The sequence below is a fragment of the Phyllostomus hastatus genome, unplaced genomic scaffold, assembly GCF_019186645.2.
Source record: "Phyllostomus hastatus isolate PE091 unplaced genomic scaffold, TTU_PhHast_1.1 phas_scaffold_28, whole genome shotgun sequence".
In the NCBI taxonomy this organism is placed as follows: domain Eukaryota; kingdom Metazoa; phylum Chordata; class Mammalia; order Chiroptera; family Phyllostomidae; genus Phyllostomus; species Phyllostomus hastatus.
This window is the reverse complement of record NW_025334022.1, coordinates 1,002,974-1,291,331: the sequence shown is the minus strand read 5'-3', so window position 1 is coordinate 1,291,331 and position 288,358 is coordinate 1,002,974. Positions and strand designations below refer to the sequence as shown.

Below are 288,358 nucleotides of genomic sequence, written 5' to 3'. Positions count from 1 at the left end.
TTACTATAATTGTATTTTACTTATTTGTTTATAGCTGGATCACTTTAAAGCAAGTCTTAGTAAGCTATGTGTTCTTTTTTATTTTTTAACAAGCTTTATTTTTAACATTTGTAGATTTACAGAAAAAAACTGAGCAAATAGTACAAAGAGTTTCCATAACCCTGTACCTAGTTTCTACTATTATTAGGGTATATATTCTTAAAGAAAAGCAGGATGATATAGCAAAATACAGCCAAACAGACATAAAGCCTACACTGGGCAGAAGGTTGGGGACCTAGGCCTTATTTCCTTAGCTCTGCCATTAACTAGATGTATATGATCATGTGAACATTAGTCTCAGACCCCTTTCTTTTAGAAAGAAAAATTAGATTTTATAACTTCATAACATTAAAATTCTGTGATTATTAAAATTCTTCTAGGAGAATTGAAATTTAAAAGGGGGCAAAGTGACCTTGCAAAGGAAAGTGGTATAAGGGAGCATTAAATTAGAGTTGTGGGGATGGGAGAGTAATTGTTCAGAGCTCTGCAAGTTATGCTTTGAAGGCAGTTGCCACAGAAGGCTGGTCTTGACTACAAGTACTAAGTGTGGCACTGGGAAACACAAAATTATGCCATCATGGCATTTTATGCCATGCACAAAATTATGCATCTTCTTTACTATTGGACTTTTAGGTTTAATTGTTTAAATGGCCTGAAGATCCATCTGTCTAAATTAAACTGTGAAACTGTGCTATAAGGATAAAATGTTTTCCAGCTTCAAACAAATGTCCATGTGCTGAAGTATCCAAACACTCCACAACTTGTTTAACCATAAGAGTTTCTTCCTCCCTTTCTTCCCCTTTCTTCCCTCCCTTCCTATCTCCCTCCCTCCCTCCCTCTCCCCACCCCCCTTGTGGGGTTGTAAACCCCAGGATAGCTTAAGGCTATTTTTTTTTTAGAAATTGAATGTTGCCATCTGCTGGTTGAGGAGCAGTACTGAGCTGGAACAAGGAAATTGTTCTGCCAGACCCACAGCAAAAGCACACAAAACAACCCGCACAACCAAAAGCCCTAGATGTATTGAGTTGGCCAAAAAGTTCATTTGGTTTGTTCCATAAAATAAGATACATTTTTCATTGTCACCAATAACTTTATTGATTTGGATATTTTGAGTATGTCAGCTATCTCTCGCTATTGGCTTCCAGTGGGAAGAGGCCAGGGATGCTGCTAAACATCTTCCAATGCACAAGACAGCCAGAGCAAAGAATTATTTGGCCAAAATGTCAATAGTACCAAGAAACTTCGCAAACCACTTTTGACACATTCAATTAGTCACAGCACCTTCTTCATATACTGCACAAATCTCTTTGTTTGCATTTCAGTTGCATGTTTACCTTTCTTGAAAAAATAAAGCATAATATGCTGAAAATGTGTATCTTCTCCCATCTTCAGTATTAAAATGGCTACACAAAAATTCAGCAATTTTGACAGGTTTTTTTAAATGCACGCTGATATGACAGCTGTCACAATACAACCTAACAAAATCATTTCAAATGAAGTTAAAGACAACTAAGCGCTACTAGAGCCATCATGAAGAAAAAATTAAACCTTTTGGCCAACCCAGTAACTAAAATTCTACCTAAGACCAGGTGAAATCATAAAGCCTACTCCCTGTCTTTCTCTCTCCATCTGTTTCAGTCTTTCTGCTTATTACTTTTTGTATATGGCAAATGCCCACCCTCTCTCCCCTCTACTACATTGCCACTCTGATACTCTATTCAGCATGTAATAGTGAATGTTGGAGGACCTTCTACTTGATTGCATCTGCACTACTATATCAGTGCAGGCACCCTTATCTGATACTAGGTTTCCCAGAGATAAGGTCTGGGATGGATGAAATGATTTCAGTTGGGGATGAGGGGATCATAGAAATTGCAGAGCTGGACTTTGAGCCCTGATTTCTCAAGCCACAGAGCCCATATTCTCAGTTTCTATAGCTTTCATGAGTTTGCTTCAATATTGTTGTCTCTTTCTGGGATGTCCTTTGTTCCTTTACTGACTATAGATACTGCCCATCCTTCAAACTGCAGCTCTGTTATACTACATGGGTTTAAAAGAGGGAAAACACTACAAAGTTTGTCTGTATATAACTTCACCTCTTTGTGATGTGATCCTTGGCTATGTTCTCTTATTCCCTTCTAGTTTTTTTCCCATCCATCTGTCGCCATCACTGGCTGGCAGTGACTGCGGAATGCTGTGGATGGCTCGTCAATCCGCGAGAAAAACATACACAGAGACAACCAACTCCTGTGGGGAAGTAGGAACAGAATGACCACTCTTTCAGGTGAAGAGAACGCACCGTTCCCCCTCCGGAGAGGCTTTTTATTGGTTTCGTTTGCTTAGAGATTCAGGTAAAGCTCTTTAAACATTGCCGGAAAGTAAGGATCAAACAATAGATAGCAAGGAAGTCTGAGGGCCTACTTTGAGTCAGGATCAAAGAGCTGTAAAACTTTAAAGAACAAACTTACTTCTTCCTTGGACCTTTATCATTCAACTGAGAGCATTCTAAACAAAGCAGGTTTCACAGGAGTTTACATATTCTTTCTTAGGCCTGATCACCCAGGGAACCCACATCTTTCAGCACAGAGCTGCACCACCCTGTCATTGTTTCAGGCTTAGGTGGAGCAAGGGAAGTAAGGCAGCCAAGAGATAAGGAGATTTTCTCCCAGAAGATGAGGACTCAGGCTATGTCAAAGCCGAGGAGCAAGAGTCCATCACCCCCTTTTGCTGTAGCCCCCAAAGTCCTTTCTTGGGGGCCTCCCACATGATCATGCCTGTCTTAGATCATTCCCCCTTGGGAAATCTTACCCATCATTGGCTAACCAACCAAGCTTTGGGGTTCAGTTATGAATGAAGCAGCAGAAGCAGCGTTCCTGCCAGGGAGATAAGCTTTTGTCTCCTGGCTTGTTTATGGTCCAAGGCCACTCCCTCTGCCTTAGCCTTGGGGATGGGGGGGGGGGTTACAGCTTCTGATACCAGGTAGGGCAGTTCCCAACATCCATCTTTCCAGCCACACTAGCTTCCCTGGTATACCTCTCCAAAACAGGAGGCATGCTCCTGCCTCAGAGCACTTGCAGTTGCTTTTCTATCAGCCTAGAACATGTTTCCCTCTAGAAGACTCTTCCCTCAGACATTTGCATGGCTTTCTTCCTCTGCTCTTTTAGGTTTCTGCTCAAATATTACTTCTACCATCACCTCAAACAGGCCTGCAATCACCACCTTATCTAAAATAGCACTACAGTCACTCAGTATCCTTATCATGTTATCTTTTCCATCACAGTATTTATTATTATCTAACATCTAATTAGATCTTCATTTATTTATTGTTACAACTTTGAATGCAAGCACAAGGGACTGGGCTGGGACTTTCTTAATCTTTTTTTCTGTTTTATCTTCAGTGCCTAACAAAATACCTGTTATATAGAAGGTAGTAATAAATATTTGTTCACTGAAAGTCAGAGTCATCAAAAAATTGTGTTTTGAATAAATATCAAAGTATTGAAAAAATGCATTCAACAAAGATTGGCAAGAATACACCATCATGTGTTAAAATTTGGAAACTACAGAAATTGTTGTTTTCCCAAATCCACTTTTCCAGATTTTACAAATTTTCTGAAATAATCACATTTTACTTATATCAGAAGAAATAAATACAGTTGTGGGTAAATAATGTCCTAAAACTATTTAAGTTGCTTTTTGGTTTGTATTGGGTTGGCCAAAATATTTGTTTATTTTTTTCTGCATGTTGGCTGTAGTAGTACTTAGTTGTCTTCAACTTTATTCAAAACAATTTTGTTAAATTATATTGCAACAGCTGTCATGTGAGCATGCATTTAAAAAACATCAAAATTGATTAATTTTGTGTAGCTATTTTAATACTGAAGATAGAAGAAAATAGCAGCATTTCAGCACATTATGGTTATTATTTCAAGAATGGTAAACATGCAACTGAAATGAAAATTAAAAAGATTTGTGCAGTGTGTGGAAAAGGTGCTGTGACTGATTGTTTTGCAGAGTTTCTTGGTATTATTGACATTTTGGCCAAATAATTATTTGCTGTGGGGCTGTCTTATGCATTGGAAAATGTTTAGCAGCCCCCTGGCCTCTAGTCACTGGAAGCCAAGAGTGGAAGATAGCCAACATCCTCAAAATACCCAAATCACTAAAGTTACTGGTAACAATGAAAAATGTGCTTTTTATTTTATGGAAAAAAACTATGGAAATGGACTTTTTAGCCAACCCAGTACCACTAAGGAGTAGTATACTGTACAATTTCAGACTTTAGCAGGTATTCCACAGATTGCTGGGGAATATACCCAAACCTTCTGATTCAGTACGTCTGTGGTGAGGCTTCAGAATATGCAACTTCCCAGCTTATGCTAAGAAAAGCCTTTCATATTCTGTACAGCAATGTATCAACATGTGTAACATTCCAAATAAGTACTATTTTATCTAGCAATTCTTCTTATAGAAAATGATTACATGGAAGAAATTGGAGATGTACTGCAGACATATAGGTACACAGATGATCATCTTGAAGCTGTGGCTTAACTAAAAAGATAAAATTTTAAGTTAAAGATAGAAATGTAGAAGCATGAGTATTAACTGTAGTTAAACTTTATGGTTCCTTGTACTGAAATATCAGTCTACAATCTGCTTTTGCAAGCAATAATACATTCCTGAAAATGTAAGGATAGATAAAAAAAACTATACTAGAGTGATATAAAGCTAGCGAGTTCACTAACGACAGAGTCATACGATGTTGATTTACTTGTTTTGCAAGAATCAGGAGACCAATTAAAACTAGAGATAACATATGGAAAAGACTGCTGACTCCAAGAAGTCTACAATCACAGAAGAAAACTCCTTAAACACCATGGCAATGCAAAATTGACACAAGATTCCAGCAAAAAAAAAAAAAAAATTACCTTCCATTCAAAATCATTAACCTCCTTCATCAAGATTTAGAATCACTTACTTCCTCTCCCTATGCATGTAAAGGTCCCTTTCAAACCCCTTAAAATCCCTCACCATTTCCCCCTTGGGGAGATGGATTTGGGCTTTCTCCCCATTTCATCATTTGGCTGCCTGTGCAAATCAAATTTTTCCTTATTACATAGTCGATGCTTCAGTAATCAGTCTTACTGCTCTTCCAGCATCGGAGCTTGGAATCAATTAAAAAAGTTGGGAGCCAGCCAGGAAGCTTTTGCCAATGGATTTTCAGCCTTCTAGTCATTTTAGGAAGACTGAGGATGTATCTAAGCAGCTGCCTAGGCCTCTAGGGACCATCCTCAGGACTCTCCCTTGGCCAGTCACTGTGTACCTAAAGTGCTTTTTTTTTTCTTTGCAACAAAGAAACAGTTCTGCTATTGGTTTGCACAGACATCCCTCTAGGTGACTGCCTCAGTACATGTGACCAAATTCTTTTCTTTCTCCCTTTTGGTTGGCTCTCAAAAAGTGGCATTTGGTCAGTCTTTGTCCTCTGCCTTTTCACTTGCCAAGATAATAGATTCAAAAGTCCATTTGTTCTAACTGGTGAAGCCCCGATTTGGAAGGGAGAAGTTATTCATTTATTTGGGTTTTGCCACAGCTTCTGGTTATTTGAAGTTGGCCGACTGATTAATTGGCAAAAATGGGCAATTTTGTCTCCATTCTTGTGTGTAGTCCTTTGGATTGCAAACTTTGAAATTATGCAATATTTAGTTATAAACCCATAAAAAAAGAAAAGAATAAATTTATATAGTAATACTGGCCACAATATCCTTTGGACTCCTGAAAATGAGACCCATTAATGGGTCCATGAATTGACATCATTTTATAATTGAACTTATTTTTTAAAAGGGAAAGTAAATGAGATAAAACTTTGTACAATTTTTTATGTTGTTGTACCAAAATGAGCTAGCTCAGAAAAGACATAAAATTTTACCCAACAGACAGGAAACTCTCAGATACTTTTGTTACCTCATTCAGGCCAAAAAAAAGAGGATGATTTATTTAATTACTGAATTAAATTCCCCAACAGCACCTTTGTCATGGTACACTGTAGTGGTTATTCCACAACAGCAGCCCCCACAACTTCAGGAGCTTGAGAGTCTGCTGATCCCACCAGATCCACGAGATCCCAAAATGCCTGGGAAACAAGAGGTAGGAATGCCTTCCCTCTTCCACACCTTGCTGAATTCGTTATTTGGCCAGGGAACCACCCAAAACCCAACAGGACAATTATTATGAAGACAAATCCAAATTGTAGGCTTAGATACTAGCAGACAACAAGTGGGGATGATTTGGACTCATACTTTTTTTTTTAACATCAGACTTGTTTAATTGGAAAAATAATAGGCCTACATTTTGAGCTGATACATAGTAAAGAGAAGACATATTTTCTTCCATATTTGCTACATACAATCCCTCTTGGACTAATGTACAGAATTTACTTAACAGTCTTCTTGCTTTTGAGAAGCATCCAATGGTGTTGGAAAAAGCTAGAGAAAGCTGACCGACTATACTCAAATACTCCCAATACTCCATTAAGAGTGGAGACTGTCCAGGCAGTGCCCACAATGGATACTAATTAAAATGTCAACAACAGAGACAGAGGTAGTTTGGTTGGACTAAAGAGAGAAGTACCCAAACAGAAGAACCTTAATAAGGCTCAGGAGGCAAAACAAAAACCTATTGAGGACCCCTCAGAATTCCTTGGAAAAACAATTGAGGCAAATTATAGGTATACTGATGTTGATACAGAAGCATTGGAAAATTTAAAAAAATGTTAATGTGACACTCATTGGGCAGGGTAAACCTAATATATGAAGGAAAGTACAAAAACTAGAGGATGCTCTAGGCATGAATGCTTATGTCACAGTTAGCTGAGATTGCTTTTAAAGTATTCAATATCAGGGCTCAAATTCAATAGAAAAAAGAACAACAAAAAATGAAGAAGCAGGTTACCTTAACCATGAAGTTTTGAGATTGAAATGCGGTCCTCAGTGAGGAAAAGGCAACACAGGTAAGAAATCCTGATCCTCCAGGGCAAAAAAGATGTCCTCCTTTGGGACCTTACCAATGTGTCTATTGCAAGCAGAAAGGCCATTAGAGGAAGTAATGTCCCAAACTTACTATGACACACAAGGGAGCCAAACACCAGGCTACTTAATGAAATGCTAGAACTAACTGATAGAAATCAAGAATGAAGGGACCAAGGGGCTCCTTTGAACCTTGAAAGGCCTGTTGTGATTCCCCACAAGGAACCCCAAGTAGCCATGACAATGGGGTATGAACATGGATTTTCTAATAGGTATAGGGGCTACATATTCTGTTTTGAACACTTGTCTGTCTGAGCAATCAGAAAAGACTATATCAGTAACAGGAGTTTCTGGAGAAACTTTAAAGAAATCATTTCTTCAACACTTTAACTGTCAATGAGGCAAACCCCGTTATTAAAAACATAGCTTCTTGTATATGCATAAATGTCCTATTCTATCTCCAACTGGAAGATGGGATTCTACTCCAGTATGTAGATGATATTTTGATTTCCAGCAAAACAAAGGAATTTTCTGGCAAAAACACAATTGTGATTTTAGATTTCCTGGTGGGACAAAGTCTCTAAGAAGAAAGCCCAGATTTCTCAGCCATCTGTTAAATATTTGGGTTTTGAACTTTTTAAAAGACTAAGAGACCTGCTTCCTGATAGGAGAGAGGCATTATTCAGAGTAGTGATACCTACTACTAAAAGGCAGCTGTGGGGATTAAGGGGTAGGCTGAATTTTGCCAAATTTGGATTCCAAACTTTGGCCTGATAGCCAAACTCCTCTATAAAACTCTTAAAGGGAAAGGCACGAGAATCTTTGGGCTGGACTGGAAAATGTCATAAATGCTTCCAAACTATCAAGTAAAAGTTGTTCATCACCCTGGCTCAGGGACCGTCAGATATAAGAAAGCCATTTGACTTGTTTGTACATGATAGGGAGGCATCAGTTTTGGAGTTTTAATCCAGACTCTGGGAAACATCAAGTGCCCAGTAGCATACTTTTCTAAACAGTTATATATAGTAACCAAAGGATGGCCATCATGTTTGAGGGTGGTTGCTGCTACATGCAACTTACTATAGGAAGCTGAAAAGTTCACCCTGGGTCAACCAAACACAGTGTATATCATGCGTTGTGGACTCCCCTTACTAGAAAAAAGGGGGTTACTGGTTAACAACAGGTTGACCAGGTAAATATGAAGCTATTCTGTTGGGCAACCTAGTGAAACTTCAAAAGCTGATTTCTACTTTAAACCCTGCTTCTCTGTTATCTGTTAACTTGGAACCTCCTATATACGACTGTATTCAGATTACTGAACAAGTGTGCTCTAGCACACCTGATTGACCAGCCTTTAACAGACCCCGATTTGGAGATGTTCACTGATGGTAGCAGCTTTATGGATCAAGGACAATGAAGAACTGGATATGCTTTGGTAACCCATCAGGAAATATTGGAAGCAGAGGCCCTTCCACCAGGTACTTCTGCCCAGAAAGCTGAACTCATAGTTCTTAGCAGAGCCCTTCACTCATGTAAGGATAAAAAAGTAAACATATACACCAACTCTAAATATGCTTTTTCTGTGGCTCATGTACATGGAGCCATTTGGAAAGAAAAAGAACTATTAACTGCAGGCAATAAAGAGATTAAACATGTCCCCAAATTATTACATTTATTAGAAGCTATACTTAAACCAAAATAACTATAAATAATTCACTACCCAGAGCATCAGAAGTCAGTGTACAATCACAAAGGGAATACTTGGACTGATCAGGCTGCCAAGCTAGAAGCCAAGAATAAAGCCCCCCAAAGCTCCCTATAATGGCTCTAATTCCTGAAGTAGACTTGAAAAAATACCATCACAATATTCTCTTGAAGATTTAAAGAAATCCAAAGTATGGGGATTTAATCAAAAGCCTGTTACTAAAACTGGGTGGATATCTAAAGAGGAGGGAATAATTCTCATCCCTGAACAACTCATGGAAAATATTATTAGTCATATCCATCAAAGTATACATTATGTACAAAACACCATTCTCCAATGGATCCAAAAGGTTATTATAAGACAAGTATGTAAAGAACTCTACAGAAATAATACAGAGATGTACCATGTGTGATAGAAATAATACAAAACTAGGACCTTCATCCCCAACAGATGTTCAAGTCAGGGGTGTGGAACCAGGGGAAGAGTGGCAGATTGAAGTAATTAAAGCCCCCTTAAAGGACATCATTTCTAGATTTAGACTGCCTTTAACCATTCAAAATGATAATGGACCAGCTTTAATAGCAAAAGGAACTTAGGACATATCTAAGATTTTAAATATCCATTGGAAATTACATACTTTATGGAGGCCACAATTGACTGGAACAACTTGAAAAAAAATCATACTTTAAAAAACACTTTAGCCTAAATTTTCCAAGACAAATTTAACTTGGGATAAAACCTTATCAACTGTGCTGTTGAGAATAAGGGTGGCCCCTAGCAGTAGGCTTGGTTTAAGCCCATACAAAATGTTATATCAAAATCCCTTCTTATATTCCTCAGGTAAGTCAAGAGATACAGATGGGATACATATTAAATAATTGGATACTAATAAATATGCTCAATTGTTGGGGACTTCTTTGTGTGGTATCAGAGACTGTAGCCCCACACAAGCCAGGCCTTGAAAGAGGCCTGTAAGACTTGATTGGAAAGTTGGGAATGCAGGAGGCAGGCATGGCCCAATACTAACACTGAGGGTTCCTGTGGGAAATCAGGCCTGAAGAATACATTGTATACTTTGAAGCTTGCTTTGCTTCGTATAGCCCTGTTGGTATAAACCAGATGTTTAAGTTTAAAGCATAAGGAGTGAACTCCTTATCTCATGAAACATGCCTTACCAACCATCTGGCATCAGCATGTCTAACAGACCCTGACCTGAGGCAGATCTCTGTGTTTCTTCAATTGTTATCTATAGATAATATCTGCTTTCTATAACTGTAGCCTTTGGACATTGATCAATGAGCTATGCATGCATGCTGTGTACCCCTGCACATACTGATCCCAATAAAAGCTGTTTTGGAGAAAGGCTTGGGGCATTCTCCAGTAGAGGGAACCATCACCCTCTTTTCCACCAGACAGCTTATGTCTGGAACAACTTATTTCATCTGTGACTAGGAGAACTCCCCAGGATGGAGTTCCCCTCATTCAATCATTAAGAAACACTTTAACTGCTATGCATAAGATTATTTGCCATAGGTTACTATATCCAACAGACACACGCCTTTACACGGCTTCAGTCCAGGAGGTCCATTACTACTGAAATCTTGGAAAAATCACCACCCTGAGGACCAACTATAGCCCCACTGGATGGGACCATGCAAGGTGCTACAAGTTACCCATTCTTGTTCTCTAATCCTCACCTGAGGATATGTTTATTTATTTTAGAGAGAGAGGAATGAAAAGGGAGGAAGGGAGGGGAGAGAAAGCAATCAGATAGATAGGTAGATAGATAGATAGATAGATAGATAGATAGATAGATGATAGATAGATAGATAGATAGATAGATAGATAGATAGATACAGAGGTAGAGGTAGAGATAGAGAGAGAGAGAGAGAGAGAGAGAGAGAGAGAGAGAGAGAGAGAGAGAGAGAGAGGTTGATCCAACCAAATGAGCTGCCTGGCCAGGGTTGGTCACCCATTCTTCTGTGAAACTTCAAGGAGTCAACCATGGATTCACCACACCTGAGTGAAGTAAATACTATCAGATTCTCCAATAGAAAATAGACTCCAGAAAGACCCCAGCTGGACTAGTGAGCTCCTAATAGACTTAAAACAATAGAGACCAATGCATGATTGTTGTGGGTTTATAATTTTATACCTTGTTTTTGCTTTCAGTTTTCTAATTTCCCTTTTCTTATAATCTAATCATCTCTTTGCTCATTGGAAATCCATCCAGTTTTAGTATCAGGGATTGAATAATTTTCTTTGTACTTATGTTACAAGGTTATAGAGTGCTTGTTTTAATTTTTCCCTTACTATTTTAATTGTCTGCAGTTTGTGGGCTTGAAAGGAAAAATCCTCAGACAAGTTATCTCAAAGTATAGCCAATGGTGGAAATTTAAGTGATTGTTGAATTCATCATATGATTCCACAAACAATTCAAGATTGATAGACACCATTAGTACTCCCAGTAACTAATTTTAATGCTGTTACCAGATACTGTAACTTATTATAATCTTCCCCCACCCCTTAATTTTCACCTACAAGTGTGATTAACCTTCAAAGATATACCCATACTTTGTTTTAACTGATGTGAACTGCTCTCTATTGCAGGACAATTATCTATGGACCCTCCATAATCCCTCCTCACCTACCTAGTTAACAGGTGTTCACACTCAAAATCATCAACGTGTTAAAACAAAAAATTATATCAATCTATGTCAGAAAGTCCAACATGTTGGATATCATGTAAACAGACTTTGGAAGGCTTGTAATAATTTTCATCCATGGTTCGACAATGTCATTTCTAAGCGCCCTAAAAGTGGGGAAAACAATGAATCTACTCTTGGAGGAATAACTGTGCTCTCCCAGATTACATCTTTATTTGTGGTGTAGGGAGTGACATCTGATATGGGGTTGGGCACATCACTGTTTAGATAACTGGCAATGTGAAGGCTCATATCTACTGGGACACTTTATAACATCTCTTTCTCTGCACAAGACAGAAAGTATCATCTCTCTTCCCCTGAACAGCCCTTGCAATTAAGAAAGAAATGTTATCTGGATATAAGGACAACATAGGACCAAGTATTCTCAGCATTTTCCTACCAAGTGCAAGAATCTATGTCAATAGAGACATGATTCACAACTTTTCTTCCACTGCTGGACCAATTGTTGAGGATACTGCCAAGAGCCTTCCTGCCCAACAAACATCCTTGAACTTGCTGGCCCAGGTGTTTATGGACAATAGTATTGACCTTGATTATTTATTGGCAAAATAAGGGGGAGTATGTGCAATGGCTAATACAACATGCTGCACCTGTATTAATACCTCCAGAGAAGTTGAAACTTGAATAGACACAATTATCCAGAAGGTACCTGGTTATAGGATGTGAGAAAAGAAGACCCATTATGATCTTTTTTTTTTCTGGTTACCTTCTGGAATGGGGGGACTCTTTCATGGATTATTGCAAGGGTGGATTTTTAAAAATATATATTTATTTATTTTTAGAGAGAGGGGAAGGGAGGGAGAAAGAGAAGGAGAGAAACATCAATGTGCAGTTGCCTTTCATGCACCCCCTACTGGGGACCTGGCCCTCAACCCAGGCGTGTGCCCTGACTGGGAATCGAACCAACAACCCTTTGGTTCACAGGCTAGCACTCAATCCACTGAGCCACAATAGACAGGGTGCAAGGATGCACTTTAATCATGATCTTTATCATATTATGTCTCCTAACCTTTAAAGGCTTTGTTTATAAACATTTCATCTCTAGAACTAAAACCAAAACTGCCAAGGAAGAAACAAGTGTTACGGTAATGCAGAATGTCCACATTTAACCAGGAACTACAGAATTTTTCAAATAAGTGCTAAGTAGTTTCATTCCTCTAATCTAGATTTTTGCCCCTTTCCAGCAGGAAGTCATGAAAACAGTAATTACCCATATCCTTTAAAAATAAGGAATGAACAAAAGACAGTGGGGATTGAAGCCACGGCTAAACTAAGAAGGATGAAATTTAAAGGTAAGGATAGAAATGTAGAAGCTTGAGTATTAATGGTAGTCAATCTTTATGGTTCCTAGAAATGAAATCTTAGTCAAAATTCTGCTTTTGTAAGTAATAGCCAGTTCCCAACAGTATAAGGATAGATAACAAAACTAGAATGATATAAAAGTAGTAATTTTATTAATGATAGAGTCATGTTAGTTTAGTTGTTTTGCAGGAATCAGGAGTCCAAAAGAACCTAGGGATAACATGGGGGAAAGACTGCCAGCTCCAAAAAGTCTACAATAACAGAAAGACTCCTTAGATACCATGGCAATGCAGAATTGATGAAAGAGTCCTGTCTTCCACCCCAAATCATTAACCCCCTTTATCAAGATTTAGAATCACTTATTTCCTCTCACTTTGCAGGTAAAGTTTTCTTTTAAATACCTTAAAGCCCCTGGTCTTTACTCCCTCAGGAATATAAATTTCAGCTTTCTCCCCAACTTATCATTTGACTGCCTCTTGAAATAAATTCTTGTTACATACTTGATGCTTTAGTAATTGATCTTACTGCATACCAGGCACATGAACTTGGGTACAACTACAATCACAGGTTTAATTTATGAAAATTCAAACAGCCTAAATATCTCTCAATGGGTACTGGAAAAATACTGTGGAAAGCTTTGCTGTGGAAAAAATCTCAGTGTCAAGAAGATAACTATGAAGGTAGATATCATAGCTGTTGCATGTATGATTTTTTGGCATTTTGTTTTTTTCTAAAATTTCCTCAATGAATATGTATTGTTTTTGCAACCAGAAGAAACTGTCTGTCTCCAAATATCTTTATACAAATTACTTTATGAAGCTTCATGTACATTGTCATTCTCTATATTCAAGATTACAACTTTATAGCAAAGCTACAGCAAAGTATACAGACCTTAAATCAAACTGATGATTATTTCACTTCTCAACACAATGTTTTTAGTAAGAGAGTCCTTACTATCTGTTCATTTGATTTAGAAAGCAATGGTATAAATGAGCCAGGATACAAATCCAATTTTTCCCATATTTCTATACTGTATTTCATTTTTCCTACACAAACAACTATTAAATGTGTGGGTGGAATTTATTAAATTAGGCTAAAAACCACCAACCTTATATTGAAGTAGCAAATAATTAGAAACCTGTATGTTTAGGGTGCTATGAACAACAGCCTTAATTGGACAAAATTGAGGTCAAAATTATACTTTAATAATCTGTCTGTATCAAGATCATTATTACTTTGGATCCCAAGTATGAATGAACAGGAAAATGTCATATTTCCATTTAAACTTTATTAACTTAATGTGTTCACAAAAAATTACAGAAGAGTTTAAAAACTCTTATAAATTTACATCAAAAGTAAAAGCATAAGTTCCTAGAAATAATGTAAAATCTTGGATACAAATGCAGCATTTTAATAATCAAAAAGTAGAATTCAATCTTACTGACTTTGAGGCACAGAATATTCAGTCATAAGGATATTTATCAATTAACTTGGTCTACTCTTGAAATAGAGTCTATTTAGGATTCACATGTGGCTTCTCGAGCTCAAAGAACAAATTAAACAAAAGGAACAAAGTCTCTAATCTTGAAAAGACATTTAATTCTAAAAACATAAGGGTTTTCCTAAAATCTCTCATTCTAAATCACCTTCCTTCTTACTCACCTTTATGTTCTTTTATGAAAACAAAGCTAAACATTTTTTATTTTATGTAAACACATAGTTTTAACAGGTTATTTACATCAAATCTTACATAAGGCAAAATATATTAACAAAAGCAGTAAAAAGTTAGGTATTAAAAGTATATATATGCTCTTGAATAAAATTGACTACAATATCCCTTTTAACAACAAACCTTTAAAAAGAAAAGACATTTTGGTCTTCAGAATTACAATTCATCCTGTTTTTTTCAGCTTAGAGCAGTGATTTTTCAATCTTTTTCATCTCATGTCACACATAAATTACTAAAATTCTGCAGCACACCAAATATATATATATATATTATATATATATATATATATAATATATATATATATATATATTGCTGATCTGACAAAAATAGGTATAATTTTTATTTATTCACATTGGATGGCTACTGTTGTGTTGGCTGTTGTCATTTTTTTATTTGACAGTCTAAGGGAAAAGAGGCCAGTGTCCCTGACTAAACAGTCAAGTATTGCCTGTTTTAAAAATTCTCACAGCACACAGGTTAGAAATTGCTGGTTTAGGAAATCTCTCATTGAGTGAAAGCTTAGTCTATGAAAGAGAGAAAACCTATGAGTTCAAAGGGGGATTGGTTAGCCATCTTATAAAATACTAATGAAACTTGGTTACTAAGAGTAGACAGGAGAAGAAGACTGTAAGTGACAGGAAGAGACTGTGAGGTTGAAGAAACCTCACATTCTTCTCTGTGATCCTAGAAGCATGAAGTAGTCTGTCTGATCTATGGTCTCACTGAGACCATCTCTTGGTTTTTACATGCTAAATAGTGACATCAGAGGGCTTCAATTGAAGATGTAGGGGAGAAAGCATACTAATATCCCACAGGATCAGTGGGTAAGCTTCCACAGTGGGAAGAGAGAAAGTCAGGCTTACTTCTATGGAGTGGAAATTAAATGCCTTAATAATGTCCAGAGATTTGGCAATCTGCCTTGTAGAGGCACACCCAGGGATAAGTGACTTTCAATTGGTTTTATTAGTCTACAACCAGCTGGAATATTTACCTCAGAGACCTCAAAGACTTAACTTCCAGTTTCATCATTATATAGACCACCACTGAACCAGAGTTTCTTTCTCCATCTTCAAGAAATATCCTTTTGAACATCATCCCAAAATTTATATCAGAAACCAGACTGATACTGTTCTGAGGCACGGATGATCTATATCTATTACTACATCACTACATCGGTTACTACTGGTATATATTTCCTATTTTCTACTTAAGTGTTATACACCTTTATGCAGAATCCAATTAATCAGATTATGTATGGTTAATATAACTTGATTCTAACTGAAGAATGGCATACAATTCTTTTGGTTTCAACTCTTGCTGTAAAATGTTAAAAATATATATCAGTATATTTATTTGCTTTAGTATATAGGCTGGTAAACATAGCTGTCTTCTTTTTTCAAGATTTTATTTATTTATTTTTTAGAGAAAAGAGAAGGAGAAAGAGAGAGAAACATCAATGTGTGGTTGCCTCTCTCCTACCCGTCAACAGGGACCTGGTCCACAACCCAGGTATGTGCCCTAAATGGGAATCAAACTAGCAACCCTTTGGTTTTCAGGTCAGAGCTCAGTCTACTGAGCCACACCAGCCAGGGCAACATAACTGTCTTCTTGGCAAGTGAGAACCTCATTGAAGCCCTCAGGTATAAACATATGGTAGATTGAGCTAAATCCATGTTTCACTTGAAGTTCATTGACTCTCGTTTGCCACATTTTTTCCTATTCATAACATATAACCTTACATATCCCAAGAAGACATACAAATGGCCAATAGATATATGAAAAAATGTTCAACCTCACTATTAGGGAAATGCAAATGAAAGCTACAATGAGATGCCACCTCACACCTGTCAAAATGGCTATTATCAACAAGGCAAGTGATAAAAAGTGTTGGAGAGGTTGTGGAGAAAAGGGAAGCCTCATTCAAGTACAGTTGTTTAAGTACAGTTGACACCATTTTCCCCCACCACTTCCCCCACCCCACCCCACCCATCCCCACCTCCCATCCTCGATCCTACCCCACTTTGGCATGAATCTTTTACCATTTCATGAACAAGCTTGTCAAGCAACTCTATTACACTTATCTGGTTACCCATTCCTTGAAAATTGAATTTTAGGTATATTTCTTTGGATTGGTGCAGAGAACTCTTAGTTGTCTTTACCAGGAAAGCTTTAACTCACATTTCATGTATTTTTCAAGTAAGGACAACATTTAATAAAAATATATTTAACAGCCACTAATTAGATGAGAAACATTGGGCAATTCAATTCAATTTCTTAAGATCTCATTACCACCAGCTATAAAATAAAGAAGGTAAATTCAAGAATCAAGTTTCCTTTTAATACTAACACTCCAAGTACTGAATCTAGGCATGTTTGCATAGCATTCAAGAGTATCACATGCATGCATTAATCTAACCTTTTTTATATTGTCACTTCAAAACCACTAGATGAGTTATTTTAGTGTTTAAATGACAAAGCAGTTTTACTGTTAAGTATGGTCATACCTGTAGGTACTTTGAAACAAAAGTAGCCAGAGCCTCCATATACAAAGAAAATGGATTAGTGGTTGCCTTGGGCTGGGGAACAGGGGGAGGGAAGAAAGGGAGTCAATGGGGACTGACTGTCAATGGATACCAAGAGTTTCTTTTGGGGATAATGAAAATGTTCTGAAATTAGATTAGATTATGGTGATGATGACACAACTCTGTCAATATACTAAAAACCATTGACTTGTATATTTTAAATGGGTGAACTTTATAGTATAAAAATTATATCTCAATAAAGTTGTTACAAAAAAAGTAGATAGAGCACATGGATGCATAGGAATTAATACAAAGAACAGCATGGGACCAAAATTTTCATCTGCTACATTGCAAGGGTATCATCTGTATAGATCCTCCTATATGATGACTAGTGGATCTGGTTCTTGCTTTGTCTTAATATAACAGCTCTTAATGTAAACAAACAGTATAGAACTTTAAAAAATGGATGGCTAAATAGTTGAAGCAAAAATGTTTACCACATATAGCATCTTAGTCCATTTGGGGTGCAGTAACAAAATACTATAGACTGAGTGGTTTATAAGCAACAGAAACTTATTTGTCACAGTTCTGGAGGCTGGAAAATCCAAGACCAAGGTGCCTGCATGGTAAGGTTCTGATGGATACTGGCCATGAGCAAGGGAACATCCCTGAAAGGAGTCACTCACACACGTTTGTGTCTTTCCACAATGCCAGGTTTATCAGGGAAGACCTCCATAACAAGCCAAGAGTCACACATAAGTTTACACTCAGAGAGCAGGAGCTTACATGATAGAAGGAGAAAGAGCGAGCATTTGGTGCAAAGCCCGGGTCACTGGCAGCATCCATAAGTGAGTGTGTCTTGTACCAGGCAGCCATAGTGGCACCATGCATCCAGTGGAGTAGGAGTCCAGCAGGGCTCCAAACAAGCCCCATGGTACAACCAAACTGAAATATTGGGTAATCAGAGCTCTGAGTTGTTATAGCCTACAAGAGGTAGAGGTCCCACTCATATATACCAGTGTCCAGATGGAGTCCTTACCCAAATGCCCAGACTTGTGGTTTTGGCTGTTCTGGGCCCCTCCTAAGGGCATTCCCATTATACCCCATTATCTCATTCTTCACATAGCACTTAACATAACTATTGTGCCTGACAGTGACTCTATGTTGGATTGTCAATGGTGTCCAAAATGTCTGCTCTGATCTTGCACTATACAACACCCTCTTCCTAATTGCAGACTGCTAGCATCTGGCTGTGTCCTCACATGGTGGGAGGGGTGAGGGAGCTCTTTGAGGTCTCTTATAAAAGTATTCATCCCATTGGCTCCACCCTTATGACCTAGTCACCTCCCAAAGTCCTATCTCCTAACACCATCACATTGGGCATTAGGATTTTAACATGAATTTGGGGGACACACAAATATTCAGAACACAGTATATAGTGACACTCTGAAACAGTATAGTATGAAGCTAGGAAAATTCCTGGGCAAGTGGAATAGGGAAACAGAAAAGAAAATTTAAAAAGGCCAAACAGTTTGAGCAACTTACAAGCAGCTGGTGAATTGCAAGACCTTATTTCCCCTAACCAAGGATACTTGAGAGCAAATGGTTTATACCTGTCCTCCCTAACCAGGGAATATGTAGCCTCACTGGCCATAAACTGCAGGTGTCTAGAGAAGAAAGGAATGCTAACACAAACAGAGATAACACTGGGAACAAAGGAAGCCAGCTTGGGAAGAAGCTGCAGGCTCCCCTTTCAGCTCCATCACCCCTGACTCCCAAGAGAAACAGCATGTCTGTGCTCCCCTTAGGAATTTTCTCCTTTCAAATTCCCGTTTCCCTTATATAAACTTGCTTCTGAAAGCTGAAAGTGAGGTGGATATCAGGGTTTTTGCCTGCCACCTTCTCAGACCGCTAGCCTCTGGTATTAATAAAAGCATAATTCTAATCTAATCCTTGTCTCTGCTTTTTGGCTGAGAGGTGACAGGTAGCATGAGCCCTGGACTCAGTTGCTCTCCAGTTTCAACTCTTTCAGAGAAAAACAATAACAAAAACCCAGATGCCAAGTGGTTATCTTGACATTGTCAGTAATGTTGCTCTAGTCACTGGTTTCAAATAAGTTGGGTATTTTTTTTTCCTGGTTGATTTGGAAAATAAGAGACAGTGCTCTGAGTAAGTAAATATTGGTTTCCAAATTAACTTATAGTCATACTTTCTTTTTCCTTTTCTTTATTTTCTTTGACAACATACCACAGAATGTGTATAATCTTTTTGATTTATTCAGCATATATATTACATTTTGAATTTAAAAGAAGGTAAATGTAACACTCTAGATGTGGTAGGCAGAATTCTAAAAATGCCCCCCAAATAATTCCCTCTGTTAATGTGGCTGAATGGACATGATGCTGCTGTTCACAGATGAAGGAGGCTGCAGGAAAGGGAATTCAGACTGCCTCTAACAGCCAGTGAGGAAACAGGCACTTCATTCCCACAAACTCAAGGAACTGAATTTTCCCAATAACTAGAATAGAATAGGCTTGGAAGCTTCTTTCTTAGAGTGTCCAGATAAGAGCATGGCCCTGAGCCAACACCGTAATTTCAACTCCATTAAGACCCTAGGTAAAAAAAAAAACCCAGCCAAGAAAGCCTGGGTATCTGAACTACAGATGGCAGCCCTAGGGAACTAATACTCAGAATGAAAATAGAGGTGGCACTTTCCCCAGAGGATATGTCAGGGAGAAAATGTTGAGGCAAGTAAGCTGGGGCCCCTCCCCTCTGGCAGTGATGATCTTAGCCAGAGGCAAAGCTATGGACAGCTAAGGACCATTATTTTCTAAATCTGTACACTGTTTCATTAGACCTGGTCCTCTGGGTGCATATAAACCACAATATACTCTCCTTTGTTTTCTGCTCCCAGAGGCGGGTCTGCAGATAGTCAGAAATGCTTCCTGTGTGACCACCTGCCCTAACATGGTTCCCAGCTTAATAAAACAAAGAACACTTAAAAACAAGTGATAAAGGGAATTCTGATAAGTGCAGCAATAAGGATGAATCCTGAGGACATCATGCTAAGGGCAATAAGCCAGACACAAAAGGACAAAGACTGTGATTCCACTTATAAGAGGTACCTAGAGTAATCAAATTCATAGAGGTAGACAATAGAATGGTAGTTTCCAAAGGCCAAGGGCTAGGGGAGTAGGGTGTTGTTTAACAGGTACAGAGTTTGAGTTTGGGGAAATGAAAGGAGTTCTGGAGATAGATGGTGGCAATGGTTGCACAATAATGTGAATGTAGTTAATGTGACTGAATGGCACACCTAAGCGGTTAAAATGGTAAAGTTTATCTTATGTATATTCACCACAATTTAAGAAAAAAACAAGTGGTGACCTCACAGTCCTTGGAAGGATGTAAGCAGCAGAGAGATACTAGCACTCAGCACTGCTGTAGCAGGGGATTTCTTTACCAAGAGGGAAGGTAGCCACTAAGGAGTCTTCCTTCTGACTCCCTGTGATTCTTGTTGTTAGCATATCCTTGGATGCAACATCTCAGAGCCAAGGGTGTGAATGTGTACACCATCCAAAAGGATGCTGCTAAGTAGCAGTAAGAAGTAGAACCCTGAGGATGGGGAGAATAGGGAAAGAACTCTGAAAGAATGAAGCAATAAATAAAACCGAATCCAGTGATGAAGCTACCTCAATGGGGGAGGGGGAGGAGGAGTTTGGGGGTAAGGGAGAATTGGGATTGGAGAAGAGGAAATATAAACTGCATCAGAAGATGTGGGCTGAGACCACCCACTGGACGTGGCACTTGGAGTTCAAGGGCCCAAACAACCATGTCCCTGGGTTCATTGGCTCTTAAGAGTAAAACCACTTCTTTGGTGACAAAGTGTTCTTAACCCAAAAAGGGTTTAATTAAACCAGGAGATACTGAAGTAAATCAAGCTCAGATAAATTTAGGAATGTGTAAATCTAATATTTCACACTTTCTAACATTTAACAGATACATCAGACTGCCTACAGATTAGTCTTGAAATTTCAGCGTAAAACAGGTAATTGAGTAATTGACTTTAGGCTTGTGATTTTAAGCAGAATGTTGAAAAAGGATTTGACTGAGTCTGTGACAGTTTTGAAATATTTAAGAGAACTTAATATTCACCCTATTTATACACTTTATTTGTTACATTTTAAGATCTGTTTAGGAATTTGAAATTTTAGGATGGATATTTATAAACTTAGGAAAACAAAACACACTAAATTTGTAAAAATCATTAGCATATTTAAAGAAATGTAGTTAAAGAACCTATAAAACCCCCATCCTTAAACACGATCATTTAAATCTACTGGATTCATAAACAGGATAATAAAATTTGTAGGTTAAACTTAAAATCTTAAGGAAACACTGGGTTTCAAAATTCTACTTCACATTAACTATACTTAAATTAAAAAATAAATTTGACTTCAATAATGAGTGCTGTTTAAGCTGCTGTTTGAGATAGTTTATTTAAGCAGCAATAGACAACTAATACAGCAGGCTTTTCAAGAATTTAACCTTGAAAAAAAAAGAATCCAACCTTGGCTTTACTTTTATTTGTGGAAAGACAATATAGTAGAGTAAAAACCCCACAGTTTGTTGTTTTGGTTTTTTTTTGCCTCACCAATCAAATCTGAATGTATTATTCAAAATTTGAATTACACAGGGTAAAGTAAAAGTAAGTTTATAGTTGTTTGTATGGAAAATAATATAATAATTAATAAATAATAATATAAGAATAAACTATGTGTTTCATGTACTCACAACTTTTGCTCCATCCTATATTATTAGTTGTTTGACTTCAAGGAAGTTAATATACTCTATTAAACTCATATTATTCATTTATAATATAGAAATGTTTATACCTACTTCACAGGACTACTGGGGATTAAATTAAATCACAAATGTCAAAGTGCTTAGCCCAGGGCCCAACATAGTAGGCACTCAGTAAATGCTGTTATTATTAATCTACCTCTGTGTCCACAGCTTTTTTAACCCTTCCACAGATGCCTTTGTTTAAGTCCATTTTAATGGGAGTGTAACAGTTCTTGTCCCCTTCTGGTTGTAGTTCTAAAAGAATGTACAGATAGATGCTCCCGATAATCATCACTGGGCCAAGTCCTCCATAACTGAAGCTAAAGTCATATAAAACACTGAGATTTAGCCCTGGCTGGCATAGCTCAGTGTATTGAGCACACAGGCTGCAAACCAAAGGGTCACAGGTTTGATTCCCAGTCAGGGCACATGCCTGGGTTGCGAGCCAGGTCCCCAGTGGGGGCCACATGAGAGGCAACCACACATTGATGTTTCTCTCTTTCTGCCTCTCTTCCCATCTCTACAAATAAATAAAATCTTTAAGAAAATAAATAAAACACTGAAATGTACTTAGTATTTCTAGTATATATTATTACTAAAGAGCTCAGGGTTTTAATCTTAAGATTGAATATGAGGAAAAATCTCAATGGCATGGAATTCTTCAGGGTAACAATTCTATCATGCTTTAAGTCAGGGGTGTCAAACTCATTTTCACTGGGGGCCACATCAGCCTTGAGGTTGCCTTAAAAGGGCCAAATGTAATTTTAGGACTGTATAAATGTAACTACCCCTTAACTAGGGGCAGGAGCTTGGTGCTGCCACTGGGTAGAAACAAGGTGTCGGGGCAGATAACACAAGGTGGAGGGCTGGATTTGGCCTGCAGCCCTTATGTTTGCCACCTGTGCTTTAAGTAGAAAGGATACAACATCAAGACATTTATACTCACTGTAAGAAAATGACACACAGAAATCTCAAACATAACATCCAGCCGAGTAGTTTTATTTATGAATTTTCTAGTTCTATATTAGGATTGTTTACAGAAATTGTTACGGATTTTTCAGAATCAGATTCCAGAGGCCCCCTGCTGAAAGTAACATCTATTCATTTTTGTTTTATTTCCTCTGTAATAGCAATAAAGTTTAGTTCTACTGACTAAAAACAATAAAATTTAGTTGTACCAACTAATAACAATAACATTTAGTTGTACCTACTAATAGCAATAAAATTTACTTGTACCAACATCTGTACGCATGTAACTCTCACTTCCTTTATAGTTTTCATATGCACTGTGATATCTTTCCAACGATACCTAGATGGAAAATGTTGAAAAAGTCATGAAAAAGCCTTTCTTACTCAGTGCAAGCTGCTTATTTTCTGTATTTTATTTTATTTTTAAAAGATTTTATTTATTTATTTTTAGAGAGAGAGGGAGGGAGGGCAAGAGAGAGGAACAGAAACATTAAGTGTGGTTGCCTCTCATGTGCTCCCTACTGGGGACCTGGCCCATAACCCAGGCCTGTGCCCTGACTGGGAATCAAACTGGCAACCCTTTGGATTGCAGGCTGGCTCTCAATCCACTGAACCACACCAGCCAGGGCTATTTTCTGTATTTTAAACTAATTAGCATTTTCAGTGACAGTATTCTGTTTGTTTGATCTTCAGTCTAATATTCAATTTCAGATTGTTCTCCCCTTTTCATAGAAGCAAGAATGTCAATGCCAGTGGACCCTTAGAGATCAAGTAGTCCACTCTCCTCACATAACAAATAAGATAATGGGGATTCAAGAAAACTCAAATCACTTCCCCAAAGCCTTGTAGCTAGTAATGACCCAGAAGATAACTCTCAAGATCTAGATGTGGCCTGGATCCATGCACAAATTGCCTAAATCAAGGGAAAAGATAGTAATTATAGATAAAATCCACAAATGGTGTCCTTATAATCTTTATATAACAGGCTTGTGACCTTGACTGTACTCAAGATAGCTGAGCTAAAGAGCTGTATTATCCTAATAACTTAATTTTAGAAAGTCTCACTTCTGGGGGGTGGCGAGGATTGAATGTGGGAGAGGGGATTGGGCAGGGCAAGGGAGAGTAATGGGGGAAAATGGGGATGACTGTAATTGAACAACAATAAAAAAATAAAAAAGAAGAAAGTAGAAATACTTATTCTAAGGCCATTGTCCTAAAATAAAATATAGTAGGCCTTCTGAGGTTCAGTCACCAAGCTTTATTTTCTAATTCTCTTTAAAAACATGTTCTTGAATTTACGCTGTGTTTCTTGCTTAATTTTCTAGTCTTCATAGTAAAACTACAGTACCACATATTTTCACTGTTTGTGAAAATAAGCAGCCTTTGCTTCAAATGGATGTTTTTTTTATTAACACTATGCCTAATTATTGAAAATAAACATGTACAAATTTGAAAAAAAAAGAGAAAGTCTCACTTCTATTCCCATCAGACATTGGGGTGAAAGTTAGGATACTTTATAATAATTAACTTAAATCCCTTATTCCTGTAATTATTTTATAAATGACAACATAGGTTACACCTACATGTAGTCAATGAAACAAACCAAAGCATAATCAAAACATTCCATTCAAATGTTAATTGGCTTAGAGCACTCCATAACTGAACTGGTTTCAGTGCATCCAATTATAAGTAGCTGGTTTTTGCTGGTTCAGCTGTTTTTATATAAAGTCCTAACCACAGTTACAGTTTGCAGGTGGATTTGGTATTAAGAGTCTTACAGAAAATATAATAGCCAAGACATCTGTAGAGTCAGTAGATTATAAAGTACAATAACAGATGGAGGTATTCTTCAAAATTAATGTTTACCTATCAAATATTCTCTTATTGGAAAGTTCATGTTTACATTGGAAGTACATATTGGTGTTTACAAATAAAGATGCTACTGAAGGTAGCCTTGAATTCAAGATGAATGTGTCTAATAGCAATGACTTCATGAATTGAACAGAACTTCATGTACCCTCCTCACTTCCTGGTCTATTGGCAACACTAGTTAACAAAGTCCTCACCAAGAACCAAAGAAAAATAAGAATTGCACTGGAATAGAGGTATAGTTTATATGGAAATCAGTGGCAATCATAGCAGATGTTCCAAGAACTTAATGAGGTGGCAGAGAAGCAAAATAGGAGAAATGATGATAGGAGCTGTGGAAATAAGGAAACAAGGGTAGTAATTTGAACTGGAGACTATTGGAAGAAAGGGATTTGAGTTAGTGTGATTATTTCTAAAATAAATTGGTCAATGTCATTTCCTTCCTTAAAGTCAATATTTAGCACTGCTCTTAATATAGAACCCATACTATAGTAGAGCACATAGGCCATTCATGATTTGGCTCCTGACATTCTACTCTCCACAATCACCTATCAACAATTTTGCCAACACACTTTACACTTGAGTTCAGTAATTTTCAAATTATTTTTTAAAGTGGAAGAGCCCTTAGTTCTATTAAAATATTACTTGGTATTCCAATATGCAAAATACTGAAAAGAAAACTGCCTTCATTGGCCTCTGAGACATCCCTTCACAGCCCCTAGAACTCTGCAGTACACAGCTGTAAAACCACTGCAGTCTGACCAAACAAAGCTAATTGAAGTTTACAAAGTATACCATGCTTTCACTTCTATACTTTTACACATGATGTTTTCCTGTGACTGGAAAGACTTTTCCACCTTTTCTGCTTTGCTTGTTCCTTCTCAGCCTCTGGGGCTCAACTCAAAGACTATCTCCTCTAAGATGCCTTCCCTGACCTCCCTAGCTGATTTGGAATTCCCTTCCCTCTGCTGCCATGCTCACCATAGGCATACCTCTATCAAAGTATTTATGCTATGCTTCTTCACCCCTTCACTCCTTTCTCTCTCCATCCCTCCCCTCCCTCCCCTTCCCTTTTCTTTCATTCTCTTCCATTTCCTTTCCTTCCTTTTTTGGAGTAAAGATTCTTTTTCAAGTTCATGGCACATTTCTGGCATATAATAAGAGCTAATTAAGTGTTTAATGAATAAATGAAATACTACAAAGAAGTCGAGGAAGAAGGGGACTAAAAACAGCCATTGAATTTGACAATAAGGAAATTATAAAAAAAACTTTTCATAGAAAAATTTGGTAGAATGGTAGGAACTGAAGTCAGAGTCAAGAAATGAATGGTCAAATACAAACATCATTGAGGTTTCAAGTGTATCTGGAAGCTATTAGAGATTTTGTTCCTATTTAAAGGATATTCATATTTGCCCCTATATTCCTACAGAGATTTCTTACTTTACTTTGAAAATCCCTTTAATAATGAATGACATGTATATGTATACATACATATGTATATGTAATATATATACTAATAATCTGAATGACATAAAATTAATTAGAATTTAAGAACTTTTATAAAGGCTGCATGTCAAAATAATCACATCACCATGGCCATAATGAACATTTGATGATTATAATGAATAATTTTATATAATCATCATCATAGTAACATAAAATAATAAAAACTCCAATTTATAGAATACTTACTGCAATCCATTCCCTATCCTAAAATGTTTACATATAGTTCAATTAATCATCATAACAACCTATGAGGTCAATGTTATTCCAATTTTATAGCTGATAGTCCCACTTATGGGCTCAAAGTAACTTCCCCAAGGCTTTTCAGCTACCATGTTTCATCAAATCTAAGACACCATGATTGTCAAATGTGCTGTTATTTGATGTAAAAAAAAGTTTTCAGTTAAATATGATAAGACTGTTGAATGTAAGATACTTCTTGATTTCAGAGATATTGAAACCTGCAAAAAAGCATGTATGTCTTAGAATTGATCACACAAGTTATTAAATGATAGGAATGTTTCCATATCATAAGTGTGGATCCAAAACTCCTATAATTAACCATTCCATCATACTGCTTAGATTTCTTTTGACACCTCATAGATGTCCTTCATTCTCATCTCATTTACAAGGGAATAAAAATAAGATTGAGAGCAGTGGAGATGACTGGCTGAAGCTCATACACACATCTAGTAAACGGATTAGTCAGGAAAGGATGCCAAGTCTCTGAGACTTAGACTAGACCTCTTTACACTATATCATATTGCCATTTATGATAGCCTATATTTTCCTGTACATAAAGAGGTATTAGAAAAAATACCAGAGTGGTATGTGTAGGAATAAGTGTTATATGCATAAATAAAAGTATTAGATGCCCTGGCTGGTGTGGCTCAGTTGGTTGGGCATCATCCTGCAAACTGAAAGGTCACAGGTTTGATTCCCGGTCAGGGCCCATGCCTGGGTTGCAGGTTCAGTCCCCAGTTAGGGCACATGCAAGAGGCAACTGATCAATGTTTCTTTCTCAAAATAATGTTTCTCTCCCTCTCTTTTCCCCTCCCTTCCCCCTCTCTAGAATCAATAAAAGAAAAATAATTAAATATCAGAAATAAGTAAATAAGTATTAGGAGCTGTATCTACTCAATAACACATTTTGTTTAAATACATCAAACCTATGTGTTCTGTATTAAAGATGGAAGTTTCTAACACAATAGATTTAGTTGGTTTAATCAATACACTATTTACTTCATTTCCTATGATTGCTATTCATAGATCATCAGTAAATAAGTAATACATACAATAAAGACAATATCCTGGAGATTCAGTGGTTGTAAAAGATAGTTTGAAATAATACATGCTGCTAATTAGTTTTATTTGTATCATTATTTATCATTGCTGTCTAATGCCCACTTAGAAACTAAATAATATAAAGTAGGATGGGGGTAATGGAAGGGAAGTGAGAACCTTTTGTAAGCAGTTATGCTATGAGGCTGAAACCACTTGACTTATGAAGGCATACATGATATATGTGGCTTCTTCCTACACTGATGCTGGTAAATAGGTTTTAAAATGTATTAAAGTAATTATCAATACAGGTAGGTGCCAAAACTCGAAGAAACAAAGGCTGCAAAAATAAAGTCTATTAAAATGAAGTAATATATAAAACCATATGGATTCTGTGATATAAAGTTGAAAGTTCTAATACTTAGTCTTTGGCTCATGTTCATTAGGTCATTTATTTCCTGAAGCTGTTCTTGGAGGTATCCATTCTTATTTTTCATTATAAAAGACCTGACATAAATCACAAACAGTGATACTTTAAAAGGTTATCTTTTATTTTGAAGGAAATTATTGTTTAGAATATAAGTCTTCCTGGCTGGCGTAGCTCAGTGGATTGAGCGTGGGCTGCAAACCAAAGTGTTGCAGGTTCGATTCCCAGTCAGGGCACATGCCTGGGTTGCAGGCCACGGCCCCCAGCAACCGCACACTGATGTTTCTCTCTCTCTCTCTCTCTCTCTCTCTCTCTCTCTCTCTCTCTCTCTCTCTCTCTCTCCCCCTCCCTCCCTTCCCTCTCTAAAAATAAATACAATTAAAAAAAAATTCCTGGCTGGCGTAGCTCAGTGGATTGAGCGCGGGCTGGGAACCAAAGTGTCCCAGGTTCGATTCCCAGCCAGGGTACATTCCTGGGTTGCAGGCTATAACCCCCAGCAACCGCACATTGATGTTTCTCTCTCTCTCTCCTTCCCTCCCTTCCCTCTCTAGGAATAAATAAATAAAATCTTAAAAAAATAAGTCTTCAAGCAGTCTTATTTTATTATACATATTTATACATATTTAAAATGAAATGCTAGAAACTATTATTTTATGATATATATTTAAACATGTACTTTAAGACTGGACATTCATGCAATTAAAATCTAGAATAGTATTTGATAAGCAAGTTTCAGCTTAGGTGTGAATTATTACTTTCCACATGCATAACAAAGACCAGAAGTTAACTTGGCATATGCTTGAACATTTTTGTTTCAAATTTTGTTTCAGGAGTGATGTCAACAAGATAGTTATAATGGACTGAATGTTTTTGTTCTCCCCAAGTTCGTATGTTGAAACCTAACCCCCAAGGTGATGATATCTGATGGTGGAGCCTCAAAAGGTCATAGGAGTGGTGACCCTTGATGAGACTAGTGTCCTTACAAGAAGAGAAAGAGACCAGAATTTGTTCTTTCTCTCTACCATATGAGAACACAGACAGAAAGTGGCTGTCTACAAGCCAGGCAGAAAAGTTCTCACCAGAATTGAACCATGCTGACACCCTGATCTGAGACTTGCAGCCTGCAGAACTGTGAGAAATTTTTTATGGATGCCCTAGACTTAAGTCAAGACAACAAACAGAAAGCTACAGGCCCTCCTTCCCAGACAGAGATAAAAAATTAACAGCAATATACAAGGTGAGGAAAAAGTAGGTTTACACTTGTGAGTACGTGAAACAGAGTTTATTCTTGTTTTATTATTTATTATTGTATTATTTTCCATGTGAAAAACTGTAAACTTACTTTTGCCACACCCTGTGAAGACTACAATACCCCTGTGAGAACTCTAGAGACCAGTTGATGCCACAGCACCCAGGCCACTGTAAAACCAAGAATGAATTCCAGTGAGTGGGAATAGGAATATTCATGACATTTAGTGCACGCATTTGTGTATCTCCCCCTAAACATCACAACACAGAGCATCTAGAAGGAAACCCTTATACTGGGGCTCCTCCCTTGGGATGAAAAGTAAAGAGTGGACCAAACATTGAATGTTCTGGTTTGTCTGGGGGCTGCCTGAATGGCTGTTTTCTCTCAGACTGTAGGTATTGATGAGACTGGTGCCAGAGTTTGGAATGAATAAAACAGAGGCAAGCAGCCCATTAGAGCTCCAATTATGCAAGCAGATACCAAGGGGGGCAAGAGTTCATAAAAAGTTTGAGGGGTCCTAGAACTTCTAGATGGGAGGTTTTGGTGATTTCCCCCTTCATGAAACCACTATGCAGAGATTGGGAAAAGTGTTTGTTTTTTCAAATGTCTAAGTCTTGGCAAAAATTTACAAAGTATACAAAGAAACAGAAACTTGGTCTAATCAAAGGACCAAAATAAAACTACAGAAACCACCCTGAAAAAAATACAGAGCTGCCTGACAAAGAATTTAAAATAATAGTTATACAAATACTCAATGAGCTAAAAGAGAGGACAGATTCACAACTAAATGAAACCAGGAAAATGATGAGTGGCAAAAATAAGAATATCAGCAAAGAGATAGAAACTATAAGAAAATATCATAAACTGGGTAGATTATAAACAACAGAAACTGATTTCTCAGAGTGCTGGAGGCTGGGAAGTCCAAATTCAAGGTGCCAACATGGTCAGGTTCTGATAGATGCCTTCTATGTTTGATAACTTTAAATTTAACCAAGTAAATACCACTTATTTGTATTGAGGATAATATATATATATATATAATTGAAGATAAAGGAGAAAAAAACTGAACAGAATTATTCATTATGTCCTAAATGTACTTGTAAATGACAGAAACATGTCATTGGAACATATAACGGGGTAAAGATGCTGGAGAAATTGTACAGATACATGCAAAAAAATGAAACTAGACCACCTTCTTACATCATATACAAGAATAAAATCAACAACTCCCCAAAATTTAAAAAAACTGTAGAGGTCAGTCTTCAAAAAAAAAAAAAAAGAGAGAAAATTAACTCAAAATGGACTAAAGACTTAAATGTAATACTTGAAACCATAAAAATCCTATAAGAAAACATAGGCAGTAAAATCTGATATTTCTTTCTCTTAGTAATACTTTTTCTGATATACCTCCTCTGGCAAGGGAAACAAAAGACAAAATAAAAAATGAAACTACATCAAACTAATTTTTTTTTACACAGCAAAGGAAACCATAAAGAAGATGAAGAGACAATCTACTAAACAAGAGAGCACATTAGCAAATGATACATCTGTTAAGGTGTCAATATCCAAAATTTATAAAGAGCTCATACTACTCACCAGCCAAAAAAAAGCAACAAACCCACAAACAATCCAATTAAAAAATGGGCAGAGGACCTGAATAAACACTTCTCCAAAGGGGACATACAGAAGGCCAATAGACATATTAAAATATGCTCAATATCTCTAATTGTCATAGAAATGCAAATTAAAACCACAATGAGATATCAGCTCACACCTGTCAGAATGGCCATCATCAATAAATCCACAAATGATAAGTGCTGGAGAGGATGTGGAAAGAAAGGAAACTCTTGTGCACTGCTGGTAGGAAAGCAGGCTGGAGCAGCCACTAAGGAAAACTGGAATTTCTACAAAAAATTAAAAATGGAGCTGCCCTAATCAATAAAACAAACAAACAAGCAAAATATAACTAAAGACACTGAAACAGAAAACAGGCTGACAGTGACCAGAGGGGAGAGGGGAAGTAATTTCAGGGGAAAAGGGAAAGGGTTTGCAGGAACAAGTATAAGACACATGGACAAAAACAAGGAGGGGTGGAAATGGGAGGAAGGTGGGGAGGGCTGGGGGGTGGGCTGGGATGGGAGTAAAAGGCAAAAAACTGTACTTGAACAACAATTAAAATAAAATAATAATTTAAAAAAGAAAAAATAAGTAAATAAAAATGGAACTGACTTATGACCCACCAATTCCACTTTTGGGGATTTATCTTAAGAAAACTAAAACACTAATATGAAGAATATATGCACTCCTGTGTTTACTGCAGCATTATTTATAATAGCGAAGCTATTAAAGCAATCCAAGTGACCATCAATAGGTGAGTGGATAAAAAAGTGGTAGTACGCCCTGGCTGGCGTAGTTCAATGAATTGAGTGCGGGCTGCGAACCAAAGCGTCGCAGGTTCGATTCCCAGCCAGGGTACATGCCTGGGTTGCAGGCCATGACCCCCAGCAACTGCACATTAATGTTTCTCTCTCTCTTTCTCCCTCCCTTCCCTCTCTAAAAAAATAAATAAATAAATAAAATCTTTTAAAAAAGTGGTAGTACATATATATAATGAAATATTACTTGGCCATAAAAAAGAATGAAATCTTAACCATTTGCAACATCACTGATGGACCTAGAGGGTATTACATGAAGTAAAATAAGTCAGACAGAGAAAGACAAACACCATATGATTTTACTTATATGTGGAACGTAAAGAATAAAACAAACAAAACAAACTGACTCATAGATACAGAAAGCAAACACATGACTTCCAGATGGTAAGGGAGTTGAAGAACTGGGTGAAAAAGGTGACAGGGTAAAGAACTACAAATTGGTAATTAGAAAATATTCACAAGGATGTAAAGTACTACATAGGGAATATAGTCAATAATACTGTAATAACTATGTATGGGGCCAGATGGGTACTAGACTTAGCAAGGGTATCACTTCATAAATTATATAAATGTCTAACCACTATGCTTTTCACCTGAAACTAACACAAAATAAAATTGAATGCCAATTGTAATTGAAAAACAAAAACAAAAACTTCACCCTGAACCCTGGATGGGAGAGAGAGATTTCAGTCTTGCCTTTTGTTTCCTGGCCAATCAACTTTATAATAAAACCCTTTTCTGGGATCGGAGCTCGTGATTCCAGCCTCCCTTTGGGGCGCGAGCCGAGCGCGGCCTGCTTGTGCTCTCCACTGATCTGCACTTCCGCCGGTCTAGGGATGCCCCTGGTCCTGTCGGCTAGAAACTCTCACTTCTCCTAGGTCTCTGGGCCGCTGTTCACAATTCCCTGTGCGATTTTTTCTCAGTCCAACTGGCCAATCTGTTCCTTCTAGCCACCGGTTCTCCCCTGGAGTTTCTCACCCCCGTATTTGGGGGAGGGAGGGAGCAGCGGCTTCCCTCTCTCCCGGGAGCCCTGGGGCAGAGCCTGGAGCACCGGGCAGGCCTGGGGTCTACACTCCCCCAGACCCTGCGCTGATCCCCGGGCCCCCTTTTGTCCTGTATCAGACTGCTTACCGTCTGGTTTTCCAGTGAGTGCAATAATTTCTGATGTCCTGCTTTCAAAAGTGATTCGGCGACCCAGCCCACTTGATCTGTCTCTCCACCGATCCGCGAATTTCCCCCCTCTTCACGAATTCTATGCAGCAGAAAGAAAGAAGGAGCTCCTACCCTTTGCAACAGCATGGATGGAGCTGGAAAACATTATGCTAAGCGAAACAAGCCAGGCAGTGAAAGACAAATACCATATGATCTCACCTTTAACAGGAACCTAAATAACAAAACAAAGAAACAAGCAAAATATAACCAAAGACACTGAAATAGAGGTCAGGCTGATGGTGACCGGAGGGGAGAGAAGAGGGAATTTAAGGGGGTCAGTGGGAAGGGTTCACAGGAACAAACTTAAAGGACACATGGTGATAGACTAAAGGGAGGGTGGTAATGGGAGGGAAGTGGGGAAGGTGGGAGGGGGGTCTGGATTGGGAGTAAAAAGGAGAAAACTGTATTTGAACAATGATTAAAATAAAATAAAAAAAACAAACCAAGTTAAAAGGTATGAATATTCTTTAAAATAAATAAATGTAGTACTACTGGATTCAGATATATGGAAATAAGTACTACTGGATTCAGATATATTCCAAATATATTTAATTGCAGCAAATTTCTTAGCATTAATTTTCATGTATAACTGACTTTCTTCATTATATGACTCTTACTCTTTTATCTTTTAGCGACTTATGTGTTTTTGTTAAAAGTTGCCTCAGATTCTTTTGGAAAAAATGTGTGTGTATAAAAATACCTGTAAAAATACACATTTTCTCTATTTTACTGGCACTACAAATGAATCAAACTAGTATATAAAGAGATATATCTTCTAAAAAAACAAAACAAAACAAAACAAAAAAAAACCCTTTTCTTTTCTGAATATCCAATGTGACAGTGTTAGCTTCTCTGTACATCAGGCAGTGAGACCTTGCTCAGTTACAAGTGCTTTAGTGGAAGTATTATACCACTTTCCAAATAAAAATCAGGTGTAAAATGTGAAAGTCCCTAATAAATGCAGAAATATGTACTTCTGTCATTAATGTTAAACATATTTTAATTTTTCATAGCAAATTATTTCTATACTGTTGATATAAATAGTGTGAGGCCTTTAGCATTAAAATTGTCCCTACATCAGACACTGTCTACATACACAATAACCCACACATACATACATTTTAGAAATAATTGTTTTTGGCTGAAATCAGCAATTCAGTGAAGTTGTTAATAGAAGCTACAATACTTCACTAGACATTTAAAAGCAATGCAAACTGAAGACAATGACTGAAATTTTCAAACTAAAACTAAATTTTTAATCAGTTACCTAACACATAACAATAAAAGTGTTCTTGAGAATGGGCCTGATAAGTACTGTTCTCATAGCCTTGAGTAGGCTCACATGCACAGTACGAAGCTCTGTTGCATAATTCTGATGGCACCTTGCTGGCTTTGTCTATAATCTAGTAATTAAGGTTGTAGGGGATCCCACTGGCTGCCATGCTGGGTGACGAGAGACACACGGTGGGCCATGGTGGATGCCATGCAGGGGTGCAACACAAAGGGGACAGGTGACTTGCAGGGGGACACACAGCTTGCAGGTATGTGGATCACCCACCTTTGAATAAGGGCATGACAGATATCAGAAATAAATAAATAAATGTGTTCTTTGGTTTTTAAAACTCAAATAATCTGAAACATTGTTAAATTTCTCTGGCTCTTTTGGTAGGGCAGACAGACCCAGCCTAACAGTTTTATAAGGCAACAATGTATAGACAGAAGATATTCAAGATATATTTATATTTTTCCTTTATTTTTTATGTTAAGTATATTTTATTGATTATGCTATTACAGTTTTCCCAATTTTCCCCTTTTATCCCCCCTCTGCCCTGTACCCCCAACCCTCCAGCATTCCCCTGCCCTTATTTCATGTCCATGGGTTGTACATATAACTTCTTTGAGTTCTCTGTTTCCTATACCATTTTTGACCTCTCTCCATCTATTTTATGCCTACCAATTATGCTTCCTGTTCCCTGTACCTTTCCACCGCTATTCCTCTCTTCCCGCTCCCCACTGAGAACCCTCCAAGGGATGTCCATTTCTATCATTCTGCTCCTGTTCTAGTTGTTTGCTTAGTTTTTGTTTTCATTGTTTTTTTTTCTTTTATTTTTAGGTTCGTTTGTTGATACTTGAGTTTGTTGTCATTTTACTGTTCACAGTTTTGATCTTCTTCGTAGATCTAAGTCCCTTTAACATTTCATATAATAAGGGCTTGGTGATGATGAACTCCTTTAACTTGACCTTATCTGGGAAGCACTTCCATTCTAAATAATAGCTTTGCTGGGTAGAGTAATCTTGGACGTAGGTCCTTGCCTTTCATGACTTCAAATACTTCTTTCCAGCCCCTTCTTGCCTGCAAGGTTTCTTTTGAGAAATCAGCTGATTGCCTTATGGGCACTCCTTTGTAGGTAACTGTCTCCTTTCCTCTTGCGGCTTTTAAGATTCTCTCTTGATCTTTAATCTTGGGTAACTTAATGATGAAGTGCCTTGGTATATTCCTCTTTGGGTCCAACTTCTTTGGGACTCTCTGGGCTTCCTGGGCTTCCTGGAAGTTTATTTCCTTCACCAGATTGGGGATGTTTTCTTTCATTATTTGTTCAAATAAGTTTCTGATTTCTTGCTCTTGTTCTTCTCTTTCTGGCACCTCTATAATTTGCATACTGGAATGTCTAAAGTTGTCCCAGAGGTTCCTAAGTGTCTCTTTACTTTTTTGAATTCTTGTTTCTTTATTCTGTTCCAGTTAGATGTTTATTTTCCCTTGTGTTCCAAATCATTGATTTGAGTCCTGGTTTCCTTCCTCTCAATGTTGGCTCCCTGAATATTTTGCTGTATTTCATTTTGGGTATCTTTCATTTGCTCTTTTATTTTTTGACCAAGTTCAATCAGTTCTGTGAGCATTTTGATGACCAGGGCTTTGAACTCTGCATCAGATAGGTTGGCTATCTCCTCATCACTTAGCTCTCTTTCTGAAGTTTTGCTCTTTTCTTTCATTTGGGCCCTATCTCTTTGTTTGGGGGCACCAGTCTGGTTGTTCTGGTTGACTGTTTCTTTAATTCCTTGGTGGTCAGAGTTCCATGCAGTTTGATTTTCTGGCACTTCTGGTTGTTTATTGATTTTAGATTGGTTGTTATCCTCCTTTTGGTTGTGTGAGGCAGCAAAGGGTTTCTAGCTACACCTCCATCTTGGCTGGAACTCTCCATATTCAAGATATATTTAGAAGGTTAGGGTTGCATGTATGCATAGAATAGCATCCTCCCCTATGGCCTGATTTGAGTAAGGCAGGAAAGTTCAGCTGCCCAAATATACACCTATCATTTGTCTAATGAAGATTCTCCGAAAACTCTTTAGGAAGAAGACAGAGGAGGAAAATACAGAAATTCATCACCACAGATCATATATTATCAACCTATCACAGTAAGTTTTTACATTAGATAGCCTAGCAGGTTGGAAAGTTCAAAGGGAATGGGACTTTGAGACAATATATTTTGATTGTAGAGAAGGCTCAGTAGGAAAGGCTGGGTACATAGGGCTCTGCCTGGGAAAGCTAGCCTAGATGGAACAACTTAATTAGGGTACATTAAATGGATGATAGCTAGAGAACATCAGCAAGTTGAAAGAATATTGATTCCATGTATATACCACTACTATTCTATTAATATTTTTGTCCCAATATAATGTCTGTTACAACAAATACACATTTAGTCATTAAAATATAGCTACATAAACTTGGTTCTGGAAAAAGGCTTGTTGTGAGGCCATTTTTTATACATAAATATTTTAGTAATGTTATATTTATTTTTAGTGTATTTTTTATTTTTAAAATTAAAGTTTTTTTGTTTTTCCATTACAGTTGGTATTCAATATTATTTCATATTAGTTCCAGGTGTACAGTGACTCTATTGTTAAAAAGAGTAAATTATTTGAAACTTTGACAGTATGTAATTTCAATTACCTGATCAAGAAAATTAAAAAATATATATAAAATATGCCTTTACATTTCTACTCACTTAACCCATTGTACTAATTATTAACTAGTTATTATGTTTTTACCTGTCAGATTAATACTCAATTTTGGGTGAAGTTTTGAATCTTTCTACTGGTGAGTATCTTCAATATCTACCTGATTGGCCAAGAGATCTCCCTGATTGGTCAGGAGATCTCCTTGGTTGGTCATGAGATCTCCCTGACTGGTCATGAGATCTCTCTGAGTGACCACGAGATCTTTCAGAGTGGCCATGAGATTTCTCTGAATGGCCATCAGATATTTTTTTTGGGGGGGGGGGCGGTTATGAGATCCCTCTGATTGGTGTTGAGGTTTCCTTTGGTTACAACGAGAGTTCTCTGAACAGCCTCTAGATCTCTCTGAAGAGTGTTGATTTTCTTCTGATTGGCCTTGAGATCCTTTCAATTGATGCTGGCTCTCTTTTGATTGGCTTCAATTCTTCTCTGCTTGGGCCTTAGAATTATCATTGCACGTCTTCTGCAATGAACCATAGTTTTACAAAATGGATGAAATACATACCCAATGATTATTTCCTTTGGTCACAATGATATTTTGTCAAGACCATTTCTATGGGAAATCTCCCGTTTTTAGAATTTCACTGTCCTCATTTTTATAGACTACACAGTGTTCAGAGCTAATTTACAGAACACTCTGTTGTCTCATGTCATTAGAACAAAGAGTATTTTGCATATAAAACTTTAACAAAATGTTTATATATGGAAAAGTAGTTGCTTTACAAATTTGAATATATTCTAAGGTCATGTTCTACTTACTATTTTATTACCTAAAGAAAAAATAGATTTTGTGACTTTATAGTTAAGGAGAGACAGAATATTTAATAATATTTTGTAGCACAAACCCTTAGAACCAATAGAAAGTATTCCAAAATCATACTACTTACTGTTCACCTATTCAGGATCATTAAAAAAGTTATATCTCTTCAATATAAATTAATATTTAATTCTAGACAGAAAGACAAATGAGTAAGGGGAAAGGTGTCTATAAAGAAAGCAAAAGTTTGGCTTAATACTGTTCAACTAAATTGGTCTGGCAAGAACACAGTCTTTCTACTTTTTCAATTTTTAAACCAAAAGGGCAGTGGGGTAAATCAGCCAAATAAAAATAGTGAAAGCTCTGACAAAGTCCTATGATTCTATCTAAATATAAGAGAATAGTGTCATATGGACTGTGTAGAGAAATCAAGCTTTCCATTAGTAAATATTCGCTGGCAAACAAAACACACCCTAGCACTGGCATTGTGACTTTCTAGTATAATACTACCAGAAGCTGGAAGCAAATGTTAAAAGACATAAAGAATATCATCCATATAAAACTTTAGTAAAATAAAAACATGACAAATTTGTTGCTTTGCTTAAGCATAAAGCCATAGTCCTTCTTTACTTTTTCTACTGTAAAACACAACTAAGAAGATTGGGTAAGATGCACTTGCACTTCTTCTCTTGTTTAAGTGACTAGTGTTGGGAGCACAGTGAATCAGCAGGGAAAACTGAGACCCATATGCACCCAAGTACCTTTCCAAAGGGCTTGTAGTCTTTTTACAAATGTTTAAATAAATATTTTCACCGAATTGGGTATTACTGATTTCTACCTTCACAAAACAAAATGTACATTAGTTTCTTCCCTTATAAAAAGAACTCTCTATAAAAATTGTGTTGAATAAATAAAACTGTATTCTATTGAGGCAAGGACTAAATCTTAAAACTAATTTATTAGAATTTGCAAAGCATTATTGAAAACTATCATCATTATTCAATTTATTAGTAAACTAATTATACTTAAATTTTAATATATATTTTTTACTGCAGAGTACTTTTTCCTGGTGATTTCTGCTATGACAGTCTCAAAAATATGAGAAAAAAAGATGTTTTTAACTTGAAAATACCATTTTACAGTATTCTTTATTCATTTATTCATTGCAACTGTAGCAGACATAAGCTCATGACCTCCTTTCCTTTCCAAATTTTATCAAATACCTCCTTACCCTACAGATTAAATGTTATCTCTTCCATCAAACTTTCTCAAGTCACCCAATCAGAATGAAATGCTGCTTCTCTATAAAATAAAATTCATACCCTATTAGAATATGTATTGAGATCTGCCTGGCACTAAATTTCTTTTCTTTCTCTGCTACCAGCATATATATTTGAAGCAGGGCTGTTCTGATAACTTGCATGGTACCTGCATATATATTTGAAGCAGGGCTGTTCTGATAACTTGCATGGTACCTACATAGAAGACATTTAATCAATATTTACTAAATCAATTTAAATTAATCCTCTAAATATTTGAAAATGCAACAAGTTCCTCTCCAAAAAAATTGCACTGACATAATTTGGCAAAAATGGTGTAAGCTCCCAGAACCACTATTTTTACTAAATGACCACATAACATCTTTTTTTTTTTTGCTCTTGTAATGGCTGTATTTTATTGTATATAAATTATATTTCAGTACAGTTGATTTTTGAAAAATACAGGGGAAGCGAAGGGGGCTAAACAATTATAAAGAAGGTACTTTATATTATCTCATTTTATGTTCTCATTTATTTATTCAAGACTGTTCAACAAATACTTTTTTTATTTTAATCATTGTTCAAGTACAGTTTTCTGCCTTTTACTCCCATTCCAGCCCACCCACCCATCCCTCCCCATGTCTCTCCCATTACCCACCCCCCCTAGTTTTTGTCCATGTGTCCTTCATATTTGTTCCTATAAACCCTTCCCATTCTCTCCTGAAATTCCATCTTCTCTCCCCTCTGGTCACCATCAGCCTGTACTCCATTTAAAAGTCATTGACTATATTTTGCTTGTTTCTTTGTTTTGTTGTTTAGGTTTCTGTTAAAGATGAGATCATATGGTATTTATCTTTTACTGCCTGGATTATTTCACTTAGCATAATGTTTTCCAGTTCCAAAGGGTAGGAGCTCCTTCTTTCTTTCTGCTGCATAGAATTCCATTGTGTAAATGTAACATAGTTTTTTGATCCATTCATTTACTGATGGGCATCTAGGTTGCTTCCAGCACTTAGCTATTGCAACTTGTGCTGCTATGAATATTGAGGTGCAAAGGTTCTTTTGGATTGATGTTTCAGGGTTCTTAGGATATAGTCCCATTAGTGGAATTGCTGGGTCAAAAGGCAGATCCATTTTTATTTTTCTGAGGAAGTTCCATACTGTTTTCCATAGTGGTGTACCAGTCTGCAGTCCTACCAACAGTGCACTAGGGTCCCCTTTTCTCCACAACCTCTCCAACACTTGTTGCTTGTTGCTTTGTTTATGATGGCCATTCTGACTGGTGTGAAGTGCTATCTCATTGTGGTTATAACTTGCATCTTTCTGATAGCTAGCAATATTGAACATCTTTTCATGTGTCTTTGGAGCCTCTGTATGTTTTCCTTGGAGAAGTGTCTCTTCAAGTCCTTTGCCCATTTTTTAATTGAGTTGCTTGTCTTCTTAGAATGGAGTCGTGTAAATTCTTTGTATATTTTGGAGATTAAACCTTTGTCTGAGGTATCATTGGCAAATATGTTTTCCCATACAGTTGGAACTCTTTTTTATCTTAATACTGTTTTCTTTATACATGCAGAAGCCTTTTATTTTGATGAGATCCAATTTGTTTATTCTTTCCTTTATGTCCCTTGCTCTAGGGGACATATCAGTAAAATTGTTGCTGCGTGGAATATCTGAGATTTTCCTACCTATGTTCTCCTCTAGGACTTTAATGGTGTCACGGCTTATATTTAAATCTTTTATCCAGCTTGAACTTATTTTTGTGTATGGTGTAAGTTGGTGCTCGAATTTCCTTTTTTTTTTTTTTTTGCCCATAGCTGTCCAGTTCTCCCAACACCATTTGTTGAAGAGGCTATTTTTACTCCATTTTGTATTGCTGCCTCCTTTGTCAAATATTAATTGACCATAGAGGCTTGAGTTTATTTCTGGGCTTCTCTGTTCTGTTCCATTGGTCCATGTGCCTGTTTTTATGCCATTACCAGGGTGCTTTGATTACAGTGGCCTTGTAGTATAGTTTAGTATCAGGTATTGTGATCCCTCCAACTTTGCTCTTCTTTCTCAAAATCGCAGCAGCTATTCAGGGTCATTTATTGTTCCATATAAATTTTTGAAGTGTTTGTTCTATGTCTGTGAAATATGCCATTGATACTTTAATAGGTATTGCATTGAATGTGTAAATTGCCTTGGGTAGGATGGGCATTTTGATGATGTTAATTCTTCCAATCCATGAACACGGTATATGTTTCCATTTGTTTGTGTCTTTCTTGATTTTTTTTGTTCAGTGTTCTGTAGTTTTCTGAATTCAGGTCTTTTACCTCTTTGGTTAGGTTTATTCCTAGGTATTTTCTTTTCCTTTTTGCTATTTCAAATGTGATTTTTTTTCTTGACTTCTGCTTCTGCTGTTTCACTGATGGTGTACAGAAATGCCTTTGACTTCTGGATATTGACTTTGCATCCTGCTCTTTTGCCAAATTCGTTTATTAGGTCCAGCAGTTTTTTGGCCAATTCTATAGGATTTTATATGTACACTATCCTGTCATCTGCAAACAGTGACAGCTATGTTTTCTCCTTTCCAATTTGGATGTTTTTTCTTTCTTTTTCTTGCCCGATTGCTGTGGCTAAAACTTCCAGTACTATATTGAATAGGAGTGGTGAAAGTGCACAGCATTGTCTTGCTCCTGATTTTAGTGGGAAAACTTTTAGCTTTTGCCCATTGATTATGATGTTGGCTGTAGGTCTCTCATATATGGCCTTTATCATGTTGAGGAATGCTCTCTTTATTCCCACTTTGCTGAGTGTTTTTTATCATAAATGGGTGCTGTACCTTATCAAATGCTTTTTCTGCATCTATTGATATGATTATATGATTTTTGTCTTTGCTTTTGTTTATGTGATGTATTACATTTACTGATTTGTGAATATTGTACAATCTTTGCATCCCTAGAATGAATCCCACTTGGTCATGGTGTATGATCTTTTTAATATATTGTTGGACGCGGTTTGCCAGTATTTTGTTGAGGATTTTAGCGTCTATGTTCATCAGCGATATTGGCCTGAAGTTTTCTTTCTTTGTCGTGTCTTTATCTGGTTTTGGGATTAGGATGATGCTGGCCTCATAAAAAGAGTCTGGGAGTCTTCCATATTTTTGGATTTTTTTGGAATAGTCTGTGAAGGATAGGGGTTAGTTCTTCCTTAAATGCTTTGTAGAATTCTCCTGTGAAACCATCTGGTCCAGGGCTATTGTGTGTTGGGAGTTTTTTGACTACTTCTTCAATTTCTTTTGCTGTTATCGGTCTGCTCAGGCTTTCTGCTTCTTTTTCACCAAGTTTTTGAAGATTATATTTTTCAGAAATTTGTCCATTTCACCTAGGTTTTCAAATTTCTTCCCATACAGTTCCTTGTAGTAATTTCTTACAATCCTTTGTATTTCTGTGGTATTGTTACAGAGCAAACAAGGGGGCCTGGGACGATATACTATTATTGAAAGAAGCCCCCAGGTCCGTTATGTCCGCCACCAGAGGAAAGACATCTCTCAATGCCAGAGATTCATGAAAAGGACAGGAAATGTTTATTTAATGCTATACAGACTTAAAGTAGTGACCTAATGTCTTCATCAAAATCCTAAAGTCCCTTAAAACACCCACAAACAGACACAGCCCTTCCTTCCTTCTCCCTTTGCCCAGTCCAGAGTACCGTATCTCAGGAAAGGTAATAGAAGTCCATGGCTCAGGCAGTCCTCTGGTTATTCCCAGTTAGTACTCCATCTCAACTGGGAGACCTCCCTCGGTTCCCAGCACCCTCAGCTGAGTTGCCAGGATCTCTGCTAAAACCAGTTGGTGGTTCCTGTTGGGAACAAGAAAATTAAGAACTAAATGTGACCTTAGTAAACAGGAACCGCATTGTAGCTAAAAGGAACTAACAAGGGAGACAGAGTGCAGGATGTAGTTGAGCAAACGTCCTGTGTCGTGCAGATGTTCTCCCCTGGGTATGCTAGATAAGCAATGCTTTGTTTAGTTTTAAAAATTTGAATTTTACCCTGTTCCCGCTCACGGTCTCTGCAAGCAAATAGCTAACTGCCACATCAGCTTCTGTGAAACGCTTGCTTGCTCACGCCAAAACTCCTATATAAGGACTTAGCTGTAAGCGCTCGGCACGACTCTCACCTGAGCCCTTGTGGGTACCATGTCTCCGGACACTTTGAGAGTTCGCGCCTGTGCAGGTTAAACTTGGCCAACAAAGCAACATCTTTGATACCCTGAAAGTCTCCGATATTTGTTCTCGCGTTTGCTGGATGCAACATTTTGAGGCCCCAGCAAGATCTCCCTCAGTGGAGTTTCGGTTCGGAGACCGGACAGGCAGCTCGAGCTAAGTAAGTATTTACTGAGGATCCTCTTCTGGTTTCTGGGCTCTGGAGCAAATAACCCTGAGGTAGTAGGCGGGACGCTGCCGGTAGCCTACCCAGGGATCTCCAGTGGCGGAACGCCGCCTCTGGAATCTGGTTCTGGTAATTAAGTAGTGACCGGTCACGTTAGGTTCCCTTCCCTTTGTGCCGCACTGCGCTGCGATTAGTTTCAGTTTATAGGCGATGCGATTAAAGTGTGTAACTGTGTAAGTGAATGTGTTTGTAGCCCCACGGGGAAACCTACGGGGCATGAGAGGGCCCTAACCTGCAAATCCTGTGTCAGATCATACGGCATAACGGTTGGCAGTCTAACCCGGACTCTGATCGGGCACCCTTAGCCAAGATCGACATCACCTCACGAGAGGGCAGGCCAGGCGGACGAGCGACTGTGCTCTGTACCTTGTTTGTCTGTGTATTGTATTACATGTCAGGTACATCCAAAGGTTCGTGTCTTCGTGAAATTGCCTTGTTTGTTGCCTTGTTTGTCTGTGTGGTGTGTTGGTCATTTTCAATCTTAAGCCCTACCAGGATGGGGCAGCAAGAATCGGTGCCTGGTTCCCCACTTGACTGTCTATTAAAGAATTTTTCTGATTTCCAGAGGAGGGCCTGAGGCTATGGCAGACCACCCCCGGATTCTGAGTTCCTGCGAACGCTAAGCCAATTAGAATGGCCCACCTTTTATGTAGGATGGCCCGCTGAGGGTACTTTTGATCTGCCTATCTTATTTGCAGTACGGGCCACAGTGTACAGGGTTCCCCATCCCGACCCACGTTTAATTTATGTCCCCTTTTCCACTAGCAATTTATATAATTGAAAACATTCAGTACCCTCCCTTTTCTAAGAAACCCTGGCAGGAAGGAGGGAAATAAAAGATATCCTCCCATCCCAGACCCCGGCTTGGGACCCTAATACCACTGGGGGGAGGGGCGTGCTCCTCTAGTACTGCCGGGCTCTGTTAAGGGGATTAAAGGCAGCAGCAAGGAAGCCTACCAATTTTAGCAAAGTCAGTTAATAGCACAAAGAAAAGGGAATTTACATATGAAAGATAGAAGGTCAGAGGAGAGGGGCCAGGAAGATCTAGGTATTAACACCGCTGCAGGCTGGTCAGAGTTCCTGCAGCCCCAGGGGATCCACTCCTGTGAGTGAAATCGGAAAAGTGCGCCTAAACTGGCATCACTATCTTGAATCGGTCAAGAAACCAGATTCGGTGAAGGAAAAGCCCCTACCCGGGCAGGGCAATATCCTTTTTGGAGACTTTTTTTCAGTGAGAGTAAGGCCAGAAGGCCAGTCTGCTAAATGTTATCTGGCACATACTCTGTTTTGTACATTGGATCTGTTAAACTGGAAAAGCTCAAATCCTTCTTATGGACATAACCCTGCTAAAATGACTGATTTGATCGCGTCAGTTTTTACCACTTATCATCTCAATTGGGCAGACATAGTGTTACAGAACAGAACAAGGGGGGCCTGGAACGATATACTATTATTTAAAAGGCCCCCAGGTCCGTCATGTCCGCCTCCCGAGGAAAGACGTCTCTCAATGCCAGAGATTCATGAAAAGGAAAGGAAATGTTTATTTAATGCTATACAAACTTAAAGTAGTGACCTAATGTCTTTGTCAAAAATCCCAAAGTCCCCCAAAACACCCACAAACACAGTCACAGTCCTTCCTTCCTTCCCCCTTTGCCCAGTCCAGAGTACCGTATCTCAGGGAAGGAAATAGAAGTCCATGGCTCAGGCAGTCCTCTGGTTCTTCCCAGTTAGTCCTCCATCTCGACTGGGAGACCTCCCTGGGTTCCCGGCACCCTCGGCTGAGTCACCAGGATCTCTGCTAAAACCAGGTGGTGGTTCCCCTTCTAAAGCTGTGGGGGTCCCTGCTCTGTCCAGGCCTCGTGGTTCTCCCTCTCAGGGCTGCGGGAGTCTCCACTCTGTCAAGGCTGCGTGGTTCTCTCCTAAAGCAGCACGGTTCTCCTCCTCAAGGCTGTGCATGGCTCTCCTTCTCAAAGCAGCATGGTTCTCTCTGGGATGCAGGAGTCTCCACTCCATCAAAGCCACGTGGTTCCCTCTCCTATGGCTGCAGGAAGGGAGAGTCCTCACTCTGCCAAAGCCGCGTGATTCTCTTTTTCAATGGCCGCCAAGTCTGGGTTTTAAATCCCCGCGGCCAATCTTCCTCTGCAGCCTCATTTCCGGCTCCTCCCACACTTGGCTTCACTTGCCAGAATTCATATCTTTCCAGCTTTACTGGGCTGCCATCTTGAGTCTGGGCAAGTGTGGTCCCATGTCCTGGAGCCAATCTTCTCCGAGCTCCCACGCAGGCGCTGTAGCTTGGGGGATCTGCCCCCAGTCATGTCTTGGTGGGGAAGTTACTTCCATTCCCCTGGCTCAGAGATGATCACAGCTGTTTAACATATCTAAGCGACCAGCCAGAGGCTATAGATATGTTAAATGACCACGCCAGAGGGTAGCTGCAAGGCTGTTGCTATGCAAAACAGATCTCAATGGCCTTGCTCCATTTGTCCCTTCCCCCAACCTACACCCTGGGTGGGGGCATGGAGACATCTTAAAATCTCCTGGACACCTTAAGTTCTGGACCCCATTTCAAATGTCCATTTGGGGTCCCCCCCTCTTGGCTGCACCCTGTAACAATAGGAGCCTTATTGAATTCTTTGCTTCAGTAAGGGGGATGAGCAGAGGCTGGTGTTGGATAAGGCAAATGAAAAGGCTCGGAGATTAAGCCAAGAAAATCCAAATGGGGCTCTGGGTCTTCCCAAGGCAATACCTATAACTGAGCCCAACTGGGACCCTTAAGGGGATGGCCTTTCTCTCTTAGAGCATTATAAGAGATCCCTGAACAGAAAGTCTGAGTAAGTGCAGGCTGTGCAACAAAAGTCCACAGAGGACTCCTCCCAACACTAGGAATCAGTTAAGAAGATTCTTGAGGATGGCAAGTGACTGCTGCATTTGAATTCCAAGCTTTGGGCTCACTGCTAATCCGCTGTGAGGCTGAAGGGACCTGAATATAGCCCTTTAAAGTGGACAAAGGGGCGCACTCAGGCTTTTGAGTCTCTGAAAGTGCACCTGGCTTCATCACCAGCCTTGGGGCTTTCAAGCCTACTAGAGCCCTTTCAATGATATGTGTGTAAGAAACAGGGTGTTGCCCTAGAATTCCTCACCCAAATGCTTAGTGACATTTGCAATCGATCGCATAATTGTCAAGGATATTAAATCACTGTCCAGAGGTGTCCAGCCTGCTTGAGAGTGGCAACCACCTGCGAGCTTTTGGAGGAAACTGAAAAAGTTTGCCTTTGGGGCAGCCTATGCCAGTTATGTGTCAAAGCAAGTGTTAAGCCTGCTGGAGCAAAAGGGAAATATGTGGCTGACTGCTGAAAGAATGGGCAGGTACAAAGCCCTTTCTTTTTGACAATCCCAATGTCTCCCTCAAAACTGTAAGTAAAGTAATTCCTGCCTTTTTCTCCCGAACCCTAACTCGGCTGCACTAATACATGACTATGCTGAAATAACTGATGAAGTGTATTCTAGCAGAATTAATTTACAAAACCATCCTGTAAAAGAAGCAGACTGGACTCTCTGTGCGATGGAAGCAGTTATATGGACAAAGGAAGCAGAGAAGCTGGATATGCAGTTGTGACTCTTCAAGGAATAGTGGAAGCCAAGGCCTTGCTGCCAGGAACCCCTGCCCAGAAGGCTAAACTGGCTGCATTGACAATGGTACAGGAATTGTCTCATGGAAAGAGAGTGAATGCGTGTATCAACTCAAGAAATCACACAGAAGGTTAGTAAAATCCTAGGAATTAAGTGGAGACTCCCGTGCCGCATCACCGACTGCTCTAAGGCCCGGGCAGAGCGGGAGAGAGGAACCACGAACTGTCGGAGGCACCAGTCGGAATTGGTGAGTGCCACATGTTGAGTCTAAGTACTAAGTTTAAGTATAGTCCTTCCCAGTGTGGGAAAGGAACCAGAATTAAAAGAGATTGATGGTTAAATCTGGACGTGTAAAAATTATGTGTAAAGGATGTGAAAGTTTTAAACCTGGAGTAAAGGAAACCTAAATTGTTTTCTGGTTTTGTAGGAAATGAGCAAGATTTCTAACATTGGTGTTTCTAATCAGAAACCTTCTGTACTTTAAGACCTAAGAAAGGTTGCCTGTAACCGGTTGGGGAGGATGCCTTTGCCACTCGGGACCCAGGCAGGGTCATTTGGGGCTGATAAGTGCTTCAGCCATGGGCAAAGCAGCATGTCTGTGCCTAAAGACCGGGCCTAAAGAAGCATGTCTCTGTGCAAGAGAATGCCCCTACCTTTGTACTGTTCTGGAAACTCTGTGTTTTGGATTTTGCTCTGTATCTGGTCTAAAAAGGAAATTGAGAATTCCAGGGAAGGTTGAAACTTCACACTCTGTAGGAAAGTAAATGGGAAAGTGAAAGATATGTAAATGAAGTAGGTGTACAAAAGAAAAAATAAAGGATTTGTAAATGTTAAAGAAGGTCCATGGAAAACTGTAAAGATAAATGGAAAAGTAAAAGTTTTAGAAAGAAATTATGTGGTGTTAGTTAATAATAGAAGGTATAAGGCATGGAGATGCAATCTTGGTGGATATCAGAAGCTGTATGAAAGAAAAAAATAGAGGGTTTGTGGATGTTGCAGAATGTGTGGAAGTAAAGGTTTTGAGAAGCCTGGTGGACATCAGAAGGGAAAAGATTTTCCCTTCAGGCTTTGTATTTTTCTCCCTACCTGATCCCTCCAGAATTTGGCAGTCTGAAAAAGTGAGTAAAGACATAAGGTTCCTTTGCATAAAACCAATAAGACCAGTCATTAATAGTGGTTTTATTACCCAAGACTTTGACTGGAATGTCACGTCTGAAGAAGGCATGTATGGGTTCTGGTCGTCACCAGAAAGCCCTAAGGAACTGGGATTGATTTTTGAAGCTAGTGTAAGCCACGAGAAAAGCCTGGTACTTTGGTTGGTTGTGTGGTTCATGGCAGTCTTTCCAGGGAAGGAATGAAGGTTGCTTTCCTGAAAGATGGCCAAAAAGGAACTTGTAGGCACAATGGAAGCCTCAAGGATCTGAGTGAAACAACTGGTACAGGCAAAGCCAGATGGCAGATATGTGGCTCTGCTTCTGTGCCCCAAGTTGCGGACTGAGAAGTCAATCTAAAGGTTCCCTGTGAAAGTTCCAGCAAAGCAGACTTAAAGATCATATGTAATCCAGGCTGCTCTTGGTGTGTTTATGCAAACGAACAGTCAAAATAAAAAAAAAGAACTCAAATGTAGTCCCTTCAATGACAATGAGGGTAAACTTAGGGAGAAAAATCATGGTTCAAGGAAAATCACAATGCTCAGTATTGTATATCAGAATGGTGTGACTAACTGGCTCAAAAGTTTGTTTTCATTTGGAAGCTGAAACTGTTTGTAATATCACCAAAGATGTTCAATTTAAAGGCATAAGGGACCTGTCAAATTGCCACTATTAGATGTTCATTGTAGCAAAGGCCTTGCAACTGGATGTCTTCCCAAAAGACAGTCTCACAGGCACAGAGACTGGTTTGGGGATTGTTTTGTAAATTAACCTGTGTGTTCTTCTGTCTTCATAGGGCGTATGCCTATAACCTCATTACCTGAGTAATTGCTTGCAATATAAACCTCATTTAAGGAGCACATCTTCATCATTGCCCCCTGAGACTCAATGGTTTGGCTAAACTAAGTGGTTGGGTTGGTAAACGGTTTGGGCGGTCTGTGGGCTTCACCTAAAACTGAATTTTCCCTTTTCTGTCCCAATAGCTTGGACAGAAAGGGCTCAAATATCTGAAAGGAGGGACTTGTAGGAGGGTGCAGCCAAAGGGTCCCCAAATAGAGATTTGGAGGACAAAATCCCCAGAAAATCAATTAGAAGAAAAGTGGACTGGCCCTTGGGATATACTCCTGCTAGCAATCACTATAGGGCCTATCATCCTAAATAAAATTCTTTCCTACATCAAACAAAGAGTAGAAGTAGTCAAATTGATGGTGCTTTCCCAGCCTTATACCATCCTCCCAGGTGATGAAAAGTCAATGGTTTGACTTATTTTAAAGAAAACAGGGGAATGTTGGGAACAAGAAAATTAAGAACTAAATGTGACCTTAGTAAACAGGAACCGCATTGTAGCTAAAAGGAACTAACAGAGGGAGACAGAGTGCAGGATGTAGTTGAGCAAATGTCCTGTGTCGTGCAGATGTTCTCCCCTGGGTATGCTAGATAAGCAATGCTTTGTTTAGTTTTAAAAATTTGAATTTTACCCTGTTCCTGCACACGGTCTCTGTAAGCAAACAGCTAACTGCCACATCAGCTTCTGTGAAGCGCTTGCTTGCTCGCACCAAAACCCCTATATAAGGACTTAGCTGTAAGCGCTCGGCGCGACTCTCGTCTGCAGCCCTTGTGAGTACCGTGTCTCTGGACACTTTGAGAGTTCGCCCCTGAGCAGGTTAAACTTGGCCAATAAAGCAACATCTTTGATACCCTGAAAGTCTCCGATATTTGTTCTCGCGTTTGCTGGATGCAACAGTTCCCCCTTCTAAAGCTGCAGGGGTCCCCACTCTGCCAAAGCCGCATGGTTCTCTCTCTCAAGGCCACAGGAGTCTTCACTCTGCTAAAGCTGTGTGGTTCTCTCCCCTCAATAGCTGTGATCTTCTCTGCACTTCCACAGCTGCATGGTTCTCTCCCTCAATGGCTGCCGCCTCTCGGTTTAAATCCCCGCGCCAATCTTCCTCTGCAGCCCCATTTCCGACTCCTCCCGCACTCGGCTTCACTTGCCAGAACTCATATCCTTCCAGCTTTACTGGGCTGCCATCATGAGTGTGGGCAGGTGTGGCCCCAAGTCCTGGAGCCAATCATCTCCAAGCTCCCACGCAGGCACTGTAACTCGGGGGACCTGCCCCCCAGTTACATCTTGGTGGGGAAGTTACTTCCATTCCCCTGGCTCAGAGCAAGGCCACAGCTATTTAACATATCTAAGCGACCAGCCAGAGGCTATAGATATGTTAAATGACCACACCAGAGGTTAGCTGCAAGGCTGTTGCTATGCAAAACAGCTCTCAAAGGCCGTGCTCCATTTGTCCCTTCCCCCAACTCACACCCTGGGGGTGGGAGTGAAGACATCTTAAAATCTCCTGTACACCTTAAGTTCTGGACCCCATTTCAAATGCCCATTTGGGGTCCCCCCTCTTGGCTGCACCCTGTAACAGTATCAGTTCTAATCTCTCTTCTTTCATTTCTGATTGTGTTTATTTGGGTCCTCTCTCCTTTTTTCTTGATGAGCCTGCTTAAAGACTTGTTGATTTTGTTTATCTGTTCAAAGAACCAGCTCCTGGATTCATTGATCCTTAAAATTGTGCTTTTAGTCTCTATGTCATTTAATTTGGCTCTGATCTTGGTTATTTCCCTCTTTCTGCTTGCTTTGGGCTGTCTTTGTTCTTGTTCCTCAAGTTCTTGTAGACGTAGGGTTAGGTTGTTTGTTTGAAATGTTTCTATCTTTTTTAGGTATGCCTGTATCGCACTATGAACTTCCCTCTCAGGAGTGCCTTAGCTGTGTCCCATAAGTTTTGGGGTTTTTGAGTTCATTTTCATTTGTTTCCAGAAACCTTTTCATTTCTTCCCTCATTTCATTCTTGACCCATTCATTGTTTAATAGAATGCTATTTAATCTCCATGATTTTGAGTGTTTTGGGTTTTTTCCCTTGGGGTTGGTTTCTAGTTTCAGTGCCTTGTGATCCAAGAAAATGCTTGGTATGATTTCAATTTTCTTGAAATTGTTGAGGATTGTTTTGTGTCCTATCATGTGTTCTATCTTTGAAAATGTTCTATGTACATTTAAAAAGAATGTGTATTTAGCTTCTTTCAGATGGAGGGCTCTGTATATATCCATTAAATCCATTTCATCTAGGACTTTGTTCAATGCCTCAATATCTTTGTTGATATTTTGTTTGGAAGATCTGTCCATTTTTGACGGTGGGGTGTTAAAATCTCCCGCTATAATTGTGTTGCTGTCAATATCTTTCTTGAAGTCTTCTAAGATTTTTTTTTTATGTATTTGGGTGCTCCTATGTTGAGTGCCTATATATTGACAATGTTTATGTGTTCTTGGGGGATTCTTCCCTGGAGTATTATGAAGTGACCTTCTGGGTCTCTCTTTATGGCCCTTTTTTGGAAGTCTATTTTGTCTGATATGAGTATTTGTACCCCAGCATTTTTTTCCTGTCCATTTGCTTGGAAAATTGGTTTCCAGCCATTCACTTTCAGCCTGTGAAGGTCTTTTATCCTGAGGTGGGTCTCTTGTAGGCAGCATATGTGTGGGTCATGTTTTCTCATCCATTCAGCTATTTGATGTCTTTTGATTGGAGCATTTAATCCATTTGTATTTAAGGTTATTATTGATAGGTACTTATTCATTGCTGTTTATGAATGTGTGCTCCTCTATCTCCCTCTCTTTTCCTTCCTTTCCTTAAAGCAGTCCCTTTAGAATCTCTTGCAGAGCTGGTTTGGTGGAGGTGTATTGTTTTAGACTTCTTTTGTCTGGGAAGCTCCTTATTTGGCCTTGTGTCTTGATTGAGAGCCTTGCTGGGTGAAGCAGCCTTGGTTGCAGGCCTCTGGTTCTCATTACTTGGAATATTTCTTGCCATTCTCTTCTGGCTTAGAGTGTTTTCATTGAGAATTCAGCTGCTAGCCTTATTGGGGCTCCCTTGTATGTTACTTCCTGTTTCTCCCTTGCTGCTTTTAAGATTCTCTCTTTGTCTTGACATTTTGCCATTTTAATTATGATGTGCCTTGGGGTGGGTCTCTTTGGGTTCCTCTTGATTGGGACTCTCTGTGTTTGCTGGATTTGTGTGACCTTTCCTCTCATCAAATTAGGAAAGTTTTCCATCATTACTTTTTCAAATAGGTTTTCTAGCCCTTGCTCTTCTTCTTCTCCTTCTGGTATCCCTATTATATGGATATTATTACATTTCATATTGTCTTGCATCTCTCTTAATCCCTCTTCATTTTTTCTGACCCTTTTTTCCTTTTCTTCCTCTTTCTGGGTGTTCTTTTCTACTTTGTCCTCCAACTCACCGATCCAATCATCTGCTTCATCTATCCTGCTTTTCATTCCTTTTACTGTGTTGCTCAGTTCAGAAATTGTATTCTTCATTTCCTCTTGGCCCTTGTTGATAGTTTCTATATCCTTTTTCATGCTGATATAGTTTTCAGTGAGTTTGTTGTAGCTTCCCTGTAGTTTCTAGTAGCTCATTGTGAGCTCATTGAGCTTCCTGATAATAATTTCTTTGAATTCAATATCTGTTAGTTGAGTTGCCTCTATTTCAATTAGCATTCTTTCTGAGGCGTCCTCTTTTCCCTTCATTTGGGGATTGTTTCTTTGTCTTCTCATTGTTCGTGAGACTGTTCTTGTTAGCCTCTGTTTCTTAAATTGATCTGTTCTGGTTCCCTGGGTTTATGGTGTGAACTTCTGTGGTAGAATACCTGTGAGATTCAGTGGTGCAGTCTCCTTTGTGAATCCTGGTGTTCACAGCTTCCCCCTACACTTTGTTGTGATCAGTTGGGGGAGTAAGGCAAAATGTTTTAAGACAGCAAGAGAGTATTCTACGATATTTATAGTAGCAGCCAGTAGAGAAAAGATAGGAGATCCTTTGGCTATGTATAGTGTTAACCGTGATCTTCCATCCCATTAGCCATGTTTTAGAAAGGATGGAAAGAAGATAAGACTCTTATTGGGAAGGAAAGGATTGTGAGTTGGATCTAGAAAGCAGTGAGGTTGTGTGAGGTCAGATTCTGAGGTAGGGTGGGAGTAAAGAATAGTAAATAGAAGTAGTGTGTTAAGGGAATAGAGTTAAGCACTACAATAATAGAGTTTGGCAAATCTCAAAGTGGGCTGAGATCTGGGAGGGTTTTTGTGTAGTATTTACAATTGTATGAAATAGGTCTTATTTACAGTAATATTAGAGCAACAATCATATGGCAGAATCTATGAGATCTAGATAACAAGAATAGGTAGTATAGAACCTTGAGTAGTGCTAATGGAACACAAATGAAGGACAGTAAATTAGCAATACACTATGGATGAGCTAACAGGGAAAAACTATCAAACAATACAGTATAACCAGCCAAGCAAAGAAGAGTATACAGAAAAACAAGATATACCAAAATACTGTTAAAATAAAAAAGTAAGAATAATGAGAAAAAGATAATACAAATTTGCAGTACCTTGTAGGTCCAAAAAAAAAAAAAGGAAAAAAAAGCAGAAGATGGAATGCAGGAGGGATAAATTTGGAAAGGAAGGAATAACACTAGGATGAAAGGAAGAGAAACATAAGGAATTGAGAGATATAAAAATAATAAGAATTAAAAAAATAAAAAGTTACTTAAAAAAGACAAAATCAATCAAACAACAACAGCAACAACAACAACAACAAAAAAAATAAAAACAGACAAACAAAAATCAAAAAACTTCTTGTTGGTTTCTTACTGGCCAAACCAGTTTTTCTGGTCTTGCTGGCTTCAGCAGGCTGAGGGGTGATTAGAATGCTTTTCACTCTTCCCAGTCAGAACTCAGTCAGTCTCTTGAGTACTGTCCCCTGGGCTAGCTGTGTGCTCTCCCCAGAGCCAGTTTGGTGTCTCTCCACAGGGCCCTGGGTGTGGGTCTGGGTGCTCCCAAGCATGCTCTCCAGAGCTCACCAAAGCATGTCCCTAGACTCCAAGGTCCTGTAGCACACTCACATCTTTTCCGGGTTCACGGTGTATGCTCCTGGGATAAGAGGAGGCGCATACTTCCCCCAATTTCACTGCCGCAGGCTCTAGGTTCCCACGAAGCACCCGCGTCTTTTCCGGGTTCATGGTTTGCGATCCAGGAATCCCAAAGGGGCTTGCGCTTCCCAAAGTTCACCACCGCAGGCTCCAGAATCCCAAGAACGCCCTTGCCCTTTCCTTGCTCAGGGCTGTGGTCTTCCACAAAACCACACTCTCACCAGGTTGGGGGTGCAGGCGCACAGCCAGGCCACCCTTGGTCTCGCAGGCTGGGGCACTCACTCTTCCCAGGGCTATGCGTGGGTTCTCACAGCCCCTGTGTGATTGTCTCTCAGTCCCCACTCCTTTCTCTGTGCCTTCACGCAACAAGGCTCCCCCGTGCTGCTCAATTTCTGTTTGGCTGGGGAGGGAGCTGTTGGCTCCGCTCCCTCCCAGGTGTCCTTAGGCAGACCTGGGGGCACCAGGCTTGGGGGATGCAACCTCCCCTGTCCCCGCGCTGAAACCTGGGCCCTTATTATCCTGAAGCAGTCTCCTTAACATCTGGTTTTTTAATGTCTGCTGTATTTTTTGATGTCCTGTTTTCATAAATGTTGCAATATTGTTGGCCCCTTGCTCTGTTCCTCTGCAGATCGGCCAGTTTCTCTCCCATGCGTAGGGGGAAGGGAAATCTACTCCCTCCTACCATGCCACCATCTTCCTTCGCCCCACATAACATCTTAAGAAGAATCACGTTATAGGCCAAGCTGAAACAGTAGCATCAATGTTAGTTTATGAATCTAGATATGAGCAATTCTCAAATCCCTGCCTAGTGACCGATGTATCACTGATATATATAAGGTTAGAGATGACAGATTTGTACAACTATAGTATGTCCCACCTGTTGGTTCCAAAGTATATTTCACATCTTATATCATCTGATTTCTAGTTTTTATAATTCATTCACAAAGCAACTAAAACTACTTTTATACTGTAACTTAAGATCAATGATTCTACATGAGGACTAAAATAAAAATGATTACACAAGATAAATCATGAAACCAATAATCTATTTTGTCATTTTATAAATTCAAAATTTCTAGTGATTATTGAAAATAGCAAAATGGAATGTTTATTAAAACAGTCACAAGAAGAAATCAATTACAAATATTGAATTTAAATTATGTTCTAGGCACCATAAGAAAATACTAAGAAACAATACTTGTTCTCAATAAACTTTAAAATAATCCATACAATTAAAAATATATTAAATGTAGAACCTTTTATTGGTTAATTCTTGGTATTTATTTACCTTCTTATTTAAAGACTGCCTGTTTGAAAGAGTTTGTCAAGACTCGAATCTACAACAACCTTGGTGTGGTTTTTTATTATTTCTTCTTTCAATGTTTTTCCTGGATATTGAGGACCCTTTGAAAAATAATTATTTTCTGTATTTTCAGTCAGTAAATTCAACATATCTTTTAGAAGTTTTATCTGTTACCTCATTGTTTTGAAGTTATGCACTGGGTTTTACAAAACTTTAATATTTCATTAGTTTGATATTATCTGAGAGTCTCACTGAATTCTAGAACAGTCTTTCCATATTATTTCTACTTGCATACCTTAATATGGTAGTATTCTCTGTATATCATACCTCAAATTTGGTTTCATATGTCACCAAAGTTGGTGCATGTTATCTAAAATTAATTGAAAAATATAAAGATGGGGAGAAACTGTCTTCTTTATATTAATCATGTGCATATTTTCCTTATCCACTTTGCTTTGGGTGTAAAGAAAACTTAAGAAATGATCAAACAATATGGATCTCCAAAAGGCTCATAAAGATCAATTTTATGTTTAGTTAGAAACATGAGAATGGGCCACCTCACCATTCTCAGTGGCTTTGCCACTATAATAACCATCATCCCATCCTTTTCTCACAACCCACTAAGCCACTGAAAGATTAAAATAAACATTCTAATGAAGATGAGTAGGCAACTGGCTGGGGTAAAAGTATGTACAATATCAAGATGGTTCTAACCTGTTGATTAGACCATGGAGATCCTTAATTATTGAAAATACTTCTCTATCATAGCAATTTATAGTGCATTCATATTAAAATATGCACACACACACTGACTAATGTGGTTAGGGACACAACCAACTTTCTTCATGTTCTTCTGTACTCTTCTTTGCCCTACAGCATTCAGTTTTTTCAAAATGTGGATGCCATGGTTCCCATCTATTAACTATGCTTTTCTTGTATTGCCTCCTAAAAGTAGAATTGGACCAACCAGCCAGACATGCAAACAAGTATAAAACATTTTTCATTCTTATCCAGGTCTCCCTTAAGAAAGTATCTTACTTGAATTTTTTTTCATTTGTCATGACATAAATTCTTACCAACACCTTATACCTACATTTACAACAAAAATAAAACTAGCAACATAATGAAACCTTAGAACACATTCCAATTTGTAAATTTGCTTACATAGTTATTTGCAAGTATTTCAAGCTATTTTTACCACATGTGATCTTTAGTATACTTTACCTCTCTGCTGGCAACACTTACAAGCATTTGATTGCTGTTTTGAAACTGAGTTCTTTTCTCCCTCATCCTGTGTCTCATTTGTATTTTCTTCGAAGGTTGGATATTCTCTCTTTCTAAGGATTATGTCATCTGTATTAGAAAACACATAAAAATGATGACAATGGAAAACACCAAATTACAATGATGTGTCTGAAGTGAATGATCTATATTCTATCTCATTGTATGCTATCTCTCAAAAATTAGTATCTTTAATAAAATAAAAATGATATCACTATAATAATAATGAAGTTGTAAAACCATAACAAAGATCAAACAATGCAGACATTTTAAGATTAGTATCCTGGAATAAGAAAGAAAAAAAATCCTGTTAAATAGATTCATAGCAACTTCGTTTATGCAAAAATAAAACACTTTCAGAGTAGCTTAAGGAGAAAATCATTTAAAAATTATTTCCCTAAACATTATTTTAGTTTCAGAGAAACTGAGCAATAGTATCATCACTGATTAAACAGATCTCAGAGGGGAGGGGGTTATGAGGACTAGAAGAGGTCAGAACATATATGCATATATTTGTATAAATGGACACAAACAACAATGTGGTGAAGATGGGGAAGGTGGGGAGGGGAATAGGGTCTGGGTGATGGGGGTAAAAGGGGGGAAATGAGGGACATCTGTAATAGTGTCAAGAATAACAAATGCAAAAAAAGTGCTAGAAAATTAGTTGCATTTATTTTCTTGAAAAGTAAGAAAGGAAACAACAGTGACAGACATTCACAGGAAATACCAAAGAGGTGAAATACCAAGATTAGTGTATTAGCAAGAAGCAATTAGACTTTACTTAGTGGTCAGATATGTTCTTATACACTCACAGAGAAAGAGCATTTACATGAGATTATTTAAAGAATGAGAGACAGGTACAATCTGCTCTAAAAGAGCATTCCTCACATCTGGGATTAAAAACTCTAAAGTTGGATGTTCTAACATAGATGAAAGCTTACTTGGGTCAAGTTGTCTCTAGAAATAAGCACAAACTAGGCATTTAGAAAGAGTTAGAGATACTAGAAATAAGAAGGAAAGCTGAGATGGGTACAAAAGAGGAGGCAGTGGGATACCAAAGATTTTATTATTTTGCTTAGCACTAGTCCTGCCTCAAGTCTCCAAAACTCTGATTCTGATTATCCTTGAAAAGGCTGTCAACTCCAAGGTAAAAGTCTGTGTAAAGTTCAATGAACTGAGTATCATTCCTTGGCAATTCCATTTTAAGCCTTTGTTCTGTATGCCTCTCAGCAGTCATTGGTTGTAACATCTCCTACAGACAAAGTTTTTGATGCTCTGTTCCTTGTATTCCTTATAACATTCCTGTTTTTCTTCTGATTTTTTTCCTCTGTTGTTTTCCCTGCATTCTCTGTACAGATTTTTTTCTCATTACAGTACAATGGAGTGTACTAACAGAATATCTTAGAAGAGACCACAGGAAGATTTTTAAATTTCTAAATCCCCCCCCATCAGTCCTGAAACAACCACTACCCAGTTTACAGGGACCCAATGAGATGGGTGGTTTCATGATAGAAGAACAAAACTTCAGAGAGGAGAAAGTGAAGAGCAAGCTCCTTCTTAGGTGGGTATCTTTCACAATGACATGAGGGAGTGCTCTGGGATCAGTTTGTCTCATGACATTCATACGCAATTTGCAGTGATTTAAATTTTTCCTGTCCTTAGAGTCACCAAAAATAATGGAAAGCTCTGTTTTAGAATCTTATAAGGATTAAATAAAGCAGAAAATTTTGCATGCAGATTTATAGCTACAGTTGGAAAACATTTTTCTAATGTCTTATGAGAGGGATGGCTAAATGGATAAACTACATGGATTCATAAAACAGCTTTAAATGATAGCACTTTAAAGTTTACAACACAATTCCACATAAAAGCCCTTGGTGCAATACCTGACATACATAAGATACTCAATAAGTGAGATAATAAATGAACTAACATTTATTGAGTGATGTATATACTCCAGGTACTATGGCCCTAGGCTTCAAAGTCAGCAAAGATTATCCTCATTGTATAAAGAAGGAAACAGACTCAGGAAAATTACATGACTTACCTGATGGCACAACAATAACATGTTACCAAGCTAAGACAGATTCTAAATCCCAGATTCTTTACACCACATTACACTTTCTCCTTCAAAAGTATAGTTATTCCACAAATTAGGACAGCAGCACCCAGGTTCCCAACCATTAATTTGAATGTGGTATCCCTATTAAAATAGCATTTTCTTTTCAATTGTTTAGAATTAAGTGCACAAAGTCATTTCTAACATTCAAGTAATATAACAACCACCTCTACTGCAGTATTTAATCACCTTCTCTGCCCCCTTGATTTCTTCAGCCTAGGATTTGTTATGCAATCATTATCAGGAGATCATATACAGGGAAGCTATGGCATGGCTTTAAATCCTGTCGATAACCTCATCTGCCCAAAAGGACTTAAGTCATTTGAATTTCCAATCAAACCACCCTGTAACTCACAAAATCTTTTTTAACTCATGAGTGAATATGTAAAATGGCTCCAGAAATATGTAGAGTCTTCTTTCCCCATAATCAATTCCTTCTTGGTGTGCTTTTTAGTTTACCCATAACATTATAGGCTCTGGTCTTAGTGTCATCCTGACAGTACCACATTAATCCCAGGATTTTTTTAATCCTTTCCTCTTGAATATATTACTGCATGGAAGCATTTTTCCATGTCAGTCTGACCCAGTCCAAATATATAACTCCCTAGTACTATGAATGAGCAAACATCACAGGAAGGGTAGTGAATAGAAATTGTATTACAGAAAGCAAAATGTTGATTAAACATTTCATACAAGATGGGCTTTTTATAAAAATTATATTCCCAGAAAGGCTTTACAGAGATTGACTGAGATAGTTCACATTCAACAAATGGGTATAATTTTCATATCTGCTACTTGGCCAACAGTACCAAAATATTCTAACTCATAGTAATTGTTCTAGAACAGAAGAGGTAGAAATATACGCTGGCATCCATCCAAATCTACAACAATGAGAATTTCTAGGTCAATAATACATTATTTTCCTACTTATTTAGAGTTACTCTAAGGCTATTCACTATGTTAGACTCCAAAGGATTTTCTTATGGTGTTGACTTTAAATTTTCTTAAAAATGGTCATGTTTTCACCTAATTTAAGCTCATAAGTGATAAACAGAAGCAGCCCTGTAATATGGGTTCAGGTTTAAGGACTACACACCCATAGCTGCTATATAAAATTCATTTAACTAATAGGAAAGTCAATTCTCTTTGGTATTTTTCCATTTTTTGTTATATTTATTCCATTATTGAATTTCACACCAAAGGGGGGTGGGTCACTTGTGCAATGAAAGATAAGCACACCAAAGAAGAGCACAGAAAAGCAGGCTACACAATAGACAGCAGGAATGTATCCTGAAAGTCTGTGACACAGGTAAATGAGACTCTGTTTAAAAGATGAAAAGGATGTCGTGGGTATACTTTAGAGTTGAAAATCATCACCCACACATTTGTTTCATTACACTGCCTCCTAAATCAGCTTTTCTGAAATAAAACTAAAATATAACAAACTAAAACATAAAAGCAGAAAGAGGCCTACAATCACCCTGAATCTGGAAAAGAAATATGAAGCAGGAAAGCACCTATCCTTCATTTTACAAATAAGAAAATGGAGAACTAGAGAGGGTAAGTAATAGACCAAAGGTTAGTTAATGGCAGAACTAGGGTTAGAACATAAATCTCCTGATGGAGGGTTTTTAAAGTCATGCTAAGATTTTTAAATGTTATCCTATAGGTCAGTGATCCTCTGCCCTAGCTATGCACCAACATCACCTGGAGAAATTTATTGTAAAATACAGAGCCCTTATTCAAGATGATGACTTAGTAGAACTCAAGTGTCTATATTTTTTAAAAAGTCCTCCAAGTAACTTTGATGTTTAGCTAAGACTGAAAACAATTGCTGTGAGCAATGGAGAACCTTCAAAGAGTACAGAAGTGAGATTATGAAATTGATGGTTTGGGGAGTATCAATTTGTGATTGGCAGTAAATTACTGAATAGAGTAAGACTACAAAAAAGAAGAGTAGTTACTTTGGGGTAGGAGTTTGAATAGTCCAAGCATGAAGAGATAATAGTTTATACTAAGGCAGTATTGGGGAAAAAAGAAAAAGAAAAATGAGACTTCCTCTCCCTTTCCACCTCAGATCCAATAGGAACATTGACTTCAGGGGCCTACACAGCCTCATTCTCTTCTACCCATCCTCGTTCAGGCACAAAGCTCTCCCTCTGGAAAGAAAGGGTGTTTTAACTGCTTTAACTAAAAATGAGTAACCAAAAGAAAATATAAAACTTTTCAAATTCCTTACCAGGCACATTCCATGGGAAAAATCACATATACTCTTCACCAGTTTCAACATTCAAGATAAATGAACATACAAAGCAGTGTCTATTCTTTCAGAATAAGTGTTTCCAAACTCTATTCTCAGACCCCCTGATGCCAAAGGGGCACAATGACCCAACCTTATCTGTACATTCTCTCCACTTAATATAAAACTCTTAATTATTGAAATGTATGTACCCTAACTGAAACTGCTAAAATACCTGATACATATTTGTCTCTCACTCTTCTACCTACATAAGAGCTCTCACTCTCGAAATCAGAGCACTGTTTCAAGGCTTCTTTGGAGCTCTGCTCTTGGGCATGTCTTCAGTTTACAACAAATGGAAAAAAATTCTTTTCTTAAATTTACAGAGGTTTACATCTTCTTTTTATTGACACTCCAGAACTCACAGCATTCTCACTGCACTACCTGTTATCAAAGACCTCCACAGGTCACCAAGAAAATGAAGCTGAATTGGTAAGGGGAAGGAACCCACAGAAAGATGTTAGAATTAGAGCATGCAAAATGCCTTCCTAGAATTCTCAGTTTTACCCTGTACTACATTATTGCATAAAATATTATTATAAATGACTGATGAAATCCAAATATCAGTGCACCAAATAGACACTTGTGCATTGTTCTAGAAAACCATTCACCCTTTATAATATTTCTATGGGAGAAATTCTTTATGCATCCAACAGCTGGCATACAAATGAAGTATCAGAATGTAGCAACACATTTACCAGCTGGGAATTGCCTGTATATGATTAAGTACTGACTGAATAACATAGGAACTAAATTCTGCAGGACTGAAGAGAAAACACAAACAACTGTGAACAGGAACAACTGTAACATCTTGTGGTCAGGTGGGTAAGATGGATAGGATTTGAATGAGGGGGAAAAAGATTTGGGTGCTCCAAGACAGAGAAACAACACATGAAAAGCTTTGGAGCCAGGAATTAATAAAGTAAATTGATAGAAAAATCAGCTTGGCTATGATGGAAGATTAGCACTGGGGATTTCTGGGAGGAAAGGTTAGATAAGGTAGGTTATTAAAAGCTGTGAGTGTCAGTACCTTGATATATAGCCAGGCATAGGAGTTAAGGCACAAGTAGTAAGAGTTATGAATGGGGTGGGGGTCATATAAAACTCCCAGTGAAGGGAGAATCCAATACACCTCTAGCACAGTGCCAGGTCAATCTACCAAATAACAAGCACTTACTGAAAGCATTCTATGTGCTTGGCACATAGTATGTTAGGTATCATATGATATCAGGAATAAAAGTTTAAAAAAATTTTTCAATTATAGTTGACATTTAATGTTATATTAGTTTCAGGTATACATCATAGTGGTTACACATTTATACAGCTTATGAAGAAATCAGAAAATTGATCAATGTTTTTTATATAGAGAAAGAAATTATATTATGCACAGCTGTATGACAGGAAACCACCATCTTTCTGTTATCTAATAATTTCTATTTCATTATACTGTTTTCAGAAATTAAGCCCACATTTGAAAGGGAACTTAGTTGTGCAAAAACTATAAAGCTCCTTAGACTAGAAAAGGAGGCTAGCCAAAGAAAAAGTGAACAATGGGCACATTTAATATAACATTCAATCTTTAAAAGCAAACATTTATTTTTTTCCAAGTCAAGTTATACATGGTTACTAATAAAGCAGAAAAGCTTTACATAACACATATCATTTACCTCACCTCTTGCCAAACACCAACTATCCCATTTCTCTTTGCACTTAGAACACTGATATGGTGTCACTTCCGGACAAGCTTGTATGACATAGTATTCATCTAAACTAATGCAGGGTCCAGATATCAGCATTTAAAATACGAACTGTGATGAAAGTCAACTGAGTGGGAAATTTTAATCATGAAGATGTTTCAGATTCAAAGGGAGAAAATAAACATGCTTCACCCATATAATCTTAAACATCCATTCATTTTTTAAAGTATTTCATTGCTGTTCAATTACAGTTATCTGCATATTCCCCCTACCATTCCTCCCTACCCTCAGCCAGACCCATCTCCCTCCCTTGCTTCCACCCTCCCCCTTGGTTTTCTCCATGTGCCCTTTATAGTAGTTCCTAAAAACCCTTCCCCCACATTGTCCCCTTCCCCTCCCCTCTGCTATTGTTAGAATGTTCTTAATTTCAATGTCTCTGGTTATATTTTGCTTGCTTTTTCTTTTCTTGATTATGTTCTAGTTAAAAGTGAGATCAGAGTTGGATGCAGAGTCCACTTCCCTCTGCACATGGGTGAAACACCTAGCCAATATTCTGAGGAATAGAGTGAACAGCCAATGGTATCCCAGCATAGATGAAAATTGCAGACCAAAAAATGTAGAGGACCTTGAAAAATCACATGAGTAGGTGGGAGCTGTGAATACCAGTATACCTGCTCAAAGAGGAAATCCACCAACAAAGGAACCACCAACAGATAACAGCAAAAGAAGGTGAAGGAGGGGGTGGAAGCCACACTAACCTTAACCCAGAACCGATTTGGAAATACATCTAAATGGAGAAGAAATAACCCCAAAAAAACAACTGAATAAGGAGAGAAAAGCCTCAAAACAATGTATAGACAGAACTGCTTTCAACACAATCTGTCCACATCTGCACAACAGAATACAAGACGTGGTAGGTGGAGTGACCCTCAGTTAAACATCTGGAGGGAAGGACTCACCAAAGAAAGACCCAACAACAATCAAAACCCAAAGACATGCTTAGAGTCAACCTAAATGACAGCCCAAGACCAGCAAGCTGAGGAGATCAAGACCACTTAATCTCACAGATCTTCTACCATAGAAGTTCACACCAAAAACCCAGGGTGTCAGAACAGATAAATCTAAGAAGAACAAGCTAACAAGAAGAGTCTCAGGAACAATGAGAAGACAAAGAAACAATCCCCAAATGAAAGGAAAGGACGAAGCCTCAGAAAGAATGCTAAATGAAATAGAGGCAAGTCAAAACAGATATTGAGTTCAAAACAATAGTTATAAGGAAGGTCAATGAGCTCACTGAGAATTACCAGAAACTACAGAAAAACTACAATGAACTCACTGCAAACTATATCAAAATGAAAAAAAAAAGAAACTATCACAAAGGCCAAGAGGAAATTAGGAATATAATTTCTGAACTGAATAACACACTAGAAGGAATCAAAAACAGGCTACATGAAGCAGAGTATTGGTTCAGTGAGTTGGAAGAGAAGGTAGAAAAAAACACCCAGAAAGAGCAAAAAAAGGAACAGAGACCCAGAAATAATGAAGAGGGGTTAAGGGAAATGCATGACAACATGAAACATAATAATATCTGTATAATAGGGATACCAGAAGGAGAAGGAGAAGAGAAAGGGATAGAAACCCTGTTTGAAAAAGTAATGATGGAAAACTTCCCTAATTGAATGAAAGAAAAAGTCAAATCCAGGAAACACAGAGAGTCCCAATCAAGATCAAGAGGAACCCAAAGAGGCCCACTTCAAGACACATTATAATTAAAATGGCAAAATTCCAAGATAAAGAGACGATCTTAAAGGCAGCACAGGAAAAACAAGAAGCAACATACAAGGGAGCCCCAATAAGACTAGCAGCTGACTTCTCAGTGGAAATGCTCCCAGCCAGAAGTGATTGGCAAGGAATTGCACAAGGAACAAGAAGCAAAGGCCTGCAACCAAGACTACTTCATCCAGCAAAGCTATCAATCAAGATAGAAGGCCAAATAAGGAGCTTCCCACACAAAAGAAACCTCAAAGAATATATTTCTTCCAAAGCAGTTCAGCAAGAGATGCTAAAGGGTATGCATTAAGAGCAGGAAGAAAAACAGTGAGAGAGAGAGGAACACAGGTAAGAAAAAATGGCAATGAGTAAGTGCCTATCAATAATAACCTTAAATGTAAATGCATTAGATGCCCCAATGAAAAGACATAGAATAGATGAATGGATAAGAAAGCATGACCAACACATATGCTGTGGAGACTGACCTGAGAACAAAAGACCTACACAGACTGAAACTGAAGGGATGGAAACAAATTTTCCAAGCAAACGTACAGGGAGAAAAAGCTGGAGTAGGAATACTCATATCAGACAAAATAGACTTCAAAACAAAGGACCATAAAAAGAGACCCAGAAGGTCACTTCATAATACTCAAGGGAAAAGTCCATCAAGAAGACACAAACATGGTAAATATATATGCACCTGACATGGGAGCACATAAATATATTAATAAAATCTTGTAAGACTTCAAGAAAGATATTGACAGCAACACAATTAGAGTAGGGGATTTTAACACCCCACTTTCAGAAATTGACAGATTTTCTAAACAAAATGTCAACACAGATATTGCATCATTGAACAATGTCCTAAATCAAATGAACTTAACTGAATTTACACACACACACACACACACACACACACACACACACATATATATATGGAACCTTTCATCCCAAGGAAACACACATTCCTTTCAAATGCACATGAAACATTCTGAAAGACAGACCACATGATAGGACACAAAACAAGCCTCAACAAATTCAGGAAAACTGAAATCAAATCAAGCATTTTCTCTGACCACAAGGGCCTGACACTAGAAACCAACCTGAAGGAAAAAACAAAACAGAACAAAACAAACTAATGGAGATTGACTAGTATGCTATTAAACAATGAATGAACCAAGAATGAGATCAAGGAAGAAATACAAAAGTTTTTGGAAACAAATGAAAATCAACTCACAACAATCCAAAAATTATGAGACACAGCTAACACAGTCCTGAGAGGGAAGTTCATAGAGATACAGGCCTCCCCCAAAAGATACAAAAATTTCAAATAAACAACAACCTTGTGCCTACAAGAACTGGAGGAACAACAAAGACAACCCAGAGCAAGTAGAAGGAAGGAAATAACCAAGATCACAGTAGAATTAAACAACATAGAGACTAAAAGCACAATTGTAAAGATCAATAAATCCAGCAGCTGGTTATTTGAGAAGATAAACGGAATTATCAAGCATTTAAGCAGACTCATCAAGAAAAAAAGAGAGAGAACCCAAAAAAACACAATCAGAAATGAAAGAAGAGAGATTACAACTGATACCACAGAAATACCAAGGATCATAAGAAATTGCTACGAAGATCTATATGCCAAGAAATTTGAAAACCTAGGTGAAATGGACACATTTCTAGAAAAATACAATCTTCCAAAATTTAATGAAGAAGCAGAAAGCCTGAACAGACCAATAACAGCTAATGAAATTGAAACAGTTATCAAAAAGTTTCCCCCACACAAAAGCCCTGGACTGGATGGTTTCTCAGGAGATTTTTACAAAGCATTTAAGGAACAGTTAACCCCTATTCCTCCAAGATTATTCCAAAAAAATTCAAGAACATGGAAGACTCCCAAACTCTTTTTAGAAAGCCATATCATCCTAATCCTAAAACTAGATAAAAAAAATAACAGAGAAAACTTCAGGCCAATATCACTGATGAACACAGACGCTAAAACCCTAAAAAAATATTGGCAAACTGCATCAAGCAATACATTAAAATGATCATACACCAGAACCAAGTAGGATTCATCTCAAGGACCCATGGAAGGTACAATATCTGCAAATCAATAAACATAATACATCACATACATAAAAGCAAAAAAAATCATATAATCATACCAATACATGCAGAAAAATCATTTGATAATGTACAACACCCATTTATGATAAAAACACTCAGCAAAGTAGGAATAGAGGAAGCATTCCTCAACATAATAAAGGCCATATACAAGAGACCTACAGCCAGCATCATACTGAATGCACAAAAACCAAGAGTTTTCCCACCAAGATCAGGAACAAGAAAAACCTGTCTACTTTCACCACTCCTATTCAACATAGTATTGGAAGTCCTAGCCACAGCAGTCATACAAGAAAAATAAATAAGAGACATCCAAATTGGAAAGGAAGAAGCAAAACTGTCATTGTTTGCAGATGACATGATAGTGTACATACAAAATCCTATCGAATCCATTCAAAAAAATGCTCGAGCTAATAAGTAAATTTGGCAAAACAGCAGGGTACAAAGTCAATATTCAGAAGTCAAAGGCATTTTTGCACACCAACAATGAAATGTTTGAAACAGAAATCAGGAAAACAATCCCATTTGATAGAGCAACAAGAAAAATAAAGTACCTAGGAGTAAACCTAACCCAGGACATAAAAGACCTGCACTCAGAAAACTATACAACACTAAAGAAAGATATTAAGAAAGACATGAACAAATGGAAACATGTACTATGGTCATGGATAGGAAAAATTAGCATCATCAAAATGTCCATACTACCCCACCCAATTTATAGATCCAATGCAATCACTATTAAAGTCTCAATGGCATATTTCACAGATACAGAACAAATACTTCAAATATTTATATAGAGCCATAAATGATCCCGGATAGCTACAGCAATTTTGAGAAAGGAGAGTAAAGTAGGAGGGATCACAATACCTGATATTGAACCATATTGCAAAGCCATGGTAATCAAAACAGCCTGGTATTGGCATAAGAAGAGACACATAGATCAATGGAACAGAATAGACAGCTCAGAAATAAACCCTAGTCTGTATGGTCAATTAATATTTGACAAAGGGGGCAGCAGCATTAAATGGAGTAAAAATAGCCTCTTCAACAAATGGTGTTGGGAGAGCTAGACAGCTACATGCAAAAAAATGAAACTCGACCACCAACTTACACCATACACAAAAATAAATTCAAGGTGGATAAAAGACTTAAATATAAGTCATGACACCATTAAAGTCCTGGAAGAAAACACTGACAGGAAAATCTCAGACATTCCACGCAACAACATCTTCACTGATATGGCCCCTAGAGCAAGGGACATAAAGGAAAGAATAAACAAATGGGACTCATCAAATTAAAAAGTTTCTGCATGGCTAAGAAAAACAGCATTAAAATGAAAAGAGAACCAACTATATGGGAAAACATATTTGCCAATAATACCTCAGACAAGGGTTTGATCTCCAAAATATGTAATGAACTCATATGACTCCACACCCAGAACAAAAAGGAAACAAATGAAAAAATGGGCAAAAGACTTGAATAGACATTTCTCCAAGGAGGACATACAGAGGGCCCAGAGACATATGCAGAGATGCTCAGCATCACTAGCCATCAGAGAGATGCAAATTAAGACCACAATGAGATACCATTTCACATGGGTCAGAATGGCTATCATAAACAAATCAACAAACAAGTGTTAAGAGGATGTGGAGAAAAGGGAACTATACTGCACTTTTGGTGGGAATACAGACTGGTGCAGCCACTGGAGAAAACACTATGGAATTTCCTCAGAAAACTAAAAATGGAACTGCCTTTTGACCCAGCAATTCCACTGCTGGAATTATATCCTAAGACCCCTGAAACACCAATCCAAAATAACCTATGCAGCCCAATGTTCATAGCAACACAATTTAAAATAGCCAAGTCCTGGAAGCAACCTAACTGCCCATCAGTAAATGAGTGGGTCAAAAAAACTATGGTGCATTTACACAATGGAATTCTTTGCAGCAGAGAGAAAGAAGGACCTCCTACCCTTTAGGACAACATGGATAGAACTAGAGAGCATTATGCTAAGTGAAATAAGCCAGGCAGTGAGGGAAAAATACCATATGATTTCACCTTTAACTGGTACATAATCAACAAAAGAAAAAAGCAAAGAAAATATAACTAGAGCTATTGAAATTAAGAACAATCCAACAATAACCAGAGGGGAGGGGGGAGGGAAAATGGGGAGAAGGGTTTTCAGGAACTACTGTAAAGGACACAAGGAGAAAACCAAGGGGGACGGTGGAAGCAAGGGAGACAGATGGGTTTTGCTGGGATGAGGGAGTGTGGTGGGGGGAATACGTAGACAACTGTAATTGTCCAACAACAAAATAATCAAAAAATAAAATAAATGAAATAAAGGTGAGATCATATGGTATTTGTCCCTCATTACCTGGCTTATTTCACTTAGCATGATGCTCTCCTCCTTGTTTTTCTCTGCTGCGTAGTATTCCATTGTGTAAATGTACCATAGTTTTTTGATCCACTCATTTATTGATGGGCACTTAGGCTGTTTCCAGCACTTAGCTATTGTAAATTGTGCTGCTATGAACATTGGGGTACATAGGTTCTTTTAGATTGGTGTTTCAGGGGCCTTAGGATATAATTCCAGCAGTGGAATTGCTGGGTCAAAAGGCAGTTCCATTTTTAGTTTTCTGAGGAAATTCCATAGTGTTCTCCACAGTGGCTGCACCAGTCTGCATTTCCACCAACAGTGAACTAAGATTCTCTTTCCTCAATATCCTCTCCAACGCTTTAAACATCCATTCTTTGATAGATTTTCTGGAAATGAACCTGGTATTTGGGATTTCATAAGTATTTCAGAGTAAATTCACAAATGTGAAAATTGACAAATAATTGAAAAAAATGAAATTAAGGAACAATACCTATGCCTCCAACATAAAAAAATATTCCACGAGAGTAAAACAAAGTGAAACAAAAAATCTTAGGTATAACCTAAGTGAAAGTATCAATGAATTTAGTGATGAAATTCCTTTAATTATTTTTCTGAATGGTTCTTTATTTGACTATTAGCTAACAAGGTGATTCTGATGAACAGCCAGGGTAAAGAACAACTGACATATAGGATAACATTTAAAAAGATTAGTGTAACTTTAAAAGTTCTCCACAAACAGGGGTTCCGACCAAGATGGAGGTGTAGGTAGAAACCTTTAGCTTCCTCACAGAATCAAAAGGAGGATAACAACCCATCAAAAATCAATAAACAACCAGAAGTGCCAGAAAATCAAACTGCATGGAACTCTGACCACCAAGGAATTAAAGAAACAGTCAACCAGAACAACCAGACTGGTGCCCCCAAACAAAGAGATAGGGCCCAAATGAAAGAAAAAGAGCAAAACTTCAGAAAGAGAGCTAAGTGATGAGGAGATAGCCAACCTATCTGATGCAGAGTTCAAAGCCCTGGTCATCAAAATGCTCACAGAACTGATTGAACTTGGTCAAAAAATAAAAGAGCAAATGAAAGATACCCAAAATGAAATACAGCAAAATATTCAGGGAGCCAACATTGAGAGGAAGGAAACCAGGACTCAAATCAATGATTTGGAACACAAGGAAAAATAAACATCTCACTGAAACAGAATGAAGAAACAAGAATTCAAAAAAGTGAAGAGAGATTTAGGAACCTCTGGGACAACTTTAGACATTCCAGTATGCAAATTATAGGGGTGCCAGAAAGAGAAGAACAAGAGCAAGAAATCAGAAACTTATTTGAACAAATAATGAAAGAAAACGTCCCCAATCTGGTGAAGGAAATAAACTTCCAGGAAGTCCAGGAAGCCCAGAGTCCCAAAGAAGTTGAACCCAAAGAGGAATATAGCAAGGCACATCATTATTAAGCTACCCAAGATTAAAGATCGAGAGAGAATCTTAAAAGTAGCAGGAGGAAAAGAAAGAGTTACTAACAAAGGAGTGACTATAAGGAAATCAGCTGATTTCTCAAAAGAAACCTTGTAGGCAAGAAGGGGCTGGAAAGAAGTATTTGAAGACATGAAAGGCAAGGACTTACATCCAAGATTATTCTACCCAGCAAAGCTATCATTTAGAATGGAAGGGCAGATAAAATGCTTCCCAGACAAAGTCAAGTTATAGGAGTTCCTCATCACCAAGCTTTTATTATATGTAATGTTCATGGGACTTATCTAAGAATTTGAAGAAGTTTAAAAACTATGAACAGTAAAATGACAATGAAGTCACAACTGTCAACAAATGAACCTAAAAATAATGAAAGAAATAAAAACAACAAAAACAAAATCTAAGCAAACAACTAGAACAGGAAGAGAATCAGAAAAATAGACATCACATGGAGAGTGTTTGGTGGGCAGGGGGAGGAGAGGAATGGGGGTAGGTAAAGGGAATAAGAAGCATAATTGGTAGGCATAAAATAGATGGGGAGAGAAAAAATGGTATAGGAAACAGAATTCATAAAACTTATATGGGACTTCCAGCCAACATGGAGGCATAGGTAGACATACTATGCCTCCTTGCACAACAGAAATAAGGACAACAACAATTTTGAAACAAAATAACAACCAGAACTGACCAGAAAATTGAACTGTATGGAAGTCCAACAACCAAGGAGTTAAAATAGACACATTCACCCAGACCAATAGGAGGAGTGGAGTGAGGCAGCTGGGTGGAGAGGGGTCGTGGCAAAAAAAGTGGTGGCACCAGGTGTGCAAGGCAGCTGGCTGACCGGGCAGTCCCACATTCGCGCACAGATAAACCAGGCAAAACTGGAGAGCGAAACAGACCGTGCAACCCAGGGTCCAGCACGGGAAAATAAAGCCTCAAAACACCACTTGAAAACACCTGTGGGGGTTAAGTTGCCTGGAGAGACTCCCAACCTCCCAGGAGAGTTTGTTGGAGAGACCCACAGGGTCCCAGGACATACACACGCCCACCCACTGGGAATCAGCACCAGAAAGGCCCAGCTTGCTTGGGGGGAGCGGCAGAAGGGACTGAAATCCACAGAGAGCGAGCAAGCACCATTGTTCCCTCTCAAACCCCTCTGCCACATACAGTGTTACAATGCATTGACGTTGGTTTGCCCACCCTGGTGAACACCTAAGTCTCTGCCCTTCATTATGTAACAGGTGAGACAAAACAAAAAAAATGGCCCAAGCAGAAGAACATATCAAAGCCTCAGAGCAAATACATCTCAGCAACAAAGAGATAGCCAACCTATCAGATGCACAGTTCAAAGCACTGGTGATCAGGATGCTCATAGAATTGGTTGAATTTGGTCGCAAATTAGATTAAAAAAAATGAAGGCTACACTAAGTGAAATAAAGGAAAATGTACAGGGAACCAATAGTGATGGGAAGCAAACTGGGACTCAAATCAATGGAGTGGACCAGAAGGAAGAAAGAAACAACCAAACAGAAAAGAATGAAGAAATAAGAATTCAAAAAAAAATGAGGAGATTCTTAAAAACCTCCAGGACATCTTTAAATGTTCCAACATCCGAATTATAGGGGTACCAGAAGGGGAAGAGGAAGAGCAACAAGTGGAAAACTTATTTGAACAAACAATAAAGGAGAACTTTCCCAATCTGGCAAAGGAAATAGACTTCCAGGAAGTCCAGGAAGCTCAGAAAGTCCCAAAGAAGTTGGACCCAAGGAGGGACACACCAAGCCACATCATAATTACATTAGCCAAGATAAAAATTAAGCAGAGAATCCTAGAAGCAGCAAGAGATAAGGGACAGTAACCTACAAAGGAGTTCCCATCAGACTGTCAGCTGATTTCTCAAAAGAGAGCTTGCAGGTAAGAAGGGGCTGGAAAGAAGTATTCTAGATAATGAAAGGCAAAGATCCACATCCAAGACTGCTCTATCCAGCAAAGCTTTCATTTAGAATGGAAGGGCAGATAAAGTGCTTCCCAGATAAGTTCAAGTTAAAGGAGTTCATCATCACCAAGCCCCTATTATATGAAATGTTAAAGAGACTTATCTAAGAAAAAGAAGTTAAAAGACATGTACGGTAAAATGACAGCAAACTCACAATTACTAACAACCACACATAAAACAAAAACAAAAGCAAATTAATCAAACAACTAGAACAGGAACAGAATCACAGAAATGGAGATCACATGGAGAGTTATCAACAGGGGAGTGGGAGGAGGAGAGAGGGGGAAAGGGAATGGAGAATAAGTAGCATAGATGGTAGGTAGAAAATAGACAGGGGGAAGACAAGAATAGTATGGGAAATGTAGGAGCTAAAGAACCTATGACACATGGACATGAACTAAAAAGGGGGAATGTGGGTGGGAGAGGATGTGCAGGGTGGAGGGGACTGAAGGGGGGAAATGGGACAACTGTAATAGCATAGTCAATAAAATGTATTTTAAAAAATAAAAAACTTGTATGTACAACCCATGATCATGAACTAAGGGGTGGAGAATACTGGAGGGTTGAGGGTTGCAGGGCAGAGGGGGGTAAATGGGAAAAATTGGGAAAATTGTAAGAGCATAATCAATAAAATATGCTTAAAAATGAAAAATAAAAGAGAAAGAAAGAAAGAAGGAAAGAAAGGAAGGAAGGGGAAAAAGTTCTCCATGATCAGATTTATCTTCTAATACCAATTCTGACATTAGCTAACCTTGAATATATCACTTCCCCTCTTGGGGCTCAGTTTTCTCATTTGTAAAATGAGGGATTGGCACTTTCCTGCTTAACGTTTCTATTCCAGTTTCTTGGTGATTCTAGGCCTTTTTCTACCTTTATATTTTAGTTAATGCTATCATTTTACTCTCACTTGTTTAATAAATTTTTTAAGTGAATGGAATTGACATTTAATAGTTACTGAAACACTGTTTTTCTCATGTTCATGTATGTGGCCTGTAAAAAATATGTAATTTTTCTGTTTTGGATTTTCTATCCCCTTTGAGTATACAAGTGTGTATGTTAAGTGGGCCAAAATTAACAATATACGGTTTCACAGCAGAGAAAAAAATACCCTGAGAAACACCTGAGGTCTTGATCTTTGAAACTAATGGCCATTTATAAATTTACTGAAAAACTAAATTTATTGTTAATGTTTCGATTACTTACAGCATTGAAATGTATTGAAGCATTTTTAAAAAGTCAAATTATACACAATTTTAACTCCTGGATATTGTAATTTCAGAGACCACCATTTAATTTGTTGCATTGTAATAGAATTGTATAATAATACCTGCAGCAAGAAATCAAAGATCTTATCAGGTATGGTTTAGAGATGACATTCAATTGCTAGTCAGCCTCTCCATAGAGAAGAGAAGACAAATGATTTAGAACTTGGTAAGATGTGTAAGGACTCTTTTGATACAATCTATAAGTTTTTAAAGGTGTCATTAATATAACAATCAACCTTTTCCCAGATTCTCATGTCCTTTCCCTTAGTTCTCAGGAATATTATTACAGAAATATGGCGCTTTATTCATGCTGCTCTCTGTAGTGATGTTTTTCACTGAATCCACCTGGAGAACCCTTAGACAATCTCAAGGAGAACCATTTGGCCTAGACTGCACCAAACAGTGTTAAATTTGAATTTTTGACCTAACTCAGAAATACTTAGTTTCAGAAATATATTACCGGGATTGAAGAAAAGCAACATTCCTCATACAGTTGAAAATAGACCACACTGTGTAAGGTATGCTATGAATAATTAAATTTTAATATAAATCATATAATTAATTTTCTTGGGAAAACCATAATTATATTGCCTTGTATTTTAGAATGTGGATCTTTTAACTACAAAAGCACTAGTTTATTATTTTTAAACATTTAAAATGCATCTCAATATTTAATCAACACAGTTTTGTCATTTTTTTAAATACTTGAAATACTGGAAACCTCAAAAAATGACTTAGATTCCTCTCAATTTCTGAGAGACTGACTATACATACTTCCCGAACACTTAAAACAACATACTACTATATTGCACATATTCAGTTAGCTGCCTCTGCAAGTAGATTATGAGTTATTTGAGAAGAGACTATAGTTTATTTATCATTGTACTAAGTGCCTAGCATAGTGCTTAACACAAAGTGAATGTTTCATAAATATTTATGGTGCTATGATCCAATACATCTAGCAAGCAAAAAGGGGTTCTTTTGTAACTTCAGTACTTTTGTTGCCTTAGTCTCCTTTAGCTGGTAGTGGTGAACAGGGAAGTGCAGTTCCCATTAAGTTCTTGCTGTTGCCAGTTTCAATTTTGATCTTATTTTTGCCCTTTATTTCTAAAAGGAGACTATAATACCTTTTGAGAATGTTTACTAGAGACAAGAACAAAAATAAATTTGTAGAGCCTTTTCTTACTTTAGTACCTCTTATTGAAATGGAAGTAATATTCTTGCATTCAATATAATATAAATAACATTTATCTAAGTATATAAATAATATGAAATAATGTAGGTATAATATCAAATTGCTTTTATAATACATATGTGTAGTTATCCAAAGATATCTCTTGTTAAAGGTAACATTTTCACTTGAATAAAAACATGGGGAAATTTATTGGAAAAGTATGGATTTATTATCAACTCATAGAAACAGATATTTGTTCTTCATGATGCATTTTTCTTGGCTTCAAACTAGAAGGGCTTTTAATGACTAGTCGAAAGTTTCACCTGTTTCCCTGAAAAGATCGAAACCTGGACTCTCATTTTCCCAAAATGGTATAATGATATGGAGAACAAATGTTTAAGAGTGTGAAACAGTAACCTCTAAAGATTTTTTGCAACCATATAAGTACAAGAATTTACTCTCATGGAAACTCTAACTTATTATACTCCATTCAACATCTTTCCTCAGCCTTTCCCATATGATTTGAGCCAATATTTCCCAAATCAGACCCTCCAATATCCTCCTAGCTGTAATAATATACTTAAATTACAGTGCCTCCTGAATCCCTTGACTCTGCTATTGTCCAAGTTACATCCAACAACCAACACCCCACTACTGCAATTTGACAGGGCTTGGCATTATCTACTATTGAAACAGATCTTCCAACTGGATGTGTTTTCAACTCTCTCAAGTCTACATCACTAAAGTTTGATATCTAAATCCAGAGACAGAAGGTATCCACTCCAGCTTGCCAAATTGCTGGCTACCCAAGGCTTATGGGGGAGAGCTTTTACTTCCTAAGTCATATGAATGTTTAATCACTATGTTGTATAACTGAAACCAATATAATATTTTATGTCAACTGTAATTTAAAAATACAAAAATTAAAAATTGCTACCTACCCCAAAATGAGGTTTTAGGCTTACTTTCTGAAGTACATATAGTAAACATTTATTCAACTTTTTTGCACGTTTCCTGTCTTACTAGCTCATTTAATAATCAACAACTCTATGATGCAGATACTACTTAATTGAGGAAACTAAGGCTCCAAGAAATAAAACAATTTGCACAAGGTCATACAACCACTAAATTTTGGGGACCAGGCCACTCAGCAACTGTGGCCCCTATTTCTCTGGAGTTTGAGAGAAATCAATTGCTTTAGTTATTTATCAGTTTATGTTTTTTTACCACTATAAGCAGCTGCTAAAACAACAGTGAAATCAACACTAAGAAAAGTTCAGGAAGCCATAGGTACTATATATTTGCCTGAGTTCTAGGATTTTCCCCCACTCAGGGTCTCAGTGACAGGGAAAGGCCTAGAGTAAGGAAGTGAGGCACTCACCTCAGGTATAAAATTTGAGGAGGCTCCAAAACATTCAATATTGAAGATAAAAATAATATTTAACACAATACTTTCAAAAATAAACATCAGTGCAAGAAAAATCCCTGATGAATATCAACAACAACAATAAAAGGTCAAACCAGACCCTGTACTTGCACAACCCTGCCTCACTTGACTCACTCTAATTCCTTTATTTATAAAATTATTTACAAAAACAGCTGACCAGCCAGAGGACTGTACTTTGTCCATTTGATTTAAGAAAATATTTCTTTAAAAGATTGCTTATCTTGATAACTGAATTTGTGGTGTCCTTTTAATTTTTTTACCCTGGTAAATGCTTCACTTGCCTCACCACAGTCCCAGCCCTAACCAGTGACCAAATATTATTTTTTAAAAGCCAATTTCATGCCACAAAACAATGTAGAACTTATGTCAGAGCTAGGCATAGGGGGCAAGCAGCAGTCTAGAATCACAAGGACTATTTCTTAGACGAATAAAGCCTGTTGATACTGAACATCAAATAGATTGCTAAGGACATCTTAAAGGAAATAAGCAGAGGTAAGGGTGGGGATTAAGTAACTTCCTCAAACTCACAGAAGGCATCCACAAAAAACCCACAGTTAAAATAATGATTAATGGTGAAAACCTGAAAGTTTTCCCCCTGTGTCAGGATGGGCGGGGTAGGACAAGGCAGCGGCTGGACTACAATTAATCATGGCAGCTGAACTATAACCTGGAAGAGATGGCTGACATCAAACCAGGGCGCGAGAAGAGCCACCAATGATGTGTTGCCACTTTGTTCCGAGGGAACCAATCCCCAACTCCCATGAAGAGGGCCAACCAGAATAACCTCCCCCATGTGTTCTCTGTGCACTGGACTTTTCTCCACCCTCCCTGTGTGCGGATTAAGAAAACCTCACCTGGGAGCGCACAATCCCCAATAAAAAGCTTTATACTGCCCTGGCTGGCCTAGCTCAGTGGATTGAGTGTGGGCTGGGAACCAAAGTGTCGCAGGTTCCATTCCCAGTCAGGGCACATGCCTGGGTTGCAGGCCATGACCCCCAGCAACTGCACATTGATGTTTCTCTCTCTCTCTCTCTTTCTCCCTCCCTTCCCTCTCTGAAAATAAATAAATAAAATCTTTTTTAAAAAAAGCTTTATACTGCCTAACTTTTATGGCTGATTAGCATTTATTTCCTCAGAGGAGCCTAAAAAAACCTTTCACTAAGATCAGAAACAAGTCAAGGATGTCCTCTTCTGCTACATCTATTTAACAATTCTACTCCCCTGCAGTCGAGGCACAGCTGCTCCTCACTGGCCACAGCCACCTGCCCCTCTGTCATCCCTTGCTCGTCCCCCTACACCATTTCTAAAGTGCAGGATGGCTTGTGGAGGTCTGAGGTACATGAGTAGAAGGCACCAATGGAGGAGGAAAGTGTTCTGAAATGAGAAATCACTGCTTTGGCCTGGAAGCAGGACTGTTGACAGGCTACCACTGCCGCGAAGTCGCTAAAACTTCATTTTTGCCTTGCGCTCCGACCCCGAAAAGCAAGTGACCCCACCTGTGTGAAAGGAGGGCATAGCTTGCTGTTATTCCTTAGGAAAGGAAAAAATATAGAGGTAGCCTGCTTTTTATTTCCCTCACAAACCCCCTCCCAACAATCCTTACTCCCCACACTACAGCCAATGGTCAGTTTCCCACCTAAGAGGGCAGAGTTAGAGGGACGGGAAAATGGGAACTGAGAGGAGAGAGGGGCTGGACTGACTGCTTTATCTGGTTTGGGGTGGTGACTAGCTGCCTGATGCAATGTCTTCTGCTCTAATCCTGCCCCCCAGAGTAGCTGAGTCTGGGATCCAAATCTAAATACCCAGAGACATATCTAGAAAGGACATCTTTCCTGAATCCTTAGGGTCTGTCAGTGCCTTTCCAGAAGGTGCTAATTTGGAAAACAAAGCCATCTTTTCAGTACTTGATTTCACCACCAGCTGAGCTGGCTACTAGGTGGCGCTCTCTCATCTCTCAGAGCTCCCAGGAGTCTTCACTAGCCTCAACAACCAATCATTCTCTTTTCCTTCAGTTGCTAAGGCTCAAGGGGTGGAGCTTGGCATATACCACTTCCCAGGTCTCCATCAGAAACTACACACACACACACACACACCCTCCCCCCTCCTTTCTAAAGTGCGTCACTCCTTCAGAACATACACCACCCAGGCAGCCGCAACTTTTTTCTCTGTGCCCTTCTAATGGGCTCTGAGGATAATCCATTTCTACTCTTCTCTGCTGGCATTTCTAGTGAATAAAACCTTATGTGCTTGATGTGATGGACAGATTCTATGCTTCTCTCAAATTCAAAGAACTGCTACAAATATAGCAGTGAGGGTACATCAAAAGTCTTGCAGTACCTCATACTTTTTGATGACATTCCTTAAGATGTGTCCATGATATTTCTTAAGAAACATGTAATTTATTCCTCATGTCGCCTAGATACTGCTCGGTATACACTACTGTTAAATATTTAGGGGAACCCTAATTGTCACTCAAAAGGTTCTTCAGAGGAAATTAAAATCAAATTAATAAATTTTGAGAGCTAAGAACTTGTTCAAGTTGTTACAGAAATCATGATATAAATATCTGAAGAAATTTTAAAATGTAAATTATTTAACTATTTGTTATATTTAAGTAATTGTTTGGCACGAGGGATCTAAAGATTAATAAATAAATCTTTTCCTTAAGCCCTATATAGTTTCCTGGAAACAGTAAATAGATGCAAAATATTAATTTAGGTGCTACAATTCAGTCTGTCATCAAATCCTGAGCTCCTTAAATCTTAGGCTCTTGGAATACTGGTATGTGTAAAATACACATGAGATGTAAAGGAGAAAATTCACTCAGATTGAGTTATAGAGTAAGAAAGGAAGAGGACCAAAGACAGAAACTGAAGAAAATTATGAAAGAACTGAGTAGAAAATATCAGAGACATATGGGAAGAAACAGAAAAGAGGTATCCAGGAAATAAAGAGAGAATTCAAAGAGGAACCTAGTGGTCCACTGTGACAAGCGTTGCTGGAAGATCGTATTAGCTAAGAACTTAAGAATTGCTTAAATTTAGTAATTAAGGGTTTTTTGACCTTCAACAGATTTCTAACAAGCAATAAATTGAGGATTGATCAATTAATTAGTTAATTTTTATATAACAAACACATATAGCATTTACTATCTGTCAGGAACTATTCTAAGAGCTTTACAAATATCTACTCATTTAATCCTTACAATAACCCATGCAGTAAAAACTAATATTATTTCCTTTTTTTCAGGTAAGGAAATAAGGACTAAGAGGTGTTAAACAATTTGCCCAACAACATATACCTAGCAAATAATGGAACTGCATTCAAACTCAGGCAGTCTGACTCTAGAATTCATACTTTTAACAACTACTTACACGAGGTAGAAAAGAGTAGGTTTTTTAATGGCAATGATTTAAACATGATTATGGGCTATTAGAAAGGAGCCAAGGAAGAGAGAGGCATTAAAAATAAAGAAAGAGAATGGAAAATAAATCAATGACCACATTCCCTATACCCTATACCCTATAAAAATAATGGAGTTAAGAGTGTTATTAGAAGAACTCATGTTGAATAAGAGAGGAAATAAATGTATAACAAAGGAAGAATCTTCATAAATGAAAAATTTCCTATGTATTACACAAACTTTCCCAGGTCCCACACTTAGCCTATGGGTATTAATAGGAGTTATATTCATAACAATAACTCAAATTTTAATGGCTTCTATTTACATATGATTTTGAAGTATATCAAACCACCTCAAATATGTTTCCCCTAATATTTCCTGGGGGTGATCCTTCATAAATATGATCACAAACAATCCAGTTAGCTGCCATGCATAAACTGATGTCTTTCCTTCTCTCATTCTCTGGACTCCTTTTCTTGTCTTCCAGCCTCCATCATCTGCTACAGACAAGGAATTGAAACTCTTAAGAAATCAAAAACCTCATGCTGAATAGAGAATCTCTGTCTCTCCTTCTCTGTCACATCTATTAGAAGGACACTAAAGTGCTGGTTCTAGAATCCCAATGTCTTAAAGAGCTTCACTGGAATGTTTTTTCTCAGTCTTTTGTTATCATTGGTGGTAGAGGCCATTTTTTTTTTTTATAAGTTCCCACTCCTCTCCTTCCCTAGGTTTCAGAATTGAGTCTAATAGAAATTAGATCAGAAGATGACTTTGAGAGACATCCCTCATAAAATTGCTTTGCATGAGATTGCTTCTCTCCTCTGACAATAAGACTTTGTTATTTAATGAGTCTAACCTTGCAAAACTTTTTCTTAGGAAGAGTTCTCTGCCTTCATTCAAATAGGCTGAGGTTCAAACAGAGTCCTCTGCTACATAAAGATTAATGTACAATTAAGAATGTTGTTTCTCCAAATCAACTATAGAACAGTTGGATATTTTTTTAAGTCAATAATCTTTTAATTGCAAATAACTCTAGGTTTAACAAAAAGGAGGATTTATTAGAAGAATCCGGTGGAGGTCAAAAGTATGAAATATAGTTTATCTTCCAAAAAGACTGGAACTGGTTAATTTATTTGACGTACCAGCTGTATTTGATGCAATTGATCAATCTTTCCTCCTTGAAGTGCTTTCTTCCTTTGACTTCTGGGACATCATGCTTTCCTGAGTTTCCTTCTATTTTACTAAGTGGTCCATTTAAGTTTCTTTCTTTCTGGTCCCACCTCATCTCCCTGATCTTTAAACCATTTGTGCTTAAACTTTAGCATACATCAGAGTCAACCTGGAGGACTTATTAACACACAGCTTGTTGGGCTCTATGCCCAGAGTGTCTGTTTCAGTAGGTCAGTAGGTCATTAAGAAATCCAGTTCCTAATGCTCTATTTTAAGTTTAATTTTGGGATCTGGGGTACAAGTGAAGATTAGCTGACCCTGTCATTTGATGTGAAATTGCCCTACAGGAGAAAAACAAGCCTTCTGGGGATTATGGGGTCTTGAGAGTTTGCTTCTTAAACTTTTCTTTCTCTTAAGTGCAGGACAATTTTTCTCCCAATGCTCCAATCTGTAACAATATCAGCAAGTATCTGGAGGCAACTAAGGAAGCACCTGAATAGATTTTAAGTTATATTCAGAGTCATGGTTTTGTTTTTCTAATTCTTGTTTCCAAGCAAGGATTGTTGCTTTTACCTCCTTCCCTCCTGCATTCTCGCAACCTATTTTCAAAGAATTGGGTAGTTGCTTCCATTGTAACACTCAGAGGTTGGCTGGTTAGGTGGACCACTAAGCCACACTGTTTTGGATTTGCTTCTTTTTAATATCAGGGATAAATTTTCCCACTGAAGTGAAAATTAAAAGATCTCTATATTCTGGTGTTTCACGGTTTAGTGCATTATGTTTTTGAAGAGTCCCTATAAAGTATCCAACAAAAGCCTTTGGATGCTCTCCTTCATTCTGAGTGCATACTTCAAACAACCTTAGACCAATTCACACTAGGAGGGGAACCTCTATTATTGCTGTTACCAGCCCTTGAATATCAGCCTCCAGTTGTGCCATTTCCTGGTCATTTGTAGAAGGGCTTGGAAGAAATTCTGGCCATTTGGTAGGTGGAGGTGTCACCCAGGGTTTGTTTAGCAACACTCCTTGACAGCTAATCTAGGTTCCTTGAGCAGGGTTGTAAATGATCACTAGTCTTTCCAACTTCTCTCTAAATTTGGTAGGATATTCTGAAAGTGGAAGTAAAGGGGCTTTGCAATTTCAGGGATCTGCTGCTGTCCAGAAATATAAATTCTCTGGGGTGGAAGTCCAGTATACATTCACAAAGCATATTGTACAGAAGAGGCCTGAAGCTGGCAGAGCAGAATTACAGAACCTTGGGGAACAGGAGAAGTTGTCAGGAACAGGAAAACAAGCCCTACTACCCATCTTGGGTGCTTCTTTGCAGCTTTTGGGTTCTGAGATTAAATTTACTTCCTGGTTTTTAGTATTTGCAACAGTAAGCTATATAGTAGGGGCCTAGTGATCAAGCTGAAGTGCTCTATGTAAATCTTATGAGGAAAGGGGTGTCAAAACAAGCAGCTGGGAGTTTAAGGGATTTTCTGGGGAATTTAGAAGAGTTTGGGTATCTAAGAGAATTTGCTGAGGTGATGGGTCTGTATTTTGAGAGGGAGGGTTTAGACCAGGAGCCTAGAGATTTAAAAGATCATCTGGGGGTCAGGGACAGGGAGTTGGGGACAAGGGGGTGAATCAAGATGCTGGAGAAGGTGAATTTACTTTAGCTGTGGACTTCAGTTTCTGTTCTAATGCCCACTTCTGTTCTTTCGTCTTATTAAGGAAGTCCCCAAGGCTGGCCATTATACTCCTTTTTCTACTCTTTCCAATTTGATCTTCTCATAGTCACCAATAAGACATTTGTTTAGGATAGCAGCTCTCTAAAAATTTTCAAATATAAAACTTTCTTCAATTCAAAAGTTCCATCATCTGGCCATTGATGAGTAGGACTGTCAATGGTATATTCATTCCAATAGCAACTCATTTCAATAAGCCTTTTCATGGAAAGACCAAGAGGTAACTTTTGAAACTTAGAATAAATCTTTACCAGGTATGCAAAGGGGCAGCCCTAATGTGGATGCAGAAGATGCAGGTTCCGTAACTGAAAATGTTCACTTTCAGAGTCAGTCTAAGAAAGCCAATAACTTTGTTGTCACAGGCATTAAGAATGGTGCAGTGAAAATGATGTCTCCAACGTCCCACTAGAATATGAGATGCCTCTAGTCATAGACCCACTAATCTGTGATCTCAGGCAGGTGTTTCTGGAATTGGACTTCCAGCAATAACAAGACATGAAGGTTGAAACAACAAAGGTCCATTATGGACCAGGACACTATGACAAACTCCCCTGAGAGCTGGCCCAATCAGACAAAGAGAATGCTGTTTATCTGATCAACAGCCTATTTGGACATCCAGATGCATGCCAGTATGTGCATCCTCCAGTTGGTGGAGACCACGGAGAGTATTCTCACTGCTCATAAAGCCAAGCTTTCAGAACCTAAAACAAGACAAAAGGGAAACCCCATCTAGTTTTTCTTTTTTATGTGCATGTTAATGGATTTAGCTAAACCCTGGGTCTCTGTAAGCCAAAATAATACCTAAGTGGGAAATGCTGCTGGATTACAAATTAGGTGGTGTTTTGCAGTGTACCTTGTTGCATGGAAATTTTCTTGAGGTTGTTGGTTGACATAGTATCAATCTGACAGGTTCCATGACCAGCTTATCCTAACACAGGAGTCTGAGAGTTAGGAGGCAAGCACTCTAACAGCTTTTAAGTACTTGACCTATGCCCAGCAATTTTGCAGTGTTAGGCTTTTGAGTTTCTCATTAGCAATAGTGTTTACCTCATGTGCACCTTAACCCATAGCAGTTTTTGTCTAAACAGACACCAGTCTGGTGAGAGCTGTGAACTCACTGGCCTGTGAATTCAGCTTGAATGAAGGCATATGGTTTCCCCCTTCTGACAAACAAAACAAAAGACTATGACAAAGAAAAATAGTTACCATCTCTGGGAGGAAATGTATCAATAGAAGAATACTCATAACAAATCTTTACCAGAGTCTGTATACTGAAGGAACAAGTTCTCACAAATATTATCTTCTGATCATCTACATTTAGAAAAAGAAAAGGACTCTCACCATTATTGATTCCACCAGACCCTGAAGGCAGAGATCGAGACGACAGATGTGGTAAGAATTCTTACTTTCTGCCAGCTTTTGTCAGAGGTCACTGGATGTCTCAGCTGCTGCACCCATGAAGAAAGTAGTGTCCAGAGAGTGAAGTTTATCCTGCTGACTACACCAACTGTAGGGGAGGAAAGTTTCCTTCCATCATTGTAGGTTCTTTTGTGACAGGACATAGCTGAACAGTAGCCATTCTTAGGTAGGAGCTGACCAGCAGCCATTCCCAGACAGCAGCCATTCCCAGACAAGCAGTTATCTCAAGGTCGTACACTAACCTTCACTTTCTGCTTCTGTATGCTTGCTTTTAGCAGTTGTCCCCCCATCATGCCCCTCCTTTTTGCCTTGTAACAAGAATATAAGCAAACTCCAGCTTAAACTCAGTGCCCAGAACTTGGAATTTATCTCCTCTGGGTCCGCATGTGTGAATAAACCCCACTTCACAAACTCCGAGGCCGTCTGAGTTGTCTTTTCCGTAACACTTTGACTGATTTAATAATCAAATTAACAAAAGGCAGATTAACCGGAGAAAACCTAACTTAATTACATGCATACAGGGGCACCACAAACACAGTGAAAGACAAGGACAAGTTGGAAAGTTGAGGTTTATGTGCCATCTTGAGCTAAGGAATGGGACAGGGCATAGGGCTTCAAAGGGGAGGAGGGTAGAAAGAGCAGATGTTTGGTAATTAGATCTAATTAGATGTTTGTCCTGCCATATATGAAGCAGACACCGGCCCACAGTGTCCGTGTCATTATGGATGAAATGAGACATTCACACAGACTACCGAGTCTGGTGGAGGAAAAGGGACAGCATGGCTTTTCTCTCAAGGGGAGCAAAAAGCCGCAGCCTCCACCATCCCAGGCCTTTATTGGGTCTCTCTGCCCATTACATGATGGTCCTCATTTACTATGCCCAGATTCACTTTAGGTGGTTACCTTTTACAGAAAACAAAGGAGCCAATGCTGCAAATCACATCACAGAAAAGGGATATTTGCAAATGAAAAGGCAAAAGTAGCTGAATTGGTTACACTGATCCTTGGAAGGTTTAGGATGGTTTTTAGGAAGTTGCTTTGCAGTAAATGTCCTCAATTCAGGGTGAGGGAGTTTTAGCAAAAAGCAAGACTCATAGCGGCCTAGGCACATTGCAGGTCTGATTCCCCATGGGAGAACCTATGCATGGGTCCTGTGCATCTCTGAGTGGGAGCTGGGCCCATGCCGCACAGAACGGTCTACTACACATATAGGTAGGTCAGTCAAATAAAAAGGTATTTTTGATACTAGCTCTTTTTCTGGGCCAGGACCCCTATCTAAAGGTAGTTAAGGAAGAGATAAAAAGGTTTTTTCTTTTAAGTCTGTTGAGTCTTGACTATTATCAGTTCAAAACAATCCACATGCCTAAGTGACACATTTTGGGGAGGTTCATTATGAAACCCTTCAGAGGAAAAGTTATTCTGCTTCAAACAGTGCTACCAGTAAATATCACATTTGTCATCTAAGTGTTTTTAACAGCGTTTTGTACTTACAAAATTAGTGACTTTTTAAAACACAATCTTATTTATTTATTTATTTTTATCCTCACCCAAGGATATGCTTATTGATCTTAGGGAGCTGGTAAGGGAGCGAGAGAGAGGTAAAAAGTCATTGATGTAAGCCCTGGATGGTGTGGCTCAGTGAATTGAATGTCAGTCTGCGAACTAAAGGGTCGCTGACTCAATTCCCAGTCAGGGCACATGCCTGGGTTGCGGGCCAGGTTCCCCAGTAGGGGGCATGTGAGAGGCAACCACATATTAATGTTTCTCTCCCTCTTTCTCCCTCCCTTGCCCTCTCTAAAAATAAATAAATAAAATCTTTAAAAAACACAACTAAAAAAACCCACATTGATGTAAGAGAGAAACATCAGTTGGTTTCCTTTCATGTGCATCCTGACCAGGGACCAAACTGACAACCCAGGCATGTACCCTGCTGTGGAATCGATCCTGCTATTCTTGAGTCTATGAGTTGATGCTCCAACCAACTGAGCCACACCAGCCAGGGTAAAATTAGTTACTTTTAAATTAAAAAAAAATTAAATTAATCTTTCTCAAAATCAAAGCATTGTGAATATTATTAATGGAATTACAAAATAATGTAAATATACACTGCAAAGTGGAGGGTAGTTCAATAAACTATATCTCTTATGTGAATTTATATAAATTTGGATAATTCAAGTGCACAATTTTTTTTCCAACCTAAATTGTTGGATTTTAACTGATTTTCTTCCACATGTCTCTTTTGTTCTATACCAAGTAGGCACAGCTTAAAAATAGAAGTAATAATTTCAAATTTTATAATGGAAAAAGAGCCCTGTGGACAGTCTGGTCCAACCCTATCATTTGAGACAAAAAACTTAGCTCCAAAGAGATTAGCTATTTGTCCACAATACACAGTATGGAATTAGCAGAGCAACACTAGAGAACTAGTTATTCTGAGTCACATATATTTCCTATCAAGGCAACTGGGATAAGAATGTAGTGGGATACTTTATTTTTATTTTCTAATTGTCAAAGCATACATAAAACACCTTAAAAACTTAGCTAAAAAGTTTAAATTTGGGATGATAATTTTGCTACTGCTTGAAGCACTTAGCCTCAAATAAATGGGAGGTGAAAATAAATGCATCCAAACAATGAAATTGAGCATACAGTCAACTAAGCTTTTTCCTCATCTCTTGTGTTTTATTATGTGGCATTAAAAATATACATTTCAGCATCATGCTAAGAGAAATAAGCTAGGCAACGAAAGACAAATACCATATGATCTCACCTATAAGTGGAACCTAATCAACAAAACAAACAAGCAAGCAGAATACAACCAGAGACACTGAAATAAAGAACAAACTGACAGTAACTAGAGGGGAGGGGGGAGGGGATAATGGGGAAAAATAAGGGAAGGGTCATCAAGGAACATGTATAAAGGACACATGGAGAAAGCCAAAGGGGGTAGGATCGAGGGTGGGAGGCAGGGATGAGTGGGGCAGCGGGGAGTAGTGGGGGGGAAATGGAGACAACTGTACTTGAACAACAACTATACACACACACACATTTCACAATTCACTAAACCAATTCACAAATATTAAAAAAGACATGAAAAGGTTTTTTGTGAGCAACATGCTTCACATGTTCTCATCTGTTTAAAGCTATTGTTTGTGTTTCTTTTCTCTATCCACTACAGTGGACACAGTGCCTCTCCTCCATTGCTGCAGGCCTTATTTTGATTTAGGATTTCAGGTTCATGAGTTCCATTATATAAGCTCAGACAGATATAAGAGACATAACTGAGGTCCTTCCTAAAGGGTAAAGTCCAGAAAACTGTACATCTTCTTCCTTCCTTCCTTTCTTCCCTTTGTTTCTTTCTCTCTTTCTTTCTGTCTCTCCTTTCTTTCTTTTTCTTCATCTTTCCCACACAATGAATAAGAATAGTTTGTGGCTGGTTCCCCTGTGCTCACATACTCTGATACACAGATAGTGAATTGTTTAGCACTCGCCATGAACTATACCAACACCCAGAGCTAGGGCCAGGGCATATAGCTTCTGTTACTGCTGCATGCACAAAATGCAAGAAGCTGAATTTAGAAAGTGAGGAAAAAAAGGATAAAAATGTCTAAATATCAGATATTCAAATTCCTTTCTATTTATTTTCTTTATATATGGAAAATCTTCCATTCTCATTATCCACTTAACTACAACTTCTAATTCATTACTCAGGATATTTTTCTGTCTTCCATTTGCAATAAAAAATGAAACATCAAGCTTTCAGTCAAGATGGCAACATAGACAGATATGACTTGCTTCTTCAGACAACCACATCAAAATTACAAGTAAAATATAGAACAGCAATCACTCAGGAACATCAGAAATCAAGTTGAATGGAAGTCTGACAACTACAATATTTAAGAAACCACATCCTTCCACACTGGTAGGAAGGGTGTGGATGTGGAACACGCTGGCCCCATACCCATGTGAATAATAATTTGGGAGGGATGTCTGGGGAGCAAGGAGTCCCAGACCCACACCAGGCCCTCTAGCCCAAGATTCCTGTGCCAGGAACATAAGTCCTCACAACTTCTGGCTGCAAAAACCAGTGGGGATTGAGTTGGTGGAGGAGGCTGCTGGAACCCTAAGAAGTTCCTCTTAGGGAACCCACACATGGACTACCTACTTGGACTTGCTCTCTTTGAGCTCCAGCACCAGGGTGGCAGCTTGAAGGGCACCAGTGTTATATAGAGAGATATGGAAGTGTCTGGCATCAGGACAAGCAGAGGCCATTGTCCCTTTGCTGAGCCCTCTCCCCACAGAGCTAGTAGACTGGTGCCCTATCTGAGACTTCATCAACCTAGCTAACATTGTGTGACCCACCTTGGAGATCCACAGAGACTTTACCCCACCCAAATTCAGGCCCACCCAAGTCTCTTTTCCATGAGTGGCTGGTCCTGGCTCTGAAATTCTATCAAACAAGCAACAGCTGGCTTCAGTGAGCCCTAGCAGCAGTCAGATTAGAGTCACAGCTTGGCTTTACCTGGGAATCCCCAAGCCCAGCACAAGTAGCAGCCATCTCAGATTGCTTTATAGCTCAGGCATGGTGCCCTGGGAAAAACACAGGTTGAGGTTGATCTTGCCTGCACCACCCAGGAGTCCCTAGGGCCAACATACTCAGTGGATAGCTACTGACCACAACCACATTGAAGCACCACCACCCTGCCCCTGCATAGCTGATTCTCTATGGAGGGCAGAGGTTGGTGGTCAGTGGTCACAGACAGTCCTTGCAGCTGACTGGCCTGGGTAAATCCCTCCCATTGATCTGCTAATAGCAACCAAGACCAAAGTACAAGAAGAGGGTGTACTCAGCCCACATGAAGGGTACACCTCGAGTACCCCACTTGGGTTATAGGGGAGGCTGTGCCACTGGACCCTATAGGACACCTACTACTACATTAGGCCACACTAACAAGACACAGAGTGAAGGCAGCTCTACCTAATACATAGAAACAAATGCAGGGAGGCTGCCAAAATGAGGAGACAAAGAAACATGGTCCAAATGAAAGAACAGATCAAAACTCCAGAAAAAGAACTAAACAAAATGGATGTAAGCAATCTATCAGATGCAGAGTTCAAAACACTGTCTATAAGGATGCTCAAGGAATTTAGTGAGGATCTCAGCAGCATAAAAAAGTCCAGTCATAAACAAAGGATACACTAATTGAAATAAAGAACAATTTACAGGAAAACACCAGTAGAGTGGATGAAGCCTAGAATAAAATCAATAATTTGAAACAAGGAAACAAAAAGCAACCATGCAGAACAACAACATGAACAAAGAATCCAAAAAAATGAGGCTAAAAACCTCTGGGACAACTTTAAGAGGTCCAACATTCATCTCATAGGGGATGCCAGAAGGAGACGAGAAAGAGCAATAAATTGGAAATCTATCTGAAAATATAGTGAAAGAAAACTTCCTTAATTTGGTGAAGAAAATAGACATGCAAGTCCAGGAAGCACAGAGAGTCCCAATTATGAGGGATGCAAAGACACGTCATTATTAAAAGGCCAAATGTTAAAGATAAAGAGAGAGTCCTAAAAGCAGCAAGAGCAAAGAAGTTAGTTACCAGATTGTTGCCACATAGGAGGAGGGGAGGAGGAGAATGAGTGTAAAGGTGAGGGAATTAAGAAGTACAAATAGGTAGTTACAGAATAGCCATGGGGATGTAAAATACAGTGTAGAAAATGGAGTAGCCAAAGAACTTATTTTGCAGTAGCATGTGTAATGCATTTCATGCACATACTTTGGTAATAATACAACTTAACCAGTAAATGAGGATACTATCACTAGGACATTGTTGGGAACCACCCTGACTGGTATCAGAAGCTGTAACCCCCACCAAGGCTAAGGCTGAGGGAACGACCTTGGACTGTAAGCCAGTAAGGAAACAAAAGCTTATCTCCCTGGCAGGAGCACCGCTTCTGCTCCTTTTACTTCACCTTGCATGGCCCCCAATGCTTGATTGGTTAGCCAAGGATGGGTAAGATTCCCTAAGGGGGGAATGACCTAAGACAGGCACGATCACGTGGAAGGCCCCCAAGGAAGGACTTTGGGGGCTACAGCAAAAGAAGGTGATGGACCCTCACCCCTCGGCTTTGACAAAGCCTGAGTCCTCATTGTCTGCGAGAAAATCTCCTAATCTCTTAGCTGGCTTACTTCCCTTGCTCCACCTAAGCCTGAAACAATAATGGAGGGTGGTGCAGCCCTGTGCTGGAAAGGGCGGGTTCCCCCGGTGATCAGGCCTAAGAAAGAATATGTAAAATCCTGTGAAACCTGCTTTGTTTAGAATGCTCTCAATGAAATGATAAGGGTCCAAGCAAGAAGTAAGTTCGAGTAAGTTATACGAGTAAGAAGAAGTAATCAAGGCTTTGAAATGGGGTCCAGAACTTAAGGTGTACAGGAGATTTTAAGGTGTCTTCACTCCCACCCCCAGGGTGTGAGTTGGGGGAAGGGACAAATGGAGCAGGGCCTTTGAGAGCTGTTTTGCATAGCAACAGCCTTGCAGCTAACCTCTGGTGTGGTCATTTAACATATCTATAGCCTTTGGCTGGTCGCTTAGATATGTTAAATAGCTGTGGCCATGCTCTGAGCCAGGGGAATGGAAGTAACTACCCCACCAAGACGTGACCTGGGGGCAGGTCCCCCGAGTTACAGTGCCTGCGTGGGAGCTTGGAGAAGATTGGCTCCAGGACATGGGGCCACATCTGGCCAGACTCATGATGGCAGCCCAGTAAAGCTGGAAGGATATGAATTCTGGCAAGTGAAGCCGAGTGTGCGAGGAGTCGGAAATAGGGCTGCAGAGGAAGACTGGCGCGGGGATTTAAACCCGGAGGCAGCAGCCCTGAGAGGGAAGAACCGTGCAGCTGTGGAAGTACAGAGAGGATCACAGCCCTGAGAGAGAGAACCGTGCAGCTTTGGCAGAGTGGGGACTCCTGTGGCCCTGGGAGAGGACCACGTGCCTTTGCCAGGGTGGGGACCCCCACAGCTTTAGAAGGGGGAGCCACCACCTGGTTTTAGTAGAGATCCCGGCAACTCAGCTGAGGGTGCCGGGAACCGAGGGAGGTCTCCCAGCTGAGATGGAGTACTAACTGGGAATAACCAGAGGACTGCCTGAGCCATGGACTTCTATTTCCTTTCCTGAGATACAGTACTCTGCACTGGGCAAAGGGGGGAAGGAAGGACTGTCTGTTTGTGGGTGTTTTAAAGGGACTGTAGGGTTTTTGATAAAGACATTAGGTCACTACTTTAAGTCTGTATAGCATTAAATAAACATTTCCTTTCCTTTTCACGAATCTCTGGCATTGAGAGATGTCTTTCCTCTGGCGGCGGACATAACAGACCTGGGGGCTTCTTTCAATAATAGTATATCGTCCCAGGCCCCCCCTTGTTTGTTCTGTAACAATAATACATTAAAACTGGGGGTCCTGATTTGATGTATGATTTTGATTTAGTACACTTAATTTAGTTTCTTCACAGCATGGCCCATACGCCTTTGCCCTTACCTGTACATTTATTACCGCCCCAAGGCACCAAGAAACAATGGGTAGGCCCTGGACAATGGTCACAAGTTATGGGTTTCATTAAACTGAAGAAAACATGATGCCCTGAGTTGTGTTTCAGCTCCTGGGCCCTAAGGTGGAACAACCCCCTGGCAACATTCACATGAAACCAGACTGCAGGCTACAAAGCTGACATCAAGACCTAAAATAATGATTTATTGCCCTTACCTCATTCTTCATCAGTCAGTTTCACCTACCACCTCAAATCTCTTACTCATGATAACTTAAAGATTTTGCTCTATAAAACTTCTTGTCTCTAAACCATTAGAGAGTTCAGGTTTTTCCAGCACAAGCTGACTGTTCTCCATTGTGTAGCATTATACAATACGTTACTTTCTTTCACTGCACCCCCTTGTCAGTATAATTGGTTATCTGCAATCATAGGTGGATGAACTCTGATCAGTTACAAGTGAAACAGAAGTTAGCACATTGGATTGCCATCAGCAACAAAAATGAGAACTGAGTACATTATAGTTCACAGTTGTTAGATACTCCACATGGTCAATGCCTAAAAGCAATCAAGCTGCTGTGTCTAGTATTATTAAACTATGCTTAAGTCCTGGCTGGTGTAGTTCAGTGAATTACATGCTGGCCTGCAAAAGGAAAGGTCTAACATAGGGAATATAGTCAATAATATTTTAGTAACTATACATGGTATAAGGTGGGTACTGGAATAATAGCAGGGAGCACTTTGTAAAGTACATGATTCTCTAACCACTATGCTGTGCACCTGAAACTAACACAAAATAACATTGAATATAAATTGTAATTGAAAAATAATATAAAATTTTAAAAATCATCATTAAAAAAGAAATAATGGCTAGGGGTGTCCAACCTTTGGGCATCTCTGGGCCACATTGGAAGAAGAGTTGTCTTGAGCTACACATTAAATACACAAACATTAACAGAAACTGATGAGGAAGAAAAAGGTTTTAAGTTCATTTATGGTTTTGTGTTTACTGCATTCATGGTCATCTTGGGCTGCATGCAGCCTGCAGGTTGTGGGTTGGACACCCCTGCCTAAAATGGGCCCCATCCTCTTCTTCTGAGCTAACAATGACGTTTATCCCAAAAGAATGATATAATCATTTTCATATTCATTTTACTACTAGTGGTGAAAGGAAAGTAGAACATAGAGAATATTATTTCCATATTAACAGATATGGAAAGGAATGCTCTCAGCCAGAAGCATCATTTCATGAATTTCATTAATTAGTTAATTCATTCATTGAACAAATACATATCGAGCTAAATACTGTTTGTTCTAGGTTGTATGGATAGAGCAGTGAATAAACACAAAAAGCCTTGCCTTCATGGAGCTTACATTCTAGTGTGGGCAGATGTACTAAAAGCAATATAAGTAAGTAAAATAAATATTGTAAGTGATATGTGCTGTGGAGATCAAATATATAATAAGGGAAGATAGGAAGTTGTATATGTGTTGTAGTATTAAATAGAATCATTAGAAAACACCTTGATGAGAAGTGACATATGAACAAAGGCCTAACAGAGAAGAAGGCAACAGTAATGAAGAAATCTGGTGGAAAAATGTCACAGGTAGAGGAAATAACCAAAGACAAAGGCCCTGAGTTTGGTGGAGTAGCTGGAGTATTAGAGGAACAGGTTAAAGTAAACTTAGGAGGGAGAGAGACAGACAGAGACAGAGACAGAGACAGAGACAGAGACAGAGACAGAAAGAGAAGAAAATACAGGCACAGGAGATCAGAGTAGAAGAGGGGAAAAGGAAAAATTATGTGTGGGTATGAAGGAGCCATCATACAATTTTTATTTTTATGTGACTAAGATGGGAAGCCATTTTCAAGGTTTTATAAAAATATCTTATTTATGTATTCTTGGAGAGGTGAAGGGAGGGAGAAAGAGAGGAAGAGAAACATCGATTGTTTGCCTCTTGCACACCCCCAACCAGTGACCTGGCCCTCAACCCAGGCATGTGCCCTGACTGGGAATCGAACCAGTGACCTTTTGGTTCGCAAGCTGGCATGCAATCCATTGAGCCACACCAGCCAGGGCACCATTTACAGAGTTTTGGAAAGAGAAAAGTGAAGTGATGATTTGACTTAGTTTTTAAATATGAGTCACCCTGGCTAGCTGGATATAGGATATAGGGATACCAGTTACGTGTTATTGCAATAATCTAGGTGACAGATGGTAGTGGATTGGAACAAGGTAGTGAAAACTGGCTGGATGAGTATATTTTGAAGGAATAAAATTGGATGTAGAGTAAAAGAAGTGTAGATATCAAGATTATCAAATACCCTATATATTTTAAGTTATTCCTCACTTTAAGTGTTAGAAACATTTCTAAAAAGTTGTATATATAACTGATTCACATTTGAAATCTATCAGAGTAACTTATTATTTTGGAGAAACATACAATAATCCTATAAGAAATAGACTTCTAAAATAATTTATTCATTACTCCCTAATTTCAGTTTTTGGTGTCATCATTTGTATATGTTAGGGGTTTCTAAAAGGAAGATATGCCAGATTTTACATAAAATGTAAGATAATTTATTTTGTTTTTTCTGGCTATATTGGGGTATGATTAACATACATATATGTATATATATGTATATATGTATGTATGTGTATATATACATAAATGATTACCACAATAATGGAGTTAATTAACACATTTATCACCTCACACAGTTACCTGGATTTTTTTGTGGATTGTTTTGTTTTTGTGTTTAGAATGCTTAAGATATACTCTCTCAACAAATTTCTGGTATGCAATATAGTACAGTTAACTATAGTCAACATATTGTACATTAGATCTCTGGAAATTATTTATCTAATAATTGGAAATTTGTACCCTTTGTCAACATCTCTCCATATCCTTCAGCCCCCAACCCCCAGCCTCTGGTAATCACTGTTCTCCTCTCTGATACTATGAGTTCAACTTTTTAAGGTTCTATGTATAATTAAGATCACAAAGCATGTTTTTCTTTGTCTGGCTAATTTCACTTAGCAATATCTTTCAGGCTTATCCATGTTGTTACAAACGACAGTATTTTGTTTTTTTATGGCTGAATAATATTCCATTATATGAGGTCTTTATGGAAAAACTGCAGCCACTGTTAATATAAGGGGAATGGTTTGTGCAACATTGATGTAACCTGGCAGCCAAGGAGAGTGGACTGGAATGATCATGCATGAACAATGACAACTTCACTGCACTAGTCAGTGGGGGTAGTCGACACCATTGAGTGAACATGTGTACTGTGTGGTCATTGCATTCAAAATGACTGAGCAAGTAGAGCAATGAATCTGCATCAAATTTTGTGTTAAGCTTGAACATTCCTCCATGGAAACTATTTGGATGATTCAGAAGGCTGCAGCTATAGGCAACTGATGATTGGCAGCTTCATCATTACAATGTGCCTGCTCATGCATCACGTCTTGCGCAGAGATTTTTGGCAAAACATCAAATCACCCAGGTGACTCAGCCCCCCTACAGCCCAGATTTGGCACCCTGTGACTTCTGTTCTTTCCTAAAACTAAAATCACTTTTGAAAGGGAAGAGATTTCAGGCCATCGATGAGATTCAGGAAACTACAATGGGGCAGCTGATGCTGATTGGGAGAACTGTGTGAGGTCCCAAAGTGCCTACTTTGAAGGGGACTGAGGCATCATTGTCCTGTATACAATGTTTCTTGTATCTTGTATCTTCTTCAATAAATGTCTCTATTTTTCATATTACATGGCTGGTTACATTCTGGACATACTATATATATATCTGTGTGTGTGTGTGTGTGTGTGTGTGTGTGTGTGTGTGTGTATCACATTTTCTTCATTTATTCATGTGTTGACAGATACTTAGGTTATTTCCACGTATTGACTATTATGAATAATTCCTCAGTGAACATGGGATTACAGATATCTCTTCGAGAAAGTGATTTTATTTCTTTTGCATATATACCCAGAAGGGAAATTGCTGGATCATATGGTAGTTCTAATTTTTTGAGTACCTTCCTTGTTGTTTTCATACTGGCTGTACCAATGTAATACACATTTTTTTAAAAAGATTTTATTTATTTATTTTTAGAAAGAGGGGAAGGGAGAGAGAAAGAGAGGGAGAGAAGCATTAGTGCAAGAGAGAAACATTGATTGATTGGCTGCCTCTCCTATGAGCCTTCACCAGGAACCTGACCTGCAGCCCAGCCATGTGCCCTGACTGGAACTGAACCTGTGACTATTCGCCTAGTGGAATGATGCCCAAGCAACTAAGCCACACTGGTTAGGGCTGTCATATATTTTTAATTTTGTCAATGCCTTTTGAAGATAAGTAATATTTTTCTTGAATGGAGCTAAAGAAATTTATTTTCAATACCACAGTGTCAATTCAAATATATTTGTTTTACATCAGATGGCATAGAGACAGTCTAGCTGGTTGCTTGGGCTGTACCTTATAGGATATTTCTGTAGGTTTTCCTGCTATCTGAAAGTAGAGCATTCCTATGAAAACTTTTATAAGCCAAAATGACATAAGGTGAAGAAGCAATTACAATTAATTAATTAATTAATTAATTAATTTGTGTACACAGATGGTCACAGACACAGTTCAAAGATATGGTGGCTGGATGTAGTTCCTGGGGAAGGAGCTTGGCTATGCCACACTCGCTGTTCAGGGTGTGTGCTGCCTCTATAAAAGCTTGTGCAAAAAGAACACTGAAAACTATTTTTGCTTTTTTTTTGTAAAAGTGAAAATCCTGTTTGAATTTCTTTAGGTTAGCAAAAACCAAGTGTTAACATAGGTCTTTCATAAAAGCTCAAGTGGTTTAAGGCAAACTTGAGAAAAGCAAGTGATATTTGTACATGAGTGCGTGAGGGGAGTATGTCACAATGCATAGAGTCTATCAGGAATTTGACAGGCAATGTTCACAATGAAAAAAATGCTAAGTACAAGTCTCTTTTGGTATGAAGAAAGCATGAAGGATGGAATTATCTTAATGGGCTAGTGTAATCTGATTATAATAATCAGATGCATTCATGGCTTCTACAGGGATGGAGCTGTTGAGAATAATAGAATGCTCCAATCTTCTCAATTGCATAGCACTGGAGAAATGGACAAATTGCTATACTGTGAGTCCCTTATCTTTTTATCTGTTATCAAAACTTTTTCCATTTCAATTTTTCCTTATGAAAGACATATTTAAATGTCTTTGATTATATTACATTGTTGTATTTAAAATGGACACTTTTTTAAAAAAAAGGTTGTTTCTGACTTAGGGAGTTTCTAGTCCAATTGTCAATATGCTCAAAATTCATCTTTTAAATTTTTTTTAATTTATTTTCTTTTTAGATGGGGGGAAGGGAGAGAGGGAGAAAAACATCAATGTATGGTTGCCTCTCATGCTCCCCCTACTGGAGGCCTGGTCCACAACCCAGGCATGTGCCCTGACTGGGAATTGAACCAGCGACCCTTTGGTTCACAGGCCGGAGCTCAATCCACTGAGCCACACTAGCCAGGGCTCAAAATTCATCTTTTACATGGGCTATTTTCCTGAGAATATTTTCTCAGTTGATTAATTTTATCCATTTGGTTTTTATTCTTTTCATTTCCCCCTTTAGACAGTAATATTTCTGACCTCAACTAAAAATTGGGAGAGGGTGAACTGTATTTGGAGCCTCAGTAAACAGAGTATAATTCACATGGAGGCATCTATTTTTAAAAATTTATATAATGAATTTCAAACTACTAAATCATTAAGACTTTCATATTCTTTTTTATGTTTATTTATTTTAGAGAGAGAGGAAGGGAGAAAGAGAGAGAATAAGAGAGATAGAGAGAGAAAAAACATCAATGCAACAAAGATCAATCAGCTGCTCCCCATATGCACCTGGACTGGGGATCAAACCCACAGCCTAGGTTATGTGCCCTGACAGGAATTGAACACCTAACCTTTTGGTGTACGGGACTACGCTCCAACCAACCGAGCTACACCAGCCAGGGAAAGACTTTCATATTCTTAATTTTAGCTAAGTACATTCTGAGTTTCTGCCAGGTCTTTCTCATGCTAGGGGCCGAATAAAGGTCTGTTGCCTTTAAGCAGGCCAATTTAGTATTTTCATGGATTTAACCAATTTCTCAAGTTATAATATGAAACCTCCCAAGAAAGAATATAAGTAAGAACCAAGACAGATTTCTTTAGTCTTAACTCATTACATTAAATCTTGCCTCACTTCACTGTAGTTAGCTTCTTAATACTGAAAGGATAACCAAAAAATATTCATTGTTTTAAAGTTAAAAATACAACTACTTTACATTCCTCCAAAATAAAGAACACAGAACAAAATGGCCATTTGAGCACATCAATAGAAATTCTTTCCCATATTCCTTTATTGGTATTTCTATGATTACAACTTACATAAATTACTTAATTTTATGATTCTTTTAGATTTCCAAGTGCTCTAATAATTACTTTTTCTATACTATAATGACTAAGTATACTTTGCAATACTGAAATATTATTTTGCTGCAGATTTTTTAAGAATTGGCTAGTTTTTAAATATAGATTCTTCTGATAATATGTTCCTAAAGCAGTGAATAATGGATTGAACTTGTTTTGAAATTCAGAAACTGAACATTGCCTAAGTATTGTGGCTCACCTATTATATTTTAATGTGCAAGGTTTTTGATGATTAATTTGTGAACAACTTCTGTGGGAGTTACCATGGACACTAAAAGGCACTCTACTGCCAAATCAGATGAACCAAAAACAGTTCTTTTCAGACATATTTCAGGTATCTGCAGACTTCCAGAACTGGTTCTCTCATAAATAAATTGGACCTAGACTTAATTTATCAGAGATCTCTGAAAGCATTTCAGCTACACATTTTTGTTTCATTCTTTTCTGCACTCTGCCTCATTCCATATTTTATCTTTGTAGAGAACTTACAGTGAGGACACGACAATTTCCTAAATGTTAGCCATGACAATAAGTCCTATTTCAGGACTGGACTGGCAGATAAGGGCACTTGCTTAGTGTGTCTCCTCCACAGGGAGACTTATTAAATCTTGGGGAGAAAGAAATTTCTGCCTGCATCCTTTCATTTGGTAAGTGTAACCATGAAATCATTTTTGTTGTTGTATTTTTGTGGTTGTTGCTATACATAGTCCAAAATAATTAATATAAAATTTATTGATTTTCTTCAGAGGATCTTCTTTGATAGGGATTTATTGTCATCCAGTTGTTAGACTTATGAAGCCTATTCATTTATGAACAGGTTTGATATAGTGAAGGAATATTGTTACGCTATTATTGCTATAACATGAATTTAACTTTCTCAAATCTTTTAAAATTAAATGTTATGGAATGAGATTTGGACAAACTAGGCTTTGCTCCTTACTTATCACACAATAATTACTCTTACATTTTTATCAAATGTTTCTCAAATATTTAAGTAAGTATTCAATCATGTATTACAATTTTATTTCTCTAATTGTATTCTAAAGCTGGCCTGTGATGCTGGAATAACCAGGGTACTGCCAAAAATTTGTCTTTTCCTCATTCTAGTAATTTAATTATTTTTACCTTTGGACAAACTAAACTTTTACTACTATTTGGCCTACACAATTTTACTTTCATTTCTACAAACTGTTCTATGTCTCTTTGTAGAGATTAAGCCATCAAATATACATAATTCAGCAGTATGATATAACATTATTCTTTGTGTTACCATACCAATTGCCTTTATTTAGGCTACTTGTTCAGAATTTCACCTATATTGGCAAGAGTATTATTGTTTGTTTTCATCTCTATAGCAAATGCCCAAAATATACATTAGGAAAATAGGCAGACAGCTGGTAAACAGATTGATTCCCTGCCTTAAGGATAAAAAGCAATTCACCAAGATGATAGATTTTTTATATCATCTCTATTTCCAAATTTTTGCTTTTGCCCTAAAGAGCACATCTAATATATAAAAGAATCTGAAACCAAACTTGTACTTTATCAGTTTTTACATTAGTTAACCAGACTTTTTAATTAAATTTTGTAGCATGCTTCCTTGATTTTGATTGGCTCATCTTCCTTTTATTTTTAATTATAGCATACAATTCCAATTTCAAAGACTACTAATATGAAAGTTATGAACAATATATTTTCTAAACACATACATTTTCAGTATTAATTTCAATCCAATATCAGAATTTTTAAATTACATTTTTATTAATCTTTTTTTTTTGTTTTGGATGAAATCAGAATCACAGTTACATAAATACAAAGAATGTTGAAATCATTATCATGTGTGAGGCAACTGGATATCTCACAGAAAGGGAAAAAGCCACTGTCAGTGGTATCCATCCACAACTATAAATTACATAAGAGTAGGAAGAAAAAGTGATGCTCCAGAGCCAAGAGCAACAAGGCATTGTGATAATAATGACAGACACTATTTGTGGACACTCACTATGTTCTAAGCCTTATACTTACTATATACTTATATATTTTAGTACTAATAACAATGGGGTAGATGTGTGCCAGAGTCCCCATTTTATGGATTCATTGTTCAGTCAACACATGCTGAGTAATAATGATGTGCCAGGCTCTAGGGATAGGATAGCATAGTGAACAGGATTCTTGTCCTCATGGATGTTATGATCTAGTGGTGATGAGCCACTTACTGAGTCTGAGAAAGTTTGTATAAGTAACCCAAGATCAGTCTGTGTGGCTCTACATCCACATACATACCTTCTACTTTATATTAAAATGGCTGTTGAGTAGAAATCAGAAAGCAGGTGATAGTCATAGGAAAAGCCACTTGGACACTAGATAAGCAGGTAGGGTTCCAAAACATTGCTGCTGAAAGTCAGAGCAAGATACTATTCTGTTTACTAAGGAACTTATTAGAAAACTAAGTAGTTAAATGGGATAAGTGCATTTTAATGTATACCATAACATTATTAGAGTTCACTGGCCCACAAAAAGAGATATAAAACAAAACGAACAAATGAATAAAAATCTGGACATTCTCAGTGTTCTTTGCAGGCCCTTCTTTCTCATCTGGTAAGCTCATCTGTTAGTTTTCACAAGGATTTGTCCTATATTCTTTTCTCACTTAATATATAGTTGGTCCTCTGTATTGATGGGTTTCACATCCATGTGTTCAACCAACTGTACTTCAAAAATATTTGAAAAGAAATCCCAGAAATTTCAAAAAACTAAATGTTGAATTTACCATCTGCCAAGCACTACACTGAATCCATGCACATGAAGTGATGTGTTGGCACATTTTGCTTTAGATTATATACAAATACAGGTTACATGCAAATACTATGCCATTTTATATAAGGGACTTGAGCGTCCATGAGGGCCCTGGAACCACAGATAATGAGGGACAACTGTAGTCTCCTTGGGTGATTTTATCAACTTACATGGTTTCAAAAGCCAATGACTCTCAAATCTATCTCTCTGGTTCAGATTCCTCTCCTGCTTCACATATCCAGCTGCCTATTACCTATCTTGATCTGGGTACCTTCTAGGCTGCTGAAATTCTCCATGTTCAAAATCCAATCATCATGTCCTTCTTTTCTGCATACAGCCTACTGCCCCTGTTTTTCTCTCTCACTGGGTGGTGCTACTATCCATCCAGGTGCTCAAGCCACAAACCTGAGAGTCATCCTAGACTCCTGTCTCTCCTTAACTCTTACATCTAATCTATCACCAAGCCCTATCAATGTTATCTTGTAAATATTCTTGAATAATGTATTCTTCATCTCCAATATCCTCTCACTAGTCTCAGCAATATTGTATTTCTTCTGGACTGTTGATAAAAGCCTTTAGTAACTGGTCTCTGGGCTTCTACTCTTGCCTCTTCTCCAATACTTTCTGTGCACTGAAGAATTTTTCTTTTGTATACTGAGAATTTCACCATATTTTTTTCTTAAAACCTTTCAATGGTTCCACGTTGCCTCTGAGATAAAATCCAAACTGTATTATAATCTATGTGGCCCAGAGAAATTTGGACACTGTATATCATCTCAGTCTCATTTTGTGTCTCCTGGAACTTCTGCTCTAGCCATTCTGAACTATCTTCATTTTCTTGAATGAGCATGTCTTGCTATCTCTTGCCTCCTGCCCTTTGCATAAGCTCTTTCCTCTCTTTGTCTTGCTAACTCTTACTGACCGTTGAGCTCTCAGTGTAAATATTAGTAGATATTATCTCCTTCCAAAAGCTTTCCCTGACTCTCAAGTCCAGTTAGATTCCTCTTTTCTGTGTTCCCTTAGCCCCTTATATTTCCTCCACTACAGCAGTTAATACTGTATAATTGCATTTTACTTTTTTCCCTTACTATACTATAAAATCTCTGAACACAAGAACATTGCTGCCTGTTGTTCATTGCATCTCTACAACCTAGAAGTGTTCAGCACATAGTAGCATACAAATGAATGCTAGCGAGAGAGAGAGAGAGAGAGAGAGAGAGAGAGAGAGAGAGAGAGAGAGAGAGAGAGAGAGAGATTAAAGAAACCAGGATTATCAATTTTGGAGGCCTTGGTATAATCTCAATGGTTTGAAGCTTATTTTATAAATTCATCAAATATGCCAGCTAGATGGGACTCAAAAAAATTACTTTGTTCAACCTCCCACTTGATGTAAGAATCCCTACTACATTATTCTTTAAAGAGAGCCCTCCATGCTCTCTAGGAGTGGACAATTCACTGTTTTGCAAGGCAACTACTCCTATTGATGGCTATGTCTTGTTAAAAAGTATTCCTCATATTTGGAGACTTTCCTACTACAGCTTTCACCTATAGTTTAAGTCCTGTCTTCTTGTGCAACACAAAATCAATCTTTTCCTTTCTTGAGCAACTCAAAATTAATGTTTTTCTTTTTGTCATTTAAGAACACTTCCAAATAGTTTAAGGCCATTATTATGTGCTTTTTAAATCATTAGTTCTCAAGCTTTAATGTGCAATGAAATTGCCTGGGAGTGTGTTAAAAATATAAATCTCCTTTCCCCATACTCAAAGACTAATCCAATAGGTCAGGAATGGAACTCGGGAATCTGAAAATTTAACAAATTTATCAATTTGACATTAAATGTCAAATGCCCAGGAAAAAAATCTTTTTAATTTTCCCAATAAATGGTGTTCAAAAGACTTGATCTTCGAAGTCACTGGATAATTGTATTTATTCTCTTCAAGTGTAGCCTCTACGCTGGATCCAAATAGTCAGGTATATTTGGACTAATAAAAAGTAGAGTGAAGATACTGTCTACTTTAACATGATTTATGTACTTCTATTGAAATTGCATATATTTGTGTCACCAAATTTTAGTAGGTGTGTTACATTATTGAGTATGATTTTGTTGTTAACTAAAACCTGTTAGTGCAGGAATGAATTACAGAGAATAAATGAGCCAAAGGTCCTAGATAAGAAAGAAAGAAAGAAAGAAAGAAAGAAAGAAAGAAAGAAAGAAAGAGGGAATGGGATGAGATGACAGAAGATGAAGCCATATTCTGAAGAGGGATAACAGTATATAGCATTCCCACAAAAAGTGGTGCACAGACTTCTCAATAATTTCAGTTTCCCCCTTCCACAGCCCATGAGATTTCCCACTGCCAGCCATTTGCAGGAGCTGATGCTCACTGTAACCTACTGATCTTCTCTCCAAAGTCAGCAGGTTAACAATCTGTCTTACCCCTTATTAGAAAGCTGGTAGATCTGCTCTCCATCGTATTAATCCACAGTAAGAATCAACCAGAGCTGGAACACTGGCCCACTTCTTTGGAAACATATTTGATCTTTAACAGGCTACTGAGAGTGCCTTGGCTTATTTGTGGAAGATGAGCTAAAACTCTAAAAATAGCTGTGAGCATAATTCTCCCACATGCATACAATTTGAGTAGATTTGGCAAGATGCTTTTAAGCTCACAAAAGTGTCATAGAATGTTATGAATTGGCTTTACATGCTTCAATACACCCGGTATACAGATTAGCACTTTCTGTTATGACACCCAGACTCTGTGCCCTCTACTCTGAACAGCAGGAAAACTTTATGAGCCAGAAAATCTTTTTTTTGGATTTGGCCTTAGAGCAGTAAGCAGTGAAATTTAGTTGCTCACAAGCCTGGAGTCTGCTGCTCCCAGAAATCAAGGGAGTTGGCGGGGTCGGAGGGGGGGCAGTCACATTGAATGAAATTAGTTGTTAGTGTCTTCAGATGGAACTGTAAGTCTGAGAAGGGATCCAGTGTTGCAAATAACAAAAGTTAGGAACATGGCAGTTTTGTGCTGAATGCAAGGATAGAAAGACAGCCCTAACCATAATGTGGAGAGAATTGAGTTTAAAATGTGATTCTGGGAAGAAAGGATCTTTACATTGCAGAGGTAAGGATTAAATTATTTCAGTTCTCACATACATACATATGCACATGCTTCAAAAAGGTTTGAGACCAGACTCTATTAAGTAGTACCCAGGAGCCAAATATAAGGTGATGATCCCGAGGCTTATATGGTAGTCACTTTTGTATTCCTCTATTTGTGGAGCACAATATTTTTTTCAAGGAATTACACACCCACTTTTAATACAGGGAAAAAAAAAAAACTAGAAGAGGGTAACCCCCTCACGCCCAGGAGTGGCCTTGGGGGAGAGATGCTACCTAAGGTGGAAGCACAACAGGGACCCACTACAGACTCAAGACAAATGTGAGACTGTCCGTGCTGGGAGCTTTGAGCACTACAGGAGGAAACACAATGTGGTGGGACTGGCTCTGGGCACACCTGGGCATACAGGTGAAGGGCAAGTGAGTTGGACTCAAAGCCACAAAGGTACTTGGGTTCTCATTTCTTCTTGTTTGCCTTTTTCTGCTTCTGCTGCATGATCTCTGAGTCCCTCTGCTTATGTGTAGCAGCAGAAAGCCTACCACCTCACTGCTTCCCTTAACCAAATCGCTCTGCTTTTACATGTTCTTCTGGTGGGTGGCATTTATCGTGCCAATTATCATGCCAATTATCGTGAGTCATGGCCATAGAAGTGGTTGAGAAACAAAATATATGTGAGTATCTACTGTGTACCAAGACACTGGTGTAAATTTTACACAGTAACTGCCTTTTAGGAGTTGACATCTGAATGAGAGGAAACAAGACAAAAAGGTGATGATATACTGCAATAACTGGTATAATAGTGAATAGCAGACAGTTTTGACAACACAGTGAACTGGAGGGAAGCCAACTGAAGAGAAGTTAAAGGAAGGCTTTTTGGAAAAGGGATACCTAAACTGAATAGGTGTTACTCAAAAGAAACATTTTGAGGAGGTCAATTCTGTCTAGAGGTACAGCATTGTATGTGGCAGAAAAATGTAAGTAATTCAGTATGGTAGACTAGAGCATGAAGTACAAAGCAAGTGAGTGGTGAGAGATGATATTGGAGACATAGGCAGGAGCCAAATCATGTAAGGTTCTGTATGCCATACCAGGGCTGCTGGACTTTCTTCTGCAGGCAATAGGCAAGTTGGTAAGTGACCATTTTTTGATGTCACTCTGGCAGCGGCATGGAGAAGAGAAAGGACCAGATGCAATTCCAGAAACAGAAAGACCAGTCAGGAGGTTGTTGTAGTAGTCTAAGGGAGACATGACTATGGATGGCAGGAAGAGGATGAGTTTGAGTCTGAGACATTTGAAGAACAGTTTTGTTATCATTCTTGTCTTGTTTTGATCCAAGACTGAGTTTGATCTCGAGATCAAAGTGGTTGGTGGTAGAAAGAGGGTAATGGGATGGTGTGATGAAGATTTATAAAGCTTATTTCAGATAAGACATTTGTTGAAAATTATATTTTCGAAAAAAAATACTCTTCTGCTTAGCTTGCAAGTGTAACCATTTGCTGGACGTTGGTTGCTCAGCTTGTTGAGACTTAATTTATGTGGTTTAGCATGCTCTAGGCAATTGTACAGTGAGAATATAGCAAGTTAGGGTAAGAATGAGGAAGAAAGCCTCTGTTTGTCCTCTCTCCAGAAACACAAATACCTCTAAGCAATCCCACCAAAAAGTGAAAGCTTTCTGTGCCAGAAATCTGTTTATTTTGCAAAGGAAGATTCCACAAGATCATATGTAATATAATTGATGATGATATTCACTTCAATATGTATAAGAACAGTAAAAAGAAATAACTAGAATAAATGTAAAATTATTGGAGAATAATACAGAGAATTAAGTTTAAAATGCTGAAGAAAGTTTTAAAAATTACATTGATATATCCATTTAAAAATGAATCTTATATAAAAGGAAATAAGAATAAATAGTATATCAGATTATGAAAGAAGATTATGATAGAACACAATTATACAAAGCACATTACTGAAACTGAACTTGTAATTCTTAATACGGAATAAATTAATCAGGAAGAATTAGGTAGGCTTGAATAAGAATAAAAGAGATCTGAGGTTTAGGTTACACAAATGTAACTATGCAATTATTCTTACATACAGATGTGAAAAGAGACTTAAATTAGCACTAGGTGTCAATCAAATGTCAAGGAAACAAATAATAAAACTAGCAATGTGAAGGAAATAAATGTCTGATCTGTCTCCTGTTAAGTCCTCCTATAAAGTCTTTCTTAAATTTGTCTCCTAAACATTTCTAATACCACATATTAGTCTACCATAACAGCTAATCTCCTCCACTACAAATTCCCTAGCTTAAATTCATAAAGCATATAAATGCCAGAGCCTTTTTGAGAAATTTGTCTAATGAATCCAATCTAATCACTTCTTTCTGACCTCAAGACTATCCTTAACCCAGTTCTATCCTACCTCTGCAAGCTTATTTTCCAATCCCCCAACATGCCCCATTTGCTCTGGTCAGGCCATGCTGAATACCATCTCCAAAGCATTACATGCTCACTTCTGTATTTGCCCCTTCCTAAGGTGTCATGTCCTTTCTGCTCCATGAAGCTCAGATCAAGTTCCAATCCCTCCATGGAGATTTTCTTTAACTCTCTTCTCTGATTTCTCAATACAATTGTAAATGGAATTGTACACTCTAGGGATAATTTAATTATTGTGTAACTCTTATATGAAAGTCTTGCTTCTTCAATTCTGTTGTAAACTCATTGAGGGGATATAATTCAATATTACCTCAATGATCTCAATTGGGTCTAGGCCATTTTTATTCTAACATTTTGACCCATTTTGATAGAGTAGATATTTAGACCTTAAGGACATGTTGATTTCTTGCTTATATGTACAAATATTTGATTCAGAATTACATTTCACTGATTATTTTTGTTGAGAAAGCATATTAAAAGTGAATTCAACTCAGCCAATTTAATTTTTAAGCAATTTCTTATTAAATGCTATTAAAACATTTAAATATTTTCTGTATTAATTTTTATTTACTGAAATTTTAATCTTAAACAGTCTTTTCCATGTTAATCTTGCAATTAATAATTATCAATTTAAATATTTCTGTAGATGTGTAATTAACATACAATAAACTGCAGACATGGAAAGTATACAATTTGATAACTTTTGGCATATGTTTTATATCCATGCAACCATCACCACAATTAAGATAGTGAATATACCCATCAGCTCCAAAAGTTTTCTTGTGCCTCTTTGTAATTTCTCTCCCAACACTCACACTGCTACATGCTCCCCAGAAAACCACTAATCTGTTTTCTGTCTGTATAGATTAGTCTGCATTTTTGAGTTTTATGTAAATGGAACCATATATTATGTACTCTTTTTTCCCAGCTTTTTTTTCACTCAATGTATTTATTTTGCAATTCATTATATTATTATGTCGTATCAATAGTTCATTACTTTTATTACTTGAAGGTATTCCATTGTATGTACATAATCCAATATGTCCATTCTCTTATTGATGGACACTTAGGTTGTTTTCAGTTTTTAAATATTCATGGTTAAGTCATTGTATATACATTATCTTTCATTTCTCTTGAGTAAATACATTAAGTCTTCACTTAATGTTGTCAACAGTTTCTTGGAAATTGCCACTTTAAGCAAAATGGAGTATAAAGAAACCAGTTTTATCATAGACTAATTGATAGAAATGAGTTAGACTCTTACAGCCTATTTCTGATCACAAAAACATCCCCAAATTTCTAAATAAAGACCCAGAACACTCCCAATATTAAATATTGAAGTAAATGTGAGTTATACATACATTTAAGAAAAATGAATAAAAACAAGTAAGATATTTATATTCCAACCCTCTGATTCCAGTGCAAAGTGGTGGGTGACTGGAGCTTCTTCCAGCAACTCAGGCAGGACCCACCTTGAACAGGATGCCCTTCTATCATAGAACATATCACATACACACCCACAGTTACTCAGACTGAGACAATTTAGACACACCAATTTACCTAATGTGTGTATCTTTGGGATGTGGGAGGAAACTGGAGTACATGGAGAAAACCCACATGGACATGGGGAGACATGCAAATTAATGCACAATCCCTGGCAGGGATTGATATTTTTTTTCCTCATCAACCAAATTATATTGAATGAAATGTTATTTGAGGATATGCTGTGTTTAAAAGTGAAATAGCTGGATCATTTGTTGAGTGTATGTTAACTATTTTAAGAAACTGACATACTGTTTCCAAAGTAGTTTTACTACTTTATATTTTCAATAGCAGTTTCTGAAGGGTCCAGTCTTTCCACATCCTCATCAACCCTTGGTATGGTTAATATTTTTAATATTAGCCATTTTAACAGGTATGTGCTAATATTGTGTTAACAGTTTTATTTTTTTCATTTCTTAATGGCTAGTGACATTGAGCATTTTTTTGGTAAACTTTTGTCTTATATTGATTGCAGAGAGAGGGGAAGGGAAAAGGAAAGAGAGGGAGAGAAACAGTGATGTGAGGGAGAAACATCATTCAGTTGCCTACTGCATGTGTTCCCTACTGGGAACCCACAACCTGCTCAAGGTGCCCTGACTGGAATCGAACTTGTGGCCTTTTGGTTTGCGGGATGATGCCCAACCAACTGACCCACACCTGCCAGAATACGTTGAGCATCTTTTCATGTGCTTGTCTACCATCCATGTATTTTCTTTGTTGAAGTGTTCGAATATTTTGCTCATTTTATTGGGTTATTTCGGTTTTTTTATTATTACTTGTGACTCATAACTCTGGAAAGTTATATATATAGTATAGATAGAAGTCTTTATCATATACATGATTTGCAAATATTTTCTCTCATTCTGTGGTTTGCCTTTCCATTCCCTTACCAGTGCTTTTCAAGGAAACAGAAGTTTATAATTTTGATGAAGTCCAATTTGTCAATTTTTTTCTTTTATAGATTATGCTATTGGTGTCATATTTCAGAAATCGTTGCTTAAATCAAGGCCACAAATACTTCCTCCTATGTTCTATTTTAAGTTTTAGGTTTACATTGAAATCTATGATGCATTACTGGTTAATTTTTTTTAACAAAAAGCTTGCTTAAAGATTTTATTTATTTATTTTTAGAAAGAGGGAAAGGGAGGGAAGGGAAGGCAGAGAGGGAGGAAAACATCAATGTGTGGTTGCCTCTTGCATGCCCCCTACTGGGGACCTGGCCTGCAGCCCAGGCATGTACCCTGACAGGGAATCAAGCTTATGACCATTTGGTTCCTGGGCCATCACTCAATCCACTGAGCCACACCAGCCAGGGCAACATTACTGGTTAATTTTTATGTGATGTCAAGTATGGGTCCAAGTTTGTCTTTTTTCTTACAGATATTCAATTGTGCTAGCAGCATTTGTTGAAATTGTCTTTTTCCATTGACTTGTCTTTATGCCTTTGTCAAAAGCCATTTCTCCATGTGTAGAGGTTTATTTCTGGACTTTTCTCTTCTGTGCCATTCCTCTATTTATCCTGACTGGTTTAGCTTTGTAGTAAGTCTTGAATTTTGGTGGTCCTGGCCTTCAAATATTGTTTTCTTTTTCCAAATTATTTTCACTATTGTAGGTCCTTTGCATTTTCATATGAATTTGAAGATTTGCTTGTTAGTTTCTACAAAAATGCCTGCTGAGACTCTGGAGAGAATTGACATCATTACTATATTGTCTTCAAACTCATGAAGATGATATACCTCTCCATTTATTTATGTCTTTTTAAATTTCTCTTAGCAATGGTTTTTAGTTTTCAGTGTACAGTTCTTTTACATCTGTCAGATTTTCTATTCTTCAACTTTGTCAAACTCATTTGTTGTTGCAAATTTTTTTTTGTTCTATTGTATTTTCTGCACAGATGATCATAGATGAGACCTTGTGCAAGTTACTTAATTTCTCTGAACCATGGTTTCTTAACTTATAAAATAGGGACAATAATAATGCCTACCTTACAGGACTCTTGTGCAATTAAGAGATAATTTACCTTTCAGTGCTAGGTATTACTAGTAGGCAGAGTATGTTAATGATCATGATGATGACAATGATACTACCTAATGTTCTTTGAGTTCTTACCATGTGCTATATATACTCTCTTCTGGGTGGTCTACATATATTATGTAATTCTAATCTTCACAATATCCCTATAAGGTAGGCACAAAGAAGCTGAAGTATTGGTACTTGCCAAAGGCCACATAATTATTGTTAGAAGAGTAGAAGTAGAAAGGCTAGTTAGGAAGCTATTATAGTAGCTCAGAGAAAATAGTGACTTGGCAGTGGAGAGTAGTCAAACAGTATGGTGCATTTATGTTTTTAGTTTTGCCAGCCTATTAAAAGGCTATTGTTTATGACCAGTAGGAGAAGCCATCATCAGCAAAGATAATTTTAAAGTCCTCTAGAACTTTATGTATGTGTACTAAAAAAGTTTTAATCTAAGTAGAGGTATTAAAGTTAAGATTTTAATGAAGGTCTTTTCTGATTTATCAAATGTTAGAGTGAATTAGTTGGGATGGTTTATAGAAAACTCTGGACTCTCTACTTATAGACTTCCCTCTTTAACTGTACACTTTATATTCCTACAAGAAAACTCTTCCTAATGTGCTTCAGTTATGTTATTTCCCTACCTAGAAACTTCAAGAGGTCCACCCTTGTTTATTAAATTAAATTCAAACTTGTTCTCTAGCATTCATGGCCCTCCAAACCCGAATAAGATTCAGCCTTTACTCCGAACTATGATTACTCCTGTGTTCACACTGTGTACAACAATAAAATGGAATTACTGGGCTTGAAAAAAAATAAAATGAAGATTTCATTAAGGAATGTTTAAGATATACAAAATAGAAGTGACGAAGTCACCAAGGATAACCTAGTTATCCTTGACTTACTGATTAGTACCTTGGAATTATCTACTCCATTATTCAATGACTATAGTTAGCTGTTTTAATAAACAGACTTTTAAAACTACAAAAGAGCGGGAAAGTATGTTATTTTATTACACTAGCTATACCTGTTGGAGCCTGAAAGTGTGAAACATGAGGTTATCACCACCCACATATTTTCTCTGGCTTCATAGTCTGTCCCAATAATCTTGATCTCTAATAAAAGAAATTGAAACTTTGAACTGTTCCCTTCTTCCTCTATATTATTTATAAATATTGGGTAACTACTTAGTTGATTGAAATCACGGTGAATATAAATTGGCCTGGAATTTCAGAAGTCCCCTTTATAGTTCTTTGGAATACAAATCACATTTGTAGCCTTTCAGTGCTTTATTTAATAGGGGCCGCATGTTTTGTTTAAAACCCCTTACTTTTCTTCTTTAATCTTTAATATATGTCATCTAGTCCTGGTGATTTATCAACATTCATTTTGTAAGTTTGGCTTGTAATTCTGAGTATTGACTGTAATTTAACAAATTACCAATGTGTCCACATCAAGAACACACTGAAGTGGTAATCATTGTAAAATATCTCCTAGTATAATTTAAAACAAAAATTGCATGCAATATGGGAGATGTCTCTTTGCCTGCAATTATTGAGGAATTAACTGATTTCTCCCTTGGCTTTCTCCACTTTTTATATTATTTATTTTTATTTTCTCATAATTTTATTTTATTTTATTTTTACTTAATCTTTATTGTATTATTTTCCATTACCACTTAGTCCCCTTATATCCCCTTCCCCAGCAATCACCACACTGTTGTCCATGTCCATGAGTTCTTTATCTTTTTTGCTCAATCCCTCCATCCCCTCACCCCCCACCCCACTAGTTGCCACCCTGCTCTTCATCTATGTATGTTCTTTATTACATTATTTTCTTCCTTGAGGGAGACAGAAATGTAGTAAAGAGATGAACAGGTATTGAGCATCTAATGCGATACTATTACTTGCACAGAAAATAATTCCTAGTACAGCATAATCACTCAATAAATATTTATTAAAGGAATAAATGAATGCCAAGTATTGTGGTGGCACTTTACATTTGCAATCTTATTTATTCTTATAATAATCATATGTGAGCTAATTACTACTTTTCCTCAACCATAAAATGGAAGAATAATAGTACTTATTTTACAGGATTTTTATAAAAATTGAATGACTTAATATACAGGAGCAGGCAAAAGTAGGCAAGAACTCTGTGCCAAAGTGTGCTTGAGTATAGCAAATAGACTACAAAAATGAGCAAATAATGAAGGCCGGCAATCTGAGCACTTATGAGATTGTACCTAAGTATATTGTGTTATTATGACATTCTTTTGAGTTAATAAATCTATTGTAGTAATCATAACTTGCATGTATTTTTCCATATGAACAACTATAAACCTAACTTTTGATCACACTGTATGTAAAACAATTAGAATAGTTCCTGGTGAACAGTGAATACAATTTACATATTGTTGTTGTTGTTGTTGTTAATTATCTTTGTTACTTTCCAGTGTTACCTATGAAGAAACTGAGAGTTAAAGTCATTTTTCTGAGTATTACAAAGCCAATTAAAAGGTTGGAACAAATTACTAAATTTCAGGCTCTTTCTTCTAAATCTTTTATCTCCTGTTATATTGATTAAACAAGGAGACCATCAGACTGAAGTAGCTCTAATGCCATGATGGCCTACATAAGCAAACCACAATCTAAGCCCATTTTAAAGTCCTCAAGGCTATGAAATCAAAATGCTAAGGTCAACCAATCATCAATGGCCAACTAGGCTGTAAACTATATCCAATCCAATAAGTTCCTTTCTTTGCTTTCTTACTTTCTCTTTGAGTCTTTCCTCTTGTTCCTGTCATCAGAATGCTTATAACCACTCCTGGTTTAGCAGTGCCCAATTCCAATAAATAAATGCTCAACAAACTCTAAAAAAATTGTAATATTTCCCAGATTATCTTTTAAAAATATGTTTATTGAATTTACAGAGAGAGGAAAGGAGAGAGAAACGTTGATATGTGAGAGAAACATCATTGGTTGCCTCCCATACACACCCTAGCATGGGGGAGGGGTGGGGAATGGAACACACAAGGTAGGTATGGGCCCTGATAGCCTATGGAACCCCCAACCTTTAGGTGTGCAGGGTAATGCTCCAACCAACTGAGCCACACTGTCCAAGGAAACCTCTATTTATCTTTTAACACTCCTTATGGCCTTGGGGTTCTTATGAAATGTATTATTTTGCCTGATTTTCATGTGTACCTAGTATATTTTGTAGGTTTCTTGTTTTTCTTAGATTATCTTTTAATTCTTTCAAAGGTTATTTTCCTTTTTAAATTTGGTTGTATATGACCTTTTTCACTTGTCAGGCATCCTGATTCCAAGAGCATATTTTTTTCTTGAGTCTAATATATTGTTTTACCTAATTGCAAACATTCTTATTTGCTAATTATTGAAATAGGTTCTTTCTTACTATTTCATCTAATGAATTAAGTTTCTCTTTTCATCCCTCTTGATTCTGGAAGTTCTGAATTGATACTTGATTTGATTTTTTATATAAGAAAGATGAAGTATAAGTTATAACATTTCTTTCTGACACCAGTGGGTTTAAATAATTTGATTTTACTTGCTAATTCTTTTTAGAATCTGATTCTCAGGGTTTTGTTCCTTCTGTGGACCATGTATATGGCAAATGTAATTTCTTGCAACATAATCATTTTAATTAAACTGTATGGCCATGAAACAATTTAGACAAGTTGTAATTTTTTCCTGTCCTTTTTTTCTGATGTAGAATCTATGGCAGATAAACTTTTGTGGATATTTCGCTACGAAAATTAGATTTTTGATAGATTGTTCAAATTGAAATGAGTGTAAAATAGATGCATGGGGTATTCAAATTAATGATAACTGAATATGCCCAAGCATTCTGATAGTTTTTTGGGAAATTTTACTGGCTATTAGTGAAAAAGATTTCAATAACTGTGATTACGGATGGTGGGGTGGCAGTGGCCTGAATAATTGCATTCAGTTTCTAAGAATGAACTGCTAAAATCCAAGATTCTTTAGCTTCATATGCTTAGTGTTAAACCTTCAGAATTCCACCTAAAACCAAAACCTGTATTTCAAAAATAAACTTTCAGTTTGTTTCATGATCAAAGAGTTTTTCATCAGTTATACTGACATGATGAGAAGAAACTCAAGATATTTTGGAGATCTTGGCACAACTTCAAAGAATGATAGAACAGAATGCATACAATTTTTCCAAGGTTTGGAGGGCGGCAGTTTGGCTGAGATCCACACACACTGAAAACGAGATGCTTCCTTGAAAACATTTGAAAAGTTTTTTTTTTTCGTATTTTGGAACTGTAAATTATGGCAAAATTCTTATGTGCTTAAAACTCAAAGCACTTCTGCACCAGTATTCCTCCGGAAATGGTCCCTAATGTTTCTCTCCCTATTAACATTGGTAAACGATTCCTGAAGCATTTGTAGTGTTTCAATAAGGTGACTGATAGGTCTAAATGCTGTTTCAATATATTCTGAAACGAATCTCTTTCATCCCACCTAATATGTTTGCCTTTGTCTAGCAGAACGAAAAAGGTGAAGCCATTTACATATTTGGGTACATATCGCCAAATGACCAATCTGCTGACACTTCGTAAGATTTTGGTACCCAAAGCAACGGAATCCGGATTTAGCATCCTTTCTCTGATCACACATTTCTTAAAGCAAACGTTCTGCAAGTTTTAAAACCGTCTGTTCTCCATCCAACACCTCCTCCAAGCCCGCCGCCTAGTTCCTTCCCACTCTACCTCGCCCCCCTACTCCGCCCCCAGGCTGCGCATGCGTTCTAAGAATCTCTACACTCAAGGCAGAAGCTGGGAGTGTAGTCGGGGGCTATTCTCTCGCCCAGGAATATGGCGGCGAGTCAGGGAGTTGGTGGTAACAGTGCGGGCGGCGGTTGTAGTGGAGGTGGAAATAGTGGTAGCGGTGGCGGTGGCACGGCAGGAGGAGGTAGTGGAGCGGGAGCAGGAGGTGGCGGCGGCGGGACCCTAGTGCTGCCCATCCCGGTACCGACTCTTTTCGGTCAGCCTTTCCCCAACGGGCCGCAGTGGAACCCCGGGAGCTTGCAGCCTCAACACACCGCGAGGAGCCTGGACCGGGCCCTCGAGGAGGCAGGCAACTCCGGCATCCTTAGCCTCAGTGGTAGGAAACTTCGAGAGTTCCCTGGCAGTGGCTACGACCTGACGGACACCACCCAAGCAGGTGACAGGACTCGGTTACGGGGTGGTGAAGGAAAGCTAAGAACGAGGAGGTGGGGAGAGTGGGTGGCTGCATGGCTGCGTTGTTGGACTGCTGGTCTGGGCGGGTGCAACAGGGCGGTGAACTGACAAAGTCGGAGCCCCTTGTTGTGAATGTGGGGGGCAGAGAAGGGAATAGGGGAGGGGGTAAAGGAATGCTGATTGGAAGATGTATGGAAATCGGGTGGGATGTGAGAGCTGAAAGAACATTATTGTTAAATCGAGTTTCCCCTGTAAGGGGTGGGAAGGGAGGTATTGACACCTTCCTTAATGCACTTCTTCCAACTATCTTGGATGTTCTCATCTTTTCCAGAGGCAGGGGTTGGGGGTGGAAACAATACATATAATCGTAATCTATACGTATTCCTTAAAAGCATACGTGCTTGCAAGAATGCTATATCCCCTTTCATAGTACAGCAGCAGTATTGCCACGGTATTTGTGTTCTTATTTTCTGTTTCAGTCATCTTAGAATATTCTTGCCTTCTTATCCTGTATGTCTTAAAGACCGAGATTTTTCATTTTCCTGGTGTTGAGAAGATAGTGGTGCTTAAATTAGTATTTGCTGCAAATTAAATCATCAATCACTTAAATGTCTGGTTGCCAGGGTCAAGAATCCTTGTTTTGAGTTATGTAAGTCTTAATGTTCATAGAAGAAATTGCCAACAAATTTTAAAGGTATTTTTGAGAAACATAATTAACTCCTTTATGGAGTTGTGGGTTAATGAGTTATCATTTTGGATGAGAAATGGGCTATTGTAATGTTCTTCATATACTCTCTGGTATTCTTTGTTGTGGGTGGTATTTTTTATTATGAACACATTCTCTTTCCTCTCTTATATACCAATGTTGAATATTTTAGGTGTGTTTTGGTGTAATAAAAGGGATGTTTTGCTTTTCATAATCTTTATATTTGTTATTTATATTTGTTTTTTCATTTGCTTTGCTGAAAGAAATCATGGACAATATTATTTTAATAGATGCACTAATTTTGAAACAATATAGTAAGTACATTCACCCATAATGAGAAGTAATTAAATGGCTTCTTATTTTCATAATAACATGATTTAAGTGTACTCAGATTCTAGCTGTTGAATCAAGATATGTGTTTGGAAAGGGTGGGGAGAGGAAGACAGCCTAAAATTGAAGCCTTCCACCCAATTATTCTTTTAGGAATTATCCTAAGAACCATGAATGTGTAATTTATCACTGATTTTTGTGTTTTGGAAAGCATGTTTTGAGTATTTACTGCTTCACTCTGAGCATATTTTCTAATGTTCACATATTCCTGAATATATTGGCAAAATATTATACTACTTGGTATGTTCTTCAAAGGCTTCAATAGAAATGGTTTGAGACTGTGTCATTATAGGGATATATTGATTTGTTTATTGTTCTTTATAACCTATAAAGGATCTATCTATCTGTAGGACAGAGTTTAAGCATCTTAGCCTGGCATTCAGGGCTTTTACTGTCTGGCTCCAATTTACCATTAACTTTACCTCTTCCAAAGCTCCTATACAGAACCCTCTGTTCCAACTAGGTTAACTCCCTGTCCCTCAAATAATTTTATGAATTTCTGCCTCATCCTTGTAGAAGGTCATCCACATGCTTGGGATTTACTTATTTTCCCTACATCTTTAATTTTGTTCAAAACCCAGCTTTTCCAAGAAACTGTCTCCAACTACCTTAGTCCATAGCAGTTTCCCATTTCTTTGAACTCCCATGGTACTGCTTGTCTTTACCATTTACATGCTAGTGCTGGCTTTATTTTCTTTTTATGTTTGTGTCTTGCTGTCTCTGAGGAGATAGATGGAGAGCTCCTAAAAGGCAGGGAATAAGTTACATATTTGGTTAGTCTTATTATATATAGTTTATGTTGTACTTGATGATACTTTTCATAAATATAAATATCATGTGGTTATAGTTGTTGGCTTTAAAGTCTTCACTTGGTTTTCTGGAGCAGGCATTAATAGAAACCAGAATCATATTTGTTCTTGGTAAAACATTCTTTCATCATAAACTTGATCAGGGTCTGCAGTAACACAGGAATTTTTGAGATAATTCCACTTCATTTTACTTTTACTTTTTCACTTAAATGTATGTTCTTTGTGGGAACACTTCAGAATTTAGATGAGAAATCTGTGAGTAACTCATTTGCCATTTTTTAAACAAAATTCAGCCATGAATATTTAGGGGTAGTATTATTGTGTGTAAGGAGATTGACATTATGTATAAATGAATCTAGGTACACTGGAACTGAAGAAAAATAGAGCATGTTTGAGATTTTTTAAAAAAGATTTTATTTGTTTATTTTTAGAGAGGGGGTAGGGAGGGAGAAAGAAAAGGAGAGAAACATTGACTGGTTGCCTCTCCTGTGCTTCCTGACTGGGGACCAACTGGGCACCGAACTCACAACCCACGCTTGTGCCTTGATGGGGAGTCAAACCGGCTACCTTTCGCTCCTCAAGACTGAGCCACACACAGGTCAGGGCCGCATGTTTGAAATTGTATATACATACATGGTATATACACATATACACACAAACATACACATACAGATATACATTGTATATCCTTTGTTTGATGAGCACAGTTTGTTGATATTGCTATATTTAAAGTGACCTTCAGTGGGATGATGTTTCAGATCCAAACTGATCAGACCAGCATGTAATGGTTTATTGGATTGAGAAGAGACTGGAGGAACAAAAAATAGGTAAGAAGTTACTATGTTAATCTAGGTGTGAGGTGGTGAGAATCTTGGTTAAAACAGAATTTGATGAGAAGGGGAAATGGATAGATTTCAAAGGAAGTAGGGAGGGCTTTATACATTATTTTTCTGTTCCTTACATACATGCAAGATGAAATAGGCCAGCGGTTCTCCACTTTGGCTGCATATTAAAATCACACAGGGGATTTTTTTTAAAACTGTTCCTGGGCCCCACCCTAGACCAATTAAATCAGATTCTTAGGGGCCTAGAGACTTCTTAAAAAAGTCTTCCCAAGTGCTTCTAATATGCAGCTAGGTTTGTGAAACTCTAAATAGCTAATCTTTTAAAGGTACTCAAGAAATATTTATTGGTTGAGAACCTATGCACCCCAGTGTTCATAGCAGAACAATTTACAATAGCTAAGTACTGGAAGAAACCTAAGTGCCCATCAGTAAATGCATGGATTAAAAAACTATGGTACATTTACACAATGGAACACTATACAGCAGAGAGAAAGAAGAAGCTCCTACCCTTCCTGACAGTGTGGATGGACCTGGAGAGCATTATGCTAAGTGAAATAAGCCAGGTGGTGAAAGACAGACACCATATGATCTCAACTTTAACAGGAATCTAATCAACAAAACAAACAAGCAAGCAAAATAGAACCAGAGACATTGAAATTAAGAACAAACTCAAAGTAACCAGGGGGGAGGTGGGAGGGTATGAGGGGAAAGGGGGGAAGGGTTTTCAACAACTATAAAGGACATATGGATAAAACCAAGGGGGGTATAATCAGGGGAGGGAGGTGGGGATGGCTAGGGTGGGGGGAGAGAAGGGGGAAAATGCAGACAACTATACTTGAATAACAATACAAAGTTTAAAATTTTTAAAAAATGTTTATTGTTTGAGTGAATAAAAACTGATAAAAGTTTACTGACAATCCTAAAGTGACTTGTTAAGAGGGTCAAAGCCCAAACTAGAAACTAAGCATTTAAGTTTTAGTTGAATATTCTTTTTAATAGCCTTGTGTCAGGTAGAGACTCATATTTTCTCATCATATTATGTCTACAGTGAATAGAAACATAACAGGAAGTAATAGTTTCTTCAGTTCCCATGCATTACTCTGGTTTGCATTTAATACTGTTTTTTAATGTATTTTATTGATTATGCTATTACAGTTGTCCCATTCCTCCCCCTCACCTCCATCCTGCACACCCACTCCCATCCACATTCCCCCCCATTTGGTTCATGTCCATGTGTCATACTTATAAGTTCTTTAGCTTCTACATTTCCCATGCTATTATTACCCTCCCCCTGTCTATTTTCTACCTACCATCTATGCTACTTATTCTCTGTACCTTTTCCCCCTCACTCCCCCTCCCACTCCCCTCTTGATAACCCTGCATGTGATCTCCATTTCTGTGATTCTGTCCCTGTTCTAGTTGTTTGCTTAGTTTGCTTTTGTTTTTGTTTTAGGTGTGGTTAATAATTATGAGTTTTCTGACATTTTACTGTACATGTCTTTTACCTTCTTTTTCTTAGATAAGTCCCTTTAACATTTCATATAATAGGGGCTTGGTGATGATGAACTCCTTTAACTTGACCTTATCTGAGAAGCACTTTATCTGCCCTTCCATTCTAGTAAAAGGCGAAAGATTTATACGATCTGAAGAGAAACCAGAGTATTGCCCTTCCATTCTAAATGAAAGCTTTGCTGGATAGAGCAATCTTGGATATAGGTCCTTGCCTTTCATGACTTGGAATACTTCTTTCCAGCCCCTTCTTGCCTCTAAGGTCTCTTTTGAGAAATCAGCTGACAGTCTGATGAGAACTCCTTTGTAGGTAACTCTCTCCTTTTGTCTCGCTGCTGTTAAGATTCTCTCCTTATCTTTAATCTTGGCTAAGGTAATTATGATGTGGCTTGGTGTGTCCCTCCTTGAATCCAACTTCTTTGGGACTCTCTAAGCTTCGTAGACTTCCTGGAAATCTATTTCCTTTGCTAGAATGGGGAAGTTCTCCTTTATTATTTGTCCAAATAAGTTTTCCACATGTTGCTCTTCCTCTTCTCCTTTTGGTACCCCTATAATTCAGACGTTGGAACATTTAAAGATGTCCTGGAGGTTCCTAAGCCTCTCCTCATTTTTTTGAACTCTTGTTTCTTCATTCTTTTCTGACTGGATGTTTCTTTCTTCCTTCTGGTCCACTCTATTGATTTGAGTCCCAGTGTGCTTCCCATCACTATTGGTTCCCTGTACATTTTCCTTTATTTCACTTAGCATAGCTTTCATTTTTTCATCTAATTTGTGACCAAATTCAACCAGTTCTGTGAGCATCCTGATCAACAGTGCTTTGAACTGTGCATCTGATAGGTTGGCGATCTCTTCGTCCCTTAGTTGTATTTTTTCTGGAGCTTTGATGTGTTCTTCTGTTTGGGCCATTTTTTTTTTTTGTCTTGATGTACCTGTTATGTAGTGAGGGTCGGAACCTTAGGTGTTCACCAGGGCAAGGCAACCCAATCTCTGGGTTGTGATGCTGTATGTGGGGCAGGGGTCCAAGAGGGAACAGTGGCACTTGCTCCGCTCTCGGCCAGATTTCAGTCATTCCCCCTGCTTGCCCCAAGCAAACTGGGCCCTTCTGGTGCTCATTCCTATGTGGGTGGGTTTGTGTATGTTCTAGGACCCTGTGCGTCTCTCCAGTGAACTCTCCTGTGAGGCTGGGTGTTTCTCCCGGCACTTCAACCCGCACAGGTGTTTTCAATTGGTGTTTTGAGGCTTTATTTTCCCATGCTGGGACCCTGGGTTGTGTGGTCTGTCTCGCTCCCCAGTTTTGCCTGGTTTATCTGTGCACAAATGTGGGACCACCCAGTCCACCAGCTGCCTTGTGTGCCACGCCCCTCCACAGTCCACTGCCTTGCTGGGTCCACCCGCTGCCGCCTTGTGCGCCCGGGGTTCACCAGCCACTGCTTTGCCACAACCGCTCTCCACCCGGCCGCCTGACTCTGCCCCTTCTAACAGTCTGGATGAATGTGTCTACTTTAACTCCTTGGTTGTTGGACTTTCATACAGTTCAATTTTCTGTCAGTACTGGTAGTTTTTTGTTTCTAAATTATTCTTGTCCTTCTTTTGGTTGTGCGAGGAGGCATGGTATGTCTACCTACACCTCCATCTTGGCCGGAAGTCCACATTTAATACTGTTTGATAAGTTTGTATTAAGAAAATAGTGCCCCCAAAATATGTTGCAGCAAAATCTTGTTTTTTCTATTAATAGTCTTGTTATGAGGGAAAATGAATAGTAGGTAGCAGTTGGCAAAAGCTTTCTTCGATGTCTTCTTACCTCTCTTTGCATTTCTGGTGCCTGCTTCCTTCATCTGCCCTCTCCCTTCTGCTGCTGTTCTTGTTTCTTCTTCCCACTTCTGCCTCATTCTCCTTTCCTTCCTGGGATGGAGCTCAAAGCTAACTAATTATGTCTGCCTTTCCAGGAGATTAACATGTAAAAGTGATAGTTTGCTAATTTACTTGAGTTTCCAATTGGTGGTTTGTGCTTGTGACCTTTTTGAATAGATCTACCTGACAGACACTTTTTGATAAAAATCATCACCTATATAAATACATAAAAACAGGGATCAGAAGTTGAAAGTAGCTGACTCTTGTAATGTCTCATCTTTGATGGTGTATAGGTAGGCTTGGCAAGACAAAGGGAAATTGCTTAGAACTTTTAGTCTGTCTGGATACTTTGATAATTTGTCGACCTTAACAAAACTTGAAAATGATTTTAATGGCTCCCTTAACTCATTCTGAAACTTTTCATATTTGACTTTGTCACCAGTGCTACAAATAAGTTTGAGCCTACTTGAAGCTTCTCCCTCTGCTTTTGCATGCCTCTTTATGTCCATAAACAATACATCTGTGGAACAGATTTCTGAATCTTACATACATCTGATTGTGTTGTGTCCTGACTCGTCACATGTTTTCCTGTAAACCAAGAGTCAACTCTAGTATTTCCTGCATATGCGGGTTCACCTCTTCAACTGTGGGACATGGTGCATTGTATCAGGCTGCACAATGAAGCCAGAAAAGTTCTACAGCACCCAATTTTTAAGAAAAACATTGACTTATGATGCGTGGGTCACCGGCCAGCAGTGATCACGGAACGCTGCGGATGGCTCGTCGAAAAACACGTGAGAAAAAACATGCACAGAGACAAACTAGTTTCTGTGGAGAAGTAGGGACGAAATGGCCACCCCCTCTAGTGGGGAGCGTGGCCCGATTTACCGTCCATACCTGCTTTTATTGGGCTCATTTTGCATAATAATTCAGGTAAAGTACAGTACTCATTAGGGGAAGTAAGGAACCATAGAAAACAAAGAACTCTACCAGTCTATTTTAAGTTGGGGTCAAAGAGCTGTAAGACTTTGGGGAACAAACTAACTTCCTCCTTGGACCCCTCTCATTCAACTGAGGGCATTCTAAACAAAGAAGGTTTCACAGTAATTTACATATTCTTTCTTAGGCCTGATCACCCGGGGAATCCGCCCTTTTCAGCACAGAGCTGCACCACCCTGTCATTGTTTCAGGCTTAGGTGGAGCAAGGGAACTAAGGCAACCAAGAGATAAGGAGATTTTCTCCCAGACGACGAGAACTCAGGCTATGTCAAAGCCGAAGAGCAAGGGTCCATCACCCCCTTTTGCTGCAGCTCCCAAAGTCCTTCTTTTGGGGGGCCTCCCAAAGTGATCGTGCCTGTCTTAGGTCGTTCCCCCCATGGGGAATCTTATCCGTCTTTGGCTAACCGACCAAGCTTTTTGGGGTTCAGTTATGAATAAAGCAGCAGAAGCAGCATTCCTGCGAGGGAGATAAGCGTTTGTCTCCTTGCTGGCTTACGGTTCCAAGGGCGTTCCCTTAGCCTTAGCCTAGGCGGGGGTTTCAGCTTCTGATACTAGTCAGGGTGGTTCCCAACAGACTTATTTTTTAAGACCAGCTTTAGGTTCACAGCAAGATTGAGCAGGAAGTACAGTGAGTTTCTACACATGTATAGTGTTCCCCATTATCAACATCCTGCACCACAGTGATACATTTGTTACAATTTATGAACCTACATTGACACGTCATTATCACCCAAAGTCCCTGATTTGCATTAGGGTTCACTCTCAGTGTTGTATATTTTGTGGGTTTGAACAAATATATAATACCATATATTCACCCTTAAGTGTTGTATGGAAGAGGTTTGCTGACCTCAAAATCCTTTGTGCTCCTCCTGTTCATCCTTTTCCACCCGCTTCTCCTCCCTGGCCCCCTAATTCTTGCAACCACCCATCTCACTCATCCTTTTATTGTTGGCAACATTGGATTTTGTTACACAGGTGAAGGCCCTCTCAGTGCATTCAGTAGAATGAGTTTGTGATTCTGATTTTGTGGCCTGATTCAAGTATCTGCCTTGTTTTATGTGATGAGTGTATTCCTGAAAAATCAAATGTGAAGCATTTTTTTGATAGTTTACTCACATTTTCATTGATCTATATTGAATTTGAGTTGCTGCACCTTTAGTGATTTATTTTATTCAGTGATGAATTCTTCTTTTAACATTATTTTATTGTTGTTCAAGTACAGTTTTCTACCCTTTCCCCCCACCCCTCCCCACCATCCAAGCCTTCCCTACCTTCCTCCACTGTTTCCAACCCCCTTGTTATTGTCCATGTGTCCTTTATAATTGTTTCTGCAAACCATTCGCCCTTTTCCCCTATAATCCCCTCCCCTGTCCGCTCTGGTCACTGTCAGCCTGTTCTTCATTTGAATGTCTTTCATTATATTTTGATTCCTTGTTCGTTGATTAGGTTCCTGTTAAAGGTGAGATAATATGGTATTTACCTTTCACCACCTGGCTTATTTCACTTAACATAATATTCTCCAGGTCCATCGACACTGCCAGGAAGGGTAGGAGTTCCTTCTTTCTTTCTGCTGCGTGGTATTCCACTGTGTAAATGAACCATAGTTTGTTGATCCATTCATTTACTGATGGGCACCTAGGTTGTTTCCAGCAATTGGCTATTGTAAATTGTGCTGTTATGAACATTGGGGTACATAGGTTATTTTGGATTGGTGTTTCAGGGTTCTTAGGACATAATCCTAGCAGTGGAATTGCTGGGTCAAAAGGTAGATCCATTTTTAGTTTTCTGAGAAAATTCCATACTGTTTTCCACAGTGGTTGTACCAGTCTGCAATCCCACCAACAGTGCACTAGGGTTCCCTTTTCTGCACAACTTCTCCAACACTTGTCATTTGTTGCTTTGTTTATGATGGCCATTCTGACTGGTGTGAAGTGGTATCTCATTGTGGTTTTAATTTGCATCTCTCTGATAGATAGCAATACTGAGCATCTTTTCATATGCCTCTGGATCCCCCGTGTGTCCTCCTTGGAGAAGTGTCTGTTCAAGTCCTTTGCCCATTTTTTAATTGGGCTACTTGCCTTGTAAGAGTGGAGTTATGTGAGTTCTTTATATATTTTGGACATTAAACCCTTGTCTGAGGTATTATTGGCAAATATGTTTTCCCATACAGTTGGTTCTCTTTTCATTTTAATGCTGTTTTCTTTAGTTGCATAGAAGCTTTTTGATTGATGAGATCCCATTTGTTTATTCTTTCCTTTATGTCCCTTGCTCTAGGGGACAGATCAGTGAACATATTTCTGAGTGAAATATCTTGAGATTTTCCTGCCGATATTTCCCTTTAGGACTTTAATGGAGTCATGACTTATATTTAAGTCTTTTTTCCACCTTGAATTTATTTTTGTATATGGTTTAAGTTGGTGATCAAGTTTCATTTTTTTGCATGTAGCTATCTAGCTCTCCCATCACCATTTGTTGAAGAGGCTATTTTTATTCCATTTTATGCTGTTGCCCCCTTTGTTGAATATTAATCGACTGTAGAGACTTGGGTTTATTTCTGGGCTCTCTGTTCTGTTCTGTTGGTCTATCTGTCTGTTCTTATGCCAGAATCAGGCTTTTTTTATTATAGTGGCCTTGTAATACAGTTTGATATCAGGTATTGTGATCCCTCTTACTTAGTTCTTGTTTCTCAAAATTGCTTAGCTATTAGAGATCATTTATAGTTCCATATAAATGTTTGAAGTGTTTGTTCTGTGTCTGTGAAATATGCCATTGGTACTTTAATGGGTATTGCACTGAATCTGTAAATTGCTTTGGGCAGTATGGACATTTTGATGATGTTAATTCTTCCAATCCATGAGCATGGTACATGCTTCCATTTGTTTGTGTCTTCCTTCATTTCTTTCTTCAGTGTTGTAGTTTTCTGAGTAGAGGTCTTTTACCTCCTTGGTTAGGTTTATTCCTAGGTACTTTATTTTTCTTGTTGCTATATCAAATGTTTTTTTTCCTGATTTCTATTTTTCATGTTTCATTGTTGGTATACAAAAACGCCTTTGATTTCTGAATATTCACTTTGTGTCCTGCTGTTTTGCCAAATTCATTTATTAGGTCAAGCAGTTTCTTGGTGGGGTCTATTGGATTTTCTATGTACACTATCATGTCATCTGCAAATAAGGGTGGTTTTGTTTCCTCCTTTCTAGTTTGAATCCCTTTTATTTCCTTTTCTTGCCTGATAGCTATGGCTAGGACTTCCAACACTGTGTTGAATAGAAGTGGTGAAAGTGGACAACCTTGTCTTGTTCCTGATGTTAGTAGGAAATCTCTAAGTTTTTGCCCATTGACTGTGATGTTGGCTGTAGGTCTCTTGTATATAGCCTTTATTATGCTGAGGAATGCTCCCTCTATTCCTACTTTGCTGAGTGTTTTTTATCATAAATGGGTGCTGTACCTTATCAAATGCTTTTTCCGCATCTGTTGATATGATCGTGTGGTTTTTGTCTTTGCTTTTGTTTATGTGATGTATTATGTTTATTGATTTGAGAATATTGTACCATCCTTGCATCTCTGGTATAAATCCCACTTGGTCATAGTGTATGATCTTTTTAATGTATTGCTGGATGCAGTTTGCCAATATTTTGTTGAGGATTTTAGCGTCTATGTTCATCAGATATATTGGCCTGAAGTTTTTGTTGTTTGTTGTGTCTTTATCTGGTTTTGGGATAAGGATGATGCTGGCTTCATAGAATGAGTTTGGGAGTCTTCCGTCTTGCATTTTTTGGAATAGCCTGTGAAGGAGAGGGGTTAGCTATTCCTTAAATGCTTTGTAGTATTCTCCTATGAAACTGTCCAGTCCAGGGCTTTTGTGTGTCGGGAATTTTTTGATTACTGCTTAAATTTTGTCTGCTGTTATTGATCTGCTCAGGCTTTCTGCTGCTTCTTTATTTTCTTTTAGAAGATTATATTTTTCTAGAAGTTTGTCCATTTCACCTAGGTTTTAAATTTCTTGGCATATAATTCTTCATAGTAATTTTTATCTCTCCTCTTTCATTTCTGATTGTGTTTATTTGTGTCCTCTCTCTTTTGTTCTTGATGAGCCTGCTTAAGGGCTTGCCGATTTTGTTTATCTTTACAAAGAACCAGCTCCTGAATTTATTGACCCTTAGAATTTTGCTTTTTGACTCTATGTTGTTTAATTCTTCTCTGTTCTTGTTTATTTCCTTCATCTACTTGCTCTGAGCTGTCTTTGTTGTTGTTGTCATTGTTGGAGTGTTGCGCGTGGGTCACCGGCCAGCAGTGACCATGGAACGCTGTGGATGGCTCGACAAAACACGTGAGACAAAACAACACATGCACAGAGACAAACTAGTTTCTGTGGAGAAGTAGGGACGAAATGGCCACCCCCCCTAGTGGGGAGCGCGCCGATTTACAGTCCATACCTGCTTTTATTGGGCTCATGCTGCATAATAATTCAGGTAAAGTACAGTACTCATTAGGGGAAGTAAGGAACTATAGAAAACAAAGAACTCTGCCGGTCTATTGAGTTGGGGTCAAAGAGTTGTAAGACTGAGGAACTAACTAACTTCCTCCTTGGACCCCTCTCATTCAACTGAGGGCATTCTAAACAAAGAAGGTTTCACAGTAATTTACATATTCTTTCTTAGGCCTGATCACCCGGGGATCCGCCCTTTTCAGCACAGAGCTGCACCACCCTGTCATTGTTTCAGGCTTAGGTGGAGCAAGGGAACTAAGGCAACCAAGAGATAAGGAGATTTTCTCCCAGACGACGAGAACTCAGGCTATGTCAAAGCCGAAGAGCAAGGGTCCATCACCCCCTTTTGCTGCAGCTCCCAAAGTCCTGCTTTTGGGGGGCCTCCCTAAGTGATCGTGCCTGTCTTAGGTCGTTCCCCCCGTGGGGGATCTTACCCGTCTTTGGCTAACCGACCAAGCTTTTGGGGGTTCAGTCATGAATAAAGCAGCAGAAGCAGCATTCCTGCCAGGGAGATAAGCGTTTGTCTCCTTGCTGGCTTACGGTTCCAAGGGCGTTCCCTTAGCCTTAGCTAGGCGGGGGTTTCAGCCTCTGATACCAGTCAGGGCGGTTCCCAACATTGGAGTTCTTGTAGTTGGAGGGTTAGGTTGGTTATTTGAAATGTGGCTTTTTTTTTTTTTTTTTAGGTAGGCCTGTATCACTATGAATTTCCCTCTCATGACTGCCTCCAGTGTGTCCCATAAGTTTTAGGTTGTTGTGAGTTCATTTTCATTTGTTTTCAGAAACTTTTATTTCTTCCTTGATCTCATTCTTGACCCTTTCATTGTTTAATAGCATGCTGTTAAATCTCCATCAGTTTGTTTTTGGATTTTGTCCTTCAGGTTGGTTTCTAATTTCTGTACCTTGTGGTTGGAGAAAATGCTTGATTTGGTTTCAGTTTTCTTGAATTTGTTGAGGCTTGTTTTGTGTCCTATCATGTGGTCTATCTTTGAAAATGGTCCATGTATATTTGGAAAAATGTGTATTTTCTTCTTTGGGGTGAAAGGCTCTCTATATATCAATTAAGATAATATTATCTAGGACATTGTTCAGTGCCACAATATCTTACCTGTTATTTTGTTAGGAAGATCTGTCCATTTTTGACAGTGGGGTGTTAAAATCCCCTACTGTAATTGTTTTGCTGTCAATATGTTTCTTGAAGTCCTCCAAGATTTTCTTTATGTATTTGTGTGTTCCTGTATTGGGTGCCTATATATTGACAATGCTTATGTCTTCTTGGTGTATTCTTCCCTTGAGTATTATGAAGTGACCTTCTGGGTCTCTTTTTATGGTCCTTTGTTTTGAAGTCTATTTTGTCTGATATGAGTATTCCTACCCCAGCTTTTTTTCCCTGTACGTTTGCTTGGAAAATTTGTTTCCATCCCTTCAGTTTCAGTCTGTGTAGGTCTTTTGTTCTCAGGTCAGTCTCTGCAGCATATGTCTTGGTCATGCTTTCTTATCCGTTCAGCTGTTCTATGTCTTTTGATTGGTGCATTTAATCCATTTATGTTTAAGGCTACTATGGATAGGTACTTATTCATTACCATTTTTTCATACCTGTGTTTATCTGTCTCTCACTCTTTTCCTTCCTTTTCTTAAAGCAGTCCCTTTAGCATCTCTTGCAGAGCTGTTTTGGTGAAAGTGTGTTCTTTTAGACTTTTTTTGTCTGGGAAGCTCCTTATTTGTCTTTCCATTAATTGAGAACCTTGCTGGGTAAAGTAGCCTTGGTTGCAGGCCTTTGTTTCTCATTACTTGGAATATTTCTTGCCATTCTCTTCTAGCTGGGAGCATTTCCATTGAGAAGTCAGCTGCTAGCTTTATTGAGGCTCTCTTGTATGTTACTTCCTGTTTCTCCCTTGGTGTCTTGAAGATTTTCTCTTTGTCTTGGAATTTTGTCATTTTAATTACAGTGTGTCTTGAAGTGGGCCTCTTTGGGTTCCTCTTGATTGGACTCTGTGTTTTCTGGATTTGTGTGACTTTTTCTCTCATCAAGTTAGGGAAGTTTTCCACCATTACTTTTTCAAACAGGTTTTCTATCCCTTGCTCTTCTTCTTCTCCTTGTGGTATCCCTATTATATGGATATTATTCTGTTTCATGTTGCTTTGCAGCTCCCTTACCATGTCTTTATTCTTTCTGAGTCTCTTTTCCTTTTCTTGCTCCTTCTGGGAGTTTTTTCCTACTTTGTCCTCCAGTTTGTTGACTTGATCCTCTGCTTCATGCAGCCTACTTATAATTCCTCCCAATGTGTTTTTTATATCTGAAATTTTATTGTTCATTTCTTTCTGTTTTTTTTTTATAGTTTCTATTTCCTTTTTCATGCTGATATAGTTCTCATTCAGTTCCTTGTAGTTTTCTTTGAGTTCCTTGAGCATCTGTATAACCATTTTGAATTTTACCTCTAATAGTTTGGTTACCTCCATTTTGTTTAGCTCTTTTAGCGGGAGTCTTCCATTCCTTTTGATTGCATGTTCTTTTTTTGTCTCCCCATTTTAGATGACTCATTTTGTTTGTTTCTGCTCTTCCTGATGCTTCGCTTTGCTATCTGTCTTTGTATGGTGAACTTCTATGGTAGAAGTTCTACGGGGTTCAGTAGTGTGGTCTCTTTGATCTCCTTGTCTGAACGTTCTGGGTGTGCCTTTTCTTCTGTTTGTGTGGGCTTTCTTGTTTTACTTGGGTTTTTACCTTTTGGTGGTTCCTTTGTTGGTGGTTTTTCTCCTTAACAGGTATTCTGATGTTTGTAGCTACCACCTATTCTTGTATGTGATCAGTGGCAGTGGGTAGGCAAAATGGATTAAGACAGCAGGAGAGTATTCTATGGGATTTAAAGTACCAGCAAGTAGAGAAGAGGCAGGAGTTTCTTTGGATAAGTATAGCATTAACTGTGATATTTCCTCCAACTAGCCACTTTTTATGAAAGGTGAAAGAAACAAGACTCTTGTTAGAGGGGAGGAGGATTGTGAGCTGAATCCAGAAAACGGAGCACTTATGGAAGGTTAGATGATGAGATATAATGAGAGTAAAGGAGAAAAAGTAGGTGTAATGTGAGAAAGAATAGAGTTAACCACAATAATAATAATGCTCTGGATTGAAGTAAAGTGTGCTAAGATCAGGAGGGTTGCTGTGTAGTATGTACAATTGTATGGAACAACAATGATTTACAATAATAGTACTGGAACAACAATAATATGACAAGAAATATATGATTTGGGTAACCAGAATAGAAAGTACTCGATCAATAGTTGTGTATTATTGGAACACGGGTGAAGTGAAAGAAGGAAAATTAAAATACAATAAAGAGAGAATAAGGAAAACCAGTCAACCAATGCAATTAAACTGAGAAATAAAACAAGGAAAACCAGACATAAGGAGGATAAATAAAAGAATACTAATCAAATCAATGGTAAAAATAATGAAAAGATAATAGTAATAATACACATAAACAATAAAATGCCAGCTCTATGGGATAGCAAAGTGACATGTGTCTCAATTTTTTTGGGTTAACCTTGTGTTCCTGTTGTGGAAAATCCATCCACACGCGGGGAGATAATGAAGCACGAACTTTATTACCCGGGGGCCCAGAGGGGGTGGCTAACATCCAAATCCTCTGAGCACCGATCCTCACTCTCCCGGGGTTTAAATAGTCCCGGGCTTCCTACCTACGTGGTGAAGCAAGGTTACAGAAGCCGAATGCGGAAGTTAGGTCCAGCTACCTTATATGGGAGACAAAGAGAAAACTCAGGAGGAATTTGCAGAAGCAAGGAGCAAGGAGCTTATCATGGGAGTCTGTGTACGACCTTGAGTAACTGGCCGTTGCTTTGGTTACGACTTGTCAGCTTCTACAGTCCTGTGTGAAACTTTGCAAGTGTTACAGTTACAGAGCATAAGAAACCTTTGGAGTTTTCTTTTCCTGCCACATTCCCTCTTTCGATATGTCTCTGGATCCTTCATAATTCCATGTCTTATTGTCTCACTTGGGGGAAGAGAAAAAGAAGGAAGAAAAAAAAAGAGAGTGGATCCAAAAAGAAAAAATAATAATAAGCTTTTGGCTGATTTTTAATTTGTTCAGTGATTTCTGCTGGTCTTCCTAGATGCCCTAGGACGAGGGGGCTGGGCCTTGCCTTTCTCTCTTCCTGTGGTTTTGAGAGGATGGGGACCAAGTCTGGGTCACAATTTCCTGACCTCTGCCAGCCCAGGTCCTCTGTGAGCTACCAGGCTCAAATCAGCCACTCAGTCTCTGGACCCACAGCAGGAGTCAATCTTGGGCAAAGCTCAAGGGAAGCTGGGTGTACATGGTTCTGTTCAGTTATTCAGTCACTGGACACACAGCGTGAGACAAGTGGGAAGCAGTTCTGTTCAGCTGTTGTCTCTGGGAGCACAGTGCTAGACAAGCTGGGTGCAGTTTTGCTCAGCTTCTCAGTCTCAGGGCATGCCGTGCGAGACAAGTGGGGCATGCAGTTCCACTCAGCTACTCAGTCACTGGCCGGGTGCAGCTGAAATCTCTCTTGGGGCATGCCAGCTGCTGCTGAGAGTTCTTTACAAAGCAGCTGCCCGCTGTTCTTAACAAAAGCCCGGCTTTTCACACAGCCCAACTTTCTAGCCAGTCCAGAGACTATCCAAGTCAGGGTCCGACATGGCCCAACTCCTCCCTTCTTCAGGTGTCTCCCAGCACCTCAATATCTCTGGTGCTGGCATCCACAGTCCCATTGGATTTATACCACCTCTGTGTGTCTTTCACTTTATCTCTATTCCCTCACAGTGACTTCCAGCATCCCTGTCCCTTCTGGTGCCGACTGCCCTCCCTGCTCTGGTAGGGGACGGTGTTGTGCTCTAACTGTCCTCCCTGTATCCTGTAGCAGGCACTGGGCTGGGGGCCACAGCAGCCCTGGTTCCCGCATAGATCCCAGGGACCTTACTGTCCCAGCGCAATCTCTTCACCATCTGTTTTTCAATGTCCTCTGCAGTTTTTTGCCTCCAAACTTCATATAAGCTGGGATTCCATTGACTGTTTACTCTGTTCCTCAGAAGATTAGCAAGGCATGCCAGGTGGGCACAGGAAGTACTGGGCTCCACTCCCACCTACCTCACTTCCATCTTCTCTCCCCAGTGATGAATTCTTCTATAGCGCAAATAGTTGTCTTTTGATTTCTCTTGCACGTTAACATTTTAAAGTAAGATGTTATCTTAAATTGGAGGATATGTTCTTTGTGAAAATAATACCATTTATGCAGCTCTTTATAAATTTTGAAGCACTTTCATTCTAATAAAACCCTGTGAGCTTGGTAGAATCCATAATAACTACTTCCTCTTGATGAGAGAGGTTAAATGATTTGCCCAAAGTTAAATGGCTAGAGTGTACAGCAGAGTGTGAGTCAGAGGCTAGATTTTCCAACTGTAGACCTCACTATTCTAGTGTTATTTCCATTGTAACACATTCTGTCCTTATAACAAAGCTATTGTTAAGATAACCACTAATAAATTAGCATTTATTATTAAAATAAATGCTACTAAATAGGTTATTTATGCTGAAAATGCTTATTTAACTTCTTAGGCTATATAGTGTTTTTACTGTTATTTTTATTATTACAAATGTCCCCCATTTCCCACCCCTTTGCTCACGTTTGCCCATCCCCTACCCTCTCCCTCTTACCATCCCCACACTATTGTCCTGTCCATGGACCATGTGTATATGTTCTTGTTTGTGTGCAGTATGTTTTGTTTTATGTGTTATATTTGTATATCTTGTCTTCATGTCTTTCTGATGATTTTAGAATAGATTCATTAAGCAAGCATTTATTGAACTCCAACTTTGGAAACATGATTATGGCCAATAGAGAAGACATGGTTGTTGTCTTTGGATTCATAAAACAGTTGCATGTGTTCAGTTATATGTGTAACAATTAGAAAAAAGATTACATAACAATATTTAAAATTGTACACTTTTATAAAGTATACAATAAGTGATATGGAACTGTGGCATAAAGCTTAATTTTATTATGGATTAAGTTACTTTGAAAAAGCTCTCTGTTAAGTTAGGTATTTCCTGATTCTTGAGGTAAACAATCAGTTTAGGATCAAGTTTTGATTTGGAAGGAGGGGCAGTTGTAGAATTTCAGAAGAGAAATCTCATGGATACAGAGTTGAGAATGGCATTGCATGTTAAGGGAAGATGTTAACTAAGGTTTGCTTTGTGTTTTCTCAAACACACTTAGAGGCTAAGAGGAGGGAACTGGTGGGGGGAGTTCAGTGTTAGAATGCAAGAGAAGGAGGAGGGCCTTCATTTGAGGATGGCTAAGCAAGGAGGTGTTAGCAATGGAAGAGAGGAGTAACCTGACCTTTGCTAAGGTGAAGGTAAATATAGATGTCTGGGGACACTACTGTCTTAAGTTTAAATCTTAAAACAGTGAGGCAGTGTCATCAAGGAAAACAAACTTGATGAGCATAGGAAAGGTATTCAGTAGTGCAAAATGCTCTAGGAATCAGCATGGAGAATAGTTCACAGTTTAGAATTAAGACTGTGTGGAACATAACAAGTCTGACAAATCTGTAGGTTGTTCATATTATCTACAAGATAGCTAGGAACATGGGAACTCTCATTTAGTAGTTTGCAAAATTAAGCCATCAAGTTAGCTTGATGAAACTTCAAATTTGTTGCAGAAGCCTCTGGATTTTCAGATAAGCGTCAAGCCCATCTTTGTGTGTTTGCGTCCAACTTTGATGAGCCTATGTATGTCAGTGAAGTTGGTGGAGGCCCTTTGTGCTGAACACCAAATCAACCTAATTAAGGTTGATGGCAGTAAGAAACTAGGGGAATGGGTAGGCCTCTGTAAGTTCAACAGAGAGGGAAAACCCCATAACATGGTTGGTCGCAGTTGTGTGGTGGTTAAGGACTATGGCAAAGAGTCTCAGGCAAAGGATGTCATCAAGGAGTACTTCAAATGCAAGAAATGAACAAATAAACTTGGCTTTTACTTCTCAAAAAAAAAAAGAGACTGTGCTGTATGCAGCTGAATTAGTTGCTTTTGTAATAGATGAGCTTATCATGTTTTCTAAAAAAATTATATATACTGTATTACACATCCAAGAACCTAAGTGGTTGATTGGGATATTTCAGAATTGGAGTTATAAGGACATTCTGTGTAAAGTTTAAAATTTTGATTTAGATTATTTGTAATGTAAACTGAATGATTTGCACATTTGTCATCAGAAGCATAAAGATAGGCAAAATCCAGAACCTTATAGACAATGTAAGAGATGATGTTAGGGGCACTTTTCACAAATACAGGTAATTGAGAATTTACAGCATATCAGTTTTCTGGGAGGTAGTATTTGTTTAAGTTTCAAGGCACACAGTGAAACTTTGCAGAAGGGCATATAATTTTCCAAGGCCATTAACCCATTAACCCATTCTAAGTGATGCTTAAACTGTGATGTTCAGGCTCATTCTGCAGAGGCTGTTTATCATCATGACCTAGAAGAGGAAACCTTTTAGTTTTCTCTTTTTCTCTACACATTGGGTATATTTGGATACTTCTTGAAACATTGTAATAGACTCAATCAATTCTTGAAAAATTTCAGAAAGTTTTGTCTGCTTTCCTTTTATAGAAGAAAATACACTCCAAGGAACCATTTTAGGTAATTAAAGAAAACTGTACAAGACAATTTTACCTTAAATGAGTTTACTCAGTCTGCTAAAGGTCAGTCTTTATCTTTTAATCTTTATATTTCTCCTGTTTTAAATAAAATGTAAAGTGATAACATTTTACTTATAGAATACCAGTCAATGGACTGTAATGGATAATTAAACAATGGATATTTTCTAATGTATTTCTGATGTTGAATTTTTTTAAAGAAAAGTTTTTTTTCTAAATAGGGAAGCAAGTTCTTTCCTGTTTGCAGAAATTGTTAATTCTGTGTACTCTTTTATAATTTGTGACAAAGATTGCTGTCACTTTAAATTAATTACATCAGTCTGTTTCAGTAGAATATTATGTATAATGTTAAGGATTCAAAGTGATAAGAGAGAAATAAAGTAACTGTGACATAAATTTTTATTTGAACTCTATGGAGACCAACCAATTCTGGAGCATTTGTGAATTTAGATTTCATTAAAAAATGGCTTTGTTCACTGATTATGCACTTAAGAGACTCTGTAATGTACAGCCTAAAAATTTTCCTCTCTTAAAAAAGTAATTACAATATGAAAATCCTTAATACTTTGAGCTAATTGGTTGGGGATGTCTGTATCAGCAGGAAATCAATTACTTTTGAAGATATTTATAAAATAAAATAGTAAATTGAACATAAATAATTGTCTCCTTAAACTAGTTTAATAAGTTTGTAAGAAAGGATTTGTTACAGGAACAAATTTAAAGGACACATGGACAAAAGCTAGGGGAAGGGTGGTAATGGGAGGGAAGTGTGGAGGGTGGGGTGGAGGGGCTGGGATGGGAGTTAAAGGGAGAAAACTGTACTTGAACAATGATTAAAATCAAATTAAAAAAAAGAAAGGATTTGTGTCATATCTATTGTATGTATAAGGACAAGGTTGTAAAACTGCTGCCTTTAAGGAATTTATGATTTCATAATGGTATAAAATAAGTACTGACTTATCTAAAATATAGGCTAAATAGGTGGTTCACAACCAGGGGAAGACTTGCCCCCAAGGGATGATATTTGGTATTATCTGGAGACACTTTTGATTGCTACAGCTTGGGGTTGCTTCTGACATCTAGTGGGTAGAGGCCAGGGATGCTGCTAAGCCTCCTACAGTGCACAGGACTGCCGTGTACCACAACAATTTTTCTAATCCAAAATATCAATGATTCCAAGACTGAGAAACGCTGTGCTAGAGTAAGGTAAATGTCATAAGTGAAGACAAAGTGCAATGCAAGTTCAAAGAGGAAGAGATGAGGTCTGATTGTATTGGTAGAACAGCAGAGAGGGCTTTATAAAAGGAGACCGAGGATGGGCATTGAAGGAAAATCAGATTTTATAGTTACTCTTAAAGGGAGAAGACTAAATGAATATTGACATTCCAGAGTCTCTTCAAACTCAAAATACCAAACAAAACAAAACAACTCTTGTTATTGAGCCTAGGCTCCCTGGTCATCCAAACCAGAAACTTGGGAATGATTCTGGACTCTTCCCCTTTATTACTCTTTACATTGAGTTCTAGGATCTAAGGCCTGTTGGTCATAGCTCTTTGAATAACTTTCAGATCTGTTTCCTTCCTGTCTGTTCTCACCGCCATTGTTGTTCAGGTCTTTCTCTCCTCACCTTTAATGGGACCCATCAACAGTTACCCTGCATGATCTCTTTGCCTCACTCATGCTTCAAGGCTAATTAGTCCTTCACATTGTAGCCAGAGTACTTTTTCTGATATGCAAATCTGATTGTCACTTGTATAGCTACTAAAACACCTGTAGTCAGTAAGCCAGCTTCTTAACAATACACTACTTATTCCTTGTTTTCAACATTTAAAAAATGTGAAAACAAGCTAATACATATTCCTATGTTTTATATAACTGGTAATTTTTATTTTATTTTTTAAATTTATTTTTCAATTACAGTTCCCATTTAATATTATTTTGTATTAGTTTCAGGTGTACAACATCCCAGTTAGATAATCTTATACTTTACAAAGTGATCCCCCTGATATATTCAGTACTGATCTGGCACAATATATAGTTATTTCAGTAGTATTGACTATATTTCCTATGCTCTACCTCACATCCCTATGACTGTTTTGTAACTACCAATCTATACTTCTCAATCCCTTTACCTTTTTTCACCCAATCCCCCAAGTCCCCTCTCCTCTGGCAACCATTGGTCTATTTTATTTTTATTTGTTCACTTATTTTCTTTTTTTATTTATTTAATTTAATTAATTAATTTATTTATTTTTTGTTCACTTATTTTCTTTAAATTCCACATATAAATGAAATCGTATGGTATTTGTCTTTCTCTGACTGACTTTTTCACTTAGCATAATACACTCCTGTTGCAAAGGGTAAGACTGCATTCAGTCTTTTTGTCATTAAATGTGATGTTAGCTTTGATTTTTTTCATAGATGCCATTTATCAAGTTGAATAAATTCCCTCTTATTCCTCATTTTTATGTTTTTGATCATAAAGGGGTGTTGGATTTTCTCAAATGCTTCTTTTGTGTCTATCGAGATAATGTATGGGTTTTGTTCTTTATTACATTAATACATTATAATTATATTGATTGTTCTTTTTAATCTTTACCTGAGGATATGTCTATTGATTTCAGAGAGAGAGGAAGGAGGAAAGAGAGAGAGAGAGAGAGAGAGAGAGAGAGAGAGAGAGAGAGAGAGAGAGAGAGAGAGAAACATTAATTGGTTTTCTCCTTGTACATGCTTCCACTGGGGAGAAAACCCACAACCTAAGTTATGTGCCCTTACTGGGGATCGAACCCTCTACCTTTTCGTGTATGAAACAAGGCTCCAACCAACTGAGCCACCAGCCAGGGCTTACATCAATTGATTTTTGGATATTACAACCATCTTGCATTCCTTGCCTACATGCTCTTCAGGTTTAGTTGCATACTGCCCCAAATTCTACATTCCAGCCTACCAAACTACATGCTGTTCCATGTCTCCATGCCTCAACCTCCTGCTCCATTTTGAATGTCCTTCTCTCTGTTTTATACCTTTTGAACACCTATTAATCTTTTGTATCCCACATTAATCCTTTCTTTATTTTTTCCATTTCCACTCATCCTCCACATATAGTGATTATTCTATACCTCCATCAGAACAGATGTGATCCTTTGTTGCAATTAATATAGTCCCTCTATTGTAGCATTCACCATCAATTTAATAATTTCTCCTGGAAAAAAAGAAACTCTACCACAATAAGCACATACATGGACTTCAGAAATGTTAACATTAGAAGAAGATCTTCATTATAAAATCAAAGAAATATGGTATTTATTTACATTTCTCTTTTTACTGATTTTGAAGTTCTTTGAATGTAGTTACTTTGTTGCCACTCCAACAGTTAGTACAGGGTATGGTGCATAGTAGGTCCTTAACAAATTTGTTAAGTTAAGCCTGGGTGCCTTTTCAGGTCCCTGCAGAGTTTGTGTCTTTTCTTTTTCTCTGTGTTTCCCACAACTCATGTATGTACCCTGTTCTCCAGTCAAATTCGATTCCTCATTGTCTCCCTGACTTTTGTTTTTACTGCTTTGTTATATTATTTAAAAAATGGAAAACTATTAGAAACAAAGAAGAGAAAGGATAACAGATTATTATTGCTTTATAAGGAGAGATATGGTTATTAAACTTTAACTGTTGTAAATTTGCTGTGTTTTTGATTATTGTCATATTACATCATTGAGTATGTTTTTATTTTAGAATAGTTGGCTGTTTTTAGATATTTAGGTTAACTAATAAAATTGATTTTAAGTAATGTTTATAATATTTAATGTTTGGCATTGAAAATATGAAATTATAAAAGGATTTGAGGAGAAATATGTTGTTTTAAACATCCTATCTTTAAACATCATATTTATAGATGAATTTTAGGAAAAATTGGGAGATAAATGCACATTTTGTGCTTAGGTTTAGCAGTTTCCAAGTAGTGTATCTGTGAATTGTTTAAAATTGTGTTTTTGCATGTTTTGGTATAATTTTATCTTCTAAATTGGTCTCTTGTCTTCTATTTGCCATTGTCAAAGCTAAGGTCATGAATCTGCTGCCTTTGAGTTAGAAAGTTTCTCATCTTCAGTAGGATCAGAGCTTAAAGGCTCTCACAAACAAGTGTTCTGTATGTTCACTGCTTCCTGTTTTGTAGAAAGCCTCCTCACCTCGTGACTGATTTTCTCAATATTATCTATGGAATGTTGTTGCCTTAAAAGTCTTCCCATTATAATCTATTGTATACTCTTTCCAAATTTTTCTTTTAGCATTTTTCTATGCCACTGTTCCATTGAAGAAAAATATCTTATATCATGATTTTAGGGACTGCCTAACAGTCTCTTGTATGGATGTGCCATGTTTAATTTAACCATTCTTCTTTTGTGAGATGTTTAAGTTACTATTTAATATGAGCATATAGCCAAGTGCAGTTGCACTTCATATATTTCCTCTATTGTAACGTTAACCACCAATTTAATAACTTTTCTGGAAAAAAATAAACACTACCATAATAGCTTTACATTGCTTTCCCCAAGAGGAATTTAAACTTGAAGGCAAATAATGCATTCTATAACAAAATTCCAGCCCTGGCTGGTATAGCTCAGTGGATTGAGTGCAGGCCTGCCAACCAAAGAGTTGCTGGTTCAATTCCCTGTCAGGGCACATGCCTGGGTTGTGGGCCAGGTCCTCAGTAGGAAGCACATGAGAGGCAACCACACATAGGTGTTTTTCTCCTTCTCTTTCTCTTTCCCTTCCCCCTTTCTAAAAATAAATAAATAAAATCTTAAAAAAAGAAAAATTCCATATAGTGTTTGGTTCAATGCTGTGCCTCTCTGCAACAGTTCATACTAAATGTTTGTCAAATTTCTAAACTTAAAATTATGGGAAGGAGCATGGCAATTTTGTATGCTGACTTCTTGTTCTATGTGTGTGACAAACTAGCAGAATGGCTCTTGCGTGGTACCTTGGTGATCTTGCACATACCCACAAAGTCCACAGAGGTAAGGCTCAACCACAGTCAGACTCAAATCTTGGGGGAAGGGTCTGTGATCCTCTGAGGTACATGGCAAGATAGACAGATGGCATAAGGTCATTTCTTAATTGTTCTCCTATCTTGTGGGAATCTTCCCCAAGACAATTTGACTCCTTCTGTTACAGAACAGACAAGGGGGGGCCTGGGACAATATACTATTATTGAAAGAAGGCCCCGGGTCTGTTATGTCTGCCGCCCTAGGAAAGACGTCTCTCAATGCCAGAGATTCGTGAAAAGGAAAGGAAATGTTTATTTAATGCTATACAGACTTCAAGTAGTGACCTAATGTCTTCATCAAAAATCCTAAAGTCCCTTAAAACACCCACAAACAGACACAGTCCTTCCTTCTTTCCCCCTTTGCCCAGTCCAGAGTACCGTATCTCAGGAAAGGAAATAGAAGTCCATGGCTCAGGCAGTCCTCTGGTTCTTCCCAGTTAGTACTCCATCTCGACCGGGAGACCTCCCTGGGTTCCCGGCACCCTCAGCTGAGTCGCCGGGATCTCTGCTAAAACCAGGTGGTGGTTCCCCTTCTAAAGCTGTGGGGGTCTCCGCTCTGCCCAGGCCTCGTGGCTCTCCCTCTCAGGGCTGCGGGAGTCTCCACTCTGTCAAGGCCACGTGGTTCTCTCTCCTAAAGCAGCACGGTTCTCCCCCTCAATGGCTGAGGTCCTCCCCATTCTGCTAAAGCCGCGTGGTTCTCTCTCTCTGGGATGCGGGAGTCTCCACTCTGCTAAAGACACATGGTTCTCCTTCCTAAAGCAGCATGGTTCTCCTTCAATGGCCGCCCCACCTCTGTTTAAATCCCCGCGCCAAATCTTCCTCTGCAGCCCCATTTCTGACTCCTCCCACACTCGGCTTCACATGCCAGAACTTGTATCCTTCCAGCTTTACTGGGCTGCCATCTTGAGTCTGGGCAGGTGTGACCCCATGTCCTGGAGGCAATCTTCTCCGAGCTCCCACACAGGCGCTGTAGCTTGGGGGACCTGCCCCCAGTCACGTCTTGGTGGGGAAGTTACTTCCATTCCCCTGGCTCAGAGATGATCACAGCTATTTAACATATCCATGCAACCAGCCAAAGGCTATAGATATGTTAAATGACCACGCCAGAGCTTAGCTGCAAGGCTGTTGCTATGCAAAACAGCTCTCAATGGCCCTGCTCCATTTGTCCCTTCCCCCAACCCACCGGGGGTGGGGGGGGGATGGAGACATCTTAAAATCTCCTGGACACCTTAAGTTCTGGACCCCATTTCAAATGCCCATTTGGGGTCCCCCCTCTTGGCTGCACCCTGTAACACTTCCTTCATTCTGGCAGGCCATGGGACATTCTTTGTCCAGCTGTAAGTATAAAATTGCAAGGCTGTGATCAGAGTTGGCTGCTCAGTAACAGAGCAACCAACTGTGCATGTTGTCTGTCACTTGGTCCCTCTCTCCAGTTTTGTTTTATTTTGTGGGACTAGGGACATGGGGAACTGATACCATACTGATCATGTCTTTTCTCTCTGTGTTAGTAGTAAACTGAATCTATTTGGCCTTATTGTGCTTACCTGCCATTGTGCTGCTGTTTAGGGGCCACTTGACCACTTAACATAAACTAATGGGATTTTCTTCGGTATGGTTTGTGGAATTTGTAATTACTTTGTAATTAGTCAGTTTACTTTGACTTGCTTTTAATTTCAGCCTCTGATATTTGTGCTTTGTTAAATAGCTCCAGTAAAGATGATCCTTACTGTGTAAATACAGTCTTTTCATTAAGGAGCTCAGTACAGTATACTGGCTGTAAAATTTGTCTTAATCTGGACACATCAAAGATGAAGCACTTAATTTTATTTAGCATGATAGATTGCACTTGGTCTCCTTCCTTCCCTCCTTCCTTCCTTCCTTCCTTCCTTCCTTTTTCTCTCTTCAAGGACTACTTTTGTTTTGGAATCTAAAGCCTGCTAGAGTTATTCTGGGTAGTCAGTTTGATGATAAGTAGTCTTGTATTATGTTAGACTTCACTTTCTCATGCAGAACAGTGTTTTAATTAAAGCAAATAAAAAGTGTACTGTATGAGCTGATCCATTTGATTTTCAGTGGCTAGTTGATCTTGACCTAGGCAAAAGAACATCAATATCAAATTACTCATGTGTAAATGGAGATGTCTCAGAGATGGTCAAGATGACATGTTTTGCCATTGTTTACTTCATTAATCAGACTATAACAATTCAGATTTCATTGTTTTTTGCTTTAAAAATAATTTACATTAAAGCATGATTTTGACATTAAAATTGCAAACTTTCATAGTAATTTCCATTTAAAAAATTATGACATAGTAGAATATCAATATAACAGGACTCAACATAGTGATGTTTGGTAGCAGAACAAGTTGTGACCCATAAAAATTAAATGATTATATATATTAGCAACTTATAATTAACTTGTGATTGTCTGCATATATCATTCTTATGAATGGAATATATATGGTTAGAATTCAATGTACCTTGTGAAACAAAATACCTTTAAATAATATAATATTAATTGTATTTTTCTTATAACAGAAGCAATGCCTGCTTATTGTAGAAAATTTGGAAAATAAAAGCATATAAAAGAATATACAAACTACTGGTCATTCCACCAACCTTGAATATATATTAACATTTTGGTATATTTCCTTCATACCTACACACTCATCAATACCTGTAGGTCTTTATATGTATATGTGCAAGTATATAAAATGTATATTTTTAAAGGAAATAGTTGGTTCATATTGTTTATATAGTTTTATACTTTCTAGTATAATTTTTTGTTTTATGAATTTATTTGGATGACATTGGTTATTAAAACCATACAGGTTTCAAGTGTATAGTTTTACATTTTAAATGTTCCAGTTATTACCCTGTGAGCATTCTTATTTTCATATTAAGGAATTAAGTCTATAATATCATTTTTAAGTTAAGTTTTTAAAAAAATTACTTATTTTTAGAGAGAAGGGAAGGGAGAGAAACATTGATGTGTGAGAGATACATCTATTGGTTGTCTCTCACATGCCCCCTACTGGGGGCCTGGCCCACAACCCAGGCATGTGCCCTGACTGGGAATCGAACCAGTAACCTTTTGGTTTGCAGGCCAACATTCAAGCCACTGAGCCACACCAGCCATAATAGCCCTTATCATATCATTTTTAAAGGCTGCAAGATACTCCATTTTAAGGATATACCATATTTTCTTTAGCCTTTACCTGTTATAGGACATTTAAGTTGTTTCTAATTTTCTATTATTTAAATAATCCTAAAGTGTACCTAATTTTTATCCATATTTAGTTGTTTTCAAAAACTGCTAGAGACTTTATTCTTGGATCAGTAGGTACAAATATTTTTGAAGGACCTTTATTTATATTGCCAAAATTGCTTTCAAGACAGGTTACCTCATTTTGAATTCCCAACAGTGATGTATGGAAGTACTCAATTCAAAGTAGCCTTGCCAGCAGAGAGTAATACCTTTAAATCTGATGGATGAATTATGGTACCTTATTTATTATATTTCGTTTGATTATCAGTGAGGTTGAACATTTTCATGTGTGTCTTTGATAATTCTTATTTTTTAATCTGTTTATGTCCTTGGCTCAGGTTTTATCAATGAGTTGTTTGTATATTTTGCTTTTGATAGATTGCAGTTTTCCTTTCTTTTTATGTAGCTAAATCTAGAAGTCTTTTCATTTGTGAATTGTTCCTTTATCTGATGCTTTGAAGGTCATTCCCCATTATAATATTAAATGACTATTCACTAGAATGTGTTTATAGTTTTCTTATGGTTCATTTTCACGTTTATGTTTTTCCCCCATCTGGAATTATTTTAGTAGAAGTTATGTGATGAGGTTATAACATTTGTCTTTTGAAAATAAGAATTTTTTCAAGAAGTGTTTAATAAATAATCCTACATTGATTCAATGTGCCAAATTATAGTATATTAATAAATTTTATAAGGTTGAAGTATAGTGCCATTTTTAAACTTTGCTTTAATGTTTGAATATTACACTGTTTATTAGTCAATATTTCTTGGTAGAACTGAAACACATTGTAGAATTTCCTACAGATAAATGCATAGAGCTGCCATCTTTTTTTAAATGAAGTCTTTTCACATGGCTTAGTAATTGTACGACTCACAGTCCTTTCCTCACTGAGCATGCATGTAATCTGCCCTCTGGTTAGCAGCTGTGGTTTGTCTTTGCAGTATCTGTTTTTTGTACCCTTGCTTTTCAAAGTGCCTGTGCTCAAATAGAGCTTCTCATGATTGGTTGCTGCAGATAAGTGTGTTCTGCTTGTTCTTTCTTGAATTGTTGGCTTTAAAGCATTTTTTCTAATGTCTACTTTACACTTTTTTTCTCTCTATCATACTTGTGGTAATATGATGGAGAGTAGCTTAGAAAATCTGTGACCTATGTATGTCTTACTCATTCAACAAGGTGTCAGTGTTATAGACCGACTTTTCATTATCTTGTCCTGAATGACAGGACAACAGCCTTCTAGTGAACACCAAATCAGGAGATCACCTGTTTTTGCAGAGAGCATCTGTTGAGAACACATGCCAGAGCCATGGGGGTTGTCATTTCCCATCAGGCTCTAACATCAGAGTCTCTAATATTTCAAAGACACTCTCCATTTTTTCATTGGCAGACAGCTGTGGTGCCTTCTGTTTCCTTGTTGCTTTTGTTTCTAGTCTTGACATTTCTTTTAGATGGAAAAATAGATAAGGTCTTAACATTTCAGACCATGTTAATCAGGTTTTAGCTCACGTTTGAGTAATATCAGCTACTGAAGAACACATAAAATAATTTTTATTTTCATGTTAAGAAATAACTAAGTTGATTTTATACACTTTTTGAAAGACGAATAATTCTGGTATATATTATCCATGTCATAAGAACTGAACATAATAGTTTCCATCACTTTATTTTATATCTTTATGAACATTATGTATTGTTATGTACAAATGATCATTTTTTCCTCATTTCTGTTGCTTCTTCTAGGTATTTTAGATTGTTGCACAGTATTTACTCATTTTCAACAGCCCTGAGATAGTGAAGAGTAGTATTTGAGTGATTTTTTAAAGATTTTATTTATTTGTTTTTAGAGAGAGGGGAAGGGAAGAAGAGAGGGAGAGAAACCTCAATGTGTGGTTGCCTCTTGTGCTCCCCGCACTAGGGAACCTGGCCTGCAGCCCAGGCATGTGTTTTCACTGGGAATCAAACCAGAGACCCTTTGGTTCACAGGCCAGTGCTCAATCCACTGAGCCACACCAGCCACAGCAGTATTTGAGTGATTTTGACAATGTTTTATAGGTAATAATTAGTAGAATCTGAATACAGCTCAGATCCAGTCTAGTGTTAATCTGCTAATGAACAGTTGCCCATCTTTTTCCGGTCTGTAAGAGTTTTGTAAACTCTGAGATATACCCCAAAATGATGTAGCACTGGTCCCACCACAACAGCTGTGTCAAAGGTAGTTTCAGTAGAACTAAGTGGGGGTGATTTTTTTTTACATAGTTCCTTTCACTGAAGTCTTATTATCTAAACAGATAGTATTATCTAAACAGGTGCTAGAATGGAACAGTGATTGGGATTGCTTAGGATTGGTGTCTGATTAGGCTTTTTGACTATCCTAACATTTAGTGCTGAATTCATAGGGCTTAATGAATTTCGTTTAAATGAATTGTTAATAAATAGAGTCAAGCCAGGATGCTGCTTGGGAAATAAGGATAATGAGGTTTGGGAGGTGAGGATCAGGATTTGCCTGCCTCTATCGCAGATTCTAAGTGCAGGACCACAGAGAGTTTGATACTTAAGATATTTTAATTATTTTACCTTACACAGTTTCTGAGGCTTCAACTTTCAATCTCTGCTCAATAAGGAATGTACATGGTATTATTGGGAGATAATTTTGCATGGGTTCTACGTTTCTGCATATCTTCTGAGTGAGTTACTAAGTAACTACCTTTGTTCAGGGCTCTGTTTTGGAAGAATGTGATAGATTCTCTCTTCAGAGCAAAGGAAAATTAGGCTTACTGTCCAGCAAAATAAAGAAAATGTCTTCCTTTGAACAAAGTGCAGACATGCTTACTGTGTATTATAAAAGATTTGTGTTTCCTCAGCTCAGAGTTTCTGTCCCAGAATGTGATGTGCTGTATGTGCAGGCATCCATTGGTAGGTACCCATCTGTGTTGCTCCTGTGAGATTTGTGGGGGAAGGGGAATTGATATAAATGTGTTGCTCACGCCACTTACTCTGCTATGAGTGACAAAGTCCTTTGGAGTCTCGTGCCTTCTGCCAGCACCCATGCAGCTGTGTTAGACTAACTTGTCAGCTTACAAGTAGGGTAAAGTCTCAGATCCTTCAGAGTTCTTGACGGGTACTCAGCACAATAGTTTTGCTGATAAGATGTCCACCCTTTGGAAGAAAGTTGTGTAATGAATTTTCTTTAATCCTCATTTATTGAATTGGTTGGAAATGTTGAGAAAATTAATAAGGGTCCACTCTTTTAGGAGCAAAAAAACCCCCATGTGTTGGCTCAGACTAAACAGTTCTGACTTGGTATATTAAGAACAAGTGAGAGCTTTATAATAGTGTTCATTATTTTCTTAACTAAAAATTGGGACTCAAAGTAAGATTTATGTTCTGCTTCCTATTGCAAGAAACTACCTAGGATGTGAATGTGGTTAGGTGATTTAGAATTTCTCTGACCCTGCTTTGTGGTTCCAATGGAACAGGATATTTTAAATCTAGGACAGGAAGTTACAATAGTGTGTTGGATGAGTGGAAAAGTACACCTAGAATATGGGTTTTGAAGTCAAATCTGGGTTTGGAACCCTAGTGCTGTCAGTTATTACTAGTTTTGTTAACATTGGGCATACCATTGAATGTGTCTTTTGCTTGGCATGTTAATGAGGAATAGTAGTTGCCTCACAGGGTTGTTATGACAATTAGAAATAATTGTGCAAAACCTATAGTTTTTTTATCTAGCACGTGGGGTGGGTGAGTATGTATGTGTAATAATTGCTCTAGTCCATTTAGGTTACTGTTAGTATGAATTTAAGAGTTGTGATTTCAAACTATTTCTTCACTTAATACTCATGTTTGTTGAAGCAGAAAATTCTACGATGATGTCTTTGTTAATGATGAGGATGTGTTCTAACAACACATTTCATTAGAAGTTGTTCCAGAGGTAAAAATGTGTCAACTTTTCAAACATTACCTAGGCTTTTTCTTCAATAAAAGGGACTATGGCAATCTATATTACTAAATGTCACTTAAAGAAGACTCATGTATCAGTTTAACATTTTGTGGCAAAAACGGTACATCCTTTTGTACACTGATCAAGATAAAATTCTAATTAGTATAAGTAATATAGTATAACCTAGTATTTTTCAACTTGTGTGCAGCAAGAATTTTTAAGACCTGTAATACCTGACTATTTAGTCAGGGGCACTGACCTCTTTTCCCTTAGATTGTCAAATAGAAAAATAATAACTTCCAATACAACAATAGCCTCCAGTGTGAATGAATCAAAATTACACCTATTTTTGTCAGACTAGCAAACATTGTATCTTTTGGTGTGCTGAAGAATTTTAGCTATTAGTTTATATTTGCCATGAGAGATGCTAGCCAATGGACCAGGAATTGCCCTGTGTGGCAGATGGACCCATCTGTAGCTCATGTGGCTGCAGCTGGGGAGGCAGCAAACAGATTTCAACTCCATCTGACTCTTCTTCTTTTTCTAGCTTCTCTGACCTCTGAAGCTCAAGAGTGTTACAGAACATAATTTAGATCAGCTTATTTAAAATGATCTATTAATTTCCCTAACAGGCTTCCAGCAGTTTTACAAGGAGCCTTTTGAAGGAAGGCAGGAAACAGAACCCAGTAGTCTGTCTACTGTTGAGTTACAGCAAATACTGCTTGATATGATTTATGATTAAAATCAAGACAAAAGAAAAATTGTTCAGTGTTTATAAAGGTGCTTATTCCCAAGGATACTAATTAAATAAGATCGCTCCTTAATGCTTAAGAAAAATAAACACAGCTATTTAATTAAAAAAATTTGTAGACATGCTCTCATTAATTCTGATAAACAATTTTTGAGAAGTGTGTTAGTTTCCTGTGGGTGCTGCAACAAATTACCACAAACTTGATGCTTTAAAACAACAGAAATTTATTCTCTTACAGTGCTGTAGAACAGCAGTCTGTAGTGAATCTTATGGGGCTAAAAAGTGAAAATTTCAGCAGAGTCATGTGCCCTCCATTCCTTGCCTCTTCCAGTTTCCGATGACTCCTGGCATTTCTTGGCCGCAGTGTCTGCCTTCATCTACACAGGGCCTTCTCCTCAATGTATCGGTCTAATCTCCCTCTCTGCCTTCTTCTATAATGGCACATGTGATGGTATTTAGGGTCCATCTGGATGATCCAAGATAACCTCACTGCAAGAGTCTTAATTACATCTGCAAAAATGTTATCTTATCAACCAACTTTCACAGATTTCAAGAATTAGAACCTGATATCTGTAGGGGCTGCCATTCAGCTCACTAAAGGAAGATAAGGAACACATTTTAATTTCTTTTTTTTTCATGGGAAAGGTGAAACATCTTTATAACTGTCTTTCTGCAAGTTTTACTTCTCCCCTTAGGAGGCAGTCTTTATTTTTTTTCTTGTGTTTGAACAAATTTAATGCCATATATTTTGTCTTTTACAGACATGGTGAAATAAGGCAGTGCCCTATATAATATACTTGCTACTTAGTTGTCAATCAATAGCCATGCCAACAAAAGTGATCTCAGAAAAATGTTTATTAAAATGCATATTTACCCTATGTATTCAAAGATTTTTATCTGCACTAGCATTATGAGCTGATATTTGTGAAAGATAATGATTTGTTTTCCTTATCTCTTCTAGAATCACTGTTAAATCTGCTCATTGCTTGAGGCTATGGTCACGTAACACTCATATTCTTATTATAACTGGCTACTACATCATGGTTTAAACTCCAATTCAATTTACACAGGTTTTCCTTTATACATTTTTCTCATATATTAGGTAGATAGAATGCCCACACAGGCTTACGTCAGTCAAAGGGCAGATATTTTGTTGTGCAAGCTCCCTCCAAACAGCTTGGCAAACAGTTCTGCTTTGGCAGTAAGAACTCTGATTCCTCTTGGACATGAACTTGCCACCATAATGTTTTGAAGGAGCGGTGATATATTTAATATTTCTTATAATTAGTAAAATTTGTTATGTATGCTGGTAATTAGTACCAGATACTACTGCCCCCTGAATTCTCTCTAAAGAATAATTTCATAGGTCCTTCTAAGGAGACAGGATGCTTGTGTTTTTAAAAGGTGAAGCAAAGCTAAGAAGGCAGGCTTTAAAGTTGTGAAATGAATCTCCTCATAAGGAATAAATTAACAGTTTGTCTTCCCATCTTTATATGGAACCATATTAAATAAAATACTAGTTTTGCATGTATTTATTGAGTATAGTATGTTCATTATTAGTCATATTATTCTAGTTGCTCAAGTGTACATTTTATTAGATGCTTTTTAATGTTATAAAAACTCCCTTAATTGTATAACACAATATAAAAATTTTAAATTACAGTTTAAATTTTATCCATTATATTGTATAAAAGTTAATTTTCACTTTTTAAAGGAAAATATAGTGATACTTACTTGGCATGGAAGGTACCATGATCACGAAGGTGATTTTCCCAGGGCAAGGCTTAACCATTGCAGTCCAGTGTGCTGACCCCTGCGATCTCCCCAAATGTGATACACTCAACTGTATAATTTGTGGTAGTCAGGATGGTATTTGTGCTTTCTTCTATTTTTTTTTAAAAGGAAAGTCTGAGATGCTGTTAGTGAGAGATAGTTGAAGACATTAAGATACAAAGAGTTTTATGGTATTTTCCATGTTTCTTTTCATGGTTGTATTTTTCTTTTGGCTCTGTTATTCTGTTTACCCAGTTCTTAGAAAGGATATTTATACAGATTCAAAATCTGAAAAAACCTAGAACAAGATTTCCTTAATTAGAGGTTTCATAATAGCTTGAGTTTTAATTTTGACTTTATTCTACTTTATTTTATTTGACTCAATTAAATTAGAATAGTAAGTACAATTTAACTGATATTTCCTAAATAAGTATATTAGTCATATAGAAAATATATTATTAATATAGCTTTAATTAAATTCCCTAAGGGAACTCATAGTACTTTTTTTTTGTAATTTAACTATTCTATTTTTGGAGGGGAAATAACAGAAAGCATTGCACAATTATGTATAAGTTATTAAAACAACACCTTGATATTATTTAAATTATTTTATTAAAGTCACTCATTATTAGTTATTAGATATTTTAGCTTCTTTCCCCATTACTTCTTTGATTGAATACTTTTGTGTTTTCTCTTGACCATTTTCAGTCTTTTCTGCTTGCTGTTTTTTTTCTCTACTCAGCTTATAAATGTTGGTTTTCCTAATGGCCCATTGTTGAACTCCTTTTCTAACTCAATTACTCTAATGTTAGGTGATGTCTTTAGTTTTTATGATTTTGTAGTACTAACCATATTCCCACAACTTTGAGTTTTACATACCCATCTTAGACCTCACTTCCAATATCCAGAATCATCTAACTGATCATTTCATAACACTCCATTGGATCCCTTTCAGATAATCTCAGTTTATACAAATATGAAATTGAACCCTTGATTCTTACCTCTGCTTCAAGAAATGAAACAAATCCCCCAATAGCAATAACAACAACAACAATCTTGTTCCACCTTCTACTCTTATATGAAATAATATCGTTTAGGTGCCTAGGCCAGAATGTTGGGGGCCATCCTTGATTCTTACCTCTTGTTTCTCCAACATAGACAACCACTTGCTTAATTCTTGTAAGTACCAATATCAAAATATAAACAAATTCTGTCTACTTTGCTTATCCCAATTCTTGCTACCATCATCACCTCTCAAGTACCACTGTATTATTTTTGGATACTTAATACAAGATATTATCTAGAATAATAAACTGAGCATAATTTTGTTTTTAGGATTTCAGATTAATAGTAAGCAGTAATCTTTATTTTTTAATTTATTTTAGATAGGGGGAAAGGGAGGGAGAAAGAGAGGCAGAAAAGCATCAATGTGTGGTTACCTCTTACATGCCTCCTACTTGGGACCTGGCCTACATCCCAGGCATGTGCCCTGACTGGGAATCGAACCAGTGACCCTGTGGTTCACAAGCCAGTGGCTCAATCTACTGAGCCACACCAACCAAGGCAGTAGTAAGCAGTAATTTTTAATTCCCAGGATTCTGAAGTTACAAGAATAAGAAGTACAACCCTACATGTTAAAGAAACATTATAAACTAAAAAAAAAATGACCATTTTTTTTCTTAATACAACTGCATGATGCTTGGGTGTCTAGAGGAGGCAAGCAGGATATATAGAAACTTCTATCTGAAATAGTTCAGATAGAAGTTTCAGATATTGAGAAAGATAATAGTTCAGATATTGAGAAAGTTCAGATTTTGGTTTCTCATAATTATGACTATCCTTTTATATAGTTATTTAGACTCACATAGTAGAAGGAAGAAGAATCCAAATTAATTTTCTTATTATGTAATCATAACTAATATTTTCTTTTGTCAATTATAAAATTTTACATTAGGTGAATATGTGTGTGTAATATATATATAAAATATATTAACACATGCATATTAATTTTCTGAGAAAGGAATTTACTATATTGTTAAGTAAATAGGACTACATCCTTCAGAGTGAAGCAGTTGAGCATTGGTAGGAGGCTATTCTTATGAAGGCAGACCAGATACTAAATGAGGTATAGTGGGCTAAACTACAATACACCATAGATGTTCTTCATGACAGAGGTAAAGAATAATGTTATGCTTTCAACCAAATATGTATAATGAACTAGTATAATCAAAGTATATTTCTATAATAAGGAGGTATTTTGAGAATTGTATAGGCAGTGTTTCTCAACAGGGGTAAGGAAGTTTCCACCCCAGGGGACATTTTTTGGCTGCTGGAACTAGAGGGTGTTACTGGTATCCAGTAGGAAGATGCCAGGAATGCTGCTTAGTATTGTACAATGCACAGGACAGCCCTGCTCCACGAATTGTGATACAGCCCAAAAGGTCAACAGAGCTTTAGTGAGAAACCCTTTTAGGCTATTTTTTTGACCTGCCACATGATATCCCAAATACTTTCCAAAATTTCATTTAACAAATAAACCTTTAATAGAGGTGTAATGGTTATAGTAATTTCATGATTTTATTTTAGTGAAAAACTTCAGTGAATGGAAGTATATTTGTGTGTACTTGGAATAATTTATGAGAGGAAAGAATCAAAGATGAATGGCAAGTTTCTGGCTTGAGCAACTCACCAGGAGGATGTTGGTGACATTATTTGAGATGAGAGAAACAGATGTGAGGAATAAAGCCTTCAGTTCAGATTTTATACTTGTAGAATTTGAAGTAGCTGAGATATATCAAGAGAAAGTCCTGAAGATCAGAACTTAGGTGTTCAGACACATCTTTAAATTGAAATTTGTCAGTATATGAATATAAATTTCACTTAGCCCTGGGATTGGATGAAATCACCCACCATAGTGTCTATCTTATAGCACAGTCCTTAGGAGCACTAACATTTACAATATGGGTAGAGGAGAATCTATTAAGAGACTAGGAAGTAGTCAGGAATATAATAGGAAGTGATCCAGAAGTGTAATCTTCAAGCCAAGGAAAAAGAAATGTTTTCAGGTAGATGAGTGGTTATTGATGCAGAGGCTGCTACTGACTTTAGTGGGTATGAGTGGATAGAAACCAAATGAAAGTGGGTTGAGAAGTCCATGGTAAGTAAGAAATTTAGTTGTGTTGTAAATTTATGTAAATTTGACTGTGAAGGACTTCAAGACCATGGTGCGTAACATTTTATGATATATTAAATAGTTGCTTGGATTATAAGTGATTCAGCAAGTATTAACATAGTTCTGCTTATTACCACTGATAAAGGTGCATGTTTGACACTCAAATATTACCTTTCTTTTTCAGATCTTTCAAGAAATCGTTTTGCAGAAATTCCTTCTGATGTCTGGTTATTTGCACCCCTTGAAACATTAAATTTATATCATAATTGCATAAAAACCATTCCTGAACCCATTAAAAATCTGCAGATGCTAACATACCTTAACATCAGGTAAGGAAGTAATGTGGGGGGTAAATTTTGTTTTTTATTATAGTTCTAATCCTTTTAGTAGCAAAAGAATGTATTTGGTTTGGGTATGTAGCCTATAGTTATCTCAGTAGTATGTTATTTGTATTTTTTATATGTCCACACTACTTTATAGGCCTTTATCTTGTTCTTGAGAGCAGTGCTTCTCGAAATAATGTGCACAGAAATCACCTGGGGACTCTAATTCCCTAGGTCTGCAGTGGGGCCTACATTTCTGACAAGGCCCTTGGTAATGCCCATGCCTGCTGGTCCTCCAATCACTTTGAATAGCAGTGCTTTTCATCAGAAATATTTTACTGAAATCATAGCACCACAATACCAATTTATTTATATGCATATTCAGTTAAAGTGAGACATTATAAAGAAAGAGTCTTTGTGATATTTTTCATACTGTTGTGACTTTCTGTTGCTACTTCAAGCATGGATGGATTGGGATGGGAATGTCAGAACATTAGGAGGTCAATGACAGTTGATGTTAATACCAAATAAATAAGTGCTTACTGTGTACCAGGTAGTGTTACAAATACTTTACACATAATACTTCATCTTCTCAACAACATTTTGAGATATGTACTTTTATTATCCCTGAATTACAGATGAGGAAACTGGAGCACAGAGAAGTTAATTGTTTGCTCAGTGTTTTATATACCTCTGTCTGTCTATATCTATAGCTATCTTGGTAGGGCCAAGGTCATAATCAAAATAGTATGGCTGTAGAAATCTCATTCTTAAACTATATAACAGAGTGAACATTTGATAAGAATAAGAAAAAAATTCCTTGTCAAATGAGTGACATTGAATGGAAACTTTTATATTGTGACAATTTTAGAATAATTTTCTTTTTTTTTCTTTCTCCTTTTTTTGATTTGTAAGGGATAATTTCTTTCCCCTTCCTAATGAAGTTACTTGTTTAAATTCTCATATAGGGAAGTAGTAAATATAGTTAATATACATAAATAATAATGCTCCTTTCTCACTGTGATATATTAATTATTACGTGTGTGTCCCCACAGTTGTGTCACCTGGCGGTACATGCTGTTTAAACTGAAACCACTTTACACCTTAAAATATGTGAGAAGAATTTCCTTCCATAGATATTAGTCATTTGGGTTGCTCCTTCCTTTAATTGGTTATAATCTCCTTGGCCTAGCTTGGGAGAGGTTTGAGGAAAGCGAGGTATTTTTAAGTTTGTTTTTGTTTCATTTTGTTCTTTAATGGAAAAATTGATTTGTCCAAAACTGAATTACATTTCTATGTTAACGTATAGTATATCTTAGAATATGGGCATACTGCGGAGATATTGTGAGTTCAGTCCTAGACCACCACAATAAAGTAGGTATCACAATAAACTGAGTCATAATTTTTTTTTCCGGTGAAGGGTCTTGCCTTCATTTGTAGAAAACACAATACCTGTGAAGTGCAATAAAGCAAAGCCCAATCAGATGAGGTGTGCGTGTAGTTTTATTAAAACTTTCTCTGATTCCTTTTTGCTTTGATCTTTGAAAGTTAACTTCTGATTTTTGTTCACTGTCATAAAAATTTTGAACAAACTCTTGAAACAACATTTGTTCTGATGACTGACTTCCGTTGACTATCTCTAAAACATGGCAAAAAAGTAAAGATTAATAACTTACTAGCTATGTATAAAGAAATTAAATTTTGGAGAAAGCTTACTGTGCTAATTTAATGAACCTGATTCTTAAGGGAAGCAAATAAGTCAATTTTTAAACATTTTTGGTTTGAAGGAGATTAGAATGTTTTTGTTTGTGCCATTATTTTTTCCATTTATTTTATGTTTAATTTGGTGAAAATATCTTGAGAAACTTGTAAGATGATTTTTTCGTTCTTTTTCTCTTCCTGTATACTATCCCCTTTTAAAGTAGAATCCTGCAGGAAGATTCTCATTTGCTTCATCCTGCTTGATCCTAAAAGTGTCAAGAGTTGTGACAGGCCCCTAGCGTATTTGACTTTCCAGCAGCATGGCCAGGATTCCTGTTCTAGGGACATTGTCTTTTTTTGTTTTAAGTTTGTGCCAGGTCTAAAGCCAGTCTAGTGTTTCTGGATGTCTCTGCCTGCATAAAATGGGGTGAAAGTTTTTGAAACCCTGTCTTGGGGTAACACTGAGCTTTTGTTGCACATGTTACCTAAAATGCTAAGTAGGTACATCTATAAATGTAACTTTGAAAAACAGAAAAAAATAACTGCTCATTGCTTATGAATGCTTAGTATAGTATGTAAATGTAATGGTATACTTTATATAGTTTGAGATAGGATTTTCTTAGTCCATTTGGGCTGCTATAACAGAATACCATAGACTGGGTGGCTTATAAAACAACAGAAAATTTTTACAGTTCTGGAGGCCGAGAAGTCCAAAATCAAGGCACTGACAAATTTAGCGCCTAGTTCCTATATGGACATGTTCTAGCTGTGTCCTCACATGGTAGAAGAGGTGAGGGATCTCTCTGAGGTCTCTTTTACAAGGGCACTAATCCTATTCATGAGGGCCCTCATGACCCAATCATCCCCAAATGTCCCACCTAATATCATCACCTTGGGGATTAGGTTTCAACATTGTAATTGTTGGGGGTGGCACAAACATTCAGTCTATAGTGGGGATCATTTGGGTGTCAGTCTGCATTGGTATATAAATTTGATCACAGTAGTTTGAGGGTAAGGGACCCAGAGCCAGATTGTCTGGATTTAAATGCTGGTTCTCCCACTTACTAGTTGTGTGCCTTAAGGAGTTTACTTAATGTCTTTATGACTGTTTCTTCATCTATAAAATGGGCATCATGATAGTAGCTATCTTAAAGTAGGTTGTTGTGAGGATTAGTCGAGTTAATTCATGTGAGGTGCTCTGAACATGGCCTAGCACACAGTAAGCACTCAATAAGTGTTAGTTGTTGTTATATTTAAATGTAGCCATGGAGGTGAGAATGTTGTAATTGAGATAAAGGTGCTAGTAGGCTGTTCTACCATAAACCCATAAAAGGAGATGAGTTAGGGTTTACATGTTTTTGAACATATAATCCTGTTCATTCTTTCATAAATTTAAACTACATGCAAATTCATCCTTGGAATCTTTCTCTAGTTAGAGGCATGGAGCTATTGAATATAGTGAAATTATAGCAAAGAGCAAGGTTCTGACATTCTCTAGCTCAGAAGAATGATTCTGGGTTTTGAGAACTGGTGGTGTGTAGGATAATATCATAGGTAACAGCACAGGTTTTGCAGTCGGCTGTGCCTAGGCAACTCAATCAGGTTTTACCTTTGTTTCTTTATTTGTATAATGCCACTAATAATATTACATATCTTGTGGGATTAATGTGAGGATTAAATGTAATAGTGTATATAAAGTTTTCGGCCTGATACAAAGTAAGCATTCATTAAATGATAGTTGTTATTTTACCAAAGCTTCTTATTTACTTTTGAGGTGATTTGCTCTTTTTCAACATAACATGTTAGGTTTTAGACATATTTCTTATAATGAGACTTTCTTATTCTTTTCAGTCGAAATCTTTTATCAGCATTGCCAAAATACTTATTTGAGCTACCTCTTAAAGTTTTGGTTATCAGTAATAATAAACTGGTATCCATCCCAGAAGAAATTGGGAAGTTAAAAGACTTAATGGAATTGGTGAGTAAAACAGTTGCATTGGTTGTATGTAATGTGCACAATCCATACCTTTATTTTGGAATATTACTCATTTCTTTATATAATTTCACTGTAATTTTTAAAGAAGAGAATAACTTGGTATATCCTTGGCCTAAATTCACTTTAAGAAAATTTCAAAATACCATTGCTTGTCTGATTTTAGCTCACAGCCAGTAAAAACCTAATTGTTCCTCAGTCCTACTCAGAGGCTTTTTTACAAGTCTTAAGAAATGCTTTTCAAATGAATAAGCATTTGTCTATCCATTTTGTGGAAAGTAAAGTTCTTATCAGTAAAAAATACAAGTTTTTTTAAAGGTTTTACAAGTGCTACTGTGAGAGCCTCATAGAAAATGGATATGAACAAAACAGTACAATGAACAAAATAATCCTTCCTGTCCTATATACTCATGTGATTTTTATAACATTTTTGGGACTAAGATAAATGGAAAGAGGCCATTATATAAAGTTGATTGTAGAAATATAGGAATAATTTAAAATAATTACTTTGCACATATTTTAGATATTAAAGGATATTGAACTCTGAGAGAAACATAGATCTTCTGGCATTGAGCTATTTTCACATGTTGCTGTTACTTCCACTTCACGTAGTATACCATGCTGTTCATTTTTATTTTGTTTTATCTTAAGTAATGCTTTCCTAATAGATAGATGTTTAAAAGTATTCTTAAGTATGACTTTATTATGTGTGGGAAGCCAAAAGTTTTCTTGAGAAACTTATTTATAATTTTATAATGAAAAAGTAACATGTTAATAGAATGTAATGAACAAAAATTTCAGGAATGTCTTCCTTTTATTCATTAAGGAATACCTGCATGTGCAAATATCACACAAGGAAACTTCCTTAAACTTAGTGTTATGTTTTAGAACCACAAAATTTTAAGTTTCAATGGAATCTTATAAGTAATTGGATTTGAGTGCTCCCTAATGCAGAAATCTCTGACACACCTAGCTGGATATTTTCAATGGTAGATAAATGTGTGTGTGTGTGTGTGTGTGTGTGTGTGTGTGTGTGTGTCTGAGGCAGCCCTAATTCTCTTTTGCAACTGTTATTTGTTATCCATTTTATTTTTAACTAAAATACATACCTCTGTCACTTTTATCTACTGGTTTTGGGACTACCATGTAAACAATAGATAATGACAACTTCACTTCCCTTAGGATACTTGTAATCTGGTGTGTGTCTACTCTTCATTTTTCCAAACTGTAAGACCTGTTTTCTGTAACCTGAAATCTTCATCACTTTTATTCCTTTCTATATTTCTGTTCTTTATTACTTTTTATTTTTAACTATTTCTATTCCAAAAATGTTCTTTTTTTTATTAGGTCTCTTTTAATGTTATACTCACCAGTGAATGGAAGACTTCAGATGTTGATCTAACAAAATTATAATAAAAGAGAGCCATACTTTTTTCACCTGGACACTTAATATTTTTTAAAAGATTTTATTAAATTTTAGAGAGAAAGGGGATGGGAGGGAGAAGGAGAGAGAGAGAAACATCATTTGGTTGCCTCTTGTATGTGTCTTAGCTAGGGACCGAAACTGCAACATAAGACATGTGCCCAAACCAGAAATCGAACCAGTGACCCTTCTCTTTGTAGAATGACGCTCAGCCAACTGAGCCACGCTAGTCAGGGCTGGGCACTTAATATTTTTAAAGATTTTTATACTGTCCGCACATCCCAGCCAGCCTAGTGATCCTGCCACACCTCGGGCCAAGACCTCACCAAGATGCCATCTCAAATGGAACACGCCATGGAAACCATGATGTTCACGTTTCACAAATTCACTGGGGATAAATGCTACGTAACAAAGGAGGACCTGAGAGTACTCATGGAAAAGAAGTTTCCTGCATTTTTGGAAAATCAAAAAGACACTCTGGCCGAAGACAAAATAATAAAGGACCTGGACCAGTGCCGAGATGGCCAAGTGGGATTCCAGAGCTTCTTTTTGCTAATTGCTGGGCTCACTGTCACATGCAATGACTTGTAGTACACCTGAAGCAGAAGAGAAAGAAGTAAGCAGTTGAGCAGCTACTTCCTCCCTGGTCAAGAGTCCTTCCAGTGTGTTTTTTAAGGAATCTCTGCCCCATAGCCTCCCCCTGTATGAGGATTTCATGAGCAGATTGAGACCCTTAGAAAATGTACAGATAAAATCTGACCCCCATTTGACAAAAGAAATCCAATTGAAGCCAGATAAGGTTTTTATTTTTACATTGCTTGTGTTCTCTTGCCCTCAATAGATAAATTTATTGGTTAGTTTATAAAAAAACATTTTATACATGTTACACTTTTAGATGCTATGGCTCTGTAATTTCTTCTTTTCATTCAGTTTTTAAACCCATGTTCTAAATTAATTTACATGAGGTAGTTTTTGGATAAGTGAAGTTTTAAAAATATTTAGTATTTTAGATGTATTCCAGTATTTTTATTTAAATAGAATGTTTGTTACCACAACCCCAATGTTTTCCTTTGGGTCCGCCTGCCTGTATGCACTGGCCCAAAGAAATGCACGAGCAGGAGTTTGCATGACAGAAAGAGAAAATAGTTTAATATTGAATTGGCCAATATGGAAATGAGGAGCTTTTTCTGTAAATAAAACAACTCCCTGGTGGAATGTAGGTTACAGATTATATGGGACAAAAATATAAGACACTGTGGGGTAGGGGTTTGGGGTCATACTGGGAGTTGATTGGTCAGAGGAGGTCAGGGTAATGAGTTCTTTAGGCCTTGAGGACAGCTCAGAGGTCTTTTCTGGCATCCCTCTGTCTGGTCTCATGGAAAAGCAGCTGGGGTTCATCTACCTCAGGGCTCAGAAAGTGAAACATGACTTAGGTCAAGATGTCATCTTTATCCTCTCAGAGGTCCAGACTTTGGAACCATTAGTCAGGTCCAGACTATTGTCTCTTCTGCTTTGAGGGTTGCTGATTATCTGGAAGAAAGACTAGGTCTTTGAGGGACATATATATAGATAGAGTGGGTTATGATTTCTAGAGCTGGGATTTAAAGCTAAATTTAATCAAAGTCATAAGGACCCTTGATTTCATATTTTAAAATATTAAATATCATTATTTTACTAGGCACTGTAAAATTATTGTGCTTTAAACTCTTTAAATCAGTAACAGTGGATATATAGTGTTAGGATGACTAACTGACAATTATAAATCACATAGTGAATTAGTAGGTATTACCTATCATTGGAATATTTTCCTATGACATTAATCCACAAGAAATTGGTAGCAACTACAGTGAAATCCTGTCATTAGAAGCCTAGGAAATACTTTCAGACCTCCAGCCCCTAACAGAGTATTTTCTAGCATATCCACTGGTTGAGTTGGTCAGTTTCCTGTGCCTGGGTTTATTTTCTCTGGAAAGTGTTAGCTCTCTATCAAATTGCTATAGATTTTCTATAAGGAAATCTTCAGTATTAGACACCTATGTGGAAGCAGTAGTATTTATTTATTTATCTGTCTATTTATTTTTACTGTTGTTCAGTTACAGTTGTCCCCATTTCTACCCCCCATTACTCTCCCTGCCCTACCAACCCCCACTTCCCACATTCAGTCCTCCCCCTGCCCTATTGTCTTTGTCCATGGGTGCTTTATACATGTTCCTTGATGCCCCTTCCTCTTCTTTTCCCCATTATCTTCCCCCCTCTGGATACTGCCAATTTGCTCTTTATTTCCATGTCTCCTTCTATTTTGCTCACTTGTTTGTTTTATTGATTAGGTACCACTTAATAGGGGAGATTATATGGTACTTGTCTGTCACCTCCTGACTTATTTCACTTAGCACAATGCTCTCCACATCCATCCATGCTGTCATGAAGGGTAGGAGTTTGTTCTTTCTGCTGTGTAGTATTCCATTGTATAAATGTACAGTTTTTTGTTCCACTCATTTACTGATAGGCACTTAGGTTGCTTCCAGCACTTGGCTATTGTAAATTGTGCTGCTATGAATATTAGGATACATAGGTTCTTTTGAATTGTTATTTCAGGATTCTTAGGTTATAATCCCAGCAGTGGAATTTCTGGGTGAAAAGGCAGTTCCATTCTTAGATTTTTTGAGGAAATTCCATACTGTTTTCCATAGTGGCTGCACCAGTCTGCATTCCTCCCAATAATGTACCAGGGTTCCTTTTTCTCTACAACCTCGCCAGCACTTATTGTTTGTTGATTTGTTTATGCAATAGTGTTTATTTTAAAAGACATTTCCCAAAGTTTTCTTATCTGTAATTTGTATACTAGCCTATTCTTAACACAGTTGCTAAGTCAATTCTGTCAAAACATAAGTCAGGGTAAGTCATATCTCTGTTGAAAAGTTCCTGTTTCCTGCTAAAAACCAAAATTATACTCCTTCCTCCATTGTAGTCTTTCCTTTGCACACTTCCCTTTAGTTACATTGGATTCCTTGCTGTTCTTAGTACATGTCAGACACACTTTGCCTAGGAGCCTTTCCATTTACTGTTCCTTCTGCATGGACTATATTTTTCTTTTATTTTGTATTGGTTTCAAGTGTACAGATTAGTGGTTAGACAATCATATACTTTACATACAGTTCCCCTTGATATTTTCCGTACTCCAACTGACACCATACATAATTACCCACAATATTACTGACTAGGAATAGCCTTTTCTTATACATTTGCATGGATCACATTCTCAGCTCTGACAGCACTGCTCAAATAACAGCTTCTGCATGAGACAATCTAAATTGCTAATATCCACCCAGACCAGCATAACTTAGTTGGTTGAACATCATCCCACAAAGTAAAAGGTCTCTGGTTCAGTTCCTAGTCAGAACACATACCTGGGTTGTGGGCCCATTCCCTAGCCTGGGCATGTGTGAGAGGCAACCAATCAATGTTTCTCTCACACATCAATTTTTCTCTCCCTCTCTTTCTCCCTCCTTTCCTCTCTAAAAATATTAATAAAATCTTAAAAAATAAATTGCTAATATCCCTCCATACTACTACTAGCACTGCCATTTTCTTTTAACCTGCAGTGTTTTCTTTTAAATAGCACTTAATATCTTCTAGTATATTATATAATCTCCCCTTGCTAGAATGTAAGCTCTATAAAAAACTATAAAGTTGGAAATTTTTCTTTTTGTTTTTCTTGATGGTTCCTGTGGGAGAGGAAGAAACTTTCTTCTACCCACAAGGTTCTTTAGGCTGGTCTAATAATCAAATAGACATGAGACAGATTACCAAGAGAAAACAACCACATTTAATACAAATGTATGGGGATCCCATATACACTAGACACAGGGGTGTCCAACCTGCAGCCTGTGGGCCACATGTGGCCCAGGATGGCTATGAATGTGGCCCAACACAAAATCATAAATTTACTTAAACCTTTTTTTTTTTTGCTGATCAGTTTTCATTAGTATCTGTGTATCCAATGTGTGGCCCAACACAACTCTTCTTCCAGTGTGGCCCAGAGATGCCAAAAGTTTGGACACCCCTGACAGGGACCTGCATGTAGGAAAGGTTCAGAGACAGGAAAGGAACATGGCTATGTATGACATTTTTAGCTAGAGATGAGGTAATATACCTTGGGGCTTCAGAAGGTCACTCCAGGGAGGACACATGTTCAGTAATTAGTAGTTTGCCCTGCCACATAGATAGGTAAAAAGACGTTTCTGATGATAACTCTTACTGTGGGCCAGGCTTCTAATTTTATTTCTTCTGGGTAGTTAAGGAGGGTGGCAGGGAGCAGAAGTTTCTTTTGAGGCCACCAGGTCTTGTTTGCCTTTAGTTCAAAATAATGCACATACAACTGAGGCATATCTTAGGGTGGCTCCTTCTGAATCTCCATAGTCACCGGCAGTTAGAACAGTGCCTAGCAAATAGTTGGTATTTGATAAATATTTGTGTTGAATAAAGATGGCTTATAGTTTGAAAGAAGTATGTAAAATACATTTCTAATAATCTGTAAATTAGATGATTAGATACTCTTTAATATTGTTTTGAATTTATCACCCTGCCTTTTTTACTTTTGATAAGACTGAATATGTGTCACTCCTCTCCCTTCAAGCCAATATAATTTCCAGTGAAAGTTGGAAATTGGAGGTAGTTGTGGTAGAATATGAATTTCATTTGAAGGTCTGGAATGAGTGCTGAGATCTTGTTGCAGATGTTTTTCCCCTTTTTGTTGATGTAATAAAGGGGAGGCAGAGGAGAGTAATTAACTTAAGCTGTTCTTTATCCTATTTTTATGGAAATGTGATATTGTTTATTTTAAATCAGGGCTTGCATTTTAATTTAAGCCCGAGACATTTCTTATTCATATATTTCCTAGATTGTCTTTGGGTTGTGAGCCACAGAACTTTGTATTTGTAATATTTCATATTTTGCATCCTTTTGAGAAAGAGGCTTGGTTAAATCAACCCTGGCCATTTCTTTAGTCCTTCAGCTCACCTGTGTATATCCTGACTTGCTCAGTTTCTACCCAATCAAGCATCTGAAAACAACTACTATAATTGACAGATTATCACATAGTTGATAGTTGTTTTTTATTTTACCTCTGAAAAAAGAGCACATGGATCACCCTAGCTTTTGATTTGAGTTGGTGAGAGTAGTCTTTAGTTGAGATTTTCGAATGGTAGACTTATGTAGTACTAAATTATAACTTCATATTTTTGCGTAGAAAAATATGTTAGCTGTACTAGGTTGGCTTTATGATGTAATATAAATAGAAGTCATTTGGATAATCCATCTTTAGAAAAACAATATTAAAGATAACTTTTGCAGCAGTATAGTACATGATGCACAGGAACAAGTCAGTAATTTGTAAGATAAGGAAAAAGGAAACACCCAATCAGATCATCAAGAAGGAAAAAGAACCCCCCAAAATGAAGATAATGTAAGAAGTCTCTGGGAAAACTTGAGGTGTTATATTATTTGCATCAAAGGAGTCCTGGAAGGAGAAGAGAGAGAGCAAGGAATTGAAAACCTATTTGGAAAAAAAAAATGACAGTAAATTTCCCTAACCTGATGAAGGAAATAAATGTATAAGTCCAGGAAATGCAGAGAGTCCCAAACATGATGAACCCAAATAGGCCCACAGTAAGACACATCATAATTAAAATGGCAAAGGTTAAAGACAAAGAGATTCTTTAAGAGAGATTCTTTAAAGCAGCAAGAGAAAAGCAGTTAGTTACCTAAAAGGGAGCACCCATAAGATTGTCAGCTGATTTCTCAAGAAACTTTGCAGGCCAGAAAGGATTAAGAAATATTCAAAATGATGAAAAGCAAGGACTATAGCCAAGATTACTCTACCCAACAAAGTAGTCAAGAAAAAGCTAAAGGAATTCTTTACCACTACACCAGTTTTACAAGAAATGTAAAAGGGTCTTCTTTAAGAAGAAGAAAAAGTGATAAAAATATGAATAATAAAGTGGCAACAAATAAATATCTTTTAATAATTAATTTAAATACAAATGGATTAAATACTCTAATCAAAAGACATGAGCCCCGACTGGTGTCTCGGTTGGAACATTGTCCCATACACTAAAATGTTGTGGATTTGATTTCTGATTAGGGCACATACTAGGTTGCGGTTCAATCCTTGGTCAGGGCTCTTGCAGGAGGCAACAGATCAATGTTTCTCACACTGATGTTGCGCTCTCTCTCTCTCTCTCTCTCTCTCTCTCTATATCTATATATGTATATATATATATATATATATATATATATATATATATATTCACTCTCACTCTCTCTCCTCTCTTATATCAATAAACATATCCTCAGGTGAGGATTTAAAAAAAAAGACATGGTGGCTGAATGGATCACAAAACAATACCCTTACATATGCTATATACAAGAGACTCCCTTCAAATGAAAAGACACACACAGGCTGAAAGGAAAAAGATGGAAAAATATATTTCATGAAAATGAAAACAACAAAAACATGCTGGGGTAAAATAGGACTAAGTGATGAAGAGATAGCCAACCTCTCAGATGCAGAGTTCAAAACACTGGTAATCAGGATGCTCACAGAAATGGTTGAGTATGGTCACAAAATAGAGTAAAAAGTGAAGGTTATGCAAAGTAAAATAACAGAAAAATATACAGGGAACCAACAGTGAAGGGAAGGAAACTGGGACTCAAATCAAGGATTTGGAGCCGAAGGAAGAAATGAACATTCAACCAGAATAGAATGAAGAAACAATTCACAAAAATGAGGAGAGGCTTAGGAACCTCCAGGGCATCTTTAAACATTCCAATATATGAATCATAGGGGTGCCAGAAGGAGAAGAGGAAGAGCAACAAATTGAAAACTTATTTGAACAAATAATGAAGGAAAACTTGCCCAATCTGGCTAAGGAAATAGACTTTCAGGAAGTCCAGGAAGCTCGAGAGTCCCAAAGAAGTGGGACCCAAAGAGGAACACACCAAGGCACATCATCATTAAGTTACCCAAGATTAAAGACAAAGAGAGGATCTTAAAAGCAGCAAGAGAAAAGGAGACAGTTACCTACAAAGGAGTGCCCATAAAGCAATCAGCTGATTTCTCAAAAGAAACCTTACAGGCAGTAAGGGGCTGGAAAGAAGTATTTGAAGTCATGAAAGGCAAGGACCTACATCCAAGATTACTCTAATCAGCAAAGCTATCGTTTAGAATAGAAGGGCAGATACAGTGCTTCCCAGATAAGGTCAAGTTAAAGGAGTTCATCATCACCAAGCCCTTATTGTATGAAATGTTAAAGGGACTTATCTAAGAAAGTGAAGAAGATCAAAAACTATAAACAGTAAAATGACAACAAACTCACAACTATCAACAACTGAACCAACAAGAAAAAACAATGAAAACAAAAACTAAGCAAACAACTAGAACAGGAAGAGAATCAGAAGAATGGACATCACATGGAGGGTTTTCAATGAAGAAGGGGAGGGGAGGAATAGGGGCTAAAAGGTACAGGGAATAAGAAGCATAAGTGGTATGTAGAAAATAGACAGGGGGAGGTTAAGAATAGTATAGGAAATGTAGAACCCAAAGAACTTATATGTACAACCCCTGGACATGAACTGGGGATGGAGTGGGGAATGCTGGTGCAAGGTGGGTGCAGGGTGGAGGGGAATAAAGAGGAGGAAAAAATTGGGACAACTGTGATAGCACAATCAATGCAATATATTTTTTAAAAGTGTGCTGAGGTACCAATACCTACACCAGACAAAATAGACTTTAAAACAAAGGCTATAATAGATAAGGAAAGACCCAGCAATTCCACTTCTGGGCATTTATCTGAAGAAACCCAAAACACTAAATTGAAAGACATATACATCCACATGTTTATTGCAGCATTATTTACAATAACCAAGATATGAAAGCAACCTGTGTCCATCAATAAATGAATGAATTGATAAAGAAAACATAGTGCATATATACAATGCAATATGACTCAGACATAAAAAAAGAATAAAATCTTGCCATTTGCAATATTGTGGATGGTCCTAGAGGGTGTTGTGCTGAATGAAATAAGTCATACGGAAAAAATCAAATGCACAACATGATTTCACTTATATGTGGAATCTGAAATCAAACAAGCAGAACCAAAGTGGACTCATAGATACAGAGAACATGTTGACAGTTGCCAGATGGGAGGGGGATTGGGGAGATGGGTGAAAGATATGAAGGCATTGAGAAGTACAGATTGGCAGTAGCAAAATGGTCATGGGGATGTAAAGTACAGCATAGGGAATATAGTCAATAATATTGTAATAGCTATATATGGTATCAGATGGGTACTAGATTTATTGGGGCGATCACAAGTTATATAAATGTCTAATCACAAGGTTGTACATCTGAAACTAATATAGTACTATATATCAACTGGGTAATTTAAAAGTAAAAAAATTTCAGAAAGGTAAATTTTGCTAGCTGTTAGCCATGTACTTTAACAGTTGAAATATATCTGTATTTGTCAGATAGTTTGTTATGGTTTTATTTTCTTGTTTTCCATAGGATATTAGCTGCAATGAGATTCAGGTTCTTCCCCAACAAATGGGGCAATTACATTCACTGAGAGAGCTCAATATAAGAAGAAATCATCTTCATGCATTGCCAGATGGTAAGATGCTTACTGTTTTTACTGACATGAATGAAAGAGTAACTATGTAAAAAATTTAATTTAATTATTTTTCATTTCTGAATAGAATTAGGAGATCTTCCCTTAGTCAAGCTGGACTTCTCTTGTAATAAAGTGACCGAAATTCCAGTTTGTTACAGAAAGCTACATCATTTACAAGTAATAATTTTGGATAACAATCCATTGCAAGTACCACCGGCGCAGGTTCGTAATAAAAATTATATTTGTTTTTTCTCTTTTTATTCAGAATTATGTCTGTTACTGGTAAGTCAAAAAAGCATCAAAAGTAAAAGTTATTTTTTGTTGATGTATTACTGTCTAAAGGAGTTTTTCTGAGAAACACCTTTTTAACATTGGTAGGAGTTTTATCTTATCTTCTGGAGAATAGGATTTGGGAGACCCAGCTATGAACATTTTGCTTGTGAACTGATAATTCTGGTTGTCACTGTTATTTTCAAGGATAGACTATGCAGTCTCTCTACCTCTGTTCCATTCAGGTATATATCTGCTTGAGACTTGTGTGAGTGATTGAGGTACTTTCTTAGCACTGATAGGTGGAATCATGCTAGAAAGAAAAGTACTCAAGTATAAAAGTATTAACTTAGACTTTTAGTTTGAAGATTAAATCCATGTGGGATCCACTAAAATGATAGTGAAGGAATACACCAAAATATAAACCCACAAGGAGAAAGAATGAAAGAGAGAGGACAGCAGGGGAGAGATGGTAACAGTATTTTGGGAAATGGAAAATAATATGAAATAGTGGTAACTAGGTTCTCTACTTATACTGCATGCACAAGAGTATCTGCTATAGAAGGCACATGGAAGACAACTCCAGCCTGCTCTCTACTTTCAAGCCATTTGCCATGGCACAGGGTTTGCATCCATCCAGAGGAAGGATTGCCTTTTTCTTCCTGCAGAGGTACATTCTACTCATTCCAGAAGAGGTGCCTTTTCTAATTCTGATAAAGGCTGGCAGGAGTCCTGGTAGTAGTTGGCTTCAAAGGATTAGGAAGGCTGAAACTTATTTCTGCTATGGGAGAAGGCAACAAGAAACAAATTGATTTACTGTGTTAAACCTGGGAATTACTAGATTTTCTTGTTGTTGTAGATTATTGGAGGAAACATGTAGCTCTGAATATAGAGATGAAAGACTGAAAACATGAAAGTCTGTACAATGTCTAAGGCACTGCTGTTTAGTAAAAGTTTCTGAATGATGATATGGGAAGGAAAAAGAACTTTTCTTCTACCCTGTCTGGTCTAATAATCAAATTGACATGAGACAGGTTAACAGGAGAAAATGGTCAAATTTATTATATGTATGTACAAGGTCTGTCCAGACAGTATCCAGCCATGTACTATGAAAAATAGAGACATTTACTGAAGAAGATACAAGATACAAGAAACATTGTACACAGGAAAATGATGCCTCAGTCCCCTTCAAAGTAGGCACCTTGGGACCTCACACAGTTCTCCCAATAACCATCAGCTTTCCCATCATATTTTCCTGAATCTTATCGACACCTTGAAACCTCTTCCCTTTCAAAGGTGATTTTAGTTTTGGGAAAAGTCAGAAGTTCCAGGGTGCCAAATCTGGGCTATAGGGGGCTGAATCACCTGGGTGATTTGATATTGCACAAAAAGAAAAGAAAAAACTGCACAAGACAAGATGCATGAGCAGGCATGTTGTGATGAAGCTGTCAATCACCAGTTGCCCACAGCTGCAGCCTTCTGAATCCTCTGGATAGTTTCTGCAGAGTGTTCTAGCTTAATGCAGAATTTGTTACAGATTCATTGCTCTACTTGCTTGGTCATTTTGAATATGGTGACCACACAGAACACATGCTCTCAATGGTATCTATCACCCCCACTGACTAGCACATTGAAGTCTTCATTGTTCACAGATGCACATTCCAGTCCACTCTCTTTGGCTGCCAGGTTACATTCATGTCGCACAAACCGTTCTTGTTATATTAACAATAGTTTGATTTTTTTTTTCGGACAAACCTCTATATATGGGGGTTCTGTAAGAATATGGGATCCCAGGGCAAATTTGGCAGTTGAAATTTATATACAGTCTTCTCAGAAAGAGGGGTAGTGGTTTGGAATGCAAAGGGAAGGTAGGCGATTCACGGGTAGATAAGAAGGAGCAAATGTGTGGCAAACAAATTCTTGACAGGGCATCCAGACACAGAGGGGAGTCTAATGTACAGACTTTGCAGGTTCCTATCTGCCATATTTAGTTTATAACATGCTAAGGTGATCTCCCTTCCTGGGGCAGTTTTTCAATCTGATTTTTTTTTAGACAGGTGAGGAGGTAAAAGGCATTTTTGAGTCTTTTGTTTCTTAAAAATAACTAGCTTAAAATAATCAATATCTCCAAAGGCATATTTTGAGGTGGCAAACTTTGCTTCACCTCATGGGAATGTTTTATATACTGTGCTGACAAATACCATAGCCACTTGCCACGTGTGACTACTGAGAAATCAAAATATGTACTTCACTAAAGAACCAAATTTTTAAAGTATATTTTATTGATTATGCTATTACAGTTCTCCAAATTATCCCCTTTTATTGCCCCTCTGCCCTGCACTCCACAACCCTCTAGCATTACCCCCACTTAGTTCATGTCCATGGGTTATACGTATAAGAGCTTTCAATTCTTTGTTTCCTATACCATTCTTGACCTCTCCTTGTCTATTTTATGCCTACCAATTATGTTTCCTATTCCCTGCACATCTCTCCATTCCTCCCCTCCCCCTCCTCACTGAAAACCCTCCATGTGATGTCCATTCTTCTGATTCTCTTCCTGTTCTAGTTGTTTGCTTAGTTTTTGTTTTCATTGTTTCTCTTGTTTTTTTTTTTTAGGTTCAGTTGTTGATAGTTGTGAGTTTGTTGTCATTTTACTGTTTATAGTTTTTGATCTTCTTCACTTTCTTAGATAAGTCCCTTTAACATTTCATACAATAAGGGCTTGGTGATGATGAACTCCTTTAACTTGACTTTAACTGGGAAGCATTGCATCTGCCCTTCTATTCTAAACGATAGCTTTGCTGATTAGAGTAATCTTGGATGTAGGTCCTTGCCTTTCATGACTTCAAATACTTCTTTCCAGCCCCTTACTGCCTGTAAGGTTTCTTTTGAGAAATCAGCTGATTGCTTTATGGGCACTCCTTTGTAGGTAACTGTCTCCTTTTCTCTTGCTGCTTTTAAGATTCTCTCTTTGTCTTTAATCTTGGGTAACTTAGTGATGATGTGCCTCAGTGTGTTCCTCTTTGGGTCCAACTTCTTTGGGACTCTCTGGACTTCCTGAAATTATATTTCCTTCACAGGATTAGGGAAGTTTTCCTTCATTATTTGTCCAAATAAGTTTTCAATTTCTTGCTGTTGTTCTCCTTCTGGCACCCCTATAATTTGGATATTGGAACATTTTAAGTTGTCCCAGAGGTTCCTAAGCCTCTCTTCGCTTTTTTGAATTCCTGTTTCTTCATTCTGTTCTGGTTGGATGTTTATTTCTTTCTTTTGTTCTAAATCGTTGATTTGAGTCCTGGTTTCCTTCCTGTCACTGTTGGTTCCCTGAATATTTTGCTTTATTTCACTTTGGGTACTCTTCATTTGTTCTTTCACTTTTTAACCAAGCTCAATCAGTTCTGTGAGCGTTTTGATTACGAGTATTTTGAACTCTCCATCAAATAGGTCAACTATCTCCTCATCACTTAGCTCTCTTTCTGAGGTTTTGCCCTATTCTTTCATTTGGGCCATCTTTCTTTGTCTTGGCATACCTGTTAAGTTGTAAGGGGGCAGAGCCTTAGGTATTCACTAAGGGAAGGCGACTGTCTTTGCTGCACTGTGGTGCTGTCTGTGGGGGCCAGGGTCAGAGAGGGAACAATGCGGCTCGCCTGTTCATCTCTAGCACACTTTTCAATGAACTCTCGTGTGAGATTGGGAGTTTCTCCCACTGTGTCAACCCCCACCATAGTCCACAGTCAGCTCTGAGTCTCAGTTTCCCCTTAAGTCAGCCCATCTGGTACAGCCTGCTTCCTCGCCACAGCCAGCCCCCAGCCCCCATGGTCTGATGCCTCACCACAGTTCCTCTCCATTCACTGCCTTACAGGTCTAATTGTTCTGTTTGTCTGTTTCTTTAATTCTGTGGTTGTCAGAGTTTCATGCTGTTTGATTTTCTCCCACTTCTAGTTGTTTATTGATTTTAGCTTGGTTATTATCCTCCTTTTGGTTGTGCGAGGAAGTGAAGGGTTTCTACCTATGCCTCCATATTGGCCAGAACAGGAACCAAATTTTTAATTGAATTTTATTTTGATTAATTGAGATTTAAATAGTTTCATGTAATTAGTGGCTACCATTGGACACTAGAGATCTAAGATTTACATCCTCATATTCTTGCCCTTAGCTCTGTAGCCACATGACAGCCCCTCTCTTGCATTAGCAGAAGCCTGGGGTTTACTCTGAGGAGTAAGTAGTTTTTCTCAGATTCTATCTCTCAGATCAGAAGCCAAATGACTATTGCTTCTTGCCTTAGCAGAAGCCTGGAATTTACTCCTTAGAGTAGTGCTGTCCATTAGAACCTTTTGTGGTGATGGAAATGTTCTGTATCTGCACTGTACAATGTACTAGCCACCAAATGGCTGTTGGGCACTTGAAAATGTATAATGTGACTGAAGATTTGAATTTTTTTATTCAAGATGTAATTAATTCAAATAACCACATGTGGCTAGTGGGTACTGTATTGGACAGCACAACTGTAGGGAGATTGAAAACCAGAGTCAGGGGCTCTGAGTACAGGTATAGATAGGATGAGACTCTATACTGAGAACAACAAATGCTTTCATAGTGAGTGTTGGTACCCTCCAGTAGACTTCTATTACTAGGGTCCCAGAATGCATTTAGCCTATTTTATTTATCTCAGGCAGGATTGGTGGGTTCTCCCTTGGAAGTCTTATTCAACTAGGAGGGGGAATATATATAAATATATTTATATATTTATATTTATATTTATTTATATTTATATGTGCATACAGTTTCTATATAAATATTATATATATATAAAGTCTATACTTGAAAAATAAAATACACACACACACACACACACTGATCTTTGGGGTTGTCTCCTGATGAAATGGACAGTCTCTGTATGATCACTAGTCAGTGAGACTCACCATGGGTAACCTTCCCCCTCATATATAGAGCTTCCAGTTGGCTTCGTAGTTGCTTCACTCTTGAAAATGAACAGCCATGGACAAGTCGACAGTTGTAGTAATAATCTCTAACATGAAAGACAAGAGACGGAAACAGTGAAAGGCTTCCATTGAAACAAAATGGGTTACATTCATAGAAGTGACTATCAGAATGATGTCTCAGCAGCAGCATAGGAAACTAAAAGATGTTAGAACCACACCTTAAACAACTAAGAGAAAAGTTATATCTTTCTGTAATCAAGCTGTCAGTTAAGAGTGAGGTAAGAAAAAAAGACAGTTTCAAATATGCAAGATCTCAGAACGTTTAATTCCCATGTGCCCTTTATTAGAAAGTTAGCAGAGTTTGTAGTATATCAAAATGAAGGAGGAAATTAAGAAAGAGGAATCCTGGCCTGGCTGGTGTGGCTCAGTAGACTAAGTGCCAGCCTGTGAACCAAAAGGTAACCAGTTTGATTCCCAGTCAGGGAACATGCCTGTGTTGCGGGCCAGGTCCCCACTGGGGGGTGCATGAGAGGCAATCACACATTGATGTTTCTCTCCCTCTCTCTTTCTCTTTCTCTTTCTCTTTCTCTTTCTCTTTCTCTTTTCCTTTCCCTCTCTCTAAAAATAAATAAAATCTTTAAAAAAAGAAAGAGGAATCCTTCATGTTCAAGATTGACAGGTATACAGTAGGCCTAGAGAGCAGCCAGTCAGTTTGAAGTAGGGTGGTTGTCTTCTAAAAGGAAAAAGATAAATAAATTGATAAGTGACTTGATGTGTTTGTCAGTATGGACTTTTACAGTTTTGTCATAGAGTCAGGAATTAAGTAGTAAGGCACACAGGAAATTATGCCAAGGGAAAAAATGGGGTAATTAGTCACTTTAGAAAAAATGAAACTTATAGTAGAAAGGAAATTCAACTAAGGAGGTTCATCTGTGAAAATTTTCTTAGTCCTAACAGTGTAAATATTAGATTTTGATTTAAAGAAAAATTATAGTAGTGTTATAATAATAGTAAAGATAATTTAAATAGCACTTACTGGGCTCCAGGTACTGTTGAAAATTCTCTATATGTATTAGCTCATTTCTTACAGCAATTCTATAACACAATTACTGTCATTATACCTCATTTTATATATGAGGAAACAAGGACATAGAAGTTAAGTGACTGGTCTGAGTTCCAGCCAAGATGGAGGCATAGGTAGAAACCCTTCACTTCCTCGCACAACCAAAAGGAAGATAATAACCAAGCTAAAATCAATAAACAACTAGAAGTGGGAGAAAATCAAACAGCATGAAACTCTGACAACCACAGAATTAAAGAAACAGACAAACAGAACAATTAGACCTGTAAGGCAGTGAATGGAGAGGAACTGTGGTGAGGCATCAGACCATGGGGCTGGGGCTGGCTGTGGCGAGGAAGCAGGCTGTACCAGATGGGCTGACTTAAGGGGAAACTGAGACTCAGAGCTGACTGTGGACTATGGTGGGGGTTGACACAGTGGGAGAAACTCCCAATCTCACACGAGAGTTCATTGAAAAGTGTGCTAGAGATGAACAGGCGAGCCGCATTGTTCCCTCTCTGACCCTGGCCCCACAGACAGCACCACAGTGCAGCAAAGACAGTCGCCTTCCCTTAGTGAATACCTAAGGCTCTGCCCCCTTACAACTTAACAGGTATGCCAAGACAAAGAAAGATGGCCCAAATGAAAGAATAGGGCAAAACCTCAGAAAGAGAGCTAAGTGATGAGGAGATAGTTGACCTATTTGATGGAGAGTTCAAAATACTCGTAATCAAAACGCTCACAGAACTGATTGAGCTTGGTTAAAAAGTGAAAGAACAAATGAAGAGTACCCAAAGTGAAATAAAGCAAAATATTCAGGGAACCAACAGTGACAGGAAGGAAACCAGGACTCAAATCAACGATTTAGAACAAAAGAAAGAAATAAACATCCAACCAGAACAGAATGAAGAAACAGGAATTCAAAAAAGCGAAGAGAGGCTTAGGAACCTCTGGGACAACTTAAAATGTTCCAATATCCAAATTATAGGGGTGCCAGAAGGAGAACAACAGCAAGAAATTGAAAACTTATTTGGACAAATAATGAAGGAAAACTTCCCTAATCCTGTGAAGGAAATATAATTTCAGGAAGTCCAGAGAGTCCCAAAGAAGTTGGACCCAAAGAGGAACACACTGAGGCACATCATCACTAAGTTACCCAAGATTAAAGACAAAGAGAGAATCTTAAAAGCAGCAAGAGAAAAGGAGACAGTTACCTACAAAGGAGTGCCCATAAAGCAATCAGCTGATTTCTCAAAAGAAACCTTACAGGCAGTAAGGGGCTGGAAAGAAGTATTTGAAGTCATGAAAGGCAAGGACCTACATCCAAGATTACTCTAATCAGCAAAGCTATCGTTTAGAATAGAAGGGCAGATGCAATGCTTCCCAGTTAAAGTCAAGTTAAAGGAGTTCATCATCACCAAGCCCTTATTGTATGAAATGTTAAAGGGACTTATCTAAGAAAGTGAAGAAGATCAAAAACTATAAACAGTAAAATGACAACAAACTCACAACTATCAACAACTGAACCTAAAAAAAAAAAACAACAAGAAAAACAATGAAAACAAAAACTAAGCAAACAACTAGAACAGGAAGAGAATCAGAAGAATGGACATCACATGGGGGTTTTTCAATGAGGAAGGGGAGGGGAGGAATAGGGGGGGAAAGGTACAAGGAAGGAGAAGCATAATTAGTAGGCACAAAGTAGGTGGGGAAAGATAAAAATGGTACAGGAAACTGAGGACTCAAAGAACTTACATGTACAACCCATGGACATGAACTAAGTGGGGGGAATGCTGGAGGATTGGGGGGGTGAATGGTCGAGGGGGAATAAGCGGGAAAACTGAGAAAACTGATAGCATAATCAGTAAATTATACTTAAAAATAAATTATTAAAACCAACTAAAAGAAAGTTGGTTAAATGACTGGTCAAATCACATGGCTAGTAAGAGGTAAAACCCAGATTCAAATCAAGGCTGTCTGACTCCAAAGTTTATACTCTAACCTATGCTATGCTTCTAAAGAGTGAGGAAGTATATTTACATGAGTTTATGGTGATTGGAGATGGGAGGATGGTAGGTGTGGTATTGATGATATATGAAAGTGGTAGTAGTCATAATGTTAGAAATCTAAATCCTCTTTTTCCTTAGGAAGACTTCAACAATTAAAGGTCTATACTTGAAAAACAAAACAAAACACTAAAACCATGCTCTTTATAACTGTGCATGAAAATCACAGAAAAGCGACTAAAAGAGTCAAATGAGGAACTGGGTCTTGGAGATTGAAAGGGATAGAATGCAGAATTAATTTTTTGTTATCAGTTTTATAATTCTCCATGACTTTTGAAACTACATATGTGAATTACTATGATTAAAAATTGAATTACAAAAAAAAAAATTCATGGGCATTTAATTTGGTGATGAAAGAAATTTATGTTTGTAGTTTAAGGAGACATAAGATGCATCTTAATTGATAATGTATTTATAGTCTAATAGCTCAAATGTTTAAATATTTTTTAAATGAAATTTTTCAGCAGTCAAGTCAGATCTGGTATCTGTTAGAATTATCTAAGAAATGTTTCTCCTTTATACCTGGTATGATAATTACTTCTGAATGTATCTTTCATACTGTTTTCTTTGTAGATTATTTCTGCATGTGTTGGTAGGTTATGTGACTCATAAAACAATATTTTTGTTCTAATTTTTGCAAGGTACTTGTTTGCTATAACTTAAGGTGACTGCAGTTAACGTTTGTAAATCTGACTTATCACTTTCTTACCACTCATTGTCTCTCTTTTTTATATAGTATACTTTTTCTCACATAGTATTTTACCCCTCATTATTCGTATTCTCTCTATCACCAATGAAAATGACTTTTTAGGGTTAGGGTTAGGGTTGGGGGGATGGGCTGGGAGGGGAGATAAAAGGCAGAAAACTGTTCTTGAACATCAATTAAAATAAAACAAAGAAAAGAACTTTTTAGGGTGTTATCTTAGTTGAATTGGCCACTTATAAATTATTTTATTATAATTAGCCTACCATCACACCTTAGAACAAATTCATTTTTCGTATATTTAAATTTTTGATTAGTTTTCTGGCAGTGTTTAGACCAACCAGCTTAGTGGTTCTGATGAGATAACTTTAAAGAATTACATGGTTCATTTTATTTTCTGTTTTCACCAGTACAATAAATGTATTTGTTTTTGCTTTTTTTCTGATGAAGGCAACTTTCATGAATTGTAAATTCTATATTGTTTAGTGGTCGTACATTGTACCGTTAATAAGAAAACTTTAGTGAAATACAGAAAAATTAACTTAGTTTTTCTAATAAGAAAAGAGAAATAGAATTTTAGTATCAGTATTGTCAGATATTTTTACTTCATGTCAGAAGTACAAATTAATTAAATATCCAAAGTATCTATCATGATTGTGATGTCTTAGATTAATTTGAGATTATAAAAATGTATAAATAAATTGGCAGATGGTATTTTTATTTGGACCTGTATAATTAAACCTTTCTCTATTATTTATTGACAGATATGTTTAAAGGGTAAAGTACACATATTTAAATACTTAAATATCCAAGCATGTTGCAGAATGGATAAAAAACCAGATTCTCTGGATCTTCCATCGTTGAGTAAAAGAATGCCCTCCCAGCCTCTCACAGACAGGTAATGTAATATTCTTACAGTCTTGTTTTATTATTGGTATCTTCTCTGTATGTAAAAAGTATTTATTAATCTTGAGTGTACTGAATATGTTTAGGCTGATTGGCTCAGTATAAAATTCAATAATGGGCTGAAGTAAAATATCACCATCATAGAATAAACTTCTGAGATGCTAGAATCAATTTGGAATTTTCTTAAAAGATAATTATTATTAAAGCTCTAGTAGTAAAATATAAATGTTTGATATTATAGCACAGAAATACTAATTTCTTACCACTTGAAACCTATGAATTTACTCCTGTGGTCACACTATTGCACATTTGTAAAAACAAGTAGAATTTGAATTTGATATGAATTTGGTGGGAAAACAAGACATTTTGGGGTACTTTTCACATTCTTTATATATTTTATATCTAGATCAAAGATGATTTTTCATCGGTGTTCTTCTGTATGATATTGGTGTTTTTATCCTCATGAGATTTTGAAATGGTAGATTTCATATTCTGTTTTTAATTCATCTTTTCAAGATGTATGTTGGTCTGATTTTATGAAAATATAATTCCATTCACTAGTATGGAAAATAATTGGAATGGGGTAAGACTGCAGAAGGGTAGCCTATGACCCTGTCTAAAATGTTTAAAGGTTTGACATTGTATTTATGACAAAGTTAGACTACTTGGAAAGTCAATATAGTAAGTACTGTTAACAGTGCGCGTTCTGGAATTCCCAAATAGGACTTTTTAATGAATTTTTTTCTGTTGCCTAAGGAGAATTAAATATCCAAACATTAAATTTAGTTCCTAAAGATCCTTTTGTTTAATATTATGAATGATAGTAAACCAAACAATTCTATAAAAATTAGAATTAATTCATATTATGATCTCTATGAGTCTGCTTTATATTTATTTATAAAATGATGTTACTTTAGTAACAGCATTTCTTATATTAGTCCTCTATTTTACAAATACAGTAACATACCTAGTGGTGCATTCTGGGTATGTTTTGTTGAATGGCTTACACATTGGTCTCAGCTTTCATGTAGCCCACAGTCTAATGTAAAAGTCAGTTAATAAATAAAACAAGGAAATACAACAAAAATAATTTTAAATTTCCTTGCTATAAAGGAAAGAAATATGTTTCAGGAGTAAAGATACAAAAATTATCTTTGGTAAGATGAGGTTTCAAGGTAAGACCTGAAAGGAGAAAAGGTAGCTGTGTAAAGAGAGAGAGGAAGAGACATGTACAAAGGCCTTAAGTTAAGAAGAGACTGGTGTGTTAAAAGACTGAATGGAGACCAGCATGGTTGAAGCGGTGTGGCTGAAGGGTAGTGTACAAGTTGATTTTGGTTAGTGAGGACTCAAGTCGTGTAGGGGTTTTGGAGACTGTGATAAGGAGTTTAAATTGTACTTCGAGTACAGCAGGAACTCATTGGACAGCATGGGAATAACATGAATCTGATTTCTGTTGAAAAAAACTATCTTGGCTCTTACAGGGAGAATAGATTGGAAGTAAACAAACATGGAAGCACAGGGACTAGTTAGGTTGTTGCAGTACTTCCACGAGATCAAGGAGTCTTGAATAAGGTGATTGTAGTAGAGATGAAAAGGAGTGGACAGAATTGAGATATATTTTGGAGATGGTCTGTAGCAGTGTCACCCAATTTAAATATAATGTGAGCCACATGTGCAATTTTAAATTTTCTTGTAACCCATTTAAAAAAAAAGTAAAAAAAAGAAACAGGTGAAATTAATTTTAACAATACACATTATTTAACTCAGTATATCCAAAATATTTTAACATGTGATTTAGATATAATAAATTAGTGAGTCAATTTGTAGTCTTTTTTTCCCTATTAAATCTTTGAAATCTTGTGTGTATATTACTTACATTTATAGCATGTCTCAATTTGGCCTAACTATACTGAAAGTGCTCAATTGCTATATACTCCTAGTGGATGCTGTATTGGACACTGCAGGTCAATAGTTTACTTACAAGTTGATTCTTGGATGTTCTCATCTCTTGCTCACAACCTATACTGAAGTACCTAGACAATTCTTGTATGTTAATTTCACTTTCAGATTCATGCCCTTGCCTATATTGTTCTTACTACTTATAACACCCTCTAGTACCTTGACTATCTTGTAAATACTTTATTCTACAAAAATAAGCATTACAGTAATTCTGTATATCAGCTTTTGGACTCTGACATAATGTGGGTATAAAGCCCTTCCCCAAGTCTTAAAAACTATGTTCTTGTGTCATACTCTCTTTGGTCCTCAGTTTTCTTATATGTAAACAATCATATGGATGATGTCAGGATTAAATGAAATAACGTCTATGCAGTACTTTAACACATTGCCCTACCCATAATAATTCCTCAACAAGTAGCTTGTTATTAACATTGTCATCTTTTAGAAATACACAGATGTATTTTATTATAGTATATGGTATTCTTGTGCAGTGGAATTGGATGCATTTCAACTCTTTTTTTTTAAGATTTTATTTATTTATTTTTAGAGAGGAAAGGGAGGGAGATAGAGAGAGAGAGAGAGAAACATCAATGTGCGGTCGCTGGGGGTTATAGCCTGCAACCCAGGCATGTACCCTGGCTGGGAATCGAACCTGCGACATTTTGGTTCGCGCATTTCAACTCTTAATCACTGTTTAATCTCTTAATTCCCCTGTGACCTACATTATGTAATCTCTCTGAGCTTTTTCTTTAATTTAAAATGTTAACAATACCCACTTTATGAGCTTGTTGTGAGAATTAAATGTACACTTGGCAATTGGTGGTTACAAAATAGTTAGGGAGGCGAAGTACAGCATGGGAATGTAGTTAATAATATTGTAATAATTGTATGGTGCTAGGGGGGTACTGGAAATATTATGGGAGAACAATTGGTAAAATATATGGTTGTCTAACCACTATGTTGTACACCTGAAACTGATACAAAATAATATTGAATGTAAACAGTAAGTGAAAGATAAAATTTAAATTAAAAAAGAATAAAAATAATAAATAAGTTTTTAAAAATAGTTTTGGAACCCATACTTGAAAGTATAATGTAGGGCTCAATTCAACATAAAGCTGAAGTATTTAATGATAATAAAAATAACAGCATTAATAGTAACACAAAAAATATATATGTGTGCTAGGCAACTAGTTCAGTAAATGATATTTGGTAAATGTTATAATTTTCCCTCTTGGACAGTTGACTTTTTATAAGCTTTATTGTCCTCACTTGTAAAAAGAGGTGATGTATACATTGTGTAATGGAAGGATTATTAGTAAAATATGAAGTACACTTGGCACAGTATCTAACACTTAACAAATATTAGCAATTTTTGCATCTTTTTATCCTTCAAGACTAAGCTCAAATGCCATTTTCTTGGATAAGACCTTTCCTAAACCTTAGCAAGGAAAATTAGTTAATTTCTCTTTTCTCACAGCACTTTATATTTGCCCTTGACATAGTCTTCAAACCATATAAACATTACTTCTCTTCTGGTCTGAGATCCCTTTGTGGTCAAACATTTTAAATTTATCTCATTTTATCTCATCTCAGGCTTTCAAAATAGTGCCTAACAGTTGGTAATTGCTTCCCTATATTTCTTAATATACTCCAGAAAAGTATAAAAATCATTGTTTGGGGAGGAAATACAGCATAGTGATTAAAATCAGGGAGTTTAGTGTTAGATAATCTTGGGATCAAATTTAGACTGCCATTTGCAAGTTGCATGCCATTGGGTAAATTGTTCAGCCCCTCCTGGCCTCGGTTTCCTCATCTGTAAAATGAGAAAACACCAACAATCTGCTAGAGTTTTCACAAGGTATATTTGAGGTATCATCTTTAAAGCACTTAGTCCAATTTTTGGCACATGATAAGCGGTCAATGTAGAGTGTTTTGTAAATTTGCAAGTTAAAGTGAAAAATACTTTGTAACCTCGTTGGCATACTGTGTAATTCAGAAATTTATAAAGACAGCTCTGACCTCACACCAAAACAATTGTTTATTCAATGCTTTGCAGACTTTGTTTTGCATTTTCTGTTCTTAATTATTAAATGGACATTATATATGAAGCTATAGAATATTTTTAGAGCTAATGTGAAGAATAAACTGAAAAAACTTCATCATTCTATAGTGAAATTTGTCCAACCAATGACCAAAAACAGAAAGGTTTTTTTTTTTTATCAAGATGATTTTGTAGCAAGACTATCTGCTTTTCTGAATTTCATAGGAGAAATAATAATAGCCTATTATTAACAATTGACACTTTATAATAGAGTACATGGAGGAAAAATATTTCATGAAGGACACAAATAAAGTGTTTTGTAGCAAGATTGTTGACATTTTTCCCCTCATGTCCTTAAGGATCTTAGATATCAAAAATGCATATTCTGTATTATATAGCAAAAATTTAGGTCAAATCTATATTATCTATTTAAGACAAAAATCCTAACTGTGCTTAGAATTTTTGTTTCCATAGTATGGAGGATTTTTATCCAAATAAAAATCCTGGTCCTGACTCTGGAATTGGAAGTGATAATGGAGAGAAACGATTATCTGCAACAGAAGTGAGTAATTTTTATTGCTAATCTATTTTATTTTAAAAATTTATTAGAGCTTTGACATAGATACTTGCACTTATTTAATTTATTTTGTTTAAAAATATAATCATCATTACATTAAAACTTTTTTATCCATTGATTTTAGAGAGAGAGAGAAGAAGGAAGAGAGAGGGAGGGAGAGAAACCTCAGTTTATTTTTCCACTTATTTATGCATTCATGGGTTGATTTCTTGTATGTGCTCTGACTGGGGACCAAACTTGCAACCTTGGCACATTGGTACAGTGCTCTAACCAACTGAGCTACCCAGCCAGGGCACATCATTACATTTTATGATTTCAAATATAAACAGGCACATTCTTAAAAGCAAAACAGGAAACCTTAACATACTACTTTTTGGCTTGAAAATTGGAGATGTAAATAAAATATTCTACTCTTTATATGTGAAATTGAAGCAACTAAATTCTTAATCATATGTTTAAAATGCTTCGTTGGTGCTTGGGTTTATTTCTTTCAGCCATCAGATGATGACACAGTCAGCCTTCATTCTCAAGTGTCAGAATCAAATAGAGAACAGACATCAAGAAATGACAGTCACTCAACTGGAAGCAAACCTGATTCTCAGAAAGGTGATCCATATGTTTTTGCTATATTTATTTTATATACATAGCCCTTAGTAAAAGTGGATGTTTTATTAAAAGTGGGCTTTGAAAAATACTATCTTTGGCTAACTCTTTCATTGAGAAAATCCACTTTTCTTTTAAGCACTGCAGTATCAGAGCATACTATTTACATATTTTTTAAATTTTTATTATTGATTTTAGAGAGAGGGGAAGGGAAAGAGAATGAGAAGGAGAGAAACATTGATGTTAGAGAGAAACATCTATCAATTGCATCTCACACATGTGCTGACCTGGACCAAACCCACAACAGGCCTGTGCCCTGACTGAGAATTGAACCCGCAAACTTTTGGTTTATGAGATGATGTTCAACTGAGCCACACCAGCAGGGCACTATTCATATTTTTTTAAATGTTTTATTTATTTATTTTTAGAGAGAAGGGAAGGGAGGGAGAAAGAGAAAACATCGATCAGTTGCCTCTCCAGTGTGCCCTGACTGGGAACCAAACCCACAATCCAGGCATGTGCTCTGACTGGGAATTGAACCTGCAACCTTTTGCTTTGTGGAACGATGCCCAACCAACTGAGCCACACTGATCAGGACAATATTTTTTTAATAAATATTATTTTATACTTAGACCAGGAGGTGTATGATTTTATTGACCTCAACACAGAAGATGTAGCAGTTTCTGAACAAGGAGATACACATGTTGGATCCTTTGTTTCTTTCCTTAAGGTAAAGGAAACTTTGAACAAATATTAATAACATGTTCTTCTTGATCTAACAAAAATGGACCATACAATTTAAATGGTAACTTTCTTTTATATAAGGGAAAAGAAAAAGGCCTTGAAAAATTACAGAAAAATGAAGAATTAGGAGATGAAAAAAGGTAAGCACACACACAAATTCTCAATTTGAAATGCTACTTATAAATGCTTGAAATATTTTTAAGATATTCCTACTTGAAAGAATATAATTTTTGTTGGTTTGCTTGTTGTATTCAGATAATTAATTTGCAAATACTTTGCCTGCTCATGTTCTTCAATTAAACTGAAAATTATCATAAGCATTTAGGTTGAGTGTAGTATATACATGTTTTTTCCCAGAAATGTAATAATAATGTTTCCTGTGATTATTACTGAGGAGGACTATATTTTCACATGCATTGCTTCATTTGAGCTATTTATCAAGACTTTAAAATAGATGGTATTGGCATCATATGACAAATAAGAAAACTGAGACCCAGCATTTCAAATGTCTGCAACTCAGGTGTTCTGACTCTTAGTCTGACTCTTTTATTGAGAATATATACTTTCCATCAGATTGGTCATAGTAATGTTAGGAGTATTTGATATTTTATTAAAATAATTGTGCTTTGGATCTTTTTCTGTGTCATTTATCTTATGAAATGATGGAACATGACCTACTAAATTTTTTCAGTCACTCCTTTAAGTTCCTTCATAGCTGCAGGAAGGAAAGGAGGAGCATTTGTTGAATATCTACCGCATACCAGAATCTGTGCTATATGCTTTCCCATCATTCTTAAATAATCTTCACTAAATTCTGCTGAGTAGATATTGTTCTCATGTTTACAGCTGAGGAAGATGAAGCTTGGAGACTGAAGTTTCTTGCCTAGAACCACTTAGCTAGTGTCCAGCAGAACCTAGAGTATAAACTGAGCCCTCTCTGATCCCTGTGATTTTCTCTTTTCTCTACATTGTGCATCCTCTAAATGACTTCACTGGTATATTTTTAAGCAGTCATTAATTAATCATTTCTGGGACATCATACGGAGGTGCATTATTTTGTCTTATACTCTATATGTTTAATTCTTTTACTTTCTCACCTTATCTCACAAAGACAGTTGCCTAAACTTGAGAGTTACTGGTGGCATACAAGTTATGGTAAAGATACAAAGTCTTAGGATTTATACTGGTTTTTTTTATTAATACCTTTGAGATAAAATTACTAGAATTTGGTGGGCAATTTATTTTAAAATTTGTTCTCCTTGAATGATAAAAATTATGTATTTTAATGAGTATTTTTGGAAAATTTTCCAGTCTTATTTGAACCTATTTTGTATTTCTTCTACTTAAACATTTTTGCACAGAGATTTTAAAGGTTGCTATAAATAAACTTATGTAAGAAGGTGGTTTAATAAAATAAAATATTCAGACTGACCATATAGACTTCTGCAGCTCTTATTACACTCAATGCTGGGGAGTATACATTATTAAATTATTATGGGCATTACACATTTCAGAAATGAAAAGTAATACTACAGTTTACTTTGTTAGCCATTAATTATATTAATATAATAAGTATATCACATTTTCTGTTTAGTAGAGGGGATAGATATGTTTTTATATGCTTTTTTAAGTTTGACAACTGAATATTTATTTATTTTTAAAGTATTTTTAATGGTTATATTATTACAGTTTCCCCAAGTTTTCCTCCTTTATCCCCCCTCTACCCTGCTCCCCAACCCTCCAGCATTCCCCACCCCCCTTAGTTCATGTCCATGGGTTCTACATATAAGATCTTTGAGTCCTCTGTTTCCTATACCATTTTTATCTTTCCCCATCTACTTTGTGCCTACTAATTATGCTTCTCCTTCCCTGTACCTTTTCCCCCCATTTCTCCCTTCCCCCTCCTGACTGAACTCCCTCATTTCTCTGATTCTGTTCCTATCCTGGTTGTTTGCTTAGTTTTTGTTTTCATTGTTTTTCTTTTAGGTTCATTTGTTAATAGTTGTGAGTTTGTTGTTATTTTATTGTTCATATTTTTTATCTTCTTTCTCTTAGATAAGTCCCTTTAACATTTCATACAATAAGGGCTTGGTGATGATGAACTCCTTTAACTTGACCTTATCTGGGAAGCGTTGTATCTGCCCTTCTATTCTAAATGATAGCTTTGCTGGATAGAGTAATCTTGGATGTAGGTCCTTGCCTTTCATGACTTCAAATACTTCTGTCCAGCCCCTTCTTGCCTGCAAGGGTTTTTTTTGAGAAATCAGCTGATAGCCTTATGAGAACTCTTTTGTAGGTAACTGTCTCCTTTTTTCTTGCTGCTCTTAGGATTTTCTCTTTGTCTTTAATCTTGGGTAACTTAATGATGATGTGCCTCAGTGTGTTCCTCTTTGGGTCCAACTTCTTTGGGACTCTCTGGGCTTCCTGGACTTCTTGGAAGTCTATTTCCTTTGCCAAATTGTGGAAGTTTTGCTTCATTATTTGTTCAAATAAGTTTTCAATTTCTTGCTGTTGGTCTTCTCCTTCTGGCACCCCTATAATTCAGATATTGGAACATTTCAGGTTGTCCCAGAGAGTCCTCAGCCTCTTCATTTTTTTTGGATTATTGTTTCTTCATTCTGATTCAGTTGGGTGTTTATTTCTTCCTTTGGTTCCAAATCGTTGCTTTGAATCCTGTTTTTCTTCTTGTCACTGTTGGTTCCCTGAATATTTTGCTTTGTTTCATTTTGGGTATCCCTCATTTGTTCTTTCATTTTTCAACAAAGCTTAATTGATTCTGTGAGCATTTGATTACCAGGGCTTTAAATTCTCCATCTGTTAGGTTGGCAATGTTCTCATCACTTAGTTCTGAGCTTTTGCTGTATTCTTTCACTTGGGCCATATTTCTTTGTCTTGGCACACCTGATAGGTTATAAGGGGGTGGGGCCTTAGGTATTCACCCAAGCAGGGCAACCCTTCTTGCTGCGCTGCCTGTTGGGGAGGGGCCAGAGAGGGAGCAATGCAGCTCTCCTGCTGGTCTCTAGTGTACTTTCCAACAGACTCTTGAGTCAGACTGGAAGTATCTCCCACCTTGTCAACCCCAGCCGTAGCCCACAATCAGCTCTGAGTCTCAGTTTTCCCCTTAACTCAGTCCCTCCCATGCAGCTCTGCCAAGTTCAACAGTTGGCCTCGCCCCTTGGCCACCTCGCAACAGTTTTTCTGAGTTTTTTCTGAGTCTCCAGCCTTTTGATGGTCTGGTTGTTCTGGTTGATTTTTTCTTTAATTCCTTTATTGTTGGAGTTCCATACAGTTTGATTTTCTGGTGCTTCTGGTTGTTTATTGATTTTAGATTGGTTATCCTCCTTTTGGCTGTGGGAGGAAGTGAAGGGTTTCTTGGTCATCTTGGCCAGAACTCTGTTTTTATATTCTTTAAATATTCCTTATTTCTTATTTTACTGTTTTAAATACAAGGACATTAAGATTTTAGCTTTTGCATGGTACTACAAACAAAATGGCTTCTAATTCTGGAAGCTGGCATAAAATAAAGAGACTTGCCTTGGGGTGATGAACACAGAATGCAGTATACAGAGGATGTATAAAAGAATTTTACACCTGAAACTTATATAATGTTATTAACCAGTGTTACCCCAATAAATTCAATAAATAGAAACTAAAAATAAAACAAATGAAAAAATCTTCTGCCTTATTTTTGGATAACCAAAATTTGTGTCGCCTTTCAGACTTGGAAAAGAACACTTACTTGCTGAGGAAGAGGATGATGATTTGAAGGAAGTAACTGATTTGAAGAAAGTAGCTGCTCAGTTATTGCAGCAAGAGCAAAAGAACAGGTATATTTTTGTAATGAGATTTAAATAGGCAAATTTAATATTCACCAAATCTGATTATTTAAAGATTATCCAATAAAGTATATGAAGTTTCCAATAAAAAATAAGCCTATTTTGTTTTATTTGAAGGTACTAATTGCTAAAAGACAGTAGGAAATACTTAGGAGAAAAATGTAAAGTTACATGTACAATTAAGAGAATGTACTCATAATATCGTTATATTTAATTATTGCTTAAGTATATCTTTTTTATTCCTATGTGCTAAATAATAATTGATTATTTGTTGATATTGATTTTAGCTCACAATAGAATTAGATATGTTATAAGAATTTTATGAATATGTCATAAGTACATAGTGTGCTTTTTATCAGATTCCTAATTACTTGGGATATGTGTAAACTTCTTAGAAATTAATTGAATTATATAATGGGTGATTAAATCAGCTTGATAATTTGAGGATCACAGATTCACTTTGATCTGTTTGTTGGTCAGCTAACATTTCTCCCTTTGGCTAAGCTGTGCCCAAATGCTTGTCTTTGTCAGTGACAAAGACATTGTATCAATGAAATAAAATCAGTAGAAGCTCTTTTTTTTCAGTTACAGTTTATATTCAATAGCATTTTTTTATTGTAAGTGTACAGCGTAGTGGTTAGACAATTGTATACTTTACAAAGTGTTCTTGCCACCCTCAGTATTATCAGTACGTATCTGGCACCACACACAGTTAATACAATATTATTGACTTATTTCCTATACTGTACTTCAGATACTCAAGGCTATTTTGTAACTCCCAATCTGTACTTTTCTATAACTTCACCTTTACCACCCATTCCCCCAACCAGCTTGCCCTCTGGAAAACATCAGTGTGTTCTCTGTATGCATGGATTTGTTTCTGTTTTGCTTGTTCATTTATATTGTTGTATAGATTCCAGATGTAAGTGAAATTATGTGATATTTGGCTTTGTATGACTGACATAATTTCACTTAACATAAATACTCTGGTCCATCCATGCTGTTGCAAGTATTATGATTTTGTTATATTTTTATTCCACAGTATATATGTACCACTTTTTCTTAATCCCCTCATCTGTTGATGGATGCTGGGGTTGTTTCCATATCTTAACTATTGTAAATAATGCTGCATTGAACATAGGGGTGCTTCCGTCCTTTCAAATGCGTGCTTTGGTTTTCTTTGGATATGTTCCCATAAGAGGATCTTGGGGTCATAAGCAGTTCCATTTTTAATGTTTTTGAGATATATCTATACTGTTTTCCATACTGAATGCACTGCATTCCCACCAAAAGTGTACTAGAGTTCCCTTTTCTCCACATCCTTCTCAACATCCTTATTGTTTATTGATGGTAGCTATTCTGACAGGCATGTGTTGATATGTCATTGTAGTTTTAATTTGCATTTCTCTGGTAATTAGTGATGTTGAGCATCTTTTCATATGTCTGTTGGCCATCTCTATGTCCTCTTTGGAGAAGTGTCTTCAGGATCGCTGTCCATTTTTTGGGGGGGGCATTTTTAAAAATTTTATTTTAATTATTGTTCAAGTACAATTTTTTATCTTTTACTCCCATCCTGGCCCACCCCCAGCCCTCCCTACCTCCCTCCCATTTCCACCCACCCCTAGTTTTTGTCTATGTGTCCTTTATACTTGTTCTTGTAAACCCTTCCTCTTTTCCCCTGATATTCCCCTGAAATTCCCTCCCCTTTCCCCTCTGAACACTGTCAGCCTGTTCTCTACTTCAGTGTTTTTGGTTATATCTTGCTTGTTTCTTTGTTTTGTTGATTAGGTTCCTGTTAAAGGTGAGATCATATGGTATTTGTCTTTCACTGCTTGGCTTATTTCACTTAGCATAATGCTTTCCAGTTCCATCCATGCTGTCTGTCGCAAAGGGTGATTTTGTTTTTTAATTGGATTGTTTGTTTCTTTGTTTGTTTTGGTGTTGACTTGTCTGAGTTAATTGTAAATTCTGGATATTAACCCCTTATCAGATGTATCATTGTCAGATGTTTTCCCATTTAATGCATTGTCTTTTCATTTGTTGATGGTTTCCTTTGCTGTGCAAAACCTTTTTATGTTGATGTAGTCCCATTTGTTCATTTCTTCTTTTGTTTCCCTTGCCCGACCAAATATATCAGAAAGAAATATTGCCAAAGGAAAGGTCCTAGATTTTACTGCCTATGTTTTCTCCCCAGATTTTTATGGTTTTGAGACTTACTTTTAAGTCTTTAATTCATTTTGAATTTATTCTTGTATATGGTGAAAGAAAGTGGTTGAGTTTTATTTTTTGCATGTATCTGTACAATTTGCCCATTCCTGTTTATTGAAATAAATGTCTCTACCCCATTATATGTTCTTGCTTTATTTGTCAAGTATTTTTTTGTTTATGTATGTATTTATTCATCTGTTTATCTGTTTTACATCTTGTTAGAAAAAAATCACATATATGGACCAGATAGCTCTCTTTCAGTAGAGGAACTTAGACAATGCTCTTTATTTCTCTAAATCTTCGAGGGTTTTGTACTTTCTTTTTTTTTTAAATCATTATATTGCTGTTCAATTACAGTTGTCTATATTTACCCCATCCACAACCAAACCCACCTCCCTCCCTTGCTTGCATGCCACCCCCCTTGATTTTGTCCATGTGTCCTTTGTAGTTTTTCTTGAAAACCATTCCACCCATTATTTCCTCCCACCTGCCCTTTGGTTACGGTGAGATGGTTCTTAATTTCACTGTCTCTAATTATATTTTGCTTGCTTGTTTGTTTTGTTAAGTAGGTTCCACTTAAATGTGAGATCATATGGTATTTGTCTTTCACTGCCTTGCTTATTTAATTTAGCATAATATTCACCAGTTCCATCCATACCATTGCAAAGAGTAGGAGATCCTCATTTCTCTCTACTGCACAGTATTCCATGGTGTAAATGCACCATAGTTTTTTTGATCCACTCATTTACTGATGGGCACTTAGGTTGCTTCCAGCACTTGGCAAATGTAAATTGTGCTGCTATGAACATTGGGGTGCATGGGTTCTTTTGGATTGGTGTTTCAGGGTTCTCAGGATATAATCCCAGCAGTGGAATTGCTGAGTCAAAGGGCATTTTAATTTGTAGTTTTCTGAGGAAATTCCATATTGTTTTCCACAGTTGCTACACCAGTCTGCATTTCCACCAACAGTTCACTAGAGTTCCCTTTTCTCCACAACTTCCGGTAGTGCTTGTTTTTTGAATTGTTTTAGATGGCCATTCTCACTAGTATGAAGTAGGATCTCATTGTGGTTTTCACTTGCATCTCTTTGATGGCTAGTGATGCTGAGCATCTTTTCATATGTCTCTGGATCCCCTGTGTGTCCTCCTTAGAGAAGTGTCTGTTCAAGTCTTTTGCCCATTTATTTTATTTTTTTAAATATATTTTATTGATTATGCTATTACAATTGTCCCATTTTCCCCCTTCACTCCCCTCCACCCTGTACACCCTCTCCCACCCACATTCCCCCCCTTTAGTCATGTCCATGTGTCATACTTATAAGTTCTTTGGCTTCTATATTTCCCATACTATTCTTACCCTGCCCCTATTATTTTCGACCTACAATCTATGCTACTTATTCTCTGTACCTTTTCCCCCTCTCTCCTCCTCCCACTCCCCTGTTGCTAACCCTCCATGTGCTCTCCATTTCTGTGGTTCTGTTCCTGTTATAGTTGTTTGCTTAGTTTCTTTTGGTTTTGCTTTAGGTATGGTTGTTAATAATTGTGAGTTTGCTATCCTTTTACTATACATGTTCTTTTTTTATCTTCTTTTCTTAGATAAGTCCCTTTAACATTTCATAAAATAAGGGCTTGGTGATGATGAACTCCTTTAACTTGACCTTATCTGAGAAGCACTTTATCCGCCCTTCCATTCTAAATGAAAGCTTTGCTGGATAGAGTAATCTGGGATATAGGTCCTTGTCTTTCATGACTTGGAATACTTCTTTCCAGCCCCTTCTTGCCTGCAAGGTCTCTTTTGAGAAATCAGCTGACAATCTGATGGGAACTCCTTTGTAGGTGACTGTCCCCTTATCTCTTGCTGCTTCTAGGATTCTCTCCTTCATTTTTACCTTTGCTAATGTACTTATGATGTGCCTTGGTGTGTTTCTTCTTGGGCCCAACTTCTTTGGGACTCTCTGAGCTTCCTGGATTTCCTGGAAGTCTATTTCCTTTGCCAGAATGAGGAAGTTCTCCTTTACTATTTGTTCAAATATGTGTTCAATCTGTTGCTTTTCCTTTTCCCCTTCTGGTACCCCTATAATTCGGATGTTGGAACGTTTAAAGATGTTCTGGAGGTTCCTAAGCTTCTCCTGGTTTTTTTGAATTCTTATTTCTTCATTCTTTCCTGTTTGGTTGTTTTTTTTTTTCTTCCTTCTGGTCCACTCTATTGTTTTGAGTCCCAGTTTCCTTCCCATCACTATTGGTTCTCCGTGCATCTTCCTTCATCTCTTTTATGGCAACCTGCATTTTTTCATCTAATTTGCGCCCAAAATCAACCAATTCTGTGAGCTTCCTGATCACCGGTGCTTTGAACTGTGCATCTGATAGATTGGCTATCTCTTGGTCGCTCAAAAGGATGAGTCCTGGGGTATTGATCTGTTTTTCTGTTTGAGACATGTCTCTCTCTCTCTCTTTTTTTTTTTGTCTGGTCGCTCCCCGTTACAGTGAGGGGCGGAGCCTTAGGTGTTCACCGGGGCTGAGCACCCCAGTCACTAGATTGTGACGTTGTATGTGGGGGTGGGGGCAGGGGCGAGGGTGGGTGTGGGAGGGAACAATGGCGGTAGCTCCGTTCTCCTGGGACCTCAGCCCCTTCATGGGACCCTGGTTTGAGTGCTCTGCCCTGGTCCACAATCGCTGCCTCACTGGGTCTGCCAGCTGCCGCTTGTGTACTCAGGGTCCACCCACTGCGATCTTGTGCACCCCAGATGCCTGACACACTCCTGGTTGCCTTATGCGCCTAGTTCTCCCTGTTCTCTGCGCACCGAGACCCTCGCCCGGCTGCTCCTCTCTGCCCCTCCTACTCGTCTGGATGAACCGGTCTATTTCAACTTCTTGGCTGTCCGACTTCCATTCAGATAAATTCTCTGTCAGTTCTGGGTGTTATTCTGCCTCTAAATTGTTGTTGTTCTAATCTTGGTTGTGCGTGGAGGTACGGTGTGTACACCTATGCCTCCATCTTGCCAGAAGTCCCCCTCTTTTGCCCATTTTTTAATTGGAAGTTTTGTCTTCCTGGAATGGAGTCATGTGAGTTCTTTATATATTTTAGAGATCAAACCCTTGTCTGAGGTATCATTGGCAAATATATTTTCCCATACAGTTGGTTCTCTTTTCATTTTAATGCTGTTTTCTTTATCCATGCAGAAGCTTTTTAATTTGATGTGGTCCCATTTCTTTATTCCTTCTTTTATGCCCCTTGGTTTAGGGGACATATCAGTGAAAATATTGCTGCACGGAATGTCTGCGATTTTCCTGCCAATGTTTTCTTCCAGGACTTGAATGGTGTCACGACTTATATTTAAGTCTTTTATCCACCTTGAATTTATTTTTGTGTATGGTGTAAGTTGGTGGTCGAGTTTCATTTTTTTGCATGTAGCTGTCCAGATATCTCAACACCATTTGTTGAAGAGGCTATTTTTACTCCATTTTATGTTGCTGCCCCCTTTGTCAAATATTAATTGACCATAGAGACTTCAGTTTATTTCTGGGCTATTCTGTTCCATTGATCTATGTGTCTCTTCTTATGCCAGTACCAGGCTGTTTTGATTACAATGGCCTTGTAATACAGTTTGATATCAGGTATTGTCATCCCTCTTACTTTGCTCTTTCTCAAAATTGGTGAGGCTTTTCAGGGCCATTTATGGTTCCATATGCATTTCTGAAATGTGTGTTCTATATCTGTGAAATATGTCACTGGACCTTTAAGTGGGATTGCGTTTAATCTATAAATTGCTTTGGGTAGCATGGGCATTTTAATGATGTTAATTCTTCCAGTCCATGAGCATGTTACCTTCTTCCATTTCTTTGTGTCCTCCTTCATTTCTTTCTTCAGTGTTTTGTAGTTTTCTGAGTACAGGTCTTTTACCCTTTTGGTTAGGTTTATTCCTATGTACTTTATTTTTCTTGTTGCTATAGTAAATGTGTTTTTTCCTGATTTTTGTTTCTGATATATCATTGTTGGTGTACAAAAATGCCTTTGATTTCTGAGTGTTGCCTTTGTATCCCACTGTTTTGTCAAATTCATTTATTGGGTCAAGTAGTTTTTTGTTGGTTTCTATAGGGTTTTCTATGTACACCATCTTGTCATGTGCAGACAAAGACAGTTTTGCTTCCTTCTTTCCAATTTCGATTCCTTTTATTTTTCTTTTCTTGTCTGATTGCTGTGGCTAGGACTTCCAATACTATGTTGATTAGGACTGGTAAAAGTGGGCATTGTTGTCTTATTCCAGATATTAGTGGGGAAGCTCTAAGTTTTTGCCCATTGAGTATGATATTGGCTGTTGTTCTCTCCGATATGGCCTTTATTATGTGATGAATGATCCTTCTATTCCCACTTTTCTAAGTGTTTTTATCATAAATAGGTGCTATACCTTATCAAATGCTTTTTCCACATCTATTGATATGATCACATGATTTTTTTTCTCTACTTTTGATTATGTGATGTATTACATTTATTGGTTTGTAAATATTGTACCATTCTTGCATCCCTGGGATGAATCCCACTTGATTATGGTGTATGATCTTTTCAACGTATTGCTGGATGTGGTTTGCCAGTATTTTGTTTAGGATTTTAGCATCTATGTTCATTTTCGATATTGGCCTGAAGTTTTCTTTCTTCGTTATGTCTTTATGTGGTTCTGGGATTAGGATGATGCTGGCTTCATAAAACGAGTTTGGGAGTCTTGCATCTTCTTGGATTTTTTGGAACAATCTGTGAAAGATAGGGGTTAGCTCATCTTTAAATGCTTTATAAAGTTCCTCTCTTAAACCATCTGGTCCAGGACTTTTGTGTGCTGGGAGTTTTTTTATTCCTACTTCAATGTCGTCTGCTGTTATTGGTCTGTTCAGGCTTTCTGCTTCTCTTTCATTCAGTTTTGGAAGATTATATTTTTCTAGAAATTTGTCCATTTCACCTAGGTTTTCAAATTTCTTGGCATATAGTTCTTCATAGTAATTTCTTACAATCCTTTGAATTTCTGTGGTATCATTTGTAATCTCTCCTCTTTCATTGCTGATTGTGTTTATTTGGGTCGTCTCTCTTTTTGTTCCTGATGAGTCTGCTTTAAGGCTTTTCAATTTTGTTTTATCTTTTCAAAGAACCAGCTCCTGAATTTATTGATCCTTAGAATTGTGCTTTTAGTCTCTAGGTCATTTAATTCTGCTGTGATCTTGGTTACTTCGTTCCCTCTACTTGGTCTGAGCTGTCTTTGTTGTTGTTCCTGAAGTTCTTGTAGGCATAGGGTCACATTGTTTATTTGAAATATTTCTATCTCTTTTATATAGGTATGTAGGCCTGTACGACTATGGACTTCCCTCTCAGGACTGCCTTTGCTGTATCCCATAAGTTTTGGATTGTTGTGAGGTCATTTTCATTTGTTTCCAGAAACTTTTTGATCTCTTCCTTGATTTCTTTCTTTACCCATTTATTGTTTAATAGCATGCTATTCAATCTCCATGATTTTGAGTGTTTTGAGGTCTTTACCTTGGTGTTAGTTTCTAGTTTCAGTCCCTTTTAGTTGAGGAAAATGCTTGGTATGATTTCAATTTTCTTGAATTTGTTGAGGTTTGTTTTGTGTCCTATCATGTCGTCTATCTTTGGAAGTATTCCATGTGCATTTGAAAATAATGTGTATTTTTGCTTCTTTGGGATGAAAGGTCTATATATATTAGTTAAGTCCATTTGATCTAGGGTATTGTTCAATGTCACAATGTCTCTATTGATATTTTTTTGATGATCTATCCATTTTTGACAATGGAGTATTAAAATCTCCTACTGTAATTTTCAGCCTGTCTATATCTTTCTTGAAGTCCTTCAAGATTTTCTTTATGTATTTGGGTGCTCCTGTATTGGGTGCATATATATTTATAATGTTTGTATCTTCTTGGTGGATTCTTCCCTTGAGTATTATGAAGTTCTTTGAAATCTATTTTGTCTCATACGAGTATTGCCACCCGGGCTTTTTTTTCTGTCCATATGCTTGGAATATTTTTTTTTCAATCCCTTTGCTTTCACCTGTGTATGACTTTTGTTCTGAGGTGGTTCCTTATAGGCAGTATATGTGTGGGTCATGATTTCTTATCGATTTAGCTATTTTTTATCTATTGTTTGGGGTATTTAATCCATTTATGTCTTAGGTTATTATTGATGGGTACTTATTCATTGCCATTTTTCTTACCTGTGTTCCTCTCTCTCTTGTTGTTTTTCTTCCTGTTCTTAAAGCAGAGCTTTTAGCATCTCTTGCATAGCTGGTTTGGAGGAGGTATATTTTTTGAGTCTTCCTTTGTCCAGGAAGCTCCTTATTACGTCTTCCATTTTAATTGAGAGTGTTGCTGAATGAAGTACTCTGAGTTGCAGGGCTCTCATTCTCATTACTTAGAATATTCCTTGCTAATCTCTTCTGGCTTGGAGTGTTTCCATTGAAAAGTCATCTTCTAGTCTTATCGGGACTCCCTTGTATGTTACTTCCTGTCTTCCTTGCTGCCTTCAAGATTCTTTCTTTGTCTTGGAATTTTGCCATTTTAATTATGATGTGTCTTGAGGTGGGCCTCTTTGGGTTCCTCTTGATTGGGACTCTGTGTTTCCTGGATTTGCGTTATTTTTTCTCTTATCAAATTTGGGAAGTTTTCCATCACTACTTTTTCAAACAGGTTTCCTATCCCTTGCTCTTATTTTTCTCCTTCTGGTATTTCTATTATATGGATATTATTCCGTTTCATGTTGTCTTGCATTTCCCTTAACACCACTTTGTTCTTTCTGAGTATTTTTTCCTTTTTTTTTTTTTTTTTGTTTGCTCTTTCTGGGTATTTTTTCCTACCTTGTCCTCCAGCTCATTGATTCGATCCTCTGCTTCATCTAGCCTGCTTGTGATTCCTTATAATGTGTTCTTCAATTCAAAAAGTTGTATTCTTCATTTCCTTTTGACCCTTGTGATAGTTTTTGTTTCCATTTTCATGTTGATATAGTTTGCAGTGAGTTCATTGTGGTTTCCTTGTAGTTTTTGTTAATTCTCTGTGAGCTCATTAAGCTTCTTGATAACCATTGCTCTGAACTCAGTATCTCATAGCTGACTTGCCTCTATTTTATTTAGCATTCTTTCTGAGGCTTCTCCCTTTTCTTTCATTTTGGGATTGTTTCTTTGTCTTCCCATTGTTTGTGAGACTCTCCTTGTTAGCTTTTGCAGATCAATTTAAGATGCAGAGGCTAACACTGACTCGCTGGGTTTATGATGTAAACTTCTATGGTAGAATACCTTTATGATTCAGTGGTGCAGTCTCCTTGATCTCCTGAGCTTGCAGGTTTTGGGCTGTCATTTATGTTGACTCTCTGTATGTCCTTGGTTTTTTATTGTTGTTTGGTCTTTCCTTGGTGGATCCTTTCCTTCAGCTGGTTAACTGAGGGTCACTCTGCCCACCACCTCTTGTATGCCCTTTTGCAGGTGTGGACAGATTGTGTTGAAGCTGGTTCTTCTGTCTGTCCAAGGTTATGAGGCTTCTCTCTTGCTATTATTTGTTTGTTCTGGGTAATTTGTCCACTGCTTTGTTGTATTTGCAGATTGGTTTGGGGTGGAAGTTAATGTGGCTTCCACTAACTCCTTCACATTCTTCCGTATTATCTGTTGTTGGTTCCTTTGTTTGTGGCTTTCCTCTTCTAAGAGGTATGCTGGTTTTTACAGTTCCTACCTACTCTTTTATGTGGTTAGTTGGAGGGAGAAGGCAACATGGCTTCAGAAGAAGGGAGTGTATTGTATGGTATTTAAAGTATGAACCCATAGGGAAGAGATAGGCGATCCTTTGGATATGTATAGTGTTACCTGTGATATTTCACCCATCTACTCACTTTTTAGAAAGGGTGGAAGAAAGATAAGACTCTTTTTGCAGGGGAGGGAAGGATTGTGACTTGGATCTAGAAAGCAGTGAGTTTGTGGAAGGTCAGATTATGAGGTAAAGTGAGAGTAAAAGGTAGACAATAGGTGTAGTGTGGAAGAGAATATTTTTAACCACAACAGCAATAAAGTTCTGGAAACAGTGAAATGAGCTAAGATCTGGGAGGGGTGCTGTGTAGTTTTTACAATTGTATGGAACAACAATTATGTACAGTAGTAATGGAACAACAATCATATGACAGAATGTATGTGATGTTAATAATAAGAATACAAAGTATACAATGTAAGCTACTGTGTCATTGGAACATGAGGAGTGAAAGAAGGAAAATTAAAAACGTATATGAAAGAGAGAACAAGGAAAACCAGTGAAACAATTCGATTTAACAAAGAGAAGTCTAAACAGAAAGAAGAGAAATAAAAACAATACAAATAAAGTAAAAATGTAAAAGTAATGAGAAGATAATATTAATATAGTCACTTGCAAGTTCTGTGGAATAGCAAAATTAAATTTGTCTCCCTGTCTCAGTTGTTGGGATGACCCCTCTTTGGGTCTAACTCTGGTCCTTTCACAACTCCAGATTTTAGTGTTTCACCTGTGGGAATTTTAAAAGAAAGAAAGGAAAGAAGAAGGAGAACAAAAGCCTCCTGATGACTTTGAACCAGCCAAACCAGTTCTGCTGGCCTTCCTGGCTGCAGCAGGCTGAGGGGGAATTGGTTTCCCTTTTCTCCCTTCCTGTAGTGTTTGGGGGGTGGGGGCCAGGTCTCAGCTGCACTCTTCACCTTTGCCCAGCCTATACCTTCAGTCCACCAGTTGTGCTGTCCTTGAGGTGCACCAGTTTGGGGCAACTCACACCATCTTCTCGCTCTTTGCTGTCCTAGATGCCAGGGACTCTCAGATTCTCTTCAGGGTAGTTTGGCTCCCCCACTGAATTATTTTTTTCTGGGGACTGCTGACTCCCTGAACCCTCCTGCTCTCTTCTGTGGGGCATCTCCACCTTCCTTTTAGCGAACCAGTCAGCCCCCCACCATGACTGCAGCGAGGGACCTGGGCATGCAACTTCTGTGCTACTGTGTCTGGGTTGTTGGGTTGGACACACAGTGCCTCTGGGCTTTGGGGTCAGGTGTGCACTGTCCCTGGTGCTTTGGTGATGCAGACTCTGGCCCTCCAGAGTGTTATGATGCAGTACACGAATTCACATGGACTACTGAGTCCTGTGGAGGAAAAGGGACAGCACGGCCACTGTCTCAAGAGGAGAGCGCCCTGACCCTTGCCTGGACAGGCTTTTATTGGTTTCCAGTCACATTACATCAAAGAAGGTTCTCATTTCTAGATTTAGTTAAGTGATTAGTTCTTACAGATAACAAAAAGGAGAAAAAGTTGCATATTCAAGGCAATGATAAAAATGTTTCATTTGGTTACATTTCATCCTTGGGACATCTTAGCCCAGACATTAGGGAGTTGTTTCAGAGATACACATTAAATATCTGCAGTCTTAACTCAGGGTGAGGGAGTTTTAGCGAAAGCAAGTCTCATAGCAGCCTAGGTACAATGCAGGCCTGATTCCCCATAGGAAAGCTGGTCTGCACACGTGGCTCCTGTGTGCTGCCTCGCATTGATCGGTTTTCTGGATCAATATTGGGCTACATTTGCCATTGCCATGCTGATTGGTTCCCTATACCGTGGGTGTGAAAGCTTGGTCTCCACTGCTCTGCTTACCTGTGGTGATGTGTCGGCAGTTGCAGCAGGGTGGGTGGCTGGGTCAGTGATGCACCACTGGGGTCATGGGCACAATTAGGTGCCCTCTGCTGCAGCGGCCAGTGGTAGGTTGGGGTCACAACCACAGTCCTGGCAGCAGAGGTGGGCCCATGGCCAAGGCTGTGGAGGCCGAATGGGCACAGCCCGGGGATTCTGGACGGCTGCTGTGGGAGAATTCCCTAAACAGCCACACAGTGCCTCTTTTTTTTTTTCTTTCTTAAAAATTCCTCTTGTTCAAGCCTGCCACTCCAAACAAGCACCTGGCCTCTCACACAGCCCAACTCTCCAACCAGACCGGAGACTATGTGGGTCAGGGTCCATCAGAACCCAACTCTTCCTAGCTGGTGTCCACTGTCTCTGAAGGTGCACACTGCTCCTGTGTGTTTGCCACTTCATCCTTATTCCCCCTTAGTGACTTCAAGCATCCAGGTCCATCCTGGTGCCACTTGAACCTCCCTGTTTGCCAGGTGAGGGAACTGTTGACCTGGCTCTCTCCCAAGAATCCTGTAGTAGACCCAGCGTGTGCTGGCCCTGGGGCTGCAGCTGCCTTAGTCCCCATGCTGGTCCCAGGAACCTTATTGTCCCAAAGCAATCTCCTTACCATCTGATTTTTAATGTCCTCTACAGTTTTGGTCTCTAATCTTCAAATATGCTGGGATACCGTTGGCTGTTCACTCTGTTCCTCAGAAGATCAGCTAGGTGTTCCAACCATGTGCAGGGGAAGTGGACTCCTCTGCCACCTATCTCACTGCCATCTTCCAGTATCTATTTGTCAAGTATTAATTGACCATATTTGCATAGGTTTATTTCTAGGCCCTCCAGTATCATGCTGTTTTGATTGCTATAGCCTTGCAGTATAATTTAATATCAGGTAGTGTGACACCTCTAACTTTGTTTTTTGTCAACATTTGTGTGGCTGTTTGATATATTTTGTGTTTCCATATAAATTTTTGCATTATTAGTTCTAGTTCTGTGAAATTCAGCATTTGTATATTAATATGAATTGTGCTGAATGTATAGATTGCTTTGGGTAGTATGGACATTTTAACGATGTTCATTCTCCCTATCTATGAGCACGTTACATATTTCCATTTATTGGTGTCTTCAATTTCTTTGTTCAGTGTTGTATAATTTTCTAAGTAGAGTACTTTTACCTCCTTGGTTAACTTGATTCCCAGGTTTTATTTTTATTGAGACAATTGGAAATTAGGTTGTTTTCTTATTTTCTCTTTCTGATAATTTATTATTGGTATATAAAAATGCAAACGATTTCTGGATATTTATTTGTATGCTACTAATTTACTGAATTTATCAATTCTAGTAATTTTTGTGAACTCTTTAGGGTCCTTTCTATTCAGTATCATGTCATCTGATAATGACAAATAATGACAGTTTTATTTCTTCCTTTCCAATTTGGATGCCTCTAATTTCTTCTTCTTGTCTGATTGTTGTGGCTAGTACATCCATTACTATTACTCCTATGTTGAATAGGAGTGAAAGTGGACAACCTCATCCTGTTCCTGGTCTTAAGTGAGACACTTCTAACTTTTCCCCATTGACTATGATGTCAGCTGTAGTTTTACCATACATGGCCTTTATTATGTTGAGATAAATTCTCTCTATTCCCACTTTCCAGAAAGTTTTTATCATAAATGGGTGATGGATTTCTCAAATGCTCTTTCTGCATCTACTGATATGATGATATGATGATTATTCTTTATTTTGTTTACATTATGTATCGTATTTATTGATTTGTGAATATTATACCAACCGTGTATCCATAGGATAAATTTGACTTGATCATGATGTATGATCTTTTTAATGTATTGCTGGACCTGGTTTGCTAATATTTTGTTGATGATTTTTGCATCTGTGTTCATCAGGGATATACCTATAACTTTCTCTCTGTAGTGTCTTTATCTGCTTTTGGAATTAGGATAATCCTGTCTTCGTAAAATGAGCTTGGGAGTCTACTCTCCTTTTGAGTTTTTTGGAATACTATGAGGAAAAATAGGTGTTAGTCCTTGGAATGTTTGGTAAAATTCACCTGTGAAGCCATCCGGTCCAGGGCTTTTGTTTGCTGCAAGTTTTCGATTCCTGCTTAAATTTCATTTTTTACAATCTGTTTAGATATTTTATTTTTCCTGATTTAGTTTCAGAAGGTTTTATGTTTCTAGTGATTTATCAGTTTTTTTACAGGTGTTTCAATTTTATGGCATATAGTTGTTTGTAGTATTTTCTCACAATCATTTTTTGTATGTTAAATTTTATTTTATTTTTAATATATTTTATTGATTATGCTATCACACTTGTTACATTTTTCTCCCCTTTATTCCCCTGTGTTCTGTACCCCCCCTCCATCATTTCCCCACCTTAGTTTATGTCCATGGGTCATACATATAAGTTTTTGGCTTCTCCATTTCCCATACTCTTCTTAACCTCACCCTGTCTATTTTGTACCTATCATTTATGCTTCTTATTCCCTCTACCTTTTCCCCCATCCTTCCCCTGACCCCTCCCCACTGGTAACCCTCCATGTGATCCCTGTTTCTTTGAATTTGTCCCTATTCTAGTTGTTTACTTACTTCAGTTTTATTTTAGGTTCAGTTGTTGATAGTTGTGACTTTGTTATCATTTTACTGTTCGTATTTTTTAATCTTCTTTTTCTTAGATAAGTCCCTTTAACATTTCATATAACAAGGGCTTGGTGATGATGAACTTCTTTAACTTGACCTTATCTGGGAAGCACTTTATCTACCCTTCCATTCTAAATGAGAGCTCTGCTGGATAGAGTGATCTTAGATGTAGGTCCTTGCCTTTCATGACTTGAATACTTCTTTCTAGCCCAGTCTTGCCTGTAAGCTTTCTTTTGAGAAATCAGCTGATAGTCTGATGGGAACTCCTTTGTAGGTAACTCTCTCCTTTTTTGTTGCTGCTTTTAAGATTCTCTCTTTGTCTTTAATCTTGGGTAACTTAATGATGATGTGCTTTGCTGTGTGCTTCCTTGGGTCCATCTTGTTTGGGTCTCTCTGAGCTTCCTGGACTTCCTGTAAGTCTATTTCCCCTGCCAAATTAAGGAAGTTCTCCTTCATTATGATTTCAAATAAGTTTTCAATTTGTTTCTCTTCCTCTTCTCCTTCTGGCACCCCTATGATTCATAAGTTGGAATGTTTAAAGATGTCCTGGAAGTTCCTCAGCCTCTCCTCATTTTTTTTTAAGTCTTGTATCTTCATTCTATTCTGATTGAATGTTTATTTCTTCCTTCTGCTCCAAATCCTTGATTTGAGTCCCGTTTTCCTTCCCTTCACTGTTGGTTCCCTGTACATTTGCCTTTATTTCACTTTGCATAGCCTTCACTTCTTCCTCTGTTTTGAGACCATACTCAACCATTTCTTTGAACATCCTGATTACCAGTGTTTTGAACTGTGCATCTGATAGGGTAGCTCTATCTTCTTCGCTTAGTTGTATTTTTTTCTGGAGCTTTGATCTGTTCTTTCATTTGGGACATTTTTTTTTTTGTCTTGACGTGCCTATTAGGTAGTAAGGGGCAGGGCCTTAGGTATTTGCCAGGGCAGGGCAACCCACCTCACTGCCCTGTGACCCTGTATATGGGGGAGGGGTCAGAGAGGGAACAATGCTACTTGCTGGGCTCTCGGCTGGCTTTCAGTCACATCTTCTGCTACCCACAAGCAAATTGGGCCCTTCTGGTGCTGATTCCCAGATGGGTGGGTTTGTGTATGTTCTAGGACCATATGAGTCTCTCCAGTGAAGTGTCCTGTGAGGCTGGGAGTTTCTCCTGATGCCACAAACCCCCTGCAGGTTTTTTAAGTCAGAGGTTTTGAGACTTTATTTTTCCACACTGGAACCCTAGGTTTCGTGGTCTGTTTCATGCTCCAGTTGTTCCTCCTGCATGCTAATGTGCCACTTGGTCCACTAGCCACTGCCTTGCCCACCAGGTCCTCCAGCCACCGCCTTGCTGTGTGTCTTCTCCACCTGGGTGCCCATCTCCACCCCTTCTACCAGTCTAGATGAATTTTTCTTTTTTGACTCCTTGCTTGTCAGACTTCTATACAGTTTGATTTTCTGGCAGTTCTGGTTATTTTTTGTTTTTAAATTTGTTGTTGTCCTTCTTTTGGTGGTGTGAAGAGGCAAAGCATATCTACCTATGCCTCCATGTTGGCCAGAAGTCTTTCCTTACATTCTTTTATTTCTGTGGTGTCAGTTGTCACCTCTCTTTCATCTCTTATTTATTTGGATTTGTGTCCTTTTTTCTTTATGAATCCTATTAAAGTTTTGTCATCTTGTTTAGCTTTTCAAAGAAACAGCTTTCTGTTTCATTGATCCTTTGTATTGCTTTATCACTCTGTATGTTATTTATTTCCATTCTAATCTTTAATATTCTTTCTGTCCACTCAGTTTTGGGTTTGTTTGTTGTTCTTTTTGTAGTTTCTTGAAGTGTAAGATTAGATTGATCATTTGATATTTTTCTTTGTTTTTATTTAGGCCTGTAATGCTGTGTAATTTCCACTTAGGACTGCTTTCCTGGTTACTGTAGGTTTTGGGTTGTGTCTTCATTTTCATTTGTCTCAGGGCAGCTTTTGATTTCTTTTTTTATCTCATTGTTAACCCGTTCATTGTTTAATAATATGTTATTTAGCCTCCATGTCTTTGTATTTTTCATTTTTTTCTTATAATTGGTGTTTAATTTCATACCATGGTGGTTGAAAAAAATGATTAATATGATTCCAGTCTTCTTTATTGAGTCTTGTTTTGTGTCCTATCATGTGGGCTAGCCTAAAAAAAATGTTCCAGGTGCACCTGAAAAGAATGTATATTCTGTTCCTTTGAGGTGAAATGCTTTGAAGATATCAATTAAATATATCTGGTCTAGTGTATCTTTTAGTGTATCTAGTGTATCTAGTGTTTCCTTGTTGACAGAAGTCTGGAAGATCTACCCATTCAAGCCAGTGGGGTGTTAAAATCCCCAACTATGACTGTATTACTGTCAGTCTCTCCCTTTATGTCCATCAAGATTTGTTTTACATATTGAAGTGCTCCTATGTTGAGTGCATAAGTATTTACAAGGGTTACATCCTCTTGTTGGATTGATCCCTTCATTATATGTAATGTCCTTCTTTGTCTCTTATTGTAGCCTTTGTTGAAAGTCTATTTTGTCTGAGATAAGTACTTCTACTCCAGCTTTCTCCCTCATTTCCCTTTGTATGGTATATCTTTTCCCATCCCTTTAATTTTAGTCTTTGTGTATCTTTTGTTCTGAGTTGAGTCTCTTGTAGACTGCATATATATAGGCTTTGCTTTCTTATCCATTCAGCCACCCTATGTCTTTTGATTGGAGTATTTAATCCACCTACATATAAGGTGATTGATTATTGATAGGTATGCATTTATTGCTATTTTATTCTTTATAACCATGTTCTTTTTTCTTCCTCCTCTTAAAGAGGCCTCTTTAATATTTCTTGTAATACTGCTTTGGTAGTAATGAACTTTTTTAGCTTTTTCTTTTCCAGGAGGCTCTTTACCTCACCTTCCATTTTGACTGATAAGCTTGCTGTGTGGAATAGCCTTTGTTGTAGCTCCTTACTTTTCATCACTGTGAATATTTTGTGCCAATCTTTTCTGGCCTGAAATGTTTTTGTTAATAAATCTGCTAATAGTCTTATGGGTTCTCCCTCGTAAGTACTATCTTTCTTTCTCTTACTGCTTTTAAGATTCTCTCTTTGTGTTTAACTTTTGGCATTTTAATTACACTGTGTATTAGTGCTGGCTTCTTTGAGTTTATCTTGTTTGGGACTTACTGTGTTTCCTGGGCTTGTGTAAATTTTCCCTTTACTAAGTTAGGAAAATTTTCAATCATTATTTCTTCAAATAGGTTCAGTCTCTTGTTCTCTCTCTTCTCCTTCTGGAACTTCTCCTTATTATATGGATGTTGTTGCTTCATAAGGTAACAACAGAGGTCCCTTAAACTATCCTCAGTAAAAAAAAAAAAATTCCCACTCTGATAGGGTGTTTTCTGCTACTTTGTCTTCCAAATTGCTGATTCAGTCCCCTGCTTTATCTCAGAGTCTTTTGATTCCTCTAGTATATATTTTCATTTTCTGATACTGTATTATTTATTTCTGCCTGGTTCTTTTTTTTATGTTTTTTTATGTTCCTTTTTATGCTGCTGATGTTCTAAGTTCCTGGAACATCCTTATAAGCATTGTTTTAGACTCTGTATCTGAGAGCTTGCTTGCCTCCATTTCATTCTATTCTTTTTAGGGATGTCTACTGTTCTTTCATTTGGGGTATGCTTTTTTGTGTCCGCATTTTGGCTACTTCTTTGTATTTGTGTCTGTATATTAGATAGATCTGCTATGTCCTCTAATCCTTGTATGGTGACCTTATTTGGTATTTATGTGTGGGGCTCAGTAGCCCAGTTTCACTGATCACCCAAGCAGGGTGGTTCAGGAATTTCCCTTGTGTGAGTTATGTGAACCCTATTGTCATAGTTGAGTCTGTATTGCTGCTGGCAATCCTTAGACTGGCTGACTGTAAGCATTGCCCCTGACCATAGTGTATGAACTGCTGAGAAGGTGCTAACCACAAAAAGCATAATACACCCCAGCACGTTATGGCACCTGCCAACATCTGCTTTTGGATGTCCCACTTGTGGAATTGAGTGGGTCTGCTCTGATGTTGTCAGAAGCTCATCACTAGGTGTGTTGATTCTGGGGCCTTTTAAGAGGGACTCTGGAGCAGGTCAATATCAGATGGTGTTGCCATGGCCAGTGTGGCTCAGTTGGTTGGGTGTCATCACACAAACCAAAAAGCTTCTGGTTCAATTCTTGGTCAGGGCACATGCCTGGATTGTGGGTTTGGTCCCCGGTCAGAGTGCATATGGAAGGCAAACATTCAATATTTCTCTCTCATTGATGTTTCACTCCCTCTCTTTCTCCCTCCCTTCTCCTCTCTGTAAAACATTACATGTAAAACAAACATGTTACATGTTTATCTTATGTAAAAATAAGATAAACATTTTAAAAATATCAGACACTATCTGTGACTGTCCCTGGGCAACCTGTTTGCAGCTACAAAGGGATCCACAGTTTGTACATGTCTTTGGTTGGCTTGGGTGTGCATAGGAAGGAGCAAGCTGTACACCAAGGACAGCTTCCACCAGCACTGAACCTGAGGGCAGGTGAGCAAAAGTCTCAAGGCACTGGAAATCCACTTCTCTCTTCATCTACCTGTTGGCTGCCTATTAGGCTCAGTCACTGAAAGGTCCTCTGGTAGTATGCAAGGTGCATGAGGTAGGTTCTCAGTGAGTCACCAGGTAGGGGAGAATTGTGTTCACTAGGTTAATACAGATTAAAACCTGGTGTCATTGTTTAGTCTGAGGCCAATCAGCAAAAGTCCCAAACTACTCCAAGGCCAGGTGCCACTCCCAGGTGCTCACAGACCTTTGTTCTGGGGTGGAGTCTCAGGAAGTCACTACATGGAGGCCAGTAGAATTTATCATGCCCCAAACAGACCAAGATTTGGCTCTATGAAGAGAGGGCCCTGAATAGGAATGGTGGTGCAAGTCTGGTGTGTGAGGGGAAAAATTGCCACCACCCTAGGGCTACAGAAGTCAGTCTGCCCTGGATTCTTCCCAGAACTCCTCAGGAGCTGGAGCTCAGTAGGGCAGGGTGCCTGGAATTGGGGGAGTGTGGCTAGTGGGTATCCTGTTGGATGCGGCATTGTGTGTTGGTCAGGGTTGCAGGAAGGAGGAGAATGGTCCCCACCCCAGAGCCAAACAACTCAGTTTCTGAAACACCCAGAGTTTGCAGGGACATCAACACTAGGGGCTCATGCAGTTGATTTCTCCAAAGGGTGTGAACTCTGTTGTGGGGGTGGGCACAGGGAATTGGGATGGTGGGGCTATTTTATTTATTGCATTCCCTCAGGTTGATGCCATAAGGAAGGGAGTGCACCACCCCAGAAAGATGGCATCTGTGGGTTGTGTGGGAGAGGAACTCAGCACAGGACCCTGGTAGTTGTCCCTCAACTCTCTCCCTGGTGCCACACAACCCAATCTCTCCTCACATGACTCTTGTCCACTCGAGCCATGCTCCCTCCACTGGAGCCCAGGGTGAGTGTCTGTGTATGAGATTTTGTGTGCTGGACTTTTAAGAGGCACTTGGGTTTCTAGCAGACTCTATCTATGTGGTGAGCAAGTCTAGAAGGAAACATTCTAGATGCTGCTGAGGGTCAGTTGTTATTGCCATCTTCATGTACTGAGAGTACTACATTTATAATTTTGAAATAATAAAGAAGATTATTTGAAGTATGGGTGGGGTTGTGGGTGGGGAAATGACTGAATTTTTTTTTAAGTTAAATAAATTGAATATTTTTAAAAAGGAACATTATAGGGAAGACCTAATAGGAGTAGCTAACAAAGGATTATAAACCTTGTAATAAAAGCTTGTTTTTGATGTGAATGTTGTTGCTCAGTCCAACCTAAAATAAAAAAAAGGTATATGTTTTGTGTTTTGAGAAAATTATAAGAACGATTTTGATACATTTAACATTGATAACTAATAAGTACTTTACCTCACGTTCAAAACAATAAATTTTTATGGATCACATGACCATGTTTGGGGATGTTTAAAATCTAATTATACTGACACTTGCTTGAATATGCTTTGAAAAATAATTACTATTAAAACTTATCAAATGACAAATACATAGTTTTAGGGCTACTCTTTTTTTAATAGTCACTAGTATCTTTTTTTTTTTTTGCACAGCTATTGTGTTTATAGAACTAAAAACTATACTGGAAAATATCGCTCACCTTTATTCATTCTTAATCTTGTGTACCCTTATTCCCAGTTCATATTTTTCTTCTACAGTAACTTTCACCCTTTTCTGTGAAGTTTATTTTTCTCATCTTCTTCTATGACTTATTTCTAATGAACCGTTTTTAAAAATTGGCTACTTATGAGATGTGTATTTCTCCCCTATCTAATATAATCTAAGTATTGATCACTCCCATGATTTAACAGGTTTGATGAAGCAAAGCACCACCCACTCTGAGTAGCTTTAAAAAATAGTTGTATTTCTATCTCCTCTCCTGGCAAGTGAAAGAATTATATTTATCATTATGGGCAGAGATTATTGATTTTATAAGAATGCAACAATATCCATTTCTTTCATTGTGTTAAGAATAGCATTTGTATGTATAATCCAAATTTTAGAGTTAACATTGTGATATATAATATTTCTATATTTTTAATTTTCTGATATTGTTGCATTAGTTTTTCATGTATCCCTGTGACTTGAATTATTTTTTGTAGCTGAGATACAACATCAAATAATGTTTCATATGTCTTGATTTTTTGATAGTTTGGTAATTAGTTCAAAACAGCACCTAATCGTGTGCCTTATACCTAGTAGGTATTCAGGGATACTGCCATTGGTTAATTGATTGCCTGGCAATGAGATCAACAAATTTAAAAAAGCTAATAGGAGCCATTAATTTAGGTAATATGTTCTCACTAAATAACTTGTATTATTTTTTGAGATATATAAGAGAAATTTCAGTGTTTATCTGATAATTCTGTTCTTCATCCTCCTTTTTAGATGTTAGTACACATGAATATGAGATGAGTTTAGATTAAATGTTAATATGCAGTGACATTAATGTAATAATTATGTCTAATTTTTTCAGACATTAAAGTATTTCTTATATGAGGTCATAATGTATGGAGCACATTTTACTTTAAAATCTATAATTTAAAATCTAAATTATAACCTAAATTTTAAATTTATAATTTATAAGTTAATAAATTTAATTTATACATTTTAAATTTATAATTAAAAATTTTATAATCTATAGACAATTTAAATTATATCCCTAACCAGTTCTGTTAATGGCTGAACTTAAACTGATCTCAGAATATTTTTATGCCAAATTCCATATTTTTGCCATTAAATAATTTCTCTCCCTTAAAACATATTGCTATTGCTTACCTCTCTTAAATGTAGATAATTATAAATTTTTATATACTATTACAATACTTGATTTGAGTGAGCCCAAAAAATGAAAAGTAATCTTGTAAGAGGCTGTATTACTTAGAGAATTTGATATAATTTATAACTTTTCTCTTTTACATTGAGTTGTGTTTAATTTTTTATTGTTGTTCAGTTATAGTTGTCCCACCTTTTCCCTGTTGCTCATCCCTGCCCTGTTGCCCCCACACTTCTCGCCAACCCCTGCTCCCACAGTCAATTCTCATCCCATTGTCCATGCCCATGAGTGCTCTGTTCATGTTCCTTGACTTGCCCTTCCCCTTCTTTCCCCTGTTATCCTCCTACCCCTTCCCTCTGGTCACTGTCAGTTTGTTCTTTATTTCCATGTCCTTGTTTATATTTTGCTTGTTTGTTTGTTTTGTTGATTAGGTTCCTGTTAAAGGTGAGATCATATGGTATTTGTCTTTCACTGCCTGGCTTATTTCACTTAGCACAATGCTTTCCAGTTCCATCCATGCTGTTGCAAAGGGTAGGAGTTCCTTCTTTCTTTCTGCTGCATAGAATTCCATTATGTAAATGTACTACAGTTTTTGATCCATTAATTTACTGATGGGCACTTAGATTGCTTTCAGCACTTGGCTATTATAAATTGTGCTGCTATGAACCTTGGGGTGCAGAGGTTCCTTTGCATTGGTGATTCAGGATTATTAAGGTATAATCCCTGCAGTGGAATTGTTGGGTCAAAAGGCAGTTCCATCTTTAGTTTTCTGAGGAAATTACCAAATGTTTTCCACAGTGGCTACACCAGGCTGCATTTCCACCAACAGTATATTAGGGTTCCCTTTTGTCCACAACCTCACCAGCACTTGTTTGTTGATTTATTTTTGATGGCCATTCTCACTAGTGTGAAGTAGTATCTCATTGTGGTTTTAACTTGCATCTCTCTAATGGTTAGTGTTGCTGACCATCTTTTTCATATGTCTCTGGGCCTTCTGTATGTCCTCCTTGGAGAAGTGTCTGTTCAGGTCCTTTGCCCATTTTTAATTGGATTTTTTGTCTTCCTGGTGTGGAGGTGTGTGAGTTCTTTATATATTTTAGAGATCAAAACCCTTGTCTGAGGTATCATTGGCAAATATGTTTTCCCATACAGTTGGTTCTGTTTTCATTTTGCTGATGTTTTCTTTAGTGGTGCAGAAGCTTTTTAATTTGATGAAGTCCCATTTGTTTATTCTCTCCTTTATATCCCTTGCCCTAGGGAACATATTGGTAAAAATATTGTTGCATGGAATATCTGAAATTATCCTGCCTGTGTTCTTCTCTAGGAATTTTATGGTGTCACAATTTATATTTAAGTCTTTCATCCATCTTGAGTATATTTTTGTGTATGGTGTAAGCTGGTGGTCGAGTTTTATTTTTTTGCATGTACTGTCCAGATCTCTCAACATCATATATTGAAGAGGCTATTTTTACTCCATTTTATGTTTCTGTCCTCTTTGTTTAATATTAATTGATCATATGGACATGGGTTTATATCTGGGCTCTCTATTCTGTCCCATTGGTCTATGTGTCTGTTCTTATGCCAGTACCAGGCTGTTTTAATTACAGTGGCCTTGTAATACAGTTTGATGTCAGGTATTAAGATCCCTCCTACTTTGTACTTTCTCAAAATTGGTGAGGCTTTTCAGGGCTGTTTATGGTTCCATATAAACTTTTTAAATTTACATTGTGTTGTGTCATAGATTCTATTTATGAAAAATCTAAAATGCTATTTAACATTATAAGCAGCAGTTATTACATTTATTTTTAGTTTTTACAGTCCATGGCTTGTTTTTCTGTTTTATTATTCATCTTGATTTAAAGGAATTTACCTGGAGTAAGATTACCCTTGCACATCACCACATACCAACTAGAATTTCTACTTTGACTGTATACTACTTAACTGTTGTTTAGCTAGCTATTAGTGGAAAGTAAATGCAGTGTTAGCTCTCAGCTAAAAGAAGCCATGCATGTCCTCCAACTTAGAGAAAAGTAAAAAATTGCATATGTTAGTTTGCTGGTGGTTTTCTTAAGAGCAGCTTTGCCACTCATTTAGTTCATACTATTTAAAAAATATATTTGATTCTTCAAGGAAGTTTATATTAGCACTTAATGAATGAAACTATCCTAGGAATGTAACAAGAGAATTTGCCCAGAATTAATAATCAAGAGGTGGGAAAAGAGATATACAAATAAACCATCAAGTAGATAAGTCATAAATGTTCAAAGTCTGAAGCCTAGTTATTTAGAAGACTTCTCCCTCGTAGGCTAAGTGAGATCCATATACATCAAGCTACTTTATATTAAGTTTATTGTTCAATTTTTAAAAGCTAATCTTTATCCCTCTTGTCAAAATATTGGATTATTTCTACTTGTATTTGGGTGTATTGAGGTCCCCCTGAATCAGTGATCTTATCTATATCAAAATAACTATTCTGCAAGTCACAATTTTACCTTCCCTAGAATTTAGGAAATTAAAAAAAATACTACTGTCTTAAAAATTATCTTAATGTTGCTCTGTAAGTTATTTAACCAATTTTTCACATATTTACCAACCCTACTTTTGTATGTTAGTATTAGAGATGCGGCTATTGCTCTTCTTCTTATACTCATTTCCTTATTATGTAGATTAATAAGCAGATGTTTAACTGACTTCTTAAAATTTATTTGGTTATTTGTCTTTCATCACTTGGCTTACCTCACTAGCATAATGCTCTCCAGTTTCATCCATGCTGTCATGAAGGGTAGGACTTACTCCTTCCTTTCTGCTGTGTAGTATTCCATTGTGTAAATGTACCACAGTTTTTTGATCCACTCATTTACTGATGGGCACCTAGGTTGCTTCCAGCACTGGGTTGTTATAAATTGTGCTTCTGTGAACATGGGGATACATAGGGTCTTTTGAATTTGTGATTTATGATTCTTAGGGTATAATTCCAGCAGTAGAATTACTGGGTTAAAAGGCAGTTCTATCTTTAGTTTTCTGAGGAAATTCCATACTGTTTTCCACAGTGGCTGCACCAGTCTGCATTCCTACCAACAGTGCACTAGGGTTCTCTTTTCTCTGCATCACCTCCAACACTTGTTTGTTGATTTGTTTATGATGGAGTTATGATGTTTTTTTTCTTTTTATTATTATTTTTTTAATCATTGTTCATATACAGTTTTCTCCTTTTTCCTCCCAATCCAGTCCCCCCTCCCACCCTCCCCACTTCCCTCCCATTACCACCCTCCCCTTAGTCTATGACCATGTGTCCTTTAAGTTTCTTCCTGTGAACCCTTCCCATTGTCCCCTTAAATTCCCTCTTCTCTCCCCTCCCGTCACCATCAGCCTGTCCTCTATTTCAGTGTCTTTGGTTATATTTTGCTTGTTTCTTTGTTTTGTTATTTAGGTTCCTGTTAAAGGTGAGATCATATGGTATTTGTCTTTCACTGCCTGGCTTGTTTCGCTTAGCATAAAGTTTTCCAGCTCCATCCACGCTGTTGCAAAGGGTAGGAGCTCCTTCTTTTTTTCTGCTGCATAGAATTCCATTGTGTAAATGTACCATAGTTTTTTGACCCATTCATTCACTGATGGGCATCTACATTGCTTCCAGCATCTAGCTATTGTAAATTGTGCTGCTATGAACATTGGGATGCATAGGTTCTTTTGAATTTGTGTTTTAGTATTCTTAGGATAGAGTCCCAGCAGTGGAATTGCAGGGTCAAAAGGCAGATCCATTTTTAGTTTTCTGAGGAAGTTCCATACTGCTTTCCATAGTGGTTGTACCAGTCTGCAGTCCCACCAGCAGTGCACTAGGGTCACCTTTTTCCCACAACCTCTCCAACACTTGTTGTTTGTTACTTTGTTTATGATGGCCATTCTGTCTGGTGTGAAGTGGTATCTCATTGTGGTTTTAATTTGCATCTCTCTGATAGCTAGCAATATTGAACATCGTTTCATGTGTCTTTGGATGTTCTGTATGTCCTCCTTGGAGAAGTGTCTGTTCAAGTCCTTGGTCCACTTTTTAATTGGATTCCTTGTCTTCTTAGAGTGCACTTGTGTAAGTTCTCTATATATTTTGGAGATTAGACCCTTGTCTGAGGTGTCATTGGCAAATATGTTTTCCCATACAGTTGGTTCTCTTTTAATTTTGATACTGTTTTCTTTAGCTGTGCAGAAGCTTTTAATTTTGATGAGGTCCCATTTGTTTATTCTTTCCTTTATGTCCCTTGCTCTAGGGGACACGTCAGTAAAAAAGTCTCTTCGTGAAATATCTGAGATTTTCCTACCTACGTTCTCCTCTAGGACTTTAATGGTGTCATGTTTTATATTTAAGTCTTTTATCCACCTTGAATTTATTTTTTTGTATATGGTGTAAGTTGGTGCTCAAGGTTCATTTTTTTGCATGTGGCTGTCCAGTTCTCCCAACACCATTTGTTGAAGAGGCTATTTTTATTCCATTTTATGTTGCTGCCTCCTTTGTCAAATATTAATTGACCATAGAGACTTGGGCTTATTTCTGGGATCTCTGTTCTGTTCCATTGGTCTATGTGCCTGTTTTTTATGCCAGTACCAGGCTGTTTTGATTACAGTAGCCTTGTAATATAGTTTAGTGTCGGGTATTGTGATCCCTCCTACTTTACTCTTCTTTCTCAAAAATTGCAGCAGCTATTCGGGGTCGTTTATAATTCCATATAAATTTTTGAAGTGTTTGTTCTATGTCTGTGAAATATGCCATTGGTACTTTAATAGGAATTGCATTGAATGTGTAAATTGCTTTGGGTAGTATGGACATTTTGATGATATTAATTGTTCCATTCCATGAACACGGTATAGGTTTCCATTTCTTTGTGTCTTCCTTGATTTCTTTCTTCAGTGTTGTGTAGTTTTCTGAATACAGGTCTTTTACCTCTTTGGTTAGGTTTATTCCTAGATATTTTATTTTTCTTTTTGCTATTTCAAATGGGATTTTTTTCCTTGATCTCTGCTTCTCCTGTTTCATTGTTGGTGTACAGAAATGCCTTTGATTTCTGGATATTGACTTTGTATCCCGCTGTTTTGCCAAATTCATTTATTAGGTCAAGCAGTTTTTTGGTAGAGTCAATAGGATTTTCTATGTATACTATCATGTCTTCTGCGAACAGTGACAGTTTTGTTTCCTCCTTTCCAATTTGAATGCCTTTTATTTCTTTTTCTTGTCTGATTGCTGTGGCTAAAACTTCCAGTACTATATTGAATGGAAGTGGTGAAAGTGGACAGCCTTGTGTTGTTCCTGATCTTAATGGAAAAGGTTTTAATTTTTGCCCATTGAGAATGATGTTGGCTAAAGGTCTCCCATATATGGCCTTTATTATGTTGAGGAATGCTCCCTCTATTCCCACTTTGCCGAGTGTTTTTATCATGAATGGGTGTTGTACCTTATCAAATGCTTTTTCTGCATCAATTGATATGATCATGTGGTTTTTGTCTTTGCTTTTGATTATGTGATGTATTACATTTACTGACTTGTGAATATTGAACCATCCTTGCATCCCTGGAATGAATCCCACTTGGTCATGGTGTATAATCTTTTTAATGTATTGTTGGATGCGGTTTGCCAGTATTTTGTTGAGGATTTTAGCGTCAATGGTCATCAGTGATATTGGCCTGAAGTTTTCTTTCTTTGTTGTGTCTTTATTTGGTTTTGGAGTTAGGATGATGTTGGCCTCATAAAAAGAGTTTGGGAGATTCCCCTCTTTTTGGATTTTTTGGAATAGTCTGTGAAGGATAGGGGTTAGCTCTTCCTTAAATGCTTTGTAGAATTCTCCTGTGAAACCATGTGGTCCAGGGCTTTTGTGTGTTGGGAGTTTTTTGATTACTGCTTCAATTTCTTTTGTTGTTATTGGTCTGTTCAGACTTTCTGCTTCTTTTTCATTGAATTTTGGAAGATTATATTTTTCTAGAAAGTTGTCCATTTCATCTAGGTTTTCAAATTTTTTGGCATACACTTCTTCGTAGTAATTTCTTACAATCCTTTGTATTTCTGTGGTATCTGTTGTGATCTCTCCTCTTTCATTTCTCATTGTGTTTATTTGGGTCTTCTCTTTTTTTCTTGATGAGTCTGCTTAAAGGCTTGTCTATTTTGTTTATCTTTTCAAAGAACCAGCTCTTGGATTCCTTGATCCTTAGAATTGTGCTTTTAGTCTCTATGTCATTTAATTCTGCTCTGATCTTGGTTATTTCCTTCCTTCTGCTTGCTCTGGGCTGCCTTTGTTGTTGTTCCTCGAGATCTTGTAGACGTAGGGTTAGGTTGTTTGTTTGGAATGTTTCTAACCTTTTTAGGTGGGCCTGTATCGCTATGAACTTCCCTCTCAGGACTGCCTTGGCTGTGTCCCATAAGTTTTGGGTTGTTGTGACTTCGTTTTCATTTGTTTCCAGAAACCTTTTGATTTCTTCCCTAATATCATTCTTGACCCATTCATTGTTTAGTATCATGGTATTTAATCTCCATGATTTTGAGTGTTTTTGTTTTTTTTCCTTTGGGTTGGTTTCTAGTTTCAGTCCCTTGTGGTCTGAGAAAATGCTTGGTATGATTTCAATTTTCTTGAAATTCTTGAGGCTTGTTTTGTGTCCTATCATGTGGTCTATCTTTGAGAATGTTCCATGTACATTTGAAAAGAATGTATATTTAGCTTCTTTTGGATGGAGGGCTTGGTATATATCAGTAAAGTCCATTTCATCAAGGGTATTGTTCAATGCCACAATATCTTTGTTGATATTATGTTTAGAAGATCTGTCCATTTTTGACAGTGGGGTGTGAAAATCTCCCACTATAATTGTGTTGCTGTCCATATCTTTCTTGAAGTCCTCTCAGATTTTCTGGATGTATTTCGGTGCTCCTATGTTGGGTGCATATATATTTACAATATTTATGTCTTCTTGATGGATTCTTCCCTTGAGTATTATGAAGTGACCTTCTGGGTCTCTCTTTATGGACCTTTTTTGGAAGTCTATTTTGTCTGATATGAATATTGCTACCCTAGCTTTTTTTTCCTGTCCATTTGCTTGGAAGATTTGTTTCCAGCCCTTCACTTTCAGCCTGTGCAGGTCTTTTATCCTGAGGTGGGTCTCTTGTAGACAGCAGATATGTGGGTCATTTTTTCTTATCCAATCAGCTATTTTATGTCTTTTGATTGGAGCATTTAATCCATTTACGTTAAAGGTTATTATTGATAGGTACTTATTCATTGTCTTTTATGTACGTGTGTTCCTCCCTCTCTCTCTCTCTCTCTCTCTCTCTCTCTCTCTCTCTCTCTCTTTCTTCTCTCCTCCTTAAAGCAGTCCTGTTAGAATCTCTTGCAGAGCTGGTTTGGTGGAGGTGTATTCTTTTAGACTTCTTTTGTCTGGGAAGCTTCTTATTTGGCCTTCTATCTTGATTGAGAGCCTTGCGGGATATAGTAGCCTTGGTTGCAGACCTCTGGTTCTCATTACCTGGAGTATTCCTTGCCATTCTCTTCTGGCTTGAAGTGTTTCCATTGAGAAGTCAGCTGTTAGCCTTATTGGGGCTCCCTTGTATGTTACTTCCTTCTTCTCCTTTGCTGCCTTTAAGATTCTCTCTTTGTCTTGAAATTTTGTCATTTTAATTATGATGTGCCTTGGGGTGGGTCTCTTTGGGTTCCTCTTGATTGGGACTCTCTGTGTTTCCTGGATTTGTGTGACTTTTTCTCTCGTCAAATTAGGGAAGTTCTCCTTCATTACTTGTTCAACTAGGTTTTCAATCCTTTGCTCTTCTTCTTCACGTTCTGGTATCCCTATTATGCGGATATTATTACGTTTCATATTGTCTTGCATTTCTCTTAATCCCTCCTCATTCTTTCTGAGCCTCTTTTCCTTTTCTTGCTCTTTCTGGATGCTGTTTTCTACTTTGTCCTCCAGCTCGCCAATCCGATCTTCTGCTTCATCAATCCTGCTTTTCATTCCTTCTACTGTGTTCTTCAGTTCAGAAATTGTATTCTTCATTTCCTCTTGGCTTTTGTTGAGAGTTTCTATTTCCTTTTTCATGTGTATATAGTTTGCAGTGAGATTGATGTAGTTTCCCTCTAATTTCTGAAAGCTCATTGTGAGTTTATTGAACTTCCTGGTAATCATTGTTTTGAACTCACTATCTGATAGTTGAGTTGCCTCTATTTCATTTAGCATTTTTCCTGAGGCTTCCTCCTGTCCCTTCAGTTGGGGGTTGTTTCTTTGTTTTCTCATTGTTCGTGGGTTTCTTCTTTGTTCTTCTTGTTTGTTGATTTGAACTGTTCTGATTCCCTGTAATTATGGTGTGAACTTCTGTGGTAGTATTTTTGTGTGTTTCAGTGGTGCAGTCTCCTTCGTGTATCCTGGTGTTCACAGCTTCCCCCTACTCTTTTTTGGGATCAGTTGGAGGAGTAAGGCAAAATGGTTTAAAACAGAAAGACAGTATACTATGATATTTACTTTAGCAGCCAGTAGAGAAGAGATGGGTTATCCTTTGGCTCCTTATAGTGTAGCTGTGATCCTCCATCCCACTATCCACGTTTTAGAAAGGATGGAAAGGAGGTAAGACTCTTATTGGGGCCGAGAAGATTGTTAGTTGGATGTAGAAAGCTGTGAGGCTGTGGGAGGTCAGCTTCTAAGGTAGGGTTGGACTAAAGATTAGTATATAGGTGTAGTGAGTAAAAGAATAGAGACAACCCCCACAATAGTATAGTTCAGAAAATTGCAAAGTGGGCTGAGATCAGGTTGGGTTATTGAGAAGCATTTACAATTGTATAGACTAGGTCTTACTAGCAGTAATAGTAAAATGACAGTCTTGTGGCAGAATCGATGAGGTCTAGATAACAAGAATAAAGAGTATAGAACCTTGAGAAGTGTATTAATGGAACGCAGATGAAGGATAGTAACTTATCAACACCTTGTGACTGAGATACCAGGGGGAACCTATCAAATGACAGTATAACCAGCCAAGCAAAGAAGATTATACAGAAAGAAAAAGAATACCAAAATATTATTAAAATAAAAAATGTCGAAAAAGTGAGAAAAAGATAATACAAATTTACAGCAACTTGCAAGATTAAAACAATAGGAAAGAAAAGCAGAAGATGTGGTGCAGGAGAGATAAATTTGGAGTGGAAAGAATAATATTAGGTTGAATGGAAGAGAAACATAAGGGATTGCGAGATAAAAATAATGAGAATTGAAGAAAAAAGTCACATAAAACACAAGATAAAATCAGTCAACCAACAACAGCCAGAGAAACCAATCAAAACCAAACAAAACCAAAAAACAAACAAAAAACAAACAAACAAACAAACAAAAAACCTCTTGTTGGTTTCTAACTGGCCAGACCAGTTTTTCTGATCTTGCTGGCTTCAGCTGGCTGAGGGGCCTTTGAAATGCTTCTCTCTCCCACAACCAGAACTCAGCAAATCTGTCAGGTACCCCGGGGCACTCCCGAAAACACTGGCGTGCGAGAGTCAGTCTTCCTGTCGAAGGTGCGCGAGCCCAGCCGTTTCCAGCTCCGTGTTCCCCGCCGACCGGCTCTCCGACGGAATGTTGGCGCCTTTCCCGGCTCTCCCGGTAGGGCTGGCTGGAAATCTCTGAGCCACCACTGAAGGAACGCACCCAGCCCCTCGTCCCTCCTGGGTTGGCAGCGCGAGATTCCGGGATCGCAGGGCGCGATTCCGGCCTCCCTATGGGGCGCCAGCCGAGCACGGCCAGCTTGTGCTCTCTACCAATCTGCACTTCCACCGGGCTAGAGATGCCCCTGGTCCTGTTGGCTAGAGGCTCTCACTTCTTGGTCCCTGGGTGGGTTTTCATATTCCCTGGGCGATTTTTTCTCAGTCCAACTGGCCAATCTGTTCCTTCTAGCAACCCGTTCTCCCCTGGAGTTGCTCACCCCCGTATTGGGGGAGGGAGGGAGCAGCGACTTCCCTCTCCCGGGAGCCCTGGGGCAGAGCCCGGAGCACCGGGCGGGCCTGGGGTCTGCGCACCCCCAGACCCCGCGCTGATCCCTGGGCCCCTTTTGTCCTGTAGCCGTCTCCTTACCGTCTGGTTTTCTAGTGAGTGCAATAATTTCTGGTGTCCTGCTTTCAAAAGTGATTCGGCAACCCAGCCCACTTACTCTGCCTCTCCACCGATCCGCGAGTTTCCCCCCTCTTCACAGAAGCCAAGAAAAACGCTGCCTAGAGTAAAGCCGCCATCTTCCTCCCCACAGTGTCGGAGTTATGATGTTTATGATGGATATCATTCTCACTAGTGTGAAGTGGTATCTCATTGTGGTTTTAATTTGCATCTCTCTGATGGCTAGTGATGCTAACTAAGCATCCTTTCATATGTCTCTGGGCCCTCTGTATGTCCTCCTTAGAGAAGTGTCTATTCAGGTCCTTTGCCTATTTTTAAATTGGATTGTTTGTCTTTTTGGAATGGAGTCATGCGAGTTCTTTCTATATTTTGGAGATCAAACTCTTGTCCAAGGTATCATTGGCAAATATGTTTTCTTATACATTTTGTTCCCCTTTCATTTTGCTGATGTTTTCTTTAGTGGAGCAGAAGCTTTTTAATTTGATGAAATCCCATTTGTTTATTCTTTCCTTTATGTCCCTTGCTGTAGGTGACATATTGGTGAAAATATTGCTGTGTGGAGTATCTGAGATTTTCCTGCCTATGTTCTCCTCTAGGGTTTTTATGGTATTGTGACTTATTTTAAGTTGTTTATCCATCTTAAGTTTATTTTTGTGTATGTGTAAGTTAGTGGTTGTTTCATTTTTTTTTCATGTACCTGTCCAGATCTCCCAACACCATTTGTTGAAGAGGCTATTTTTACTCCATTTTATGTTCCTGTTCCCTTTGTCAAATATTAATTGACCATAGAGATTTGGATTTAATTTTGGGCTCTCTATTCTGTCCCATTGGTCTATATGTCTGTTCCTATGCCGGTACAAGGCTGTAGCCTTGAAAATGGTTTGATGTCAGGTGTGGTGATCATGATCTCACCTATAAGTGAAACCTAATCAACAAAACAAACAAGGAAACAAAATATAACCAGAGACATTGAAATAAAGAACAAATTGACAGTTACCAGAGGGGGAGGGGGAAGAAGATAACATGGGAGAGAAGGGGAGGGGTCGTCAAGGAATGTGTTTTAAAGGACCCAAGGACAAAGCCAAAGAGAGTTAGGATTGAAGGTGGGAGTTGGGGGTGAGTGGGGCAGGGGAAAGTGGTGGTGGGAAAAGGGAGACAACTGTATTTGAACAATAAAAATGATAAAACATGAAAATTTTTGAAAAGTTATTTGGTTATATCCTTAAAAAAGGGATTCCAATATATGTGACCTTTTGTAACTCAATGACTTGAGTTAACTGGTTCCCTTTACATACTCATTTTTGGTAACTTTTTCTATGGTATTTTCTATTTATCTTTGTTTTTAATAATTATTTTATTTTGGGGGGTATATCTTGAGAATTTTTTTATTATTTTGGAAAGATGTGCTTTTGAGTACTATGTACTATGGATAAATAAAAAAAGTAATTATGAGAAGTTATACTGAAGTATAATTAGCAATCATGGAAAGAAAAATCAGGTTTTGAGGAGTTTATTACTTTGGTTTAGAATTATAGAAATCATGTACATTGCCTGTTTCATGTACATTCCAGTTTGAGGAACATCATGTTAACCTTTAGTTTGTTATAACTAATTAGGTAGTTTTCTCAGTCCTTGAAATCTATCCATTCTTTCTTTTCTGTTTGCTTTATGAATGACTTCCCTGTCCTTTCCCAAAACATCTTTTGCTTTGGTCAATGGACACGAAATGTGAATACAGATGGAGGCCTTTATGTTGTAGAGCATCATTCAGTGAAATACTCTTCCAGAGGAGAATAGCAGGGTATGCATTAGGGTATATCGAGTTTGTGGAAGCCTTAAGTACTAAAGGGCCATGTTGATGCAACTGTTACTTAAAACACAGTATTAGTAACTGGATTAGGGAGGTATGTTAATTTAGAATAGGTAGAACAGATGCTTGTTTTTACTTTGTGTACCACAGATTAACATATTGAATATCACTGTACACAGAAAAATTTAATTTATATAGGAACATTCTCAAGTACATAAAATATGTTTTACAGGTGAATGGATTTTGTTCTTCTTTTCTGCTCCTATATGACCCATACACATCAGTAATCACAATACTAGTGAGTGTGTTGGGGCAGAATTCAGAATTTACTGTTGTGAAGGGCATTGTCGTTTCATGACCACTCCCATGCTCTGGAATAATTTTGACATCCCCACCCCACACAGTACACATTGCTACATCTCCTTTTTAAAAGTCATTCTAAAGATGTATTTTTTCCTAGTAGTCTTAGATATTTTATTAGCTCAATTCTTCTGCATTTGGGGATCCAGAACAATTTAGTGTATGCTCACACAAAGAAGAAGAATAAAGTTGTCATTAAATCTGAAAATTGTTTGGTATAAAACTGTACTGCTTTACCTATGATGCGTGTCCTTTGCCCCTTACTGTGATTCTTCCTAGTGAGGCTTTACTAGATTCAGGCTACTGAGGACACTGGGGTAATGGAAATTGGTTTCTTTCTGTTAACTATCTTTCTGTAATTACAAATTTATATTTATTTCATTAGGCATTTTTGTGGATAGCAGATTGGTACAGCCACTGTGGGAAGCAGTATGGAGTTACTTCAAAAAATCGATAACCAGAAACATTGAAATTAAGAACAAACTGACAGTAATCGGGGGGGGAGGGAATAATAGGGGGAAAGGGGGAAAAGGTTTTCAGGAACAACTATAAAGGATACATGGACAAAACCAAGCAGGGGTGGAATCAGGAGAGGGAGGTAAGGATGACTGGGCTGGGGTTGGGGGGAGTGGTAGGGGGTAAATGCAGACAACTGTACTTGAACAACAATAAAATAATTTTTTAAATGCTGTTTTGATCTCTTTTTGCACTCGTACCCATATTTCATCTTGATAGAATCATTTATTCATTTATTCAGTAAACATTTATTGTATTACTGTTACTGCCAGGAATAATGTGTTTCTTTATCATTGATTGTGTTTATTCTCTGTTATTGTTTACTTTTTCATTTCCTTTTCAATTGGGTTTTTAGAAAGATTTTATTTATTTAGTTTTAGAGAGAGAAAGAGAAGAAGAAAGAGAGGGAAAGAAGCATCAATGTGTGGTTACCTCTTGCATGCCCCCTACTGGGGACTTGGCCCGAATCCCAGGCACGTGCCCTGAGTGGGAACTGAACGGGGAATTATTCTGAGGACTGTGCTCAATCCACTGAGCTATGCCAGTCAGGGCTCAATTGGGTTTTACTAAGTTCTGTTATGTGAATACATGGTTTAAGCCACACATATTAATTCCAGAGAACTAGAACACCTTGAAAGTTTCTATTTGTTCATTTTGTTGCTTTGAAAATTGGCATTACACTCAATTCCTGAGTCATTCCTATGGGAGTGTAAAGGTCCAAGGCTGGTGTGGGGGTGGTGGTGGGTACATATGTACAGAGAGAGTTAACATTTGTTGAATGCTTCTTATGTGCATACTCTTCTGACTACTACTTTAAATGTATTGCCTCATTTAATGCTCATAACACTATAACATTGTTATTATTGCCGTCCCCATTTTATAAGAAGACTGAGGCTCAGAAATTATCATAACTTGTTCAAGATCACACATCTAGTAAGAGTGGTACAGTGAGGTTTCAAACCCACTTTTCTTGTTCTAGAAGCCCATGTGTTGTTTTAACCAAATTTCTATTAACCTGGTAATAAGAACACTTTGCTTTCTGCAGATCTACTCATCCTATTGATGTCTTTTCCTAGATACCTCACAGTCCAAATTTCCCACAGACCTATTATTTCTCCAATATACAGGGTCCAGCACAAATAATTTCTCCTTTTTATTACAAAATCTTTTATTACAAAATCATAAGCATGCAATTATGTAACAGAACAGTATCATATTCAAGCACATCATATGATTTTTTAGGTGAACTGTTCAAATTAAAATGATAAATTATTATACCCATATTATTACCCTACCAACCACACTCAAGCAGCCCTTACTTCTGCAGGACCGTGTCAGAGGTGTCTGTCTAGCCTTTTGATGTCTTTGGGTCACACTGGAAGAAGAGTTGTATTGGGCCACACATTAAATACACAAACACTAATGAAAACTGATGAGTAAAGAAAATAAGATTTTAAGTAAATTTACAATTTTGTGTTGGGCTGTATTCATAGCCATCGTGGGCTGCATGCAGCCCACAGATCACAGGTTGGACACCTCTGAATCATGCATGAATGAATGTTCAACTATGTAGTCGCCCAACTCAGCAACTTTGGAATTATTAGACATTCCTCTCTCTTATACAAACCTCCCTGTCCAGTCAGTCACAGAAAATTATTGCTTCGTAACCTTAATTGTGTCTATTTCAACATGTCCATTCCTATTGAAATTGGGTTGGTTCAGGCCTTACCTTTTTCCACCTGGATTACTGCAACAGTTCTCAACACACCTCTCTTCATCAGTTTTGCCTACCTTTAAATCTGTGTTTTGCACTGATAGAAGAGTGATGGTTCTAAGACACAAATCTGACTGACTCCCATTTATTAATTTCTTTTTTTGTTTTTTAAAATTTATTTTATATTTTATTATTATTTTAAAATATATTTTATTTTATGCTATTACAGTTGTCCCATTTCCCCCCGTCAGTCCCCTCCACCCTGCACACCCTCTCCCACCCACATGCCCCCATTTAGTTCATGACCATGTGTCATAAGTTCTTTAGCTTCTACATTTCCCATACTATTCTTACCTTCCCTCTATTTTCTACCTACCATCTATGCTACTTATTCTCCACACCTTTTCCCCCTCTCTCCTCTTCCCACTCCCCTCTTGCTAACCCTCCATGTGATCCATTTCTGTGTTTCTGTTCCTGTTCTAGTTGTTTTTGTTTTAGGTGTGGTTGTTAATAATTGTGAGTTTGCTGTCATTTTACTATACATGATTTTTATCTTTTTCTTAGATAAGTCCCTTTAACATTTCATAAAATAAGGGCTTGGTGATGATGAACTCCTTTAACTTGACCTTATCTGAGAAGCACTTTATCCGCCCTTCCATTCTAAATGAAAGCTTTGCTGGATAGAGTAATCTGGGATATAGGTCCTTGTCTTTCATGACTTGGAATACTTCTTTCCAGCCCCTTCTTTCCTGCAAGGTCTCTTTTGAGAAATCCGCTGACAGTCTGATGGGAACTCCTTTGTAGGTTACTGCCCCCTTATTTCTTGTTGCTTCTAGGATTCTCTCCTTCATTTTTACCTTTGCTAATGTACTTATGATGTGCCTTGGTGTGTTCCTCCTTGGGTCCAACTTCTTTGGGACTCTCTGAGCTTCTTGGACTTCCTGGAAGTCTATTTCCTTTGCCAGAATGGGGAAGTTCTCCTTTATTGTTTGTCCAAATAAGTTTTCCACTTGTTGCTCTTCCTCTTCTCCTTCTGGTACCCCAATAATTCGGTTGTTGGAATGTTTAAAGATGTCCTGGAGGTTCTTAAGCCTCTCCTTATTTTTTTTTGAATTCTTATTTCTTCATTCTTTTCTGTTTGGTTGTTTTTTTCTTCCTTCTGGTCCACTCCATTGATATGAGACCCAGCTTTCTTTTCATCACTATTGGTTCCCTGTGCATTTTTCTTCATTTCACTTATCGTAGCCTTCATTTGTTCATCTAATTTGTGACCAAAATCAACCAATTCTGTGAGCATCCCGATCACTAGTGTTTTGAACTGTGCATCTGATAGGCTGGCTATCTCTCAGTCACTTAAAAGTATTGGTTCTGGGGCTTTCATTTGTTCTTCTGTTTGAACCATCTTTTTTTTTGGTCTGGTCGCATCTGTTATGTAGTGAGGGTTGGAGCCTTAGGTGTTCACCAGGGCGGGGCACCCCAGTCCCTGGGTTGTGATGCTGTACATGGGGCAGGGGTCTGAGAGGGAACGGTGGCACTTGTTCTTCTCTCCAGTCGGATTTCAGCTCCTTCTGCTGCTTCCCCCAAGCAAACTGGGCCTTTCTGGTGCTAATTCCCGTGTGGGTAGGTTTGTGCACCCCGTAGGTCTTTCTAATGGTTCTTTCCAACTTTTAGAATAAAGTTTAAAATGTTTGCCTTAACCCATAAGGTCAAAGTGAGTTTCTGCCTGCCTTCAGAGCCTCTTCTCATGAACTCTTCCACCAGCAGCTTTTGTAGCTAGTAACAGTACTCCTTTCCTTATTCCAGCATGGTTTCACATATGCTGTGTATCCCGGTCTCTCTGCTGGGATTGCCTTTTCTTCTTTCCTTTTCACTTAGACTTTCAGAATTAAGTTCAAATGTAAGATGACTTTTTATGCCAAAGTCTAGAGACATTCACCTATCTTAATTTTCATTTAGCTAGACGTAACTCACTCTCCCTTTTTGAATACTGGTTATGCTATCTTACATATTTGTTCGCCTTAAAGTTTCTGTTAGTTCCTTTCATTCCCATTCTAAGCTTCCTTTCCAGGTTCCTAACATTCTCTTGAGAAAGCCTGAACTTCCTCAACCTCAAAAATGTGATATCCAATTCTGGCCTTTTCTATACAGCATTATTACTGGTACTCATTTTCAAAACAATCATCCAATTCCTTATTTAAAAACAAAACAGAACATTTTTATTTTTTCCTGATTATAAGAGTAATGTAGCGTTATTGTTAAGAAACTGGAAAATTTAAACACAAAGAAAAAAATAAACAAACATCACCCATTATCCTCTCTCCAGAAATGACAATTCATAGTATTTTTGTATATTCTCTTTAGATCTTTTATTTTATGTGTGTGCATGTATATTTGCAAGTGAAATGTGTGCGTGTGTGTGTGTGTGTATGTATGTATATATTACAGAGCTGTATTATCTGTTGCTTACTCAACACCTCCAGTTGGATGTATAATGTTGGCTTTATTAGTTATGAAGGCTACTAAAATCTCCAAAACTACTTGTGGATTTAATTTTTCTCCTTAAATTTCTATCATTTTTTCTTTATCTATTTTGCAGCTGTTATTAGATACATAAAATTGAGCATTGTAATGTCATCTTGTTGAATTTACACCTTTGACATTATGAAATGACTTTCTTTATATTGGTAATAATTTTTGCTCTGAAGTCTGTTATTCTTATATTAATATAGTTACTGGAGCTTTCTTTGTTTTACATTATATTTATTGTTTTTTTTCCATTACCACTTATCCACCCTATACCCTCTTCTACTCCACCAGTGCCCCTCAGTCACCACATTGTTGTCAATGTCCCAGAGTTCTTTCTCTTTTTTCTTTTTTGCTTGCCCCTTCCACCCCCTAAACCTTGCTCCAGAGCTGTCAGCCTGTTCTATCTATGAGTCTGTCTCTATTTTGCTTGTTAGTGCACTTTTTTCATTAGATTCCACATATGAATGAAATAACATGGTACCTGTCTTTCTCTGACTGACTTCATTTAGCATAATACCCTCTAGGGCCACTATGCTGTTGCAAATAGTAAGGTTGCATTCTTTTTTAGAGCTGAGTAATATTCCATTGTATATATGTACCACAATCTTTTATCTACTTGTCTACTGATGGGCACTTGAGTTGCTTCTAAAGCTTGTCTGTTGTAAATAATTCTGCAGTAAACACAGGGTTGCATATATTCTTTGAAATTACTATTTTGGGTTTCTCCAAATATATTTCCAGAATGGAATTGCTGGGTCTTAAGGTAGTCCATTTAATTTTTTTGCCATTTTATTTATTTACAATTTAATTTTTAAAACTTTTTATTGTTCAAGTACAGTTGTCTTCATTTTCCCCCATCACTCACCCACACCCCAACCATCCCCACCTCCAACTCCTGATCCTACCCCACCTTGGTTTTGTCCATGTGTCCTTTATAGATGTTCCTGAAACCCTTCCCCCTTCCCCCCATTATCCCCTCCCTAGTCCCCTATGGTTACTGTCAGTTTGTTCTTAATTTCAGTGTCTCTGGTTATTAATTTTTTGAAGTAACTTCATACTGCTTCCCACAGTGGCTGCACCAATCTGCTTTCCACCAACAGTGCATGAGCATTCCTTTTTTTCCACATCTTCACCAATAGTTGTTGTTTGTTGATTTTTTGATGATTGCCATTCTGACAGGTGTGAGATGATATCTCATTGTGGTTTTAATTTGCATCTCCCTCATGATTAGTGGTGTTGAGCATCCTTTCATATGTCTATGAGCCATCGCTATGTCCTCCTTTGGAGAAGTATCTGCTCAGGTCCTTTGCCCATTTTTTAATTAGTCTGTTTTATTTATTTATTTATTTATTTTGGTTTTGAGTTTTAAAAATTCTTTATAAATTTTGGATAGCAACACCTTATCAGATGTATCAGTGACCATGTTCTCCCATTCTGTGAGCTGTCTTTTAATTTTGTTGATAGTTGCCTTGGTTGTACAAAAAATTTTTAGTTTAATTTAGTCCAGTTTCTTTACTTTTTCTTTTCTTTTCCTTGTCTGAGGAGATATATCAGAAAAAAATATTGCTATGAGAAAAGTCCAATATTTTACTACCTGTGTATTTTACATTCTAGAAGTTTTATGGTTTCAATTCTAACATTTAAATCTTTAATCCATTTTGAATTTATTCCGGTGTGTGGCATAAGAAGGAGGTCTAGTTTCATTTGTTTTTTTGCACATATCTGTATAATTTCCCCAACACCTTTTACTGAATGAACTATATTTAAACCCTTGTATGTTATTTCACCCCAAATATTAATTTATTATAAAGACATGGATTTACTTCTGGGCTTTCGATTCTGTTCCATTGATTTGTATGTCTGTTTTTATGCCAATACCATGTTGTTTTGATAACAATGGTCTTGTAGTAAATTTTGATATTAGGTAGCATGATTCCTCAACTTTGTTCTTCTTTCTCAAGATCGTTGTTGCTCTTTGGCGTCTTTTGTGGCTCCATATAAATTTTTGGAATATTTGTTCTAGTTCTATGAACTATACCATTGGTATCTTGATAAAGAATTTCATTGAATCTGTAGATTGCTTTGGGTAGTAAATTAAAAACTTTATTTTAATTTTTTATTTATTGATTTGAGAGACAGAAAGAGAGAGAGAGAGAGAGAGATCACTTTGCTGTTCCAATTGTTTATGCATTCATTGGTTGCTTCTTGTATGTGCTATTAGTGGAGATTGAACCCACAATCTTAGCTTATCAGGACAGTGCTCTAACCAACTGAGTTATCTGGCCAGGGCTGGTTGGGATGTTGATACATTATTGAAAAGCAATTTGATATTTTGGAGACTTGGTTTTATGACTTGTTATGTGTGATGACATAACAAGTGATTACAGTGAGGCATTTCATCTAGGATCAAATTTGTCCCATTAATGAGGTAAGACTTTGCATAATACTCTATCTGATATCCCATTAACTATAAGATTTTCCAGTCTGGCTGATGGAAACTGGTACTACTTCTAGCCCTCTATGAGTCTGAGAAATACTTTAATTTTTCTCTGATTCTTTTGCCTAGGGTAGTTTCTTCATATGTATGATCAGTGTTCAGTCATTACTCAGCCGAAATTTGAAGGATGCTTCTGTAGGGCTCTTAAGTTCTTTCTCTGTGTGTTACTCTTTTTTCTGTTGCTTTGTCCTGTTAACTCCATCCACCTTTTTCCCTCTGGTTCCCAACTTTCTTTCCTCAATTTAGGAAGCTCTACAGGCCCCACTTTGGTTTCCCTTCTTGGGCCTATGGCTTGGAAATTCTCTTCCTATAGCAATCTGACTCAATTGTGAGGCTTGCCTTGTTTGTTACCAGTGTCTAAGGGATAGCTGTCTTTTTCCTTGATATTTAATGTCTTGGAAAGTATAATTTCATGTATTTTTTCTATTCTTTTATTGCTTTCAGTCAGGGTATAAACCTGGTCACTGTTAATTCTATCTTGGGCAGATGCAAAGACTAATTTTTACATTTTATGGAATTTGTCAATATTTAATTTTGATTGTTTTCCACACATGCCCTCTTCACCCAAACATTTTAAAAATTACTACCCATATTTTGCATATGTTTATGTGATTTCATCTTTATTTATATTTAAACCTTTCAGTCCATTAATGTTGATATTGGATATAGTGTAAGAAATCTATTTTTTTCCTTTCTCCCTCTCTCCCTTCCTCTCTTCTTTTTCTCACTCCCTTTCCTCCTCTTCCCTTTTCTTTTTTCTTTCTGTGTGTATTTTACAATTGGTTAACTAGTTGTCTGAACAATATTTGTTACGCAATCCATCATTTCCTCAATGATGTTACAGTTCATTTTTATCATAAGTTGTTTGACTTGTAGTCCTGTACACCTCTTCCACTGAAAAACCTATAGATTCTGGAACTAGTACTGATTTATTTCTGTAACTTAATAGAATGTAAATATGTAATTTCCTAGTAGGTACATCCTCTTTATTATATAACTTAACTTTTCTTGGTTATCCATTCTTCCAAATTAACTTTGTAACTCTTATGAAATTTCCAAAACAAGCCCAAAAATACTTCTTGGTTTTTTTAAATTATTGGAGTTTATTTCAGTGATCAGCTATCTATAATATTTAGTCTTTCTAAGAACTTTCTAGTCATTTAAGTTCCTTACTAGACAGTTGTAGTTTTTTCATATTGGTATTGTGCATGTCCAGTTAAATCTTTTTCCCTAAGTGTAACTTTTCCTTCCTTTTATGAGATTTTTTCTAATATATTTTGTAACTTGTTATAATTTATATATATATATATATATATATATATATATATATATATGCTATTAACATATATTTTTCTACAACTGCTAACCTTCTCTTAATAATAATAGACTTTTCAAAATGTTTTTCTCTTGGACAATTATGTTCTCTATAAATTTTGGAAATTTGTTCCTCTCTAATTTTTAAATGTTCTTTTATTCCTGTACTGAACAGAAGTTTTATAACAGTATTGAATAATACCATCTCTAGTGGGCATTTTGTGTATTTTTTTTCTAAAGGAACTCCTTGTTCAAATCTGCTATGTAACAATGGCGTGCAGTTAACCTCACTCCAAAAACAAAAAAACTGGATAAAAAGAATTTCTACCATAGCCCCTATATGTTGGAATGAAAGGTTACAGGCTCATAATCAGTAATTCAATAGGCAAAAAGAATTACTTGTTTTGTTTTGCTTTGTTTTGTTTTGCTTTGTTTTGGGTGATGATTTTGATAAATATCTTGTGTGTTCTTTTTATGTCTCTCTGTATTATTTCTTTTGGCCTCTAAAAAGTCCTTAGAGTGGTCCTATGCATAAGATGATATGATGCAGACACCGGCCCACAGTGTCTGCATCATTATGGATGAAATGAGACATTCACATGGATTACCAAGTCCAGTGGAGGAAAAGGGACAGCATGGCTTTTCTCTCAAGGGGAGCAAAAGCTTCGGCCTCCACCATGACCAACTTTTATTGGGTTTCTCTGCTCATTACATGATGGTCCTCATTTACTGTGCACCATTTCACTTTAGGTGGTTACCTTTTACAGAAAACAAAGGAGCCAGTGCTGCTAATCACATCACAGAAGAGGGATATTTGCAAGTGAAAAGGCTGAAGTGGTTGAACAGGTTACACTTGTCCTTGGAAGGTTTAGGATGGTTTTTAGGAAGTTATTTTGCAGTAAATGTTTGTCACTGGGGGCTGGGCCCACACCACACAGGATGGTCTACTACAGTGATATTAAATAAGCCCATTTTGTTGTTTTTGTAATGATCATAATTGATTGGAGACTCCAATATGTTTTTGTCAACTTTAAGTATTATGTTATTAGTTCAAAACATAGACGTGAGTACATTCTTTAGATTTCTGGTTTTAAAAAGGTAATTTTATAGTCTGTTATCATGTTTATAATATATATCTAAGGACAATTCTAAATATTTTAACATATTAAGGCATCTTTGATTTTTTTTTTAGTGTCTTAGCAGATGAAGTTAATTCACCATTATCACCTTTCTCATGGCAGGTAAGAGAGTATTAAATTTTTATTATACCTAATATTTTGTCTTCATTTATTTACTTAAAAGAAACTGTCTTATTACAGCCCTTAGAAAATCAGAAGGATCAAACAGATGAACAACAGTGGCCAGAATCTCAACCTATAATTTGGCATAGTGAAGAAAGGAGGCGGAGCAAACAGATTAGAAAAGAATATTTCAAGGTACTTTAAAATTGTAAAATTTACTTTGAAATGAGTTTTCATTTCATCAGTTTTATTTTATGTTAATAAGGTAGAATATAATTTGTTACATATAGTAAATGTGTTATCTTTATTTCGTACATGTATATGGTACAGATAACACAATCCAGTTATATCTATATTTCAGTAATACAGAATAATTAAGAATGAGTAGATCAGTCTGAATTGTGGTTTACCAAATTCTTTACAAAGAAAGATGTAATGTTTTCTACACTGCTAGTTGGAATAATATGTGGTAATGTTTTAAAAGAATTACCCCCAAAAGGTCTTCATTGGATTTATTTCAATAAATAGTTGACAATAATTAGCATTTAATTGTTTTTATGTAAATAAATGTTATTTATATGGTTCTACAAAAGATTAAAAGTGTTTTCCCTGCCATTTTATTATGTTATTATATTAGTAGATTTCATAAGGTGGTCTTTTAACTAAATTAAAAGCTGAGAGCATCTGAATTATCCCACATTTCTAGTTAGCATAGTTTAATGAAATTTTACTGTGCAGACCTTTGTAAATATTATATATTTGTGGTTTAGGTCTGTTGATTTGCAGATGTCAGTCATTGGAATTGGAATAATCTTAGTACTACTCAGAATCCACTATTGGAATTTCTGACTCAAATGAACAATGCAAACAATCTCCTCATTCATGAATAGCAAATTCTCTTGTCTTACTGCACCTTTGCTGTTTCCCAAAGCCTAATTTTCATTTAATAATAATAACAATTTTATCAGAATGCATAGTTCTAAGCTAAATCATAGGTAGTAATTTGAAGTTTATATCACTAATAAATAAGAGTACATTTCATGTTTTTCTCTGTTTGCTAGCAGTGGGTCTTTATGCACATTGATCTATTTCCTTATATGGGATTATAACATATTTAGAAGCAGTATCATATGACCAAAACAAAAATATTTAAATGTGGTAAGAAGTATGTGATAAGTTTCATCCTTCAACAAATAATTACTGAATCTTTTAATGAGCCTCTTGTTACCTAGTCAATAAGGGAGATAATGAAGAAATAAAACACATAGGGAAAAAGGGAAGGATATTCTAAGCAGACCCCTGGTCAGTAATGATGAAAGGCTATTTATCCCAACTTTTTACAGGTCTGTAGTTAAATTAACATTCTGGCACTTATTTTAGAACCCCTTCTTTTAGTTTATGGAGCCTTGAACAAAAGTGCTCAATAAAATTTGTTAATAGATAAAAGTTAGTGAATAACTAATGATATGGGGAAATTTTAGTGTTTTAAACTAATAAAATAAATTTTTAAACTTTTTTAACTTTTGTTCAAGAGCAGTTGTTTCCATTTTCCCCCTACCGTGCCTCCCACCCCAACCATCCCCACCTCCCACCCTTGATCCTACCCCCCTTTGGTTTTGTCCATGTGTCCTTTATAGTAGTTCCTGAAAACCTTTCCCCTTTTTAATAGTTATTTAATCTACTTGTATAGTAAAAGCATACAAAATCTATTTATGAAAACATGTGCATAGCACCTACTAAGTGCCAGGCAGTGTTCCAAATACTTTAAAAATATAAACTCATGTAATCTTTGTAACAACCTTGTGAAGTAACTACAATTATTATCATTTTTATTTTACAGATGGGGAAATTAAGGCACAGAGAGGCGAAGTAATATGCTTGAGGTCACTTAGCTAAGAAGCATTTGTGTCATGATTTGAACCCAAAGCGTATGCTATGCTGCCTATTTACTTACCATAGGTAGCCTAATGTCAAATGAACAAACATTTTTCAAATCAGTACAGTTTTATTGTTTTTTAAATGTTTTATAGTAACTTAGGTGAATTTCTCAATAAAGTCTTAATAAAGGCTTCAGTGACCTCGGGTGGGGGAAGGGGTGGGTAGAGGTGGAAGAGGGTATGGGGGGATAAATGGTAATGGAAAAAATACACTGAAAAATTCCCTAAATAAATAAATAGTTTGATTTAATAGCATCTTTTGTTGATAAAATATTTTATTTTTATGGCTAAAACATACCTTCTATAACATTGTTATTTAAGAGATCAAATGAAATAATCTTTGAAGTGTCTGTTGCATAATCATTATTCAACAAATGTTAATTTCATCCACACTTAAATAGGTACAAAGATAAGTTTCAGTCACTGGGGCATGTTTTAAGAAGATAATGTAGTTCTCTCAGCTGTCAGAAGATGTCAGTGTTAGGACAGTTAACAAAAATAGAATGTAGCAATTTTTTTCCTAAAATGTAAAAAATACATATATACAGTTGAGATACTGCTCTCTAAATTAAGTACAAATACAAACCATTACTCAAAATTTCCAGTATTTTAATGATTAAAACATCATCGATTCCTATGAAGTGTCTTTCTTTCAAAAAAAAAATTTCTCTCAATTACCTGTCTCCTGAGAATCAAAAAGGTTTTTCATAAGATAAATTAGTGAACTAAATCTGAATTTATAGTTCATTAAATATTAAAATATACTACCCTAGAGATTTCTATCAAATTATCACTGAGTTCGCTCAACAATGGCTTCTTTTGCTTTGTTGTGTTCTGAAACATACAGAGTTTTTGTGCAACTTTATCCTAACACATAAAACAACTGAGCCATCAGATTTCTTTGTTACATGGTAAATTATTTGTGGTGCTGTTATTCAGTATATTTATTGAAAGTGTATGTGTGTTACTCTGTGTGTGTTGTGTATGTGTGTTGCTCTATTATTGTTTCTTAGTTGCCAAACTAATTTTGGGTGGTATGTTTTTCAGGGAAGACCCTGAAACTAAGTAAAAAATGTTTCAACATATTGCCCAGGTTATATGAGCAAGAATATAAATTGGGTCAGATTATATGACCACCTAAATAAATAAATGACCACATAAGTATATGACCACATAAATAATTGACTGTAGGGGAGTTACATTAACTCTTTCATACACCTTGGCCATTATCACATACTACTTTGGTAAATAAAATTGAATGTCCTTGTTGCCAAAAAAAAATCACTACATTTCTCAAAGTAAAACTATTCTAAGAAACACATTACTTTATTAAAACATCTTTTATAGAAATGTATTAATATTTTACTAAGATACACAATAAAATATGAAAATCTAACCTCTTGTTGATAAATTACTTTAATGTAATTTAGTAGCTTTAATTTCTTGTAAGCATAACACATGAATTTCTGAATGCATTTGATGATTGATTTCTAAGCCAAAATGTTAGGGAACATTAGAATTACTATACCTAGTTACTTTTCAGGATTATTTGATTTATTGAAATGTCATACATATTTGTCTTCAAATGTTTCTCATTACTGCTGTGATACAGCATAATGACTCACAAAATACACATCTGATTTTATAAATATAGTACAATATTTTAATTTAAAAGCTAACCCCCAAGATAAATATTTATATATATATTTATGATCATACTTAATTTTATACTGGAAAAAAGAAACCAACTGGGCTTCTGAAATAACCTGATTTGTTCTGAGTCAGAATTTGCACATAGTTAACTGTCTTGCCAGTAAATTTAATCTAGGCTTCAGAGATGAACTGACCTGTTTCAGAACAGGTCTTTATTGTAATATTTAAATTTAGATATAATAAAACTTCAGTTATTCAGGCTAATATTAACTGAGGACAGCTGAGTTGAGTTAGTAAAAATTTGGACTTATACAATATTTTTAAATCTATGTATATATTAAGTTTTACTATTTATTTAGTAAAACCTATATGTTTAGGCTTTAGAACCTTTGCAATGAGCAGTAATGCAAACTAAATAATATCTTTCTAAGTTTTCATATATAATAAATACTTTTAATTAGAATAGTAAATTGAGTAATAGTAATACTGGTCTTATTATGTAAATTCTTGACTACATCATCCTCTACCTCTTTCCTTTATCAATTATCCATGTACTTTTCTATGTCCTTTTTTAAACCTTCCATCTTATAAATAAGCTCAGATCTCTACTATTATTCCAGATTCGCCTTTCAGCTGTTGTCATATCTCTGTTTTCTTTTAGAGCAACATTTGCCATTTTTCAGTCTCCACTTTCTGATCACTCCTAACCCACTGCAGTTTGGCTTTCACCTCCATTCCTCCATTGAAATAGCCCCTCACTAGAGCTTCACATAAACCTACTAAAGGCAAAATGCACTGTAGCATTTGACAATGAATAACCACATCCTCCTTCTTTATTTTTAGAGAGAGGGGAAGAGAGGGAGAGGGGAACATTGATGTGTGGTTGCCTATCATGCACCCCCCACTGAGGACCTAGCCCACAACCCAGGCATGTGCCCTGACTGGAAATTGAACCAGTGACCCTTTGGTTTGCAGGCCGGCACTCAATCCACTGACCCACACCAGCCAGGGCCACATACTTCTTGAAACTCATTTTTCTTCCCTGATTTGTCTGTTTTCCTTTTGATGTTCTTGTCTAACTTTTTTTCTGACTTTTCTTCTGCTTGTCCTTTAGGGATTCATCTTTTCATTAGTCTAAAACTATCTCTGAAACTTTTATGACTTCATATGTCTTTTATATTCATCTGGACCTGAATTTATATTCAATAAACATTTTCTGGTCTCCAGACCTGTATTTCTAATTGTCAGGATGCCCTACATTTATGTCACATTCAATTTCTCCTCTTACTGGCCCACCCCCCACCATAGAATTTGCTTCTCATTTTTATTCTTTATTTTTGTTAATGGTAGTTCTATCTGCTCTATTGTCTAAGCTTTATGATTCAAGTCCTTCTCATGTTTTCACCTCTCATTCCCCTCACCTAATTGGTTACCAGAATGTTAATTAAACATCCTTTTTTTCAATTCATCACCTCATTTCCATCTCAGCTATTTTGGCTTTTATTGAAATCTTAATTTTTCTTGTCTGGGCAATTGCAATAACTTCTTTTGTTAAAAAATAATTAAAGTGTAATATAACTTCCTAATGGTCCCCTTTTCTCTACTTTCACAACTTTTGGAGAGATCCTTGACTTAAATTTCCATATTAACTCCCCATCATTAATAACATAAAGTTTGGACATCTTCAAAACTTCATGGGCCATACTTGTTTACTTCTCTTAAGTTTTATTTCCTGCCTCAATTCACTCCTCTCACTAGCCACATGACTGTTTTTTTGTTTGTTTTTGCAGAGGCGGACCATTTTTATTCTTTTGTGCTTTCTTTTTCTGAGAATCCCCACTAGCCCTTTTATTCCTGGCACATTCCTACTAATTTTTCAGGATTTAGAGATGGGAGTATATTATAGTGATTAAGAACCTGAGCATCTAGAATCAAACCACTTGGGTTCCAGTCATTACTTGAAATATCTACTAATTGTATGTCCTTTGGTGAATTACCTAACCTTGCTGAACTCAATTTTTAAAGATCAAATGACCCTAATAGTATCTTTAAAAAAAGATTGTTATAACGATTGAATAATGTAATGTAAAGTTCTTAGAATAGTACTTGCCACCAAGTATGCACTTAATAAATATTAGCTTATTATTCACTCAAATGTCATTTTGTTTTGTTTTGGGTGTATGTTTTTGTGCCAGTCATCTGTTATTGGGTGTTAATTCTCAATTAGAATATGAAAGCACTTAGCAAGGATTGAGATGCCTGACAAAAAAGGTCATGGTTAGGAATGCAGACTGTTCCCTCCATGCTGCGCCCTCTTCAGTGATACTTGCCTAGATGCTCACTGTTGAGTTCTTTGTAAGAAAGGCAGTAGTGGAAAAGTACCTAACCTGCCAGCAGGATAGAAACCCCAGCGATACTCCCTAAAATAAATAAGGTTTTATTTATTTATTTATTTATTTTTCGAGAAGGGAAGGGAGAGAGAAAGAGAGGGAGAGAAACATCAATGTGTGGTTGCCTCCTGTGCACCCCCTACTGGGCACCTGGCCTGCAACCCAGGCCTGTGCCCTGATTGGGAATCGAACTGATGACCCTTTGGTTTGCAGGCCAGCACTCAACCTACTGAGCCACACCAGCCAGGGCTGACGTACTTCTTGTAATACCAATATATAGTAACCTCTTAGAAATGTTCCAACAGTGCCTTTAGGGGTAAAATCCCACATCAGTTTCCAGCTTGACAGCTCTCTTATTTTGACATCATGAGTTTTTTCTTTGCTGGTATGACTGATGGTGTCTTGGAGTTCTGTTGTCTGCTGTCCTAATGACATACTTTTATTGAAGTAGAATAGAGAACCAAGAATGACATAAACAGGAATCGATAGCAAATAGTTTTATTTACACATGCAAACTTGATTCTGTGGCAATCTGGAACACTGGATTAAAAACACTGAAGCTGTATCTGGGATCAGCCGAAAAGAGCACCCTGATAGATAAGTGAGAATTTTCTTAAATCACAGGGGAGACAGTGGAGGAACTTAGGTTTTGTATTTGTAATCCCCAATTCTGCTCAGCCCCAATTTGTGGTTGAGCTAGGAAGTAGGTTATCTATTTTTCCAAGAGTTATAGAAGATAAAGCTACATAGGTAAATGGGGCTATTAAAGAGCACCTTGAATGCTAGACAGAGTAATTTGGACATAATCTAGAAGTTAATAGGTTTTTTAACAGGAGAATCCTGAGTTGCTGAGTTTCAAGTAGTGTTTGGAGAAGATTAATCTGCCACTGATTTGCAAGATTATTTTTGGTAAAGAAGAATCAGAAGTAAGAACTCTAGTGGTTGTCATACTGCATTTTCTTCATTGTAAGAAGCACATTTTCATATAGTAACATTTTTTGATATTAACTATATTGCCTCTGTGCTTAAGTATAAAATGAAGATAATAGTATTTACCTCAGAGTTGTTATGATGATTAAGTGGGTTAATACATGTAGGACATTTCAATCAGTGCCTGGTATAAAGTGCTAGCATAGTGTTAGCTATTATCACTATATTATTGGATAGTCAATATAGACATTTAATGTAGTGGTTTTTTTAACTTAAAATAAGTAGGTTTCTTCATAATGACATTTTTGAATGATGAGATTATAGACTAAGTATGAGATAAGGCCTAGGATAAGGTGATAGTTATGAGAAGTCAGACGTAAGTTTGAGATAACAAAAAAAGTGACTTGATGACACATTCGATATACTGGATTAAGAAAAAGGAACATGTAAGACAACCTTCAGATTGCCAAATGGATTTGTTTAAGGAGGAATTGTTACTTGATATATGTAAAGTAATTAAAACAATGTCTTGCACATACTGTACACGGTCTAGCAAGAGTAAGGCTTGCTTGAGTGTCATTGGTAGGATAATAATATGGGGTGGTAATTTATAGTTTTAATTTGAACATTTCACCTAAAATGTCATATGGTGTGCTTGAGTGTGATATTGTTATGTTACAGAGTTACATGCTTATGATTTTGTAGTAAAAGATTTTGTAATAAAAAATGGGCACTAATTGTGCTGGACCCTGTATGTGTTAGCTATTAGTAAGTGGTAGGACTCTTTAAACTGCTTATATAATTAAACTTAGTATTCGATAATTTAATAAAATACCAAAATATGAATAAATCTCATATGTTATTTACTAGTAGAGAATTCATATGTTCAAGGAAAAATATGTGTTTGAAATATTTTTCAGTATAAATCATCAAGGAAGAATTCAAGTGGCAATGAAAATGATGAGGTGAGAAAAGAGGGTAATATTATCAATTACTTAAAATATTTACTTCTCATATGTATTGACTAAATTAGAGTAAAATGTAATCCATCTTTCAGTGTCTTTGTTACTGATTTAATGCCTGGGTTTTCTGTAGTAATAAAAAGTAAGTGTTGTCATATAGTTACTAATGTAATCATGTAATTTCCTTATGCCCTTTGTTTATAATGGAATTTCTGATAGTTCAATTGTAGAATTTTAACATTCATCATGAACCTTTAATTCATAAATTTAAGTTTTTTACATTTTTACCATCTTCCTAAATCAATCTGGTGATCCATTGAGATTTGTTTGGAATTTATTAGTATCTTTCCACAAATTCTTTGTACTATCTTAATGTTTAAAATTAGATTACTACAGTTTTTGCATTACTATACATTTTTTACCTCACCATTTTAAACTGTAGCAGCCTAGAATTTTTGAAATGATAGTCTCATTACCATGAATACTTCAGCTTTTGTATTTTGTTTGGAGGTGTTCGTAGTTGATTTGATGTTGGCTCTTGGCAGGGCTTCTGAAAACTCTAATTTTATGAAATAGAATCACACAGAAAACATCTGCTGAAAACTGAGCTAGTGTCATGGTTCAGCTTGGCTGTTCTTTCTGGCCCTTTATATTTTATATCCACTTTGGTCCTTCCTGCCTTTATATCTAATTAGTTACCAAGACCTGTTTTTTGTTGTTGTTGTTTTTATTTTTGGTTTTGGTTTTGGTTTTTGATACTGAAACATTTTGAATATATTCCATACTTGCATATCTGCTCTTTCTGCCCCCGCACAGGCCCTCATCATTTCTTGACTGCAGTAGCAACCTTATTCATCTCTTCCTTTGTCCGGTCCATTCTCCCTGCACCCACAATGACTGTTTCAAAGAACACAGATATGACCAGGCCATTCCTTTGCTTAGAAAGCTTCAATGTCTCCTCATCACTTAGAGGATAAATTCTAAGTCCTTAGTCAAGCCCCTGCTTACCATATCAGCCTTAACTCCCAATTTGCCCTCTTTTCACTGAACTCTCCAGCAATAGGGAACTGCTCCAAGGTTTTCTGCACTCTTCTTTTATTGCTTCTCTGCATTTGTTTTTGTCCTCTCATCTTGCAATGCTGTTCCCTTTTTTTTCTGGTAAACACCTACTCAGTTTTTTTAGTTTCTCAGGAAACTTACCTTTCTCAACCTCCAGCACTATCTTTTGAAGCGCCATTATCTGTGCCTCATGATATGACATTCAAAGCTCTGTTGTTTTTCTTAAGAAGGTTGTATTACCTCTATCAATTAGTCTATTTTCCCTCTAGACTGAGAGATCCTTCAGTAGATAATATTTTACTAAATTTCAGTATTCCCAATGCCTAGTGCAGTATCTAACATATACTGGGTAGTCAGTAATCATTTGTTGAACGGTGAGTAATGTCCTGTGTGGTATGCAGATTCAAGATTAAATGTTAAGATTTTTGTATTTGGATGGTAGTAGTCATTTGAAAAACATAGACTCCTTAATATTATTTTATGCAATTAAATTCTTTGGAATTATTTCTAAGCCTATATTAGCTCTCAGGGGTGTCAAACTCATTTTCACTGGGGGCCACATCAGCCTCACAGTTGCCTTCAAAGGGCCGAATGTACTTTTAGGACTGTATAAATGTAACTACTCCTTAACTAGGGGCAAGGAGCTTGGCACTGCCACCGGGTAGAAACAAGGTACCAGGCCAGATAAAACAAGGTGGAGGGCTGGATCGGCCCTTGGGTCTTGTGTTTGCCACCTGTGCTATACATAATTTTCCAGATAAATGTTTTTATTTGGTATGATGGAATTTTTCCATGCCCAGATTGTAATGTGTTATTGCCATTTCCCATCAGAAATGAACCTGAACACATGGATCTTTTCTAAGAAATATGAAAAGGTTTTTCTTTTGTGATATTTAAAGGAAATACATTTATAGGAAAATACTTTGTGTGAGTAGATAGTACTTCTAAAACTTTTAATGGCTTATTAGTCACCTGGAGATCCTATTGAAATACAGAGTCTAAGTAAGTAGGTCTTGGGTGAGGCCTGAGACTGCCTTTCTAGCAAATTCCCAGAGGATGCTGGTGCTGTTGGTTCACAAACAACACTTTAAGCAACGAGGTGGTAGATGGTATTTTCTAGATTCTTTCATTAGCAGTTGATCAAAACAATTTTCAGTTTTCTCTTTATATGTCTACATCATCATTCATGTTTTAATTTCATCTTTCATCTTTTTATTTTTATGTTTTAGCAAGACAGTGATAATGCTAATGTGTTACCACAAACTCCAATATCATCTGAGGTACAAGTTCTGTTTTTATATGTTTACATAAGTTTCTTTCTTGTCTCTTTTCTCTAACCTCATCTTTTTTTTAATGTAATTTATTCACCCATATTTAGAGAGCCACATAGGTGAATTTGTACATACCTAGCCTATAAAGAATTCTAAGAACACTACCATCTTTTTGTACAAATATTCATAATAAATATAACATATTACTCATTGACAAATGCATCTAGATCAAAGAAAAGCATTCAATTTATGTGATTTTATGTTGTATAATCCATATTTTGAAATAAATGATAGAAACAGCTTTAAAATATTAATTCTAAAAACAAACTACTTCAGCATTGTGCAGTGACCTTTGGTTTTTCTCATAACCAGTTAGGTCTGAAAGCAATGCAAGAGAAACTTCCTTTTTCCACGGGAAACATCCCTGCTGTGGGTTGTTCCTATCGACAGGAGGGTACACATTTCTTAGCATCTCACACTGGAGTGGGGGAAAGGAGAAGGGCTAGATGAGAGTTTGTGAGATCTCAGTCAAATACTCTAGTGGTTTGAATGATTGATTGATTAATCTAATTTGATTAAACCTATTGCTTTACAACAAGAGATAAATTTTTAAAATTTCAAACAGTATCTTTTCCTATTTAAAATTACCTTATTTAGTATTCTACAAAAGTATTGTCATTAGTAAGTAAATGATTAAAACTTTTAAATAGAATTGGATGTTAGTTTTATAAACATGTTTCTAAATTATTTATATGGCAGGTAAAATGGTTACATTCTTTTGGAAAATAGTTTAAATTAAGATATTTTAAAATTAGTCTTTGTCATATGCTTTTGTAAGTCTTTTACTTTCAATTATGACAAATGTAAGCATGTAAGTGACTACTTATTTGCCTAATTGCGTTGTGATTTTTGATCAGTGATCACAGGGGAGGTATTGGTGCCAGTTTTCTCAAGTAAATTACATTGCTTATATAATACATTTTGCTTGCATTTGGATAAGTAAAGTTTTTGTCTGGGAATTCATAACATTTTAGCAAAAGAATGAAGACAAACTGAGACTTGTGGATGCTTAGATTGTTGAGCATGTGTTTTGGTAGCTCAATTAACATTCAGCTTGAAGTATATACCACATGTTAATCAGAAAATTCGGAGAATTCAACAGAATTCTGATTGCTTCAATTTTATCTGTGAAAGGAAGAGGATAAAAAAATGGTATAGAACTTTACTACTAACAAAGGCTTGCCTGTGCATTTGAACCTAAGAGAAGTCCCATGAACTGGGTATTAGACTCATCATTTTACAGCTGAAGAGACTGATAAACTTTGCCGAAAGACCCCAGTGAAATAAGTGGTGGAGAAGTGACTGAAACCCAGACTGTATATATTTCACAATTATTGCACAGATTAAATAAGATGCTGCTAACATTACATTATCTTACCACTTTACAAAGTGCTTTCTTATAGTTATCTCAGTTAATCTTCACAGCACCCCATTTTACAGATGAAGAAAGTCACAGAGAAATTAAATGTTCTGCTTAAGACTTAACCTAAACTCTATGATGCCAAGTTCAGATTTTTAAAATATGCCACAATTCTTTCTACAGCATATAAGTGTGTGAAAGCACTTTGAAGCAATGTGCATTCAAAAGGAAGACATAATAATTTATTGTCTACCATTCTGGAGCTCCTGTTAGTATAAATGTACAGTTTTGCCCCATAGTGTCCCCTAAGTGTCAGCTCCATGGTACAGGCTAAGTAAATGTTGCTAATTTCACTTATCTTTTCACTGAAGTGAAAAGATAAAGATCTTTTAAAGATCTTTAAAAGATCTTTTCACTTCAGACTTTGTTATTTACTTAAAATAATGTCTATTAAATTTATACATTTCAATAATTTCACTTTTAATTTTACTGATACTATGGGAGAGAAACATTTAAAGGCTTGTATAATCAGGTCAATTAGCAAATATTTATATACCTTTTAAAAGTGAAATTATCAATTTAAATGGGAATGCAGTTTACCTTTCTCTACTTCACTGATCACAGAAAAATAAATACTTCTCAAAATTGGAGTGGATATGAATAAACTATCTTAATTATTTTGAAAGAAAATGGGTTTTATTTGTTTTCTGCTTTTAGGTATATGATAGAACTGATGGTTTTTCACATGGTCCTTTTGGCTTGAAGCCTAGATCAGGTAAATATATGTTCTGCAAATAAAATTTATTGGTTATATATGAAACTAGAGTTTCCAAGCTTAAAATGAGATTTGATTCCATAGTTTTAAGTACACGCAGATTCTTTCCCCCTCCAAAAGTAATTTTCTCTTAACCTTATTTGTCTTTCCAATTCCCATTCCCCATTTCTTTCTTCCTCTTTACCTTCAAGCTCCTGAAACCTCAGCTTTTTGCCTTAGATATACTGCAGTCTTATTTCTACACTACTGTGACTGCTATTAGAATGACCACTCTGCCAGCAAACCAAACACTGTTTGAAATTATAGCACTCCATTATATTGTGGTTTTAAAAAGGGATCTTTTCGCATTTGGCAAGCCCAAAAGAAAATGGATCCATGTTACTTGGCAAGGTATTGAATTACAGTTTTTATTACTGAATAACTATATTGACCTTCAAGAATAATTTCCTTTTTCTTTAAAGATAATAAACATAATAAAGGCTGATTTATGTTTAATAATTTTTAAGCTGGATCATAAGTTTCTAAAAATGTGTTTATGTAAGAACATATATAGGTGGTAGAAATTGTTACACTTGTCTTCCCTGTTGCTTTCAATTATGCAGATTAGTATATTTCAATTATATTCTGTGAAAAATATTTAGAATGTATTATAAAGTAGTAGTGTTTAGTGAAATTTTGTATTGATTCTTTTTATCATGCCTCTTTCCCTACCGATGGTTGATCCTTCTTATTAGCTTTGTTATAAGTTAGGAAATTTCTGTTTTTATAGCTTTTAGCCGCTCATCTCGCCAGGAATATGGGGCAGCAGATCCTGGATTTACAATGAGAAGAAAGATGGAACATTTACGGGAAGAACGAGAGCAAATACGACAACTTCGCAATGTAAGTCTGATTGACCTTTCAGATCTGCTTTGTAGGAATGGGTTTAACTTGGAAAATTAACAATGTATATGGAGCCCTTGCTGGTGTAGCTCTGTGGATTGGGTGCTGGCCTGCAAACCAAAGGGTACCTGGTTTGATTCCCAGTCAGGGCATATGTCTGGGTTGCAGGCAAGGTCCCCAGTAGGAGGGTGCATGGGAGGCAGCCACACATTGATGTTTCTCTTCCTCTCTTTCTAACTCCCTTCCCCTCTGTCTAAAAGTAAATAAATAAAATATTTTTAAAAAATGTATGTGGATTTTATTTTCAATACTCTTTAAAATTTTGGATTATATAATAATGCTTTGTAATATAAATATATAACATATTTAGGTAGAGTATCTGTGATTTATGCCTATTTTTTATAGAATCTTGAATCCAAGTTAAAAGTAATTTTGCCTGATGACATTGGAGCTGCACTCATGGATGGGGTTGTTCTTTGTCATTTAGCCAATCATATAAGGCCACGCTCTGTAGCTAGTATTCATGTGCCATCACCAGCAGTGGTAAGTTTTGTCAGCAATTTTTAAGTTCTCTTGAAACTGTTTTTAAATAATATCAATTTTGATTTATTTCTGTTTAAATATGCCTATAAATATACCTTTTCTTTTTACTTTATAGCCTAAACTGAGCATGGCAAAATGTCGAAGAAATGTAGAAAACTTTCTTGATGCTTGTAAAAAGTTGGGTGTCTCACAGGTAATTGTAATTTTTCTAACATAATAATCATTTAAATATTAACTTATTACATAGGTACTGCATTTCTTATTCTTCACAATTGGAATGAATAATGCTTTTTGAACAGGAACATGATTATCTTCCATGGATACCTTCTACAGAATTCCAACTTTTACTATAGTAGCACTGTAATGAATGTTTTTAAGCTGCTTTGAAAGTCATTTAGGAAACAGCTACATACATGTAAAAATGTACTCATTGTACACATCATTGAATAAACATAAATAAGCAGTCATATTACAACTTGGTTTTGATCATTGCTGCTATTGTTTTTTCTGCTGGAGGACATTTGAAATCCTTTGTACAATAAATCCATGGACAGACTCATGGAAGATTTATATTCATGGTGAACAGTGTTTTAAACTTTATTTAAAATGTGTAATGGGAAATCTTAGTAACATATTATGATAATTTCTCACTGGACAAACTCCGTCTGAAATTTGTAGGAATTGGTTTATATTTCATGTAATAGTTGCAATCATAAAATTAACAATTAAAGTTATTTTAAATTTATAATGAAAATAAATAACCAAAATGTTGTTTTTTGGAAAACATGATAAGCCTAACATCAGCATTACTGACTTTTGAGCGGACATGACATTGTTAGCAGGTCACAATCTAATTGCACTTTTTAAAATTTAGTTTAATTTTTTAAAATTATTTTTATTGAGACATAATTGACATATAACATTGTGTAAGTTTAAGGTGTACAATGTGTTGATTTGATACACTTATATAATGAGTTGGGTTGTTAAACTCTCTCTCAACAGTGTCATAATAATTTGGTCTGCAGATTCCACTTTAACCTCTTTTCTCAAGTGAATATAATTTATAATTTATATAGAGAAAACCAGTTGAATTGCTGTGTAATTTGGAAACTATTTGCTGTTCTCTTCTAATTTTCTCTATGCTTGACATGATGTTTTGAAATTTCAATTCTTAACCATTTTTATGTTCTTTCTTTTTTGTACTCTTAATCTTTTACTGAGAAAATAGAAAAATTAGGAAGTTTTTTTCCTAATAATGCATTCTATACATTTTTCCATTTTTGTTTTAAGAGGTTTGTAAGGGGAGTTCTCAGTAAACATGTTTTTGAATGAATGCGTGTTTTTATAGATGAGGACACTGAGGCACAGAGAGGTTAGGGAACTTCTCCAAGGTCACACTTTTAGTAAATAGTGGAACCATGGTATGAGTCCCAATGGTCTATCTCCAGAACCTACTCTCTTAACTTGGATACTCTATTTTCTTATGTGAAAAAAAGACAGTCCAACATACTCCAGACACCTTCGTGATACATTAAGCAAGAAGGGTAAATGGGAAGGTCTTACAAAAACTATTCTCCTTAGCGTACTCTTGGCTTCTCTAACTTGTTCTAGGGCAGTGTTTGTGCCCTACCCTTCCTCAACATAAGAGAGGGTGCTATGGAGGAAACAGTCAACAACTCCCATTTTCTAAACTTTCTAGCTACTGGCAGTGAGGGAAGAGCTTTATTTTTAGCTTCAAGTTGTTATTTCCTGACTTAGAAATGGTAATTTTTTAGTCAATTTTTTCACTTAATTTCTTTTGCATTTTAGAATATTTTTGTGTTTTTAACAGCTTTATTAGCTACAATTGACATAAGATAAAGTACATATAAATAACATGTACAATTTGGTAAGTTTTGACAAGTATATACACCATGAAAACTTCCTCAAATTCAAGGTAATGAACATGTACATTATCCTCAAAAGTTTCCTTGTGGCCCTTCGCAATCCATCCTTCTACCAGGCAACCACTAATCTGCTGTTATGCTGGTGTAGTTGGCATTTTCTATCCAGTGTTGTCCATAAATGGAATGATACAATATATATGAAGTTTTCCGGCTTTTTGCACTCAGTATAATTATATTAAGACTCCATGTTGTTGCATGTGTAAATAGGCCATTCCTTTTTATTGCTGAGTAGTATGAATATACCACAGTTTGTTGGTTCATTGACTTGTTGATGGCCATTTCAGTTGTTCCCAGTTTTAGGGATTACTACAAACAAGGCATCTATGAGCATTTATGTTCTTTGGATGTATGATTTTTTTTAAATTTTGGGTAATTACCTAAGAGCCTAGGATTGAAATGACTGGAACATATGGTAGGTGTATGTTGGGGACCGCCCTGCCTGGTCTCAGGAAGCTATAACCCCCCGTGACTTAGGCTGAGTGAAAGACCTCTGGACCAGGAGCCACTAAGGAGACAAAACTTATTTCCCTGGCATGAATGCTGCCTGTTCTAATGCCTGGCTTCCCTTTTGCATGATTGGCAATCAATGATGGGTAGCAATTCTCTAAGAAAGAGAATGAATCTAAGACAGACACAATCATGTGGGAATGCCCTAAGGGAAGAGATTTGGGGCTGTGGAAATGAAGGGGTGATGGACATCAACCCCTGCCCCCTCGACTTTGTCAAAGCCTGAGTCTTTGTTCTTAGATGTGAGAAATCCAAGTCTCCTGGCTGCCTCTGTCTCCTGCCCTTCTCAGGCCTGCAGGGGTGGTACAGCCCAGACCAGAAACAGCAGACTCCCGGGGTAATCAGGCCTGGAACATAGAATATGCAAGACCCTGTGAGATCTGTTTGCTGGAGGATGTTACTAACTTGGAATTTAAAGGCACAGACAGGAAACCTTTGGAACCTGTAGTCCTTTCATATGTTAAAACTCCAATCTCTACCCAGAATCACAGCAGGAGTTCTGTCTGCACCTTTGTAAGTCACCTACTTCTTTTGATCTTTTCTGCCAGACTGTGAATCCACAAACTAAGTCTGTTTTCTCAATAAAAATCCGCTTGGGAATGGAGACCGGGCGCTCTCCACTAGAGAGAGTGGTCATGGCACTCTCCCCACTGGAGAGAGTGGCCCTTCTGTTCCTATTTCCCCACAGGACCTAGTTGTCTCTGTGTATGTTTTTCTCGTGTTTCGACAACCATCTGCAGCCGAGATGGATACTGCTGGCCGGTATCCGACACAGGTGTATGCTTATAACAAAGTACAATATATAAAGAACTCATACAACTTTACACCAAACAAACAAACAAACAATCCAGTTAAAAATGGGCAGAAGATCTGAACAGATACTTCCCCCAAGTACCAATTGCCAACCAGTTACCAATAGATATATGAAAAGCTACTCAACTTCACTAGCAATTAGGGAAATGCAAATCAAAAATACAATTACATATTATCTCACAGCTCTTAGAATGGCTATTATCAATAAGATAGGCAATAACAAGCATTGGAGAGGTTTTAGAGATGAAGGAACCCTCATTCACTGTTGGTGGGAATGTAAACTGGTACAACCACTATGGAAAACAATATGGAGCTTCCTCAAAAAATTAAGAGTAGAATTGCCATATGACCAAGCAACTCCTATTCTGGGTATCTACCTGAAATATTTGAAAACATTTATTTGCAAAGATATATGCACCCCTATGTTCATTGCAACATTATTCATGGTGGCCAAGGCATGAAATCAACCAAGGTGTCTTTCAATAGATGATTGGGTAAAGAAGATGTGGTACATATCCAGGGGTGTCCAACCTATGGCCCAGGATGGCTATGAATGCTACCCAATGCAAAATTGTAAATTTACTTAAAACATTTTGAGATATTTTGTGATTATATGTCACAATATATTTAATGTGTGTCCCAAGACAACTCTTCTTCCAAGCATGGCCCAGAGATGCCAAAAGTTTGGACACCCCTGAAATCGAACACTACTCAAGCATAAGAAAAGATGAAATACTGCCATTTGGGATAACATGAATGGATCTTGAGAATGTCATGCTAAGTGAAATAAGTCAGACAGAAAAATTCAAGAATCATATGAATTTACTCACATGAGGGTTATAAAACTGAATGCAACTAGTTAACAAGAAAAACAATAAAAAACTCATAGACACAGACAAAAGTATGGTGGTTACCAGAGGGAAGGGGGAGAAGGGGAGGCAAAGGGTGCAGGGGGCCAAATATATGGTGATGGAAAAATATTTGACTTTGGAAGGTGGACACACAATGCAATATACAGATTATGTATCATAGAATTGTGCACTTGAAACCTGTATAATTTTATTAACCAGTGTCACCTTGATAAATTTAATTTAAAAATTAAAATAAAAAATAAACAAAAAAGAAAGTACTAAATTGTTTTCTAAAGTGGCCACACCATTTAACATTTCTATCAGCAGTATGTAAGAATCCAGCTCCTTCAATTCCTCAACAACATTTAATATGGTCAGTGTTTTGTTTTGTTTTTGTTTTTTTCAGTTTGAGCCATTATAATAGGTGTGTACTGGTTTGCCAATATGGTTTTTCTTTGCATTTGCCTAAAGACTAATGATGTTAATCAAGTTTTCAAGGTTTATTTGCCATTTATATGAATTCGTTTATGAAGTGTCCATTCTAATCTTTTGTCAATTTTTAATTGGATTGTTTTCTTATCATTGAGTTTGAGATTTCTGTATAAGATATGTACAAAGTCTTTTATTAGATGTATGATTTACAAACATTGTCTCCTAGTCTTTGATTTGTCCTTTCATTCTTATTGTAGTATCTTTCTTAGAGCAGTTTTGATTTGTTTGTTTTTATCTGCAAATTTATTTTATTTTATTTTTTAAATTATTGTTCAGTTATAGTTGCCCCACCTTTTCCCTCACTGTTCTCCCCTGCCCTGTCCACCACCCTATTCCCACAGTTGTTTGAGGTAAAATTGATCATGGTGTCAGACCAAAGAAATCTTTGCATAAATCAAGGTCAGAAAATTTTTCTATGTTTATTTTTAGAAGCTTTATAATCTTAGGTTTTACATTTAGGTCTATGATAAAATTTAAATTTCTTCAACAAATATTAAAACTATTCTGTTTTTTTAAAACTTCTTCTTGCACGTGATTTGGTATTCTCTGTCCTTCAAAGAATTTGTCCATTTCATCTAGTTAGCCAGGCTTATTGTTATAAAGTTACTTATCTTTTTAACATTTAAAGAATCTCTTCCAATGTTACTTCTCTTATTTCTGATATTGGTAATTCGTGCATTTTCTCTTTTTCTTGATTAATCTAGCTAGAGGTTTATTGGTTTTTTAAAATCTCCTCAATGAACAAACATGTGGTTTCATTGATTTTTCCCCTATCATTTTGTTTTATTTTATTGTTTTCCTCTTTCCTCTTCATTATTTCCTTCTTTCTACTTGTCATTAGTTTAATGTTCTCTTTTCTACTTTGTGAGGTGGGAACTAAGTCATTGATTTGAAACCTGTTTTCTTTTCTAATATATACTTCAGTGGTTATTTGAATACATAAGCAAAGTATTAGGAGGGCAACTAATGTTGCATTGAAAATGGATATAAAAAGATGGTTTTTGAGAACTCTTGATAAATGTGATGTTACAATAGTATTTGGTGAATGGGTTATTGGGGTAAGGAAGAAAGAAAAGAGTATTTTGATTCTCAGGTTTTTGTTGAGAGAGATTAAACTGTGTACTCCTTGCTAGACATAGAATAAAGAAAGGCCAGTTATTAAGTGAGGAAGTAGCTCTGTTGTGGACACATTGATTTTGATATGTCTGTTGGACCTCCATTTGGCTGTATGAAGTTGACATTTGTATCTGGAGCCTAATAGAGAAATCTTGGCAGGAAATATATTTTTGAAAGTCATCAGGATGGAGGAATAGTTGTTATAATTCGGGAATAGGGGTCCAGTCTTTCCAAGGCTTCCAGTGTTTCAAGAAACAGTGGATTTAAAAAATAATGTTTATAGGTTTTTAAACTAAAACACAGTTATCAACCAGATGGGGCCTGTAACTGGTCTGTTTGCCGCTCCTATATCCACTACTAGCTTATTTTCCTGAGGCGAACAGTGTCCCAACTGAAGCAGTGGACTGCATTGTTTCTTCAAAAATAGCTATCAAATTTATTTGATGTTGTATGCATGCATGCAAAACTTCAATTAACCCTTGCTGTTTTAATAAAGCTTTGGGAATAACAAGGAGAGGATATAGTGTAAAACAGGGGTCTCAAACTCATTTTCACAGAGAGCCACATCAACCTCACGGTTGCCTTCAAAGGGCCAAAATAATTTTAGGACTGTATAAGTGTTACTACTCCTTAACTGTTAAGGAGTTGAAATTACATTCAGCCCTTTGAAGGCAACGGCAAGGCTGATATAGCCCCCAGTGAAAATGAGTTTCACACCCCTGGTGTAAAGTGAGAAGAGAGTGAAGATAGAACCCTCTGAAAACCTTAGGATGTTAGAAGAGGATCAATGAAGGCTAATGAAACCTAATGCAAAGGTGTCGTTAAACTTCTTTCTCATGGACTTGTGAGAATCAAATGATGTATGTGATGTGCTTAGAAGAGGAGACAGTTGTTATTGTTCAAATTCTAGACTATTGGAAATAAGAAGCAGCACAACAGTACTAGAAGCTGGAGGGAAGCACCCTTAAGATAAGAGAAGTACTGAAGTGGTACATATATATAAAAGATCATGGAACCTTGGAACTGATAAAAAGAAGCAGAGTACAACGTGCTTCTACATACAGGCTGTTTTGTTTGTTTCTCACACAGTTCCATCTTCAGGATGAAGAAACTGAGTCTCAGGAAAGTTTAATACTTCATATTACATGGCCCTTAGATCTCCTGGCTGGAATTGTAGTGCTTTGTCTGTTCTAGCAAAAGAGTTTGGGAAACATTTAGCATGACTGTTCACTTAAAAATATCTGTTTAGGTAGAGCAAGCAGATTGTCAGATCAAACACAGCTTGTAAAATAATAATCTTATAACATAAAAGTCTCTATTTTTAAAAGCAGACATTTTAGACTCGAATTGAGCAGAATTGTGTGTTCTTCACATGAAGTTTTATAGAAAGCATGTTTAAAAAAATCCTGTTTTCACTAATTTAGGCTTTATTGCATTATTTAAAAACAAATGTTGAGATATCACTTTTTTTTTCAGGAAAGACTCTGTTTGCCTCATCATATTTTGGAAGAAAGAGGTCTTGTGAAAGTCGGTGTCACGGTTCAGGCTCTTCTTGAACTACCTACAACCAAGGCATCTCAGCTTTCTACAGCTTAATATAACATTTAAAAATCATAAGTGTATAGTTTCATTTACTTGAAGTGATTTCAAATTACTCAAATTCATGAATAAGACTATCTAATAAAAAATAATTTTATTAGATCAAGCCTTAGTTTTTAAAAAAATTATGTTGTATTAAATTTTAAATAGCCCAAACTTACTTTGGAAGAAAACTGGACTAAAACTTAAGAGTTTTTGATAAATTCAAATTCTCTTTTTACTTAGTCAGCTGATAACCTTGATTATTTTTGAAGTTCAAATTGACAGTAAATTTAAAATACTATTGCAGTTTAATAATTGCTTTAGGTTTAATTTTTAATATAGCATACCAGTAATGTCTGGGTAAGGTAATCTTTTTGACCTATTTAAATAATTCTATATCTGAGTTATTCAATTCTCTTCTAATTCTAGTTTATACAGAAGTTCTTTAATCTTTGTTCTTAGTTTTCTAGAAGAAAATGAGTAGAAAATATAGAGCTATGACTTTATATTGAATTGTTTTAGTATTATAGGTTGTTGCCAAAATATTTTCAGTTGTACTGTAGATTGTTTACATGTGAAGTGCCTGTGTAATTGATGACTCATTTAGTCTTAAACATTTTTGCAATTTGTTTTAATGTGTTATGGAGTCAGTGAAACTTTAAAATATTTTAGTAGATTATGTGATGTCAGTAATATGTGAGGATTTAAATGTGACTCACATTGTGATATTTGTGGGTTTTTTACTTAGTCCATTGCAATTTTCCTTAAATTGGTTATTTCATGTTGTCAAAAAACAATATTAATATGCTTAATTTATGCTATTTAATTTTGGAAAACTTAATCATCTTTTAAAATGTATTGTTTGAAGAGTATTTTATGTCTGTATTGAAAATGTTACACAAAGCAGTAAGGTTTTTGAGAACTAGCAAAGTACTAATTATCAAGGACATTTTGAAAAAGCTGCCAACATTTGCTTTATGCTTTTACTTTCAGGAACATTGCATCCATGTGCTCCCTTTAGTTAGATTCAGAGAGTAACAATTGAGGAATAGGTTTTTATTCAAAATGTGGTCATTTGTGGATCCTGTAAATCTTATGATACTCAACTAACATGATGTTGAATTAAACACAGACCATTCTGTAAATGTTTTCACAAATATACTGTTACGTAAAGTCCTTGTTTAATTTAGAGGTGGATAAATTTACATTGGTAGTAGTGCAGGTATGTTTAAAAAACGTTACTCTAATGAATAACTCTGTTTCCTGTAGAAGAACCTCAGTATAATTACTTTTGTAGTAGCCAGGCAAGTATCATATCTTAAATATGTGATTATTTGCACTTGTTACCTCTTAAAATGGATGCAACTTATTAAATATGTTGGCCTGGGTGTATCAAAGGGTATATATAAAAGACAAAAACTATTGTGCCAAATGATTTAATAAGGGCTGATTTAGAAACAACTCTGCTTTTTTGGATCAGTTGGCATGAAGCCATATAATTAAATTTTAGCTTGAGAATACAGATGTGTTTTTTACACCCCCCAAGGGCCAAATTGGAGCTTTTAAAGAATTAAAGGCTCTTATAACTATATAGGCTAAACATTTTTAGTAATGTATTACTTTAAATATTTGAGCTAATTAGTAACTATTTTTCAGTTGGATCCAAAAAAAAAAAAAAAAAAAAAACTTCATTGACATAATCTCCCTAGCAAAAACTTAGGTAATAACGGTAAAAAAAAATGGCAAATAAATACTTCAGCTATCAGTTTTTATTGTAGAAATTTGATAATGTTACAAATAAAGTGATCATTAAAAGCTAAAGCAGTCATACTGCTATCATAGTTAACATGCTCTAGGATTCCTCTTATTCATCAATCTAGGTGTTAATTATTTTCTAAGTATCTTTCTGTTTTGTGCCATTGAAATATTAGTGAAATTATAGGCCATTTTCTTATTGAATTTTACTTGTCAACTAATTATTACTTTCAAGAGAAAATGCACCAGAACCTCACTGTAGCATTTTTTTACTACAAAGCAAAATTCCATTTAGCATGGGTCTGTCTGAAGTCCAAACTCTGGCAGTTTATTTACCATAGTGCCAAAAGGCAACACCACCTCTGAGAAGTTTCACAGCATAGTGCCCAAGGACACATTATATCAAGGCTCTGATGTATTTCTTTTAGTAGTTTTTAAATAAGTATAAAACTTTTTATGGTTATTATATACTTACTTTATCAGTTATTGAATTAAGAATGATTATCATTATGTGACTTAGCTATGTGATTTGAAGAGGGTTAAATAATCAAACCAAAATATTTTATTCGGCCCTAAAAATGCAGTATATATCTATCTGCTAAATTTATTACTGTATGGCACAAAAAAAGAAGTGATGTTGGATAAGTTAGAATTGAAATAAAGAATGAATGCATTACCATTTATTTAATAATTATCTTTACAGGATACTAGTTTATTGAGTTTTCTAATGGAATTTTTTGAAGAATTCAGAAATGTTTGTATTGGTCACAGATCTATCATGACTGATTTTCCTGATGGATTTAAAAATAAATGGTAATTTAAATGTATATTACCGATGCAAACTGTGGATAAATAAAGTTGAACAAAAAAATTAGTGTGAAATTTCTCTTTCTCTTTCTACCTCTTCTCTTAACATCACAGCATCCATTTTTTGTAGGTGTTTGATAGTTTGCATCTGTGCTCTCTAATATGGAAAAATAAGCTTCAAAAAGATATTCAAAGTAAGTTGTTTTAGAGTCTAGATTCTTTTATATCCTGCCATTTTCAGTTTGTAATGTTTTCTTTCAAAAGAAACAAGTCCCTAGTATATCTTTATAAAATAATGTCACCTTTATATAAGATAGACTCTTTGTGTAACATAAATAGTTTAACAAAAGGTAACATAGGCCAAATTGTGATAATGTTTTTATTGTTGTTCAAGTACAGTTGTCTCCATTTTATCCCCAACAATCCTCCCACCCCAGCCATCCCCACCTCCCACCCTCGATACTGCACCCTTTGGTATTGTCTATGTGTCCTTTATAGTTGTTCCTGATAGATTTTAGTACAAGGTATATGATTGACTTACCCTTAAGTTTTTGATAAAAAATAATTTTCTATTTTCAAGTTATTCTAATTTTTTAAATCCACATATTTTATTAAAATTATTTATTCACAATGGTTACTCATCCTAAAAGAAGACAGTTACTCAGGTAAATATTATCAAAGATAATTTGCCTCTGTTTTATAGTTACCCTAAAACCTCAGATTCAAATGATTTTTTATGTAAGCAAATATTTGGCATTAAGTTGCTTGAAACTATCCTAATTTTATCACAGAATTTTTTAATTGTCTTCAGATCCTGATCCTGCTGATCCAGTGACCAACTTGTATAATAAGGATCTGTGGTAGTTCAAGCTTCTTATTAATATAAGTTTACTATAGAATAATAGTTTGATATTTTAAATGATGGATGTTTCAAGGCCTTTACAACAGGTATTTAACATGTTTAATAGGTCTCTATTCTGAAAAGTATTCTGTTTGATTTGCTTTAGTAAATTTTGATATTGTACATGGGATGGTCCTTAGAATCTCAGGAAACTATCTCATTGTGCAGAGCAATCCACGAGACTAGGTTCCCTTTGTTATATTATTGTATATTAGATTAATCTGAAAATGCCCAGATATTCTTCTGTTCCTTAAGGTGTGATTTTTTCTATTTCTGAGTTTTAAAACATGAAAAAATTCATGTGCTTATGATATCTAAATAGGTTAGATTTTCTGTAAGTAGGGTGTGTGTGTGTGTGTGTGTGTGTGTGTGTGTGTGTTTAATGCAAGGTTCCAGCTGTTTTGGCAAAGGTAAGTCTTACTGCATCGGAAAACCAGAGTTTAGGAGTTATGAGAATTCTGGCTTCAGCAGTTTAGGATAAAAAGTTGTTCATTGAGTCCTTTAAAAGTTATGAAAATTTGTAAAAAGAAGATTCTTTAAAATTTAAATTTTTCATACTCAGATTATGAAATACATAATTTTGATTACATGGCCATTTAAAATTAGGAACAATACATTTTATTTTGTCCATTAATATGCATTAAGTGCCTACCTATATAGGTCGGATAGTATTAGGTATCTACATATGTAAATGCCATATTTTGCTACGGATCATGTGCACATTTTGCCCAAATTTTTTAGGGAAAAACGAGGATGTGCATTATACAGGGGTAGTACCTGAAAAACCTTGTATCTGTTCTTGTGTTTTGTAATTATTTGTTACATAAAATTTCTTGCACCATAATATGTTCAAAAATAAATGCTAGGGATAAAAAATATGTTGAATACAGAACCAATGTGGGCTCTGGCCAAGATGGAGGTGTAGGCAGATCACCTCCTCACACAACCAAAAGAAGATTAGCAACCAATTTAAAAACAAAAACAACCAGAACTGCCAGAAAATCAAACTGTATGAAAGACCAACAACAAAGGAATTAAAGAAGAAACATTCATCCAAAAAGATAGGAGGGTTAGAGATGGGCAGTGGGGTCAGAGAGGACCAGGCACAGCGGTGGCTGGAGGACTACAGTGGGCAAGGCTGCAGCTGGTGGACTGGGAGGTCCCACATTTGCATGTAGATAAACCTGGAGAAGTAACTGGGAAGTGAGACAGTCCATACAACCCAGGGTTCCAGCACCAGGAAATAAAGACTCAGAACCTCTGGTTGTAAAATTCTGTGGGGGTTATGGCAGCAGAAGAAGCTTCCAGTCTCACAGGAAAGTCCCCTGGTGGAAGGAGCTCATGGGGTCCTAGAACACACAAGCCCACACACTCAGGAAATCAGTACCCGGCCAACAACTGCAAGGGTGCGAATTGCTTGCAGGAAGTGGAGAAGTGACTGAAAGTGGGGTGAGAGCCAAGCAAGCGGCATTGTTACCTCTCTGACCCCTCCCCCATAGACAGGGCTGTAGTGCAAGGACTTGAGTAGCCCTACCCTGGCAAAAACCTAAGGCCCTGCCCGTAGTGACATAATAGGTGCACCAAGGCAAAGAAATATGGCCCAAATGAAAGAACAGATCACAACTCCAGAAAAAGAACTAAGCGATGTGGACATAGACAACCTATCAGATGCAGAGTTCAAAACACTGGTAATCAGGAAGCTCAGAGAAATGATTGAATACTGAGGGAAAATAAAGGAAGAAGTGAAGGCTATGCAAAGTGAATAAAGAAAATATACAGGGAACCAACAGTGAAGGGAAGGAAACGGGGACTCAAATCAACAATTTGGAGCAAAAGGAAGAAATAAACATCCAACCAAAACAGAATGAAGAAACACAAATTAAAAAAAGGAAACTGAGGAACTTCTAGGACAACTTTAAACTTTCCAACATCCAAATGATAGGGGTGCCAGAAAGAGAAAAGAAAGAGCAGGAAATTCAAAACTTATTTGAAAAAATAATGAAGGAAAACTTCCCCAATCTGGCGAAGGAAATAGACTTCCAGGAAGTCCAGGAAGCACAGAGGGTCTCAAAGAAGTTGGACCCAACAAGCACACACCAAGGCACATCATAATTACATTACCCAAGATTAAAAATCAAGAGAGAATCTTAAAAGCAGCAAGAGAAAAGGAGAGTTACCTACAAAGGAGTTCCCATAAGACTATCAGCTGATTTCTCAAAAGAAACCTTGCAGGCAGGAAGGGGCTGGCAAGAAGTATTTGAAATCATTAATGACAAGGATCTCTATCCAAGATTACTCTATTTTGCAAAGTTATCATTTAGAATGGGAGGGCAGATAAAGTGATTCCTAGATAAGGTCAAGTTAAAGGAGTTCATCATCACCAAGTCCTTATTATATGAAATGTTAAAGGGACTTATTTAAGAAAAAGAAGATAAAAAATGTGAATAGTAAAACAACAAACAACTGTCAACAACTGAACCCAAAACAAAAACAAACTAAGCAAACAACTAGAACAGGAACAGAATCATAAAAACGGAGATAACATGGAGAGTTCTCAGCGGGGAGGGAGAGGGGAAGAATGGGAGGAAAAGATACAGGGAATAAGAAGCATAATTGGTAGGTACAAAATAGGCAGGGAGGTTAAGAATAGTATGGGAAACAGAAGGGAAAGAACTTAAGGGCATGAACTAAAGGGAGGAGGTTGCTGGAGGGAATGGGGGTACTATGGGGAGGAGGATAAAGGGAAGAAAAAAAGTGAGGCAACTGTAATAGCATAATCAATAAATTATACTTAAATGCTAAAATTCCTTTATAATAAAAAATAAAAGTAAACATAAATAAATTATTGATATAAAAATTAAAAGCTTTTTTCCTGAAAGTTTGGGCCAAAAACATGGGTGCCTTATACATGGTAAAAATAGTACATAAATAGAGATAGATTTTTCAAATAGCAAACTGAATTTTCTAAAACTGTTCAGATATCTCAGTCACTATTAATGTGAACAAATACAAAGTAATGCTGTATAGCTTAGGAAGTAATAATTACAATTTTACCTTAGGGCAGTAATTCTTTCATATTAACCTGGGGATCTTATTAGTCAAATACCAATTGACTGAATAGTTTAAGGTTGGGGTTTCAGATATGCATTTCTAACAAGCTGCCCAGTAATGCTGATCCTACTGGTCCAATGACAAACTTGAGTAATAAGGCTTTGTGGTGTTTCAAGTTTCATTTAATATCAATTTACTGTACAATAGTAAACTTGTAAGTGATGCTTCAAGGTCTTTAAAACATAAACATTTTTAGTAAGTCTGAACACATTCTGAAATGTGTTCTACTTCATTAAGGACTTTTGGGTTTTCTTTTATAAATTAAAAGATGTGCTTTATGCTCTGATTAATCCTGTTTGATATCATTATTTTCTTTTAAGACAATTTTAGCCCTGGCTGGTGTGGCTCAGTGGATTGACCTCTGGCCTCTGAACTGAAAGGTTGCTGGTTTGGTTCCCAGTAGGGCACATGCCTGGGTTGTGGGCCAGGTCTCTAGTAGGGGGCATGTGAGAGGCAATTGATCCATGTATCTCTTGCACATCGATGTTTCTTTCCCTCCCCTCTAAAAATAAATAAATATACATTTTTAAAAAAGATTTTAAACTTGGCTATATAATTTTCAAGATAAAGGAAATTAGTCACATGAATAATAAGATACACATTATAAAGTCATACCTAATATTTAAACAGATTAATATGTCAAATTAGCAAATATTAATGCATAATACATTCCTCTTTTAGAATACTTAGAAAACTGTTAATTACTCTTGGTGTCCATTTCCCTCTTGATAGGCAACAACTCTCTCCTTGGTTATAAGTTCAAAGCATACTCATTCTTTCAGGCTACTGTGATAACTAAAATTGGGGCTATATACAAGCATATATGTATGTATGTGTGTGTGTGTGTGTGTGTGTATAAGTGGGTGGAAATGGAGGTGGACACGGGGGATGGGGACATCTAAAAGTGTCAACAATAAAAGTTAAGTTAAAAAACAAGTATATTTATTTAATTCTAAGTATTTATGATTTCTAATCTAAGCTCAGACTTTCAAGTACACATTATTGTCCCAACAAACAAGAAAAGATTTCATTTTCTTTGTTTTTGTAAAGTAAATTGTATTGGCTTAAAATATTTGAATCTTTGTACTAATTTTGATGTTTTCCAAAGCATGTGGTATGTTTTTAGATAAAAAGAAAATTAAGAGCTTTGCTGTTGGTGCTGGGATAGAGGTGCTCCTTACCCTTATCCCATACCTTGTCCTGTGCATCTCTTCCATTTGGTAGTTCCTGAGTTACCTGTTTTTATAAGAAATTTGAAATCTAGTAAGGTAAAGCAAATGAACAAACCAATTAAGATCCAAGTTAACCTGAAATTTATTCTTCATGCTCATATTTTGCCAGGTAAATTTTAAAACCTTTTTTCAATTACAGTTTGTATTTAGTATTATTTTTATTATTTTTATTCCAGGTATATAGTATAATGGTTAGATAATCATATATTTTACAAAGTGGACTACCCAATATTTCCAGTACCCCTTTGGCATCATACACAGTTATCACAATATTATTGACTATATTCCCAATGCTATACTTTACATCCCAATGACTATTCTGTAACTACTAGGTTGCAATTCTCAATCCCTTCAACTTTTTCACCAATCTCTCCAACCTCCCTCCCCTCTTGCAACCACCAACCTGTTCTCTTATATTTATGAGCCTGATTCTGTTCAGCTTGTTCATTTATACTCTTCTTTAGATTCCACAAATAAGTGAAATCATATGGTATTTGTCTTTCTTTGACTTATTTTACTTAGCACATACCATTTAGGTCCATCCATGCTGTTGCAAATGCTAAGATTTCATTCTTTTTATGACCAAGTAATATTCCATTGTATATATGTACCACAATTGTTTTATCCACTTGTCTATTGATGGGCACTTGGGTTGCTTCCATCATGTGCCTTTTATAAATAATGCTGCTATGAACACAGGGGTGCATATATCCTTTCAAATTAGTGTTTTGTCTTTCTTCTGATTTATTACCAGAAGTGGAATTACTGGGTCATAAGGAAATTCCATTTTTAATTTTTTGAGGACCCTTCATACTGTCTTCCATGGTGCCTGAACCGATCTGAATTCTCACCAACAGTGCACGAGGGTTCCTTTTCTTCCACATCTTTACCAAAACATGTTTGTTCTTGTGTTGATGATAGCCATTCTACAGGTATCAGGTGATATCACAGTGTGGTTTTAATTTGGATTTCTCTGATGATTAGTGACATTCAGCATATTTTCTTATATAGTTGTATATTTGTATGTCCTCTTTGAAGACTATTCATATCCTGTACCTATTTTTCAGTTGGATTGGGGTTCGTGTGTGTGTGTGTGTGTGTGTGTGTGTGTGTGTGTGTGTGTTGAGTCATATGAATTCTTCATAACTTTTGGATGTTAACCCCATTTCAGATGTGTCATTGCCAAACACTCTCCCATTCAATAGGTGGTCTTTTCATTTTGTTTATGGTTTTCTTTGCTATGCAAAAATTTTTTTGGTTTGATGTACTCACATTTGTTTATTTTTTCTTTTGTTTCCCTTGCCCATTTATGTTTTTCTTTTGTTTTCCTTGTTCAAGGAAATAAATCAGAAAAAATATTGCTAAGAGAAATAATTGCGATTTTACTGCCCATGGTCTCTTCTAGGAATTTTACAGTTTTGAGTCTTACATTTAAGTATTTAATCTATTATCTTAGTTTATTCTTGTATTTGGTATAAGAAGACTGTCTAGCTTCATTTTTCGCATGTATCTGTCCAATTTTTTCAACACCGTTAATTGAGTAGACTGTCCTTTACACCATTGTATGTTCTTGCCTCCTTTGTCTAATATTAATTGACCATATAAGCATGGGTTTATTTCTGGGCTCACTTTCTATTTCCTTGATCAATGTGCCTATTTATATGCAGGTACCATGCTGTTTTGATTACTCTCATGTTGTTTGATATCAGGTAGCATGAGACCTCCAACTTTGTTCATTTTTTGTCAAGATTGCTGAGGCTATTCAGGATCTCTTATGGTTCCATGTAAATTTTTGGATTTGTTCCAGTCCTATAAAATATGCCTTTGATATTTTGATAGGAATTGTGTGGAGTATACAGATTACTTTTTGTAGTATGGAGATTTTAACAATGTTAATTCTTCATACCCATGAATATGGTATATGCTTCCATTTATTTGTATGTTCCTCAGATTTGTTCATCAGTGTCTTATAATTTTCCAAGTATAGGGTTTTTACCCCCTTTGTTACATTTTTCCTACTTATTTTATTTTTTTCTGATGCAATTGTAAATGGGATTGTTTTCTTAGTTTTCCTTTCTGATAGGTCATTATTGGTATTTAAAATTGCAAATTATTTTTGGAATATTTATGTTGCATCCTGCTACTTTACTAAATTCATTTATCAGTTCTATTAAGTTTCTGATGTAATCTTTATTGTTCTCTACATACAATATCATGTCATCTACAAATAGTGATAGTTTTACTTCTTCCTTAGCAATTTGGGTGCTTTTTATTTCTTCTTGTCTGATAGCCATGGCTACGACCTCCAGTACTATGTTGAATAAGAGTGGTGAAAGTGGACAGCCTTATTTTGTTCCTGACTTTTAAAGGAAACACTTTTGGTTTTTCCTTTTTTATGGGATTTATTTATTTATTTTTAGAGAGAGGGGATGGGAGGGATAAAGTGATGGAAACATCAATGTGTGAGAGACACATCAACTGGTTGCCACTTGCACACCCCCAACTGGGGACCCAGCTCACAATCCAGGAATGTGCCCTGACAAGGAATCGAACTGGTGACCTCCTGGTTCTCAGGCCACCACTCAGTCCACTGAGCTATACCAGCCAGGACACTTTTAGTTTTTCTTTATTGAGTATGATGCTATCTGTTGTTTTGTCATGTATGGCCTTTATAGTGTTGAGATATATTTTCTATATTTCCACTTTTCTGAGAGTTTTTTAATGATAAATGAGTGCTGGATTTTTTCCAAATGCTTTTTCTACATCTATTGATATGATTTTTTTTTATTTTTCATTTTGTTTATGTGGTGCCTCACATTGGTTGATTTGCAGATAGTGTAGCAACTTTGCATTCCAGGAATAAATTCCACTTGACTCTGGTGTGTGATATTTTATATGTGCTTCTGAATTTGTTTTGCTAATATTTTGTTGAGGATTCTAGTATCTGTGTTCATCAGTACATTGCCTATATAATTTTCTTTCTTTGAAGTGTCTTTATCTGGTATTGGAATTAGGATGAAGTTGGTCTTGTAAAATGAGTTGGAAGTCTTCCCTCCTTTTGAAATTTTTGGAATAGTTTAAGAAGGAGAAGTGTTAGTTCTTCTTTGAATGTTTGGTAAAACTCACCTGTGAAACCAGCCAGTCCAAAGCTTTTGTTTGCTTGAAATTTCGTTTGAAATTATTTGGTAACTACTTCAATTTCATTAGTTGGAATCAGTCTGATCAGATTTTCTGTTTCTTCTTGATTCAGTTTAGCAAGATTTTGTGTTTCTAGGAATTTATCCATTTCTCCCAGTGATTTTACTTCTGGGTATATACCTGAAGAAACTCAAAACACTAATTCTAAAGAATATATGCACTCTTATTTTACAAAGTGCAGCATTATTTACAATAGCCAAGCTATGGAATCAACCCAAGTGCCCATCAGTAGACAAATGGATAAAAATTGGTGCATATATACAATGGAATATTACTCAGCCATAATAAAGCACACATTTTCAACATTTGCAACAACATGAATGAAGTTAGAGGGTATTATGCTAAGTGAAATAAGTCAGAGAAACACAAATACCATATGATTTCACCTATAAATGGAATCTGAAAAACAATATAATTGAAGAAACAAAATAGAAACAGACTCATAAACACAAAGAACAGAGTGTTGGTTGCTACAGGTGAAGGGTTGGGGAACTAGGTAAGAAAGGTGAAGGGATTGAGGAGTACAGATAGGTACTTACAAAATAATCATGGAGTTACAAAGTCTAGCATATGAAATATAGTGAATAATATTGTAATAAGTGGGTAGGTGCCAATTGGGTACTGGAAATATCGAGGGAAACACTTTGTAAAATTTATGTTTATGTATCCACAATATTGCACACCTGAAAGTAATAAAAAGTTATATTGACTGTATTTTTTTATTTAAAAAAGTGAAACCTAAAATATATAACTAAATGGTGAATTTTGTATGTGAATTATATCCCAATAAAGTTGTTATTTAAAAAGATAATAGAAATATAGAGAAAACAAGACAAAATACATAAAATAACTTTAGACAGTAAATGTAGACAGACCTAAACTTCCAGTTAGAGCCAAAAATTGCCAGTATGAATCAAAATAGACAAAAATATACAAGTATATGCTGCTTATTAGATTCACTGAATAGCTGACATAAAATTATTGTAAAGGTATTGGGCAAATTTTAACAATAGAGAGCTTATATGTTGCCCTGGCCCATGTGGCTCAGTTGGAATGCCTTTCTGTAGACCAAAAGGTCACAGGTTCAATTTTTAGTCATGGTATATTCCCTGGTTGCAGGTTTGATCCCCAGTCAAGGAGCATAGGAGAAAACAACCAACTGATGTTTCTCTGTCATACTGATCTCTCTCTTCTCTCCCTGTCTTACCTTCTCCCTTCTCCTTCTCCTTCCTTCTCTCTCTAAAAGCAATGAAAAAAATGTCTTTGGATGAGGATTAAAAAAGCTTATGTATTATTTTGAAGCAAAATAGACAATAAATATGAAATAGTTCCCTAAACAGTTTCCACTTAATAAAATTTTCAACTCATCATGAAGATATGTCTAAATTTGTTTGTACCTAATATCTTAGTCTCAGTAAAAATAAAGCAAAATGTATAGATAGAAAATAAATAATAAATTTATATCTATTTTAGCATATTTCTTTTAGTGTTTTATTCATCAAGAAACAAAAAATAACTAAGGATAAAGAAGATTTTAACAGCACAGTTGATTGATCTGATTAAATACACTTTATAATAGAACAGTGTACCAAGCAAATGTTCGGCCACAAAACATAAGATTATAGGATATTGGCAACAGGGGGTTGAAGTGATAGACCATGAAATCTAAATTTGATAGCGAAGAAAAGCAAAGACAAAGGAAATTTTATATGGTTGGAGTAGATGGGTCTGTGAGATGGTAGTTGAGATTGGTTGAATGAGAATCCTGAAAATATTGTCAAGTGGTAAAGCAATTACATTTATTTCAGAAATACCAGTAGTTAGTCCTCAGCGACTACAAGGTCCAGAGTGTTGCCATTCAAGTTTGTGGCCGAAATGGGGAGGGAGACACTGAAGATAGAGATTAAGGTACTGACAGTCCAGAATGATAGATAGATCATTAACATGGATTTGAAATACCCTAAGATGTCAGGACTTAGAGTGGAAAAGAATACTGAACTAACAGTGAGTCCAATGTTGATTGAATGGAGGAAGATTAGCAGGAATTGGTGGTTCCATAACCAAAGAAAAATGTGTGGTTAGAGCTGAATGGCATAAACCAAGGTTTTCATAGGCAAATAGATGTGTGAGGCCCTAAAAGTATTATAAGATGAGATCATATGGCATTTGTGTTGCACCACCTGGCTTATTTCACTTAGCATAATGCTCTCCTTTTCCATCCATGCTGTTGCAAAGGGTAGGAGCTCCTTTCTTTCTGCTGTGTAGTATTCCATTGTATAAATGTACCATAGTTTTTTGATCCATTCATTTACTGATGGGCACTATGATCTCAACTTTAAGTGGAACCTAATCAGCAAAACAAACAAGCAAGCAAAATATAACCAGAGACACTGAAACTAAGAACAAACAGACAGTAACTGGAGAGGAGATGGGAGGGGATAATGGAGGGGAAAGGGTGAAGGGTTTTCAGGAACACCTATAAAGGACACATGGACAAAACCAAGGAGGGGTGGAGTCAGGGGAGGGAGGTGGGGATGGCTGGGGTGGAGGGAGAAGAGGGGGAAAAGGGAAGACAATTGTACTTGAACAAAAATAAAATTTTAAAAAATATAATAAAAAGTAAAAGTTATAATAAAATATAAAAGTATTATAAAATGAGAAGTGCACTGATCCCATCACTTGACCCAGAGCTAAACTGAATATGAGAGAAATAGCAGCTTCTACTTGATAGCATGGTGAGAAGTGTAGAAGTGTTATCCAGAGATAAACCTGTTTAAGATCAAAGGAGAAAGTTATAGTCAGCGAGGATCTTAAATTATAGCAGAGTTTATTAAAATGTAATAAAAATTAAGCATAAAGTCCAAAAAATGTAATGGAAGTTTAAAAAGTATAGTGGAGAAGTAAGAAATAAAATTATAAGTGGTAGGTTCAGTCAGTGGAAAAGAAATAATAGGGAGAGCATATATAGCTTAATGAATTTACAAGGAGGTATTCAAAGATGGCAGGGATGTGTGGATTTAGCTGCTTGACATTTACAAGAAATCCTGGCTTTCCAGGTGGCAGTGAGCATGAAGGTCCACTACACTTCTGAAAGGATTTGAGTCTTTGCTACATTCAAGGGAAGGAGTTACTATCTGGCTTGAATTCTAAGGTGTCTGACTGATAGCTCTAAAGATACACAGAATAGATGTGAAGTTCCCATTACCTCTCTCTTTTTCATTTCATTTAGTCTCTTAAAGCATCCAGCCATGAAATTCTGCAGAATGACCCACATTTTGGATTTATTTGAATGTTTCCAAATGATTAGCTTAAGGTGAAGCATTTCTAGCAAGATCACATGAGTGGTGTGTAAAATTTCCACAGCATCACATCAGGAAGCACATGATGTCAAGCCATTCCACTACTGGGGTTAAACTCAACCACCTGGTTAATGTGACTACCAGAGCTATCTATTGCAAGCCACTATTTCCCTTTTGGTTCAATAAGTAACATCTTGATGGTGAACAGGATCATTTGGTATAGATCATAGCAATACATATTCATCAGGGTTGTGAGAAACAAGCAATGCACCAATATCAATATACATGTATAATCCATATATGACAAACTTAAGAGCTATAAGAGAAGTGCTTGTAGGAATATACCTGAAGGAACAATTATTTCTATGTGCTTTAACTGAGTTTGGTGGTTGTGGAGGAAATGAAGGGAAAGCTGTGGAGCAAAGGTGATATTTGAGAGTATATGTATAAAGGTGTGGGCTTATTTCTGGGCTCTCTATTCTGTTTCACTGATCTACACGTCTGTTTTTATGTCAGTACCATGCTGTTTTGATTACTATGACCTTATATTAGTTTGATATTAGGTAGCATGATTCCTCCAACTTTGTTCTTCTTTGTCAGAATAGCTGTTGCTATGTGGGGCATTTTGTGGTGCCATATAAATTTTTGGAATATTCTAGTTCTGTCAAATATATCATTAGAATCTTTATAGGAATTATGTTGAATCTATAGATTGCTTCTGGTAGTATGACTATTTTAATGATGTTAATTCTTCCTATGAGCTTCCACTTATTTGTCTCTTCACTTTCTTTCTTCAGTGTCCTATAATTTTCTGAGTACAGGTCTTTTATGTCCTTGGTTAGGTTTATTCCTAGTTTTGTTATTCTTTTTGAAGAAATTATGAATAATGCTGCTTTCTTAATTTCCATTTCTGTTAGTTCATTATTGGCATAATAAAAATGCAACTTATCGCTGGATATTACTTTTTTATCCTACTACTTTGCTGAATTTATTAATCAGTTCTAGTAGTATCTTGGTGGAATCTTTGGGGTTCTCTATGTACACTATCATGTCATCTTCAAATAAAGACAGTTTTAATTCCTCCATTCCAATTTGGATGCCTTTTACCTCTTCTCTGATTGCAGTGGCAGGACTTCCAGCACTGTTTTGAATAAAAGGGGTGAAAGCAGACATCCCTGTCTTGGCCCCAATCCTACGTGGAACACTTGTAGTTTTTGCCCATTGAGTATGATCCTGGCAGTGGGTTTGTTATATATGGCCTTTGTAATGTTTACATACACTCCCTCTATACCCACTTTGCTGAGAGGTTTTATCATAAATGGGTGTTAGATTTTATCACATGCTTTTTCTGCATCTGTTGATATGATCATGTGGTCTTTATCTTTCATTTTGATTATGTGGTGAATCACATTTATTGATTTGTGAATGATGTACCAATCTTGCACTCTCAGAATAAATCTCACTTGATCATGGTGTATGATCTTTTTGATGCATTGCTGTATTCAGTTTGCTAATATTTTTTTCAGGATTTTAGTGTCTATGTCCATCGGGGATGTTGGCCTATAATTTTCTTTTTTTGTAGTGTCTATCTGGTTTTGGAATTAGGATAATGCTGGCCGCATGAAATTAGCTTGGGAGCATTTACTCCTCTTGAGATTTTTTTTAAATGATTTGAAAAAGGGAGGTGTTAGTTCTCCTAGAATGTTTGGTAAAATTTAGCTGTGAAGCCATCTGGTCCAGGGCTTTTGTTTGTTGGGAGTTTTTGATTACTGCTTCAGTTTCACTAAGTGTAATCTGTCTCTTCAGATTTTCTGATTCTTCCTGATTTAGTTTTGGTAGATTGTATGTTTCTACGAGTTTATCCATTTCATCCAGTTTGTCCAGTTTGTTGGACAAATATAATTATCCGTAGTATAAAATAATTATTCGTAGTATTTTCTTAAGAACCTTTGTACTTTTTTTGGTGTCGGTTGTTATTTCTTCTCTTTCTGATTTTATTTACTCGGGTCATCTTTCTCCTTTTCTTGATGAGTCTAGTTAAGGGTTTGTCAATCTTGTTTATCTTTTCAAAGAACCAGCTCTTGGGTTCATTAATCTTTTGTATCATGTTTTTAGACTCTATTTTGTTTATTTTTACTCTGATATTTATCATTTCCTTCCTTCTGCTCATATTGGACTTTGTTTGTTGTTCTTTTTCAAGTTCCTTTAAGTGTAAAGTTAGATTGTTTATTTGAGCTTTTTCTTGTTTTCTGAGATAGGCCTGAAATGCTATGAATTTCCCTCTTAGGGTTGCTTTCCCAGTGTCCCACAGATTTTGGCTTGTTGTGTCCCCATTTTCATCTGTTTCAAAGCATCTTTTGATTTCTTCCTTGATCTTGTTTTTGGCCCATGCATTTTTTAATAACATGATATTTAGCTTCCATATTTTTGTGTTTTTCAATGTTCTTGTGATTGATTTCTAGTTTCATAGCATTGTGGTCAGAGAAGACAGTTGATATGATTTCAATCTTCCTAAATTTACTGAGACTTGTCTTGTGTCCTAACACATAGTCTATCCTAGAATATATTCCATGTGCACTTATAAAGTATGTATATTCTGCTGCTTTGGGAGGAAATGCTTTAAAGATATCAATTAAATCCATTTGACCTAGTGTGTCATTTAAGGCTGCTGTCTCCTTGTTGACTTTCTTCCTGGAAGCTCTATCCATTGAAATCAAAGGGGTATTCAAATCCCTGACTGTGGCTCTATTTCTGTTGATCTCTCCCTTTATGTCCATCAAGATTTGATTCACATATTTAGGTTCTCCTATGTTGGGTACATAAATGTTAACTAGGGTTATATCCTCTCATTGGGTTGTTCCCTTTATCATTATATATGTATATATGTATATAATATGCACACATACATATATACATATTATATACATATATACATATTACATACATATATACATATTCTATATGTATTATGCATACATATATTATGTATATATACATATTATCAGTGTCCTTCTTTACTCTTACTATAGTCCTGGCTATAAAGTCCTTGTCAAATATAAGTATTGCTATCCCAGCTTTTAATATTCAACAGAGGGCCTTGGCTGGCATAGCTCAGTGGATTGAGTGCGGGCTGTGAACCAAAGTGTTGCCAGTTTGACTCCCAGTCAGGGCACATGCCTGGGTTGCACACCACATCCCCAGTGGGGGCCACATGAGAGGCAACCACACATTAATACTTCTCTCCCTTTCTTTCTCCCTCCCTTCCTGTGGAGGATACCAGCCAGCAGTATCCATCTCGGCTGCGGATGCTAAAAACATACACAGAGACAACCAGGTCCTGTGGGGGAATAGGAACAGAAGGGCCACTCCTCACATGGGGAGCACCTTGGCCACCCTCTCTCCTGGAGGGTGCCGCTTGGCCACCTTCTCTCTGGTGGGGAGAGCACCCTGTTCCCCCTCCAGAGAGGCTTTTTATTGGTTTTGTTTGAATAAAAATTCAGGTAAAAGCTTATTACTCATTGCTAGGAAGTAAGGATCGTACAATAGATAACAAGGAAGTCTGAGGGCCTATTTTGAGTCAGGGTCAAAGAGCTATACAACTTTAAAGAACAAACTTACTTCTTCCTTGGACCCTTATCATTCAACTGAGAGCATTCTAAACAAAGCAGGTTTCACAGGATTTACATATTCTTTCTTAAGCCTGATCACCCGGGGAACCCGCCCTTTTCAGCACAGAGCTGCACCACCCTGTCATTGTTTCAGGCTTAGGTGGAGTAAGGGAAGGAAGGCAGCCAAGGGATAAGGAGATTTTCTCCCAGACGATGAGGACTCAGGCTATATATCACAGCCAAGGAGCGAGGGTCCATCACCCACTTTTGCTGTAGCCCCCAAAATCCTTTCTTGGAGGCCTCCCACGTGACCATGCCTGTCTTAGATCATTCCCCCCTTGGAGAATCTTACCCATCATTGGCTAACCGACCAAGCTTTGGGGTTCAGTTATGAATGAAGCAGCAGAAGCAGTGCTTCTGCCAGGGAGATAAGCTTTTGTCTCCTGGCTGGTTTATGGTCCAAGGCCACTCCCTCAGCCTTAGCCTAGGCTGGGGTTATAGCTTCTGATACCATGCCAGGCAGTCCCCAACACCTTCCCCTCTCTAAAAATAAATAAATAAAATCTTTTAAAAAATATTCAACAGAGGAAGCAAACACAGCAATGCCTTAAAGATAGTTTATTCAACAAATGGTATTGAGAAAATTAGACAGATACATGACAAAAAATGAAGCTAGACCACCTTCTTACACTACAAACAAGAATAAATTTAAAATGGATTAAACATTTAAATGTTAGACCCAAAACCATAAAAAAAGCATAAAAGAAAACTTAGGCAGTAAAATCTCAGACATTGCTTGAAGCAATATTTTATTGCATATATCTCCCTAGACAAAAGGACAAAAAAAAAAAAACAAACAAATAGGACTACATCAAACTAAAAGTGTTTGTACAGCAAAGGAAACCATCAACAAAATAAAAAGATAACCCACAGAATGGGAGAACATATTTGCCGATATATCTGATAAGTCTGATAAGGAGTTACTATCCAGAATTTATAAACATTTTACAAATTTAACACCAAATGAAACAGAACAAAGCAAAAACAAACAATCCAATTAAAAAATAGGTAAAGGACCTAAATACACACTTCTCCAAAGAGGACATACAGATGGCCAATAGGCATATGAAAAGATGCTCAATGTTGCTAATCATCAGAGAAATGCAAATTAAAGCACAATGAGATTATCACCTCACACCTGTCAGAATGGCTACCATCACTAAATCAACATACAACAAGTGCTGGGGAGGATGTGAAGAAAGGGGAACCCTTTTGCACTATTGTTGGGAATGCAGACTGGTGGAGCCACTGTGGAAAACAGTATAGAGATACCTCAAAAAAAAAAGGAACTGGTTTTTGACCCACCATTATCACTTCTGGAAATATACCCAAACGATCCCAAAATATTAATTCAAGAGAACATAGACACCTCCATGTTCATTGCAATGTTATTTACAATCACCAAAAATGGACACAGCCAAATGTGCATCAATAGATGAGTGGATAACACACCTATGGGATATTTAAAAAATGGAATTCTACTCAGCTATAAAAAGAAGAAAAATTTACCCTTTGCAACTGTTTGGATAGGTCTGGAGAACATTATGCTAAGTGAAATAAGCCAGTCAGAGGAAGATGAATACCATATAATTTCATTCATATGTGTAATCTAATGAACAAACTGATCTAACAAGCAAAAAAGAGACAAACTCATAGATGGTGAGCAGGATAACAGCTAAGGGGGAGGTCAAGGGGTGGAGGGATTGAGCAAAAAGGAAAAAGAACTCAAAAAGGACTCATGTTCATGGACAATAGTGTGGTGACTACAGGGGGAGGGGCATATAAAGGAACCTAATGGTAATGGGAAAAAAAGTACAACAATTTTTTTTTTAAAAAGAGATTATATTTATAAAGATATTTGATTTTATTAGTGGTCAAAGGTGTTGAGGGCATCCCAGTCAGAGGGTGGAAAGCACAAGGGAAACAAAAACTGGACTGTAATTACAAGGTTCACCTGAGAGAAAAGGAAAATAAAAAAATATAAGATGCATGGAAAGGAGTGACTGGAGAAGAGGTTGCAAAGGTAGGCTAGGAGAGGTTGTGAAAAATCCCTGAACTCCATGCTAAGGAATTTAGCCCTAATTATGTGAGTAAATGACTGCTAATGAATATTTCTAAACAAAGGAATATTCAGTTTGGGATTTTAGAGAAATGTGTGGTTGGTGGTGGAAGACTGGCAAGAAGTCAGAAAGACAGATTTTTGTGAGAAATGATGAGGACGCAGACTAGGTCAGTGGCAGTGGGGTTAGAGTGGAGGAGACTGATGTGAGAGATTTTTGGGGGGTAAAGTGAATAGAACTTGATGAGTGGTTGCATGTGGGCATTGAAGGAGAAGTCAAGAATATTGCAGGCTTTCTAACTTGAATCATATTGATGGTGATGCTATTACCAATATAAGGACAGTAACAGAAGAAGCAGATTTGGAAAGGGTAACATAAGTTCTACATATATTAAACTTGAGTTATCAAAAGTGTAGAATTTTTCATTGTATATTCAATTGATTTCCCCCTTTTTATGAAGCTTTTCTCCTCCGTTTTATTTTGTATTCCTACTTGAATCACAAATAGTACACTCCAGTGATATTAACAACTCAAGTTCTAGATAGGCATGACAGATAACAAAATATGTCCTTTGACTTAAAGATAACTAGGAATCAAATCAATGCATTGTTCCCTTAGTTATATATCTACAGTCTGACTTTTCAAGGTTAATTAGATAAAATGTTTGTTTTTCCTTAGAAACCAAGGATCTATTATACTCGTCTAAACAGAGGCACATTATTTTCTTTTCTTTGATTTTTTCTGGACAAAGCTGTTTTTATTTATTATATTCAATTCCACCGAACTCTCTAATTTAAATAGATACTAAAAATAAATTCCCTGAGGCATAAAAATAATGAACAAAGGGAGAAAATAAGCCAATAGGACATGGAGCTACATACACAATTGGCCACAGATTAATACACAACATGCAAGAAGACCAGTTTCTTAATAACATTTTGCTAATTATGGTCATGATTAGTGCCTTCCAAGAATAATACAGCATAAGCAGTATTTTAACAAGAATAGAGAAGAAACTGGTAACAAAATCTTTGTTTTCATTAGGTCATGACATGTAGACAAAGATGTTTAATATATTTTTAGAAAAGCAAGAAAAGAAATCTTTAATCTATGAGGTTGATATTTTTAAAGTATTTTTTAAATAAAATGATATACTTATGAAAGTTTAAGTAAATCCTCTATATTTCTAGGATGCTCAGAAATTTGAAGACATGGTTTTTTTTAAAAATCTTCCCTTGTAATCATCCAAAGCAAGTTTCTTCTTTTGTAAAATCTGTCAATTTTCTCTTCTTTTAATTTAGGTTATATTGTCTAATCATCAGGGTTTATAATTCAATATTCTTAGATGTGTTTTGTTTTAAATTCTCTCTCTGGACTACCTCCTAATTTTTTCTATTCTAAATATTGTGTAACATAATTTTTATTCTGAATGTCATTTGGGGGTCAGAAAACAAACTAAGATGGAAACACTCTAGGGGAAAAAGAGAAAGAGCCATTATACCCATTTTCCTGTACTTCACATTTTCTTGTTTATAGTAGAAAGACTTAGCTTTCTACTTTTGTGTTTCTAAGTCTTTTGAAAGACTTAGTTTTCTACTTTTAATACCTCCTCTATTTGTGACCAGAAATTTTACACTGATTCTTTATTTTCCAATCTGTTAGATTAACCCTGTCTGGATTAGGAACTAAAGAACAGAGTTTAGGAAATGAATTATAATATAGAATAAGAAATCTGCAGGAGAAGAAAAACAAAGAGGGAGCCAGATCTGGAGATGGACATAATCAAACTTAGGAAGCAAACACTTATCTTTGGTACCTAGTATTCTCCTTGTTCAACCTCTCTCCCCACATCTGCCCTCGTACTTTAGCTCTTTCATCCCCTTCCAATCTAAGCCAATTATCCTTTCTAGTAGCAAGGCTTTGCCACTTGCTAGCTTACTAGCTTCATCTAGAAGTATTATCCTTCCTACAAGTTTTTGCACTTTACTAAAAGTCTATTATGGACTAAAATTCTTTCTAGGCCCAAGAATAAATTCCTGATGGTTTAATGAAATTTGCTTCACTAGTGATGTAAAGGTGTTCTTTGTGCCTCTACTAACATATTTCTCACTTTTATATCTGTTTTCTTCTTGATCTTCATTCTTCCAGTGACCCCGGTCTGACCAGGGTTTCTATGTGTTCAATTCCCACAAAATATTAGTACTTTAACCAGGATAGTAAAAACAGTAAAAGTAAACTGTGATAGATATATGTATGAGGAGGAGAGTGGGCTGTAGGAGATTGTTTTGTGTGGCACAGGCCCAGCTCCCACTTGGAGATGCACAGGACCTACACTCACAGATAGGTTCTCCCATGGGGAATCAGGCCTGCAATGTGCCTAGGCCACTATGAGTCTTACTCTTGTTAAAAAAACTCCCTCAACCTGAATTGAGGACATTTACTGCAAAGTAACTTCCTAAAATCCATGCTAAACCTTCCAAGGATGAGTGTAACCTGTTCAACCACTTTTGCCTTTTCATTTGCAAATATTCCTCTTCTGTGATGTGATTAGCAGCATTGGCTCCTTTGTTTTCTGTATAAGGTAACCACCTAAAGCAAACTGGTGCACAGTGAATGAGGACCATCATGTAATGTGCCCAGAGATAGAAATAAAGACCTGGGATGGTGGAAGGCGCAGCTTTTGCTCCCCTTGAGAGAAAAGCCATGCTGTCTCTTTTCCTCCACTGGACTCAGTGTTGGGAACAAGGAAATTAAGAACTAAGTTTAACCTTAATAGACAAGAACCACATTGTAGCTAAAAAGAAATGATAAAAGAGACAAAGTACAGTCAAAGCAAACATCCTGTGTCTAGCAGACGCTCTCCCCTGGGTAGGCTAGATAAGCAGTGCTTTGTAGTTTTTAATGAGAAAATAGAAAACTAGCTAGCTAGAACCAGGAGATTACTAGGTTAATGAACAAACATCCTGCCTTCCCGCCTTATGCAAGAATGCTTGGTTTGAAATTCCCGCGCGGTCTTTGTAAGTGAATTACTAACTGCCACGTCTACTTCTGTATAACGCTTGCTTGCCTGCCCCTATATAAGAACGTAGTTGTAAGCGCTCGGGGCGTCTCTCGTTTGCAGCTCCTTGCGGGCACTGTGTCGCTGGACACTTTGAGAGTTCGCCCCTGCACAGGTTAAACTTGGCCAATAAAGTAACATCTTTGATACCCTGAAAGTCTCCGATATTCGTTCTCGAGTATGCTGGATGCTACACTCAGTAGTCCATGTAAATGTCTCATTTCATCCATAATGATGCAGACACTGTGGGCCGGTGTCTGCATCAGTGGACAATAGTTAAATGTGTGTGTGTATGAAGGGATAAGTACATATGTGTGTAGATATTGCATATTTATCTCTTGCAATCAATCCAAACAACAACGTAAGAACTTCTCTAACAAGGGGCATCTGTTTGACCACTGCATTCAGCAAAAGAGGATTTTATGTATTGCAGGAAACTCTTCTTGTATCTATGACTGCTTTGATTGTTTAGGTTATTCTTAGATTATTTTCCAGTGAAATATGAGTTAGCTGACCTGTGATATGGGCTTTAAAATAAACTTTTTTTACTTACTCAGAAACTATTTAACAAGTCTCTGTCTGTGTGTGTTTGAGTGTATGTGTGTATTCCCTTTGAATTAGTTTTTCTCATCTTTTCCAAGGGACCAGTATGTATTCAGAGGGGTAGACACGTATGCTTTATTGTCCTAGGAGACTCTGGAAGGCAGCCAAGATGATCTTGGAAAATGTTAGAGGACAAAGAGAACACATAGAGACTTAATTTTTTTAAGGTCACCCTCATCTTAAAGATCAACTGGGAAAATACAGGAAAAGGAAATATAAACCTTCCAACCTATGAGAAAATCATCTGCTTTAGTATGATGTCCTTCGTTGATCCCTTTAGAAAAGAGCAGTTCGAATGAATAAAGGTATAGATGGGAGTATAATAAACTAGAAGATATGTAAACAAAGTGATCTGGTTGTGAAACTTTTCTCCAGTAGCAAGAGTGTCAGTACCCTTTGCCGTGTATAATGTGCATTGTTTTTGCCCAAATTTTTGAAGGAAAAATAAGGATGCACATAATACAATGGTAGTACTAATTCTGTATCTATATAAACATTTGTAATTCTTTTATTTATGCTTATGATATCCGTATGCAAAATAATACCCTGGAATACTATAATCAGTTTTATTTCTAAATATAAATAAATAAAAATGCATTAAAAATTAAAATGAAAAAAATTTTCTCATGAAACTGTGTGCCAAAATGTGGGTGCACACTATACACAGGAGTGCAGTATACATGGCAGAATACAATCTATTTCATGAAACTTTCTATAAATTCATTTCCTATGCATAGGGATCTTGTCTTTCTTATGTTTTTTCAAAAATCAACTGCAGACTATAACTGTCTACCAATCTCTGTTCTCCCTTTTTTCCTGTGCATACAGCTAGATTACATTTCTCAGCTTCTCATTCAGTTATGTTAGACCATCTGACTAAGTTCTCTCCAACGCAATGGGAGCAGAGTTACACATATTAATTCCAGGACTTGCCCATAGAACCTCCACAGATGCACTTTCAAGCTTTATTGTCTTCCCCACAGAAGGGATGGAGGCAACCAAAGCAACACTGGAAACTAAAGTTGAAAGTAAAAAGGCTACCTGGTGACCCGAATATGCACTCTGCATTGTTACATGAAAAATTAAGACTTTGTTGCATTTAAACCATTACATGTTTGTGCTTATTTGTCAAGGTCAGTTTAATCTATGCTACTACATTGTAGTAGGAGAACACAGTATCTCCCACAAAGTGTGGCACAATGCTAGCATAGAATAGGTACTCAATAAATAATTATTGAATGAATGAACCACTACACTAACCCATTCATGAAAGATCTCCCTGAAGTTATGGTTACCATGGAACACTAAGCTGCAAAATTTTCTTATTTGCACATATTTCCTTCATTTTAAGTGATAATTGATATTTGAGTTTTGAGTGCCATGTTTTACTTGAAAAAAAACAAAATTTGGATGAAGGCAATTATATTACCTCCATTTAACACATGAGAAAACTGAGATTCAAACAATTAAGCCACTTTCCCAAGGCCACACAGATCCTAAATGGCTGGGCCAGGATTCAAACTCAAGCCTGTGTGATTTCAAAACTCTTTCCATTACACCATACTTCCTTGAATTTATGTTTGGCCTCATACATTATGCTTATTTCTTAGATTTATAATCCTGAGAGTACAATATGATTCAGAACAAGTTACAATCACTTGGAACTGGGTAAGTTTCTCAATAAACTAATAATAGATGAGATAAGTAATCTTAGCAAATTAATAGAACCATTTAGTCTGGTAATCAGCTTATGACCATCTCTTATACTCTTTCTTCATAAATGATGTTTAAAATTATAGAGTAAATATAGTACAAGCTTAGCTAGAAGATATGGGGATTGAATCTGAGACACCATGACTGGATGATTTTCTAGAAAAGGATCAGAAAGCAACAGAAAACATTTCTAATTTTAGTCCTTACTTTCTGGAAAGTCTTTCAAAACTCAGAAATTCATTTTCTGACCATTGAGCAGATTACTGCAATAGCATTTCAAACTAGAGAAATATACTGTAAGTTTTTTTATTTTTTTCAATTGTTCAGCAAATATTTACTGAGAAACTACTATATGGAATATGTACTTCAAGAACTGGGAATCCAGCATTGAACAACAACAACAACAACAACAAAAAACCTTCATAGAGCTTACATTTGAGTTGTTACAGAAATATGATAGGCAAATAAACAAAAATACATAGTCTAGCTCTTGCTAGTGTGGCTCAGTGAATTGATTGCTGGCCCTGCAAACCAAAGGGGGTCTCCAGCTCAATACCCAGTCTAGGGCACATGTCTGGGTTGCAGGCCAGGTCAACAGTAGGGGGTGTGAAGAGGCAATAGCACATTGATGTTTCTCTCCCTCTCTTATCCCTCCCTTCCCCTCTCTAAAAAATAAATAAATAAAACATATGAGAAAAATAATAGTCTACCAGGTGGTAACACATATTTAGAGAAAATAAAGCAAACTAAGAGAGAAAGGGGTTTGGAGGGAGCAGGGGCAGATATGATTTACTGAGTGACTCCAGAAAGCCTCTAATCAGAAAGATGAATGCAAGACATGAGCAGCTGAGAGGATCAGTTATGCAAATGTCTGGAGAGAACGTGTCACTCAAAGGAAAAAAAACATGTGCAAATATCCTGAGTGGGAGAATGTGCTTGGATTGTTGAAGGAACAGATTGAAGAGGAGAGGGTAGGAGATGAAATCTCTCTCAAACATGACCATTAAAACACAAATTGTACTTGAATAACAATAAAAAAAAGAAAAAAAAACACAAATATATTTATCCAACAATAATTGCTTCTAACATCAGTGGATGATGTTTACAGTTTTGTTACATCTTAGGGCTACTGTGAGGGAGATAAAGAAAAGATGCCTGGATATTTATATTTGTGTGAGCTTAGCTTTTTTTCCTCTTGGTGTTGTTAAGATTAAATGATGAGTGGTACGAGTAAGAGTTTATCATGCTTGGAAAATATTTATGTATTTATGACTTTATTATTTTTAAAATGTGTTATATTCCAAACATTTGCTCAGTTCTTTGCTCTTTTGAGAACACTGAGCATGTCTAGAACTAATCTGTTGAAATAAAGCCTCCTTATGTTACCACTCTGATATTTTTTTCAGTGTTGAACTTGTAATTGTGAACATACATTTGTTGACTCATGATTGCTTGAGTGCTTCACCTTCTTCATTTAGGTTGTAAACATGACTAAAGGTGCTTCTCAAATATATGGAGGGAGGATTTTCTCCAGGAACCAGTCTTTTCAGATACTCTGATACTGTCTTTATCAAGTAGCTCTACAATATTTGCATGGACTTTGTCTTGTGCCAGTAATCCTGGGAAGAGTTTTCTAGGAGAAACCATCTGGATGGTATTTATGAAATATGAATTTCAACAATTAACTGCACAACTTACCTTAACATATTGCAGGTCATTCTACAATCTACCTTCAGGAACACTTCTCAGAGGATGCTATTTTAGGACTGAATAGGACTGTTATGTCCAATGAAAGATAACTGTGATGTCTCTTTTCTGATCGCCAGTGTGTCAGAATCTGAGGAAGCCCTGCTGTAATGAGCATGACCCAAGTCTTTGCTCCATCCCACTTTAGTCATGAGTGGGCTGGCCCTTTTGGAAAACTTGAAGAAGCTGCTCCATGTGGTCCTGATCCTTGTGCTTGCAGCGATGCCCAACTGTTTTTCTCACTTTGCTTCTTTCACCAAGATTGTCTTGTCTCTTGAAGGAAAATTTTATTTATCATCCAAGACAGAGGTTTTCGAGAAATATTCTGATCTGTTATGTATAGGTGTGTGACCCAGATAACTGTCTCTTCAGTTGACAGGTCTTCAGAGGAGGAGGAAACATACTCGAGAAACCATCACATTTGAAGAGCTTCACTGCAGTGGGACTTGATTTAGTTGTCAAGGTTCTCCAACTTGAGCCTCAGTTGCTGCTATAAGAAATGAGATCTGTGGCTGATTTTGGAGGTGATATACATATTTTGCATTTGCAAAGAACATTAATAATTTGTAGTCCAAAGGAAGACTCTGATGGTTTCATAATGTGTTCAAAAAGTCTTTCAAACCCTGGCCAGTGTCGGTCAGTTGGTTAGATTGTCATCCTATAACCAAAGGGTTGTGGACTTGATCCCTGTTCTGAATGCATATGGAAGGCAACTAATCCATATTTCTCACATCAATGTTTCTCTCTCTCTCTCTCTCTTAAAAAAAGAAAACACAATGAATAAATGTCCTTAGGTGTGGATTAAGATTTTTTTAAGTTTTTGACATTTTTTCTTTTAAAAGGTAGAGCCTAAATCTTCTTCCCTAGAATATGGCTGAGACTTAGAGACTTAGCTCTAAGAAATAGAATGTTCTAAAAGCAACAATATGTATCTTTTGATGCTAGGTCATAAAGACATTCTTACTTCCTCTTTAGTCTCTTTCTCAGACCACTTGCTCTGAGGGAAGCTAGACTTACACTGTGAGGACACTCAGACAGACTGTAGAGCGGTCAACAGAACAGAAACTGAAGCTTCCTGCCAAAAGCCAGCACCAGCTCACCAGCCATGTAAGTGAGCCATGCCAGAATATATCTTATATCCCTCAGATCTAATCAGAACTTTAAATAACTGCAACACAGACCAACATTTTGATTGCAAGAAACTCTGAGCCAACACCCTGTAGAGTTTTCTTTTGTAGATGGACACTGGGGTTGAATAGTCATAAAAGAATGTATGCCTATTTATATTTATTTTAATAAAAATGATAAATTCTTAATTACCAACACACATGTATGTACTATAAAAACAGTGTTACCATTAATTAGTCTGTTTGATAACACAAGGTCACATTTGATGTCATATAAATTTATGAGGTATACTGCTGCAAGAGTGTGGAGGAGTAGGCAGAAGCACTCGTTTATTAGTTAAATTCACTAGATTGCAAAATACTGCAGTTTACATGTTCCCAGTTAAATATCTTAATCACATTAAGTTTTAAATAAATGAACTCCCACAAATGGCTTCAAATGATTTCTGTAAATGATATTTGTGATATTACTAATATAAGTACAGATGGACAAGAAATGGACAACATTCTTTGTCAACCACATTATTAATTTATATACAAAACAAATCCAAAAATGTTCTAGTTAGGCTTGCAAAAATATTGGCTTACAAAGTTCAAAATTAACAAGAAGACTCATGCATGAACTTATATCCTGTATATTAATAATAAAATTTACCCTAAATATGTTTTGTTTCTTAAGGTATTAGTTATGGCACTGCATGTGTATGATTTATAAGTAAATATATATCTACTGAGAGAATGTATTCAAAATAATAAAACCCAATGGAGTTTATTATCTACAAAGTTTGGAAACAGAATTCCTTAACACAATTCCTTATTTTGCTATATTAACAATATTTGTTTTTTAAATTTTATTTTAATCATTGTTCAAGTACAGTTTTCTGTCCTTTACACCCATCCCAACCCACCCACCCATCCCTTCTCACCTCTCTCCCATTTCCACACCCCCTAGTTTTTGTTCATGTGTCCTTTATATTTGTTCCTGTAAACCCTTCCCCTTTTCCCCTGAAATTCCTTCCCCTCTCCCCTCTGATCACTGTCAGCCCATTCTCTATTTCAGTGTCTTTGGCTATATTTTGCTTGTTTGTTTGTTTTGTTGTTTAGGTTCCTGTTAAAGGTGAGATCATATGCTATTTGTCTTTCACTGCCTGCCTTGTTTTGCTTAGCATAATGCTTTCCAGTTCCATCCATGCTGTCCCAAAGGGCAGGAGCTTCTTCTTTCTTTCTACTGCATAGAATTCCATTGTGTAAATGTACCATGGTTTTTTGATCCACTCATTTACTGATAGGCACCTAAGTTGCTTCCAGCACTTGGCTATTGTAAATTGTGCTGCTATGAACATTGGGGTGCATAGGTTCTTTTGGACTGGTGTTTCAGGGTTCTTAGGGTATAATCCCAGCAGTGGAATTGCTGGGTTAACAATATTTAGTAACATGTCTGTTTTCTACACTAAATATTAATATCTTTGAGGAGAAAGGAACTATGTCTTATGTTTGTATCTATAGTGCGTAGCTCTTGCTTTTGCAGTGGTAGATGCTCAAATAATCTCTGCTAAATGGAAACAGAGGTTCACAGCCAGAATTAAAATGAAGTAAGGATTAAAACACCCAGATTTCTATTACCAAATAGACAAATTTTGGTCATGTGATTTTCAAAAATGCATTTCTCTTTTCCTCATATAGAAAATGGGGCAAATATTTTCCATCCTACCCATCTCAGTGGTTTCCTAGGAAACTCACATGTAAAAATAAATTTTAAAACCATGCAAAGTTATGATTCATTCATATTATTTTTCAAATATAAAGTACTTTGAAAGTTTAGTGTAATGAAAAATTAAGCTTAAAAATGATGGATGAGAAACATATTAACTATGTCCTGAAAATTAAATTAAAAGAAGTGTGTTTGGCCTTTGAAATGCTGACACTTTCCTTCAATTGTTCAAACAAATTGTTTCAACAAACATGCTGTAAATGCTATAGGATTTTTTGAAAAGGAGAGATGTAGACATTACTTACTATTTCTAAATGCTTCTCATAGTCAAAAGTAGTGTCAGAATTCCCTTTGTTCTTGTTTTAGTCACTTCTACTTAAATATAACTCATTTGGAAATAAGAAATGAAAATGGAAAGCACAAAAAGGAAACTAATGGGGCAGCTTTCCTGTTCTTTTCCAGAACTAATTTCCTGAGAATGTGAAGGCTTACAGTCACAGGAGAAGGCAAGTCTAATACTTCATTTCTATTTTGTTAACTAAGGTAACCGAAAACCTTTGTTTGGGTTTCTTTTTTGAAAATTATTTTATTGTTGTTCAATTAGAGTTGTCTGCATTCCCCGCCACCCCCTCCAAACTTACCTCCCTCCCTTGCTTCCATCCTCCCCCTTGGTTTTGTCCTGTGTCCTTCATAGCAGTTCCTGAAAACCCTTGTCCCCACAGTCCCCACCCTCCTCCCCTCTGGCTATTGTTAAATTGTTCTTATTTTCAATGACCCTGATTTTTTTTTTTGAGTGTGAGGAAATGACCTGTAGCATTTTAATGAAACCAGGGAAATGTGTCACCTTGGGATAAAGGACTTTGGTATTAAAATCTCAGGGTTTGTTTTTTTTTAAGATTTTATTTATTCATTTTTAGAGAGAGGGGAAGAGAAGGAGAGAAATATCCACGTGTGGTTTCCTCTCACATGGCCCATACTGGGGACCTGGCCTGCAACCCAGGCATGTGCCTTGAATGGGAATTGAACTGGTGACCCTTTGGTTTGCAGCCCATGCTCAATCCACTGAGCTACACCAGCCAGGGCAAAAATCTCAGGTTTTTAATAGGTAGGGATCACAGGAGCAGGAATAAAAAGAGTGAGGTGTAGATGGAGTGAGGCTGACTTACCCATCTGATTAAATTAAGGTACCAGACAGATCCAGGTGAGATATATTCTTTACTTTTAAAAATTTCCTTTATTGTTGTTCAATTACAGTTGTCCCCATTTTCCTCCATTACTCTCCCTTGCCCGACCCACTCCCACCTCCCACATTTTCTGATTATGCTCTGACATCACCTCTTGGTTTTTTGGTGAACACTTTTGTACCCTTTTCAGCTCCCTGCAAACTACTTGCTTCTACAACTTCACAAATCAATCCATGGTTGCCTCCATTTTATTTTCACTTGCCGTCTACTGTTCTCCTTTACTCATTTTGGTGCTTGCATGTGTGTCCTTATCTAAGTGTTTATAAATACTACATATGTAATTGTGTATGTGAATAGATACATCTAATTGAATAATGATGAAATGCAACTTGTAAGCACTAAATAAATGTTCTAAAATAAATAAATAAAATCAACACCCAATGGCTACAGTTGGATAAATTATACTTATTATTTCTGTTTTCAACTTAATAATTTAATGAATGATTTATGTCTTCACAAGTTTATCAAAATAGATTTTTTCATAGTATCAATCTGTATACTAACTATCCCTCATAAGGATCATTCAACTCATGCACTCATTTAGACCATATTTATTGAGCACTTAATGTGTCTCAGGTACTGTTTTAAGTATCTGGTTGCTATCAGTGAACAAAATGGAGAAAAATACCTGCTGCATAGAGCTTACAGTCTAGAGCGGGGAGACAGGCAGAACCTTTATATCTTCCTTCCAAAAGTTCAAATTTCAAATATATAACATATGGCAATTAGACCATAAAAATGTGTCTTGGGATATACTGTATAATTCTCCAAACAATCTAACTTCATAAAATGATGTGGTCTGGAAATGAAGACAAGTATGTATTGCGCAGCCAAAATATTTCTCTAGTGACATAAAAATCCAGGGGTAGCCAAGAACCACATCATCCACTCCAGATTTCTGGCTTCCTCCCAGGAGTGTAAACATTTGTTTCCTGAGAAATACCACTTGAGTAATTTCTTGGCCTCTGGACTAGGATACCACAAAGCTAAAAATGCATTGCTCTTACTTTATTTTGTGAGCTAGAGTCAGGACTTTAATTTTTAAAAACTTTTTTTTGCACTGTGATAATTCAGCTATATTTTGGATAACCTGTGTCATATTGCTCAATATTGTTCTGAGAGATAAAATTTTAGGGAAGGAGCAGATTCTATAGACCCCATGGAAAAATCAAAATACATTCTAATGAGTTGTGAGGGCAAGACATGAAAAGTGAAAACACAAATCCAGGAAGACCTTACCAGAACTCTGATGCCAATTATTTACCTGTAGAATCAGAAGATAGGTCAGGGGATATGAGATGTAACTCAAAAGGAATTTTGAGGAAAGAGAGTTCATTAACCCAGGAGAAGAAAATCCTGAGGGATAATTTAATGATTACCTTAAAATATCAATGACTGGAATGTTCAGGATAGTCAAAAAACAGTCTATTCTTCAGTGAGTAAATAGCCTTAAGAAAGGCCATGACAGATTTTGGAAAGATTTAAGTAGGAATCTTGATTGTGAAACACTGGAAGTGGTTCCTAAGGAAAGCTGCATGAAATCTTCTTAATAGAGAGGTTTATAAATAGGAGAAAGTCTCATTTGTCTGTATTGGGTAGAGTGTAGAAGCAAAACCTAGCAACTGTAAGGTTTCTTCTATATCATTACAGTTGGTACACCAGGTGTTTTGGAATCAAGTTGTCTTTGTATAATGTTGGAGTAGACTGACATGATTTATAAACTATTGGTTAAGTGATATTTTTTAAAAATGTATTTTATAAACAAATTACAGGCTTTAGTAGTTCCCTCTCATTTCTAAACATATCATGATAGTCTGAGTAATATATCAGTATGCTTATTTTACTGTGTCAGTAGTAATTATTTCATTTACTGATGATCAAACTAATGTGAATAATGCCAGTCCACACAAGTTCTGTTCTCCCAAATATTTTGTAAAAGAAAGCAGTATTTATTTGAATAATGTCCACAGATATTGTTGGAGAGATATGGCATTTAATGTTCTTTTTCTGTAGGCTTATTTGCTTTTAACCATATGACTCTGCTTATGTAGGGCTTGTACAGACAATTCACAAGAAGCAGCTGAATCTCACACATACTTTGAAATGTAAGTTTTAATTTTATTAAATTTTTTAATGAAATTGTGCAAATAAGTACATTTATAATGAAGAAAAATTTATTTTATAGTATATTTTGAGAATAATTAGAGTTGGATATGACTTTGAAGATCATCAAAGTCATCAAACTTATTTTACTCTTGAGAAAGTTGAGGTCCTGAGAAAAGAAAATTTGTATCCAATGCAATAGTGATAGCATTAGGGCTAAAACTCAGGTGCCCTAACCCATAGACTAATGTTCTTTACAGCATACATAATTAAATCTTTCTCTGTTTTGCTGGTTATTCTGTTGGTGAGGTGGCATGAGTATGTGCATGTCTGTTAAGGCTAAGAATCTGTTGGTCCATAGAAGTATGACAGATATATGGAAGTGATAGACAATTCAGAAGAGTATGTTCCTTTTTAAAATTATTTCATTATTTTTTAGGATTTTATTTATTTATTTTTAGAGAGGGAAGGGAGGGAGAAAGAGAGAGAGAGAGAGAAACATCAATGTGCGGTTGCTGGGGGCCATGGCCTGCAACCCAGGCATGTGCCCTGACTGGGAATTGAACCTGTGACACTTTGGTTCGCAGCCCATGCTCAATCCATTGAACTACACCAGCCAGGGCCAGAAGAGTATGTTCTTTAAAGAAAAGGGACACAGGAAAGATAACATGGCAAAGGGAGACTCATACAGAAGATATATCCTGATTGTAGAGGTGATCTTTTTTAGGGGTACTCTTCTAGAATAAGAGGTGAGGAGGACAACAGGGACATACTAATTTACCATGCCTGAAAATATAAACAAATGGTTGGGAATTTGCCTGATATTAAATATCATAGATGACAGTTAAAAAATTAAATGTGTTCCACCACACCTTATGAAAAAGGTTTCAAAATAATTGAATTTTTCACAGCTATTGAATTTTTTCTAAGGTGTTTATACTAAGCAGTATCTATGTAGCTTGGAACTAGAGTCCATCTGTGTCATTAGTACTTGAGTGACATAGCAAATGAGAATTGTCAAGTAGTGTTACACTCTAAAAGATTCCTGGTAACATGGAATGCCAATATCACTGAAATATTAAATGAGAGAAAATGCAGATAGACCAAATTTACATGCAAAACCTAGATTGTCCTAAATAAAAACCATCTTTCCTGGATCCATCTCAAAATCTGCTGTCCCAGACAATTCAAGTTCTCTCTCATGTTCTTTCTACCTCAGACCCATCCTCCCTGGCTCGACCAGATATACCTTGTGTTTTAGCTTCCAAGAGCTCAAAGATTAATAAAATTTTATTTCTTTCCTTCAAGAAGCTTTCAGTCCAATCCATGGAGATAGAGATATAAAGAGATAATTATGATGCAGCCCACTAAATACTATGCTAGCAGGAAACATTTTTCCAAATGGGTCATTGAAAACCTAGGCTATGAGTTTCAGCAAGGACATGATGTCTGAGTAGAGCTTTGGATGGTAAATAGGAAGATCTCTTCATATTTTCCTTGGATTATGGAAAGTATTCCCCAACTGGACTTACAAGCATGTTTGCCCTACTACATTTTGAGAGAGCTTCTCGTTTAAAGGCAACAAAGCATAATAAATTCATGAGATATCTGGGCAAATTGCAAATGTTTGGTATGATTTTATTCAGGAGTGAAGGGGCCCAAGTAAAGGAAATAAGCAGAGGCTAAATCATAGGATGCCTTATGTACCATGAGCCATGTTTTGTGGAGTTGAAAAGTAATAGAATATATTTTAAGTGGAAGACTAACCAAGTCCAATTTACTTTTTTAGGGCTTCTAATTGAAGAATGTGTTGGAGGAGGGTAAACATGATGGCAGGAAGCCCAGTTAAGAGGCATCATGAAGAACATAATGACATTCTCACCTAGAGCCATAGTGGTGGGAATAGAGAGAGATGGACAGACTCAAGAGGTCATTAGGAAATAGCATTGGCAGGACTCCATGTTGAATTGACTGTGTGGATGAAATTGATTGTGTGGAGAGAACAAGGATTACCTTAATTGGCTTGAGCAAATAGATGGCAGTGTCATTCTGTGAAATCTGGAATAGAGGAGAAGGATCAGTTTTAGGTAAGGGACGAAGATGATGAGTTTAGATTTGGACATGTTGAGTTTGACTTACCTGTAAGACATCTAGGTGAAAATTTTTGTGGAACAGTTTAATATAATGGAGCTCAGTAGAGTAGTAGGTACTCCCTCTTCTTCACCTCTTCTGAATGCCCTTGGAGACCATCCTCAACAACTTAGTACTTGATTCCACACTGCCCTGGACCTGTTCTTTATCTTCCCTGTTTCCTTCTGTTTCCCAAAGGCAGACATTGTATACCAATCTGTACCTTTTGCAATAATTACTTGACTTGTAGGTGGGTATATGAGTGAGGACTTTATAAAGTCTTCTGAAGACTTTCATTTGGCCTCCTCACCACTGAGGTCATTCAGGGAAAAAAATGACACTTGAATACTTCTTATAAGGTGCCAAGGATATTTCAGTGTTTATAAATAGCTACAAATATAAGTCAGGTTTACATGTGGGACAAATTTTACTTGGACGATTACTAGAATATTTTTCATTACCCCCTTTCTTTAATTTAGGGTTTTCAAACTTAAGGAAGAAGTGCAAATGATAACTGTTTTTCTACACTGGCTTTCTTACAATCCTTTATTCTATCTTCTGGGTCCCTGAGATTCTGCATCCTGGTCTGGCATATGGAATTAATAAACCGGGGAAGGGATCTGGTCATTGTTAGTTAATATGTGGGGACTTATAATTGTCTATGAGTGTGATATCCTGAGATACTCTCTGTTTCATTTTCACCAAAGGAGGTGCCTCTATTGTACAGACAGTGGAACTTGAGGGATTTCTGTTAAGCATTTACAGCAAATCATTCCTCTTACTTTAGAGAAATGCAGGAGGATTGGGCACATTTTTCAAATATGGGAATGAGGTCTTGGATGGCTTAGTAATTCTTGCTTTCCCATCTCCTTCCCTTTTGGTACTTTTTCATTATATTTCCCCTTCCTCTTTTACCATTTAAAAAATTCATTTATGCGTGCATCCATATATTCACACATTCATTTCTTACACATCACAACAATTTACCACTCCTAGTATCTGTACTTGGCAAAATACTTAAGATAATAATCAGTCATGCTGTGCAAATGTAAAAGGCTAACACATACCTATTTATTTCCCACACTTATCTCTTGAGTAGTCTATGTGAATATAAATGCATTTTTAGAAAAAATAATTCCTGCTTTAGGAGCTTCTCATAAAGGAGTGATGACAATATTGGGACTTACAACCCCAGTGGGTGGCAAGGGGTAAATCTTGGCAAGTAAATGGACAGGTGGAGCTCTATTTTATTGACCTACCCACCCACCTTTCCAATCAAAACCTTCTATCACTTAATTTACACATAGGATACTGTGTGCCAGGCCCATAGTAGGTGATTTATATGTACCAAGTCATTTAATTCTCACTAAAATTGTGTGGGAAAAATCCTATTACTATAGCCATTTTAAAGCTGAGGAAAATGAGAAACAGAGATGATTGGCACATTCTCCAGCA

At 37.0% G+C, this 288,358-nt stretch overlaps 2 protein-coding genes and 2 non-coding genes across 4 annotated transcripts; all 4 read left to right on the top strand.

The window, feature by feature from the left end:
• Positions 1 to 114,911: 114,911 nt before the first annotated feature.
• On the top strand, positions 114,912 to 254,042 carry LRCH2 (leucine rich repeats and calponin homology domain containing 2). The gene is made up of 20 exons (XM_045817738.1): positions 114,912 to 115,267; positions 152,692 to 152,836; positions 156,383 to 156,509; positions 166,517 to 166,622; positions 166,708 to 166,844; positions 176,429 to 176,562; positions 181,048 to 181,135; positions 181,645 to 181,756; positions 182,386 to 182,483; positions 182,579 to 182,637; positions 186,217 to 186,324; positions 230,261 to 230,309; positions 230,388 to 230,504; positions 238,140 to 238,184; positions 240,470 to 240,520; positions 242,649 to 242,706; positions 243,476 to 243,588; positions 243,994 to 244,131; positions 244,247 to 244,324; positions 251,333 to 254,042. Exons 1-20 carry the CDS (start codon positions 114,919 to 114,921, stop codon positions 251,450 to 251,452), a joined length of 2,232 nt encoding a protein of 743 aa, XP_045673694.1. The 5' UTR covers positions 114,912 to 114,918; the 3' UTR covers positions 251,453 to 254,042.
• Positions 149,289 to 149,449, top strand: LOC123805244. Its single transcript, XR_006783281.1, has one exon. It is a non-coding gene; the product is annotated as a U1 spliceosomal RNA (small nuclear RNA).
• On the top strand, positions 158,261 to 158,538 carry LOC123805241 (protein S100-A10-like). The gene has a single exon (XM_045817739.1). The coding sequence runs from the start codon at positions 158,278 to 158,280 to the stop codon at positions 158,536 to 158,538; it is 261 nt and encodes an 86-aa protein (XP_045673695.1). The 5' UTR covers positions 158,261 to 158,277.
• On the top strand, positions 240,845 to 240,973 carry LOC123805269. Its single transcript, XR_006783294.1, has one exon. It is a non-coding gene; the product is annotated as a small nucleolar RNA SNORA35 (small nucleolar RNA).
• Positions 254,043 to 288,358: the final 34,316 nt, after the last annotated feature.

What these genes read in the sequence shown, in the direction of transcription:
- LOC123805241 (XM_045817739.1), top strand. Translation starts at nt 158,278, where the DNA reads ATGCCATCTCAAATGGAACACGCCATGGAAACCATGATGTTCACGTTT.
- LRCH2 (XM_045817738.1), top strand. Translation starts at nt 114,919, where the DNA reads ATGGCGGCGAGTCAGGGAGTTGGTGGTAACAGTGCGGGCGGCGGTTGT. An exon ending in CTAACATACCTTAACATCAG is followed by an intron (nt 152,837 to 156,382) that starts GTAAGGAAGTAA and finishes TATTCTTTTCAG; the next exon opens with TCGAAATCTTTTATCAGCAT. An exon ending in TTAGAAAAGAATATTTCAAG is followed by an intron (nt 230,505 to 238,139) that starts GTACTTTAAAAT and finishes AATATTTTTCAG; the next exon opens with TATAAATCATCAAGGAAGAA.